At 41.6% G+C, this 288,358-nt stretch overlaps 2 protein-coding genes, 1 long non-coding RNA gene and 1 pseudogene across 6 annotated transcripts; all 4 read left to right on the forward strand.

Annotated features, from left to right (window-relative positions):
* The first annotated feature begins 36,187 nt into the window (after positions 1 to 36,187).
* Positions 36,188 to 37,618, forward strand: LOC138811030 (heterogeneous nuclear ribonucleoprotein A3-like; annotated as a pseudogene).
* A 17,402-nt stretch (positions 37,619 to 55,020) lies between these two features.
* Positions 55,021 to 200,780, forward strand: Amph (amphiphysin). 2 transcript variants are annotated; one of them, XM_069998537.1, is made up of 22 exons: positions 55,021 to 55,139; positions 106,341 to 106,421; positions 124,732 to 124,786; positions 128,986 to 129,080; positions 132,994 to 133,089; positions 138,458 to 138,565; positions 140,695 to 140,780; positions 146,887 to 146,962; positions 147,843 to 147,925; positions 150,790 to 150,928; positions 152,310 to 152,438; positions 158,420 to 158,536; positions 163,132 to 163,155; positions 165,154 to 165,177; positions 165,423 to 165,908; positions 168,004 to 168,036; positions 169,846 to 169,887; positions 176,590 to 176,715; positions 187,996 to 188,202; positions 189,704 to 189,952; positions 192,930 to 193,031; positions 199,431 to 200,780. In XM_069998537.1, the coding sequence occupies exons 1-22, from the start codon at positions 55,071 to 55,073 to the stop codon at positions 199,536 to 199,538; spliced, it is 2,535 nt and encodes an 844-aa protein (XP_069854638.1). In that variant the 5' UTR covers positions 55,021 to 55,070; the 3' UTR covers positions 199,539 to 200,780. The 2 variants fall into 2 exon arrangements, with proteins under 2 accessions (XP_069854638.1, XP_069854629.1); XM_069998528.1 differs by lacking the exons at positions 165,423 to 165,908; positions 169,846 to 169,887 and having other exon boundaries at positions 55,024 to 55,139.
* Positions 200,781 to 208,612: 7,832 nt separating this feature from the next.
* LOC138811044 (uncharacterized) lies at positions 208,613 to 216,539 on the forward strand. 3 transcript variants are annotated; one of them, XR_011367318.1, is made up of 3 exons: positions 208,613 to 208,833; positions 208,959 to 211,670; positions 213,577 to 216,539. It is a non-coding gene; the product is annotated as an uncharacterized lncRNA (long non-coding RNA). The 3 variants fall into 3 exon arrangements; XR_011367317.1 differs by having other exon boundaries at positions 208,959 to 210,795; positions 211,538 to 216,539; XR_011367316.1 differs by having other exon boundaries at positions 208,959 to 210,072; positions 210,153 to 216,539.
* A 33,386-nt stretch (positions 216,540 to 249,925) lies between these two features.
* On the forward strand, positions 249,926 to 253,601 carry Tarp (TCR gamma alternate reading frame protein). The gene is made up of 3 exons (XM_069998566.1): positions 249,926 to 250,168; positions 251,067 to 251,111; positions 253,087 to 253,601. The coding sequence occupies exons 1-3, from the start codon at positions 250,024 to 250,026 to the stop codon at positions 253,227 to 253,229; spliced, it is 333 nt and encodes a 110-aa protein (XP_069854667.1). The 5' UTR covers positions 249,926 to 250,023; the 3' UTR covers positions 253,230 to 253,601.
* Positions 253,602 to 288,358: the final 34,757 nt, after the last annotated feature.

The following is a 288,358-nucleotide window of genomic DNA, read 5'->3' on the forward strand; positions in this document are numbered from 1 at the left end:
TTTTTCTTAATTTTTTTATTGGAAAGATACTTTACAGAGGGGTTACAGTTACATGAGTAAGGTAATGAGTACATTTCCTATCAAGCATTGTTACCTCCTCCTCTGTTTTTTCCCTGCTATCCCTTCCTTCCCCACCTCCTCCCTCCCCACCTACCCCCAAGTGAGAATTCTTGTAGTCAAAAAATAAAAGCAAATATCAGACTAAACTGGCCAGGCACCGATCTCACACCTGTAATCCTAGCTACTCAGGAAGCTGAGATTGAGGCTGGAAGCCAGCCAGGCAGAAAAGTCCATAAGACTCTTAACTCTGATTAGTCACCAAAAAAGTTGGAAGTAGTTCTATGACTCAGGTGGTAGAGTGCTAGCCTTGAGCACAAAAGCTCAGGAACCATGTCTAGGCCCTGAGTTTAAGATCCAAAACCAACACATGTGTGCTCTCTCTCTCTCGCTCTCTCTCTCGCTCTCTCGCTCTCTCGCTCTCTCTCTCTCTCTCTCTCTCTCTCTCTCTCTCTCTCTCTCTCTCTCTCTCTCTCTCTCTCTCTCTCTCTCTCTCTCTCACACACACACACACACACACACACACACTCCTCAGCTGGGCACCATGGCTCACAGCTTTAATCCTAGCTCCTCAGAAGGCTGAGATGGGTTAGCCATCCAATGAAGAGAGATCTTACATTAGAAAGCAGGAACACTTGCACTAGGCTCTGACATTACACCTGCACTGTGTATCTGCTCTGTCCTTTAACTGAGCAACAATTCTGGCAAATTACTTAGCTTTCCTGAAGACTTTGCCCTATGTATAAAACAAGCAAATGGTTGTAGCACCTCTTTGGGAAGATGCTGATGTCACTCAGTGTGGTGGTGCCTGGAAAACCCTTAGCTAGTACTAATAAAGGAAGAGTAGCATGGCGCAAGTACTTGTTTGATCTGTGTCTGAGAGCATTTGAATGGTGATTCCCCCACCTATACCAATGTCCACTGGTGAACAACAGGATCGACAGCACCATTAGTACTACATTATTCCCCAGATTAGGTAATAAAGAAGGAAAGGGAAGCCAAATGGTAGATGGACAGTGCCCTTAGTGAGGAGCTAAGCCCCCACAGACAGCCATCTCACAGAGTCTGGGAGCAGTCCTTCCAGGCCCACAGTGGAAGCCAACAAGTTCACTGCAACTTCATGAGAGTCTAAGGTGGAACCACCAAGTTGCACCTGGAGTCCTGGTCCTTGGGAACCATCTGAGGTAAAAGTGTCATGTGTTAAGTTGCTAACCTTGGGGGTAATTTGTTATATACTTAAAATTCATACAAGTACTTAGTAATAGCAACTATCTTGATTGCCATTACTCGGCAAAAATAGGGAGGGACCATCAGTTAAACATCTAGAAACATCTACTGATTGATAGTAAGGGGTCATTTTTCCTGTGTATCCCAAGTTGCATTCTGCATATGAGAGTGGTTTCCTTAGTGCATTTTCTAAACTTATTTTGACCAAATTAGGATAGTCAGATGAAGGATAGACTTTGAAATCCTATCATTAGGGAGCAAGTGAAGAATCGGGTAGTGCAGAATTTCAAAGTTTCAGAAACAGGAGCATGCCGAGTCCTCCACCTTGAGCAGTAGGTGGTGTGAAGGGGAAAGGGCAGCTCTCGTATCATTCCAGAAGTCCAGCTGCTAAGGTTCACTAGTGCAAGCTATTATAGGAGAATTACAGCCCTGACATGAAGGGACTGACTTGGATGTGTCCCTCTAGGCATGAGTAAGTCCTCTTGGTTTGGGGCCCCAGGAAGAGAGGTAGCTTGAGCTAGGTTTTGGGGGACCATCTCTCCAGCTACTGACCTCTTAGCAGCCCAAGAAAGTCCATCTGGCTCTGTTCCACTCCAGTTATGCCTCAGTCCCTTCATCAGCCCTGGCCAAATTAATCAGATATTCTGTACTCTGTTATCTTTGTACTTGGATCCTGTGCCCATCTGTCATGTGTCTGAATAGGGCCAGCTCATTAATTCACTGTCACTATGTGGGCTTTTTCTCCCACCCCCCACCCTTAGACAAGATCCACTGTAAAGCTTTCTTTCCTTTCTGCTTAGATTTTCCCACTCATCATAATGCTGGATAGTTGTTACAGAGAAACCAATAACTCCTAATATCTTTTCTAGATGTGTTATCTTGCAAATTTAATTGTTTTCTAAAAGGAAAATGAGTATGTTTCTACATATGTTATTAGTGGAATTGTGGCTTCTAAAAGCTCCCATGTTGAAGTCCTAACTCTCCTACCTTAGAATGGGACTATATTTAAAAATCAGACCTTCAAATAAGGTAGTGATGGTAAACTGAGGTATTACAAATGGGCCCCAATCCAGCAGAACTGGTACCCTTCCAGGAAGGAGAAGTTTGGCTAACTGGCATGCATACACATGGAGGGAGGACTTTATCAGGATACCCGAAGACAGTCATCTGCAAACTAGGACAAAGATCTCAGAAGCAAACCTATGAAAACCTTGATTCTGAACTGCTAGTCTCTAGCATGTTGAGAATGCACATTTTATCATTAAAGCCATCCAGTATGGGTATGCTGCCCTAGAAAATAGGACAATGTAGTCACTCCTTTTTCTGCCAATGGAGTGCTGCTCTCTGCTGCAAGGATCAGTGCTTGAAATTCTTGCACACTGAGAATTGTTGAGCCCACTGTGGAGTGAGGTACCACAGGAAGCCAGCTATATGCTGTCTGCAAACCCACATTCCCCATGCAGTTAGAATATAGAACTCCTTCCTAGACACCTCTACCTTCCACGTACACAGATAGTCTCATGTAGTTGTTACAACAATAATTATCTTGTGTCATTTAGGGAGTGTGTGTGTGTGTGTGTGTGTGTGTGTGTGTGTGTGTGTGTGTGTGTGTGTGTTTGTGTCTCGGTCAATAATTATCTTGTGTCATTTAGGGAGTGTGTGTGTGTGTGTGTGTGTGTGTGTGTGTGTGTGTGTGTGTGTGTGTGTGTCTCGGTCATGGTGCCTGAACTCTGGGCCTGGGCACTGTCCCTCAGCTTTTCAGCTAAAAGGCTAGCACTCAACCACTTGAGCCATAGTACCCCTTCTGGCTTTTTCTGCTTATGTGATGCTGAGGAATCAAACCCAGGGCTTCATGCATGCAAGGCAAGCACTCTACCACTGAGCCACCTTCCCAGCCCATCATGTGTCATTTTTACAATAATAATCCTATGAGGTTCTCATTTGTCAAAGACATGAAATAATGGGATTTAGAGTTAGGAGTCATAAGTATAAATTGATACAGGATTCTAAATACTCACCCACATACTCTTTTGAGACTTAAAAGGATACTCTTAGGAGAGAAACAAAAAGATGCCAATGCCTATGTGCCTCTTCACATTTATATAATATGTATATATCAAAAAGAACTCCAAGATATGGAAGTAAGACCGTTCCTTTCTAAAATTTTTTTATATTTTTGTACGTTTGTTTGTCAGTTGTGGGGACTGAGCACTGTCCCTCAGCTCTTCAGCTCAAGGCTAGTGCCCTTGAGCCACAGCGCCATTTCCAACTTTTTTCTGCTTATGTGGTGCTGAGGAATTGAACCCAGGGCCTCATGCATGCAACGCAAGCACTCTACCACTGAGCCCACCTTCCCAGCCCTAAAATTTTTTATACTTTGATGCTTCTATCTTCTTAATGTATGGTGTATTCACGTTTACATCTTCAAGAGGATGGGGAGAAGGGTACAGAACTCGAGGAAAAACAGGTGGAAGCCGGGCGCTGGTGGCTCAGGCCTGTAATCCTAGCTACTCAGGAGGCTGAGATCTGAGGATCGCGGTTCAAAGCCAGCCTGGGCAGGAGAGACTGTGAGACTCCTATCTCCAATAAACCACCAGAAAACCGGAAGTGGCGCTGTAGCTCAAGTGGTAGAGCGCTCGCCTTGAGCTGAAGAGCTGAGGGACAGTGCCCAGGCCCAGAGTTCAAGCACCACGACCGACCAAAAAAAAAAAAAACAGGTGGAAAAGTGCAGCAGTGGGGCTTAATGGACACAGATGGAAGTGAACTATACAACTTGGGGACGCAGATGGGAGGGAGGGACTGGGAGAGACTGAAGAAACAGACGACATTGTACAAAAGGAAATATACTCATTACCTGACTCAATTGTAATCCTGTGTGCTTCACCTTTATAATAACAATAAAGTAAATGAATTATAAAAAGAAGTCATAAGCAGATATGTATGGCTCTTATTGCTTTTCTTAATCATTTCAGTCCCTACATTTTCTTTTTCATTTTCTTTTTTTTTCTTTTCTATTTTTGTTGGTGGTGGTGGTGGTGGGGCTTGAACTCTGGCCTGGGCACTTTCCCTCAGCTCTTGAGCTCAAGACTAGCGATCTACCATGTAAGCCACAGCACCACTTCCAGCTTTTTCTGCTTATGTGATGCTGAGGAATCGAACCCAGGGCCTCATGCATGCAAGACAAACACTCTACCACTGAGCCACCTTCCCAGCCCTTTTCCCTACATTTTCATACAGCATTCCATCCTATCATAGGAATACAGTGGAGAATAAAAGCTAAAAAGTGAGCCAGGTGCTGGCAGTTTGTGCCTGTAATCCTAGCTACTCAGGAGGCTGAGATCTGAGGATCACAGTTCAAAGCCAGCCAGAGCAGGAAATTCTGTGAGACTCTTATCCAATTAGCTGCCAAAAAGGTGGGAGGGGGAAAAGTGGAGCTGTAGCTTAAGTGGTAGAGTGCTAGCCTTGGAAATAAAAGCTCAGAGACAGCGCCTGGGCCCTAAAATAAAGTCCCAGGACTGTGTGTGTGTGTGTGTGTGTGTGTGTGTGTGTGTGTGTGTGTGTGTGTGTGTGTGTGTGTGTGTGTGTGTGTGTGTGTGTGTGTGTGTGTGTGCGTGCGCACACACATGCATGCACACACACACACAAAGTTTAAAGGTGCTTTGTTCTTTAGCTCCTAACAAAGTCAGTAGGCTCTTAATGTATATTGTTCATTTAATGTTCTCAAAAAGACATGATACAACTTAGCTAAACACTGACCATTCCTAGTCCTTTCATTTTCTAACCAGGTTCAAGAGTGGAGCCATACAGTGAAAGATTCAGCCTCATGATCTTCCAAAAACCTCCCAAGATACTGTCCATTTCCCAAGGGATGCCATTTTGTTTGGTGTACAGTATAACGGATCCACAAAGGAAAGGAATTATTGCTTGACTTTTCACCCTACTTCTTCCACTCCCAATAACCCACCTGAGTCCTGTATGCAGTATCTCTGGTTCTCTGTTACATAACCTTTAGATGACCCGAGATTCAAGGTTGTACCCATAATACATATTTAAACCACTCCTTCCTGATGACTGGGAACATATTAGATTGTAGTTTCCTTCCCAAGTGCCTACCATTTTTTATATTCAGTTAATATAGAAAAATGACTTCAATAACCTCAGCAGGCTGCTCACTGGCCGGATCCACAAGTAGGATTTTATGAATATAATTTTTTGTGTCCACAAAAATAATGGAAACATTTTCTTTTTTTCTTCGGTAACAAGTAGTGGTGTTCTTGAATGGAAAAGACATATTAGCCTCAAGGCTTTTCCTAGAAATGCATTTACAGCTTATTCAAAGCAGAGCTCAGGGACAGGAAGCCAATTGCTCAGTTTCAGAAAATTCTTTACATTTACTGTGAATGGCCCAACTTGCCAACTTAGTTCACATGCACACACCTGGAGACATTCACTCCCACCCCAGCCCACAGCCTGAGTAAAAAGGCTGAAATTCAAGAGCAAAGTAAGGTAAACATAGACCTAGACCATTATGTCCCGTGCGGTATTGTCCTGAGCAGTTAGGTTAAAAGAAGTACGCAGATGAAGACATTTTGTTACAGGAATGGAAACTGGACTGATAGAGAAGCTAGAGATATCAGAGAGGAAGGAAGGAGGGAGGGAGACAAGGAAAGGAAGGGAGGGAGGGAGGGAGGGAAGAGAACATTAGGAGAGTGGGAGATGTGCCTTGTGATCAGGAAGGAGAATTGGAGGGGTTCTGTGGACTTTGTAAGCTTGGATTCTTTTTTTTTTTAGTTTTGTAGAAAATGGTTTATCAATTCCATTTTGGTATAAAACACATGGAAGAAAGCTGGCCAATCTACACAACTATCACGATGTGAAAGGTTCTTTTATCAAACTCTGAGTCTAAAAATGTACAAATTTTCTTTCTATCGTGCCTTCAGTAATTTTCTATGCTTTTCTGTTTGAACAGGGAGACAGTAAAAGTCCAACAGAGACCTTTGTAAGGCGTGGGAGGGCACAAAGTGTTAAAGACTTCTGCTGACTCCTTCTGTGGGAACACTGTTGGCTTGACTGCCATGAATGAGAGTCCTCCCAGTGTGCTCAAGTTTGCTCAGCCTTCTGGGTGGCACAAATCAATCTGTCAGTCTGTATTTGAACACGAGTATCTTTCAGGGTTTTCTCCTTGCCCCTGCAAGAATGTCTTAATGTTTTAAAGATGTGCCAGTATCTTCAGAAAGGAATCTGTAAGTCTTTTTCATTACTAGTCAAAAATGAAAATGACTTACAGGTTCCTATAACATTGCTAGTTCTTGCCAGGATGGGTGTCAGAATTTCACCTATTTATTGTATCTATTTTGTGTATGTGTCACAAGTAGGTGAAGCTTGACCACATGTGTCTTTAATTTTTAACACAATATAAATATTTTTAACACAATATAAAATCTGAAGATGAAATACAAAAAGGAAAGGGGGAAAAGAAGGAAAAAGGTAAGGTTAAAAGTGACACCTACCTTCTAGAAGTTTAAAAGCTTCTCCAACACAAGCAAATATGATCAACTTTAGAAAGAAAAGAAAGTGAGCTAGGAGCAGCAAAGGAATTAAATAATCCACGGAATAGGTGGAAAAAAAATTCACTGAAAAGCAAAAGCAAATGGCCAACTAACAAAAAGTTCAACCTAACACAGGAAATACGACTAAATGTGATTCAGCAATGGGCAGGAGGACAGAGCTCAGATACATTTCTATGATGTAAGTTGCAAGTGTAAATTGGTCACAGCTTTTGCAAAGTACTTGGCAATTTTAATTAAAATTTAAAAATATACATAGCCTTACCTCTGGAATTTTACTTGTGGAAATCTACCCTAGAAAAGGTTTCACACGTGTGTAGAGAAGCCTGGCCAGCAATGAGCATTGTGAAAGCAAAGGAGTAAAAGCCTTCAGAGCCAGGATTCTGCTAGGAAATTCTAAAGTACTAAAATGGATCAAGGCACGGTAAAGTGTGAATCAGCAAGTTACATAATAGTATATTGAAATGGCTCATATCATACCATAACATACCAAATTGAACTGATGTGTAAGTTACCAAAACCATCATGTTTGGTTGTGGATATAAGCTCGTTGATGCATTAGGTGGGGATATAATGATTAAAAGTAACAGGAGTAAGTTTCCTGTGAATTGAGAAGCAAAGGGAAAAGATGGGAAAAAGAGGAATGGGTTTTGTTCACTTCTGCTTATATTTTCTTAATGAAACTTCTACTGACACTGTCTGTTGGAACACTGTTGTCTTGAACAAGAGTCCTCCCAGTGGGCTCAGGTACCAGTGACCCGTGCCTATAATTTTAGCTACTCAGGAGTCTGAGTTATGAAGATCACAGTTTGAAGCAAACCAGGAAGACAAATCCTTGATACTTTTCTTCACTTAACCAGCAAAAAGCCAGAAGTGAAAATATGTCTGAAGTGGTAGATTATCAGCCACAGTGAAAAAGCTGAGAAAAGAAAGAAAATATTTCTGTATTACTTGGAAGCTTACAAATAAGATAAATCTATTAAAAGGAACATTCACAGAAGGACTGAGTTATCAAGGTCCTCTCAGTAAGGAGGTTCTGTCTAGACAAGTTCTTTCCTTCTTGTCAGTAATAGTTCCTACGGTTTCCAAGCTTCAAATTGATCGTTGTTCCCTAGTATTTTGCTTAATGAAAAGAATGAAATGGTCTTGCACCATTTGTCTAACAGTAACTTCCCAAGTTAATCTTGCTTTGGAGATATGCTGACTGGGTCACTTGTTGGGGCATTTCTTAATGACACCAAAGGCAAGCATTCAGATCAAAAACTGTGTTTATGTCTTAGGTACCATGATGACTAGGTGCTCCTGCACAAGAAGATCATGGTGTTTCCTCCCTCCCTCCCTCCCTCCCTCCCTCCCTCCCTCCCTCCCTTCCTTCTTTCCTTCTTTCCTTCCTTCCTTTTATTTGCTGGACCTCAGGCTTCAACTCAGACACTGGGCTCTGTCCCTGAGCTTTTTTGGTCAAGGCTCCCAGTCTGCCCCTTGGGCCACACCTCCACTTCCAGCTTTTTGGTAATGAATTGGAGATAAGAGTCTCACAGACTTTACTGCCTCAGGTGGCTTCGAATTGCAATCCTCAGATCTCAGTCTCTTGACTAGCTAGGATTAGAGCCATAAACCACCGGTGCCCAGCTTATAATACAAATTTAGACTGACTCTTCTAATGTATTTTTTCAGAGCCAACCCTAAACTGCATGTTATCCATTATCAAGCTGTGGGTGATGTACTTTTTTCTGAGAAAACAGCAAAATTTGGCTTGCTTTCTTTGGAGAGGCGTGATTTTTTTTTTCTTTCAATCTGTGCATCTTGTGACCAGTGTGGGGATGTTGGGAAAGTAGGTAACATCAAATGATTTATTTTAAACACCTATTTTCATTTAATGCTTAATGAAGACAGAAGGAATAAAGCATGTTTCAATTAAAAAGATAATTCAGAAAATTTCATAATCAGCCAGGATCTGATATTTTCTTTTCTTTTTTTTGGGGGGGGGGGCAGGGAGGACGTTAATGGGGCTTGCACTCAGCACATGGGTGCTGTCCCTGAGCTCTTTTGCTCAAGGTTAGTGTTCTATCACGTTGAGCCACAGTGCCACTTCCAGTTTTCTGGTCGTTAATTGGCAATAAGAGTCTCACATACTTTTCCTGCCTGGGCTGGCTTTGAATTGCAAGCCTCAGATCTCAGCCACCTGAGTAGCTAAGATTACAGGCATGAGCCACCAGCGCCTGACTGATCTTATTTTCTTAAAAGAACTCTTCTAAGGATCTGATCAGTCTGATAGAAATAGGAGCTGGGTGCCAGAGGCCCAAGCCTATCTAGCTGTTCAGGAGGCTGAGATCTGAGGATTGCAATTCAAAGCCAATTCAGGCAGAAAAGTCAGTGAGACTCAGGTAGCTTCAATAAACTAGGGAGACCCTAAAACTGCATGGGAGCAGTATGAGTGGATAGCATGTATGGAGAAAGCCTGATATTAACAGGAAACTACTGGTTTGTGTGTTTGCCTTATCTTATGTTTGAGCAAGCACACAAGATTCTGAGTGTTGACATTCCACAGTTATTCTCCAAAGATGGGGAAAGTGCCTGCCTGTGTGTACTTATCTTACTGCCTCCTGATGCCCTTGTTATCCACACTTGGATTGTGCTCCCAAACTGAAACCACCTCAAGCTAACATTAGTCTCTGATCTATAGTTTAATGAAGGAGGAGGAGGATTCTATATTTTAATGAAATTTTTCAAACTCTTCCTTGCTCTCTTGGAAGGATGAATATATGTAAATATATGAATATTGCTGCATGCCATCACAATAGCCACTGGACAGAATTGGCATTAATCAGCAAAAAGCTGAAAAAGAAGATGTGGCTCAAGTAGTAGAATGTTAGCCTTGAGCAGAAAGGTTAAGCAAGAGCAAGAGGCCCGCGTTCAAGTCTTGGCAACAACAGGAAGGGAAGGGGAGAGGAGGGGAGGGGAGGGCAAAAGAAAGAAAAGGAAAAAAGAAAAGAAGTGTTAGAAGGGGAAGTTGTCTGTTTCAGATCAGTAGAGAACATTCTGGATGGGGGACATTTTGCAGTGTTTGTAGGGAATAAAACTCCATAACAAGCACTGGCCTAATAAGATGACCATTGACTTAAAACTATAAATGATTTGTTCTTATGGTCATAAGTTAAAGCACACAGCTAGACTATGTTGGGAGAAAAATAAAGAATAGCTTGTGAAGAATTTATGAAAAGCCCAGAAAATTCTGCTTTCTTGTTTTAAAATCTCGTTTATTGAGAATTTGGAAAAGTTATTCTACTGGCAGGGCTTGCCTTTGTTTTTGCCATGTTCCAGTTTTTGTTCTGCCCAACTCTGAGAGAGATCCACCAGCTACCCTAAACTATGCAGATTAATTTCTTACTTAGAACTCCTCAGTGGCTTGGTACAACATAGTTACCACACTCTGTCTACGTAAAAGGTTTTAGATCTACCCTCGTATATGTACATTGACTTATAATGTACACATATAATGTACTTATAAATGTACTACTATGCAAATTGCCAGTTCTGTGCCAGGTGGTGCCCTGAGAGTCTGTGTGTGCCATGCTGCCTTGTCTCCATAGCAACCCACCTGGATTATTCATAGTCTCTGATCATTTGGGACCAAGCACTAAGGATCAGTCTGCCCGGCTTTGGCACTCAAGAGCGAAGCCTAGTGTCTTCTAGTGACTTTTTCATAGACCTTTCCCCAGTGTAAGAAGCATTTATTTTCACGTTTGTATCTCATATGAGGCCATGGGGTAGAAATCTGGAGCTCTTGAAGTCACATTTGCATTCGTGATGCCCAGCATTGCTCTCCTGTGAGTCAGTGTCCTCCCAGCTCCCAGGTGGGAAAGGCTCTGCCCTTGTCTGATGGTGTTTTGGCTCTGAGTTTATTCTGATATCAATTCTGTCCATAGGTATACAAAATTTATTCTAGACTTCAAAGCTCTTCTGAGCCTGAACATCCTCTCTCTGCTCTCTGTGGAGCTATGATAGTGTGGGATATGGTTAAACAAGGAGAGTCACAGCTATGCCAAAGTGATACAACCTCAGTGAGTCCCAGCGTCCTCCCTCCCCCTAACCCTGGAAATGGGATCATTGAAAATAACTGCACAGTAAGGGTGACCATGAGTATCTGGAAGCATTTAGAGTAAGCTGGCCCATGTTATTGCTCATTTGTTAATTGTTTGGGGCTTTAGATATTTAGAAGTTGGGGCACCTCACTTTCCTGTCCCTGTCTATACCTCCATTCCTGCAACACTGATGGTCCAAATTTTCTTGGCCAGTTAATCTGCATTTCATGCCTAATTCTACACCTTTAGGTGAAATAGTTCTTTAGACCTTCCCATGTGTAGCCAAAACAACCATGAGCCATATTCACTTTAAACTCACAATACTGAAGACATAAAGAGCACGGACAGAAAGACATGTCCAAGAGAGGTCAGGAAAGAATCTGTCTCAGCTGGAAGAGGCTAAAGTATCTTCAAGACTTGCTGAAAAGAATTAGGCTGAGGGGAGTGCCTGGAGACCCAAAGCAAGACAAAAGGGACACTGAGGAACTGAAGAGACAGGAATGAAGGCGGCCTAGACAGTACACTGAGGAGAGGGCTACAAGATGGTTAGAGGAAGAAGAACAAAGGTACACAAGTTCTGCCCAGTAACTGCTCATTTCTCTGAGAAATGAAGATTGATTGGGTTTGCTGAAAAAGGAGGAGGGACTTTCACCCTGGACTGAAAGATGAGTGGCCATGAAAGGCTGTGTGAAGTGCTAGTGAGATCAGGAAAGAGACTGTGAGGCAGACTCTGTAGTGCACATTGACCTAGAGAGAGTGAAAGAGAAATGGGCTATGGGTTGTTGGACTCTGACTTAGGGAGTCAATGGTTTTGACTAAGATGCAGCTGGCTGGTGAGAAGGCTGCATATATGGAAGCTGTTATGGAGGCAAAGATGAAGGACAAAGAGAAGAAAGAAAGTGCAGTGCTGGGCAGGGGGGGTAGGAAGGTGTGGTCAGGGAATGGTATGATGAGCAAGTCCACAGGTGTTCACTGTCACCATGGATAGCTGGAGGGGGGCGTGGTCACTCCAGTAGGGCATGTGAAGAGCTGAGGCAAAGGTATCATTTCACCTATTTGCCTGATGACTACTGGAGGATGAGGGAGAAGCCTGGGGTAGGGCTAAAGCCTCACCTTGAAGTAAGGAGGTCAGGTCTGGCCAGTGCCATATTGGCTACACGGTGGATGGTAAGGTCTGGCATCTTGTCTTCAGGCTGGAGAAAGGAAACACCCCCACCCATCACCTTCCTCCTAGGTGATGGGCATGCCCAGACCCCTGGAGACAGGGGTGGACACTTGGCTGATAGGTTACTGAATCTGTCAGTCCAGAGCCTGGGACTGGGAATTTCCTTTGGACCTGCCCCCTGCTCCGACCTTATTTAGGCCTGGACCAACCCAGCCACCATTATGCCATGTCATGTGCGTCTCTGTGATAGTATAGGGTCCTGTGTCCTGTCTTCTAGCTCCTCCAGTCATCATGGTGTCCCAATTTAGCTCTCCATTGGAACTGAATTAGTTTTGTTGTGTAATAAATCATCCCAGAAGCCACCTTTTATAATACAGAATATTGGAGTCTTTATTATACTGTTAACAGGCTGCAGGCTGCCAGTTGTTACAAAGGCCTGCAGCATGCAAATACACATAACACAGCAAGAAACATGAAGACAAGACACCAGAACCTACCATCCACCATGTGGCCAATATGGTGCCAGACAGACCTGGCCTCCTTACTTCATTCTCCTTTTTTTTTTTTTATGTACATGAAATTAAATCCTTGATTTCTCAGTAAAAGGACCAAATTTTTTGCCTAAGCCATTTACTCCTGTAATTTATGGAGTCTCTGGCAGTTAAAAGTTGGCTCCATATGGTTGGTAGCCATACAGTCAGGGGACTTTGCCCTGCTTTCCCATGTCAGACAGGTTATGATTTACAAATCCATGTCTCTCAAAAGAATGTCCTGCAACCAAAGTCTTAGGTTAAGCAGATCCAAAGCAGTCATTCACCAGGTATCAGCTGCAGGTAATGGAGTCAGGCAAGACGTCCAGTCCAAGTGACCACGGTGGAGGTGGTCAGGATGATGATGTAGTCTCCTCCGGATGAGCCAGGCCATTTTTGAACTTTATTCAAACAGGAATCTCCAGATTAGAAGAGATGGGCTGGACAGCGGCAGCAATGTCTCCCAGAAGCTCAGATAGATTGTCACACCTCCTGCTGAGTTACCTGCCATTTCTGCACAAACTGGTTTAAGAAGCTTAGCCTAAGGTCTGACTTTAGTGAAATTTCCCACTACCTTCCTGGTTGTACCCTGGCACTGGAGCCAGGCTGGAGCCCCATTGGTTTTTAAGGCAGTTTAGGCAATAGCTCCTCCTGGATAATTTACAAGCTGACAACTTTTTAATAACCAGAGATTTTATTTAATAAGGCTAGGTTTTTCTAGGCAGACACAGAGGGCTTGGGCTTGTAACCATTTTTAAGTGCAGTCTCTACTCTCGTCCAGCTGTTACCACTATTTTCTATGCCTCCTTTTAATTTATCCTGCCTCATTTTAAAAATGAGCCTGGTCCCTTGATCTTAAGGGGTTTGATGGGCGAAGATGCATCTTCTGTAACTTCTTCAAGCTGACTTCAGACTACCTAGTCAGGAACCTATAGCCTTAGCCTGTTTTACCAATGGGTTGCCAGGATGAGATATTATTAGGAGCACTATTTTACTCCAAACTGGAAATTATATACATTTAATTTCTGACAAATGCACAGACCTTTTCTCTGGCTATAGCAGTGTAGCTTGTTTAGCACACTAGTTTACAAAAGCATCATTCTGGCTGGCCTAGGAACATGATTTTAGTGACCCTAACATTGCCTAAGTGTACGCCTTTAGACAGATCTCAGGTCCCAAACTTTCTTTCCTGAATAGATGAATTTAGGTGGCTGCTGCCAGCTCAAAAGTTACTGCCAGTTAGAGCTTTGAGCAAATACAGGGGACTTGGGATTTTAAACTATCCCCTACATTTTACAACCTTAGCTTTTTACTACTATCACAGATGACTAGCAAGTTCCTGTCCCTTTACAAGGACATTAGGCATACTTACAAACTATCTTCCCATGACCTCCTGGCTCTGACCAATTTTGGAAGGGCCACGTACAAATGACTCCAGGATCTGACACCACCTCTGCCATCCAAGCAGTGGCTTACTGTCTCGGGATGCTCCATCATTGCCAGGGTCCCAGGAGTGCCTTTCTCCGTGCTGGGATAAATGCACCCTTGGCATTTTCCTTGGTCGGTTGCTAGACTTGAACTCAGGGTTTGAGCGCTGTCCCTCAGCTCTTCAGCTCAAGGCCAACACTCTGCCACTTTGAGCTCCAAAGCAACTCTGCTTTTCCAGCACTTTGCTGGTGGATTAGCAATGACAATCTCTCAGGGATCTTTATCTGCCTGGGCTGGCTTCAAACCAGTTTTCAGATCAATGAGTCTTGTACATACAGCCACTTTACTCCAATTAAAAGCAACAAAGATGGCCATTGAAAGTAGTTCTATAAGCATGGTCTAACCTGGAACCTTTTTGTTGGTCATGAGGCTTGAACTCTGGGCCTAAATGCCGTCCCTCAGCTCTTCAGCTCAAAGCTAGTGCTCTACCAGTTGAGCCACAGTGCCACTTCCGGCCTTTTCTGTTTATGTGGTGCTGAGGTATGGAACCTAAGGGTTCATGCATGCGAGGCAAGCACTCTACCACTGAGCCACCTTCCCAGCCCCTTACCTGGAACCAACTTCTGACAAACTTACGGGCCTGCTGGAAACACTTACAAAAAAACCTGTAAGGGAAAACTGGAATAGCAATTAAACAATCATTTTGGTAATCCTAATTTACCTTTTTGGCTTTTAAAAGAAACTTGTAGGACAATTTTAACTTTAAACTTTGTCAGGGAGGCCAGCCACTCCCTTACCACTTCCCAAACTTTTACAAGGGGGACACCATTTTTAATCCCTTTTCCTAAAGTAATGTTAATTTGCATTTAAATGTCCCGTTGGAACACTGAGCACACTCATTACCTCTCAGCCAAAGGTTTTGTTTTTGTTTTTGTTTTTGTTTTGGGGGAGGGGTCCGGTAGTGGGGCCTGAACTCTGGGCCTGGGCGCTGTCCCTCAGCTCTTCAGCTCAAGGCTAGCGCTCTACCGCTTGAGCCACAATGCCACTTGCGGCTTTTTTTTCCTGCTTATGTGGTGCTGAGGAATCAAACCCAGGGCCTCATACAAGGCAAGCACTCTACCACTGAGCCACCTTCCCAGCCCTCAGCCAAAGGTTTTTAAACTGGCCACCTTTTTCTTTCTTTCAGTCAGAGTTACCTTTAGAAATTAGCAGTTTTTCTTTTTTTTTTTTTTTAATATTATTTTATTTTATTTGAGAACATACTGTACAGAGGGGCTACAATTACATGGGCAGGATAATGCATACATTTCTTACCAAGCATTGCAGCCTCCTCCTGTTTACCCTTCACCTCCCATCCCAGCCTCCCCCCTCCCCCCACCCAATTGAAATTAGCAGTTTTTCTTAATGCAAGAATTAAGCACTAACACTGTACCAAGAATCTAGACATAGCATCTTTTTGTCTTTTTAAAAACACATCCAATTACAAAAAGAGCATAGAAATCAAATTACATCACATAAATAAACTCTTCTTTAAAACTTTTTCAATTTAAATACATCCTAGAGGGCAGTTTTTAAAATGTCTATTACAACATGAATTTACCATCAGGTTTCTAGTGTCCATCTGCATGGAAAAAAGACAGGAAAGATGGGCTAGTTGGCCAGTCCTACAAAATGGGCATACACCCAATCTGACTCTTTAGTGTTAGATAACTGCCTTTTTGTCAGCTTGCCCTCTACCACCATGCATGAATTCCCCCAGGGCCTGTCCCACCATGCATAGCGGGTGAGCTGCACCTTGCCAGAGTACCCCTCAGCACACAGGCTTATCCTAAATTTTTCCTGTACTTTTAAATCTCTGACTGAGAAACCAAGCAGTTTAGACACACAAAAGAAGCAAAGTCTTTAGCAATGGTAAGCAAAACTTTACATCCAAATTTCTAACACTTACTCCCAAAGTTTTAGCAGTGGTGGGAAATAAATCTCAAATTTCCAATGCATTTTGCTAAGCCAGAAAACCTGATTACAATGAAAACAGCCTTATGCATCAAAACATCAGATTTTTGGTTTCCAAATTAAAGAATCCTTACAAAATCTTTTAACTAAAGTTCTTTAAAACAAATGCAATAATCCTTTTACACTTTTGCTAATGTCCAAACCTGATGACCTTTCTTGCAGTTTAAACGAAACATACTGAAAGACCCCCGACTTCGGGTGTCCCCCAAATCAGGACCTCCCTGCCCCAAGCACCAGTCAGACGACACCAGATGCAAAAGCAAGAGGGTTTTATTTGGGCATGCCCAGGTTCCCAGGTGCACGTGACCTCGAGATCCGCAAGGTTCGGGTCAGTGGCTGGGAGCCCCGATCAGTCCCAGGGATGGTCCTTTTATGGGACCCCTCTGTCCGTTACAGGAGTGCCCGCGCTTTTTCAGCCAGTAAATTTAAAGTGTTACAACCTGGTCTGCACGCAGGCAGCCAATCCTTTTAAAACAAATCATATGTTTTGGCCAATCACTGTTCGAGGGGGTCCCTCGGTGTACGCGCCGAGTTGTGTCTCTGGCCCTTGGTATGAGGAAGTGACCTTTGTCTGAGTCAGCACCTGTCGTTCGCTCACACCAGGGGGCTGACTGCGGGGTGGGATTAGTTAGTAGGGTGTGGGCTTGTTGATTAACTGGTGAGGTTAGTTATCAAAGGGGGAATGTGGGGTAATATAATTTTCTTAGCAAAGCATGTTACAGAAGCCAGAAATAGCTTGGTTAGATACAAAACTCTGTTCCCCTACAAAGAGGCTCAGGGCCTGGTTGGTTGGGGAGGGGGTCTTTCATTCCCCTATTTCTTTTGTTAGTGCCTCTAACCTTAGAGGCCGGTGTTGTCCTTTTTCATATTAACTACCAGTTTCCTGTTGCCTGAGGGCTTGTATTGTTGGGTCAAAACTAGGGTCTGTACTACCGATAGGCGGTCTTTTACAAATTGTATCAAGCGGTTCACAATGCAAGGGCCTAAGGTAAGGATTAGCATTAGTAGTATAAGTGGTCCCATCAAGGAGGATAATAGGGTAGTGAACCACGGAGACTTGTTCCATAATCCTTCATACCAGCTCTGTTGGGACTCAAATTCCCGCTTTCTTTTATCTAGCCTCTCTTTGAGTTTGTCTAGGGTCTCGATTATTACTCCTGTTTTGTTAGCGTAAAAACAACACTCTTCTTTTAAGGCTGCACATAGGCCCCCTTCCTTTAGAAAAAGCAAATCTAACCCCCTTCGATTTTGGAGGACTACCTCAGCTAAGAAGCTTACGGAGTCTGTCAACGCCCGGACAGACTTTTCTAGGGTCTTTAAGTCTTTATTTACAGCCTGATGTAGGAGCATGTATTGATCTGCCTTCATCAGGGCTGTGGTTCCTGTGGTGATTCTGGCCGTTATTCCTCCAAGGCCCAAAAGAACAGTTAGGGAGAGAGTTACAGGTTCTCTTTTGTCCCTGTATACAGGGTTCTCGAAATACTGGAGGACAAATTCATCGGGATGGTAGGTGATGCGGGGCCAAATTTGCACTAGTACACAATAATACCTAGTTGGGTTAAAAACGGCTGCTGACACACACGGGGTAATTCCAGTGTAACAAGCCCAATTTTCCTTTGGCTTGCAGAACCTTTATCTTAGAACAGCCTTAAGGCACCACTGTGATGCAGAAGCTTGCTAGATTTTAAGGCTAAGAGTATTACCTCCATTGATAACACACTCAGGTTATTACCATGCCAGAGTCAAACTAGGCTGTGACCATAGAGTGGATTTCCAGTCACTATGCACTGAAGTGCCTAAGACAAGCAAGCCAGTGATATCCTTGTCCCCAATATCCACTGTGAGAAGAGAGGGTTTCTGGATATCACCCAAAAGAATGTCCCACAAGATCTTAGATTTAGCAGCAGTCAACCAGGAAGCAGACTCAGGTGATGGAATCAGGCAGGAGTTTTTCCAGGTGGCTGTCAAGGCCGTCTTTGAACTTTACCCATTAGGGTATGCAGCAGCAGCAGCAGCAGCAGCAGCAGCAGCAGCAGCAGCAGCAGCAGCAGGGTCTCTCAGTGGCTCCAAGGGACTGTCACACCTCATGCTGGGCTGTAAATTCCTAACCATCTCTGACAAAAGCAGTCTCCACACCTTGCGCACCGACAACTGTTAACACTATTTTTTATGCCTTTTTTAAAAAAAAATTATTTTATCTATTTTGCCTCATTTTTCCAAAACTGACTCTGGACCCTTGATCTTAAAATGGGGGTAGAAGGGCGAAGGTCCATCTTCTGTAACTTCTTCAAGCTGACTTTAGGGGCGTTGATCTTACCTAGCCAGGAGCCTATAACCTTAGCCTATTTTACAAAGAGGCCATCAGGGTTAGATGTCATTAAGAACAATATTTAACTTTTGACAACTGCACAGACCTTTTCTCCAGCTATAGCAGTGTAGCTTGTTTAGCACTCTGGTTTGTAAAAGCATCTTTCTGGATGACTTAGGAATGTGATCTCTAGTGACCCTAACACAATGCCTAAGTTACCTTTGCAGGCCTTTAGACAGATATCAATAGAAACACACTCTCAGGTTTACAAACTTTTTCCTGAGAAGATGAATTTCATGTAACTGGTGTCAGCTCAATATGACTGCCAATTAGAGCTTTTGGTACATAAAGGGGTTGAGATTTAAACTACCCCTCACATTTTATAACATTAGCTTTTTACTATCACAGAGGACTGGCAAGTTCTTGTCCCTTACAAGGTAGTCATGAACATTAGGCATGCTTCCAAACTATCTTCCTATGACCTCCTGGCTCTGACCTGTTTTGAAGGACCACTCACAAATGACTCTAGGATCTGACATTTCTGCCATCCAAGCAGTGGCTTACTACCTCTGGATGCTCCTCCAATGCTTTTGTCCCAGGAGTGTCTTCTTTACATTGGGATAAATGCTTCATTGGCATTTCCCTTGAAATCTTGAGGCCAAGTGTCACTCATTGCCTCTTGGCTGCTTGTTTTAAAACAGACATTCATTAAGATTTTTAAACTCAGATGACAATTTTTCCTTAATGAGAAAATAACAATCATCTAACTGAACCAAAAAGCTAGACTTAGCATCTTTATGACTTTTAAAAACATCCTAATTGTAAACATTAAAAGCAAGTCACATTATACAAATAACTTTTTAACCCTCTTTTTAAGGCCTTCCTAATTTTAATGTTAACACATCCAAGGGGAAGTTTTAGCAATAATAATCAGATCATCACATCACTCATTTTAACCATCATGTTTTCAGTGGCTACCCGCAGGGAAAAGAGACAGAACAACGATGGGCCACTTGGCCCCTCCTATGGAATAGGCAGGCACATACCCAATCCGACTCTTTAGGGTTAGATGAACTGCATTTGTGCCAGCTTGCCTCACCATGGGTGGACTCCTCCCAGGGCCTGTCCCACCATGCATGACCAGCTGAACTGCACTTCTGCTTGTTCACCAGGTCTTCTGTTGGCTTCTAAGTTTTTCCCCCTGTCTCTTCTCTCGGTTCTCGAATGAAATACACAGTTTTAGACAGACAGAACAGGTAACATCTTTGACAGTGTTAAACTAACCTTTACATTTAAATTTCTAATATTTATCCCCAAATTTTAGCCAAGGGAATTAAATCCCAAACTGCCAATGCATTTTTGTTAAGCCAGATAACTTGATTACAGTATAAACAGTCTTATGCATTTTAAAATATTAGTTTTTAAAATACCAGATTTTCTAATTTGCAAGTTAAAGAATCTTTAAAAAGCCATTTAAAACAATGTGAAGATTCTTTAAAATTTTTGGTAATGACCAAACCTCATAATCTTTTGAATTTTAAATTTAAACTCACCCAATTGTTACAGCATGCTGACAATTCTCATCTTTGAACATGTTCACAAACACACACAAAACACACAGCATGCAAAAATCAAAATCAGTTGTATGTACACTTTCTAAAGGTTTTAAACAAAAATTTAAGACAGTATTTCTTTTAGAACTAGGTACCTTTGTTGGGCTTCATTTTCACAGAGCTTGCTTGTTAGCAAGGCTTTTGAATCTCTTCTGAGTTGGAGGAGGGCTGGGGGAGGGAGTCACCTAAAACTAAACTGGCCTGATTTATTTTTTTTTTTTTAGACAAGAGCACTTTACAAATGGTTACATTGTCAGAACTAGCTGAAAAGTCCAAACCAGACACACAGTCTTCTACACCCTCACCTCTCCTCCAGCAGCCTCCACTGGGAGAAGGTGCAGCCTGAGGCTTGTCCATGCCCTGCCTCTTGGCTGCTGTAACACAAGGGGGGGCACTTAGCAGGTCTGTGACCAAGCCCAGTGGGAGGCTGGAACTTTTATTCCCCCAGAGATGTTTAAATAAATAAATAACAAAAAAACACAGATAAACACAAAAACCAAGGATCCACATTTAAAACTGGTACCAATTTTAAAACAGAACTAGACAAGAACCAAAGGCTGAGTTGGGGACTAATGGGCCCCAGTTAATCCCTACCGGAACTCTGTGCTGCTCCCACTCAGCAAGCTGAATCCAGAGTCTGCTGGGTGAGCCTGCCACACTCACCCAGAACTTTCCTACCCCAGAAAACATAAAACAAACACACTAAAGTTAACAAGACAAACATGTGGCCACAAAGACAAAATCAAGTCTCAGTGAATGTGGCGACATCTCACCACCATTCACTTACCAGGGGACTCAACCCCCCTACTCACCTCCGGAGGATTTTTCTCTTAGATTCCTGCAGACGTTGACCCAGGGGCCTTCCAAGGCAGAGGAGAATTCCCAGTCATCTTGGGGCAAGGGAAAGAAGTCCCTAGCGGCTGTCCCCTCAGACTGACAGGTTCTCCCCCACGCTCAGACCCCCTAAGCCAAGGCCTGAGGCTGAGATCTAACTGGGGCCACTCGCAGGTGGTCAGTGGCAATTTCATAATTGACAAACAAGCAAGTTCCCAAAACCTGACAATCTGGGCTCGGGCTGTAACTTCCAGTGATCTAGTCAGACTTAAGGGGGTTGTTAGTTGCTGCCCCATCCCTTTAAGGACAACAAAACAGACAACAGAGACAACACTAAACAGAAACAGACAAAAACAGACAGGCGCCAAACAGAAAAAGCAACTTCAGATGGGAGTGGCCGACCACGGCTAAACTCCCCGGGAAGGAGAGAGATTCCACGTTCCCTCCTTTCCCTGAGAAGGAGAGAGATTCCACGTTCCCTCCTTTCCCTGAGAAGGAGAGAGATTCCACGTTCCCTCCTTCCTCCAGGTCACCCTGGAGTAGGACTCCAGGGCGGGGCCAGGAAGAGAGAGATTACTTCTCTAGTGGTCTAGGGTTAAAGACAGAGGAGTAACAACAGCCTGACCCATGTTAAAAAGAATAAGAGTTAGACCAACCCTGAACACAAAAAGAACCAAAAACGGACGGGTTAAGACAAACACTGCACGGCTCCGGTCACAAACCGAAAGCAGATTTTCAGACGGGGAAGCAAAATCCCCGGGAAGGAGAGAGATTCCACATTCCCTCCTTTCCCCGGGAAGGAGAGAGATTCCACGTTCCCTCCTGCCTCCAGACATGAGCTCCGAAAAATCGAGCCCCTCTAATCCCTGAGGTGTCCACCAGGGTGGCGGGGGAGAAGTCCGAGCTCGTCAGCTCCTTCTCAAGCCGCCCAGATACAGAGCTATTACGCGTAATAGTACAGACGCTGCGCGGAGACAAACACCAGACAGACAGAGACAAAGACAAAGGCTGGCCAGCTTACCTCCTGGTGGGTCCGAGCTGGAGTGGGTCAGGGGGTGATCCCAGACGAGCCCCCAAGATGAAAGACCCCCGACTTCGGGTGTCCCCCAAATCAGGACCTCCCTGCCCCAAGCACCAGTCAGACGACACCAGATGCAAAAGCAAGAGGGTTTTATTTGGGCATGCCCAGGTTCCCAGGTGCACGTGACCTCGAGATCCGCAAGGTTCGGGTCAGTGGCTGGGAGCCCCGATCAGTCCCAGGGATGGTCCTTTTATGGGACCCCTCTGTCCGTTACAGGAGTGCCCGTGCTTTTTCAGCCAGTAAATTTAAAGTGTTACAACCTGGTCTGCACGCAGGCAGCCAATCCTTTTAAAACAAATCATATGTTTTGGCCAATCACTGTTCGAGGGGGTCCCTCGGTGTACGTGCCGAGTTGTGTCTCCAGCCCTTGGTATGAGGAAGTGACCTTTGTCTGAGTCGCTCACACCAGGGGGCTGACTGCGGGGTGGGATTAGTTAGTAGGGTGTGGGCTTGTTGATTAACTGGTGAGGTTAGTTATCAAAGGGGGAGTGTGGGGTAATATAATTTTCTTAGCAAAGCATGTTACAGAAGCCAGAAATAGCTTGGTTAGATACAAAACTCTGTTCCCCTACAAAGAGGCTCAGGGCCTGGTTGGTTGGGGAGGGAGTCTTTCAATACCTTTTTAACATCATGTTGATAATTTTTATAATCTTAACAAGTTCAAACATACATTTTTGTGCACAAACATCTTTAAGTGTGAAGAATGAATATCAGCCATACATTTCCCTGAATTTTTAGTGGCAAGAGATCTTTTTGCCAATCTTACTCTGGATGATCAAGATTTAAGACAAAATTTTTAACAAATTACTTTGCTAGTCTACTTTTTCCAGGGCTAGCTTGTTCCACCAAGGCATTTTAGCATATCAAATATTTCTGTTGAAGAATGCTGAGTGGGGGTTCCCTGGTGCCCAAATTTGACCCACCCAGTACTTGACCCTAGTTTTAACCCAATTGTCTTAGAAGATTTTACACATCAGTTGACCATCAATTGGAAGAATACCATCAATTAGACGAAGGGAAAGGTTACAGGAAGCTAATCTCTCAGCCCACCAGGCTGCCAATTTTAGCCAACAGCACTTAATTTTTAAACTGCTAAGATTAGCTACTTGTTTGAGCCAGGCCCTCAGCTGCCTGCACACTCCCTACTGCCTCCTTGCAGAAGGCGGGTACAGCACATAGCAGGCTTTGCTTTCTCCCCCACAGAGACACAAGACCAAACACAAGAAGACACACAAGACCAAGACAAACACAGAAAAAGCCAGCTGGGGGGGCCTCTCCCACCATGAGTGGACCCCCCAACACAACCGTATCCAGGACTCCCTACTGTGTGAGAATCACAGAAGCTGCAAAACTCTCCACAGTACCAGAATCTGCCGAGTGGGCCTCTTCCACTCAGCGCCACCAGAACCTCTCAGATCCGTTGATCGAGAGGAAGAAGGGCGGGGTACTGAACACATCTGCTCCCCTATACTCTTCAGTTTCCAGATGGTCCAGCCCCCAGGTTTCAGAAAGACACATAAACACAGTATAGGACGGAGTACAGGTCAGAGAAACAGACTTACTTCCAGAAGATTTCTAACTGACTCCAAAAAAGATGTTTGGATGGCAAGTTTGGTGTCAACAAGCTGGCTGTCAGAGTGAGGGAAAGACCACAGGGCCCTGGAACTTCCCAGGGAGCACGCCTCCTCTGTAGTGGTTTCCATCCCGTGGCAGCCAGTCCACCGAGACCATCCGCCAGTGGCTTCAAGGAACCCCAGATGGCCTACTTGACACTGGGGCCCCATGTTGGGTGCCATATGTTGTAAGGTAAATCATCCCAGAAGCCACATTTTAAAATATAGAATATTGGAGTCTTTATTATACAGTTAACAGGCTGCAGGCTGCCAGTTCTTTCTTTTCTCTCTGGCCTGTTTCCTAACCATGTTATGTGTATTTGGGGGCTGCAGCCTTTGTACCAACGGGCGGCCTGCAGACTACCAGTGTTGTAACAAAGACTCCAATATCCCATCTTCCAAAATGTGGCTTCTGGGATAATTTCACCTTACAACAACCTCTGTGCCACAAGAAGTATCCAAGAAAAGCAGCGCAAGGACTAGAGAACCCTGGCAGTGTACTCCAGAGAGCTAGGACCTGAGCATGCAGCAGAGAGAGTGGTCTCAAGCACATGAAATGATCCTGGCATGGCAGGCTGACTGAACCCAGCCACTTCCATGTCAGTGAGAATGCTGGGAGAGGGGGCCATGCTAGGGACAGAGCAGGCTCAGTACAAAATGCAAAGGACTCCCCGCTCCCTGTGGATGATCCCTTGCTAATGTTGAAGTCCTTCAGCGTCTTGTTATCTTAGCTCTTTTATCTCCTTTGAAATGGAACGCCTTCATTCAATTCCCCATCTTTCAAGCACTAATAAGGAATGTATTTCCTGAGTTTATACAGATAAAAGATGGTTTTTACATACAAATGGCTACTTAAGCAGGCTGGAGAATTCATGTGTTTATTTCATGAGATTGTGACAATGCTTCTCAGACTCCATCCTGCATCAAAAGCAAATGGAGGGGCTGGGAATGTGGCTTAGGGGCGGAGTGCTTGCCTAACATGCGTGAGGCCCTGGGTTCAATTCCTCTGTACTACATTTTTTTTTTAAAGCAAATGAAGCACTGCTTTCTGGGTCCCACCTCTACTGAACTGAGATGTCTGGAGAAGGGCTCTGGGAGTTGGTGTTCTAACACGATTTCAGGCAATGAAGAACAAACCAGTCTATGGTATACATACACTTGAGGAGCACTTCTCTGACAGTTCTCCCCTTATCTGCTGACACTTACTGCTGCACTCTTAACTTCTCTGTTTGGGTTGGGTTTGTGGGGGGGGGGAAGGCCTGTTGTTTGATTATTTGTATGGTTTTATTTGGGGACTGGGATTGAATCCAAGGATGTCCTGCATGCTAGGCAAGTTCTCTACTACCAAGTCACACTCCACCACAACCCTCAGATTTGAAGTTTAGTGTCATAAATATTTATAAAACTATATAGTTAACCTTGTAGCTTAGTATTATTTACACAGAATACTATTGCACATGTATGGATCATTGCTGATGAGTTTTAAGACACCTCAAGAATAACGAAGTCTATAGATGCCCAGTCTTCCATGTGTAGGGAAGGCAGGTTGCACATTGTGGCATTAGTATCTGTAAAGTTCCCCCCACCCCCAACCAAGGCCCTGGACAGACTCCTCCCTCCACTTGGTTAAGTCTCAGCCTAGTACCTGCATTACCTAGGTGACTGGCATACCTGGAGGCTTCTCTGAGGTCACATCTGCATCCAGAGTGGCCACACCTTCCTCCCACCTGGACACACTTTTTCCCACTTGGCCACACCTTCTCTCCACTCCTGCCCTAGATAAATCCTGACCCTACAGGGGTCCACCTCTTTGGCCATGCATCTCCACCATGCACAGTGGGGTAACAGTTTGGAAATAAACTTTTCTCTCCTGCATGGTGTTTTCTTCATCAGCTACCTACTTCAACCTAACAGTACCCATTGCCAGTTTTCTTCTTGATCTGACAATAACTTACTTCCTTTGTTGTAGAGGAAATCTTGGGTGTCTCTTCTTCTGAAAATATGCTTATATATATTTATTTGTATTTCATTTGTTCTGTTGAGGGCAAGAGGTCTCCATATGCTGGTCTTCATTGTGAGTCCATCATACGTAGCAGTTCTGCTAACTTTTATGCACTAGGGAAGACACCTTCCTAGGCGCCACTTTTTGAGTGGTAGATTGGGAATGAAATCAGGTAACTTTAACAAGTTTTTCTTAGTCACTCAGTGAAAGCCACTTAGCCTGTCATGGGTCAGGCCATTCACGGACTCTGGGTTCATCCAATGAGGTAATAAGGGACCAGCAGTGTCATCCTGTGGTGAGGACTATTCAAGGAACCCAAATTAAAGTTGTTTGAACAAATGTTTAGTGTTTGAAGACATCAAAAAGTAAATTAAACATAGTGTAATATGGAATTTGGAGAGGAACAGAGAGATGAGGAGAAATGTCAAGTGAGTTTAATCCCAGCCATCCAGGAATCATGGGGCAGGATGCCTGGCTCCTGTACAGAATAGTTGCCATGGAAACCCCTCTGTCATCTCACTCTACCACTTGGCAGTTCTGATGCTGAGAACCACAGTCTTATCTACACTCGGACCACAGAACCTTTATCCCAGCTCCTGCAAAGTAACAGAGAGTGCTACTTGAAGAGTTCCCAGAGTACAACACCCTAAATTGGTGGTTTCTTTCATCATCTAAGTTTTATCCAGGTAATATGACTGCCTGGTGACAACTAGGTCATGTGTGGGCTCCCAGATGCAAGAGAGTCTGAGAAGCACAGATTTTCCCCCCAAAGCTTTCTCTCTTCTATAGTACCAAAAAAAAAAAAGTTGTTGAAATTTGCATCAAGTGAGAAATTTGCAGTATTTGCTATAATCTACCAACCTAAATAACATGCATGGACAGTATTTTAAAGAGTAACTTTAATACATATAGATTTAAAAATTCATATGGTATGGGGGTATGAAAGATGAAATCTGCTTTGGATAACCCTTCTGCATCCTTTCTTCTCATATTACGTACTGATTCTTAGGGAACAAATACCACCCCCAAAACTGACCAAGCCAAACAATTAGTGTGTCACCATTTCTGTAGGCCCAAAGGCAAGGCAATGCTTAGCTAACTGTCTCCCACTCGGTGTCCATCATGAACTTACAGCCAAGCTTCTGCCTGCAACGAAGTCTCACCTAAACACTGTGGGGTGAAGCAATGTCTCTTAAGTTTGCTCAGCTGTAGGTGGGATTTGGTCCCCACAGGATGTTGCCAGCAGATGTTCCTCATGTCCTGGCCACATGGGCCTGGGAAAAGGGCAGCTCACAAATGGCCCCTCGCTTCTCTTGAAGTAGGCAGATGAGAGACGCAACAAGGAACACCTTGCATAATGTTAGAAGTGGTATCTAGCAGCCTTTCTGAGCTCTGTTCTTTAAAGGCAAGGCAGTAAGTTTGGCCTATACTTGGAACAAAGGGGTTATATAGTTATGTGAAAATCAGGATGTCTAGGCCTGGGACCATGGGAGAGGCTCCCTGCCTCATCTCCTCTCTATCCCTATCTCTCTTTCCCAAAGTTACTACTGCTCATTTGTTGCCTGTGATTCCTTTCAGGAGGTTCCAAAATTTGGATTTCAATCAAATTTCTAAGCTTATCCTGGATGTATTCCATCAGTTGCTGCTAGGATTTGAATGTCACTTCTCCTGGGTGGTATAAGTGTCATCCTTGTCTTCAAGTGGACCAGATGAGCCTGGAAACTCACAGCTGGTATTCTGGGGAAAAAGGTAAACAGAACAGCAATGGTGGCATGGAGACAGGGCCCGAATGTGTGTTTACACTTTCACAAATGGAAAAAGAAAAGTCAACTATGGCACATATGGTCAATGCCTTAGAAGGAGTTTCTGAAAAAATGAAATTCTTGAGAAAACACCTCCTTCCTGTCTCCCCAGGAGCTGATAGAGGAGCAGAGTTGCCTCCATCACACTAGTGTAGTGTTAGCCTGATGGACAAACAACAATGCCTATTGAACCAAGCTGGCCTCAGCCAGTACAGCTCAACATGACGAAGGCAGTAGTATTAAGATGGCACCTGTGGCTCATTCCTCTCATCCTAGCTACTCCGGAGTCTGAGATCTATGGATTATAGTTGAAAGCCAGCCTGGGCAAACAAATCCAAGAGACTCTTATCCCCAATTAACCAGTAGTGAGCTAGAAGAAGAGCCGTGATGCAAGTGGTAAAGTGCCAGCTTTGAGTAAAGCCAGGCAAGAGGGCAAGGTCCTGAGTTAAAGCAGTGACTTATCTACATTTCAAGTTAAGGGTCTCTGTTTTCAGAGACCAGAGTGCTAACCATTACATAATGGAACCTGATAGGGTCTCTGTTTTCAAGGTCTTTGTTCTTTTCATTTTATACTCCAAAGTCTGCTGTCTGTTTCAACCCCTCCCCACCATTACCAATTTCCAAGGTTTTCCTTGGAACAGGAAAAAGTTAAGCCTGGGACTTTGTAGTTTCTCTCTGGTTCAAGAAGGGAGCTTTCAGTCCTCACCTGCTAGCCCTATTCTAGGAAGATTCTGGACATAAGGATTCTCTGCTTCCGGTCAACCTGGACATGTGATGCTTTACAAGGTAATCATCTTACGGAAGCCAGCAAATATTTAGAAATAATCCCTGAGCTGTATGCCCAGCAGCAGGATCCAGCATGCTTAGCATTTTTCCTGCGTGCATGTGAATTAAGAAAACAGCTCAGCCGGGCGCTGGTGGCTCACGCCTGTAATCCTAGCTACTCAGGAGGCTGAGATCTGAGGATCGCGGTTCAAAGCCAGCCCGGGCAGGAGAGACCGTGAGACTCCTATCTCCAATAAACCACCAGAAAACCGGAAGTGGCGCTGTAGCTCAAGTGGTAGAGCGCTCGCCTTGAGCTGAAGAGCTGAGGGACAGCGCCCAGGCCCAGAGTTCAAGCCCCACGACCGACAAAAAAAAAAAAAAAAAAAAAAAAAAAAAAAAAAAAAGAAAACAGCTCAGTTGGGCACCGGTGGCTTATGTCTGTAATTGTAGCTACTCAGGAGGCTGAGATCTAAATCAAAGAGGTGCCAGTAGGATTGTGGTTCAAAGCCAACCCAGGCAAGGAGACTCTTATCTCCAGTTAACCACTAGAAAACCGAGAGTGACGCTGTGGCTCAAGTGGTAGAGCACTCGTCTTGAACTGAAGAGCTCAGGGACAGCAACCAGGCCCAGAGTTCAAGCCCATGACTACCACCACCACCACCAACAACAACAAAAAATCCCCAAAATAGATAGAAATCTCAGTTATTTGAGGGGAGGAAAACATATAACAAATAGCACTTATAGATAGTGTCCACACATAACCAATAACCATTTAATTGTGTTGGAGACTGCTAGAAATTAGAAGCTACTGGCACCTCTTTGATTTAGAAATTGGAGTCATTGCTATCTATGTTTAAAGTGTTAAAAATAACACTTCAGGATTAAGCATTCACATAACAATGTTTATTGAACTTCATAGGAGGGAGAGGAAATGCAGAAGAAGTTGTGTGGGGATTCTAACTGCCCAGGGAACAGAATGAGAGATGCTCAGATACAAATGATGACAGTGTGGGGATACAGCCAGAGGCTATTTATTCCAAAACTTTCATGTCCATTAGGACCTTCATTGAATTAAAGAAGTCCTTTCTTCATCCTTCTCTCTTCTGCCCTTCTCTGGCCACCAGTCTGAGTAGATTGTCTGATGGAGAATTTAGACGAGGAAACTCTCCCTCTCCTTCCTCTCTTTTTCTCTCTCTTCTCCATCTCCCTGCCCTACCTCTCTCTCTTTCTTCTCTCACCTTATGTCCTTCTTACTATTACACTCTCAACCACTCTTCCAGGAAACATGGATCTTGAATGTCTCCAAGAGCCCATGTGTTGGAGGCTGGGTTCCTAGTCTGATGTGTCAATAGGAAGTGATGGAGCTTTTAGAGAGTGCCTAGTGGAAGGAAATTAGAAGACAGATAATGGAAGAGGGCGTGATGACTCTGGCCCTTCCTCTTCTTCTCTCTTTGCTTCCTGGCTGCCAGAAGGAAAAAGCTCCTCTGTCAGGTGCTGCTACCACAGTGTTCTGTGCCACCACAGGTCCAAAACATCTATCAGTGTGGGAGCTGATGTTTTGGTTTCCTACTGGGATCATTCACATGCTTCTCTTAGAACTAAACAAAGAGAAGTTACTCAATGTGATCCCTAAAGTTGCAAGGAAAATGGGACCAGCATTAAGTAGAACACCTGTAAGATATTGGGGAGCACTATTCCTCTAAAATGTATGTGTAAGAAGTTCCTAGAACAGATGCTTTGGGAGCCAGAGGTTGATGCATCTGGAAACATGAAGGCAAGGAGGACAGGAAATAATATTCTAGAAAAGATCATATGAAAAGCAAAATGGAAACTAGTCTGCATGGCGGCAGGGAGAGACCCAGTGGTACCGTGGCCACACCAGGGCATCAGTCTACATAGTCATGTGTCCCATCCCAGGGACTCAGTGCTGCTGAGCCCTCTGCTGTTTTTAAACATTGTTCCGGATAATCTGATGTGGAATAACCTTCACTGTCTGGTAGAGCAAGAAGTCTGAATGTCATCCTGTGAGTTGTAGAAAGCCACTGGAGGAAGCAGGCTTCGTCTGTCTGTAGAAGGCCAATGCTGATGGTCATGGAGAGGCAAAAATACTAGTGAGCAGTCTGTAGCAGGAATCAGGTGTGAGGAGATGAAGCCACAAGCAACCACAGTGGCTGTGGAGGAATGGGGAGAATGGAGTTGCATCTAGATATGTTTGGGAAGGAGAAGAGGCCAGGGGCTACAGCAGATGAGGAGGGAGATGATGAAGATTCTGAAGGAGGAAACAAGAACATCTGACTTGGCTGAGTGGAGATGGGGTGGCCCTCAGTGGGGAGAATTTGTTTGGTAATTCTCTTTTGTCCATAATTCTCTTTATATCCTCCCATTTGTCCAGCCCTGTGGAAGGAAGATGGGCTTCTTATGGGACTGGCCCCAGTGACATTCCTTAGACCACTACTTTTTCTATAGATTTAGAATCTACATGCAGGATTGATAAGATTCTCTTTTGTTTTCCTTTGTAGGAAGCATTGGGGGCTAGACAGGTGGCTCTACTGCTTGAGCCCTTTTTGCTGTGGTTATTTTTAAGATACAGCCTCACTTCTTGCCCAGGCTGGCCTGAACCACTATCTCCTATATATGTTTCCCACCACAGTTGGGATGACAGACATGTGCCAACATGCTCAGCTTTTTCTGTTCAAATGAGTTCTTGTGAACTGTTTTCTCCAGCCTGGCCTGGAGACCATGATTCTCCCAATCTCAGCCTCAGATATGACAGACAATAGCCAAAGAAATACAAGTTTCCTGGTTTCCCTCATTTGTAATAACTAGAATATGTCTATGATAGTCTTAGCAGGGGATCACAATAGCCCACTGGCTAAGTGCATAGGACCATATATAATGAAGCATATCAAAATGAACTCCAAGAATTGGAAACAAGAGGTTCTTATTATTTCCCCTATGCAGTTATTTCTATTTTTTTCTGTTTTACTTTTCTGTACCGTCTTGTATGTAAGTTTATCTGATCAGTGGAAGGGAAAGGGAATCACAGAAACAGCAGGACAAAGGATGAACTCATGCAACAATGATACTCACTAGCCACTGTGTTGGAAATGAACTTTACAAATTGTGGGGAAAAGGGAATGGGGAAAGGTAAGCAGGAGAAAATAAGGGAGAGGGTAATAGTGTTGAAAAAGAAATGTACTCATTACCTTATTATTTATTATATACTGTAACCCCCTGTTCATCACCTTTACAATTAAACAAAGAGGGAGAACACAAAAAAAAACCAAATGTGCATTTTAAAGTTAATAAACTAGAAATTCTTCATACTTTGAAGAGACTCCTCTGTACTGTAGTATATATCTGACTTGAGACAACATTTTCCATATAGGTACTGAAGTGTCAGTCAAGTTCAGAATGAATTCTGCTAGAAGGACATATTCAATTCTGATTATTTTTTGTATATTTTACAAAATATGTAAATACTTTAACCTAAATGTTCTCACAGGTCTTATCTTTTGCTTCCATTCAATATTCTTTTTTCCATAATATTTATTTTGCATTTTTAATTAGGGTAAAATATCATAATATAAAATGTATCATTCTAACCACTTATTAAGGGTAGAGCTCTGTGACACTATGTGCATTTACCTTGTGCAATCAACCAAGTATGTGCAGACCTCATTTCATCTCATAAAGCTAAAACTCTATGTTATTCAAACAATAACTTCCCATTCTGATCTTCTCTACCCTCACCTTTCTATCTCTACGAATTTGATTCTCTTTGCTTCTTACAAGTGAGATGCTACAGCATGTGTCCTTTAGTTATTGGCTCACCCTCTAACATAATGCCCTCCTGTCTGTTTAAGTGGTAGCATGTACCAGATTTCCTTCCTTTCACCACTAAATAACATGTAATTATGTGCTCACACCACATTGTGTTTGCCCATTCATCCATCAGTGGACACCTGTCTGTTCTGAATAATGGTACACTGAATGTGAGTGTATAAGTATTGTCTTGAATTTCTAATTTGAGGTCTTATGGTTATATAGTAGAATTACTGAAACACCATAATTCTATTGTGAGCTCTTTGAGGAACTGTCTTTCTGTTTTTAAATTGAATTTTTGTTGACATTTGAATGATAAGCATTCTTTGTTGTATTCTGGATATCAACCCTAATCAGATATGATGGAATTTTTTTTGCCATTCTGTAGGTCACCTTTACACTCTGTAGTTTGTGTCCCTTGATGCATAGTTTTTAAAAATTTGATATATTTCAGTTTACCTAATTTTCCTTTTATTACCTTTTATTATAAAAATCATTTATTAGTTTTTTTGTCAGTACTGAGACCTTGTATTATCACTTGGCTTCTTCACTCAAATCTGGTGCTCTACCACTCAAGCCACACCTCCACTTCCAGCTCTTTGCTGGTTAACTGGAGATAAGCATCTCATAGACTTTTCTGCCAGGGCTGGCTTCAAACTGAGATCCTGAGATCTCAGCCTCATGAGAGACTGAGTATAGGCATGAGCCACTGGTACTAGCTCAATATAGATTTTTATTACATAAACTCAGTACCGATGGTGTCTCACTTTCTCATGGTTTGACTTATGATTTGAGACTTTCTGATGATGTGAAATCGGCACATATTATATAGGAAGTATAGTTTGGAATTGAGGCAGAGACAGTGAGCTACAGCTCCAAGTCAGCCAAGAGATCCTGACAGAAGGCAGTCAACAGCATGAATGCATGCTTGACTTGTATTTCAACTTGCACTGGGTTATGGAGACCTAACTGCACTGAAAATCAAGGCGTATCTGTAATGTGTACCTGTACTTCTTTTAAATGATAGCCGGAGTTTGATACTATAACATTGATGTCTTTTTTTCTGCAAATCAAAATATTCCAGAGTGTAACCATAGATCTTCCAAATTAATATATTTCCCTCTTGGAGCCCTTGGGGTTTAATTGCTCATTTTCTCTCTTGCTTTAGTAGAAATGACTGTCAGCATCTTCTGTCTACAAGTCATGTTTTCCAACTGCAGTTTAAAAAAATTAAAATATTGAGATTTTTGAGAAGAAACATTTGTTGAATGTTTAGAATAAAATGCAAATAAAACTTTAGATTACTCACACAAAAGTCCCATTTGCATGCCCTTAATTTGATGTACCAAGTAATTTTATAACGGCTCAAATGTTTCTAAACTGCAGATGATGACAAACAGCAAAGAGAAAAAAAACTCTTCCTTGGTCAATGCTTTTAATTTTCACTCTCAGCTCTCTCTCTCTCTCTCACACACACACACAACAACAACAACAACAACAACAACATACATACTACATTCACATAGCAGGTCAAATTGTACTCGTTTATTTAAAGAGTTGAAAAACATAAACAAGTCTAGCTGCTAATTTGATTGTAAGATGTTTTAATGCAATTGTGAATTGCATACTCCATAGGTTTCCTAATTTTGCAAGGATATTTGTTTTTGCTGCATCACAATGTGTATTTGTATTAGCCCCCCCAAAATACTATAGTTATTTCTCAGTTTAATTTCCCCCCAAAACAGACGCTAAGACTATCAATGCAGCAGGCTTCTCTGGAGTTTCAGGAACTTTTCAAGAGATAGGAAAAGTGACATGGAAAAGGGAAAACAGCCAGTAATAGGTTGTTCCTAAGCTAACCAATATGGTATATTTGGCTTGGCAGGAAGCTGTGTGTGTCCTTGTAAAACACATGCCCAGAATTATCCCAGACAAAGGGCCAGGAAGCTTGGGTATTTACATTGGCTCCTTTTCAATTTTTGACTAAGGGGTTCCCATGTGAGTAGTGACCCCAAGCCCTTCTGGCATTTAATGAGTGGCCAAGTGAATTACAGCTGCTCAAAGTAGCAGTTTTCTGATAACTATCCATGCCCTAATGAGCTGAAAAGCAGAGTGTTGCTGGCTATTCTTTCTATTTTTGATGTTGCATTTGCCTCAGTCTAGGCCAATCAGGAGACAGAACCTACACAGTTATTTAAATAAAAGACATTTGTCACATGCATCAGAAAATTAGACCATGGGCCAAATTCCAGCTTGCTGTTATAAATAAAGCTTGCAACACAGTTATAACCACTCTTTGGCCAATTCTCTGTTTTATTATTATTATTATTATTACAATGGCAGATATGAGTAGCTGTGACAGAGATGTAATGCCCTAGAGACTCTAAAATATTTATAGTTTTTCCACTTAGAGAAAAATGCTTCCTTCCCCATGATTTAACATAAAGAATTATTAATCCCAGAGAGCAGAGTAACCATGGAAACAAAAACAGCTGAGGGATAGTATATGTATATATGTATATATATGAATGGCAGACCCTTCAACGTTGGGCTCAGAATTCATTGATGGAGGGAGGCCTTGTGAAATTGTTGGGTTTTCTAAATAGATCTGACCTGCTTTTCTGGGAAAAGAATGACCCCAATTGTGGGCATCACAATAGGAACAACAGAATCAACCCTACAAGCCAAGGATGAACTAGGACTGGTGTGTAGGCTCAGCAAGCATCAGGTACCAGGAGACAATGCACAGCCACAGCTGCTACTGGATTTAGAACAGAAATGGCTTCCATCTGCAGAAATGCATGACTCCAAAGTACGTGGTTTGGGATGGAGCTCATAGCTGACTGGATGCGATCAAGGTCAGGTGGCCAGTTCACTAGATGACCATCCTGTGAGAGTATACTTGTGCCTAGAGATGGAAAGGGGAAAGGGTTCCGAGTGCACTGAGCTCAACTGATCACAACCCTGGAACTGTTGCTACTACCTGCGTTGAAGGCTGCAGAAGGCACAAAGCCAATGGTAGAGAAATCTACAGAACCTAGAATTGAAGAAACTGAGATGACAAAGGGTACCTTCCATGAGTGAGTGAGCCACAGTGGCATCAGGATGAAGAACACTCCTGTGCGAGGCCTTTCCAGAAGTCTTTATTCAGAAAGCTTAACATCAAGCCAGCTGACCAAGGGAAATTCTAGAGCAGGCCCAGATCCATCATCACACAGTGGCCACCCAGGGTGAATCTAGAGCTGAAAGGAAATAAACTTACAAGGAGCCACAGGCTTCACCCAGAGTGGTCCCCTCCTCCGCTTCATGCATCCTGTACCCAAACACATGGGCCATGAGGAACCACCGTGGATGGTAGAGTTAAGGAAGCTGTCAACTAGCTTGATAAGTGATGCTTGATAGGAAGTGGTACTTAGCGTCCTTACAATGATGGAATGCTGCTGTGTTTTTGTTCATTTGTCGAAAGAGGGACACGATTATATTCACTCGCGAATGTGAAAACTCTGCTCACTGGACAGGCAAGTCATCATACCTGGCACATTTCTGGCTGCCAGGAGGACTCTTCCTTCTGTTTCTTTCTTTTTTTTTTCTTTTTTTTTTGGGAGGGGGTCTGGTCATGGGGCCTGAACTCTGGGCCTGGGCGCTGTCCCTCAGCTCTTCAGCTCAAGGCTAGCGCTCTACCACTTGAGCCACAGCGCCACTTCTGACTTTTTTCTTTTTTGCTTATGTGGTGCTGAGGAATCGAACCCAGGGCCTCATGCATGCAAGGCAAGCACTCTACCACTGATCCACCTTCCCAGCCCCTCTTCCTTCTGTTTCTTTAGGAAATGGCAGGCATTCTCTAAACATCAAGCATTACTTCCTCGGATTAATCTCCCACATCCTTCAAGGCTACATCAGCTTTCTCTACTGTATTCCTTTACCCTGAGGGTCAAGTATTTCTTAGTCAGTATGATTATTCATTAAATTTCCGGGGCTCCTTCTCTCTCCAGCCTGTCTTAGCTGCCTCGCCACAGACCCAGCTCCATTTTTACTCTAGAACGTGACTGATGCAATGTCTGGCCATCACACAGAGTCATAAAATAAACAGGAATGCACAGGAAGATGGACAACTTTCTCGACAGAAATTTTAATGCAATGACAAGATGAGTTTTTCCAATTTATCCAGAAATTAAAAGCAATCCCCAAAGCAGCCCAGGACACATGCTTAAATCCTATTGAATGAGCTGATGTATACGTGGAAGATAAATGCTCAAGAATGGTGAAGAGATTGAACTCGAGTTGGAAGAGGCGAGTCCGGTCTCAAAATGGAGGTAAAACCGCCGCCGGGTCGCCCCCAGCCTGACTCCAGCCGTTGGAAGGAGGGCCATCATCCAAAGGAACCAGAGCAGCTGCGGAAGCTGTTTATTGGTGGTCTGAGCTTTGAAACTACATATGATAGTTTAAGAGAACATTTTGAGAAATGGGGCACACTCACAGATTGTGTGGTAATGAGAGATCCTCAGACAAAACGTTCCAGGGGCTTCAGTTTTGTGACTTATTCTTGTGTTGAAGAGGTGGATGCAGCCATGCATGCTAGACCCACAAGGTTGATGGGCGTGTTGTGGAACCAAAGAGAGCAGTTTCTAGAGAGGATTCTGTGAAGCCAGGAGCCCATCTAACAGTGAAGAAAAGTTTTGTTGGTGGTATTAAAGAAGATACAGAAGAATACAATTTGAGAGACTACTTTGAAAAATATGGCAAGATTGAAACCATAGAAGTTATGAAAGACCGGCAGACTGGAAAAAAGAGAGGATTTGCTTTTGTGACTTTTGATGATCATGATACAGTTGATAAAATTGTTGTTCAGAAATACCACACTATTAACGGGCATAATTGTGAAGTGAAAAAGGCCCTTTCTAAACAAGAGATGCAGTCTGCTGGATCGCAAAGAGGTCGTGGAGGTGGATCTGGCAACTTTATGGGTCGTGGAGGAAACTTTGGAGGTGGTGGAGGTAATTTTGGACGTGGTGGAAACTTTGGTGGAAGAGGAGGCTATGGTGGTGGAGGTGGTGGCAGCAGAAGTAGCTATGGAGGAGGTGATGGTGGATACAATGGATTTGGAGGTGATGGTGGCAACTATGGCGGCAGTCCTGGTTATAGTAGTAGAGGAGGCTACGGTAGTGGTGGGCCAGGTTATGGAAACCAAGGTGGAGGATATGGGAGTGGTGGAGGAGGATATGATGGTTACAATGAAGGAGGAAATTTTGGTGCTGGTAACTACGGTGGTGGTGGCAACTATAATGATTTTGGAAATTACAGTGGACAACAGCAATCAAATTATGGACCCATGAAGGGGGGCAGTTTTGGTGGAAGAAGCTCTGGCAGTCCATATGGTAGTGGTTATGGATCTAGTGGTGAAAGTGGTGGATATGGTAGCAGAAGGTTTTAAAAACAACAGAAAAAGGGCTACAGTTCTTAGCAGGAGAGAGAGCGAGGAGTTGTCAGGAAAGCTGCAGGTTACTTTGAGACAGTCGTCCCAAATGCATTAGAGGAACTGTAAAAATCTGCCACAGAAGGAACAGTGATCCATAGTCAGAAAAGTTACTGCAGCTTAAACAGGAAACCCTTCTTGTTCAGGACTGTCATAGCCACAGTTTGCAAAAAGTGCAGCTATTGATTAATGCAATGTAGTGTCAATTAGATGTACATTCCTGAGGTCTTTTATTTGTTGTAGCTTTTTCTTTTTCTTTTTCTTTTTCTTTTCATTATGTCAGGTATATTGCCCTGTAAATTGTGGTAGTGGTACCAGGAATAAACAATTAAAGAATTTTTAACTTTTCAATATTTGTGTAGTTCAGTTTTTCTACATTTTAGTATAGAAACTTTAACAAAATGAAGTTTTGAAGGTGTTTCCTTGTGAGTTAACAAGTAAAGATCATTGTTAATTACTATTTTGTATGAATTTTGCTAAAGTTAACTGTAAAGAAACACCTACTGACTTGCAGTTTAAGGGGAATCTATCCTCCTCATTTCCAAACCATGATACGAATGGGCGCTGACATGTGGAGAGAATAGATGCTTGGATGTATGCATTGTGTGTTTTAGATACATAGGATTGGGTATTTAAATTAGCATATTTGTGAATTTAATAGCCATTAAGATTACCTTCAAATGAAAAAAAGCCCTCAAAATCCCTATTTGTGCATTTTCCTTCAATGTAATCATGGTTTTAGTGTGTTTTAAGATTTGCTGAATCGTAGCTGTGTTTAGAACATCTCCATTCTACATTTACCTTGCTCACATTGAGAATGACAGCTACCATAGTTTTGGAGTGTAAAGCATGTCTGCTGCCCTCTATTTAAATTTGTAAAGGGTAGTGGATGTTTTCCCCATCCCTTTAGAAACCATTCTTAAGTTTTGATTCAGGACCACTAAGTGTACAATGTCTGAGCATATTAGTGGATACCTGATTTTATTCTGATTTTCCTTTGAGACCCCTGAGGCTTATAAGTTTTATTACTTTCCTTGGTTTAATTTCTCTATGCAAGTTTTCAGAGCAAGAGAATAAAAAGACACTTCATTGTCAAATCCTTAACTGGCTGGCATGCTTTCCTGTTTGTACCCTACACATTTTTCTGAGTGAATCCAAGGATAAGATATAATTGTCCAAAATAACAAATGCAGCAGATATGTAGCACAGTTGCTTAGTACAAGCTTCTCACTTCCCAAAGACCTGGATTGAAATTTGGGTAGTTTTTGAGTTCTTAGTTAAATTCCTACAGAACACACTGTTACTCCTGTGTATATTTCAATCTAAATCATGTTGGTATGAGTTAGTGATCTTGTTTGGAAGACTCTGGTTGAGAAGAGATTTCAATAATAAGGTCATACATTATATAAACCAATGTCTACTGTTTGTGCCAGCTAGTGATTTCAATTTCACTCAAACCCTTAGTATGTGCCCTGCTATTACTCTTTATTTGACAGTGAACGTTGAATTCAAGATTTTTTACGTGGTTTTTAAAGTACTAAACAAAGCAAGCAATAAAAAGGGGAATGGGGCGTGCCAGTGTTTGAATATGCTCTCTTGTTGCTCTAATTCTGTGCATTATTAATATTTGGATGCATGCAATGCCATCATGGAAATCGGTCTTCACAGATACTGAAGTTTTCCAGAAAACACTCAAACCAATAAATGTATCAAGACAACATTCCATTGTTAATGGGCATATGTGAATAAGCAGTGTAGAAAATAGGCTTATATTAGAAAAAGGTTAAGTCTTATTAACATCAAGTGTGGTTATATAAATGGACACTGTCAATGTTCATAACTTGGGTACTTGGTCAAAATAATGCTTGGGAAACATTAAAATTGAGCTAAATTGTCTCTTTTTTTATTCGTTATAATAAAGGTCGAAGGAATGTGGAAGATTTAAAAAAAAGAATGGTGAAGAATATTATGAGAAAGAGGTCCTCAGGAGATAAGAGGCAATGTCTCTGTAACAAAAGCAGCATAATGTTATCACAGGACTGGGCAAAAAGATAAATGGAATCTTATAGAATACAATATCCCAAAATAGATTTTGCTGCCTATGGGAATTTAAGATGTAGAAAAATATATTTCAGCTCAGCAGGGAATAGTAAGCTCATTTAATAAAAAATACTGGTGAAATTGGCTACACATTGGGAAAGAATGAGTTTGATTTCTGCTTCTGTACTCAAATACACTCCAGATGGAATAAAAACTTAGATCATGAAAAAGAGTAAATCTTAAAATGAGAGAGCCTATGTGTGCATATCGGTGAATGGCAAGGCAGAAACCTTATAAACTACTATGGATTTTAGCCATTTTTTATTTCATAAACATTGAAACTTTAAAAGGTAAAACTCTAACATATACAAATAATGGCTGGGGTGGGGGGGAGGTTGAGTTATAAAACTAGTGCCTAAAAGCTGCTTGTGCTGAGAAGCACTGATTCCTTACTTGGAGCCAGGAATGAACAGAGCAGGGGAAAAGCTTAGCGTTTCTGTCCTTACTTTGGAGTCATTTGTGTCATTTACTCTGAGTTCTTCTTCCCTTTGCAGCCATCCTCGAATCCAGGAAAACAGCACAGGAAACAGACCACCTGCCAGGGGCAATACATTTATTGTAACAGTCCACCTGATCAGTCCTAAAGCAATACCGCCATCTTTGACTAGGAACACGGCTGTAACAGAGATTATTTAATACCTATGCACACCTCTTCTCTGTGCTTAATTCTTCCTCCTATTTAAATGGAAATGAGTGCCTGTTCAGGGAAAATGTGTTGAAATGCATTTCTTGCCTCTTTCTGCAGTGCCCATGACTCTTCTTTGTTCTTCCCTCACTATGACTTATCTCTTTATTTGGCAGGGGAAGCATATAACTGTACCTGACATGAGAAATTCAGGAGTTTGTGCCTGGAGCCTAACATTGTAACAAATGTCACTAACACTGTGTATTAGATACAAAGAATGATAATAAATTATAACCCATAAGGGAAGACTAGAAAAAATGGGCCAAATTTTAAATAGGCAAGGTGCAGGAGACCAAATCCAAATGAACTGTAAGGGTAACAACAGATCATGAAGCTTCTTGGTAGTCAGGGAAAACAGATTAATGAAACAACCAATGAGTTATTAGTGTATGACTCTTTATTTGGGCTCATGAATTATCTGGGAACCATACAGGATCAAGGCATCCTGCATTTGTCCATTTGTACCTTTTCCTTTGCCCTAAGCCATTCTCTCCTGCAGTCATGTTGTAGCCATCTTGGAAGCCCATAAGGGCAGACCACTTTCTAGAAATCAAAAACTTATAACAAGGCCCCATCTAACAATGCATTGTCAGCCTGCCTTAGCCCACCTCTGACCACACTGTGATGGGATTATTTTACCCAGGTACCCTTCTCATCCTCACCCCTACCTGTTATCTAGTCCTCCTCTATAATCTAAGGCAAATGCTGTATTCTGGAGGATAGTGGAAAATGTACTGAAGTGCTGTCTTCCTGTGGCAGCCATATAAATCTCCTTTCTCTTCCCTGCATCACATCTCTTTATTTAGCATGTAAGGGTTTGGACCTGATATAAAACTTGAGTTTCAAGATTATCAAGAAAAGGTGATGCTTATTTGCCAGTGATTAACGTGAAATATTTAGCTTTGGTGGAACAAACTATGGCAAAATACATTTATTAAAAAAAGAAAAAAGAGCTACCTAACTCCTGGAAATACCCAAGTACAAAAGAACCAATGGGAAAAGAAATGTGCAATCAGATGTTTATTTTAATATAATTGTAATGAAAACTCTTGAAACAAAGTGACTATAGAACAGAAGAATGGTTAAATAAATGGAATTCTTCTGGCGTATCACAGTTATGAAAGAATCACATGAAATGATTGGAATTTTGTGAGGTTGTTAACCTAGAAATACAAGATGAAGAAGAGTGTACATATCTCGTTTTTGTGACAGTGTGATACACACATACATTTCCCATTTTTAGTCATATGCTTATGCATGATGTATAATATATCATAGAAAAATGGTCATTAAGGCCAATAGACACATGAAGAAATGCTCAACTTCTCTAGCCATAAAAGAAATGCAAATCAAACTAACATTGAGATTCCACCTCACCCCAGTTACAATGGCTATAATCAAGAAATCTAATAACAGATGCTGGAGGGGACTGCATTGTTGGTAGGAGTGTAAACTTGTTCAACCACTTTGGGAAGCAGTATGGAAGTTCCTCAAAAGACTGCACATAGAGCTCCCCTACGACCCAGCAATACCACTTCTGGGCATTTACCCAAATGATCACAAACGCCCATACTAAAGCTACCAACACAATTATGTTTATCGCAGCATTATTCACCATAGCTAAGATATAGAACCAACCCAGATGCCCCTCAGTGGATGAATGGATCAAGAAAATGTGATATCTATCTGTCTGTCTATCTATCTATCTATCTATCTATCTATCTATCTATCTATCTATCTATCTATCTATCTATGAATTCTATGCCTCCATCAGAATGATACTGCCCCATTTGTTAGGAAATGGAAAGATCTTATTTGCAATAATTAATAGATGTCTAGGACAAGCAGAAAAGGTCAAAAGCTATGTACATATTACCATATAAGATGATGCTAAGCAAAATGAACCCCAAGATAGGAACATAAGTGCCACGCCGACCCCAGTAGAGTCTGCTTAGCATGGGAAACCATCTATCAGACCATGATAGGGGCTTCAGAGACCTATCTCTGAGTTTTGGGACTTCACCAAAGTCTACCTCAGAGAATGGGGCTTTACAGAAACCTATCTCCAAGTTTTGGGACTTCACCGAAGTCTACCTCGGAGAATAGGGCTTCTAAGAGGCCTACTCCTGGAAAAAGGCTGGCAAACCCCTGGGAAAAGATGTGTTTCTGTCTTTCTTCCCTCATAAGAGTGCCTGTTAATCTTTTACTGCTTCTACTGCTTTTTGTACTTGCTCATTGTCAACGTTCCCTTATTCAAAGCTCTCTCTTAAGAGTGTTGACGACTCCAATATCTGATGAGTGTCTTAAAAATATGACTAACTCACCAGAGTTAAGTGCTAACCTGAAACCCCTCTTATGGAGGCTAGGAGACAAGTTATAAGTAAATATAAAAGTATTGGGGGTTTCACAAAGTCACTTCAGCAGAAGGAATTATTTGTAAGGGATTTACAAGAAGCTATAGGCTCAGCTAAAACAGAAAGAATGTATGGCAATTGCTGAGATAATTATTTAGGAGAGAGAATTTCCTGCTATTTACTAAGAGAATTGCTAGGTCTCCTTAAAGTTTACTATTAAAGAAGAGACAGGAAAGATCTTATGGGAAAGTTAAGGCCTCTATAAAAATAGGTAATGGTTAATTGGTGACAAACATCGAAACCCAAACCCATTGTATTCCTTAGAGATAAGCCGAAGACAAATGCCTATCAGGTGCCCAGCTGGTGACCACCCAAGAAAGAAGCCATGCAGCAAGATTGTGTAACCTTTTGCCCTTTCTCATGAGACTTCTGTTATAAAAGTTTGCTATCCTCTGCATTAAATCGCACTCAGCACTCAGCATCCACTCCTCTTGTGTGTGAGTTGTCTGTTTGCCATCTCCCCACCTATTCCAGGTTCCTCCCTTAGGTGTCCTCCGTCGCCCCGACAGAACCCGGTCCGCGGCAGGTGGCGCCCAACGTGGGGCTCAGAGCGGGGCACGAAGCAGTTTCTTCAGTCAAGGAACCTTGGGAGGTAAGCATCTCTCTCTCTCTCTTTCTTTTCTTTTCACCTGGAATAGTAGTCAGAAGCTCGTTGGGGTGCTGCAGGCCCCTCAGTTGTGACTGAGAAAGATAACGAGTAAATCATGGGGAGTTCATCTTCTAAAAATAAGGATAGTTTGTCTCTATTTTAAAACATATGCTAAAAGCACGAGGCACTAAAGCCTCCACAGCAGGAGTGGGAGAACAAACTAATCCTTGGTTCCCACAGGAAAAAGGGAACCATTGAAAAAGTGAATGTAAATCTAAGTTCCATAAAGAGGGAACTCCTCCTTCCAGAGGAAACAAAAAACGGGCAGAGGGGCAACCAGCCCCTCCCCAAGAGAATAAGAAACAATTAGATCATTTGATACAACTTTCATATTTCAGGAATGGTGAAAGCCTGCAGGTGTGGTCTTGGGGCTGGCGGAGAGTCTTGGCGGACGCGCTATAAGACTGCCAGCAGGGCCAGTGGGAGACGTCCCCTGGACCCCTGGGTGGGGCTGTCCTCGAGATCGGGTAGAGGGGGTTCTAGTCCCCTGGTAAGTGGTGAGATGTCATCCCATTCACTGAGACCTGATTTTGTCTTTGTGGCCACTTGTTTGTCTTGTTTAGTGTGTGTGTTCGTTTTATGTCTTCTGAGGTAGGGAAGATTTGGGTGAGTGTGACAGGCTCACTCAGCAGACTCTGGATTCAGCTTGCTGAATGAGAACAGCACAGAGATCCAAAAGACTAATTAGTGAATTGCCTTGCTAACAAGCAAGCTCTGGGAAAATGAAGCCCAACAAAGGTACCTAGTTTAAAAGGAATACTGTCTTAAATTTTTGTTTAAAAACTTTAAAAGGTGTATGTACAACTGATTTTGATTTTTGCACGCTTTAAGATCTGTGTAAGTGTTTTGTGTGTGTCTGTGAACGTGTTCAAAGATAAGAATTGTCAGCATGCTGTAACAATTGGGTGAGTTTAAATTTAAAATTCAAAAGGTTATGAGGTTTGATGGGGCTGGGAAGGTGGCTCAGTGGTAGAGCACTTGCCTTGCATTCATGAGGCTCTGGGTTCGATTCCTCAGCACCACATAAGCAAAAGAAAAAAAAAAAAGCCGGAAGTGGTGCTGTGGTGCTGTGGCCCCACGACCGGACCCCCCCCCCCCAAAAAAAAAAAAAAAAAAAAAAAAAAAAAAGAAAAAGAAAAAAAAAAGAAAACAAAAGGTTATGAGGTTTGGACATTACCAAAATTTAAAAAAAAAAAAAAAACTTCACATTGTTTTAAATGGCTTTTTAAAGATTCTTTAACTTGTAAATTAGAAAATCTGGTATTTTAAAGACTAATGTTTTAAAATGCATAAGACTGTTTATACTGTAATCAAGTTATCTGGCTTAACAAAAATGCATTGGCTGTTTACGATCTAATTCCCTTGGCTAAAATTTGGGATAAATATTAAAATTTTAAATGTAAAGGTTAGTTTAACACTGTCAAAGATGTTACCTGTTCTGTCTATCTAAAACTGTATTTCATTTGAGAACCAAGAGAAGAGACGGGGAAAAACTTAGAAACCAACAGAAGACCTATCTTTAGGGGTAAGGGGTGAACAAGCAGAAGTGCAGTTCAGCTGGTCATGCAGTGGGACAGGCCCTGGGAGGAGTCCACGCATGGTGAGGCAAACTGGCACAAACGCAGTTCATCTAACCCTAAAGAGTCAGATTGAGTGTGTGGCCATTCCATAGGAGGGGCCAAGTGGCCCATCATTGTTCTGTCTCTTTTCCCTGCAGATAGACACTGAAAACATGATGGTTAAAATGAGTGATGTGATGATCTGATTAGTATTGCTAAAACCTCCCCTTGGATGTGTTAACATTAAAATTAGGAAGGCCTTAAAAGAGGGCTAAAAAGTTATTTATATAATGTGGCTTACTTTCAATTATGTTCCACAATTAGGATGCTTTTAAAAGTTATAAAGGTGTTAAGTCTAGCTTCGTGATATAGTAAAGGTGACTGTAATTCTTGTATTAAGGAAAAATTGTCATTTGAGTTTAAAAATCTTAATGTGTGTCTGTTTTAAAACAAGCAACCAAGAGGCAATGAGTGACACTTGGCCTCAAGATTTCAAGGGATCTTTTCAAAATGCAAATAAAAACTAAAGTATAAAATATTAAAGGTGATTAATAAGAGGTTTAAAAAAATTAGGAATGGATTTTTGGATATAAAGTTTAAATGTAAAATTGTTCTTAACATTGGCCTCAATGTGCACAAAGAAAAAAATTAGGATTACCAAAATAATTGCTATTCTAGTTTGCTCTTATAGGTTGTTTTTTAAGTTTCCAGCAAAGACCAGAGCAAAGCACAGAGGATTCTTACAAGTTGTCAGATGTAACTTTGACTCTTAATAAGTTTCAGGTAAGAGCATGCTTAAAAGCTACTTCTATGTTGACCACCTTGTTGCTTTTAATTGGAGTAAAATGGCCTTCTGTAAGACTCATTGATCTGCAATCTGGTTCAAAGCCAGCCCGGGCACAAAAAGGTTCCTGTGAGACTGTCACCTCTATTCAGCCAGCAGAGTACTAGCCCTGGACTAAAGAGTCAGGGGACAGTACTCAAGCCCCAAGCTCGAGACTCACAGTGGCAGAGTACTAGCCCTGGACTGAAGAGTTAGGGGACAGCATTCAAGCCCCGAGTCTGGGACTCAAAATGGCAGCGTGCTAGCCTTAAGCTGTAGAGCTGAGGGACAGTGCTCAGGCCCCGAGTTCAAGTCCAACAACCAGCTAAGGAAAATGCCAATGAGGCATTTATCCAAGTGGAAAAGACACTCCTGGGACGAAAGCAATGGAGGAGCATCCAGAGGCAGTAAGCCACTGCTTGGATGGCAGAAATATCAGATCCTAGAGTCATTTGTGCGTGGCCCTTCAAAACAGGTCAGAGCCGGGAGGTCATAGGAAGATAGTTTGAAAGCATGCCTAATGTTCATGACTACCTTGTAAGGGACAGGAACTTGCCAGACCTCTGTGATAGTAAAAAGCTAATGTTATAACCCCTTTATGTGCCAAAAGCTCTAATTGGCAGTAACTATTGAGCTGACACTAGTTACATGAAATTCATCTGCCCAGGAAAAAGTTTGTAAACCTGAGAGAGTGTTTCTATTGATATCTGTCTAAAGGCCTGCAAAGGTAACTTAGGCATTATTTGGGATCATTAGAGATCACATTCCTAAGCCATCTAGAAAGATGCTTTTACAAACCAGAGTACTAAACAAGCTACACTGCTGTAGCCGGAGAAAAGGTCTGTGCAGTTGTCAAAAGTTAAATATTGTTCTTAATGACATCTAACCCTGATAGCCTCTTTGTAAAATAGGCTAAGGTTATAGGTTCCTGGCTAGGTAAGATCAACGCCCCTGAAGTCAGCTTGAAGAAGTTACAGAAGATTGACCTTCGCCCTTCTACCCCCATTTTAAGATCAAGGGTCCAGAGTCAGAAATTTTGGAGAAATGAGGCAAAATAGATAAAATAAAAAAAAAAAAAAAAAGAAGAAGGCATAAAAAATAGTGTTAACTGTTGTAGGTGTTCAAGGTGTGGAAACTGCATCTGTCAGAGATGATTACAAGACTAAGATTTACAAAAATATCTGGTTAGTAAAAAAGGTTGTGGTTTTAGTAAATTGTCCTGAGCTATTGTTTAAAGATCTTAAAAACCAGCAGGATCAAAGCCTGCCAAGCCTATGCAATGTATCCTTAACCAGTCTGTATAGGAATTTACAGCCCAGCATGAGGTGTGACAGTCCCTTGGAGCCACTGAGAGACCTGGCTGTTGCGGTTGCTGCTGCTGCTGCTGTTGCTGCATACCCTAATGGGTAAAGTTCAACGACGGCCTGACAGCCACCTGGAAAAACTCCTGCCTGATTCCATCACCTGAGTCTGCTTCCTGGTTGACTGCTGCTAAATCTAAAATCTTGTGGGACATTCTTTTGGAAGATATCCAGAAATCCTCTCTCTTCCCACAGTGGATATTGGGGACATGGATATCACTGGCTTGCTTGTCTTAGGCACTTCAGTGCATAGTGACTGAAAATCCACTCTAGGGTCACAGCCTAGTTTGACTCTGATATGGTAATAACCTGAGTGTGTTATCAATGGAGGTAATACTCTTAGCCTTAAAATCTAGCAAGCTTCTGCATCACAGTGGTGCCTTAAGGCTGTTCTAAGATAAAGGTTCCGCAGCTAAAGGAAAATTGGGCAGTTTTAAACTCCAGCCACAAAGATGCTCAAGGGATTGTAAAGAAAGAGGGTGGTAAAGAAAGCCTTGGAAAGAGAATTGGGGAAATTTGAAAAGTAAGGATTGTCTTTAAGACAAACCTCAGAAAGTTTAAGTATGTCGCAAATGGTATGAGTATGTCTTAAAATTGGAGCTTACAAGTACAGCTGGCATAAAATTGAGTTAACTGATACACGGAGTCAGGACTGGTGAAAAAAAAAAAAAAAAAAAAAGGGGCAAATGCCACGCCGACCCCAGTAGAGTCTGCTTAGCATGGGAAACCATCTATCAGACCATGATAGGGGCTTCAGAGACCTATCTCTGAGTTTTGGGACTTCACCAAAGTCTACCTCAGAGAATGGGGCTTTACAGAAACCTATCTCCAAGTTTTGGGACTTCACCGAAGTCTACCTCGGAGAATAGGGCTTCTAAGAGGCCTACTCCTGGAAAAAGGCTGGCAAACCCCTGGGAAAAGATGTGTTTCTGTCTTTCTTCCCTCATAAGAGTGCCTGTTAATCTTTTACTGCTTCTACTGCTTTTTGTACTTGCTCATTGTCAACGTTCCCTTATTCAAAGCTCTCTCTTAAGAGTGTTGACGACTCCAATATCTGATGAGTGTCTTAAAAATATGACTAACTCACCAGAGTTAAGTGCTAACCTGAAACCCCTCTTATGGAGGCTAGGAGACAAGTTATAAGTAAATATAAAAGTATTGGGGGTTTCACAAAGTCACTTCAGCAGAAGGAATTATTTGTAAGGGATTTACAAGAAGCTATAGGCTCAGCTAAAACAGAAAGAATGTATGGCAATTGCTGAGATAATTATTTAGGAGAGAGAATTTCCTGCTATTTACTAAGAGAATTGCTAGGTCTCCTTAAAGTTTACTATTAAAGAAGAGACAGGAAAGATCTTATGGGAAAGTTAAGGCCTCTATAAAAATAGGTAATGGTTAATTGGTGACAAACATCGAAACCCAAACCCATTGTATTCCTTAGAGATAAGCCGAAGACAAATGCCTATCAGGTGCCCAGCTGGTGACCACCCAAGAAAGAAGCCATGCAGCAAGATTGTGTAACCTTTTGCCCTTTCTCATGAGACTTCTGTTATAAAAGTTTGCTATCCTCTGCATTAAATCGCACTCAGCACTCAGCATCCACTCCTCTTGTGTGTGAGTTGTCTGTTTGCCATCTCCCCACCTATTCCAGGTTCCTCCCTTAGGTGTCCTCCGTCGCCCCGACAGAACCCGGTCCGCGGCACATAAGAGGTTTTATCTTTATTGCTGTTGTTTTTAATGTGCTTATAATGTACTGTGTGATTTTTTCTTTCTTTTGTATGTTCTCCCCCCATGGTATAACCCCTATTTTCACTGTATTTGATTTTGGTGCACTGCATCTTGTATATACATTTTTCTAATTTGGGGAGGAGAAGGCAAATAACAAAATGCTGAAATAAAGATACAGGTTGACCCATTGCAATAATGAGATGTACACGACACTATGTTGAAATGAACTTTACAGCTTCATGGGCAGGGGAGAAGTTGGGGAGGTGGGGAGGGAAGGGATGGTAGGGGAAAAACAACAGAGGGGGTAATAATGCTCGATAGGAAGTGTACCCATTACCTTACTCATGTAACTGGAACCCATGGTCATTGAAACATCATTGGTACTTATAGTAGGGCCTGAGATTTCTTGGTGACTCTGGGCCATGTTGAAGAGCAAGCATAATAAGCTCTTCCAGGTAGGCTAGATTTGGTGTCTAGCTGGGCTATCTTTTCATGGTAAAATTGCCTCAATTTCCTTACGTGACAAGTTCTGCTTTGGCAAAATGAATGGAGAGATTTGCAGTGTTCTGAGAGGCTTGTTCTGAAAACTTCATTCCACATGGCAGTGTTTCAGGTGTCTAGAACAAGGCCTGGCATGCAGTAAGCACTGTATGTGTTCACAACTAAATGCTTATACACTGCATTATTTTGTTTCAACCAGAAGGTGTTGTTTATATAATCAGAAAAATCCAAAGGAACAGCCCCAGGCATTTTTATGATAGAATTCTCTGATATAAGCAACTACAACAACAAGTTGAAACAAAAAAAATGTACTGTTTTTACATGGTCTCTTTGAGTTTTGTAATGTCTGAGTAAAAAAGAAACAACTTTGGAGGGAAGTAAGAAAGTTTAGGTGGGAATAAAGAAGGAAGAAAAAGAGAAAGATGCATGGATGGTCCCTGGTTTAACTTTTTGTGGGGACAGAATGGAATTTGTACTAAAGAGCTTGAGCTTTTTTTTTGGGTCCGGTAGTGGGCCTGAACTCTGGGCCTGGGTGCTGTCCCTCAGCTCTTCAGCTCAAGGCTAGCGCTCTACCACCTGAGCCACAGCGCCACTCCCGGCTTTTTTCTTTTTGCTTATGTGGTACTGGGGAATCGAACCCAGGGCCTCAAGCATGCAAGGCAAGTGCTCTACCACTGAGTCACCTTCCCAGCCCCAAGAGCTTGAGCTTTTGAGGCAGGCGCTCTACTATTTGATTCATGACCCCAGCCTCTTGGCTTTACTTTCCAGATAGGGTCTTGTATTTGTGGACCATGATCCTACTGTTTGCACTTTCTAAGTATTGAGAGTGACAAATTTGTTCCACAATATTCAGATGTTTTTGTTAGTTAAGATGGGTTCTTGAGATCATTTTTGAATGACTTGGCTTCAAGATGCTAGCTCTACCTCCCCTGGCTGGCTAGAATTATAGGCATGAGCCACTACACTCAACTTCATTTGTGACAGTTATCAGAATCAAAGCAGAATTATTTGGGTCAAACCCTAACAAAGATACAACAGCCTATGGCAGCCTTAACCTACCACTGCCCTCAGGACAGGCTCCAACAGCAGGCAATGCCTGAGCCACGTTCTTAACATTCCTTGGGCCACCTGCTTCTGGCGACCAGTGAGCAAGGATATCAAGGTTATGGGCTGCGCTCAGAACAGAGCCTGACAAGGTGTGTCAAGTCTGTGTAAGGACTGTCTGAAGCCACACCATCTTTCACCCTGATTCCCCATCAACTTGTCTCCCACTCTGTTCTAGCCTCTGCATCCAGACAACTGGACTTGAAAAGCTGCTGGGTGTTCAGCTCAATTAAGATGGAAAATAAGGACAAATGGTTTACTTACAAAAATAGGTTGTTTTGAAAGAAAGCAACAGATGAACACAGGCTGTTCCAGCTAATGAAGATCTGGTTGGAGAAATCTGATTGGCAGTTCTTTGGATTGGGGGTGAATTTTCTGAGATGCAGTGTTTTGAAAGAAGCAGGTGGGATGCTGTGTTAAGTTGTGAAAGCAGCCACATCAAAGGAGTACCAACCAGGGCTACAAAGAACAGACATCAATTCTGTTCTCTTGGCTTGATGTGTAAGTTCAAAATGGCAGCAGGGCCACCCCTAGCTTCTGTGGTTGCTGATAGTCCTTAGCAAGCAGATTTGTAAGTTCAATCTCTGCCTCTGCCATACCTGTATCCCCACTCATCTGTTTCTGCATCTTCTCCTCTTATTAGCACATCCATCCTATTGGATGAAGGACTCCCAGTACTCCAGTGTGACCCTACCTTCACTTATCCTTTTATGTTATTGTAGTGATTCTATTTCTATTTCCATGTTCCCAACTACCAAGGGGGTCAGACATAGTGGTGGTGCACTCCTCTAATCTCAGCTACCCCAGAGCCAGAGGTAGGAGGATGATGAGTTGGAGGCTAGTGTGGGCAGCCAGAGGCCCAATCTTAGAAACAAAGTAAGCTGGGTGCTGGTGGCTCATACCTATAATCCTCAGGCTGAGATCTGAGGATCACGCTTTGAAGCCATGTCAGACAGAAAAGTCCCCCTGAGAGTCTTATCTCTAATTAACCACCAGAAAACCAGAGGTGGCTCTGTGGTTCAATGGTAGAGCACTAGCCTTGCCCAAAAGAGTTCAGGGACAGAACTGAAGCTCTGAGTTCAAACCCTATGCCCCCCCCCGAAACTGAAGTAAAGGCCTGGTGGAATGTGTAAGTCTTAGGAGATAGAGAGAGAAGAGAGATAAAGTAGGGAGGGGGAGAGGAAAAAGAAGAGAAGGAAAAGAGATTGATTTCAACATACCTTTTTTTCCTATTTGCTTGTTTGTTTGTTTATTTGGTGCCAGTCCTGAGGCTTGAACTCAGTGTCTAGGCACTATCCCTAAGCTCTTGTGCTGAAGGCTAACACTCTGCCACTTTGAGCCACAGCTCCACTTCTGGTTTTCTGGTGGTTAATTGGAGATAAGAGTCCCATGGACTTTCCTGCCTGGGCTGGCTTTCAACCATGATCTTCAGATTTCAGCCTCCTGAGTAGCTAGGATTACAGGCGTAAGCTATAAAAATTCCATGTGCAATGTGAGAATCAGGACATTTGTGCTTTGGGGAGCACCTTCTTAATTACTTTTATAATAGTTTTCCAAATGTAAAAATATATGTGTATATGTATGTATGTATATATATGTACATATATACATATATATACATACATATATATACACATATATACAGTTTTTCCAGCTTGGAAAAATATTTACAGGAACTTCTCTCTTCTTCCAAAGTTGTGGCTAATTAAAATTTCTTTTGTTTTGCTCTCTGACCTCTCAGTTGGAGTATAAACTATTCAGTGATATTCAAGTAATTTTTTTGGTGTAGAAAAGTTGTTTTGCCTCCACTTCATAGAAAATCATCAGACATAGTTCTTGTTCTTAGACATAGTTGTGTTCTTAGACAATTTAATATATTGTCATTCATTTATTGTGACCCATGATTCTGTAGAAAACAAAGATTCTGACCCCTCTTAGCATTTATGAATACATTAGTGCTGCACTAATATAGACAACAAGTTATTATTTTTAGACTTGGGTAAATTAGGAAAACAAAAAGGTAGCCATGTAAGGAAAATTTAGTACAAATGTATTCAGAACTAAATTGTAGGTAGTTGGCCTAATTTGATGAGTTGACTGTATGCCAGTGTTTGGTTGTTTCCACTTGAAATGCACAAGATACTCAGCCAAAATATATTTTTTAACAGAGTATCTTGATTCTACAATTGTTTTCATTCATTTAACACTTATGGAAGAAAATAAAAATGTCATTTGACTCTTCTAACAAAGAGGTAAGTATAAGAAAGAGGCGATCATAATTTGTTAGAAACCAAAATTTAAGTTAAACTCAAAGTTTAAAATGAAATATCTCCTTGATCATCTATAAAATTGCTTAAAGGACTTGATAATTAGAAGAAGTAACAATTTACATATACTTTAGTATATAAAAACAGTGTACATGTATGGTATATACACTGTAATTATTTGCACATATTATATCTGGTATGAGTATTAGCATCAAACTAAGGGTGTTCAAATATATGCAGCCATTTTCCCAGAAATTAAGCTGGAGAGACATAGATGGTAGAAGGTAAAATTCTGTGCTGTGAAAAACATGTGGGAAATAAGGTTCGTGATCAAATGGGTGTAATTCTGGGCTTAGTTGAGTCATTATCAAAACCTATCGTAATCCACATTTTGACTCATTAACCAATTTGAAGTGCACTTTGGAAGACAGAAAGATGAATGAGAAGTAAAAGCCGATTCAGGAATTTTGCCTTGCATGGATGAAGAAAGAGTTATGATGATTTTGCAAGCCCTACTAAGTAAATAACAAAAATAAGTTGAGACCAGTACAATGGCTCAGCCGCTATATTCCAGTTATTGGGGAAGTGGAGATTGGGGGAATCCTGACTTGAGACTAACCTGAGCAGAAAGCTAAAGAGACCCTCATCCCATATCAAATAATAAGGCTGGTTGTGGTAGTATATGTTAATAATCACATATGCACAGGAGGCTTAAATGGGAGGATCACGGTCTGCCAGATTTAGGGGAAAATGTAGACCCTTATTTAAAAAGTAAGTAACACTAAAATGGCTGGGGATGTGGCTCAAGTGGTGTGAGAAATGGCTCCGGATGCTGGGGTGTCAGGTAGGAATAATGACACGGATTGGAAAGGAACTAGGCAAAGGCAAAGTTTACTTTTTGCCAAAAGGTGACCCATTGGCCAACAATCTGGGAAGCAAGCCCATACAGCAGGCTGGCTGTTCCCTTTTTTATCCCCAACCCAGCAGGCCCTGCCCCTCTGCTCATATTGGCTGAGCTCAGGTTCACAATCTGCATAAGACTATGCCTTAATTAACAGGATGTAATTAAAAACTCAAGGAGCTTCTAAAGCGATGTCTTAATTTAAGCAAAGGATGTAACTAAAATGTCATTAACAAGGACTAAGCCACCCGGCCAGAGCAGGAACTCAAGTGATTTAGGACAGCTACTGCTGCGTTGGCTTGCCAGTGTGTAAGCCTGGACGACTCCAACCCTCTGCCTGACTTACTAAAGGATCTTAGTGAGGCTGCATTCAACCAGAGACTTGGGTGGAGTCTTGGTATTCCTGGGCTTCTTTCTTCCCTAAGGAACCTCAGTGCCATGACTTCTTCATGGCTTTTTAATAATTTTAGTTCCAAGATCCAGGAATCCTTACAACACAAAACCTGCCTGATTGCTCAAGAATGTGGTCTGCAACTGGCACTCATCCCTTGTGCACCATCGCGCGGCCTAAAGCTGCCCGCAGCACCCTTGTGAAATCCAGGTGAGGGGATTTCAGACTATAGAGGGAGCCACGGGCTGTGAGCCGGCAAAGTAACTGTCATCCCGCCTATCTGCTGGTGTCACTTGCCTTCCTGTAAACTCTGCAGGCAGAGAAGAATATAGACACTTAGCTTTCAGGTGTTCTGCGGGGTGAATTGTAGGGCAAGTCCTCCAAGGGTCTGCTTAGGCTGCCCAGCCGAGTAGGAGACCTTGGTTGGCCCCCGGGGCTGCACGCATCACCTCTTGATGACAAGGAGTAGACGCTTCCCAGCAGGGGACTCCCTGGGTGCCACAAACCTTGTCTTGTAGTCTGTGGTCTCCCCGCTCCTCCCGCCCCATTGAGCTGGCTGCAAGCTTCCTGAGCGCAGCAAGCTCTGGCCAGGCCAGGTGATCACTCCACCTGAACAGCTGCAGATGCTGGGGGGACCCCCCAACCCCTGGGTACCCCTTCCCTCTTCTCTCCTCATTTTCTTCTGGGGGAGGGCAAGGTTTTCTGACTCAGCCTCCAACCCAGAACTGCTGTGCAAGAACCCCTGAACACTCCCAAGCCCTGGGCTGCGTGGCCTGCTTGGCTGCGGCCTCCTGGTCCATCTTCATGCACATCTGGCGCCTACCTTCTCTTGTTCCTACACGCACCCCGTGTCACCGCCAGTCCCCGCGTGTCCCTGTCCCCCGAGACTCCATCCCTTCAAGCTGGGCCAGCTGGGGACGGGGGTGGGGGGGGCGGAGGCCTTCCTCCCCCCCACTTTCCTCTGCACCTCAACTCTGCTCCAGCGCTGGGTCTTCCTCCCCCTCCCCCTCTTCCCTACGCCCCTCTTCCCTACGCCCCTCCTCCCTACGCCCCTCCTCCCTACGCCCCTCCTCCCGCCCCTCCTCCCGCCCCTCCTCCGCCTCCCTGCCCTCCTCCCGCGGCCCCTCCTCCTCGGCCCCCTCCGCGCTCGGCGCCGCCGCCGGCCCGCTGCGCGCTGTGCTTGGCTCCGCAGCCCCGCAGCCATGGCGGACATCAAGACGGGCATCTTCGCCAAGAACGTGCAGAAGCGGCTCAACCGCGCCCAGGAGAAGGTCAGCCGAGGGCCAGGGGGCCGGGGCGGAGGGCGCGGGGCGCCGGCGGCCGGACTACGGGGGCGGCGGCCGCGGTGCGGGGCCGCCTGGGGATCGGGGCGCGGGGTCCGCCGCCCCCGGCGCGGCCGCTGCAGCGGAGAGCCGGGGCCCACGGGTCGTGGCCCCGAGCCCGCGCAGGCCTGACCCCGGGCCCGCCCGGCGTGGCGGCTGTGCTGGGCGCGCGCCCGGGACCGGCGGCCGCGGCTTGCAGGTGCCGCGGCTCCGTCGCTGCGCCGGCGAAGGACCAGTGCCCGCAGCCCGCAGCCCGCAGCCGGCAGCGCGCAGCGACGTGGGCCGCAGACCCGGGTGGAGATGGCCGCAGCCCTCCTTTCCGGGGTGACTTCGTGGTTTTCCGTGGGGCGATTTGAATGCGGTAGAGCCGACTCCCCTCCTCCCCGCGTCCTCTCGGACCCGCAGAACCCAGCAGGTCGGGATGGCAAGCCTCCGATCAGGGCTCTAGGTGTGACCCCTGAACTTCCAGACGGTGTACCCCATTTTCTCTGTCCCCTCTGACGCCGTCCTTCTGCAGAAGGTCAAGAACCAGTGACCCGAACCTAACACACTTCCCTGCACATTTCTGTACCAAAAAGAGATCTTCATTTGCAACACACATAGGCATAGACGGATTTGCACGCGCACATCGACACATGCGTGCACACGTGTGCGCGTGTCATCGCCCCGAGGCTGGGGCCCGCACCCGCCAGCCCGAGTACAGCCGTCATAGTAATGTGCGCTCCCACCCGTGTGCGCCTCCGTGCGGGGATGGGGGGGGGCCTGGGGCGGCCGCACACTCCCGGGCTTCATTTGTGTCCTGAGCACGGTACTTGAACACGAATCCGGGATTGGTGTCAGCTGGATCGTGTTCTCGCTCACGTGGCGTTTCGTTTCCACCTTGGGATACTGACAGTTGGATGTTTTCGTGGTTTGCTGCCAGTCCGCTGGGTGGTATGGCTCACGATGGCAGGAAATCTCTCTCTTCAGATCCACCTGCCGTCTGCCACCCGACCCCCTCCACTTCTCCAGAGGCTGAGCAGAAGAAATTGCCTCTCCCTCGCCAGTCCCCAAGCCCCGGGGCTCTAGTGGCTGGGGTTTGTCCCTCCCTCGCTCCCTGCACACATGCACACTCTGAGTGCAGTAAGAGGATTGTATTTCTTTTAATATCCACCCAAGCTCCTCCTGAAGTCAGGAATCCGCCTCCTGCGGTTACCTGAGCAGCTGAGCTAGCAGCGCTTCCTGTTCTCCTGTCCCTGCCTGTGTGTCCAGAAAACAGCCAAGGATCCATTTGCTGGCCTTGAGATTTGCATCAGACTTGGTATCGTTGCTCCATTCTTCATTTCACTGGGGTGGTTATTCCACCCCCACCCCCGTTGTGGGGGGAAAAGTAATTACTTGAATCTTCTGTCTGAAGCTTTTTACGGATTCTGTTCCCATCTGTGAAGGAATTTAGTGATAGGGTCTGCCTTTTTTTTTCCCCCACATATTAAATTATTTCCTAATCTAGGTCACCAGCTGTTAATATGCCCAAAATAAATGAAAAGTAAATGTAATCTCTCTGACAGAGCATTCAAGCATGGAGGAACTGTGGAAAACCCAGTTTTCCCACGATGAAGGGTCAAGGGTGTGTTGGGAGACTGTAGTTGAGGATGCACTTCATTGGGTGATGGGAATGAGGGTCCCAGATGACCTCTGATGGGGTGCCAGAGGTCCCCTTTCCTTCCCTGGGGTTAGGAAAATGTGTCTATTATACCTGGAAGGGGGTAAGACACACACAAAGGCTGAAAATAGAAGTTCTGCCACTAGTAAGTTCAGCCCCCTTTCTGAACCTGTGTGGCACTGAGATATGGCTGGCACAAAGGGACAACTGCAGGCCAGCCAGGCTGGAAGGTGTGGAGAATGGAAGCCACCACATGATAAGGCTTGAATGTCATTAGACATCTCCATTCTCCCTCTTCTGCTGCTTCAGCCTCTTCCTCTTCACCAGTGCAGACTCTCTGCTTCAGTAAGTGCATGCACAAGGGCTTTAGCCATCCCTGGCTCTGAGGTTGTATAAACACATTTTTGGGGTGGGGCTCAGGTCCACCTTCTGGACTTTCCTATCATTTCTGCTGTACCTAACAGCTTCTGTACATTTTGGTTCCAAATACATGACCATTAACTTGAGAGGCGACTTAAAACCTCTCCTCTCCTCTCCTGTTTTCCCCTTCCCTCCCCTCCATCTCCCTTCTTTCCCCTGTCCTCTCCCCTCCCCTCCTCTCCTTCTTTCCTTCTCCCCTGTCTTAATCAATCACTCCCGCGCCTCTCTTTCTCTCTTTTTCTTCTAGTACCTCTCTGGGGCCTCATGCTCACCGGGTTTGCTTTACTCAGCTTGCACTCTTTCATTTCAGTAATGCCTCCAGCCTGACTTTCTGCTGGTCAATTTGGAGACCAGAGTCTCATGGACTTTGCTGCTAAGCCTGGCTTCAAACCTTGATCCTCCAGGTGTCTGCCTCCTAAGCAGCTAGGCTTCCAGTGAACTACTAGCGCCCATCCAGTGAGAGTTTTTAATCTTTCTTCTTGAAACTCAGTCAAGGTTCATTGGAGAAAAAAAGAAATATACAGATAAAAGCAGGAACACAATCCAAAAGCAGAACAAAACAAAAAGCCCCCAAAACTAGGAATGCCATAATTCACTGTTGTGTGATGTGCACCTTAGCAAATCTTTCATGGATGTATATAAATATTTTTATCACTAAAACAGTTGATATGTGATTGAATGCTCTGTCAGAGAGATTGTACTTATTTTTCACTTATTTGTGGATGCATTAACAGTTATTTATATAACTAAACTAATTTTGAACAGCCTCATATATATTTTAAATCAATATTTTAAATGAGTGAATAGTATTGGAATGCATAGATTTTATTGAACTATTTTTGGGGGGTGTATTCATTTCTCAGTGTTTCTGTGTGTAAATACAAATCAACAAAGTCATAGGAAGGCTTTTGTACACGGCCTTACTTTTCTTCTCAGGTGAATTCTAAGAAAGGAAACCATTTTGTTAAAAGTATCTGTGTTTTTATTATAGCCAGCATTGCATGAAATCCTTGCCAATGCTAAATAATAAAATGTAAAATAATGGTTACCTCTACCATTGGAAGAAAGTGAGATCTTGGGTCATTTATTTGAGTTTTAAAAGCCAAACTTCTTTTACATTTCTGTTTCTTCATTAATGAAGTGTGTGTTTATATTTTTACTCCTCTCCAGTCACATGTCTGTTTTCTTACCTGAAAGAGAAAAACTTTATCAACTTAATTCTAAGGGTGACAAATACTTTTTTTCCTTTTCTAATTACTTTTTCAAAAGATTTTTTCTTTTGCAGTATTGGGATTTGAAGTCATGGGTTTAAGCTTGCTAGACAGGTGCTCTACCACGTAAGCCACATCTCTAGCTCAACCGTTTGATGAAGATAAGTAGACTGTTGTGTTGAATGAATATATTTATTTCTCCTTACAATATTGATTACTGAAGATTACATTTTAAAAGTTTTCTACAATTGTACACCAGTACAGTTTTGAATACAGTGCAGATTAAAGAGTTGAGTTGATAAATGTCTGTGTATATGGCTATCTGCTTGGGTGTCATATTTCTATGAGAACATTTCTCTCATTCCAGGTATACATCTTCTTGCCTCTTAGTTCTTACCTTTTTATGTTCAAACCTTAAAAACCTTGGCTGTTGTTTCCCTGATGGCTGCCTTTTCTTGTACTTATTGGTACTTCTGATACTCTTTTTTTTTTTTTTTTTTGATAGTGAGTGTCTCTTAAAGTCTTTTGCCTATGGTACTCATTTGGTTCACTCGTGTTTTTCTGGCTATTTTTTTTAAGCACTTTTTTATTTATTTTTGGTTTTTGGTCGGTCGTGGGGCTTGAACTCTGGGCCTGGGCACTGTCCCTCAGCTCTTCAGCTCAAGGCGAGCTCTCTACCACTTGAGCTACAGCGCCACTTCCAGTTTTCTGGTGGTTTATTGGAGATAGGAGTCTCACGGTCTCTCCTGCCCGGGCTGGCTTTGAACTGCGATCCTCAGATCTCAGCCTCCTGAGTAGCTAGGATTACAGGCGTGAGCCACCAGCGCCCGTCTTAGCACTTTTTTATCTGGTCAAGTTATGAGTCTTTTCTCAGACATCTTGTGAGTATTTTCTCATAGTCATTGTTTTGTTTTATTCTTTGTTAATGGTGCCTTGGAGTGGCAATTTTAACTTTATGAAATCCTTTGTGAAGATTAAGTTCATGATTCCTTCCCCCCCTCCCTCCCTCCCTCCCTCCCCCTCCCTCTCTCCTTCCTTCCTTCCTTCCTTCCCTCCCTCCCTCCCTCACTCCCTCCCTCCCTCCCTCCCACCCTCCTTCTTTTTCAAAACTTTTGAGATGGGGGATCTTGCTCTGTTGCCTATAGTGGTCTCTATTTCATGTCTGAAGTGACTTCCTGCCTCAGCTTTCCAAGTAGCTAGGACTACAGAAGTGAACTACCATTCCCTATTGAGCTTTTGTTTCCCCTGTGGTTAAAATTGCCTTATTTTTCTGTGAATTTTTAGAATTGCTTCTTCTTGCTTCATGATACCTGTTGAATGCCTATCAGTATTATTGTCTGAGTTTCAATGTGTCAGATGATGTAATTATTCTGAGTTCTCTCCTTGGAGCCTCTATACATTTGCTGTATTCTGTAATGATATTTTTTTTCCAGGGATGACCTGGATTTTTCTCTCCATGACTGAGGAAGGAACCTAGAATGCCATCTTTCCTGTAGGCTCTACCTTTGAAACAGTCATTTGTTGTTAGTGCTATATTTTGTCCTCACCTATAGTAATTGATGGCAGGAGGTCCTAAGCCTTTGTGTGTGTGTGTGTGTGTGTGTGTGTGTTAGCATGTGCATGTGTGTGAGAGAAAAACAGATTGTACATTGATAATTGGCTGCTTTTTCATTGGTTCCACCTATATAGGTCCTTGTTCTTTTTTGTGTGATAGTTTCCTTTCTACATTTATTTATTTATTTATTTATTTATTTATTTATTTATTTATTTATTTATTTATTTATTTATTTTTGGGTCCACTCATGGGGCCTGAACTCTGGGCCTGGGCGCTGTCCCTCAGCTCTTCAGCTCAAGGCTAGCGCTCTACCACTTGAGCCACAGCACCACTTCCGGCTTTTTTCTTTTTGTTTATGTGGTGCTGAGGAATCGAACCCAGGGCCTCAGGAATGCAAGGCAAGCGCTCTACCACTGAGCCACCTTCCCAGCTTCTTTCTACTTTTATTTTACAAAGCTAAGACCTTATTTTGAGTTCTGAATGTGCCACCCTGTCCCCAGAGCATGTGTTGGAAGCTTGATTCCTCGGTGTTGGGAGATGTGTAGTTCATTGGGCCCCACCCTCGTACATGGGTCAGTGCTGATTTAAAGGGCTCCAGGTAGCCAGTCTGCTCTCTTGCTCTCTTTTTTCCTATCCATCTCTTGCCATGAGCCTAAGGGCTCTGGTCATGTTATCCTATCTCCATCTTTGACTTCCTAGAACTGTAAGAAAGAGATCTTTAGGCTTATAAATCATCCACTTGGAGATATGCTAGTACAGCAGGACCAATCGGTATAGGATTACTTCTTTTTGAGCAAGATAATTTTCTCTAGTTTTATTAGAAATTGCCAAAATTAAAAATGATAGTTATGAAGGCATTCAGAGTAAAGTTTCCTTCCTCCATTTTCTCCCACACAGATACACATACACCAGACATCCTTCTTTCTCCAGAGTTAGTACACTACAGAATTAGAACTATAAGAATTCAGGTTTTCATATTGTGAAAGTTACCTTCTGGTAACTTTACAATATATAACATTATATGTACAGACATACATGTGTACATATATGCATATGTACATGTATATGCTGATATATGTGAACACATTTCAAATACAAGGAGACTGTGGAGTACTCTTGGAGGAATTGAGTGGAGGAATGCAGTAGTATTTTTAAAAATTATGTATCATTCTCAGTTTTCTTTTTTGACAGTACTGGGGTTTGAACTTGGCATCACACTAAGCAGGGTCTCAACCACTGAGCCATGCCTCCTGTCCATTCCTTCATTGGTTAGTTTGAGATGGACTGTCACTTTTTGCCTGGGTGCATTCTAGGATAGTGATCCTCCTATTTTAAGCTTCCTGCTGCAGCTAAGATGACAGATATTCACCTCCATGCCTAGCTTCTTTCCAGTGTGATGGAGTCTTACCAACATTTTTTCCCAAGCTGGCCTGGAATAATAATGCCCCCATCTCAGCCTCTTGAGTAGCCGGGATAACAGGTGTGAGCCACTGCTCCTAGCTCATTCTCACTTTTAAAGTCTGGAAATTTTTATTTTGCTGTTCAAACACAGCTTAAAAATTATCTAGACAGAACTCCTGATAAAATAAGTGAGCTGGAAGATTCTTATGAAGAAAATGGCAGAATGGGGCTGGGAAGGTGGCTCAGTGGTAGAGCTCTTGCCTTGCATGCATGAGGCCCTGGGTTTGAATCCTCAGCACCACATAAGCAAAAAGAAAAAAGCCAGAAATGGTGCTGTGGCTCAAGTGGTAGAGCACTAGCCTTGAGCTGAAGAGCTGAGGGACAGCGCCTAGGCCCAGAGTTTAGGCCCCACGACCGGAACCCCCCCACCCCCCCAAAAAAAGAAAATGGTGGAATCCTCAGGTTGTAGCAGTTATTTTCTGACCTTCATAATGGTGAACATTTACAGAATGAAAATGCTGTCATCTCTTGTGCAGGGATTTACCCAGGTGAGGCTATGTAGACGCATCATACAGAATGCAAGGCACAGCATTTGCGGCTGCCTGAGAACATGTTTCCTCACAGAAGTGCTGAGACACCATTCTGATTGATCCCAGGGCTGTTTGACTATGGTTGTGCTTGCTGAGCACATACCAGGCAAATCCCTTAGTTAGAATGAGGTTTGAAGCCTGGAGAAATGCTCGGTTGGAAATATTTGTCATATCATCGTTATATATTATTCTTGATTATTCAGAAGCTACTCAGAGCAGATGTACAAAAATCTCCACCATTTTGGTGATTGAGTTGAAAGCTCAGTTGGAACGTATAGTAACTGTACATAGTAATATGCACATACATGTGGCCTTTCTACTATCTTGTATGCCTATAATGATTTAATAAAATATTCATGGACCCACAAGTAAATATGCACCTAATGCCAAGTAAAAGATTTTACATACTCAAATTCGGTGTTGGGCTAATGTCAAGACAACCTAGTAGAATTAATTCATTCAACAGGTCACATACATTGACATTAAGTGATATTCATTAACACTTGTTAGACACAGACAGTTTGTGTGTTACTTCACAGACACTGTCTTTTCTACAAATTGAAGATTCATGATAACCTTGCAGTAAGCAAATCTGTCAGTGCCTTTGTTCAACAGCTCAGATGACTGTTTAGCCCTAAAGTATTTTTTTTTTGCTAGTACTGGGGCTGGAACTAATGGCCTCACACTCTTCCATAGTTTTTTTTTCCCAGTCAGGGCTGGTGTATGCACAGTGTCATGGAGAGAAGGATAAAAAGTGGTACCCTAGAGGATGCTTAAAAGAACACTTTCACGTTGCCAGGCACCAGTGGCTTATGCCTGTAATCCTTGCTACTCAGGAGGTTCATATCTTAGGATCATAGTTCAAAGCCAGCCTGGTCAGGAAAGTCCATCAGATTTTATCTCAAATTAACTACCTACCCTCCATCCCCACAACCAAAAAAACTGGAAGTAAAGCTGGGGCTCAAGTGGGAAAGCACTAGCTTTGAGCAAAAAAAATAAAAAGCTTAGGGACATCACCCAGGCCCTGAGTTCAAGCCCCAGAACCAACATACAACAAAAAATACTTTTATGCTTAAGAAAGCCTACTGAAACTTCACAGAAACTGGTGTTTTGGAAGCCAAACCATTTCTTGTCTTAATGGCATATAGTACTAGTAGTACACATTCTGTATAATCTGATTCTGTAAAAAGCATTGTATGTCTTTTTCATGAGAGACTATTACTTGGATTTGAACTCAAGGCATCACCCTTGTTTGGGTTTCTTGCTCATGGATAGTATTTTTTTCATTTGAGCTGTGCCTCCAGCCTAGCATTTAGCTGGTTAATTGAAGATGGAGTCTCACACTTAACCTCACTTGTGTTGGAGTTGAACTGTGAGTTTTACAAATTTCAGTCTCCTGTATAGCAAGATGGATTGCCCTGGGATTATAATTGACATTTTCTGATTCAGGTTCATGCTAATAATGTAAATTCTTTAGTCTTATGTAGCTCTGTTTGCTTTTCTTCTTTTGTGCTGCTTGTCAATCAGTTTATATCTTTTTTTTTTTTGTCGGTCTTGGGGCTTGAACTCTGGGCTTGGGTGCTGTCCCTCTGCTCTTCAGCTCAAGGCAAGTGCTCTACCGCTTGAGCCACAGTGCCACTTCCGGCTTTCAAGTGGTTTATTGGAGATAAGAGTCTCACAGACTTTCCTGCCTGGGCTGGCTCTGAACCATGATCCTCAGATCTCAACATCCTGAGTAGCTAGGATTACAGGCATGAGCCACCGGCGCCTGGCTCAGTTTATATCTTTCTGTGTTGTGTTTCTATCAGCACAATCTATAACACTTTATGCAGCGGGATAAAAGTGAGTTAAAAGGTACATGACTATTGCTTTTACATTAACCTTTGTATAATCTTATGAAATTAGGTCTCCTAGGTAGTATTTAGCTCATTTTCCCATTAAAATAGTGAAGCAAGATCATAATAGGGGATATATAGTGTTATTAGTAGGATAATTATATCTATAACTCCAGCTAAAATCAAAATACAAGGATTTAGTTCAAATGTACAGTTATAGTACATTACATAACTTATATTATTGAGATTGGTTTTTGTTTTTTTTTTTTTTTGGGTCCGGTCGTGGGGCCTGAACTCTGGGCCTGGGTGCTATCCCTCAGCTCTTCAGCTCAAGGCTAGCGCTCTACCACTTGAGCCACAGCGCCACTTCTGGCTTTTTTCTTTTTGCTTATGTGGTGCTAAGGAATCGAACTCAGGGCCTCAGGCATGCAAGGCAAGCGCTCTACCACTGAGCTACCTTCCCAGCCCCTTGAGATTGTTTTATACTCAATAGTTTTATAGTTCTCTAGTAAGGAGCTATTAAGCATTACCTATGACATCTCAACCTAAAAGGGATGTTTTGTGTATTTTCTGCATCTCAATAGCTGGTATTCAGACTCTCAAAAAAGATCAGTGACTTTCAGCAAATGTGAGGCACCTATGGGACTCTTGACTTAAACATTTCCACAAAGCACCTTGACGAGCATGTAGAAGAGCAGTAAAGTTCTTGATAGGTGGTAGATGTGCCTATAGTCTCACACACACACACATACATACCATATATCACACTACACATACCACATACAACACACACAATTCACATACATACAACACACACATATACACAGCACACACACACCATAACCCCCCCCCCCCCACCAGGTATGGCTTGCTCGATCGTGGTTTGGTCACATGTTGTGGTATTCATTGAGGACTCAGGTATCTGGGCTCCTTGGGGTTTCTCTGAGTGTTGTGATTGTGTTCAGCATGGATGTATGTATCTACTACAGCACTAGGGTTTTAAACCATATACCTTTAGAATAATTACATTGATCTGTTATGTAAAGAAGAAAGATCTTTAAAGGAGAGGTATCCCAGGTAAATGAGGAGGAAAGTTTTATCAGAGTTGACCAGAGAGAAGTCCCATTCATCTCCAGAGTGCATTAGATGAGATCCTATGCAGTGTTGGTGTATAGCAGTCTCTTTGCGGGTAATATAGTAAGGTTTTAGAATAAGATATGACAGTGTGTGTGTGTGTGTGTGTGTGTGTGTGTGTGTGTGTGTGTGTGTGTGTGAGTGTGTGTGAGTGTGTGTGTGTGTGTGTGTGTGTGTACAGCATCTAGTCTTACTGTCTTGATATTTATTATCCCACTGCCTTTCGCACGAGGTCATAAAACATTGCCAGAGCGGAGTTAGTCTCTTTCACGCCTCACGCCTTGCCCCGCTCCCTTTCCTTTGCTGACGTTTCATGAGCAGCAGTTGCTGTCTACATTCTCACCCCATTGCTTGCTTCACTTGGGCTTGAACTCTGTAGAAATGGAACTCGACATTGATAGGCTTTTGAGCCTTGTTTAGCTGATGCTGAGATTGGTTTCGCATTGCTGTTACTAGGAGCAGCTCATTCTTTTCTTCTACCTAAAAAACACATACACTATAGAATACTGTAAAACATTCCACCATTTATTGATCAGTTCTGAATATTTTGTACATGTAATGGGCTTAATTATGGTATTTCACACAAGTATTCAATGAACTTTAATTATATCCACTCCCTGTTACCGTCTCTTTCTCTCTTCTTCTCTCCCACTGGTGTCCTTCCTCTTCCCAAAAAATATTCTTTCCACTGTTATATTGCATAGTCTTGTTCTTCGATGGCCTGTATCTGCTCTTAGCAACAGATATATGTTAGGATTTCTGATTTGCACTGAACTTAAAGCTCACTTCAATAACTCTTGTTTATCCTTCTAGATGTTTTCCCAGATCTCTTCCATTTAGTCAATTTTACATTATATATCATAGAAACTGTAGCATTGTGTGGCAGTTGCAATCATTTTCCTTGAGATGAGGCAGAGATTGCAGGTTACGTAGTAGCAATCCCTCCCTTTAGGAACCTAGTGTTGAGTTTTGCTTGGATTTGGCTGACTCATGTCAGATAGGTGTTAAGTTTGGCAGGAAATTGGGATTGGAGGAGACTGGTTCAACACTGTTCAATCACCAGGATGACCTGGGTTATTCAACAAGGGGAAGTGGGTTTGTTTGGTGTGTGTGTGTGTGTGTGTGTGTGTGTGTGTGTGTGTGTGTGTGTGTGTGTGTGTGTGTGCGCGCGCGCGCGTGCGTGCGTGCGTGCGTGCGTGTGTGCGTGTGTGCATGCCTGCTGGTCCTTGGGCTTGAACTCAGGACCAGGGACCTATTCCTTAGCTTTTTTGCTCAACGCTATCACTCTACCACTTGAGCCACAGCTCCATTTCTGGCTTCTTGGTGTTTATTTGGTGATGAGTCTCTTGCTGACTTAGAACCTTGATCCTCAGATCCCAGCTTCCTGAGTAGGTAGGATTGCTGGCATGAGCCACTGGCTCCCAACTTACATTCAGTAGTTATATGAGAGAGCAAGAGACTTCTGTCTCTGCAGAAGCTATGCTAGATATTTGGCCTGTATTCCTGATGCTAAACCTCTGTCCTAACATTTCCTTCAATCCATTTGAAATCTCTGCTCCCCCTTTTGTTGTTAATCACAAATTCTGAGTTGAAACCCTTTTATATACAGTTACTAAAGGGTGATTAAAAACTAAAATAAAAAAACTAAAAATCAAGACAGTAAAGATAAAAATTAAATGTTTAATATTCAATATCAACTATTTCAAAGAATTCATTTTAAAATTAACACATTTTAAAAAGTTTTTCTTTGTATGTTGCTCCTGTTTTCTGGGTTTACAAAGTGTGGAATTGGAGAGACTTTGATGAACTGTGTAGAGATGACCCAGGCACAATGGAGAGCCATTCTCAGCTAAGCACAGGAGCTAATGAGAGATGTTGGATTCCTTAGATGATATCCAGATGATCTCTTGCAAGGATTGATCTCTTTAGCTATGTCCTCTCGTAGCATTGGGAGGTATTTTTATTTGAATTAGCTGGAAAACAGACTGCTTATTAGTGGTTGGCTTTGGGGTTGACCCCTGGGGAGTGTTGAACTTGAACTGTATACTCCTGGGGAGTGTTGAACTTGAATTGGAGCTTGAACTGTGTGAGGATGGCCTACCTGTGTTGAGTCATTTGTCAATAGTAGGCTCAGATAGTCCCTGTTGGGGATCTATTTGGAGTTAAGGGTCTTTAGTGAAAAGTAAGCTGTAACCTGTGATGCTAGACTGACTGAGGGGAAGATATTGCTACCACTTAGAGGCAGCTCAGGATGTTAGGAAGAATGCCTAGATTTGAATCGTGACTTTCTCCGCTTTCCAGCTGGGGGCAGGAGAGACTGAGCAAGGCTTTCTTAATGTGCAACCACCCATACCATGAAGAACAGAAGGGTAATTTTTTTTCATCCTACAGCTAGACTCACAGCTAAATACTTTAACTCTTGTTATAATGTAGTATTTCCACAGATGCTACATGGCGGGTATTTTTATTTTCTGTAGTTTTCAGTGTCTTTCTCAAGGTGGCAGATTCATGCTATATTTATATCTTAAACACCTTCCTTTAGACTAAATGGGGGGGAAACAAGAGGTTGTAAGTAAGTACCCCACGCAGGTATCTGGGCCACATAGGGAAGCTCCTTGTCTAAGCTGAGAAAGCCTGGTTCATGACACATCTTTCTTCTGACCACACTCAGTGTACTCAGGAGGTGCCCTAGACTGCAGGTGAGTACCGACCATGGGTTGTTTCCTGCTATCCTCAGGGATCTTGCAGGCAGGTGTGTGACTCATTCTCTGCCCCAGGGATGAGAGTCACTGGTTCTTCTAACAATCCTGGATTCTCCTTCACATGGAGGGCCAACTTAAATAAGACCAAGGCAGAAGGACACTGTCCTCTATCTCTTTTCTCTCTAAGCTCTGTACATATCAATACTTCTAAGGCCCTCGGAGACCACTGTTCGAATGGCAGGAAACAGCACAGTTCTGTGGGTAGGATTTAAAGGACATCAGATGCTCCATCCTCTGTTCGAGCTCCAACGTTCCTTTTGAAGCCCTAGAGGTCTTCCCGCAATGTTAGTATTTAAAACAAATCAATCAGATTAGAGGGCTTATTGAACTGTGGTTCAGAATTTTAGAGCTGGAATGGAAGCAGTAAATCAGAAACCTGTGCTTAGGCCTGGGACATTTTCTCAGCCTGCTTTATTACATATTCCTACCAGAGTATATTTTATTCTCAGGACCAGGGTTTACTTCTTTCCCTGTAATCCATCTATCTCATCAAAAAAAATTGCTTTTCTGTAAGTCACTGGGTTTCGTGTGTGTGTGTGTGTGTGTGTGTGTGTGTGTGTGTGTGTGTGTGTGTGTGTGTGTGTGTGTGTGTGTGTGTGTGTGTGTGTATGCCAGTGTGGGGGTTTGAACTCATGGCCTTGCTCGTTTTTTTTCTCCTTACAGTTGGCACTCTACCACTCGAGCTACACCTCTACTTCCAGCTTTTTGCTAATTGAAGATAAGTATCTTGAGGATTTCTCTGCGGAGCTGTCTTTAAACCATGGTCCTTAGATCTCAGCTTCTTGAGTAGCTGAGATGACAGGTGTGAGCCTCTGGTGCCTTGACGTGGGTTTTCTTTACATTATTTTCCATAGAAAGCATAGGGTAAGCTTTTAAAAAATAGTTATCGAATGGATAAATCAATGATGGTTTGAGTTGTTTTCAAGGTGATCGGAAACTAAAGTCTGGATTTTAGATTTTTTAAGATTAAGGCTGCCTTAGTATTATGAAGGTAATGCATACTCATTGAAGAAACATCTGTCATGTGCAGTAATCAGTGTTTGCATTGTCTGCTTTATACCATGTGCTCTCTATCAAGATAAAAAAGGAGTGTCAGGAGGTGAGATGGTATAGACAGACCATAATGTCAGAGCCATGTCTTTTTGCTTAGTACTATGTTCTTGGTTCAGTACACATGGAGGGTTTCTTGTCTGTAGCAAGAATGGACCACAGAATTGTTTCCCATTATCCCTAGCGAGTTCTAGGCCCAGTCCCAGGCCCTCTGCAGTGGCAGGCTGTACTGACAAGTTTGGAAGCTTTCTGAGCCAGCACACCCACAGCTGAGCTGGAGTAGTAGGATTTGTAGGTTTAACAAAATATCATAGGAGCCTGAGCAGATGTGTGTGAAGTTGGCTTAGAGGGGTTTTATGGGCATCCACATCAAGAATAAAGCCCTCCATCCTTTTTTCATTCATAACCAGCTGTACCAGTGCCCTTATATATGCTGTGTACTCATTCGCTCTTTTGTTACTATCCAGTGGCACTGGAGAGGTGATGTCAGCAGAGAAATAAGGGCAGCAAAGTGACATCAGCAGAGAAGTGACATCAGCAGAGAGTTGACATCAGCTCCCTGCTCTTGTCCTCAGCCCTGTAATTGAATGACCTAACACATGAGTTGGGTGCATGCCCACCTAGACTTTGATTTGGCTTAAAATAATGCTGTTCTGGGTTACTTTATCATGGCCCCTATGAAAGCACATGAAATATGGTCATGAAAAGACAGCCCCTCCAAATTGCTGGTTTGTTGCTCAGAAAGTGCATGTAAGTTTTTGCCACCGTGTCTTCTGTAGGACTGTTCCAAGTATACTCTTGCCAAAGAGAACTGGACAAATGGAAAGAAAATGATTTCTGCATGAATTGGATGGCTGACTCGGATTGGTGTGGGTTAAAATGGTGAGCTGCTGATTTATTTTGTATCGTGTCTCTAGGTGAGAGGTGAGCAGAATACTGTTTCCAAATGCTTCCATCACAAATGACCCACGCAGTGACTTGCCCTTCCCCTCAGAATGCTAGGCCCCAGGTCTGTTGTTGGATATCAGAGTTGAGCATTGATGTCCGCAGCCATAATTAGTAGCATCAATACGTTAAGGGAAGGGAGGTGTACATAACAGGCAAAATGATCACCTCTCACTCCTTCAATCTGGGAGGTCAGGAGGGGGGTTGATCAGGCATTCTGTATAGAACTCAAAGTGACAAAAGGAAAGCAGAGAGCCAGCCAGTAAGGGAAGGTGAGAAAGGGCCATGAGAGGAAAGGCCAGTTGGTTATTTGTCTAAGAGAGTTTGGTCCTGTTTTTAACATAAGAAGACATGCAGGTGTGGGGGATAAAGGGAAGGGTGGTCACAGCAGCTGGTGGAGATGAAGAGCTCAGCTGTCCAGGGGACCATGCTTGGGCATCTTGGTTGTCTCCACCGCATAGGCTCATGCCATAATGACCACCACTGCCCCTGCAGCTTCACAGGATGTTCATTCTTCTTTAAATTTAATTTTATTGTCAAGGTGATGTACAGAAGGGTTACAGTTACATGCATAAGGCAGTGAGCACATTTCTTGTTGAACATTGTTACCCCCTCCCTCGTTTTTCTCCCACTTTTCCTCTCCCCTCATCTCCCCCTCCCAAAGCTGTACAGTTCCTTTCCAACATATTGTCTTGTGAGTATCGCTGTTGGATTGGTTTGCTCTTTGTTCTTTGTCTCACCATTTTGTTGTTCCCCTTCCCTTCCCTAATTCAGATAGATGTATTACAATACACAGGGTACCAGAATCAAATGCAGTGACAATGAGAGATAAACTATAGGGGAAAAAAAGAAAAACAAAACAAAAGAAAAAAGAAGTAACTTCACAAAGCACATTAAAAACAACACCACCAACAGAAAACCTATTTCCATGTCTTGGAGTTCATTTCGCTTAGCAGCATCTTATAGGGTCATATGTACATAGCTATTGAGTGGTTGTGATCTAGAACTATCCTAGGCATGCATTAATTATTACAAATGAGGGCAACCATGGAGTCTGTTTCTTTGGATCTGGCTTACTTCACTTAATATGATTTTTTCCAAGGATTGTCTGATGAGCCATCCCAAGCCACTGACTTATATCCACCTTTATACTAAAGGAGGAAGTAAAGATAACTGTAAATGAGTCTAACATTTACTGAGTTGCTGCTTTTCACTTTACGAACACTTAGTAAGGAAAATGGAGTCTTTAATAGATTGATTTTTTTTTAAATTTTGGTTGTGGGGCTTAAACTCAGGGCCTGGCATTGTCCCTGATCTCTTTTGCTTGAGGCTAGTACCACCGTGAGCCACAGTGCCACTTCAGGTTTTGTAGTGGTTAATTGGAGATAAGAGTCTGTCCAGGCTGCCTTTGAACCATGATCCTCAGATATCAGTCTCCTGAGTAGCTAGGATTACAGGCATGAGCCACTGGTTAGATTGAATATTAAACACCATTAAATGCAATATCAGCCTTTATTCCACAATGTGGAATGGAGTGGATGCAGTAGTACTGGAAATCTTAGCTGCTATTTTTAGTGCTCATTCAAAGAAAATCCATTGCCAGGAGTGGTATGCTATATTTCCAGTGTTCATCATCGGTGTCAACACCAACATTTTGTCTTGTGGTCTCAGAAAGCAGCGACTCAGTAAACATTAGACTTATCTACAGTTACAGAAACTAGCTCCCCTGGGTTCTTTTCCACCCCTCCCTTTCTCTACTTCTCTGACTCCTTCTCACACCCCTCTGTGACCAGCATACGAAGCCTCTTTGCTGGCAGTGGCACGTACCACTTTGTGTCCAAAAATTGGAACGCTCTCTTGTCCCATAACCCAATATATACTTGACTATGGTCTAGTGTTTTACATTTTCAGCTTTGCAAGTTTAAAGGCTTAGTTTGTAATAAGAAAATGAATGAGGTGACTCTAAGTGCTAATTGGTTACTTTGGTAATGAGTTCAGTGTCACTTTGGGTGTCTTTCAGAAATTGGTCATGACATGGAGAAAGCTTCAGTAGGTGTAATTTGGTCATTTCCCAGTCACAGTCCTCATGAACAAACACCAGCCGACCCTCTGGGGACCTCAGGGCTTCCTGGCTGTCATGGGAATTATTGGTCTCATTTACAAGAGCCTGACATGGGACTGTCCCAGAGGAATTGAAAAATAGATGTTTAAATAAACAAAAACCTGCCCACTCTGCTCCAGGTATCTGCAGGTTCCATATATGCAGACACAACCAACTGTAGATTACAACTGAACCAAACACACAGACTTTTTTTTCTTGTCACAGTTCCCTAAACAATGAGTAGAACAGTTTCTTGCATAGCATTATATTTTGTTAGAAATTATAACAAATCTAAATAGGAGCTAATGCATACGGGGGAGTGTGTCTAGATAATAAGCGTGTATATAAGGGACATGAGTATCTACAGGTTTTGGGGGGTCCTTATATCCAATCTTCCACCTCTACCAAATGGCAACTGTACTTGAATATTTATAACAGCATTCTTCATAGTTATGGCAGAAGCAGCCTGAATAGCTAGACACTGAAGAATGGATAGCAAATGTGGTTACCATGCAATGGATTATTATTTGGCCTTTATTTTTCTTAAGTTTTATGATTATTTTTTATTGGATCTTTAGAAGAAATTATAATTAGATTCATATTATGCCGTGGATAAACTTGGGAGAAATAGCTAAGGGAGAAGAGCCAGGCACAAAAGGCCATATCCTGTATGATTGCATTGTTATGAAATGTCTGGTGTAGGCACAGCCCTAGACATAGAAAGTAGGTTACTTTGCTAGGTATTGAAGGAGGGGAGGGATGGGAGCTTGCTGCACAATGGATAGAATGTTCTGGACCTAGGCAGTGGTTGATGGTTACACAACAATGTGAACACATTCATTCCACAGAACTGCACATTTTTAAATGATTAAAAAGGAAAATTTGGTGTTGAATTCCATCACAAGTTGAGAGAAAAAAAGAACAAAAAGAAAAGAAACGAAAAAAGAAAGAAAAAAAAAGTAAGCCTCCCAAATCCCCAAATATAGGGGTTACAGTAGACTGATCTTCTCCTCTTACTCTTTCTTCCCTTCCTTCTCTTCTTCCTCTTCTTTTCCTTTTCTTTTTTTTATGACTCTTTCTTTTTTTTTTTTGGGTCTGGTCATGGGGCCTGAACTCTGGGCCTGGGCGCTGTCCCTCAGCTCTTCAGCTCAAGGCTAGCACTCTACCACTTGAGCCACAGCACCACTTCCGGCTTTTTCCTTTTTGCTTATGTGGTGCTGAGGAATCAAACCCAGGGCCTCAGGCATGCAAGGCAAGCGCTCTACCACTGAGCCACCTTCCCAGCCCCCTTTTCTTTTTCTTTATTTCCTTTTTTGATTTTTAAGCAGTACTGAGGTTTGAATTCAGGGCTTCAAGATTGCTAGGAAGGTGCTAGCACACATTTGAGCCGTGTCCCATCCCTTTTTGCTTAGTTGTGTAGGGTGGCATATTTTTGCCCAGGCCTACTTGGACTGAGATCCTCCTATTTATGCCTCTCAAGTGGTGCATGCCACCACACATAGCTGTTGGTTGGGATGGAGTCTTCCTAACTTTCTGCTTGGGCTAGTCTTGGACTGTAATCTTCTTGATCTCTGCTTTCCAAGTAGCTGGGATTTAATAGGCATGAGCCACCAAAGCTAAGATGACACAGGCTTTTGTTATAAGGTCAAGTTCATGACCTCCTGAGTTTAGTGCTTCATTTACAACCCTTTTCCTATTTCTCTTCAGGAAGAAACACTTAATAGATGTCACATATTTAGCATTATAGAATAAACTTCTGGGGGCTGGGAAGGTGGCTCAGTGGTAGAGTGCTTGCTTCCCATACATGAGGCCCTGAGTTCAATTCCTCAGCACCACGTAAACAGAAAAGGCCGGAAATGGCACTGTGGCCCAACTAATAGAGGGCTAGCCTTGAGCTAAAGAGCTAAGGGGCAGCAGCGCCCAGGCCCAGAGTTCAAGCTCCACAACCAACAGAACGAAAAAAGAAAAAAAAATAAACTTCTGCTATGTTGAACTATTAAATGAAAACACAATAGACTATAAGTCTGCATTTATTCTGGATTTTTTTTTTTTTTGGTTCGGTCGTGGGGCCTGAACTCTGGGTCTGGGCGCTGTCCCTCAGCTCTTCAGCTCAAGGCTAGCGCTCTACCACTTGAGCCACAGCGCCACTTCCAGCTTTTTTCTTATGTGGTGCTGAGGAATTAAACCCAGGGCCTCAGGCATGCAAGGCAAGCACTCTACCACTGAGCTACCTTCCCAGCCCCTGCATTTATTCTGTTATTTTTTTTTCCTTCCCTCTCAGTTAACTTTGGTTGACAAGTACTGGGCCTTTTAATATCCAGCTCATCTATTTATCATAGGACTAAAAATCAAGTTGCTCCCATAGAAATGATCTAAAATGGCTAAAATAGATGTGTGTGTATGTGTGTGTGTGTGTGTGTGCACATGTGCTTGTGTGCATGAGTGGGCCAGTTTTTGTTTTTTTTTTTGGTCGGTCGTGGGCCTGAACTCTGGGCCTAGGCGCTGTCCCTCAGCTCTTTAGGTCAAGTCTGGTGCTCTGCCACTTGAGCCACAGTGCCACTTCTGGCTTTTTCTGCTTATGTGGTGCTGAGGAATCGAACCTAGGGCCTCATGCACGCATGGGCCAGTTTTAAGGCTTGAAATCGTGTTTTCACTCAAGGTTCGTGCTCCAACTTTTGGTAGTTAATTAGAGAAAAGAGTCTCATGAACATATCTGACCAGGGTAGCTTCAAACGAGGATCCTCAGATCTCTTACCCTTCTTAGTAGCTAGGGTGTGAGCCCCTGGCATCTGGCTGTGTATTCTTTTCTTTTCTTTTTCCAGTTCTGCAGCTTTAACTCAGGGCCTGGGCACTATCCCTGAGCTTTTTTTGCTCAAGGCTAGCACTCTACCAATTGAGCTACAGTACCACTTTTGGCTTTTTCTGTTTATGTTGTACTGAGGAATTGAACCCAGGGCTTCATGCATGCTAGGCAAACACTCCACCATTAAGCCACATTCCCAGCCCATGTGTATTCTTTTAAGAAATCCAAAAAGTTGTAAAGTTGGTGAGGAACCCCATAGTCTTGGAGATAACACACATAAGGTACTGATCATTCTGTTATTACCATATAAGACATTCAGCGAAAGCATAGGTTTTGGTGTGTGTGTGTGTATGTGCGTGTGCGTGTGCGCGTGTGTGTTGGCTTTTGTATTTGTATTACTTAGCATCATGGGGAAAAGAAAGCCAGCTTTGAAGACAGGAGGACCTGGGTTTTGGTCTAGATTCTGCTGAAGTGGTCAAAAGGCATACTGTCTTTCATTTCTTTGATGGCAAACTGAGGCTAAAGAGCCCTGTGGTTAGAGATTAAGAGAACAAATGTGAAATGGTTATTGTGTGTATAGGAGAACAGAGGTCCTCTGTCCTCTGAAAATAGTGAAGACAAGGATGGTGGTGAGACAAAACTTGGGGAGATCTCAAGTCCATGGCGGGGCAGAATATGGGCTGTGTGTACTCCTTTCTGTCTCTGGCTGGAGCCATTGGATTTTATCTTTACACTGCATGTTCTCCAGACATCTAGGATTTTCACATGAATGTTGTATGTATAAGATAAAAGATTTGGGTTGTTTACAGAGGACTGACTCACTACCAATTAGTATTTCAGATCCTGGTGTGTTGCAAGTATGAGTCACTATCTAGAGCAGTTTGGAAATGGAGCAGATGCTTTGGATTGGAGATGCAAGAATGATTGATTATTGCCACTTCATGTCCTGCAGTTGCAAAGCACAAAATTCCAGATACTTTCTATGATTCTAGTGTACATGCTTTCCATCCAGCAAATACTCTTTTCAGCAATTCTGATGTGACTGGCTTGTAATCCAGCATTCAGGAAGCTAAGTGAAGAGAATGATGAGCCCAAGGTCAGCCTGAGATACATGTAACACGGTGGGTCAAAGAAGAAAACGAGCCGGTACCCAGTAGCTCATACCTATAATCATAGCTACTCAGGAGGCTGAGATCTGAGGATTATGGCTCAAAGCCAGCATGGGCAGGAAAGTCTGTGAGACTTTTATTTTTGATTAACCACAAAAAAAGGCTGGAAGTGGAACTGTGGTTCCAGCCTTGAGTGGAAAAACCAAGAGACAGTGCCAAGGCCCTAAGTTCAAGCACCAATACCAGCTCACAAAGAAAGAATAAATAATTTAAGAAGGAAAGGAATGGATGAATGAATGAATGAGAATTCTGGTGAGATTGGGATGAACATATGATACCAGAATGGTAGAATATTGAATATGATTCAAGAAGCAAGTGATAGGTCTACAGGTGTTCTTGATACTCATGTGGTAAACGCTACAATATACAAACAATCCATATTTGAACACAGTTAAGGATATTGCTTTCCTGTTGACATCTTGGGAAATGAGATGTATGTTTTAGTTTTTGGTCTTGAATTCATGCAACAACTTTAAGTGTTGGTTAGTGTATTGCATCATTATGCATAGGATAATAATATTTAAAAGGGTGAAAGAGTTGAAAGTTATACTGCAAAGAAACATGAGAAAATGATCTCAGTGTGAGCTTAGGGAACAAATCTCTCAGTATAGCTGAAACATACCCCACTGGGCATGTTTCTGGTTTAAGTATTAGGCTAGTAAAATCCTCTGCATATTCACATTCTGCATACATTTATATTTAATGTGGCCATCAAAAGTAATCAGTACAGAAGCATTCTTGAGACCATATACCACACTTAAATGATGAAAGATGTCTCAAAAATAGCTTTTGCTGCATTTAACTAGTCTATTAGGGTTGACAGGAAAATTCCACTGGTACAAGAGGCCATGAGACTATTTAGCAGGCCTGTGCATTAAATGCATGGGATAAAGGCTGGGTCTTTGTGCAGGGTAAAACAATGCAGCACCTAGCATAAAGCATTTTGCTGCATTGCTTCCTCCAAAGTCTGTGAGTGTCAAAGAGATCCTGTTCTCCTAAACCAGGAGCTGCCCTCAGAATCCACCACCATGATGGCCCCAGAGCCTGTCCAGTTGCAGCTCATGATTTATGAGAGACCCTTCTTGCAATAGAGTTTATTTGCCTCATCTTCTCCATTTAGAACTAGTGGCAACATCATATCCACCCTCGGTCCTGCTAGCTGAGCAAATGATCCTTGTTCTGTTCTTCCCTGAAAAATAGGGTTAATGATCCCTGCAGTTAGGCAGACCTTGGGCTGATATGATCTCTCCATAGCTATTGATATACAGCCTCCCCAGTTCTCACAACCATCATCATATAATGGGAGTAACAGTGGTATTTACCCACAGAGTTGCTCTGTGGGGAGCCAAAGCTGTGTTCTTCACTTAACTGGCACCCACACAATAAGAATTTGAGTGAATTTTTGTTGTTAGGATTCAGAATCATTGACCTAAAATTCTATGTATTTGAGCATGTAGCTTTACTGCTTCGCTGAGTGGGAAACTGCCATCTTTCTTGGTTGTCATGGAGAATTCAGAGATGAATACTCTGGAATCCCTCCTTGGAATGGACCAAGAAATTAAGCTTAAAATCTGATCGAAGTATGCATGCCCTTGCAGACTGGAGTCAAGTCCAGCACTTTTTGCCATGGTTGTTTGATTCTGGGAGAAGTCATGAAGATGCATTTCCCTCAGCTCACATCTCTGCTGCAGTGGTAAAGGACGCAGGACATTCTCTCCAAAAGAGGGCTCAGAACACTTTTCCAGGCGGCCTGGAGTTGAGTGAGAGCTGATTTCCCAGTTGTCTCTTCAGGAAGCAGCCTTCCACATCTCTAGGAAGGCCCAGACTTGAGATTTAAAAAAAAACAATTTAGCCAGAGAAAGAGCAACACGTTCCTGTGGGAAACATTTGCTTGTGATGGGAAGGAAGGTGCCAGATCAAAGTACATGATTGAGCCATGTGCCAGTGTTTGCTGCACATGACCACATGAGCCCTGTGTTGGAGAGGCTCAGAAGTAATGATAACAGTGGAACAGTGCTCATTTTCTATTAAAAGGAGCCATGTTCCTGCAAAAACATGTCCTACTGGAGAAAGAGGAGCTTGGAATATCTCACCATCTTCTAATGCAAGAAGCTATTAAAGACGACCTGAGGTCATCTCAAAATGACACAGAGGTCACCCTGAAGGGGCCTCTACTTGCCTGGGGTGTCATAAAAGCATTAAGAAGACAATGGCTAAAGTGGATTAAAATAAATCAGATATATAAAAACGAATGAGTTCTTAATGACCCTAAATTTCTAAAAAAAGAAATGCTCATGGAAATATAAACTGCTTGTGGTCTGAGTGTGATGACTCATGCTTGTAATCTCAGCTTCTTAGGAGGCAAAGATCGGAGGACTGCAGCTGAAGGGCAGTCTGGGACAAAAAGAACAAGTTGATGATGATTATTCAACCCCATGCCCTGCAGGCAGGAGGCACAAGTAGGAGGATTATTGAGGTTAGCCTAGGTCAAAAGTGAGAGACCCTGTCTGAAACATAACTAAAGCACAAAGGGCTGGTAGTGTGGCTTACGTGGTAGATCACCTACCTAGCAAGTGCAAGACCCTGAATCTAAACATCAGCATCACCAACCAACAAAGAAATAAACTGGTTGTAACCAAGGCTTCTTGACAGATTTAGGCAGAGGGGATGGAATCCCAAACTCCGAAACACTATGGCAGTTGCATGTCTCTCCAACTCTTCTCATGACAGAGCAGAACCCAGTGATCGTGGTAATTGGTGGGGGGCATTTTATGTGTGTGGGTGAGGGGGTCAGGTGGAAAGGGACAGCAGGACTGAATGGGCAGTGAGCTCTACTGTAGCTCTTTCCTCCTCACCCAGAAGGTGGTCCTCAAAGCTTCTTCCATGCACTGTGGTTTTGCTCAGGGTTGATTCTCACAGCCACTGTGAGCTTATTCTTTTCAGCATTCCTCTTTCTGGCATGCTGCATACTGGGTAAAGATCTCATAAAGTGGGCCTGATCTCCTGGGAAGATTACTCTTGAATGGATGCAAGGGCATGATGGTGAATGCCATTTGATCCATATTGTCCCCAGAAATCTATAGTATGTGTCTCTTGCTCATTACTAGAGCTTTAATACTATCGATTTGACTGGATCTATTAAAAGGTATATAGCTTATGTTCTGCTACTGAAATACTAAAATAAAAAGAATATGAATCTACCAGCTATTTGGTAGCTACTGTTTGGCAGGTTATATATTTGATTCTTTGTGTGGCTTGTTTTCTGTGATCCACACAAACATATAAAATCCCTGTCTTACATGGAGATTTTAAGAAGCTTGTCAGAATTATTCAGCTAGGAAATGGTAAGTTCCATTCTTTTTACTACTGGGATACAGAAATGCAATCTTTGTCACATCAGAGATTTTGACTGAAAAGGAAATTTGATGACTGCCATCCTTGAGCATGAATAAACAGGGTGGTGGCAATTCTTTTAACTCTGACATTTTTTATAAAGGTAATTCCCTATTCCCGTCAGCAACAAACCATGCGGTTGTCTGTGTACTATTATGTATGGCAGACTGCCTTAAGCTAAATTTCCCCTTAGATAAAAATCCAATGAAGATAAAGAGAATTTGAACCTGTGGACCAAATTGTGCCAGTGTATTGGATAGTCATATGCATTTTAAAATCCAGCCGTGAATAAGAGTGTTTCACATAGACTTTGTGACTCATGGATTGCACTAAATGGGTTCTGCTCTTGACTAGGGCATTGGGTGTCCTTGCCACATTTTTGGGAGCTGAAGTCTGTCCATATTGCCAACTCCTGTGTCGTGTTGGGCTCATGGTTGAGTAGTAGTTTAGGAAGTGCACAGGAGTGACTGTGAACCTACAGCAGTGGAGCTGGGAGAAGATTTAGCATGGAAAACCACACATGACATTCCTTCCCATTTTCAGTGTTCAGCAATTTGCTATCTATCTATCTATCTATCTATCTATCTATCTATCTATCTATCTATCTATCTATCTATCTATCTATCTATCTATCTATCTATCTCTGTTATCTATATCTGTCATCTATTATCTATATCTAGTATTTATCTTCTACCATTTTCTATCATCTATATCTATTATCTATCTTTAATCTATATCTATTATCTTACATTTATCTATATCTGTTATCTACATCTATATTTATGATTTATCTTCTCTCATTTATCTTTATCTAACTTCTGTCATTAGTCTGTCCTATTGTCTATCTGTCATCCATCTACCTCTCTATTATCTAGCTACTGCCATTCAGCTATATCATCTTATGAATACCACTACTACCACCATCAGCTTCATTTCCACTACCATCATCACCTTCATCATATCATCACCACTGCCATCATCATCACCAACATCACTATCATCACTAGCACCAGCACCATCATTAACACCACCTTTATCACCATCACCATTGCCATCCCTCTGTCTATCTCATTGCAGGTAGTAACATTGACTGATAGGGAGGGAATGGCCCAGGTTCTTTCAGTTCTTAGATGAGGGACAATAACTGCATAGAGCCCTGGCTCATCCCCTAGAGCATCATGTCTAATGCCGGGAGGGTTTGCTGACCTCAGATTTGCTATGGAGGCTGTATAGTCCAGAGTATGAGCGAAGGGACTTGGTGGTATTGGTAGGTGTTGTGAATAAAGGGATTGTGGTTTAGGAGAAAATCATTTAAAATGTTTAGGGCCATTATCTTGCTGTTGGACATTGTAGATATGAAATATGAGGGTTCACACAGCTATGGAAATACAAAGTCTTTCATTGTTGTAGATCTCATTGTGAGAATCCAGGATTAGAGAAATAAGGCTCTGCTATTCATCTATGCTAAATTTTTAAAAATAGTTTTTTCTGGCCTTTGATACTGGGAAGAAAAAGAAAGGCATAAACAATTAACTATAAAGGTCTCGTTATTAAGCATTGTTTTTTTAGACTGAGAAGCAAGTCTAGAGGGTATTTTAGAATCAGAGCAGTGCTCTGATGAAAATGTGTAAATGTGTTTGAACATAAAAGTCAACTAGTTCACACCAATAATCCTAGCTACCCAGGAGGCAGACAACTGAAGATTTCCTTTTGAAGCCGGGTAGGGCAGCAAAGTCAGCAAGACTCTATCTCCAGTGAATGAGCAAGACACTTGGCTAGCGGTATGGTTCAAATGGTAGAATTGCCGATGTGAGGAAGAAAACTGAGGGAGAGCACTAGGCCCTGAGTTTTCAAGCCCTAGTATCAGTACACATGCCCAAAAAGTCAGCTGGACATGGTGAGAGTCACAAGCAGTGAATTTTTATGTACATTAGTTTCTTTGTACATGAGGTGCTAATCTTACATGCCATACATCTTCTTGCTTTTGCTTTTTTTTTTTCTCTAAGTGTCATTCACAAAAAGATTTGGTTCAAGAATAGCTCCATATTAAATTTAGGTGGAAGGCTCAACATCATGATTTCGCATTTAGCTGTAGATGTCTTCCCAGTATCAATTTCAATGATTCCTTTCTCCCTTAAGGAATTATTCTGGGAGCACAGCCATTGACCTGAATAGCATTGCACTAAGGACACAATTATTGCTCCTTTGGAGGAAGGCCTCTGGACCAGGCATTTCTTAAATTGTAGCATCTCTGAATATCAGCCAAGACAATATACCCCAACAGTGGTAACCACCACATAGTAGAATTCAGCCTGTGCTTGTGTGCATTGAATTATCAATCAACCTAGGACTCATAAAGCCACGTGCAATCAAGGTGGTTGGTTTGTCATCTGTACTTACTTGGAAGCATAAGAGCACCATTCTTAAGAGTGGTGCTGGAAAGGAAATTGCAGCAAGGAGTAAATAGTGAGGGGAATCTAGGTGTTTCTATTGGACCAGGGGTCCAGAGGAGTGATCCTGGAGAAAGCCCTATTCTGGGGCCAAGAGTGGCTGTTCCTGTTTGGGGGACCCCTGTGGCTGCTCCTGGAGCTCTTCTACTGGTGGCCATTGCACCTTCTAGAACACTTAGACCCAGCAGAGGAAAGCAGCACAGTGGAGTTGAGTCAGTAATCAGAGTTGCTAGTGAGAAGTTATGTTTTACAGCTGTTTCCCACCCCCACCCCCCACTTAGTTTTTGCATTTTTTTCCTTGTTGGTTTAGCGTTATCATTCTCAAAATACAATCTCTTACACAGATGCCATTTATGTCTCCAGAGGCTACATAATGTGATGTCGCGACAGATTGACTGCAGAAGGTGACCTAAGAGTCCATTTGCCTTCTATTAAACTAGGCAGGAAGGAGATTTTAAAGTGTAAAAAAAATAGAAGGCCATTAAAAATCATAGTGTTATTTATATCGACATAAAATAGGTTTATTATTTTGAATGGCTTAATAAGTATTTTGAAGACTTTTCCACTTAGACTGTAACACCATATATTACTTATATAAAACTAAAACTCTTGGGGAATTTATTTCAGTATGAAAATGTCCCCCTTATCACATGCATTTTTATTACATCTAGCAGCCCCACCTGCTCATCTCTTTTGAATCTGCAGAGAGCTTGTTTTAGTTCCTACCTTTTGGAAAGAAGATAACAACCCCCCTTCCCTAGCCCCCCAATCCTGAAGCTCTTTCTTCTTGTTTCATGTCTGGATGGCTAGTAGGCTTTAATGACTCAGGGCACAGTGGGTCATTTCTGGTCTTTCTGTCTCTGCACAGTTGGATGTGATGTCCTCCTGGGAGAAGGTGAGCTGGCTTGGAGGAAGGACATCAGCAGGGAAGGTAAAGGATGCCCTTGGTTATAGGCAGCAGTGTCAGCAACTGATCTGAGCTCAATCTCTGTCATTAGCTACCAGCCACAGCATGCTTATACCTGTGGTCCACTCACAGTGGGGCCTGCAGTGGAGGCAACATTGTGTTTGTTTCAAACATTGAATGTTTGTTATGCCAAGAGAAGGCAATTTGGCTCGCTCACAAGAGGCTTCACTGATACTCTCATTCATTACTTCATGTCTTCACGCCCCTTCTCCTGTATTTCTTTCATTCTCACTTTTACTCTTGCTTTCCTCTTCCTTTTCATTTCCTTTTTTATTTTGCTGTCTTCCTTCCTCCCTCTCTTCTTGCCTTCCTCTTCTCTCTCAGTCCCTTTGTTTCCTCATTTGTCCCACAGTGTTGGCTGTATTCTGCAGTAGGTGAGCAAAGTGCTGTGTTATGAGTACTGGTATGCAGGAGAAAAATTAAGTACCTTCAGGAAGCTTGTTGATGTCCCAGAATTCTTTGCAGATGTCTCCTGCTAATAGAGCTTGTGAGAGAATAAATCATGGAACCAGAATGTAAATGCATTATTTGTAGCGAGGGGATGGTACTTTTTTCTAGTAGATTCTATTTCTAAGCATTGCCTATGGAGAAGAGAAGACTAGAACTGGAGAAGAGAAGACTGGGCCAGGCTAGGGGAAGATGGCAGCTCCAGGAGCCAGTGAATTCCTTCCCTGCAGGCAGGTGAAAACTTGTATGCCAAGCCACAAAGTCTGTGCTCATCTACATAGGCCGAGTTCTTGTTCCTTGAATTTTTTTTAAAAATTAGTTTGGGGATATGATTTGCTTAGTAGCATTTAAAACTACTGTAAAGTCTTGTAATTTAAAATGTTTTATTAGAATAAATGAATTGCCCAGAGGTTTCACTGTGATATTTACACACTTGCATAGTGCTCAAATTCATATCAGTTATGTATCTTTTTTGTGGTGCCAGTCCTGGGGCTTGAACTGAGCTTCCTTTGCTCAAGACTAGCGTTCTACCACTTGAACCCCAGCTCCACTTCCAGCTTTTCTGGTGATTAATTGGAGATAAGAGTCTCACGGACGTTCTTGCCTGGGCTGGCTTTGAACCTTGGTCCTCAGATCTCAGCCTCCTGAGTAACTAGGATTACAGGTGTGAGCTACTAGCACCCCAGCCCCTCCTTTTGTTTTTCTTTTCTTCAGTGGTTTCCATTATGTTATTTTTATTCATGTATATTCATATATTCACCCACTTATATGTTCATTCATACATATCATATAATGATATATTCATTCATATACATATACATATAATGTATTTCTTTCTTTTTTTTTTTTTTTTTTGTCGGTCGTGGGGCTTGAACTCTGGGCCTGGGCACTGTCCCTCAGCTCTTCAGCTCAAGGCGAGCGCTCTACCACTTGAGCTACAGCGCCACTTCCGGTTTTCTGGTGGTTTATTGGAGATAGGAGTCTCACGGTCTCTCCTGTCTGGGCTGGCTTTGAACCGTGATCCTCAGATCTCAGCCTCCTGAGTAGCTAGGATTACAGGCGTGAGCCACCAGCGCCCGGCCATATAATGTATTTCTACTGTATTCATTGTACTAACCTGACCTTTTCCCTTTCAAGTTTTATATTGAAAGTAGTAATCATCTGCCTATTTCAGCTACATAAAAATCTTATTTTCATATTTCTTCCTTTATATGTAAATAGACCATAGGAAAGGAGGTAGCTAGCCAGAATTCCAAATGGTTCATCTTTAGGGCACAGTACTAGATCACAGTACTACTAATTGGGAACACATCATGGGCCTTGGAGGGCCTATGTCATCAGACATTATTTCTGTTTTATGCATGAGGAAACTAATTCCACAAAGGCCGAGAGGGATTATTGACTAGATCTGTAATTGTCTGCCCAATATTTTCCTTGCATTAGACACAGTAAAGCATTAAGTGGGCATTTCTGAGTGTTATGTCCTATTTCTTCAGCTTTCTCTTTCGAAATACAAGTGGAAAAGAACAAACCACCCCACACTCCCTCCTTTTGTCATATGTACCCCCAGCTGGTAAATAAGACAGAACTCATGATTATCTGGGCATGTAATTTATGATTTCCTGGAAGGCCTCAGATGGTTCATTCCAGGGATGCCCAGGTGGATAAATATGAAAACAAGAAAAAGTAATGAATAAAGAACAGCAACATATTATAGAAAAGAGTGCCATAATTTAATATCTGAAGCTATTAAATCAGGCATTTGAAAGGACTGCTGTGTGGAGAATGGATTAGCTGTGCTCTGGGGAGATGGATGAGACAAACTAATAAAGAGAAATTACGGGCATGGTTCTCAGAGCTCAAGAGGAGGAACTTCCTTCATTCTGTCTTTTGTTTTCTTTTTCTTTTTGTAAATTAGACTTTTCCAAAGTGTGGTATGTGTTCTTTTGGAGGGATTTGAGTTCTGCAGTGTTGGATGGCCACTTCAAGGGTAGGGATTATGACTTCTGTCACCACAGGTGCTCAGCAACTCTAGTGGCAGTATAGCTCAGAGGCTTACAATGTCCTAGTCAATCTGGAGGGAAGGAGAGGGAAAGTGACAGTAGTGCTGGTGAGTATGCAGAAAGAGTATGCATTGCTTCCAGGTTAGGGAGGAGAAGCCAGGTGGCCACTTCCTGTTTGCCTTTGACCCCAGATGAATGTCCTCTATGATTGATGAGGGAGGGCAGAAGGTGGCTGGAGGGTCAGCAGGGGACAGGTGTTGACTGGCTTTTGAAGACTTCTCTTTGAACCCTAGCATTGGCACATATTTTATGGGATCATCATAATTTTCAAAGTTAGCATTTAGAGACATGAATGATAGAGCCCAAAACTACAGAGAAGACTAAATAGCTTTTGGTTCTGTATCTTCAGTGCTCATGAACGGTCTAGACAGTGAACTGAAGGCTCATTTGGTCACAGATGAAGGGCACAACAGAAACCTGGAAATTAAGATAATTTATTCTCTATAATTACTATGAATTGCCTATCTGTGTATCTATCTGTCTGTCAATGTGTGTATGTATGCATCTATGTATGTATGTATCTATCTGTGTATTTATCTATCTATGTATCTATCTATCTATTCATCCATTGTCTATCCATCTATCTACCCACCCATTCATCCTCTTACTTTCTTTTTATCTCCCTCTATCCATTGTCTACCTATCATCTGTCTATCCATCTATCCACCCTCTATTATCTATCTATCTATCTATCTATCTATCTATCTATCTATCTATCTATCTATCTATCTATCTATCTATCTATAATCTGTCTGTCTCTCTGTCTGGCTGTCTGTCTATCTCTACCAGTATAGAAATTTGAACTCAGGGCCTCCAAGTTGCTCAGCTAATGCTCTACTACTAAAGCCATACCTTCTGCCCATTTAGATTTTTGTGGGTTACTTTGGAGATGGAGTATTGTGGACTTTTCTCCTTTTGAACAGTGATCCTTTGGATCTCAACCTCCTGAGTAACTAGAATTACAAGTGTGAGCCACAATGCCTGGTTATGAAATGTATCTTTGTGAAATAATTTTGCTCAGGTAATAACAGTGAGTGAAAAATGTGGAGACATTAGAAAAAAGAATTAAAAATTATCCATTCTGGATGCCAGTATTGGTTCACACCTATAATCCTAACTACTTAGGAGACGTAGATCTGAGGATTATGGTTCAACCAGCTAGGACAAGAAAGTCTGTGATATTCATATCCCGACTAAACACCAAAAACCTAGAAGGGGAGCTGTGGCTCAAATGGTAGAGCCCTAGCTTTGTGCAAAAAAGGCTCAAGACTATCCTAGGCATATACTAATGATTACAAATGAGGAAACCATAGAGCTTATGTTTCTTTGGGTCTGGATTACTTCACTTAATATGATTTTTTCCAAGTCTTTCATTTCCTTACAAAAGGGACAATGGCATTCTTTCTAACAGAAGCATAAAATTCCATAGTGTCTATGTACCACATTTTCTTGATCCATTCATCTATTGAGGGGCATCTAGATTGGTTCAATAGCTCAATAGCTATGTACATATGACCATACAAAATGATGCTAATTGAAATGAACTCCAAGACATGAAAACAACAGGTCTTCTTTTTGGTCGTTGACCTTGTTGTCGTCAATGTATTGTATCAAGTTCTTCTTATTTTATTTCATTTTTCTTTTTCCACTGGTTTATCCCTGGCAATCACTATATTTGATTCTGGAACTCTGAATCTTGCATACACTATCTGATTTGGGAAAGTAAAGGGGAATAACAAAATGCTGAAACAAGGACACAGGATGACCCATTGCAACAACGATACTCACAAGACACTATGTTGGAAATGAACTTTACAACTTTGGGTGGTGGCGGGGGAGGAGGACTGAGAGAGAGAAGGGATAGTGGGAGAAAAGGGATCGTGGGGTAACAATGTTTGACAAGAAATGTACTCATTACCTTACTGTAACCCCTCTGTACAGCATCTTTACAATAAAAATAATTTTTTAAAAAAAGGCTCAAGGACAGCACTCAAGCCCTGAGTTCAAGTCTCAGGTTACACACACACACACACACACACACACACACACACACACACACACACACACACACACACACACACACACACACACACACACACACACACACACACAATATTCCTATGAAGATGGGCAGCCATTTCTTTTCATTCTTTCACTTATCCCATAAATACTGATTAGTGGGGTTTTGGTTGTTTTTTTTAAAATCATATTGGTGAGAGTAGACATTTGTTTTCTGCATAGCAAAGGCTGTACAAATATCAACTGTAGCTGTGACTCTCTTTTTCTCTCTCTAGAGAGTTTAGCTGAAATTCTAGTTTTCAATGTTGTTATAAATGTGGGTTTGATCCTGTTGTTTGAGTGGGGCCACAGAGAGGCTGTCTGATGGGATGCTGGCCAGATGGCATGGACCAGAACCTCTGGGGCACGGGATTTTGATAAACCACCTTCTCAGTTATCTTACTTGCTGAGGCTTTATGTGTACAATGGGAACCACTAAGCCTTGAGATGCCAAGCGAAATAGGGAGATAGGAAATGAAGGACACATGGCTAATCGTGGGAGGTGAGATGAGTCTATAATCTTCCTGTTGCTTGGTTATCCTGTTACTTGATTATCTGTCAACTACCAAAGCAAAGATGCTATAACTCTTGGACTCAAATTGACCATCAAATTCAACCCAGGTGGATTGGAGACATGATTCAAGTACTAGAGGGCTTGCTTAGCAAGCACAGGGCCCTGAGTTCAGACCCCAGTAATGTGAACAAGATGCATAATCAAATCCAAAGGCAGCAGTTCTTGAAGCTGAGAAGCTAGGACCTGGATTTATAGTCTGGCTCTGCCACCTCACTGGCTATGTGACTGTGGTGGTTATTTTGCCTCTAACCATTCCTATTTTCTCTTCCATGCTAACATGTAGGGCTTTTCCAAGCCTGATTAGTGGAAACACTTGAATTAGTTTTTACTCAGTATGATAAAAAAAAAAAACTGTATCACTTTACTAATGAACAGAGTGAAGCACATGTGTTGATTAGCCTGCCAATCAAGTCTATTGTACTGTGACATCCATCACTTTAAAATTGCCCTCCGAGTGCCTGTAATCCTAACTACTCAGGAGGCTGAGATCCTAAGATGGTGGTTCAAAGCCAGCCTAGACAGGCAAGTCTATGAGACTCTTAACTCCAATAAACCAGAAAAAAGAAAAAAAAAGCCAGGATTATAACTGTGGCCCAATGATAGAGTGCTATCCTTGAGCAGAAAAGCTCAGGGATAGGGCTCAGGCCCTGAGTTCAAGTCCCAGGATTGACACAAAGAATACAATGTAAAATGAAATGGCCTTTTTGTTACTTTTCTGAGCATCCTTCCTTCACCAAGGGGCTTTTTGGGGGTTGAGAATGAGCCTCGCTATTTCCAGGCAAGCCACTAGAAGAGCGCTGTTATGTAAAATTTGTGCTGTCATGGAGAATTACCATTTATATTGAAGAAATGTAATTCATTTGTTTCAGTAATTTATTTCCAAGAAACTCATGGCTTGACAAATGTAACATAATTGGAACATTTTGGTTTTCTGTTTCATGAAAATTGCTTCTCCCTCTGTATTAATAAAAGAAAAACATATGAATAATATCACAAAGGGCAGAAATGCTGCTTTTCTGTCACCTTTAGTTCTGTGGCCGGAAGCAACCTCTCTGTGATTACTCTGGTGATGGCTCCTCATCTGTCACAGCCCTGAGCTGAGTTGCCTTTTAGCTCAAGACTTTCTGAATTTTAACCTCCTTATAGTTCTAACTAGCCACCGTCCTCCTTCCCTCCCTACCTCCCTCCCTTTCTCCCTTTCTCCCTCCCTCCCTTCCTCTCTTTCTCTCTTTCTTTCTTTCTTTCTTTCTTTCTTTCTTTCTTTCTTTCTTTCTTTCTTTCTTTCTTTCTTTCTTTCTTTCTTTCTTTCCTCCCTCTGTCCCTCCCTTCCCTTCCTTCTTTCCTTCCTTCCTCTTTCTTCCTCCTGCCCTCCTTCACTCTCTCCATTTTTTTTTCTATTTTGGTGGGTTTAGGGTTTGAACTCAGGGTCTTGTGCTTGCTAGGCAGACATTCTATTACTTGAGATTATGATCCTATCTCTGCCTACCAAATAGTTGGGATTACAGACTTGTGTCACTATGCCCAGTTTTTCTCAGGATTTCTTGATTTGTGTTTGTTCTCCCCTGGGCTATATACATTATAAGAGGGGAAGACAGAGTTTGCTATGAGAGGAACGAGGTGATGATCATTTAGCTGGGATGATTGCAAACCAGCCCACAATCCTGTTCAGAGCTGGCAGGGGATTTCATGGTTCACTGTTCAATACCAGCATTGTTCCAGATGTTCCAGCATGTTCCAGACAAATGCAGGGAGGTGAAATGACTCACCTGAGGTCTCACAGCACTAGCCACACAGCTGCCCCGTGGGCCTAGCAACGTGCCTGCGGATGGACTTGGCTCCCGAGCATCCTCCATTCTGCAGAACAGGCCAAAAGTTTGACACTTCATCAGAGATAACTTTTCCTAGTGAGGGGGTTTACTTTCTTTAATGAATGTGAGGATTTCTAGAGACAACAATGGAGAAATGGGGTGTAACCAGCTGCAGAGCCGGACTTCAAGCCATCTCAGCTCACTTCTAGAGAACAAAATAGTCATGTTATGGCTTCACACCACACGAATGGCATTGAACCTTTGAGGGCTGGTCTCAGGTGGTAATACTTTCTATGTTTTCTAAATTAGAACCCAGCCATGTGGGAGCCACCTGTGGAAGAGCACTAATGCCAAAGCTTTGTGTGTGTGTATGGGAGTAAACCAAAGCAGGCTGCACACAGCACAAAATGAAATCATGCAAGCATGTATTTACTGTCTTAGATTAAGAACAGGTTCTCTTGAAGAGGAGGACCTAGTGAGAGGAGCATCCTGGCTGAAGGGAACATGGCTATAATCACCTTATGTGGCTAAAAGCCCTCGAAGAGTCCAGAATGATCCTTTCACACTGCAACAGCTAGCTAGTGGCTGTGTAACAAGCCAGTCCAAACTGTAATACTTTTGCTCTGATTTAGAACTATGAATGTCTGTTGTTGAAATCAGCTTACAATTTGAGTCGCTTGAAACATTGGTTCTGAATCCCCAAACCACAGGCATCTCATCTGGCTTTAGTAGTTACTTCCACATAAAAGGGCAGATTCAGCTATCAGGGGACTCAAGGGAACAAGTGTTTATCATTTTGGGTCATGGCCAGGAAAAGCTTCTTGGACATGACAGTTTCATTTATATGAAATTGCTGAATGTCACTGAGCCAGAAAGTTGAGATTAATTCACATATTTGGAGCGAAAAATATGACAAATCAGATTGATTTCCCTCCTGTGGAGCGGTTTGTGGTAGCATAAATTTTTCTTTAAAAAAAAATCTAATTGTGATGGCTTCATTAAAATGCAAATGAAACAAACAGTCACCAGAACCCAGTCAAAAATCCATAGCACTTAAGTGTTTGGGAAATTGATAGCCCTCTGCTCTAAGAGAATGGGGGAACACTAAAAGACATCACAGATTTCTTTTAAAAACCAGTACTCAGGGCTTTTCTGCATCTACCTCTAAGGAACAGATTAATGACTAGTTCCCCTTTCACTTACCTGGGGTGGGATATGGAGGTGTAGAGTTGCCTTCCCAAACTTCAGTGCACAGAGGAGCTGTAGATCCCGCTCTGGGATAGGGCCTGAGATTCTGCATTTGTAGCCAGCTGTTGCTGGGGTGGTGACTCATATTGTAGCACATAGGTTGAGAAGAGCAAAGGAGAGTGCAGTTTGCAGAGAAGTTTTGTCCTAAAACATGACCAGGTCCAGGATCTTCTACATTGCTTTCTATGTTCTGTCTTTTTGATTTCTCTGTGGATACAAGAAGTTGGTTGTTTTGCTGATTTGAGCTATGCTGAGGTTTTACTAAGTAAACTGTTTTTACCATTTCCATATAAATTTTAGAGTGTGTCAATTTCTTTTAAAGATCCTGCTGGGTTTTTGGTGTGTAGTTTGTTTGGCTACGCATGTGCGTGGCGGTACTAGGGCTTGAACTCAGGGCTTGGCAGCTGTTTCTTACCTTTGGTTTGCTTAGACTGCTGTTCAACCACTTGAGCCACACCTCCACTTCTAGATTTTTGGTGGTTAACTGGAGAGATAAGAGTCTGACAGCCTTTCCAGCCTGTGCTGGCTTCAAACTGAGATCCTGAGATCTCAGCCTCCTGGTGTGAGAGTCTTGGGTTTTAAGTGCCTTGAATTTTCAAAGAAGGGATCTTCAACATTTCAGTCATATTGATGAGGGATTGTTATGTGAATTCCATGGGCAATCAGCTTCCCCGATTTTAAATGCCTTCAATCAAAGACCACAACATCCTACTAAACATTTTTCAACAGATAATAATCCTATTATTTACCAACTTACAGGGCTTATGTTTCTGAAAAGTGTTGTCCTTGGCAAAATCTCCTCACTGTGGAATTACTACATTCAGATTGTTTATTTACTCATCCATTAGAAAGAATGATAAGACTTGGAAAAAATCATGTTAAATGAAGTAAGTCAGGCCCAGAGAGAAGGAGGAGCCATGTTTTCCCTTTTGGAAGCTAGATGTAGCTTACAAACTCATAAGCAAATATGATGGGTGGACTGCAAGTATTATAAATGTACTAGCTAAAACATGGTAGATTTAAAGGAGATCTCAAATAGTGTAATTCCTCAAAAAAGCAAAAATCAAAGTTCAGCAAAATAAAAGACCAGGAAGTGGGTACATGACAGGAGTGGGTGGAGTCAAGGGACAAAGTGTAGGTGAATGAAGAAGAGAAGAGAGGGAGAATGCAGTGAAGAATCCAATCTACGGGGCTGGGAAGGTGGCTCAGTGGTAGAGCGCTTGCCTTGCATGCATGGGGCCCTGGGTTCGATTCTTTAGCACCACATAAGCAAAAAGAAAAAAGCCGGAAGTGGCGCTGTGGCTCAAGTAGTACAGTGCTAGCCTTGAGCTGAAGAGCTGAGGGACAGCGCCCAGGCTCAGAGTTCAGGCCCCACGACCAGACCCTTCCCCCCCAAAAAAGAATCCAATGTACACCCCACAAAATTACGAACGAGTGAAGGGGGGGTAAGGGAGGGCTGAGGAAGAGAGTTGAAAAGAGAGTTGAGAGTTGATCGAGTATATTTTATTCATAAATTGCTTTGTTAAACAGTAACTCCTTTGTACATCTACCTAAAGATAATGATGAAAAATGTGTTCAATAGTTTTTCCTCTTTAGTAATTCACTTCATGCTGATCTGAATGAAAAAATGCCCACAGCACTGAAGTCACCCCAAATACTTTGAGAAAAGTGAGCCAGACGCCAATAAAGATGACCACTAGGAACCTGGACATGCCCTCATGGTCCCGTTGCTTGGACTGGCCATGTTGCTGCCTACATGTGTTATTCTGGGGGTTAACAAACGACTCAGGTGATATTTGTGGAGCTACAAAGAAAGAATTGCTTGTAAATCATGTTCTTAGCCAAGATTGTTTCCAGGTTTTTTTTTATTTTTTATTTGTTGTTGTTCCTGTACCAGGGCTTGAACTCAAAGCCTTATGCTCTTGCTTGGCTTTTTTTGCTCAGGACTGACATTCTATCACTTCCAGATTTTCTCTGATTAATTGGAGATGAGTGTATCATAAACTTTTCTGCCCAGGCTAGCTACAAATTTCTATCCTTAGATCTTAGCCTCCCAAGTAGCTAAGATTACAGGAGTGAACCTCAGGAGGGCCAGGCCAAGCAGCTTAAAAAAGATATATATTAGCATTCTTGATCATGTGATACAATCAGTTGATGGGGGCAGGAAAAAACAGGACAGTCAGGGGAAGAATGTGGCCATCAAACTGTTTTTTTCTCTGTTGCTTGTACTGGGCAGTATAGCCTTTGGCTTAGGAGCCAGCTCTGACATCAGCCTGTCTGTTTTGCATCCAGGCTGGGTTATATACAGTAGCTCCTCAACGCTACCCAATGACTTCATCTCTGATGTTTGCATAGCTAGTTCCACTGTGCTGAGCTACATGGTCTCCTAAATAAAAAAGAGGCTCATCACTGTAACCAAACTCACAACAGTACTGAGGGGATTCAGTACATTGATCACTGTGTCCACTATATTTTCCAAGTTTCCATAGGTGATAGTTCCTAAATGAATGATTACTGGAGTTGTCATTTTCTACAGGATGAGGAAAGACAAAAAAACACCTCTTCTCTTCTAGAAGATTCCCTCAACTGATGACTCATGGAGGTATCTAATACTTGAGGCCACCTGCATCTCCCATCTAACATCTTCCACACATATTTATGGACTTTCTTTTTTCTTTCTTTTTGTGACCCTGGGCACTATCCCTGAACTTCTGTGCTCAAGGCTAGCACTCTACTGCTTGAGTTACAGCTCCACTTCCAGCTCTTTTGTAGTTTAGTGGAGCCAGGCTGGCTTCAAGTCATGATCCTCAGATCTCAGCCTCCTGAGTAGCTAGGATTACAGGTGTGAGCCACTGGTGGCTTGGCTCAGACTTTCATCCTACCTGAATCAACATCTTCCCTAATATTGTGCTGCATGTCTACTTTTTCCAGTTGCTGATCCACCTTCTCTCGGTTTGGTGGGTAACTGACACCCTAAAGTCAGCCTGAAGATCTGCATGAGGCAGTGAAGAACACGCCTGCTCTCTGGTGAATTGCTAGGTGGGAAACCTCCCTGGCATCTGTGGCTATATATATGTTCGCAGAATCATCTTTACAGGACAGACCTGAGTTTTCTCCTATAACATCTGGCCAGTGGTAGATGGCGGAATTGCTTGCTCTCACTGAGGGGCTGGGGGTTAATTGAAATAAACCAGTGAAGTTGGGGAACCATTGTATCATCTTGTGCAATCTTGCTACAAGGTAAGTTTCCTTGAAGGAGCGATGAGAGAAGGAAGTCCTGGTCCATCGCTGAGCCTTGGGGGAATGGGAGGAAGACCAGCAAGCTTCCTCTGAACCTGGGTAGACAACTTGAACTCTGGCCTAGATTTCCAAGGAATCAGGTTCCATGGCAAAGGAGTTCTGAGAAAAGGTGATGCAACCCAGAGAGAGGAGGGCCTAGATGCCACATCCACTTCTGTCTATGAGATCGATGTCCACTCATTTTTCCCCACTGCGATTTCTTCTTTTAAGTTGGAGGACTAGAAGTCCTCAGCTTTAATGAATTCAGAAGGAGAGAAGAGAATTATGCAACATGATATCTTCTGAGGGAGACGTGAGATTGGAAAGCAGAACTGGCTGGTACTTCCTGTCACTGCATCTGAGAGGCCTTCCCCAAGCCTCTGTTTCCTTTCCTGGCCTCTGAATGATCCATCTCTCCTCTATAGCTCTTTTATTTCCTGCTTCCTTTGCTCTGCTTAGAAACTCGGATGTTGAAGATACTCAAATTCTCCGTGTATATGTTAGTCTCAGAATTTTAATGTCTGAAGGCTCTGAAGTGAGACAGAGGCTGTGAGCCTAACCTCTTGTCTGTTTTGCTAATTCTTTCCCAGAATTAGCAGCGAGGCTCATGTCAGCCTGAGAGGCTTTTGAGGACATGATGGTGATTGTACTGTTGAAAATCTGCCAAGGCAAAGGCTGGCTGTTATAATTCTATAGAAATAAATCTCCCAGAAAACAATGTGTGGACTCAAGAACCACACTAAAAAAATCCAGGTTTGGTGATTTTTCTCATTCCTTCCTGGTAAAGAAGCATGTGGATTAACTTGAATAATCTGACAAGACTGGAGGTTCATGGCACCCAAGCCACGTGTCTTAAGTCCTGAAACACACCCAGAAAGTAGCTAGAGCATCATTATACTGAGACAAGGGCACAACACAGCACATGCAAAATAGAATGCAGTTGGAAATTGCTAGGATGTACTGACTTTCCCTTCCCCCATGGCCTCTTCACTCCCAGGTTATAGAATGTTGGAGTGTCAGAATGGGCAATGGATTGATGCTGCCTGGTGAGCACATGGCTGTGAACATATGGAGAAAGAAAGGAATGAATCATCTGATTGCAGATCACCCCTCCCTGTCCTGTCTAAAAGAGCCCCTGCCATTCCATGCCCACTGGATTCAGTGCACATGTATACATAACTGTATGTGTTCTTCTCTTGTTCTTGGCAAGACAAAAAGTAACAAGAAGGGAATCACTCAGAGCTGGAAGCTGGTCCAATCTGAACCCTCATCTTCTGCATGACTCTCCCTAAGACAACCCAGGAGGCAAGCCTTCAAAGTCCTTGTAATTATTCCTGTTGTCACAGTGTTGGGTCATGCATGGAAATGTGCCTCTGCCCTCCCTCAGCCTTCATCTTGAACTTCTTCCTTGTCTTCATCTTTGCCTTTATCAACGTCCCCACTGTTTGATTCACAGGACTGGCATTTGTAGATGGGGTCACACTTCACCATAGCTTGACCTATTTCAATTTTTTTCCATTAATTAACAGGAGTTACTTTCCTGAGAAATGGAAGATAGTGAATTTTCCCTTTGACTTCTAATACTAACCACCATTTTGAAAGCTGGCAACCTAGTATTCCACTCCTCAGTATTTTTTTTAATTTAATTTAATTTTATTTGTGAACATACTGTACAGAGGAGTTACAATTACATGGGCAGGATAATGCGTACATTTCTTACCAAGCATTGCAGCCTCCTCCTTTGTTTACACTTCACATCCCTTCCCAGCCTCCCCCCTCCCCCCCATCCCAATCCTCCCCCACTCCCCCCCCCGCCCCCACACCAACGTTGTAAAGCTCATTTTCGACATGACAACTTGTACTTCTCATTGTTGCAACAGGTCCACCTGTATCCTTAAACCACTTGTTTTTCCCCATCTCCTCCACAAGTTATACTGACATCAAATATAGTGAAAGCAGGGGTTATACTGTGGGGGAGGGACATACAAAGCAACAAAGAGATAATCTTATAAATGCATTAGAAACACATGCATGAAAGAAAAAAACATTAAAATACACATCTAAGGGTTCATTTTCCTGACATCACATTATCTGACCTTTTCCGCTTGACTCATACATATACTAGATATTACAAATAAGGGAAACCATGGGACCTATGTTTCTTTGGGCCTGGCTTACTTCACTTAATATAATTTTTTCCAAGTTTTTCCATTTCCTAACAAATGGGGCAATGTCATTCTTTCTGATGGAGGCATAGAATTCCATCATGTATATATACCACATTTTCTTGATCCATTCATCTACTGAGGGGCATCTGGGTTGGTTCCATATCTTAGCTATGGTAAATAATGCTGCAATAAACATAGTTGTGCTGGTAGCTTTAGTGTGGTCTTGTTTGTAAACATTTGGGTAAATGCCCAAAAGTGGGATTGCTGGGTCATAGGGGAGTTCTATGTGAAGTCTTTTGAGGAACCTCCATACTACTTTCCAAAGTGGTTGAACAAGTTTACATTCCCACCAACAATGAAGTAAAGTTCCTTTCTGTCCACATCCCCTCCAGCATCTGTTGTTGTTAGAGTTCTTGATTTTTGCCGTTCTAACTGGAGTGAGGTGATATCTCAATGTTGTTTTGATTTGCATTTCTTTTATGGCTAGGGATGTTGAACATTTCTTCATGTGTCTATTGGCCATCCTTCTTTCTTCTTCAGAGAAGTTTCTCTTTAAGTCTTTCGCCCACTTATTTATTGGGCAGTTGTTTCTTTGAGGATTGGTTGTTGGGGTGTTTAATTTTTTGAGTTCCAAGTATATTTTAGATATGAGACCCTTGTCCGTTGTATGGCTAGTAAAGATCTTCTCCCAATCCGTGGGCTTTCTATTGATCTTGCTAGCTATGTCATTTGCCCTGCAGAAGCTCTGCAACTTTATGCAATCCCATTTGTCCAACCTTTCTTTGATTTGTTGTGTTTCTGGGTCTCTATTCAGAAAATTTCGGCCTGAGCCAAGGAGACCTAGGGTTTCTCCTATTCCATCCTGTAATGTTTTCAGAGTGTCTGCTTTGAGTTCCAGGTCTTTGATCCATTTGGAGTTGATTCTGGTGCAGGGTGATATATAAGGATCTAGCTTAAGTTTTCTACATGTAGTTAACCAATTTTGCCAGCACCATTTACTGAAGAGGTTGTCTTTCTTCCATTCTATTGTTTTAGCTCCCTTATCGAAGATTAGATGGCTATAGGTCTGTGGGTTCATTTCTGGGTTTTCAATTCTATTCCATTGGTCCTGAGGTCTGTTCTTATGCCAAGCTGTTTTTATTACTATGGCTTTATAGTAGAGTTTGAAGTTTGGTATTGATATTCCTCCAGCAGTGTTCTTTCCATTGAGGAGCGTTTTTTGCTATTCGGGGTCTTTTATTGTTCCATATGAATTTTTGGATTGCCTCTTCTATTTCCTTGAAGAATGAGGTTGGAATTTTGATAGGTATTGCGTTGAATTTGTAGATAGCCTTGGGAAGAATTGCCATTTTCACAATGTTAATCTTTCCAATCCAGGAGCATGGGAGGTTTTGCCATTTTTTAAGTTCTGTGGTGATTTCCTTTTTTAAGATTTTAAAGTTTTCATCATAGAGGTCCTTCACTTCTTTAGTTAATTCCTAGGTATTTTATTTTTTGTGGGGCTATTAAAAATGGAGTTGCTTTCCTAATTTCAGCCACACTTTTCTCATTGTTGGCATACAGAAAAGCCATTGATTTTGGGGGGTTAATTTTATACCCTGCTACTTTGCCAAAGTTTTGAATCAGCTTGAGTAATTTGGGAGTGGAGTCTATGGGATTCTTTAAATACAAGATCATGTCATCTGCAAAGAGGGAGAGTTTTATTTCTTCTTTCCTTATTTGGATCCCCTTTATGTCTGCATCTTGTCTTATTGCTGTAGCTAGGCATTCTAATACTAGATTGAAGAGAAGTGGAGAGAGTGGGCATCCTTGTCTTGTTCCTGAGTGAAGAGGAAATGGCTTTAGTTTTTCACCATTGAGTATAATGCTGGCTGTAGGTTTGTCATATACAGCCTTTATTGTATTGAGGAATGTTCCATGGATTCCTAATTTTTCCAAAACCTTCATCATAAAGGGGTATTGGATCTTGTCGAATGCTTTTTCTGCATCTATTGAAATAACCATGTGGTTCTTATTCTTGCTCCTGTTGATGTGATGAATAATATTACTTGATTTGCGTATATTGAACCAGCTTTGCATCCCTGAAATGAATCCTGTTTGATCATGGTGTATGATTTTTTGGATGAATTGTTGAAGTCGACTGGCCAAAATTTTGTTGAGAAGTTTTGCATCAATGTTCATCAAAGAAATGGGTCTATAGTTCTCTTTCTTTGATGAGTCCCTGCCTGGTTTTCGGATGAGGGTTATGATGGCTTCATAGAATGTGTTCGGTAGTGAGCTTTCTCTTTCAATTTCATTGAAGAGTTGGAGGAGTATTGGTGTGAGCTCTGCTTTGAAGGCCTTGTAAAATTCTGCTGTAAAACCATCTGCTCCTGGACTTTTCTTAGCTGGGAGGTCTCTTATTGCTGTTTCTATTTCAATGCTTGATATGGGCCTGTTGAGCTGGTTTAACTCATCTTGGTTTAGTTTTGGCATGTCAATATTTGCTAGGAAAAGGTCCATTTCTGTCAAGTTCTCAAACTTATTAGCATAAAGTTTTGAGAAGTATTCCCTTATAATGTTCTGAATCTTGGTTGTTTCCGTGGTGATGTTTCCATTCTCATCTCTGAGTTTATTAATTTGGGTGTGTTCTCTCCTTTTTCTGATAAGATTTGCTAAGGGTCTGTCAATTTTGTTAAGTTTTTCGAAGAGCCAACTCTTTGTTTTGTTGATTCTTTCTATAGTTTTTTTGGATTCTAATTCATTTAATTCTGATTTAATTTTGATTATTTCTTTCCGTCTAGTGGATTGGGGTTTATCTTGCTGCTCTTTTTCAAGGAGGTTTAGATGTGTCATTAAATTGCTAGTTTCAGATCTCTCCAATTTGTTGATGTAGGAGCTCAGAGCTATAAACTTGCCTCTGAGTACTGCCTTTGCTGTGTCCCAGAGGAGCTGGTAATTTGTGTGTTCATTTTTGTTGAAAAGCATGAACATTTGAATTTCCTTTCTAATCTCTTCCATGACCCACTCTTGATTCAGCAGTGTGTTGTTCAGCCTCCATGTGATACTGGACTTTCTTTGGTGGCTTTTCGTGTTGAGTTCTAATTTTATTCCCTTGTGGTCAGAGAGAATGCAAGGTATAACTTCAATGTTTCTGAATTTGGACAAGTTTGCTTTGTGGTCTAAAATGTGGTCTATTTTAGAAAACGTTCCATGTGCTGCTGAGAAAAACGTGTATTCTGATGCTGCTGGGTGAAATGTTCGGTAGATGTCTGTTAAGTCTAGTTGATCTATGCAGCTGTTTAGATCTGTGGTTTCTCTGTTGAGTTTTTGCCGAGATGATCTATCTAGTAGGGAGAGTGGTGTGTTAAAATCCCCAACAATTAATGTCTTTGGATCTATATGGGATTTGAGGGAAAGTAGTGTTTCTTTGATAAATTTGGGTGCTCCATTGTTTGGCGAATAGATATTTAGAATTGTAATATCCTCCTGAAGGAGCGATCCTTTAATTAGTATGTAGTGACCTTCTTTATCTCTTCTCACGAATTTTAATTTGAAGTCTATTTTATCTGATATTAGGGTTGCAACTCCCGCCTGTTTATGGGGGCTGTTTGCTTGGTAGATTTTGTTCCAGCCTTTAACATTGAAAATGTGTTTGTTTTTACGGGCAAGATGTGACTCCTGCAGGCAGCAGATAGAAGGGTCTTCTTTTTTAATCCAACTAGACAGTCTATGTCGCTTAATTGGAGAGTTCAGTCCGTTAATGTTAAGAGATAGGACTGAGAGGTATTTGGGAGTTCCTGCCATGTTATCCACCTTCTTGGGGGCTGCGAAAACTGGGTTCTTCCTATGGTTCTTGGATTCTTAGTTTGGGTGAAGTTTCTTGGCCTTTGTTGCGGTCTTGTTGGTTTTCTATGTGTAGGACATCTTTAAGAATCTTTTGTAGGGCTGGTTTGGTGGAGATATATTGTTTCAATTTTTCTTTGCTATGGAAGGTTTTTATTTGGCCTTCAGTTATGAAGGAGAGTTTAGCTGGGTACAGTATTCTTGGTTGATAGTTGTTTGTTTTTAGGGCATCGCATACGTCATTCCAAGCTCTTCTTGCTTTGATTGTCTCTGCTGAGAAATCTGAGGTGATTCTAATTGGTTTCCCTTTATAGGTGATTACCCTTTTCTCCTTGACAGCTTTAAGGATCTTTTCCTTGGTCTGAGTTGATTCTGTGTGGATTATAATGTGACTGTGGGATGTCCTATTCTGGTCTGGTGTATTTGGGGTTCTAAAAGCTTCTTGTATCTGAATAGACCTATCTTTTTGTATGTTTGGGAAGTTATCTGCTAGGATCCTGTTAAACAAATTTCCTAGACCATTAACTTCTGTTTCTAGGTGCTCCTCTACACCCATTATCCTTAGATTAGGCCTTCTGATGGTGTCTTCCAGGTGTTGGATAGATCTATCATATTTCTTGGTCTTGTCTTGGATGGTTGTATGTTCTTTCTCTATAATATCTAGGCTGTCTTCAATCCCTGAGATTCGATCTTCTGCATGGTCTAACCTGCTGTCAAGACTCTCTACTTTGTTTTTTATCTCTTTTCCTTCTAATTGGTCAGCTTTGATGGCTTCAAGTTCTTTGTTGAAGCTCTGTTTTAGGTCTTGTATGAATTTCTTTACTTCCTTAATTTGGTGTTCAGTGTTTGTTCTCAAATCACTTAGTTGATTGGTTATGGTTTCTTTGGACTCCCATTCCTTCTGTTGGGTTCCATTCAGCATTCCCTTTGTGGTCTCCCTGACTTCCTTCAGTTCTTTGTTAATGGATTCCATGAATGCCTTTAGTGATCTTTGTGTATTCTCTACCTGGTCTCTCAATTCCTGAATTACTCTTTGATTAGCTTCCTCCCGTCTGTGGGATTCCTGCAGTTCTCTTTCTTCCCGTTCGTGGGATTCCTGCAGTTCTCTTTGAGTGTTCTCAGCCTGCTCACGCCATTCCTCCCTTTCTCTTTGAGTATTCTCAAGTTGTTTACGCAAATCCTGTATCAGTTTTTGAGTAGCTTCCTCACGCTTATGATATTCCTGTATAAACTTTTGGGATGCCTCCTCTCTCTCCCTATCACGCTCATACAGAGTCCTTTGTAAGTTGTCAAACTTCTCATTTATCATGTTTGCCACCAGTGTTTATAGGGCTATTTGGGAACTCTCCTCTGGGTTGTTCATTATCTGATCTGACCCCTGATTATCAAGATTGGGAATTGAGATACCGGATTTGCCATTTTTCTTGTGTTTTTCCGGCTTACTCTGCCCATTTGAGATGAAAATAGCACCAGTTTTGTGCTAGAACACTATCTTAAGGCAACCATCAACCAACGTTTGCATTTATACAGTCAATAGTCTACAGATACAATCTAGTTCAACAGATACATCTATTCAACATCAAACAACTATATGTTAATGGGTTTCAAACCGCAGAGAAGAATTTGGAAAACCAGAAATTTTTAGAGTTAGGGAGAGATGTGGGTAAAAAATAGGAATAGATTGGTGTGGGGAGGCACAGGGAGAGTTAACTATGTCCTAATCTCAATACAGGAAATAGGTTGGGTAGGATGCAAGTAGAGAGAGAGAGAAAAGGAAGAAAGGGAAAGGGAAATGAAAAGAGACCAGAAAAAAATAGAAACGTAAAAATTAATATTATTATGGAGATTAAAAGACCATCTATTTAGAGAGGAATGTGAGTATATTAATAGAAGGGTAGGGACATAGAGGAGAAGTGAAAAACTTAAGAAAATGCTTAAAACATTTTATAGGTATAAAGAGGTAGTAGGTAGTACTGCTATTAAGGAATTTAAGTCTCAGAGGTTTTGAATTGAGTAATAAATTTGTGGATTAAGTGTGTACATAATGGGGGATAGGGTCTACTAGTTAACTACGGGTTTATCTGAGGATGTGCAGGACAAGAGTTAAGTCACATACAGAAGATCAAAAGAGAGGAAAAGGTGAAAAGGATTAGAAAGGGAGAGAAAAAGATCAGAAGTTCAGTAGAGCTAGACAAAAAAACAAAAATATAGTTAAGAAAGAAAGAAAAAGAGAAAGAAGACAAGAAAAGAAAGGAAAACGCACATTCATGTATTCCTAAAATAAAAATTATAAGAGGAAAAAAAAGTTACTGGAAAACAATTATTTTTTCAAAAAAGGCAAAAATTAAAGATTAATAAAATTTTTAGAAAAGGAAAAAAAATTATATATATATAAGGTACCAAAAAAAAGAGAAAAAAAAAGAAAAGAAGAGGAAGAGAAGAAAAAAAAAGTTCTTTGATTTTTTTTTTTTTTGATTTTTTGGGAGGGGTGGGAAGAATCCTGTATCTCCCTTTTGTCTGTAAACAGCCTCTTGTTGGAGTCTCTGGTCAGCTTGAGGTCTTGTGGCTTGATTGGTTTCTTAAGTCAGTTTGTTCGAACAGGCAGAAAAATGCTTTGCTTTACCCAAGATTTTGAGATCCCCCTCTCAGTTTACTGGGAGGGTGATCTGCTTTGAGAATCACAAAAGAGGGGGATGCAGTGGTAAGGCTAGGTTCTGGGTAGAGTTGAAGCCTCTCAACAATTAGTAGCTTTTTCCTGGGGCTAGTTTGTGAAAACAAAAACAAAAACAAAAACAAAAACTCACAGAGCCCAGCCTGGAGCCATTCTCAGGGTTTCTGTTTTTCAATTGATTGTTGAGGCTGCTAGAGGGAGGGGCAGCCTCTGGCTCTGGTTACCCAGTGAGGAAAGCCACTCCAATGGCTGGTGCCTGAGCTGGGTGACTTTTCCCTGGATGGAGCCGAGCCTAGTAGGTTACTTCGCCGTCAAGTTCTTGTGACCTGCTAAATGACTCGTTTTATTCCAAGGCCTGGGTTGGAGCTGGCAGCTCCTCAGAGCTTTGTCGGTATCCAAGATGGAGATCACCGGTGCTGGGGGGGGAGGGGTGGCCTTCCCTCCTCTGCTCCCTGAGAAGGAGTGAGGACGTTGGGTTTCTACTCACATTGAGTCTTGGATCCTGGGTCGTCTCTAGTCTGCGAACTGCAGGATGAAGATGTCTGCTCCTTGTCGGTTCTTGCTGGTGTTGAGTAGAATCCTCTCGCCCGCTGTGTCTGGCTCCTTTGTCCTGGACTCAGTTATGGCGCTCAGTTATGGCCCCGGCTGGGCTGCTTTCTCCAGCATGACCCTGCTGCCGCCGCTGCCGCCGCCGCCGCCGCCACCGCCGCCGCGGCTGCTGTCAGGCACTCAGATGTGTCTTTTTGCCTTGGCTTCCCCTCTCTTGTTTAACTCTCTGTCCTGTGATGGCACACTTGGTGTGATTCTCTGGCTTAGGACTGTTCACTGGAACTCTAAAACTGCTTTCTATGCGAGAGCTTGTTCAGATTCCAGCTTCTCCTCTGCCATCTTCCCCAAGAACCCCCTCCTCAGTATTTTTAATTGCTCCCATGTCATTTTTTTTTTTTGTATGCCAATACTTAGGCTTGCACTCAAAGCCTGGGTTTTGGACTGAAGTTCCTGAGTTTTTTGTTTTGTTTTGTTCAAGGATGGCACTCTATCACTTGAGCCACAGTTCCACTTCTGGCTTTTTTTGGTACTTGGGCTGGCTCTAAACTACAACCCTCAAATCACAGCCTTCTGAGTAGCTAGGATTATAGGTGTGAGCACTGGCACCCAGCATTGTGGTGATTTTTGACTCTTGTCTATCCTTCCTATTTTTCATCACATAAGCTGTTAAGCACTGCAGATTATATTTCTTAAAGATTTGTCGTATCTGTTCTCTAGTAGGTTCAGTCGATTATTGCCTGGCCTTTAAAAATATCCCCTTAGCTGGGCACCAGTGGCTCACACCTGTAATCCTAGCTACTCAGGAGGATCACGGTTCAAAGCCAGCCCGGGAAGAAAAGTCCTTGACATTCTTATCTCCAATAAACCACCAGAAAACCGGAAGTGGCGCTTTGGCTCAAGTGGTAGAGCGCTCGCCTTGAGCTGAAGAGCGCAGGGACAGCGCCCAGGCCCAGAGTTCAAGCCCCACGACTGACCAAAACATAATATATATCCCCTTAGCTGGGCCTCAGTATGCTGGTCTGCATCTCATCTAATCTATCTTTAACACTGTCATCAATGAATGAAGACTTGTCATATGACTCCCTCAGGGGGATCAATTCCTGGGCTCTCCCTGATCTATACAAGGAAATTAATGTCCTTTTTCTCCTTCCTTCCTTCCTTCCTTCCTTCCTTCCTTCCTTCCTTCCTCTCTTTCTCTCTTTCTCTCTTTCTCTCTTTCTTTCTTTCTGTCATAATCCATCTTCTGCCTGTCACACCAGCCTTGTGTTCCTCAGTTCCAGATCAGGTCACAGACTAATTCCATCATCCCTCACAGTCCCTAACGCAGCTGGGTTTCCTGAGCTCCTTACATGTGCAAGTCTTCTGCAAGTCTGATAAAACTCTCTTTGTCTCCTTTCTCTGGAACTTGCATCTATCTTAAAGGAAGAGACCTACTATGAGAAATAATGCCCCAGAGCTAGAAAGTATTTGAAGTCTGACTATTCCATTTGCCTGTTTGATGGTCAGGTCTCTTGTTTAGCCCCTAACTACTGGTTAAGCACCTTCTAGAAGGTGTGTCCCTTACCTTTGCCAAGCAATGAGCTTTTTATAGCTATCAATAAACTATTTAATTTCCGAAAATCCATGATGGCAATATTTAGGGAGAACATGTTTCTTGGCAGTACTGAAGTCTGAACTCAGGACCTCAAGCCCACTTGGCAGGTGCTCCACCACTTGAGCCATATCTCCATCCCTATTTACTTATTTTTCAGGTAAGGTCTTGTATTTTTGCCTCAGGCTGGCCTTGGACTTCTGCCTTCAGAATAGCTTGCATTGCAGGTGTGCACCAGTACAGCTGGCCCTGCATAGTGATAAGTTTTAATGCTCACATATTTATTTTCCTTTTTGTGGCTGGTTGTGGGGCTTGAACTCTGGCCCTGGGCACTGTCCCTCAGCTCTTCAGCTCAAGGCTAGTGCTCTACTACTTGAGCCACAGCACCACTTCTGGTTTTTCTGGTGGTTAATTAGAGATCAGAATCTCAAGACTTTCCTTCCCGGCTCACTTTGAACTGTGATCTTCGGATCTCAGCCTCCTTAGTAGTTAGAATTTACAGGTGTGAGCCACCGGCGCCCAGCTACATATTTCTTTTTTGACACAAAGATGTTTGGATAATGTTATAGAGGACTGTGCATTTCTAGGTGGCAGTGTTTTCAAAATTTCCATTTTATTGAATGAGTTGGTGTTTTAAGTACCAGATATGAAAATAGAAAATCCAATCATGGCCCTCAGCATACTTTTCCATCCCCAGTTGACTTTCTAGGTTGTTTTAAGAACTGTTCATTTTAGTACTGCCCCTGATATCCTAAGCAAACTGAACTATTCATACCCCATTCTGCAATACATAATGATTTTTTCTTGTGATCTTTGTGTAAACTACCCCCTAGGAAGGAATGAACTGTGATACAATCCTGTTGATTGGAATATGTAAATATAATATGTAAATAACTACCACAAAGAACTCTGGAAAGACTTTACTTCTAAGGAGTATGGCTAAGAGCACACAGTCTTGAATTTGTTTTATGAACCTGTTTTGCCTATTCTACTAGGTGTATATTTCTTAGGATCAATGCCCGGGCTGTATTTGGTTCTTTTTCTTTGTGTTTCAGGAGGAGAAGCCCTATGTATCCCATAGTTTCTATGAGGGTTTATTGAAGAGAAGGGTTTACTGGAAGGGGAGAATAATACTATCCTGGGGAATATCTGAATCAGATAGCTTTGATTTACTGTTTAATGCACAGCAGAGTACCTGTGGTGCATCAAGCATTGTAGCCCCTGCTTCGGACTAAAAAGACAAGTATGGCTCAGTCTGTCTACTCTGCCTCCTGGAGGAAGCTGGTATAAGAATAAACAAATGCACCATAGTGCAGCCCTAACCCAGAATCACACAGCCTGTGGGTGGTGAGTCTCTGATGAAAATCCAAGTCTACACAGTTTCAAAGCCATGAAAACAGGACACTTCCACTCAAATGGGTTTGTTTTATTCACAAACTAGGTCCTCCAGAAGCTGGGAAAGGCTGATGAGACAAAAGACGAACAGTTTGAAGAATATGTCCAGAACTTCAAGAGGCAGGAGGTGAGTCCATTTGAGCTAGTTTTGAGAGAGGGAAGCGGTTTAACTGAATGTGTGTTTTTAGGCTAGGGTATGGTCTGTGAAAGTTCAATCCTTTTGTGGAGAACAGTGGGAAGGGAAAAACTTTAACTAACTTTGATGGGGCCTTTTGGAAAGCTCTGTGTGTGTGTGTGTGTGTGTGTGTGTGTGTGTGTGTGTGTGTGTGTGTGTGTGTGTGTGTGTGTGTGTGTGTGTGTGTGTGTGTGTGTGTGTGTGTTGAACTCAGGGTCTCGTGCTTTCATTCTCCCACTTAGAACCACACCTCCACTTCTAGGTTAATTGGAGATAAGAATCTCTCAGATTTGTCTGCCCATGCCACTCAGCCTCCTGCAGAACTAGCATTACAGGCATGAGTAACCAACACCTGGCAAGCAACTGGTTTTTATAAAGATATCGGGGTACAGTCTCACAATCGACTACTAGTGCTTTTATAAGAAGAGAGACAGTGACAAGGGACACATATGCTCCCTATTTCTTGTCATTTGATGCCCTGATCCGCCTCAGGAAGAAGACCATCGTGAGATGCAGCTCCCAGCCTTTCACTCCCTAAACCATGAGCCAGAGCAAACTTTTTTTTGATCGTTCTTGGGGCTTGAACTCTGGGCCTGGGTGCTGTCCCTACGCTCTTCAGCTCAAGGAGAGTGCTCAACCACTTGAGCCACAGCGCCCCTTCTGGTTTTCTGGTGGTTAATTGGAGATAAGAGTGTCAAGGACTTTTCTGCCCGGGCTGGCTTTGAACCGTGATCCTCAGATCTCAGCCTCCTGAGTAGCTAGGATTACAGGTGTGAGCCACCGGCACCTGGCTCAGAGCAAACTTTTTTTAAAATTAATTGCTTCATTTGTGGTTTTGTACTACTAGCAACAGACAATGAAGCAGCACACATTATAACCAGAAACCATTAAAACTGAAGAAAGAACAGATGCGGTTGGATTAACTTGAGGGGAACAATTGCTAATTCTGGAGATGCTTTTGTAGAAGACAAAGCAGGAAGTGGGACTTCAGGAAGTGAGTGGGACTTCAGGAAGTGAGTGGGACTTCAGGAAGTGAGTGGGATTTCAGGAAATGAATGAGGACTTCTGGGAAGGGAGTGAGACTTTAGGAAGGGAGTGGGGAGCATAAAGTTTTGCTTTGATGTTCAGGACCTTTTCAATTTAAAGGAAAGATGGTTTTTAAGCATTGGTATCTCACTAAACATTAGAGAGGAAGTAAGCACTTTGGGCAAAATGATTTCAGTTATTGTATGCTTCAAGTTCATGAATTTAAAAATATATTTAAGTAGTTGTACAAAGGAACTGCCATTTAACAAAGGAGTTTATGAATACAATTCATCTTGATCAGTGTCACCCCTTTTTTCATTAAGTTTATAGGTTTAACAGAGTTTATATCTTCTTCAGGGAGTGAGATTTGTTTATTTGGTTGGTTGTTTGCTTTGCTGATACTGGGGCTTGAACTCAGGGCCTGGGTGTTTTGTCCCTTAGCTTTTTAAATTCACAGCTGACAATCTACTCTTTGAGCCAAGCTCCCCTTCTAGCTTTTGGGTGATTAATTGCAGATAACAGTATCATGGACTTTCTTGCCCAGAATGTCTTTGAACTGCAGTCCTCAGATCTCAGTCTCTTGAGTAGCTAGGATTATAGGCATGAACCTATGGCATCCAACTAAAACCTAACCCTCGGAAGATGAAAAATAGTTGACTCTTTTAATGTATTAACGCATACATAAACATGAATCAGTTACATAGTTGGGAAGCATATCTTAATATTACATTCTTTGAATAGTTTTAGTATTAAATTTTCATGGGAAAATATGGATATAATTTGATAGTCATGCTCTGCATTGTCTACAATCTTTGTAGACAAATCAACAAGTGGATCTGTTCTTACCAGTCACGATTTGGGGTGCAGTAGTGGCATTTCCTTTCACCTAAGACTGTCAAGCTGGAAACTGGATGTCCTGTTAAAATGAGAGTGCTGCTGATTGATTATACCTTCAGGAGGAGGAATTTACTGAAGCTCTTCCTAGATCATGGCTTAAGAGGGGAAAGGGCAGAGAGAGTAGAACTGTAGAGTTAGGGGCCTGGAATAAAATGGAAGAAGATTTTATCTGTGAAGTCAGGTTTGTAGAGCAAAGTCAAGGTTTTGAAAATGAATGCATCGTATCTTGAGGCAAATTGGGCCTCATTCCCGGGGAAAATTAGAGCATCAAAAGCTTCAAGTCAATAATCTAGTTCTTAAGAAACTAGAAAAAAGAAATGCAAAAACCAATTAGAAGCAAGCAAAACGGATGAAAGAAAAATAGACAGGGGCAGAAAAATCAATGAACGTGAAAATAGAAAAACAGTAGTGAAGAGAAAAGAAACAAAAAGCTGATTCTTTGAACAAAATCAATAAAATTGGTTCACCTCTAGGCAAGATGACAAAAGGATAGAGATCTCCAGTCGCAGAAAGGAAATAAAGGATATCACTTTGGACCTTCTGGCCATTTAGAGGATAATAGGAATATTACCATCAACTCTGCACTAAAACATTTGACATCCACAATGAAGTGAGTCCTCTACAACCACAAACTCACCAAGGTGAAACAGGCTGTGACCATTAGAGACAGAGAGTTTTCCATTTAAAGCCTCAGAAAAAGAATCTTAGAAGCCAGATGGTTTCCCTGGAGAATCATGACATTTGCAGAATCATTCCCAATTTTCCACATTCTTTTCTAGAAAAAATAGGAGGCGGTAATTCTTATTTCCTAATTCTAACTGAACCTATGACTAGCCAGAAGCTGCATATTGGTGTTTACTGCTGTAGTGGGGTCTTTTAATCAGTGTAATTCTGTCTTCTTCCTTGAGCATGAAAACCTTGCCTGCCACTGTCCTCCCCATGTCCCCTTATATAACCAGTCCCGATGTGTGAGTCACCTTATCTCCAGTGAGGCATGTGGCCAATGAGTCTCCTGCTTTCTAGCTGTGGGCTGGCTGGTACCCATGGCTCCTTCCTTTTCTTCTCCACTCAGGACTTCTGTCCAATGACTCTCACCCACTCACCCACCAACAGACAATTTCCTAGTACTCTGCCAGCTGGGTTCCCTCTCCATCCACATCTGGTTCTGTGCCTCCATAGACTCCCCTACCCTACTGCCACTAACTCTGTGCACCAGTGGAAATGTGCTGTTATCACCTAATTGTGTTGTCACCTAACTTGTTTATGTGTGTGTGTTGTTTAAAGTGACTTCTATTCCTTTGTACAATCATATTTGCAGCTAGACTCCACATGCTCAAAGATCTATTCTTTCACTGGATCCAATTTTAGTTTTATTTATAACCTTGGATTTACATGAGCTGTATACTTCTGCTGATGGAATAAAGTATTTAATAATGGTCTGGTTCTCTACTAAATGGAACAGGTTTTGTTTTCTTTCTTCCATTTAGTGCCATAGATGAATTAGGCTGAGGAAAGAGGACAGGTGTAATGTTGGTGTTAGAAATGAAATAAATATTAAGAGTACAGAGAAATGCAGAAAAGATCTAGAGCCAGGGCTTTTCTATTGTGCCCAGCTGTGTCTGCTGCCAGGCCCTCCCACAGAAGTCTGCTGTATTGACAATCATGGTGGGTTAGACTTGCTTTGTCTTAAGGATATTAAATCAATTTTATACGTACAAAGCACATCTTTCCATAAAAACACAATTACAAACTATGTGCCAGGGGCTTGTACCTGTAATCCTAGCTACTTAGGAGGCTGAATGCCAGAGGTACATAATTTGGGTCTAGCCTTGGTAGAAAAGTCTACTAGATTTATCTTCATAATAACCAACAAAAAGTTAGGCTGAAGGCATGGCTCGAGTGGTTGAGCACCAGCCCATCAAAGAAGCTAAATCAATGCTGAGTTCAAACCCAAGCTCCATAAATAAAAAAGAAGGAAGGAAGGGAGACAGAGAGACAGAGAAGAAAGAAGAGAAAGAATAAAAGGAGAGGGAAAGAAGGAAAGAAGGAAGGAATGGGTGGTGAGGGAGGGAGAGAGCAAAGGAGAAAGGAAGGAAACACTATTACAAAGAAATGATAATCTTTTCTAAAAGCATACTGGCCAAAATGCCTTTGCTATGTTTTGCTAAAATAGTGGATGTGACTTCTTATAAATCAGTTAAATTAAGGTCCTTATAGCCACTTATGCAATATTTCATTACTACTTACTATACAATGCAAGAAGCTTTATGTTTCTTAAGCATAATTGTAATAGATACCTAGTAAGCCTGGCAAGTCCAGCCTCCATTTCCAGACTAATTGCACACACCTTCTCTTCCTCGTGAGGGAAGCTCATTGTTTAATTTGTAGGATCTTCTTCAAATGAGCCCCAGTACTGGGATGCAGAGAATTTGGCACATCTCCCCTCCATGCTGAGGAAGAGGATCTGAAAAGGTTGTGAGTATTTGCATAAGTGGGCTGCAGCTGGATTGTAGATGTGCATCCATTTTACTGGTTTCCACTGCAATTCTCTCTCCTAAGTCACCTTGTGAGCTTGTGTTGACATTACTATTGGAGCAGCAAACCAAATGGAAGAGATGCATTAGTAGGTGGCCAACTGAGACCAGGAGCTGTAAGGAGATTTTCACTAGAGCTGTGTGCTAGAATATATACCAGTGCATTATGTCTTCATAATTGACAGACACAGTGAAATTTATAGTAGTGGTTCCTGGGTTGTACTCTAGACTTCTGAGTCTGGTCATATAATTTGCTCTGTCCCTTGAGAGTCATCTTGGGATGTTAACAACTTGCATATAAGCCTGAGATTGCACAGAGATGGTAAAGAGAATCATGTTCTTAATTACATGTCGGTTTGGATATACCCCTAAACCTGATTTTAATAAATAAGAATCATCCCAGGAGCTTAAAAATTCTTCTAACTCCCAAGCCCCACCAAACCACCCTTAGGGAAAAAAAATCATGGAAAAAGTATTTGTATTCTTAAGACTCCTGTATAGGGATTTGGTGTACTGTCTACCTAATTCTATAGTGAAGCATAATTATATATTTATACTTTTTACATAGAGGAAAATTGAATATATGTCAGAAAAATTTCATTTGGGGAATGAATTTGATTATTTTCATGACTGCTGGTACTCATGTTTTATAATTTCTTCAGACATAAATTTACTACATTGCTTTGATTTTTCTTATATTCATTGTTAAATAGTTCTTGTAAATTTGCATACATGATTCCTCTGTACTCTGGGATCCTTTCTTTACTGTGATATTTATTTATTTATTTATTTATTTATTTTTGGGTCCAGTCGTGGGGCCTGAACTCTGGGCCTGGGCATTGTCCCTCAGCATTTCAGCTCAAGGCTAGCGCTCTACCACTTGAGCCACAACGCCACTTCTGGCTTTTTTCTTTTTGCTTATGTGGTGCTAAGGAATCGAACCCAGGACCTCATGCATGCAAGGCAAGTGCTCTACCACTAAGCCACCTTCCCAGCCTCTTTACCGTGATATTTAAAGTCATTAAAGCATTACATTCTGCTGGGCACCAGTGGCTCACACATGTAATTCTAGCTACTTAGGAGGCTGAGATCTGAGGATTGCAGTTCAAAGCCAGCCCAGGCAGCCAAGTCTGAGACTGTTACCTCTAACTTACCAGCAAAAAACCAGAAGTTGAGCTGTAGCTCAAGTGGTAGAGTGCTAGCCTTAAGCCCCAAAGCTCAGGGACATCATCCAGGCTTTGAGTTCAAGACTCAGGACCAGCACGCCCCATCTCCCTGCCCCCTCCCCAATAAAACTTTCTGAAAACCGTCTCTGTTTGATTCTTAGAAGTACAGATAAAAAAACAACAACAAGATAGCAGCCGGGCGTAATCCTAGCTACTCAGGAGGCTGAGATCTGAGCATCACGGTCCAAAGCCAGCCCAGGCAGAAAAGTCCGTGAGACTCTTATCTCCAATTAATCACTAGAAAACTGGAAGTGGTGCTGTGGCTCAAGCAGTAGAGCACTCACTTTGAGCTGAAAAGCGCAGGGATAGCTCCCAAGCCCAGAATTCAAGCCCCACAACCAAAAAACAAGATAATACTGTATGTTTCTAAAGTGCTTGTGCAGGTTGGGTTATATTCCTCATGAAGATTCTTTTATGCTATATGACATGCAGCTGAACTTAATTCAGCCAAGAACTTCTGCCAAGAGAAGGTGTTTATCATTTAAGAAGTTATTGAGTTGAATAATACTAGTGACATCCAGTGTGTACTGAGGGCATACTTTGCACTGGGTACATTCTGCTGAGATTTTGTGGGGATTTTCTGCCTTCACCTTTATGACTGTTCAATGAGATAAGTTGGGTGATCATCTTCACTTTTCAGATGAGAACTAGAGAGACGCTAAGTGATTTTGTCAAGGCTGCACAGTTAGAAGTAGGAGAGCTCATATTTTAACGCCAGGCAGTGAGATCCCAGCACCCACAGCCTCCTCCACTGTGTGATAAGAATCACATTGAATCAATCTGTAGAATCGTGCACTGTGGAGAAAAACAAGTGAACAAATTTGACATCGTTATTTATAGGCAAGGCTTATATCGTGAGAACACAGAGGTGGCATCCTTAGTGAATTTGTCCCCTTTGATCAGCAGTTGACTTTTCCTGGCACCCTCCCCTCTCATCACTGGCATTGAGTCTCCACGCCTTGGGGCATCGAAGTGGCAGGAGGAGGACCAAGCACAAAGGCCTGCCAGGATTGGAACCCTGAGCAACATTTTAGCCTCTGTGCTCCAGTTTCTCACTTTGAAAAGGTGCCATCCTCGTGGTACCATGGTGACACAGCACAGCTGTGACACCTGAGGCAGACTCCAGGGACATAGCCACTGGGCAGTGTTAGATGCTACAATTGACTGGCTGTGTTGACAGCTTCTGTGGTGGGCATTGCTCAGTTACGGAGGAACCGTGGTTCCCCAAACTCTTATATCGAGGGGCAATCTCAAGTACCTATGAATGTGACTGTATTTACAGATCAGTTCAAGTAATTAAGTTTAAGTAAAGCCATACAGGTGAGCTTTAACCCAATGTGACTGGTGTTCTTAGAAGAGTCAGAGGCATCAGAGACACACACACACACACACACACACGAGAGAGAGACAGAGACAGAGACAGAGACAGAGAGAGACAGAGAGATAGAGAGGGGGAGGGGAGAAAAGAGAAGAGAGGATAAAGAGAAAGAGGAAAAGCAGAATGGTTTTCCAAGTCAGAGAGTGCAGCATATCTTTGAACTCCATGCAGCCTGCGGCTGGAATGAATGTAATAGCTCTAGAATTATGCAGTTTTCTCCTGTTGCACACACAGTGACTTACCTTTTCCAAAAGATCTGAACAGGACAGTATAAACTGAAGGTAGTGTGGCCTATGGGAAATGAAGGGAGAAGTTGTAAAATTATTAGCTAAGTGCTCTGATTTTGTTTAGTTAAAAGGTAGAAAGTATGCTACATTTTTTTGTTTTATGATTACAGCTATTCCTTGAGAGTTGATGATATAAAATTGAGCCACAGATCTAAAATAAAATAGTGGTAAGTGAAAAGTGCTCTTCGTTGGCCCTTCCCTTCCACCCTCCCATAAGCCCATGACTGTGATTTCCAACATTTACTACTATATCTTCTCTTTCTTATTTGCATGCATTGATATTTACCAAAATAGCATTCAGAAAACTACTGAAATTGTTTCATGAAGCCATTCTTAATGATTGCTTCTTCTACTACAAAGAGTGCCAAGCAAGAAGACAGAAATGTTGATTTCAAATATATTACACTTTTACCTTTGCAACACCAGTTTAACAGCATCTGAAGCTGTTCTAGGGAGAACTCTGGGCATCAACAGGGCTCAGAAGCATCACCCTCGGTCATAAGTGGATTCAGATATTATGCTTCATTAGTCACCTGTTAGCTGGGGTGCTGATTATGGCTTCATTAAGTCTCAACACTTTGATCATCTCATTTCCTTCTAAGCTTCAAAAATGATCTGCACATTTATTCACACTGCTCTCATGATTGAGTGTTCCTGTCTGAACTCTGGAAAAAAGATCATAGCCAGTTTTAATTTTGATGTCTCATGTTATTCATTTTCAAGAGAAAGATGTCAGCAGAGGCCAAACATAATCATATAATAGGGGAAGGGTCATACATTTCCAGCCGTGGATTAGATGAGAGGAATCATATTGGGAAATCACAACATGTTCAGCCTTCTCAGATCCTGGCTTCATGCCTCTGGTGCTGCTGCATTCTACCTGAGCCCTTTTCTAAATGCCTGCTCTCAGTGACTGAATGAGAGAGGCATCTTAATGAAGAATGTATTTTCTACATGTGGGATTTTTTTCTTACTGTCTTTGTTTCCCTTTTCATAACTAAAGTTACTTATAGTGATGAGTTATTATACTCACCATATTTTGGTAAGACGATTCAATAAGCTATTGCTTGTTTAACACATGTTAAACATCTATTGCCTTAGGTATTAGCCAAATCTGAATTACCTGACTAATGATATCTTCTGGATTTGGTTTTGCAGATATAGTCAGGGCCAGAGCAACAGCTGACTTGCCCAGGGGTGCTATACATATGCTGCTGTGTGGAAACCTACTCTTGATTGTTCTCTCTCTGTAGCTCATTTGAAATCATTCATTCTTTCTATATGATTTGTTCACAATCCTATCAAACTCATACCTCCACTATGGCTTCTTTCTTCTGAGAAGTAGTTACTGAGATTCAAGTAAGATATCAAAAGTTTGCTTCTTTCTTGGCTTTTGAGGCATTAGGCAGATGTATTTTCTAATAATGCATTTTAATGCATCAGAATTTTATCTGTACTAACTTGTTAATTTTCAAATATCATTTGGCATACCTTAATGCAGTACTGGTTTTAAAATAAGTTCATCACCTGGAGACTTCGAGGCCTGTATTAGATCCTCCCACCAGCAACTTGGCGCAATTTGGAGAAAACCTTCCTTACCCTTTCCTCTGCGCTTACCAGACTGTCATAGGAGAGTTGGATGAAGTAGCATTTATAGCTGTTAGTTTGAGTAAATCAATGTATAAGAACTCAGTAGGTAAAAAATAGTATTAAGTGAAGTAAGCCAGGCCCAAGGAAACATAGGTCCCATGGTTTCCCTTATTTGCAATAACTACTATATGTCTGGGACAAGCAGAAAAGGTTAGACAAGATGATATTAAGCAAAATGAACCCCAAGATAGGGACACAAGTAGTTTTTTCTTTCTTGCTATTGTTTCTAATGTATTTATAAGGTACCATGTGATTTTTTTTTTGTTGCTTTGTACGTCCCTCCCCCACGATATAACCCCTGTTTTCACTGTATTTGCTGTTGGTATAACTTGGGGAGGGGAAGGGAAAAAACAAAATGTTTAAATAGGGATACAGGTTGACCCATTGCAACAATGAGATGCAGAAGACACTGTTGAAAAATGAACTTTACAATTTAGTGGGGGGGGGGGCGGGGGGGGAGTGGTAGTTGAGGAGGTGGGAGGGAAGGGATGATAGGGAAAAAAACAAAGGAGGAGGCAACAGTGCTTGATAAGAAATGTACTCATTACCTTGCTCATGTAACTGTAACCCCTCTGTATAGTATTTTCACAATAAAAAACTTATTAAAAAAAAAACTCAGGCTCAGTGGTAGAGCGCTTGCCTTGCATGCCTGAGGCCTTGGGTTCGATTCCTCAGCACCACATAAGCAAAAAGAAAAAAAGCCAGAAGTGGTACTGTGGCTCAAGTGGTAGAGCGCTAGCCTTGAGCTGAAGAGCTGAGGGACAGCGCCCAGGCCCAGAGTTCAGGCCCCACGACTGCCAAAAAACAAAAACAAAAACAAAAAAACAAAAAAACTCAATAGGTGATTGAGGGCTGTCCGAGGTGCTGAAAAAGTCTTACAAAACCAGAGCTGCCTGGGAGCCCAGGTGGTGTGGTAGTATTTTTTCTTCCTCCCATGCTTCGCCCCCCTACATGTGTGCAGATAGCCAAGGAGCCCTTGTTACTGAAGATCTGCCCGGTGTTCTACCACATGGAAACACACTGAATTGGGCAAAGATCCCTGACATACTCCTTTGTGGATGTGCCTGCTGCATCGTTTCTCTTGTTAATTTGATTTTTAACTTCAGTCAAATCCTTAGGGGGCAAGACCATGAGAAGGCATAGAGGAATAAGGGAATAAAGCAACAGCTTCGAAGTCCCACTCAGCAAGGACATAAAAGTATTTTCTTCTGATTAGATGCCATGATTCTCAGATATTTATAGAGTTTTTCTTTTTTTTTTTTTTTAAAGTACTTTATATGTGTGTTTAGTTAATTTTTGATAGCTCCATGATGCATTCTAAAAAGAACTTGAGTTGTTTTCCAGGCAGGTTGGGCAGTAGGTAACCGGAGAGCTTGCATGCTGCTTTCCAGCCCTTAGAGAGTGTGAGGGCCCCTGGGAGGGAGTGGGCAAGAGGAACTTTAATGAGTAAGGAAAAGCACTCCAAGTCCCTCAGGCTGCGTGGGAGGAAAGTGTGGCCCAGGAGACTGGCTGGGCTTGAGAAAGCTGCTGCTTCTGACACATAGATAAATGATTCAACTGAAACAATAAAAGACCTTTCGCCCAATGCAGCAGTGGTATTATTCCACTACACCAGATACATAAGCAAAGAATTTTGTAGGTGGAAGATCCTTGGATCTTATCCAAAGAGGAGTATTGCTAGGCAATTCAGACAACTTAATTATAATAGATCTCTCGCTCCCCTGTTTTCCATGAACTCCAGGGAGAATGTGTGATCAGGAGGTAGAATAATAATTTTAATTTTACCTTGTAGAGAATGACATGAAGAAACAAGGAAAAATACAGGCATATATCCTTTGGGTATAGAACCTTGAGTGTTTTCTACACACACACACACACACACACACACACACACACACACACTCACACACACACACACACACACACACACACACACACACAGAGCCACAAAATACTTAAAGCATACTAGTATCCCTGAAATGGTAATTTTCAGAGGAATTTGGATGAACCGCAGATTCAGTGACATTTGAGCAGTGTGCTAAGAACTTGTTGATTTAAATCAATGGGAGCTATTTTGGAGATCTAGGATATGGGAAGAAATGGAGAAAACAAAGCAGGAGCCATTAGAAAAAGATGTAGAAATCACCCATTAGGGTACTGGGATGTTCTGAATACAAACCAAGAAACAGCCTTTTCTAGAAACAATGCTATGTCCCTGAAATGTGGGGAAAATGGTACAAAGACAAAGGTAATGGAGGAGGGAAAAGCCACAGGAAGAATAATACAGAATAGTATAATGCTAAAGAAGACTATAATGTTGATCTTTTCAGACAAAAAAATGCTCTAAGCCTTAGTGATACTTTATGATTTTACCTAGATCCAACAGCTAAATAATGACAGAGTTCTAGACATGTTGTAGGTGAATAGCCAAGGAACATAGAGACATATGCATGATTTTTTAACTGAAAATATCTTTGGTTCACACCAAATAAAATACATTTTTCTTTTGTACTAGTACTAGGACTTGAACTCAGGGCCTCATAATTCTTGTTTAGTTTTTTTCTTTTTCTACTCCAGGCTGGAGCTCTACTACTCAGCCACAGCCCTACTTCTGGCTTTTTGGTGGTTAATTGGAGACAAGGGTCTCAGAGACTTTTCTGCCTGGGCTGGCTTCAAATCACAATCCTCACATTCAGTCCTCTGAGAGTGTTGTGCTGAAGAAACTACTTTTGCATGCTGTATGAGAAGACTGTCTATTCAGTCTTTTATCTTTCTTATTTAGAGGGAATTTCAGATGACTGTCATTGTGGTTATTAGTTAATGATTTATGATATATTAATACCTTAGGGGAACATATAGTATTTTAATAGTTGGAAAGGAAGAATGTCACTTAAGTTAGCCTCCAGTTTATCTACTCAAGTTGAATTCATCTATGGTAGCCATTACTGTATAATCTGAACTTCCTTCTACATTTACATAAATGTATTTAAAATATCTTCAGAGATGCTCATTTTATTTTTTAAAAAAAACCCTTATTCTTTCCCTTTGGTAAGATGAAGTCAGAGCATGGAGTGGAGTCTGAATTATTTCATTTTCTTTCTTGTTCTGGAAGAAAGGGCAATGCATTAATTATGGGCTTCATTTGACTTCTGTGAATGTTTGGGAGAAGAATGTCCTTCTCTGCGACTCTTCTGCTATTTCTAGACACTGAACAAGTCAGGTGACTCATGGATGTCAATGTTCGTGGCAGCCTTTGCATGTCTCTCTGGGGGCAAAATATCCTACTGGGCAAGACGGGAACATTGTCATTGGCATGGCACCTCTGTCTTTGTCATAGATGAACCCTGAATGACAGAGCAAACTTGTGAAAGCCAGAGCCATGTGTGACGTGGGGATCGTATCTCTGTTAACTGTCTCATTCTCTTTCATAATGGAGCTATTGTAAAAGATTGACTCCTCTTCCACTGGCTCGTCTCTTTCTCGCTCCAAAGCTGTATTCTAGGTTTCTTTTATGGCTGTATTTGACAAACTGTAAAGCACCCCAAGGTTCTATAATTACCTAATTTCAGAAATGTGGTGCTGGGATTGAAATCCTTTTGATTACACCTTTAGGCGTCAGATCAAGTTGGGTCTAGATCTGTCCAGGAAAAGCACATGTCTGCTTTCAACATGATTCACTAAAACTTAACTGATCCTATGGATGAGTCTGGGGCCTGGGTGTAATCTCTCAGTTTCATTCTATCTCTTCTGACCACTTGGGCATCCATTGTCTGGCCATCCAATTTGCCCTCAATCTTGCCAATTTGTTTCTTTTCTGAAATGTACCCATAACTTTAAGTGGGTTTTATTCTGCTAACCCTATTATTTTTTTGCTGTTGCTAGATTTCCATGTTCCCATTTCAGCATTTCCTAGCTTGGTAGGGACTCATGTCATCAGGCCATTTAGATTAAGTTCTGCTGAGGTTGTGCTGTCTCAGTGGCTGTCCATGCTGATGGTTAGTCACTGGCCTGAAAACAATTAGCAGCCAGTATCTAGAACATTCCAAAGCTATGGCAGAGGAAGAAGTGGCAGGACAGAGCACTAGTGGCCTATGCTTAGCTACTTAGGAAATAGAGATCCAGAGGTTAATGGTTCAAGGTCAGGCCAGGAATAAAATTCATGAGCTCACATCTCAACCAATATCTGGGTATAATGCTGTGCACCTGTCATCCTAGCTACAAATGGGATGACTTAAAATGGAAATCACAGTCCAGGGAAAAGCTCTTGCAGGCAAAAAGCAGAAATATATGTCAAGTAACAAAAGCAAAAAGGGCTGGAGGTGTGGCTCAAGCAGTAGAGTACCTGCTTGGAGTGAGGCCTTGGGTTGAAGCCCAATACACTAAAAAGAAAGGGAAAGAGGGCTTGTCAGAGCACATGTCACATCACTTCCACTCACATTTCTTGGACTGAGTGAAGCCCTTTACAACCAAGTCTGATGTTGCTGAAGCAGGAAGTAGAATTTTCTGCTCATAGCAGATCTTAGGTTGAAAATAATAAAGTATCCTTTAAATAGTTTCCTTTCCAGCCGGACGCCAGTGGCTCATGCCTGTAATCCTAGCTACTCAGGAGGCTGAGATCTGAGGATCACAGTTCAAAGCCAGCCCAGGCAGGAAAGTCCGTGAGACTCTTATCTCCAATAAACCACTAGAAAACCTAAAGTGGCGCTGTGGCTCAAGCAGTAGAGTGCTTGCCTTGAGCTGAAGAGCTGAGGGACAGCGCCCAAGCCCAGAGTTCAAGCCCCATGACTGATAGGAAAAAAAAATAGTTTTCTTTCCAGATTTTTATACATAGTATAAAAAGTATATTCTTCTTTTTCTGAAGGGGATATATTCCAGGACCCCCAGTGAATGCCGGAGGCCATGAGTAGTACCAAACCCATGCATACTATGATTTGTCTGATATACACTGACTAATGAAGAAGTTTAATTCATATGCTAGGCAAGGGATCAACAACTTAGCATAGATCTTAGCAAGCTCAGCATATAATTTTCATCCTTCCCTTATGTTGAGAACTTCACCTTTTCCCTTAAAGGAGGAAGCACTTTCTAGCCTGTCTTTGGCATATTTGAGCTGCTGGAATCACTGCTCTTGCTGAGGTTATTATTAAGGACAGTGAAGGTCATTGGATTACAGACTATGATAAAGTGACAGTTGGTTTGATAACTTAGACAAACTGCTAGTGGGTGGGAGCCTCTACTGTGTGGATTCGCTGGAATAAGTGATGGTTACATTTCTGGGAAGGGCAGAGTGGTAGAGCATAAGGTTTCATCAGACAGTACTAGGGTTTGAACTCAGGGTAGGCAGGCGCTCTTGTACTTGAGCCACACAGCTAGACCTTTTTGCATTGCCTATTTCCAACGAGTCCTCTTCCTCTTTGATTCCTGGCTGGCCGAGGCTGCTGCCATCCTACTGGTGCTTCCCGCAGGAGTTGGGTAACAGAGTCATGTGACTAGACAGACACTGGTTGAAATGGAGAGTCTCTTGAATTTTTATGCCCAGATAGGCCTTGAGCTATCATCGTTAACTCTCTGCCTTCCAAGTTTCTAGGATTACAGGCTTTTGAGCCACTATGCCTGGTATAAAACTTAGGTATTTTTCAAAGTGGTTTTTTTATTAGCATCTATTAAGTGTACAAAGGACTGTTCATTGTAGTTTTTCTATGTATGCATGCAAAGTACCCCGATCAAGCCAATGTCCTCTATCATGGTTCTTAACTTAGGAAGATTTCGACCAGTTTTTATTACTCTACTTGCATACATACAGAACATAGAAGATACATTGACTATCTCTCTTTTTGGCACCTCCCACTAGTACCCACACAAGTTTTACTTTCATGGCCTTCATTTTCCATCATTTGTTGTGTGTATTAATTGTACAAAGAGCTTTCATCTAATGAATTGAACAGGCAGTTCTCAGAAGAAAAACGCACATGGCTAATGGATATATGAAGAAATATTCAAGGGAAATGCAAATCAAAACACTGCTAAAAATCCACTCACCCCAGTCAGAAGAGCAATCATAAAGAATACAAACAGCAAGAAACTCTGGTGAGGATTCTACCCCTCATCTACCGCTGTGGGCAATGTAAACTAGAATATCATTAGGGAATTATATACAACATAAACTATACATTTCCGTATTACATTTTTTGACCACAGCTGACTTCAGGAACTGAACCTATGGAAGTGGAACGGGGTAAGGGCGTCTTGAGGACTCCAGGTGTTTCTTCTCTGGATCGTCTACACCTTCTACTTTTTTTCCCTCAAATGTTTACCATTAGCATTTTCATTTGGTTCTCATCATCTCTGTGGGAATAGGTTTATACTATAGAGTGTCAGAAACCTACCATAATTTATTTAAATTGGTCTTAGCTTGTAGCAGTGTGGGTTCACAGTAGCTTTCTAAATAGCTCAGCAAGACAAAAGAAACTAGGACTTGTCATTTTCAACCACACAGAGACATTAGAGAGGGAGTCAATGTTAGAAGTTTGAATGATTTTTGTTTTGTTTTGCTTTGTTTTGTCATGCTAAATAGAACCATTCTGGTTGAAATTCATTCAATGAATGAGCCCTAACCTTTTATCTGATAACAGCTGAGTTTACAGAGCTGGAAAAAATAGCTTTGTCTTAACTCAAATCCAGACTTTCTTACCTGAGTTTTACATAGATTTAATAGGAATAGTAACACTATATCAGTGTTTTGCAAGGGCTGTCTAGAATGCTATAAATGGCTCGGGATGTTGGGGTGTCAAGTAGGAATAAAGACACCAACATGAAAGGAACTCAGCAAGGCAAGGTTTACTTCTGCAGAAGGATGCGCCATCAGCCAAAACTGGGGCAAGCAGTCCCACAGAGCAGGCTGGCAGCACAAATCTCTAACCTTACAGGCCCCGCCCCTCTGCTCCGATTGGCTGATCTTAGGTCACCATCTGTAGAATGATGTGGCTTAATTAAAAGTATGTAACTAAAATTTAAGGAGCTTCTAACATGATAATGTTGATTAATGTGGAACAGGAAAACAAAGTAATTAAAATGTAATTAACAAGAGCCAAACCACCTGGCCAAAGCAGGAACTTTTCAGAAAAAAAACTACCACAAGATTAACAGAAAGGAACCAAACTACTCTGATAGAAAAGATACTTTTCTCACAAATCAGCTGGGGGCCAAGTGTAGTTGTACAGTGAATACTAATTTTCAGAGTTTCCTACTATAAGTCACCATGCCTTTAAAGATGATGGATATTTTATGATTGCTCTGCATCTCCAAAACACTTTGAGTAACTGGCCCAGAACTCAATGCTATCTATTTTGCAATGCAACATTTCTGCTTAGATATTTTGATTCTTCTTCTAGATTGTGACTTATTAAAGAAGGAGGTTCCCCTACCCTCCCACTCACCTTCGGGAGGAAAGTAAATACCAACAAATATTTATTGAACTGGACATGACTATGGAGCCATTGTCTCTGCATCTATGAAATGGTTACACAGTTAAAATGCATGCATACTTTTGTTTTCAGTCACAGTGGTGCCTGGCAGTGAATCCTTAATGTCCACCCTTCCCAAGCCCACTGGGCTGACATACATCTGTCAGAACTGGCAGCTGTTTTCCTGAGGATTTGCTCTGACTACTGGGCAACTCTTCTCTGAATAGACATACAGTACTGAGGACTCACATCCTCCCCATAGTAGCTCTGGACCAACAAGTGAGAGCAGTTGATGGGTACATGCCCAGCTCCTGCAGCCCTCATTTAGACGATCCACAGGGTGTTAGATTTGCTTTATAACCCTGAGTCCCGTAGTGGGACTGAGTCCCAGCTGCGCACAGTGGCTAACTTACTGGATAATGTAGGCTGCATCTCTTTTCTTCCCAGCCTCACCCCTTGTCTCCTCACCTGACATTTCCTGATTCACTCCATATTAAACAACTTGGAGTCAAATCTTCTCTCAGAGTTTCTAAAAGGATTTAGAACTAAAACAAGCACCCATATGTCAAAATTTATGACTCAACAATTTCTCTATTCCAGTGCCATCCAACAGAAATGTAATACAAATAATATACATAATTTAAAATGCTCTAGGGGCCGTATTGAGAAGGGTGCAGAGAAACAGGCAAAAATGTTAATAATGTAATTTATTCCACCTATATATTTTTTAAAGTATCCATTTAAGTACTTGTACAAGGGAGTTGGCATTCACAACACAGTTTCGAGCACAATCTATTCTGATGGATGCCACCCCATTAATTTTTTGAATCATTTTAGCATATTTAAGTGTAAAGTTTACTGAAGTCTTTTTGAACTACTTTTCCCAAATCTCTTCTGCCAAATGCACTAATATGATAGGCACACTTACACTCTGGCCCCTTCTGGACTGGTGATTTGGTGCACCTGGAGCACATGGCTGCTGAACTGAACAGAGGCGATCAGTGTAGTGCTGGTGTTCTTTGTGTATCAAAATTACAAATGTAGCCAGGTCCAGGTGGCACATGTCTATAATCCTAGTGTTCTCAGGAGCCTGAGATGTGAAGATCACAGTTTGAAAGCAGCACAGGTAGGAAAGTCTTTTTTTGGGGGGGGTGGAGGGGAAGGTCCAGTCGTGGGGCCTGAACTCTGGGCCTGGGCGCTGTCCCTCAGCTCTTCAGCTCAAGGCTAGCGCTCTACCACTTGAGCCACAGTGTCACTTCCGGCTTTTTTCTTTTTGCTTATGTGGTGCTGAGGAATCAAACCCAGGGCCTCATTCATGCAAGGCAAGCACTCTACCACTGAGCCACCTTCCCAGCCCACAGGTAGGAAAGTCTTGAGACTCTTATCTCTAATGACCCAAAAGTCAGAAATGGAGCTGTGGCTCAGGTGGTAGAATGCTGGCAATGAGCAAAATAGCAGCTCAGGGACAGCACTCAGGCCCTGAGCTGAAGCCCTAGGACAAGCATTAAAAAAAAATCACAAACGTGGCAGCTTCTGAATAGATTGAAGGCAGTATGGTGAATCATATTTCCTACTTTAAGCAGAATCTTATCTGCTTTCTTTCCCTTTTAGTTGAATAAAAACTATAAATATCTCAACTGATGGGCATTATTGTCTTGCTGTATTCTGTGTCCATGTATTTATGTTCTTTGAAGAATGAGCTTCTGGCAGCAAGAGCATTGGGTGTTATTGCTTGTTCCTGTTTGCATGCAGCAGGATGTAGATCAGATATTTAGCATCTCTGTGCTTGTGTGTCTTTCAGGCAGAGGGCACCAGGCTCCAGCGAGAACTCAGAGGATACTTAGCAGCAATCAAAGGTAATGTGGATGAGCTGTTTACTGCGTGTTACTGAGCACAAGTTGTTCTTGGAACTTGCCAAGAGACAAGATTGAGTGCTAATTACAAAGCCATTTGGCTTCCTGGTGAGTAGGGTCCTTGAACACAGGTGTTTCATTCCACCCACTTCCAAATACCCATTGAAATGATAATCAGAATATACAAAGACAAATATATATCTGCCCTTCTGCTGGGAGCTAAGAATAAATGCCACCCACATGCCTGAGATTTCTAGGAAGACTTGCTGGATAGAGTGAGCTTGGGATTTGTTTAAGCTTGTTTGTATTCTGAGAGTGGGCTGGTCCGAAGAGGAGAACTCAAAAACTCACTTCTTAGGCCCTCTGGTTGGAAGGGGGAAGGGATAGGCACTGTACCTAGGGCCTTGGCTGGCCTCAAACTGTGATCCTCACATTCATAGCCTCCTAGGGAGTTAGGATTACAGACGTTAGTTACTGGCACTGACTACAGCTGCCATCCTCTTAAACAGCTACCTGATGCTAGATACTAGCAATAAATTCAATATCCTCTTAATGGTTTATTGCTGCTCCTGGCTACTGCTATAATATATTTAAGCTGAGGCTGTTTTGAACTAAAACATGTACTCTCAGGCTATGAAAGCAAAGATTATCTGTGTTGCCAACCTTGCCAGCCCTGCAACCCATGCTCCGGGATGGAAGGGAGCCCACAAAGTTAGCTCCAAATGGAAATAGACTCTGGGTTCTTTTAATGTGAAAAATGTTGAGCAGAGGGAAGAGGTTGCATCCAACAGAAAGACATAAATCTCCATAATGCTGGGCAGTTGCTTTGCTGCTTGTAAATTGTTAATCTTCTAAGAAAAGTGGCTCATGCCTGTAATCCTAGCTACTCAGGTGGCTGAGATCTGAGGATTGTGGTTTAAGCAAGCCAGGGCAGGAGATGGTTATCTCCAATTTACCATCAAAAAGCTAGAAGAAGAGCTGTGACCCAAGTGGTTGAGTGGCAGCCTTGAGCAAAGAAGCTCAGGGACAGTGTCCAGGCCATGAGTTGAAGTCCTAAGACCAGCACAAAAAGAGAGAGAAAAATATATGGTTTTGGATGTTATCCAATACCAGAGCTAACATTTAGCATGCCCTCTACTCTAATGTTGCCATGTTCCTTTGAAGTGGACTTAGATTTGTCCTTTAAATTTCTTTCTTTTTCTCTATTACATTTTTATCAGCATAAAGTCCTATTTTAGTCTGTTTTGTGCTGCTGGACAATGTATAAAGAAGAGAAATTTATTTGGCTCATGGTTGTAGAGGCTGAAAAGTTCCAAGATCCAGAGATCACATCAGGGTGATCTTGACATGATGGAGATTATCATGTGGGCAAGAGAGAAAGAGAGAGGACCACACTCATTGTTGCCAGGGACCTGACCTTACAATGATGAAGCCTTCCTGGGACAGTAGCATTCATTCATTCATTCATGAGGATAGAGTCCTCACAATTCATCCATGAGGGCAGTCTTCATGATTTAGTCTTCTCTGAATGGTCTCACCTCTCTACTCAGTAGCTGTGTCAGGGTTTAGGATGTGACCTTTTGGAGATATATTGAAACTATAGTAACTAAATTGTTGCCCCCTCTGTGGGTCTTTATGCCTCTTGGGAGCAATATTCACTGGCTCAATCTTTGTGGCCATCAAAGTGTTCTCTTTGGATAAATGTCGCGGAAACAATCTGTGTGTTCAAATCTTTTTGCCCATCATTCTTATCCTCACAGGGATGAGCAGCTATTTTGGGCTATTAATGCATGCATTTACCGCTGCAGCATTATTCTCTTAGCATGCAGTGAATAAAGTCTTACATAATTTTATTTTAAGATTATGTCCCGTTTTTATTTTTGTGAAAAAAGATCATTTTTCTACTTTCTCTTATAAGATAGCATGTATCATTTCATCTGACTCTGGCAAAGATTTAATGATCATCTCTCAGGGCCTTTTGACATCTGAATTATAGGAGGAAATTTAGCTTTGGCATGAATTTGAGGGGTACATTTCTTGGTCCAGAGTTGCTTGTTTCTCTCCCGATCAATGGTCACCCTGTCATGGAGACAGTCTTCATACTCACTTTGATGCTGGCTGCTGGGAGTCAGGAGCAGGGTTTTGCATCCATTTTGGCTGTCTCTATTCCTGTAGGGTTGTTTCATCAGAGTCTCCAGAGACTTGAGTCATCACTGTGTTTTCCTTCCTTGACTTTGCCTGAATAGACAAGTCTTATCAGCCATTGTCTAGAGCATACTTCTTCACAGTCATGATGTGCACTTTGTGGAGAGAAGGTTATGCACTTCCACACATCATTCAAACGTCTAGGATGCAAGGACCCAGTCTATGCATGGTTATCAGGGGCAATGAAGGGGGATTTTCTCTTTCTACAGAGTGAAACCATACAATAAAATACCAACTCATCCACTGATCTCTTTACACGCTCTAGTACTCCATTAAAAAAAAAATCATTTCAGGCATGTTTTAATGTGATCATTATGGAACCCAGAATCAATCTAGCCAGAAACTATATACTTGAGTTTCCTGTTTGGAAGTTGCTTCTGCCCTTGGTTCACTGGGGTTGTCCGTCTCTCCTCTCCCTTTGTTCAGTGTCTTTGTGTACTCCCTCCTGACAGAGGCAAAGACACCTGTTTAGCTAGGTTCTACCTTCCATGTGTAGGTGAAGAGTCTGATGCCACAGGGGGACTAATGTAGTCCCCAGCCAGTTCTCAGCCTGTCTCCATGGAAACTCACACATTCTTTTACCCCCATGGAAAAGGCTTGATGATTCTTTTCTTTTCTGAGATAATAAATGAATATTGATTTGTTGGAGAATAAGCATTTGTTGTAATTTCAAACACAAATTTAATAAATAACATTTCTGTACAATTAATGAGTATATACAACAGAAATTTTGAATAATGTTATAGTAGATGCAAGATGCAAGTCCCAACATCTGGATGAAATTATCAAAATCTGGTTGTATCTCCTTTAAATTTCTTGTAAGACAAATTAACCTACATCGATTACATGATGGTACATATTTTACTTTTTTATTATTTTTATTTATTTATTTATTTTGCTGGTCATGGGGCTTGAACTCTGGGCCTGAGTGCTGTCCTTCAGCTCTTCAGCTCAAGGCTAGCGCTCTACCACTTGAGCTACAGCACTATTTCCGGTTTTCTGGTGGTTTATTGGAGATAAGAGTTTCACAGACTTTCTTGCCCGGGCTGGCTTTGAATTTTGATCCTCAGATCTCAGCCTCCTACGTACCTAGGATTACAGGCATGAGCCACTGGCGTCTGGCTATTTTTTTATTTTTTTGGTTGGTCATGGGGCTTGAACCCTGGGCCTGGGTGCTGTCCCTCAGCTCTTCAGCTCAAGGCTAGTGCTCTACCACTTGAGCCACTGAGCTACTTCCCATGATGATAGTTTTAATTGCCACATTGCACTCAGAAACTTTATTTCTCTGCTATTATTAATAACTACATCTATATAACATATCAGGTGTATTTTTGATGAAAATGTAGACCCATAGGCTTATGAACCCTAAGCTTTCTGAAAGTTTGTATTTATAACTGTATAGATGGTTGTTACAAATGTTGGAAAAATGCAGCCTTTTTGCTTCTCTGTTCTTTCATTTTTTTAAATTTTAGACTACTTTTCAAGCATTTCTTTACTCTTTCAAACCACTTAACCATCTTTAGCTGTTATATCTTAAAATTCTATTTTGTTTTTATCTGTTTCTAAAAGTGCTTTGTTTAAAAGTAAAGCATTTGCATTAAGTTATTTCAGATTAATTCCTATTTTTAGAGCTCTGAAATTAACAGACTCTTCTTGGTGTTCTAGACATTCAAGACTTCGTGATGTTTTGTGAGTGATATAGCACAGATAACACAACTCTTTATTATTGGTGTTGTTTTCAAAATAAGAATGTGTTCATTTTTTCCCAAGACCCAGTGTGTTCTATCTTCCTGTAAAGAGTAGATGTTAAGTGTGATAGTTCTCAGGGACCCTCAAGGAAAATCATGGCTGTAGATCAAAGTGGCAGTTGTGCCTTTACAACTTTCCCCTTCAGTATCTAACAGGACCTCGAGATTTTTTTCACTCAGCAAAGCAGGGGAAGAAGAGACTCTTTGCTTATTTCTTTCCTTACAGGAGTTGTTTTTCTCCAATACCAGGCATGCAAGAGGCCTCCATGAAACTCACCGAGTCTCTGCATGAGGTGTACGAGCCTGATTGGTATGGTCGGGAAGACGTGAAGATGGTTGGAGAGGTAAGAGCTGTGTGGCTGTGCACAAGAGGCCTGGGGGTAGTTTCCAGGAGGCTCTTACCAAGCCAGGCCTGTTCAGCCTATCCCCTGTGCCTCCTCTGCACACTTCAGAGCCTTCATGGTGAGGGGCGCTCATGTACTCAGAAGATAACATGTAATTCTGGATCATTCTGAACTCATAGCAAGAGATGAAAGGGATTATAAAATCTTTAGGTAGAAGGTTGTGTACTAATGATTATTTTTCTTCAAAATAACAATAGTGTTCTTTTTCTTGCTGTATACCATTTCTAAGAGAACTAGATGATTGGGTGATTTCTTATAGTAACATCCTCGCTTTGCTCCATTTCCACTTTAACCACTTATTCCTGAATATAGGGACAGGAAGCCTGAACAACATCTATTCTACAGTGACCCTGGCCTGTTCATCACCAATCTGTAGAACTTGAGGACACATACAAAGTCAGCCTGCTCCCAGGAATTGAGCTTGAAAAGAACTTTGGCCCTAGACATATTGAACTAGTGTGGGTCCTTGTGGCATGGAGGAAGTAGACAAATGGACGAGGATTGCTGCTTCCTGGAAGCAGAGTGGATCAGGGAGGAAGTGTAGCTCTATGTAACCTTGGGTTAGTGCTTTAATTTCCTTGGGCCCTCAGTGTCCTCATATACAAAATGAGAATAATCATTGGACCTGCTAATAACACAGTTGAAGTGACTCCCATGACAGCTCTGACAAACGGATATTGGTCTTTAGAATTTCATTAGGACTGAGATAATACTTAGGGGAAGAGCTCTTGTTGGCTTTGTTATATCTTCTCCAAACTTTTAAGATGAGTAGTTCACAAAACTTTTTCACACATGATTTTCTAGTGAAATGATCACATAATTTCTTCTTCTTGTGTTTTTTTTTTCTGAATGTAAAGACACGTTTGACAATGAAGTGCTAAAAATGTCTTGTGACTAAGTTTTTGACTAATGGTGTATTACTAAACATTAATCATGAATGTAGACTTGTTAAGGGAATAGTTGAAACTTGTATGAACGCTGTTAGACACGGACTCACTGCCTTCTCAACCTGGCAAGTACTCTGACACTGTGGATTCTTCCAAGTTCATGGCTGCTTTCCCATTTTGATCCCTGTGGCTGACAAATGTTTTGATACCCTCAGTTGCAGATGCAAATATGCTGGCGAAGGGACTCCTGAGTTCCTGGTCAGAATGTCTGTTCACAGAGGACTTAAGGAAAGAAGGATTGAAGCCAGGGCCTTACACATAGTAGGCAAGCACTCTTGCCCTACAGTCATACTCCTTAAGATATTTCTCTGTATAAAACTCTTACCCTAACATTTAGTATTATTTTTGAAGTGTGAAAAGGAAAAAAAAATCCATTAAACAGGTTTTTTTTTTTTTAGAAAGAGAAAATTTGTCTCTCACATATAGTAGAATTTGGGGATCAGGTCCAGGTCTGGCATGGTAGACTCAAAAACATGTCAGTGCTCCATCTTTCCCATCTTTAGCCAGCCTCATGCAGATATATAATGGGGAACTGGCCATTAGCTCTTATGTTCATACTTCAATCAATGGGAAGAATGAAGGCTGGAAGACAAAGGCCCTCCTTCCTCTTTGAGATGTTTGCTGAAATATAGTTGCAAAGGAAGCTAGGAAATAGAAACATTATCCTGGGCAACCACAATGTTCAATTGCTAAGGGCACAAGAGGGTAGACTGGTAAGTAAGCAGCAGATTGACTCTGTGAGAAGACCCAAATACAGTTGTCATAGCAATGTGGGAGTGACATTCCTGAGGACCTACTATGTGCCTGGGATTTTTGTGAAGTGCTTTTTCCTTATTCATTTAGCTAGGGGACTTGAAATCCAGGAAGGTTCCGTGTCCAGATGTCACTCAGCTGGAATCTGAATCCTAATGTTTAGCTAAGTATAATAGACAGTATAGTATATCTGTCTAGTATAATAGACAGATGTAGGCTTGGAGTGCAAAGAGATGGACCTGGATGGAAAGCTAGGTCTCTTCTTTTTTTTTTTTAATTTAATTTAATTTTATTTGTGAACATACTGTACAGAGGGGTTACAATTACATGGGCAGGATAATGCGTACATTTCTTACCAAGCATTGCAGCCACCTCCTTTGGTTTACCCTTCACATCCCTTCCCAGCCTCCCCCCTCCCCCCCAATCCCAATCCTTCTCCTTCCCCCCCTTCCCCCTCCCCCCCCCCCCGCACCGACGTTGTAAAGCTCGTTTTGGACATGACAACTTGTACTTCTCATTGTTGCAACAGGTCCGCCTATATCCTTAAACAACTGGTTTTTCCCCATCTCCTCCACAAGTTATACTGACATCAAATATAGTGAAAGCAGGGTTATACTGTGGGGGAGGGACATACAAAGCAACAAAGAGATAATCTTATAAATGCGTTAGAAACACATGCATGAAAGAAAAAACATTAAAATACATATCTAAGGGTTCATTTTCCTGACATCACATTATCTGACCTTTTCCGCTTGACACATACATATACTAGATATTGCAAATAAGGGAAATCATGGGACCTATGTTTCTTTGGACCTGGCTTACTTCACTTAATATAATTTTTTCCAAGTTTTTCCATTTCCTAACAAATGGGGCAATGTCATTCTTTCTGATGGAGGCATAGAATTCCATTGTGTATATATGCTAGGTCTCTTCTTTATCCTACCCCATGACCTCGGCCAATATGACCTGGACCTTACGTGACATTCACAGATTTCAGTGTTCTCTTCTGTATATACTGGAAGAATTTCCTCATAAATGTTGTGAGAATTAAATGGTCCTATAGAGTGTTAAACCTAATAATTGACATAGTGATCATAAAAATAACCTAGTAACTAACACTCACTGTGGGTTTACTTCATAAATGTTAAGTCTCTTCCAACTATGAATTTCCTGTTCACTGTGTAACTGCTTCTGTTGTAGTTTTTTTGGGTTGCTTTTTGTTTTTGCCGGTCCTGGGACTTGAACTCAGGATCTGGGCACTGTCCCTGAGATTTTTTGTTGTTGTTGTTGTTGGCTCAAGGCTAGCACTCTGCAACTTCAGCCACAGCTTCATTTCTGGTCTTTTGGTGGTTAATTGGAGATGAGAGTCTCACAGACTTTCCTGCCAGGTTGGCTTCAAACCATAACCCTCAGATCTTAGCCTCCTGAATAAGTAAAATTACAGAAGTGAGCCATCAGTGGGAGGGGTGGGGGAGAGCAGTGAAAGAGATGACATTGATCAAGATGCACTGTATTCATTAACTGCTTTGTTGAATAGCAACTCCTTTGTACAACTACTTAATGATAATAAAAAAATTTAAAAGTTTCTTTTTGTGCTGTACTAGGGCTTGAACTCAGGCCTTCACATTCCCACTCAGCTTTTTTGGCTCATGGCTGATGTTCTATAACTTGAGCCAGACCTCTAGTACAGCATTTTTACTTCTTAATTGAAGATGGAGTCTCTTGGACTTTTTCCCTAGGCTAGCTTGAAATCACTATTCTCAGATTTCAGCCTCTTGAGTAGCTAATGAATTGATTTCTGATATCCAGAATTGCTCAGGTAAGCTGGCTGTGCCTGGACTTCTTCTGTGTTTTAGCTCCCAAGTCCATGTATAGGTAATTGGAGACCTTTGAAGCTTACATTGATTAACAAATTAGAGCCAGAAGTACACTTTTTATGTGAGCTGAGTTCTTTGCCTAATCAAAAAAATGTGATAAAATTGTCCTTATTTTTAAATTAAGGATACTTAAGCCATCCATATTCATTTTGGCTTCTACTATCTGGAAAATATTACTTATCTACCTTTATAATTTGAGATGGTTTAGAAGCTTAGTGAGCTGTGTCCAATTAAAATAATGTGATGCCTATTGATTTCTCTCTTTTCTTTTAGAAATGTGATGTTCTGTGGGAAGACTTCCATCAAAAGCTAGTGGATGGATCCTTGCTGACTCTGGACACCTACCTGGGCCAGTTTCCTGACATAAAGGTAATTTTATCCTGCATGCATAAAGGGAAGAATTGAATGGTCTCAGGTAGTTAAGAGAAGGGGAATTAAACATGCTCAAACAGACATCAAAGCCATGCAGTAACTTTTCCTTTATTTGAACATAGGACTTTTGTTCTATGCCTATCACTTTTGACATAAAAGCCAGTTACACATTGTCCCTTTTGGTGAACCGCTTCATCTTTCATTTCTTGCCAGAAGCCTTTTAGAAGCTTGAAATACAAAAAATCATAAATTCAGAAGCACCAACAAATTTCAGTCTTTCATATTAAATTTTTATCATAAAGCATTGGATAAGGAATTTCCATAAGAATAAATCATCATGGTAACAAGGAAGGAAGAAACTTCATTATGGAAACAATCTGACTTCCTTTCTATTTATTTTTCAATATGTGGGTGATAATAACACCTACATATTTTCCCTCTCCTTCAAAATCTCAGGTTCAGATTGGAGTATTAAGGTAAAAGCATTCCAAATGCATTTGCATCCAGACGTGGAAACACCTTTTCTAAAGATAAATGTATCTTATTTGACACTCAGATTCGCTGCCAGGGTTGATATGCCGAGACTGGACTGATTGCAGATAGGAGATTGACACTGGAGGCAAAGATGGCCTTCAAGCCATCATTTGCATTGTATTCATCAACTGGGCAGCATTACACAGCTGTCCCACTTGTTTTCCCTGCTTTAAAGTATGATTCCTGGTAAGGTAGTCACATTCAATCTCTCTGGCAGGGCAAGGAGCCCCTGACCCAACATCATTGGGTATCTGCAGTGAGCATCTCATTATGTGTCTTCTGACATGCAATCCAGCTTTTAACTGGCCTTCTGTGTCATGCTAATCAAACCCCAGGAGACTGTACCAATGCACGCTAGCTTTGGCTCTGAGACACAGGAATGTGTTTTCATTAAACAGCCCTCATCATGGTTCTAGTTTCCTTGCCCACATAAAATAGGCTTTAGTGTAGTTGGTACATGTACAGAGTGTTTGAAGGTACCAAGGGTCCTGGGCAGGACCCTTCATGGTCCAGTCTAGATGTATTATTCTTGTTGGAAAAATGCAGTAGGGAGTAGATCTGTATGTACATTCACAAAACACTCATCTTTGTCTCCACAGACTGGCTCGGTAGAGCAGCTCCTTACCTGTGAGACCAGTCAGATATTTTTGGAGACTTCTCAACTCTGTGTTAATCTAGCCAAACCTCTGTGTTTTTAGCAGTCTCCACGTAACTAGAGAATGCTGGGGCCTGCAAGAGATAAGCAAGACTTAGCTAGTGCTGCATGCCGTGCCCGCAAAAGTTGGAGCATTGCATACTTGTTCAATTTCCCCTAGGATAAGCTGAAATCTGGGCTTTGGAAACTTCGTGTGCATTGATTTTAGGAAAAGAGCTGTGGTGACTAGTTTGTGGTAAATCAAACTATCATCTTAGTCCCTATTGGCCACCGGGGTGGTTAGAGTATGCTGGTTATATTATGTAAGTGCTTAAAAGTATGTTAGTGTTTCAAGACTAACACAGAAACCTCTGGAAAAGATGTGATGCTGGACAGGTATGGTGCCTCAGGTACACTCTGGGAGTTGGGTTTGTTTTCCATTCCTGCTGGGCCGAAACAGGGGAAGGAACTGTTGCATGTGGTTGTATGATGGATGGCACCATTCCAAACACAGCTCTGCCTTGCCCTTGCCCTTGGATGCTAGTGAGTTGGTATATACCTCGAAGAAAGGGAAGCCAGGGTTTCCTGTTGCTCCACGTTCAGATATCACCTCTATTTCATGGCATTGTCATCTTTATAAAAACCAACAAAATAAATCAGAAGAGGGCAAGGAAAATGATATTTCCTGCCTAAAAATTCAAGGAAGCCTGTAATTATTTGTATGCTGTCTATCCATAATATGACTTGACTAGGCAAAGGAAGACTGATTCTCTGGAGAAATAGAAATTTGCAGGGTTGTTGAGTTGAGGAATGAAGACAAAATCATCAACAAAATGTGAGAATCTCAGCTGATCTAATACTGCCTGGCGACACTTATTGAAAAATTGAATATATTCTCCGGAGAGTAAAGGTTTTTCAGAAGACAAGCACATACAGTAACCTGTGGTGAGATACAGAGAGACTAAAGCAAAATCATGATGTATAATTATTATTATTATTATTTGCTAGATTCTGCTGTTTCAGAAAGATAGGGAATTCAACTAGCTCAACTCAACTCAGCTTTGATTTAAGAAATACTTTCCTTGGGATCCATGGTCAAGTTCACATGCAGAGACAGTGCTCCATTTACTGAACATGAAGTGATTTGGAAGTGATAGGAGCTAGGTCTTTGGCTAGGTGCTTTGAAGATAAATGCATGTCAAGGTTTTATGTGTATCTGTCTGTCTTGCTCTTTCTGAGTCTCCTTCTGTCTCTTTTTCCCAAGCCATATTCAAAAAATTGGAGAATGTACAGACTGTCAAGCAATATAGAGAATTGGGTAACCCTGGAACATGACACATATGGAGGGAAGAGCATTAATAACTTGGAAAAGAGACATTTTTATAAGTGCAGAGTGGGAAGATACCTCTATTGAATATTTTTAAAGATTTTTGTTGGGTGACAATGGGTTTAAATTATTCTCTGTGTCTTTTCTCAATGTAGGGAATTGAGAAGGAGTTCCTAAAGTGAAGGCTAAGCAATTACATAATAGGGTTATTGATAGAAAGGAAAATTATGATGAAAAATACCGAGTAGAGAATTTTGAAAGCAAGGAACAGCATTAACTTCCTTGACTCCCACTAAAACTCCACAGGCCATGTGCAGGCTCATTTCCAAATATTTACCGCAGCACACCAGTGAGAGGTAAGAAGTACCATTCACAAGGTGATGGTGTTTGGCTTTTCCTGCTGTGTTGGCAGGGCATCCTGTGTTATGGTTTCCATTCTTCAGCGTTCACATGTGAATTCAATGCCATAAAAAGAGCCTGCTTGTCACTGACTCCAGCAGACTCACGGCTGTGAGCAGTTATGGAAGGGTGCAGTTTAGATTCTAACTCGGCAGGCATGTAGTGGCCACGGTGTGCCAACGGGATTATTATTTTCTTTTTAAAAGGGTAAAAACAGCTTCTGATCTGCAGAAATTCAGTGCACAGTGGAAGGTTTTAATTAAACCCATTATTTAATGGAAATATATTGTTAGTTAAATTGACCTATTTATTATTACATTAAGTTTATTATTGTTGTACTGGATAAGAATTGTATCCTATTTTGTAAAAAACAAAAATCTCAACAGTATTAACTCTCCTTCTGAGATTGTTTTCCACCAAATTTCCCAAATGTCATAGAGGAAAAGAAATAAGACTGACTTATTTTTCCAACACAAAAATGTAATTTATCAAAAGAGGGGTGGCCTTGAAATTAGTGCCTTCCATGTTGGACTCCAGTGGCTTGTGCCTATAATCCTAGCTACTCTAGAGGCCGAGATATAGAGGATCAAGTTTCAAGGAAAGCCCTGGAGATACCCATCTCCAGAATAATCAACAAAAAACTGGCATGGAAGCATGGCTGAAGTGGTAGAGCACTAGCTAAGCAAGCAACTCAAGTGAGGTATGGGGCCCTGAGTTTCAAACCCTAGCACTGTTAATAATAATAATAATAATAATAATAATAATAATAATGAGGGGGAAGAGGGAAGGAAGAAGAGGAAGAAGAAGAGGAGGAGGAGGAAGAAGGAAGAGAAGGAGGAGGAAAAGGAGAAGGAAGAAGGAGAAAAACAGGAAGAAGAACAGGAGGAGGAGGACTAAGAAGAGGAAGGAGAGGAGGAAAGTAAGAGCATCTGTCCACAGCCACCTGGCATGGATCCTGATGGGGCTGTGGAGGGAGGACCAGGTAACAGGTAGTCCCTTGCCCGCAGCCTTGACGCACACGGTAGTAGCTATTGGAAATGACTCAAGCCCAGGGCGAGGCAGGCCGAGGCAGCCAGGCCTCCCGAGATGCTCACCATGTGCCTAAGACAACCTTGAGTGGAAGAGGCTCTCACATCTTGTATCCCAGCCGTCTCACTCGCCTCACATCCTGGTGCTGAGCCAGGGGGAGGGATGACTTCGGATTCCAGTCTTGTGTTTTCATGGACTTGCCAGGCAATTTGGGGCAAGTTTCAGGCTATTCTCCTGCAACTCCAATGCCTCTGAACAAAGATAATTGACCCTTTCAACACCTCGGATTCTCTGAACCTCTGTGATATGAGTGTGTGCCCATATTTTGAAAAGCATAAACATACACATGATTGCCATCTTTCTCTCTTTTTTTCTTAAAACTGCATCTGAATCGTTTTCAAAGCATTTTCTCCTGAGGTAGTTCTCATTATTAGGCTAATTGCTTGGAATTGAACTCAGGAAATCCCTTCTGTGTCTGAGGAGGAGGAGTCAGCCTTTGGCTCCTCCCCACAAGGTTCACAGTTTTTTTTTTACCCTTCTGTCTTGCAGTACAGAGCAATTATGTTGGCCTACAGCCTTAGTGTTTTCTGTCCTTCTATATCTTTCTCGTCAGTAGTTCTAGTTAGTGGTTTGTTAGTAGTTCTCTGTTCAATCAAACCTTTAGCACGGCCTGACCCAGCTTGGCTTTTCTCTACCGTGGGAAAAAGAGTTTGGTGCCTTTTTCTTAAGTGTCTTACAGATTTTGCTTAGTAGGAGAAAATGGACCCTGTAGGTAAGCAGGGCGTTTGGTCCATTGATTATAGCCAAAGCTCTCCTCATTCTACCTGCTCACACTGCAAGACAAGTAAGTGTCTTGTTCCAGACTTTCTCACAGTGATTGACGGAAGCTGGTGGTAAATAGCTTGCCTGTTAGTCTGCCTGTGCGTCAGACACCAGCAAAGTGATAAAGTGATGGATGAGCTCAGGTGACTGTACTGAACAGAGGATGGAGATCATCTGTATGAGAAAGAATATCTTAGGAAGTGAATTTGTTTGATTGCATTGTTGCTAGGTGTGTTATTAAAAACCACAGACATTTTCTAAAAACCACAGTAGTTTTCTACTGAAGTAGAATATTTTAAGATCTAGAGTACAGGTTTGACTTCTCCCTCAGACCAGAAATTCTAGAATTTTCCCCATCTGTGAATACAACCTGGAGCTTTCAGCTCCTCTGGTTGGGCTGATTATTTAGATTAGAGAAATCTTTTTCCTAATCATTTCCACATAATGAAGGAAAAGCTGTATTCTGATTTCCAGGGGTCTTTTGGTAGTGAAATCCTTGCACACCTCCACCTTCTGTCAAAATCCTCGGCTTCTTCAGATGAAGAAAGCATTTGTGACATTGGTTAGACAGCCTCTATGATGATATCTTTTTCTTAGTGCCTCTGTTTCCCCATTGTCAGAATCGCATCGCCAAGCGCAGCCGGAAGCTGGTGGACTACGACAGTGCCCGCCACCACCTGGAGGCCCTGCAGAGCTCCAAGAGGAAGGATGAGAGCCGGATCTCTAAGGTAGGGGCTGATCCTGCAGTGCATCCCACCGTTGACCCCCCACAGTGGCTCTCACAATGGGTCACATAGCAGATCCCGCTGTCGATCCCACAGTGAATCCCATAGTTGACCCTGCAGTGGATCCCACGGTTATTACTAGTTTTTCATGTCACTTGCTCTGTTGCATCTTTAATTTTCACTATTCAAGACAGATTGAAACTGAATGTTCTGGGCTCCCTTCCTTTTTTTTCTTTTGGCCAGTCCTGGGGCCTGAACTCAGAGCTGGGCACTGTCCCTGAACTGTTTTTGCTCAAGGCTAGCACTTTACCACTTGAGCTACAGCACCACTTCCGGCTTCATGCATTCTAGGTAAGCACTCTACTAATAAGCCACATTTCCAGCCCCTTTCCATTGTTTTTAATCAAAAAAAGGACTTTTGTGTAATTACAGAGTGTACATGAGTGAGATTGACTCACACATTTTAATTTTTAAATATTCTTTTTTTTAATTAATTAATTAATTTTATTTTATTTGTGAACAACTGTACAGAGGGGTTACAATTACATGGGCAGGATTATGCGTACATTTCTTACCAAGCATTGCAGCCTCCTCCTTTGTTCACACATTTTGATCAGTATAAATTTGGCTCCACTGCTCTGTGATAGGACTACAAGTCTTGCTTGTGTCAGAACTTCCCTGTGTGCTATGCTCTGTGGTCCCTGCTTTAATGTAGATTATGTGGGGAATCAAGCTAGAAATTCTCAGACAACTCATGATCATGTAAGAATACAGGCATTCATATCATTAATTTTCTTTTAGAAAGCCCATTTCAGTCGTTTTTGTTTTGTATGCAAGTTGTTTACAAATACCAACTAACTGATAATCACCTCCCCACTGCTCCCTGTGGGCTCAGTATTGCTTCTCTGCCTGAGCACAGCTGCCTGAGTAGTGGTCTTTCTACATCTCATGTTTAGCTGTGTTTCTCTACTGCTAAACTCTTGTTATGGCTCTGATTGCCTGTAGAAAGGATAAAAAGATTAAAATTCCATTCCAGTATTCAAGTACTTCTGTGCTCCTCACTCCCCCCCCCATGTACATATACACACACACATGCTAAGCAGACCCTATGTGACCTGCTCGACATCCTGAGCAGCCACAGTAATCAATCCATTCAAGGGCGGTGTCCCAGATGCCAGGAACTCTGTTTAACCCTTCATCTGCATTGCCTTTCCTTCATATTCATCTTAGCCACTGAGGTACAGATACGAAGAGCAAACCTTGGGATAGAGTTCTATCCCAAGGACCACCACCACCTCTTTTATGTATTGTGATGCTTTCAGGTCTCTTTCTTTACCAAGTGGTTGCTGGTTCTTCAAGGTTCAGTTAAGATGTGACCTCTCTGTGGAACCTTCTCTCTTCTCTGTACCCCTTCCCCTATAAGATGGTTGCAGAATGGATTACCAGTCCTTTCTCAAGATGCATCAGGCAATTATTTAGTCACCCAAGAAGATTGAGACTTTCGGGGGCGGGGGGCAATTCATCTCCAGTAGCCAGAGTAAAATTTTCCAGATGACAGGCAGCAATCACTTTTTTGGGGGGGGGTCCGGTCATGGGGCCTGAACTCTGGGCCTGAGCGCTGTCCCTAAGCTCTTCAGCTCAAGGCTAGGGCTCTACCACTTGAGCTACAGTGCCACTTCCGGATTTTTTTCTTTTTGCTTATGGAGTGCTGAGGAATCGAACCCAGGGCCTCATGCATGCAAGGCAAGCACTCTGCCACTGAGTCACCTTCCCAGCCCCAACAATCACATTTTTAATTAACTATTTTTTTATTATTTTTATAAAGGTGATGTACAGAGGGGTTACCATTTCATAAGTTAGGTAAGCAAGCACATTTTTGTAGGATAAATGAATCGGCCACCAGTGACCAGCACAGGGTAAAGCACTATACTCAATCTAGTTCCCTGTTAAAAAAAACTCCTCCTATTTCATATTTAATTGAAAAAAATTGGTGTGCATTTTAACAAATGTTCCTTCCTTTCCCTGATCTTTCCAGGATACGTAAAGCAATTTCTGTTTTAAATCAGATGGTGTTCTTTGTAGAAATGGCTGTGTGTCTGTGTGTGCAAACGTGTATTGTGCACCATTTCTAGGCAGAAGAGGAATTTCAGAAAGCGCAGAAAGTGTTTGAAGAGTTTAATGTTGACTTACAAGAAGAGTTGCCATCACTGTGGTCAAGGTAAATATGTTTCTGCGTGTCTTCCCGTGATATCCAGGAGATGTGCTCTGGGTCTGCACTTTCCAGCATAGCACTGAATCTCCACACAAGGATATATTGGGTGCTTGACATATGGCTAGTGACACCAAGGTGCTGAATTTTAAATTTGTTTAGTTCTAACTCAATTTGAATAGCCACATACAGTTAGCAGCTACCTGTTTTGGATACTACAGTCATGTCTCAGTCCTGCTTGTAGTTTGTTTTTCAGATAGGGTTTCAAGGTATCTTTGTCCTGACTGGCCTCAGACAGAAATCCTCCACCTGTGCCTCCTAAGTAGCTGGGATTCTAGGCATATGCCACTATGCACATCCCCATTGCTTTTTAAGCTGATGTTTTGAAATGCTTGACTACCTTCGTATTCAAAATCTTCAGTGGTGAAGTTAATATTCTGGGAGATTGTCAGTAGATAATTATGAAATAATACCCTTGGAAATAATTGCCCACAGACAAATATATACCATTTGAATTAGTATGATTTGGATATGTAACTGAACTTTTTTGTACTTATTTGTAAAAGCACCCTAAATTAGCATTAACTGACAACTGTGTGGGCTTATGTGTTCTTTGCTTAAAGGTATTCAATTACTAAGAAATGAAGTACTTGTCAGAATGTCTCACTGTATGAAAGACTTTGTAGAGATTTAAAAACAAATGGAATGTCTGAGAGAAAGCATTGGAAAGGATCCTTTTCCTCTTCTTAGTTCATGTACGAAATACTTTCCAATACTTTTAAAAATTAGATATTGTTTTCTTTTTTGTTGTCAAAGTGATATACAGAGGGGTTACAGTTACATAAGTAAGGTATATCAATACTTTTTTTTTTTTGGTCGGTTGTGGGGCTTGGGCACTGTCCCTATGCTCTTCAGCTCAAGGTGAGCGCTCTACCGCTCGAGCCACAGTGCCACTTCCGGTTTTCTAGTAGTTTATTGGAGATAAGAGTTTCATGGACTTTCCTGGCTGGGCTGGCTTTGAACCTTGAGCCTCAGCTCTCAGCCTCCTGAGTAGCTAGGATTACAGGCTTGAGCCACGGGCACCTGGCTATCAATACTTTTTAATTGAGTCAGATTTATCACTCTGAAACTAATTGTTCAGGATAGTCAAGCCAAAACCTGCCCTTTGGTCAAAATTTGACGTAGTTTTTTTTAACTTAAATCCAGATCTACAATATTAGGGTGTGTGTGTGTGTGTGTGTGTGTGTGTGTGTGTGTGTGTGTGTGTGTGTGTGTGTGTGTGTGTGTGTGTGTGTGTGTGTGTGTGTGTGTGTGTGTGTGTGTGTGTGTGTGTGTGTGTGTGCACGTGCGTGTGTGTGTGTGCACGTGCGTGTGTGTGTCTGTGTCTGTGTGTCTGTGTCTGTTTGTTAGAAGAAAAAGGTTATTTTAGAATACCTTCTTTTGCTGATTATTATTTTATGTGCCTGATGTACATTGTCTCTAATTTTAATCTTTTTTCTATTTTTTTCTTTTTTTTCTAATTTTAATATTAATCATGGTGTTTCCATCTTACAGATGAGGCATCTAAGGGTCATATTAATTAAACATCTTGACTAAGTTTATGAAGCTTATATAACCTACAGCTAATATGTAAAATATTGTGTTTTTCCCCCATGAACCCTGCAGCCTTTATCTAGGATCTGTTTTTAGCTATAAGGAGATTGCATTCAGTCTTAATTGTCCAAGTTATTTTCCAAGTACAATTCCTTTCCTAGTTTTATTGCTCAAACTTGAAATTGAGGTTAGTGTTTTGAGTTTCCTGCCTTCTATGGGGGAAAAGTAAAACAATGAACATACCATAATGGATGTGTGTTAAGTGACTTGTGTGAAATCCTGTACCAACCTGTTCATATCCATTCAGAATGTGAGCGGAATGCTCTCCATCTGTTAAGTCCTTTTGGACTATAGTGTTTTCAACTCCTTTTATTTCCTTACTAATCTTGCATCTACTTTTTCTGATCATGATGGAAAATGAGATATTGCCAGCTCCAACTGAGTTTAGGTATATTTCTGACATCTTTTCTGTCAGCTTTTGCTTTCTATATATTTGAGCTCCATTGTTAAGTGTGTATGTGTTTTTTAATTGATGTGCTTCTTAGTAGTTGAGCAGTTCATTTTAATAAATAAAATATCTGCTTTTGTTCCTACCAATAAATTTTGCCTATTTTATCTGATACACCCCCCCTCTTTTCCCTCACTGTGTGTTACATCTTTTTGCTTTCAATCTATTTGGTTTGAATGTACAGTATTCCAATTTTGCTCAATATTAAGATAGATCATTTATGTGTGTATATGTGTGTGTGTGTTTATCTGTTCTACCAACTTCTTCCTTTTGGTATGTTTGCTGAGTCCATTTATCTTTAATTTAGTTTTTAATAATGTAACACTTCTAGAATTTAATACAGATGTAATATAGTCTGATAATACAAGATTTACATCTACTTGCTTTCTATATGCTTTTTTGTCTCTCTACTCCCCCATTGCTTCTATAATATTAAATTGTTTCAGAAGTATTTGTATAAATGAAAAATAACGAATTACTACTTAGTGGGGGTACAGGTTTAATTTCAGCAAAGGATATTGGTTATGTTTGGCTGTTTTATTTATTTCTTTATTTTACTGTCTTGCTCAGTATTGAGCCCACACATTAAACAAGCATTGTATCACTGAGTCACACTTCCATCTCTTTCTAAATGTTATAAAGGAACTTGTAATTTATCAGAGATAATGATGATATATTCTTGTCAAGAAGGAAGTACCCCAGAGGGAATGCTTGAGCTAAATGATTTCAAATCAGTGAAGTCAGCCTTTGGTAAAGGAATATTGTATGTAATGGGGATTGGGGTTTGTGGAACTTTAATTAATTGAATGCATCATGAAGTTGGAGCAAGAGTGCCCAGGAGGGTTGTGGTGAGAACTTAGGAGAGAGGTAGGGGTCGGAGTTATTTCTTTCTATCATTAAATATTTATTGACTGCCCACCCAATGTGAGTCAGGCCCTCTCTGAGATGCTCAAGGTCAGGTCCTACATTTGTTTGTTTTCTTGGAGCCTACATGGGAAAATAGTGAACAGCAATTACAGGAAAAGAAATAACAAATAAAATCTGAGGCAGTAAGTTTGAATTGTAATGCGATAGTGAATAGCACAAGATGGGTGACCAGAGTAGTGTGAGTGGTTAAAGAAGGCTTCTTTCAAGGACTTAGGGAATATATAAAGAAAAGGGCATTTTTAGTAAAACACTGAGTTCTGTTTTATATAAGCTGAGTTTGAAGATTGTTGAAATGTCCAAAGTCTGTTGCAACAGCTAGGCCTAGAGCTTACCAAGGAGACTGGAAACATTAGTGTGTGGGTGACTTAGATGGCAAGATTAGGGCCAGAGGGGCCTGTGGTCCTCCAATCTACTCCTCTCATGCAGTACAGATCACAGAACAACCACATGGGACCTGTTCTTCTGGGCTGGTGTTGAACTGGGATCATCATATCTCTGCCTCCCATGTAGCTGGTAAAGGCTCAAATGGCCACGCCCAGTGTTTTCCTAGTATTTGTGATAAGCATTTGAATCTGAAGATACAGCAACTATATACATGGAGAGCTGTGTAGGCCCACATGTGTGAATAAGTACATGATTTAATGTCAATTAAAATTCAAGTATATGAAAGGGCTAGATATGATGGCACACTCTTGTGATCCCAGTCACTTGGGAGGGAGAGGTGGATAGGATTGAGGTTTGAAGTCAGCTGACCTCAGCTCAACCAATAAAGTGAGCGTGGAGATTCATACCTGTGCTCTCAGCCATGTGGTAGGAAGATAGTGGTCTAAAGGTAGCCCTTGACAAGAACAGAAGAATATATTGTAAAACTAACTAAAGTGGGCTGGGAATGTGGGTTAGTGCTAGAGCGCTTGCCTAGTATGCATGAAGCCCAGGTACAGTTCCTCAGTGCCACATAAACAGAAAAAGCCAGAAGTGGTGCTGTGGCTCAAGTGGTAGAGTGCTAGCCTTGAGCAAAAGAAGCTCAGGAACAGTGCCCATTGTGCAGCACCTGCTTAGCAAGCACAAGGCCCTGAGTCAAACCCCAGTACACCAAAATAAAATAAAAATAAAAAATATATAATGAGGGTCACATGGTCACTGTGGGGATACAAAACATAGGATTAAGTAAAAATATCAGGTACAGGATTGCCCACAACAGAAGCCAGGCTTATTAGAAAAATGGATTTACTGTTTCTCTAAACTAAACTTTCAAGCTTCGATTTCACTTACAAATTCTAAACCTCCTTAGCTCGTGCAGCAAAATAACAAAATTCAGGCTTCTACAATAGTTCTTTTTAAGTATTTCATGATTTTCTTTTTCTTTTTGGGAGAGATGTTGGTTCTTGACATGTTAACTGCATGGTTTGAGCAGCCTGTGTCTCAGCTTGCCAGGTAAAATGGGGCAATGGCCTCCAGAGCAGTTCCGAGAATGCAGGGATGAAGTACTGGACGCCCATTGGTCTTGTCAGCTTTGGATGGAATATGTCTCTCTCTGTCTCTGTCTCTGTCTCTGTCTCTCTGTCTCTGTCTCTCTGTCTCTCTGTCTCTCTGTCTCTGTCTCTCTCTTTGTCTCTGTCTCTGTCTCTGTCTCTCTCTCTCTCTCTCCATTAGAATTCTGTGTACTGCAAGGTACAACTCAAACACTGGTAGTTCTTTCTCCTTTCCTTAAACCTTCTCCTTCTTACTCTCCAAGTGTGTTGTAAACTCTCTCAATATGTGCTGTCACCTGTATCAGATCCACATATTTCTGACATATCAGTCCCTATTTAATCCTTAATTGAGATTTAAAAATCTAATAAAGCCATTGGGGTTCTATAGTTCTTTTTGAGATTTGCCATCAGAACAATTCCATGAATTTAATTAAGATAGTAATTTTCTCAGCTGCATTAAGAAGGATTAAGTTAATATAAAGTCCCAAGATTCCTCATTTAGAAATGAGGGAACTTATCCTGAGGGGGTACTAGACAGAGTCTACCTCTGGCTTAATATTCGAGATCAAAGAATGACGGCAGGAAGACTTTCGGTTTTGTACCAGAATACCCTTCAAACATGTTTGAGCAGGCAGCCTGCCCAATGACAGCATGCTCTTCATGTTGCTCAATCACTGGAGTTATCTTTGGGGTTTTGTATTTACCTCCATCACATGCATTGGGGAATCCAAATATTTAATACTGAAGCTAGACCCTTTATGTGGAGTGAACATGAAAAGTAATCTTGTTGACCTTCAAACTTGTTGAAATCCATACCTAAAACAGAAGCAGCTTCTCAGGGCAGTGGTTACCACAGTGTAGTTTCTAGAAACTCATGGTAGATGGACCTTCTTGGTCAGCATTCTGGGATCTGAGTGAAAGTAAATACCCTAGGCACTCTGGTGCATATGAATAATGAGAATCACTGTCTGACAGAGGGGCCTGAATTTCAAGGAGAGACATATACTCTATTCTAAAATATGAATTTGTGTTTATTAGCTGGTGAGGGAAAGTCATGCATACTCTGGTTTAACTATTCCATTCAATCCAACATTATTCAAAATTGTGTAGAGAAAACCTAATTTTGCTAGGCACCGAGGCACTGTACACCAGCTACTTAGGAGGCTAAGATCTGAGAGGCACAGTTCAAAGCCAGCCCAGACAGGGAAGCTCATGAGACTCTTACCTCCAATTAAGCATAAAAATGCTGGAATTAGAGCTATGGCTCAAGTGGTAGAGCATTAGCCTTGTGTAAAAATTGCTCAGGGACAGTATCCAGGACCAGAGTTCAAAGGAAGAAAGTAACCCTAATTTTAAAATAGTATTTTTAGTCTGGCACTGGAAGGTTATGCATGTAATCCTAACTATTCAGGGGGTTGAGATCCAAGGATTGTGATCCAAAGCCAGTCAGGGCAGGGAAAGTTGAAGATTCTTACCTCCTGTGGCTCAAGTGTCAAGAGTGCCAGCCTTGAGTGAAAGCATGCGGACATGAGTTCAAGCTCTGGTACCAGCACACACTAAAGTCCATTTTTGTTAACTATCTCTCTCTATCCTCTGTTTTCTTTCCACATGGCAGACGAGTTGGATTTTATGTCAATACTTTCAAAAATGTATCTAGCCTGGAAGCCAAATTCCATAAGGAAATTGCCGTGGTGAGTAATGGAGTAAATATAAAAGAATGTTCCTTTGGAAGAAAATGAAGTAGTAGCTTAGCATTTTTCAAACTATTCTCCTGGCTTCCGATGCCTCCTATATTTATTTTCTGTCATTTTTGCACAGTTGTCTTTAAAATGGTTTTCTTTTTCTTTTTTTGTAGTGTGGCCACATAGTTCTCTGCATTGTCATTGTTGTTTGTGGTCCTGGGGCTTGAACACAGGCCCTGGGTGCTCTCCCTCAGCTTCTTTTGCTCAAGGCGAGCGCTCTACCACTTGAGTCTAGTTCTGCTTCTGGATTTTTTGGTGGTTAATTGGAGATCAGAGTCTCACAGACCTTATTGCCTCAGCTGGCTTTGAACCGTGATCCTTAGATCTCAGCCTCCTGAGTAGCTGGGCATAAAGGTGTAAGCCACTGCGCCTGGCTAGTTTTCTAAATCTTTTAAAAGGCTGAGTGTAGCTTCACAGTTGCAACTTCCATTCAGTGTGTAAAGTCAGAATTTCAAGTTGTGCATGAATCTGATGGGAAAAAAAATGGCCCCAAATAGTCAGATATCAGCAGCACTGTTACTGATGGATATTTTCCCGGTTCCAGAAAGTAGTAATTTGACAAGTTCTAGCAGAGACAAAGTCACTAATAAACTTGAGTTGTGCTCTCTTCTCTGTGAATGAATATGTCTGTCTTCAAATGATATCTTCTAGTTCCTTTTTAACTTACTGCAGTTTTGTTGTGGATCGTACATTGAGATCATATACAGAATTCCAAGGATTGAGGCCGCCCTGCCTCTCAAGGCATCGTTAGCTTCCTTTGGGGAGTGTGCAGGGTTGGGCACTGTGGTGATAACTTTGGATAACAGACCAGTGGCTTCTGTCCCCTCAGCTTTGCCACAAACTGTTTGAAGTGATGACGAAACTGGGTGACCAACACGCAGACAAGGCCTTCACCATTCAAGGAGCTCCCAGGTAGGCCCCACACCTGTTCACTCCCAGAGGCCAGTTCACTCCCACATGCCTGTATGTGATACGCCCCCTGCTGAGCTTGCTGGGGTCTGTGCAGTGGCCTGGGCCACTTTATTCATCCTTTAATCATCCCAGTAGAGCTAGACTCCATCCACAGGCTGACAGCAACCTTAGTTTAGGCCTTTCACATTGCATTCAGTCTTTGACCCTTGTTATTGCAGCTTAATTGGCTCACTGCCTCTCTCTGAGTTACGTGGGACCTGTATCATGATAGATGGTTTCGACTTGCTACTTCAGTAGAAAAGACAGAAGTAGGAGAGACACCTAACCTCCCTCTTCCCTCTTCTTGGGTACTGATCTGCAAGCATAGCTTTGTTCTTGCCTCATTGCTTTCCCATTTAGCAGCAGGCCAATCAAATAATAGCCAGGGCCCAAGGACTACAGTGGACGGTGTGCAGGTAGATGGTTCACCTTGCCAGGAGTCTGGCTTCATACCCACTTTCTCTTATGATTCTGGAATCCATTTCATGCCGTATCTTTCAGGCATGTGTGCTTAGATCATGTAGTCAGAAACCTCGTTTCCAGTTGTATGCCTCCGAGACTAACTTGTTTTGCTTTCTTTCACTTAGTCTAATAACCTCTCTGGTTAATGAGCTCAGTTTTGAAATCTATTATAAACAACTACTTGACTGCATGGCTTCTAGAGTAATGTGTAGCCATGATAGTCTGTACATGTGATAACATCAAACAGTGCAAACACTCAGATGACTGCATTCATAGAAACATCTATAGGCATAGCACGTGCCATGCCATCTTAGCATCTATTTAATGTGATCTGTTACTTACCGATATCAGTGTCTGGACTTGTTTCAGGAGTTCTGGTCCCCCTGCTCTTTGGTTTGGCTGAGCCTGTTACAGTTGCTCTTCTAAGTGGGCAGTAAACACATCCTCTCTCTGAGGGCATGAATGTGGCTTAAAAGAACAATGAAGTCTAGGCATGGTGGTTCACCTCTGTCACTCTGTCACAGATTGGGAGGATCATAGTTTGAGGCCAGCCTCGGCAAAAGTTAGTGAGACCCCATCCCAGCCAATAAGCTGGGGTGAGGTGCACACCTGTTATTCCGGTTACAGAGGAGGATGCTAGGCAAGGCTAGCCATGTGCAAAAGACGGTGAGACCCTGTTCAAAGCAAACAAAAAAACCAACGTCCTTTTGCTTTGGGATCTGGCCTCATGTTTTAGCCTAGGTTAGTCCAGAGTGGGATCCTCCTACTGATAGCTAAAATACCAGCTGCCCCATAATCACACAGAGAGGCATGCCCCAGAGATACAAGCTAGCTGACAATAGAGGACTACATTTCCATAGAGTATACTTTCAAACAACTCATAGTTTCCTGCAAAGGATATTGGAAGCTGAAATGAAAATGGAAGGGTGTCTAGTGGGAGGAACAGAGGACAAATAGCAGAATACCCAATGGACATATGTGACAAAATAGGAAACTTAAAATGAGTGTGGAGGGGGAGGATGATGGGATGGGGAAGTACTGAACATTTACATGGACACATTAAATTTTACCCCATTCTTTTGAAATTCAGAAAACAAAGAATTTTTCCAAGGAGCTGGGGATGTGGCTCAAGTGGTAGAGCGACCTACCTGGCAAATGCAGGGCCTGAAGTTCAAGCCCCAGTCCCACTAAAACGAACAAATGAATGTACAAACAGTAACACATCCAAAGGGGTGGAGTTTGTTTCAAAATGGTGATTTCAATAGTAAGCTGGGAACAAATGAAAAAAGAATAGGAATCTCAGAATGTCACACTAAACCCCTTAAACTGTGAAGAGTCACTCCTTTACTTGGAAAAGGAAGGGGCATATGCCTCTAGAAATGTCAGAGTTGCCCAGTCTTGACTAGAGTGAGGAGAAGGCAGGGTGGCTGCCATTTAACAAATATTCCTTTCATTTTTTCCCCCTCCATTCCTCTGCAGAGCAAGGTGGTGAGTGAGTTATGTGAAGTCCCTTGGACTGTAGACCAGGGCTGTGTTTCCCATCAAAGCCATGGTTACCAATGAGGGGACCAATCATGTGGGCATCTGTTCTCTGGAGGACATAGCTCCCTTGCCCTTGACTGTGTAGACCATGCTGCTGTTTATGTTCTCTTCATTGACAGTACAGACTCACTTCCTTCTGGCTGTAGTCTTTAGAAATTCTTAGAGAGTAGCATGTGTCCCTAGTACCATATTAGTCTCCTTGTTTAGCTGTCCCCACTTGTCTGGTTTGGTGCGGGGACTGTGTGTGGCTCTCAGGAACGTTTTGTTAGTGACCTCATCTGTCACAAGGTTGATTTACATGCTGCAAGGTGTCTGGCTTGAGTCATTGTTTCAAAAGGTGGAGAAAGAAAGAAATAGGGAATTTATTTCAAGATGTTATAAAATCTACAAGAGATGTATTCACCCTTTCCTGAAGGGCCTTTGAATACAAGATTCACAGTTTTCTCAGTAGGATTTTCTATAGATTTTCTGTAAGATTCTCTTGGAGAACAAAACTGACACTGGTTCACTGAGTCTAGCTTCATGTCGGGGAGTCTTTCTTTTAAAGTGGAAAGACTAAGAGCTGAATTCAGATCCACCTTAAGGTTTTGCCTTAACCTCTCCGTGCTCCTGTTTTCAAACCTGTCTAGTGGAGACAGTAGTGCCTTGCTTAGGTGAGGAGAACAGATGATCTATGCATGAGATCTGGCTCTCAGGAAGAATAACAGAAGGACTAGGCCTCACTGTCACTGATTCTGATAACCAGAGTTAACCTGCAGAGGGGTGCAGGTTGGAGACCCCCTGATTGAGTGAGGCCTTTTTAATCCCCTGTGTCTACCCAGTGACTCGGGCCCTCTCCGTATCGCAAAGACGCCAACACCACCAGAAGAGCCTTCACCCCCGCCGAGCCCCACCGCTGGCCCCAATCACACTCTCGCGCCTGCATCCCCTGTGCCTGTGCGGCCAAGGTCACCTTCACAGGTGGGAAGAGAGCACACCTGCGGGGTAGTGGGACAGCTGGCCGGGGAGGTGACCCCTGGGGGACATTCTGTGGTCCAGGGCTTAGGTTGGCCTTTCCATTGGGGTAGGTTACCACAGAGGAATCCTTCTATTGGTCTTGGTTTTTACTTAACACCTGTGGTTGAATCTCTGGGACTTCTGGCATCCTTAGCTTCCTCAGGCTAATTTGCGTCCTGACTCAACCTGTCTGGCTCTCAAAGTTCTCTCTTAATAGATGGGAGTCCAGCACAGTGCTAGAGCACTTGCTTTGTATACAACAGGTTCTGAGATCTACCCCCAGAAGCTCTAAAACACACAAAAAAACAAAAACAGCCAAGCAGTGGTGGCTCATGCCTATAATCCTAGCTACTGAGGAGGCTGAGACCTGAGGATCATAGTACAAAGCCAGTCTGGGCAGGAAAGACCATGATATTCTTAACTCCAATTAAATACCCCAAAGCCAAAAGCGTAGCTATGGTTCAAGAAGTAGAGCACTAGCCTTGAGCCAAAAACCTCAGGGACAACCCCCAGGCCCTGAGTTCAAGTCCCAGGACTGACACAAAAAACACAAAAAGAAATTGTGTCTGCTCTTCCAAAGTGCCTTTTTATCCTACCTTCTCATCTAAATGGCTTTTCTAGTGCTTTTGTTTGTACTTGGGGTGAGAAGAGTGGTTTTATTTATGTGTTATTTTGTACATTTTTCCCTATTCACCACAGTGCATTGCACTTAAATAAACACTCAAGAAAACTGCATAGATCACTTGGCTGAACAGAATCAGTGAGAGTCGGGCAAAGGTAACTATGGAGAAAAATTACCACTCTTACTCTCCCAAGATTTCTTGTTGGAAAACTAGAAGTTCACAGTCTAGTTCAAATTTTCATGAATATAGTTAAAATTAAGGAAAATTGTAAGAATACATACTTAATAGATTTACCTCAAACTCTTAGAATAGCAAGTAAAATGGAAGTTGCCTATGGTCAAACTTATTCCAAGGATTTAGTTTTGAAATTCTAATTTTTTCTTTTTGTCCGAGTGATAAAATCATTTTCACAGAACACATTGCCTTTCTTGGGCACCAGTTTGGCCTCTCTCAGAGGCCCCAAAGGCCTTTGCGTGGGCTTGAGCTCAGATGAACACACTTATCTTGTGAGTTGAGTATGTCCCATCAGATCATTGCCTATTGGTTGGTGCTCATGGAACTTCCAGGTAGACAGTATGCTTGACCTGAATCAAGTATAAATGTCTACCTAGGTCTATGTTTAGATTAGAGATCAGTTTGTCAGTAGCTCTGTTCCTGTGACGTTTCTTTTCCTCTCAACTACATCTTTGACTGCTTTACTGTTTGTGTTTGATGGTCCCTAGACAAGGAAAGGGCCTCCAGTTCCACCTCTGCCTAAGGTCACCCCAACCAAGGAACTGCAACAGGAGAACATCATCAATTTCTTTGAAGACAACTTCGTTCCAGAGATCAATGTGACAACACCTTCCCAGGTGAGTGCCTGCTCTTGACCTGGGATCTTCCCAGGTGACGGCTTGCTGTTGATCTGGATGCCAGTGAACTCTATGTATCTTGGTAGAGTAATTCTCAGGGGTCACCCTTAGAGAAAGTGGCAACATGATAATTCTGAGAGGATTATTTTATTTTATTTATTTTTTTGGGGGGGGGTTCAGTTGTGGGGCCTGAACTCTGGGCCTGGGCGCTGTCCCTCAGCTCTTCAGCTCAAGGCTAGCGCTCTACCACTTGAGCCACAGCACCACTTCCGGCTTTTTTCTTTTTACTTATGTGGTGCTGAGGAATTGAACCCAGGGCCTCATGCATGCAAGGCAAGCGCTCTACCACTGAGCCACCTTCCCAACCCCGAGAGAGAGGATTATTTTAATTACTTTGCACGTTGAAAACATTCTAAAATGGAGGATGTATTTACATACTCTTATTTTTCATCCACAGTAGTATAATTATTGCAGAAAACTAGAAAAATACTGAAAAACATAAACTGAAGAATTTTTAAGAATCTCTTAAATCATCCCTCTGTGATGTAACTGTTAATACATGTGGGTCTATTTTCTTTTGTTCTTTTGTTTTTCCCTCAGTTTAGATCAATTTGGTTTCTTAAAATCAGATGGTATTTTGATGTAGTTTTGACTTTTACTCCTTTACTTTATTGGGCATCTTTTCATGTCACTCTATTGTCCTTTCAAAAAAATATATTTAGCATTAGTATTTTATTGTTTTGATGCCAAAGAAATAATAGAAGGTGTGCACATGTTCAAGATACTCATTGATGTGTTGGTGAAGTGATAGTGTAATTACAGCCAGTCCTGGTTCTGGGCCACCAAAATGCTCTCCTTAAGAGTGAAAGTCCCCAGAGATGCCCATGGCGTCTCTTCTTAGACTCAGAAACAATATTCACACTGCATAAGAAGTGGTATGCCACAATTGTGGTGGAATATAATTGTTGAACATTGTCACTAAGAATATTGTGATTAATTAATATTGTGTTTAATGTGACTAGTTACGGTCACGTATCATTAAGAATGGCAGAGGCAGCGAATTGATAACAAGAAACTCAGAAAGCCAAAATTTGGGAGCGATGAGGTAGTGAATCCTGATTTGTGTCCCCTGTGAGGACATTTATTGAAAGGTACTGTGCTTTGAGCTATGATCTTCTTCCTTCTGTAATTTGTATAGGGAATTGTGTTTGATACGCTCCAAGTTCGCAGTGTGATTTAGCAGCTTCTTTGAGATGGAAGAAATGTGTGTTTCTTAGCGTGTAGGCAGAGTGTGTGTTGGTGTATTAGTGGAGATGGCTGTCTTAGAGTTATATAACCATACCTAGCCCCTGCTGATAACCCTGATATCAATTGTTGGCAGTTAAAAAAATTTTTTATTGTCAAAATGATGTACACAGGGGTTACAGTTACATAAGTAAGATAATAAGTAAATTTCTTGTTGAAGTTGTTACCCCTCCCTCATTTTTCTCCTACTTTCCTTCCCCCAATCTGCCCCCCCTCCCCCCGCCAGTTGTACAGATCATTTCCAACATACTGCCTCGTGAGTATCGCTGCTGCATTGGTTCCCCCTTGTCCTTTGTCTCACCATTCTGTTGTTCCCCTTCCCTATCCTAATTCAGACAAACATATAAACAATACCCAGGGTACCAACATCAAGTTAAGTGACAATAGGGGATAAACCATAATAGGAGCGAAAATACAAAAGAAACAAGAAATCACATAGTACATTAACAACAACAACAACTAAAAACCTCTTGTGTCTATGTCTTGGAATTCATTTCACTTAGCACCATCTTATATAGTTGTATGTACATAGATGTTGAGCTATTTTGTTCATCTGCTAGAATCAGCTTTTTTCTTTTTTTCTTTTTCTTTTTCTTTTCTTTCTTTCTTTCTTTCTTTTTTTTTTTTTTTTTTTTTTGGTTGGTTGTGGGGCTTGAACGCTGGGCCTGGGCACTGTCCCTCAGCTCTTCAGCTCAAAGCTAGTGCTCTATCACTTGAGCCACAGCACCACTTCCAGTTTTCTGGTGGTTTATTGGAGATAAGAGTCTCACGGACTTTCCTGCCAGGGATGACTTTGAAACATGATCCTCATATCTCAGCCTCCTGAGTAGCTAGGATTATAGGCATGAGCCACCTTCACCCAGTTTTAGGATCAGTTTTAATTTCCAAGTTTTGCTTTCCATTGTCTTTGCCACTGCCTACCCTCATATTCTTTTATGCTATATGAATTTCCACAGTGAGAGTGTTTTAAGTTAAGAAAGCCCTCACTCAGTTGATTTTGCTAGGGCATCCTCTCAGCTCCATCAAAGGCAAGGACTTGTGTACTTGGCTAAGGACAGTCAAGTGGCAAGAACATGACACTTAGAAGTTCTGAAGAAGAGGTTCTGAGTGTTCTTTCTTTTGATATGAAGTTTGTTGGCTCCTAGGTAAGGACCCTTCGAGGGGGGTATATACAGAGGATCAAATGTTAGGAGAGGCTCCTGTGTACTGGGAGCATTCACTTTTGCTGGTACTGTGGAGCCAGAGTAATGGAATTACTGAAGAGCAGGGGGAAGGGAGAAGAATCCTTTCAAAACAGAAGCCCCTATTCTCCAGCTCTGGCTGTGGTCACATTTGAGTTGTGGAGCCCCTCATCCAGGCTCTACTACAGCTTTGTGTTGCTCTTCAGGCTTCCTCCATGCCAATGCCTTTTATCACCTGCTTGTCTGTGTGTCATGTCCATTATTCTGCCAGCTGAATTCAAAACAGCTACCCTCCAGAGACTATTAGGAAGATATGCTTTGGGAGTTGTGATTTATTTGTATTGTTTTCTTTTAATGTGGGGTGGCAGGGAGAGGAGGGAGCAGAAGAGAGAAGTTATTCTGTTATTCTTCTGAATCTGAGAAGCAACCTGGTCCCAGCTGATGTGGTTGGAATCGAGTTCATCACTAATGTCCACTTGTCTTTTGTCATGATATGAAAGAGGGCAGTAAGACAGATTTATGTTCCCATCTGCTGTTGAGGTTCCTGAGTGAGACTGTCTAGGTTTACTTAAAAATAGACCAATGCCACCTCTTCCTGAAGGGTGCTGGTTGTTTCTCCAGTTGTTGGTTCCTCTGTGGATATAAGTAGACCTTATGTGGTATTTCAGCCTGGGTGGCAGAGTTCCTGATCCAGCATATATAGGGTCAGTTAATTTCCATGTCTAAGGAGACCCCATTGCCCATCTGAAGCTGGTCCTGGGATCCCCCCGCCCTATGGTGCAAACATTTTTGTAATCCATGTGATACAAACCTATGAGCATTGAACAAGTTCCTCCATGAACAAGCAGATTTCTTCCATGGAAATGTGTGTTCTGACCCTTTATCACTGCCTCATTGACAATTGTGTGGCTTAATATGTCCCATATTTGGGACTACTGGACCCAGACACATTTTATGTATGTGCTTTCAATATAGTGATTGGCCTGTACGTCAAAATGTGTCATAATAATGTGTCTTACAGGGCACAGATGGATGATAAAAGAAATAAAATAGCATCCCTTGGAGAAAATGAGATGTTAACTACAAAGAAACATTGAAAACTAGAGAGTTTAGGGGTATATAAGTAGGTTTTTCTCCAGGTACATTAATATCTAATGATCCATCAAAATATTGTTTTAATTTTTTTCCTGAATAACGCATCTTATATTAATAAGATCAGTTTATGTTTCCAGTTTGCTATTTTTAATATGTGTTTCATGAGGAAGAAAAGCAATTGTGCTAACCCTGCCCAGACGACCAAATGTAATGAGTAACACATCTCCAGTCTAACTTGGCTTTGTGCCCCTTGACCTGTGACCCCTGTCATCACAGCAGGGATCCTGTCCACGTGGACAGAATCTATCTAGACTGAAACCGAAATCTGTCAGTCCCACAGAGCCCTCTAATGGCTCAAACCTTAACAAGAGCACAGAATTTTCTTTGGGAAATGTCTTTGCCTTCTCATAGGAAGATGGTTTGGCTGGACCGCAGCAGGCTTATCTTGCTTACCTGTTTCATTTTTGTTGTTGTTGTTTGGACTTTGTTTTGCTTCATAAAAAATCCCAATTTTATTATCTTTAAGTAGTTGTACAGTGGAGTTACCATTCAACAAATCAGTCTATAAGTACAGTGCATCTTGATTGATGTCACCCCTTCATGATTCTCCTCCACTCTCTGAACCCCATCACCTCTCCTCAGTGTTCTTAGTTTCATAGGATACAGATCAATATTATGACGGAATTCCCCCTTCTTATTCCTCTACCCCATGCCCTTGCCCCTTCCCCTGCCACCTTTCATGTGCCAATTTCTGGTAATCATTTTGTTGGACTGTGAGTTTGTTTTTCTAAGGAATTCTCTCCTGCAAATACCATACTTCAGTAAATACATTTGGGTATACTTGTATATGACCTCATATGTATCTACTTGTACATTTACCTTAATTCTAGTGTCCACATATGAGCAAAAGCATTAATTATTTGTCTCCCTGGGCCTGATTTCATCTAACATAATTTTTTCCAGGCCCATCCATTTGTTTGCAAATGATATAATATCATTCTTAATGGATGAATAAAATTCCAATGTGTATATATACACCACATTTTCTTGCCCATTGAGGGGCACTTGGGCTAATTCTGTACCTTGGCTATAGTGAATAGCTCAACAATAAGCATTGTACAAGGACTTTACTGTATCTTAATTTGTAATTTTTTTTTTACTAAATGTCCAAGACTGGTATTGCTGGATCATAGGGTAGTTCTATGTTTAGTTTTTTTGAGGAATCTCCCAGCTGCTTTTTAGAGTGGTTGAACACGTTTACATACTCTCTAGCAGTATATTAGGGTTCCTTTTCCCTCACATTTGCACCAGCATCTGTTGTTTGTATTCTTGATGATGACCATTCTAACTGGGGAGAGATAGAATATCATTGCTGTTTTAATTTACATTGCCTTTATGGTCAGGGATGTTGAGCATTTCTTCATAGGTTGATTGGCCATTTTTACTTCTGCTGAGAGGAGTCTATTTAGCTCATTTGTCCATTTGTTAATTGGATTATTGGTTTGAGGGTTTAGTTTGCTGAGTTCTGTGTACATTGTCAGTGTTCAGCCACTATCTGATATATAGCTGGTCAAGTTCTTCCATTCTGTAGGCTGTCTCTTTAGTTTGTTATATATGATCTTTTCCATGTAGAATCTTTTTTGGATATAATCCCATTTCTTTCTTTTGTTTGCTGGGCCCCTGGAACTTCATTCAGAAAATTCCTGTTTTTGCCAAGAAGTTCTAATGTTTCTCTTCATTCCTGTAGCAGTTTCATGGTTTCAGGTCTTACATTGAGGTCTTTGAACCATTTTGAGTTGACTTTAGTGCAGAGTGACAGATAGGGATCCAGTTTCAGCTTTCTGCATGTGGATATCCAGGTTTTCCTGCAGCATTTATTGAAGAGGCTCTTTTTTCTGGCCTATGTTTTTGGCTTCCTGATCAGATATTAGATAGCTGTAGGTAGGTTATGTGGGTTTATTTCTGAGTCATCTATTTTGTTCCATTGGTTCTTGGGCCTGTTTTTGTGCCCCCCTCCTTTTTTTTGCCCAGGTTTGCTTTTGAGATTGGGGGCCTTTTGGGTGAAATTAAGGTTTCTCTTTGAAGTGTGCCTTGTTAGATGGAATTAGAACAGAACAAAGATAGAAAAAATGTCCTGGACATGTTCCAGGGGGGTTAGACTATATTTTATCAGTTAGTCATCTCACTCATCACTTTTATCTAAGTGACTTTGTGAGTAAGTGTGTAAACCATCAGAAGGTAAACTCACCCTAATTCAATTCTTTTCACTGTGCTGTAGTATTTGGAGAGCATGTTTGAGGATATCAAACAGTGATATTAGAGAAATTCCACATGGGTGATCTCATGAATTCTCATATCATGGCCTACTTAATGCATGGTTTGTTTATCTGTGTTTAACAGAATGAAGTCACAGAGGTAAAGAAGGAGGAGACTCTGCTGGATCTAGACTTTGATCCCTTCAAGCCTGAGGTGACACCCACTGGTTCTGCTGGAGTGACCCACTCACCCATGTCTCAGGTATCATGTTGATTTTTGCATAATTTGGGAAGACATTTTATACACCATTAAGTTCAAGAAGGTGAACAATGATCCTTAATCCCTTTCAAATAACACTCACCTGCTTTTCTTTTTGGTTAAGAAATACTTCCTCATAGGAAGGAGGAGCAGGAAGAATATTAATCAATAGTAATGATTCTGATGCCATTAGCTGTCTGTTCCCACAGAAGTGCTACACCTTGCATTCCTGTTTGCCCTGGAATCACCATTTGCAGGTGGATTAACAAGGCTCCTGTTTACTCGCAAAGATATCCACGGTTGAATAGTTGATCTTATGGCTTCCTAAAATAAAGTTTCTTCTTTTGTCTTTAGGTTTATTCTTCTTCCTGTTTCCCCCCCTCATTTTCTCCTTTATACTTTACAATTTAAGACATGCTTGAATTAACCATGAGATTGTACCCCAACAGAAATCTTTTTCTGAACTTGAGGTTATTCTGCTTGTCCTACACCTTGCAGAACAGCCTCTCCTGTGATATTTACTTAGATGTGGAGCTGCCCCTGCTTACCAAGCTTTCCCTGGCTCAGTGTGTCTCTACCCTCATCTCTTCTCCTCTTCTATTAATTATTGAAATAAGATCTTGTGTCACAGGCATAGTGGTGGTAGTGGCTCTACTGATTCTCCTGGAAAAACCTTTTACAGTTATCTGCAATAATGGGAAGATGTTGATATAAAATTTAGGCTGGTAATTTTGGTGTTTTTAGGGAACATACATTTGACTCAAGGGGAAAAAATCTAAATATGCCAGAATTTGCTACAGGTTAAATGAATGAAAGCGTAGTGTAAAACTCCACTTAGAAATTGAGGCCTATCCTCCATCAGAAAGAATGACATTGCCCCATTTGTTAGGAAATGGAAAGACTTGGAAAAAATTATATTAAGTGAAGAAAGCCAGGCCCAAAGAAACATAGGTCCCATGGTTTCCCTTATTTGCAATAACTAGTCTGAGTCAAGCAGAAAAGTCAATTAATTTGATGTTAGGGAAATGAACCCTAAGATATGTATTCAAATGTTTTTTTCTTTCATGTGATTGTTTCTAACACATTTATAAGACTATTTCTTTGTTGCTTTGTATGTCCCTACCCCACGGTATAACCCCTGCTTTCACTGTATTTGATGTTGTTATAATTTGTGGAGGGGAAGGGAAAAAACAAATCATTTAAATAGGGATACAGGTGTACCCATTGCAACAATGAGACATACAAGTTGTTATGTCAAAAACAAACTTTACAACTTTGGTGGGGTGGGGGGAGGGTTGGGTGGGAAGGTGGGGGGTGGATGGGAAGGGAAGGAGAAACAAAGGAGGAGGCTACAATGCTTGATAAGAAATGTACTCATTATCTTGCCCATGTAATTGTAACCCCTCTGTACAGTATTTTCACAGTAAACCCCCCCCAAAAAAAGAAATTGAGGCCTATCTCAATTTCCTGAACTTGAAGTCTTTTTTGTACTTCAGAGTAAACCCTTGTGTGATGACTAAATCTGATCAAATAGAACCTAAGTATCTCCAGAACATGATGCTGAGTATAACCCATGCTTTGTTCTAGAAGGTGATTGGGTTTCTAAAAGCCTCTCTGTTGTAAATACGAACAAGGCTAATATATCAGCAGTCACAGGAATTCAGGAAGTCTGTCTCTAGTACTAAAGCTTTATAAAAGTAATTGATCTCTCAGATGAATGCCTCAGGAAATTATCTTTCTATTCTCTTAGAAGATGCCTATGTATATAAGACTAGTAGAGAGAGGCCCTGTAAATTCATACAATTATTTTTTTAAAAAAATAACTGTTTAAATTGTTTAATTCAGGTTCCCAAATATATCTGGTTGAAGAAATCTGTTTTAAGGAAGCTTTTCTTACAAGTCATTGAATTATTCTCTAAATCATATTTTGGAAGGCTGAAAAGTGGTCTTTGTCAGCAAGTATGAGATGTCCCTTGGTGGTAATGAAATGTGGGCAGTGAGTGACTGAGTAGCGTGAGTCCTTCCCAGAGCTGTGTCACTGCAGAAGCAGACAGACAAAAGAATCCATCTGCTTACCCTTCATAGTTCATTACTCTCATGGGAGAAGAAAAATTCCTGTGGTGGATTCTGAAAAGAGTGACTAAAAGTCCACCACATTTTTCTGTGTGGAAATTTGAACCAAGAGAGAAATGACTTTTATATCAACTCATGATTAAATCAATCCACAAATGGTGGGACTTTGTGTGGACTTAAAATTAAATGATTCATCTTTTTTTTTTTCAACATGGACCCCCCCCTCCCCCACTTCAACCTCTTAGTGGCTGAGACTATAGGTATGCACCACTGCACTTGGCTTAAAGATTCTTGCAGAATTAAAAAATAATTTTTATTAATGTCTTCAACAGTTTTTGTACTACTATAGGGAGTACATTGCTGCCATCAGGGCAAGCTCTTTGGACTGTGTAGGTTTTCTTTGGAGCCATCTAGTAAATTCCTTTGGCCTCCAGTGGGTGTAAGGGAGTCACCCAAGGCTGATATCCACTCCCCTCTCTCCTTCTTCATTGAGGATAAAGTCTGAGCTGAGGGACCAATAGCACAGTGCTGTTATAGTCTGTGGTTCTTTTCTTCACTCACAATGATCTTTACCCATTGCTTACCTCTTGTTGCCCTTGATCTCTTCTTGCTGCCAGTAGAATATCTGATCTTGTGATGTTCACAGTGTTCATATGAGCTCTCAACTCCTTTCACCATCGGGAAGAGTGATCAGCCCGAAATTCCACATTGCTGCCTTCCCTTGGAGAAACTGCTGTGTTGTCTGCATCCTGCAGAGACCTACACTCATGTGTACTCTAAGCTTCTATTTTGTTAAATCTCTAAGTAGTTGCACAAAGGCAGTTTCAACCAATATGTCAGTGTATGAGTACAATGTATCTTGATCAATGTCACCCCTTCCATCCTTCTCCCTCACCTCTCCCAACCCCACCCACCTCCTCAAGTTACTTGACTCCATTTTCACTTTTGTACATTGACAATAATGACTGAATTCACCAGATACAAGTTATGGAAACAGCCCAGATGCCCTGTAAGCAATAAGAGAATCAAGAAACTGTGGTATATCTATACATGGAATGTTACTCAGTCGTCAGAATAATACTATGTCATTTGCAGGGAAATGGATAGTTGTGGAAAAAATTAGGTTAGGTGAAAGAAGTCAGACTCTAGCTCACGTGTTTTTTATGTGGAAGTTAGATGTAAATTATAAACATATATGAAAACATATGCGAGGACATATATATGTACAAAACCAATTGTCCGAAGTATTATCTGTATTTCTTAAGGTTCTGTGGATCAAGAGAATAGAAACTCTGTGGATAATGAGAAAATGCATGTTAGATGCAGAAGTAGTTTATGTGCACAGAAGTGCGTGCCTCTCCATCTTTGATATTCTCTGAGAGTTTACTAAGCATGAGACAAACCAATCTGCACAGAGATGTAGAGTGAACAGCTGAGTAAATTTAGAACAGGCTCAGATCAAGAGGTAAGGGTGGGGGGAGCACCCATGATAACCAGGGGTCCCACTTTCTGTGATACAGAGTCTCAACAAGACATCTGTCCTCGCCACTGGAAGAGTCGGCATTTACAATGGCAGTGCTGGGCTCCAGTGATGCAAAACAAGTTAGAAAATGGGGGTCTGTCACAAAACAAGCACATTAAAGAGATATGAACTTAATTCTCAGTCTCAGAAGAAAGAAGAAAGGGAGATGTATCCCACTGTCCCCACTCACAGTGGAGGTTGTTTGCACCATTTGGGTTCCTTCCTGTGAACCAATAAGCTTGATAATGAAAATCCTTGTAGCAAGTGTAATTTGTTCATATGTCTTAATGGGCACCCTGCTAATGGGTGTGATTACCAATTAATTGAACTGCATGCTTTGTAACTCAACACTCAGACGAACCACTTTTGGGGATTCATTTACCATCAAACTGGTCCTCTCAAATGTGATGGGGGGGGCAGGGATAGTCACATGATTAAAATACGCTCTCCTCCATGGGGTGATACACTCTAAGATCTGGTTATCTTCCTGTTTTAATGATGTATTCAAATTAACCCCTTTTTAGATGTGGGATGTATTTCAGATGTAAGGTTGTCTCCTGTTTATGGAACACAAGGCAGATGGGTGACACCTGTGCTTTCCAGTGTGGTATGCGCTAGCTTTGTGCACCAATTTAAGCACTGTACTCACAATCTGAAGTGCTGAACTGTACTTTACATGAAGCTGTTCAAATGTCTTTGACTCTCCAGAGTTATAAAGAGTACAACTACTTATTATAAGATTATAAAAATTGCATATATATAATAAACTTAAACTTTTGGAAGTGCCCAGTAGCCACATGTGACAAGTATCTATCAGATTAGATAACACATAAATTTCCATCAGTGGTGCAGGTTCTATAGAATGGTGCTGTATTGAATGCTTAAAAATACTTTTGCTATCAAGCCATTTCTCACCTCCTTATATTTATCACCACCTATGTATTTTTCTCCCACATTTGGGATATTTATATAATAATAATATTTTTGTTCCTTTTCTTTTCAGACATTGCCCTGGGACTTATGGACGGTAAGAGCTCTAATCACATGTATCTTGAGCTGGAAAAATGTGGAGGCCTCATTATATTTTATTTCCCTTATGAGGGAAAGAAGATAATTGAATGCTAATGATAATCGAATCCTCTCATTTCCACAACCTCAAGATCTTGGTAGGAAAAAGTGTACTAGGGGTCATGACTGTGGCATTGTGACCTTTGCTTCTACCTGTGAGATGGTAGTGACTGTAGGGATGGGCAGGTACCTGTGTGGTTGCTTTTCAATAGAATGAAACAAGTGTGGATGAGAACAATGGCAAATGATTTAAACTACTATTTCATTATTACATGCAGTGAAGCTTGTATAATAACCAGCTGGATTTAAGTCCAGACTTGAATAGTATTAATGTTGGGACTTGGAACAATTTCTAAAATTCTCTAAGCCTCAGTTTTTCTTATCTATAGAATAAAGGTGATGGCAGTGGATTGTGTAGAGATTAAATGAGATATTTGTAGCCCAATATGTAGCACATAGCAATAAAAGATATTATTACCCATGTTATTCATTCTGTTAAGCTGACAAGTATTTCTAGAATGTAGAGTTGAGTAGAAGATGTGAATAAAGATGTGTGGTACTACATAATCATGGAGAAATTGGGAAGACTGTTGCTATTTCTTAGAGATAGGGCTTTTGTCTTAGAACGAAGTTATGGGCATGTGGTCTTAAGAACCTTACTTGAATTTATGCATTTTCCTTTTTTACTGTGTCTCCCCTCCCTTTGGTACTGGTTCTGGGGCTTGAACTCAGGGCCTGCGCACTGCCCCTGAGCTTCCTGCCCAAGGCTAGCACTCTAACACTTAAGCTACAGCTCTACTTTTCAGCTTTTTTGGTAGTTAATTGGGCTTTCCTGCCCAGACTTGTTCTGAATCTCCATCTTCAGATCTCAGCCTCTTGAGTAGCTAGGATTAATAGGTATGAGTCACCAGTACCCAGTGTGGCTGTGTCTTTTGAGGTGATAATATTACTTTCTCGCCTTAAAGACAAAAGGGTTACCCTTTTCTCTTCTGCAGAATCATGGTCAAACTCCATTTTTTTGAGAACCTTGAAATATCAAGACAGTTTTCAAGGGAAGAGCTAATAGTGTTCTTTAAAACCACCTATGACTAAGTTCTTTTACAGTGAACTGAATTGGCATTCAGGGCATTTGAATTCTAGCCTCAACTCTAGCTTTTTTCTTAATATCTAAAGAGTAATGCTATTTATTTTTAATTTTTGGATTTCCTATCTTTAGTTGGAGCTGTAATTTATTTATCTTTCCTCGCTGGAGAAGGTGTGATGTGGGTAAAGGAATTATCTAGAAGGAGTTTCTGGCTGCTTTAGAAGGCAAGCCTACTAGGAATATCAAGAATAATTAATAATTAAATGATGACGTTCTAGACGTAATTATTCATTGTTTTTACTCTTCCCAACCAACCAAAGGATTTTGCTTGCATGTAGAAAATGGCTCCTAGGTTGAGGAAAGATAATTCTCAAGACAGAGTGGTTAATATCAGATGTTTCCTTCATTGATGTCCCTACCTCAGATTCAGAATCCAAGTGAAGGATGAGTTGGGGGAGATTTTTCTTTGTAGTTTGTCTTTCTGAGGCTGTGTCAGGTTAAAGCATATGATATTGGGTAATTGCTGTACCTGTAGAGGTTTGATGTCATTTTAGTATTTACTCTCAGATTTATTTGACTAAATAAGCATTTCATACTCTGCTAGAGCAGAATATGTATAGTAGCCATAAAACATCCTTTCTGATGCTAGAAAATGGCGGAGGTTTTCTTTTGTGTTTCAATTATGATTTCTCCATAGTAGTCTTAAGTAATAAAAGAATTCCCATCACAAATACATTGCAACATATAATCTCAATCAAGTAAAAAGCCCTGGATTTTAGTGGAATGTTTTCTCTGGATAATATGAGATTTTAATCTGCCAGTGAATTTTCCTTCCTTGCCTTATAATTATTCTTCTTTTTAAAACCCATACAGACAAGCACTGATTTGGCACAACCGGTAGGTAAATACCCAGAAAACTCTGGATTTTTTAAATATTTAATATGCATTACATACATGTTTATTCTAGATTGAACTTTTCCCCTACTATGTTGCTAGTCATAGATTTAGCCAATTAATTTAAAAGCTTTCTAACATTGTTTAACTGGTGTTATCCTACTAAAGAGCTTTGTGTTTTCTCATCAGAACTTGCCATGGTCTATTCATCTTATTTTTTTTCCTTTGCTTTTCTGCATATTTTAAAGACTGACTCTTCAAAAAGTCTTTCTCTGTGTAACCTGATCATGGAGGAAACTCCAGAGAGTGGGTTGGCCGAAGAAATTCAAAGATCTCAAATTGATATAGGTGCATTTACTTGGGGCCCTGATGATAGTACAGAAAGTGTCAGCCAGGAAATGACCCTGAGTGAGTCTCAAGAAGACTTTGCATGTGTGTCTGAAGCTCAGCAAGACAGATTTTCCACCAGAATGTTTTCTTCCACTGATGGGTCCACTGTAGCCGAACAGAGCGAGTGTGTTCTAGAGCCAGGCCTTACAGGTGGAAATGAACAGCAGTCCCCAAAGCCCATGCCTGAGCCTGGAGTTGCCATTACTACTTGTCTGGAGATAAACCAACCATGTGACTCAGAGGTTCCAGCTGTGAACACTGCTGGGCTGCCTAAAGAAGGCCATGAAGATACTGAAAGGTCAGACAAAGAAGGAGAGAAGCAGAAGATGGAAGATTCTGTGTGGGCATATATGGAGACGGGTCAAAAGGTAGATGCTAGAGAAATTGATGTCCAGGCACTAGAGGGAACTAAGGAATTTGCAGAGGAAATGTATGGACATATAGAGAACAGGACACTGATTTGTCTTAAAGCAGTCACAAAGCAACACCAGGATGCTAATGAAATTAATAATCTAAGAGTAGGATGTAAGCAAAATATGGAAACCCATGAAAATTACTTGGAGGAAGCTGATCTATTAGAAAAAGACAATATAGAAAGTGTAGCTGTGGTAGGTAAGCGTAGTGATGGAGTCCAAGGGTTACATGATGGAGTTCAAGTAATTAATGGTTGTAAAAATATGGAAGGCTCTGGAGCTCAACCTGACAATTACGTAGATGTGTTGAATCCTTCTCTCCAGGCTGACTCTGTATCTAATATGGAAGATGCCAGTCCTGGCGGATGGGATTTACCTAGAAAAGACATAAAGAAAAATGTAATTGACCCTGCCAACCATGCTTTAGAATGTCAGTCAGCACAGGGCAGTGCTGAAGCTGAAGAAATTCAGTGTGACATTGTGTTAAGTGCCTGTGAAGGTGCCCAAGATGAAAATCAGGCCATCTTTGCATCAATGAAATATGCAGAGGCAGTCGAGTCTAAGACAGACTTTAATTGTTCTCTGGAAACTAATGGCAGCAGAGGACATCAGTGCTCACATGAGGGAGGAAACTCCTTCAAAGAGTGGTTGGAAAGTACAGTTACTGATAATGGTAGTCAGACTGTTAACATGCCAGAAATCGCAAAGACACAGGGAGTAATTGCAGATCAAATCAGCCAGCCAAACCTGAATTTAGTCATGGGTAATATGGGCACATCAGGATACTCTGGTATTCCAGATGGTCAAGCCAGTGGATTTGCCAGTTGTCTAGATTCTAATCACTGCTGGCCTCTCAGAGATGGGGAAGGCTTTGATCATTCCTGTGCACATTTAGATATTGGAAGTCAGAAAGGACTGGAGGTGGACTTACTAACAGGTATCCAGGAAGAGCAAGCCATTACTAACTGCTCAGAGCAAAGCCTAGAGATAGGTAGACCATTGGCTCTGGGAACCTTCTGGAACACTAGCACTGAGAGTTCTGATAGCTCTCGAGACAGTGACACCAACAACTCAGAGTTATCTGAAGATGAAATTGCTAACCAGAGATATGGATTGTTGTATCAAGAAATAGAAGCTGATAAAGACGAGGTACCTACCCCAATATGTAGCCTATACTGGCCAGAGACTTCTGTAGGTTCCGTTTTTCCTAGTGTCTCTCACCTCCTTCATCATCCATTCTGTTGATCTCCTTGGCAGATTATCATACCTCTCGAAATCTGTGCAACCCAAATGCAAATAGGTTGACAAAAAGAATCCCACCAAAGCCCCCAAATGGTTAGGAAACCTGGTGCTGACTGCTCATGCCTGTAATCTTAGCTACTTGGGAGGCTGTACACGGTAGGCTCATGGTTTGAAGAAAGACCAGGCAAAAAAATCTCATGAAGTGTTATTCTGAAAAGAACTTTAACAAAATTTTTTTTTTTACAAAAAACCTCAGGGTTGGAGGTATGGCTGTGTGGTAGAGCACCAGCGTAGCAAACTGGAGGTCTTGAGTTCAAGCTAAAAATGTGCTAAACTACAAACAATACAGACCTATGTAGTGGTCCTAAAGTTTGTCACTTCATTAAGAACATATGAAATGTTCTCATCAGCCATCTGAAACTGCTATGATTCACCAAGATGACAGATTATAGAAACGTTGGGAAAGCTTTTTCTAACATTTACCAAGAGCCTGAATAGAGAGCTGTTAGCTTCTCATGGCTTTTCTCTGGAACCGTCCTTCTCATTAATGAGAAAATCAATTGGATTAGCAATAATTATAAAATTGACATTTCTTTTTTTTGTCAGCCTATTTAAAATAATACAGCATGGCCTTTTGCATTTCCTAGTTGCATTCATGCACAACAACCTTTTGTATTATTTTGAAGTCTGGTAGTCAGTACTCTCCAAATTGTCTAATGGATATTCACATAATCCTATAGAAGTGATGGTAAAGTAATACACTTCATTTTCCATTTCTGTTCAGGCTCCTGGTGGTTCATTTAATGGATTCACCCAGGTAAGATATTAAGTTTCCAGCAAGATTCTCTCCTAGGAATACTGATTTTTTCATTGTGAGTTTTATGCCACTGTAATAATGAACAGTATGTGTACAAAATTTAACCCTATACTCAGAGAAATGGAAACAGACAATAATTCTGCTGTCCACTAGTTTCTCTACTGGTAAGTAGAGTTCTGCTAATCTGATTCTCTAAATTCATCTGTCCCAAAAAGGTGAGAGGATTGACTGGAAGTAGAGATGGAGCTAAAGAAAATATGGTTATCTGGATTCAATTCTGACAGTCCCTTCACAGAGACCTCAACCTGAAGCTTGTCTCTGATATAATGCTTTCTATCTGAATGCTAGACAAGTAGAGCTTTCAACAATGTTCACATTAGGAATTCGCTAATAGGTATTCACAATATATTCAGAATTGGAATTTATGGATTATTATTATTATTCCACATGTGATTACTCTATTTTTCTTGTTCTGCTGTTTTCTAATGCTTCTTTTTTCAGATGTTGGCTTTGCTTTGCTGTTCCTTTTTCCAGCCATTTCTCTCTACCTTCTCTGCATTCCATCTCTTCTAACAGGTCTTTCACTCCTAGAATACTTTGAGTTTCCAGGAGTTCATTGTACTTGTGGCTGTGTTTTCCAATACAATCTTTTTCCTGTCATTATTATTTTTTTCTTCCACTTGCAGTACTTAACTATTCAGTTTCTCCATTTTTGTATCTGAGACTTTTCTCAATGCCTGGTGATCTTGATGGAAGATTAAAAATAATATGTTAAAAGATCTGAATGGACAAAGAGGAGGCAACAATGCTTGATAAGAAATGTACTTGTTATCTTGCCCATGTAATTGTAACTCCTCTGTACGGTATTCTCAGAATACAAAAAAAAAAAAAAAAAGATCTGAATAGAAACTTGTAGAAAGGTCTCACTGGCTATACATGTCGTTGTAGGATTTCCAGATCATCTTTTCTGTCCAGGAACCTCTGCTGTGAGAGTCTTCCTTCCTCCCTTCTTTTCTTCCTTCCTTCTTTCCAGCCTTCCTTCCTTCCTTTTTGCATTTTACTTGAGCTGGCCCAAGTTCTTAGACAAGATTCTCGTGGTTCCAGTGTGAGGGGTCAAATCTTATCTGTACTGTGAAGGAAGTGAACAGAATGCTGTGGAGAGCACATGGAGAGAGAGGCATACATTTTTGTTGTTGTTCTTGGTCATGGGGCTTGCACTCTGGGCTTGGGCACTATCCCTCAGCAGTTCAGCTCAAGGCTAACACTCTACCACTTGAGCCACAACACCACTTCTGGTTTTCTGGTGGTTTATTGGCGATTAAGAGTTTCATGGACTTTCCTTCCCACTGCCTTTGAACTGCGATCCTCAGATCTCAGCCTTCTGAATATTTAGGATTACAGGTGTGAGCCAGCAGCGCCCTGCACCATACATTCTTACACTTAACATGTAAATGCTTATCGATCCTTCTACTTTCCTAATGTGCCTGTGTGTCCCAGCCCAAAGCCCAACTTCTCCAACCTCAGTAGAATTAATTTCATGTTTCATGCTGGGAAGGAAAGGACACAGCTTGGTTTTTAGAGTAGACATTATGTTGAGATCTAATCACGTTACTTGGCTTTGTGGCTTTTCTCCTGTCTTTCTCACACCTAACTTGTTTCTCATGGTTATTCATGCTTCTCATTGTGGGCCCACTGGACTACCCAATCAGTGACTTGGATTGATTCTTGGTATCACTGGTCTCATCACCTTCAGATACAGAGGGTTTGGATCTCCCAAATCTTTCATGGCTTGTTTTTGCCCATATTCAGCCCCAGGACACTTCACTGTTTACAGTTCAGGCAGACCAAAGCGTGTAGCTTGCTTAAGTTGTGGCTGCTATATCTTTGGGAATTTCTTAAGTTACTACCGAGTATTGGAACGTAAGTTGGTTCCTCTGGTCTACAGTTTGAATATGTGGAATGTGATTTCTGAAAGCCCCTCTTTTCTGGGAAACAGGAGGGGAAAACTCTGTAAAATCTCAGTGTGACTTTGAATTTGGCTACTTCCGTTTGGAAAAGCACAGGGACACCAGGGAGCACCCACTCTTTTTGCTTGTGGCTGTCAGATTTTTCCTGTGTAACTATTACAAGCAACATGATTGAAAATGAAATGACCTTGACAGGCGTGGCAAAATGATTTCAACTCAACCGGTCAGATGATGAGTGCAAGGCATCGTGATCTATGTCACCCCTTCCAGCATGCTCCCCTGTCTCTCCACATCCCATACTCTCAAACTACGCACTTCCATTTTCACATATGCACATTGAAGTCATCTGCTCCTACTCTCCATTTTTCTGTCCTCACTCCTCCTTCTGCCCTCTCCCTCAACAAAGCTTCTTGCTATTCATTTGATTGAACTATTCATTAGTGGTTTAGATAAGTTAGGCCATTGCAATCTTCCCTGGAGTGTCTAATACCTAAATAGATTGTTCTGTGGGCTTTGATTTTTATTTATTTTGCATAGCCAAGCAAAAAAAGGGAATCTCTGGGGCCTACAAATACATGTTTAAGTGCTTCGAGTACATATTATTTGTATCAACAATGAAGCCTGAAAGATGTATTTTTTATTTTAATTTTATTGTCAAGGTAATGTACAGAGGGATTACAGTTACATAACTAACTTGTTACCACCTCCCTCATTTTTCTCTCTCTTTCCCTCCACCATCCCCTCCCCCAACTTGTACAGATCATTTCCAACATATTGTCTTGTGAGTATTGCTTTTTCATTGGTTCCCCTTTGTCTCACCATTTTGTTGTTCCCCTTCCCTTCTCTTCCCTAGTTCAGATAAACGTATATACAATACCCAGGGTACCAACATCAAATACCATGACAACAGAAATAAACCATAGGGGAAAAAAAACAAAGAAAATAGAAGTCACATAGTACATTAAAAACAGCAACAACAACAAAAACCTCTTGTGTCCATGTCTTGGAGTTCATCTCACTTAACATCATCTTATATGGTTATGTGTACATAGCTATTGAGCTATTCTGCTCATCTGATAAGATTATCCTAGAAGTATACTAATTATTACAAATAAGGGAAACCATGGGACCTGTGTTTCTTTGAGTCTGGCTATTTCACTTAATATGATTCTTTCCAAGTCCTTCCATTTCCTTACAAATGGGGTGGGTGTTATTCTTTCTGATGGAAACATAGAATATCATTGTATGTATGTATATATATATATGTATATATAGAAAATGTATATGTATATACTGCATTTTCTTGACCTATTCATCTACTGAGGGGTATTTGGGTTGGTTCCATATCTTAGCTATGGCAAATAACGCTGTGATAAACATAGTTGTGCTGGTAGCTTTAGTGTTGCCTTGTTTCTGGTCATTTGAGTAAATGCCCAGAAGTAGGATTGCTGGGTTGTAGGGGAGCTCTATGTTTAGTCTTTTGAGCAACCTTCATACTGCTTTCCAGAGTGGTCAAACAAGCTTACACTCACACCAACAGTGTAGAAGTGTTCTCTTTTGGCCACATCCCCTCCAGCATCTGTTGTTATTAGATTTCTTGATTATAGCCATTCTAACTGGGATGAGGTGGAATCTCAGTGTTGTTTTGATTTGCATTTCTTCTGTGGCTAGAGAAGTTGAGCATTTCTTCTTGTGTCTATTGGCCATTCTTATTTCTTCTTAAAAGAAGTCATTCTTTAAGTCTTTAGCCCACTTATTTATTGGGCAGTTGTTTCTTTGAGGATTTGTTGTTGGGGGATTTAATTTTTTGAGTTCTAAGTATATTTTAGACATGAGGCCCTTTTCTGTTGTATGGCTGTTGAAGATCTTCTAATCTGTGGGCTTTCTATTGATCTTGGTAGCTATGTCCTTTGCCATGCAGAAGCTCTGCAGTTTCATGCAATCCCATTTGTCCAACCTTTCTTTGGTTTGTTGTGTTTCTGGGTCTTTATTAAGAAACTTTCAGCCTGTGCCAAGGAGACCTAGAGTTTCTCCTATTTCTCCCTGTAATGTTTAAAGGGTGTCTGCTTTTACCTCAAAGTCTTCGATCCATTTGGAGTTGATTCTGGTGCAGGTGATATATAAGGATCTAACCTTAATTTTCTACAGGTGTTTAACCAATTTTGCCAGCACCATTTACTGAAGAGGTGTCTTTCTTCCATTCTATTTTTTTTAGCTTCCTTATTGAAGATTATGTGGCCATAAGTCTGCAGGTTCATTTCTGGGTCTTCAATTCTATTCCATTGGTCCTTAGGTCTGTTCTTGTGCCAATACCAAGCTGTTTTGATTTCTGTAGCTTTGTAGTAGAGTTTGAAGTCTGGTATTGATGTTCTTCCGGCACTATTCTTTCTGTTAAGGATTGCTTTTGCTATTTGGGGTTTTTTATTGTTCCATATGACTTTTTGGATTGCTTCCTCTATTTCATTAAACAATAAAACTGGGATATTGATGTATGTTGCCATGAATTTGTAGATAGCCTTTGTCAGTATTGCCATTTTCATTTATTTATTTATTTTTAATTGTGAAAATACTGTACAGAGGGGTTACAATTACATGGGCAAGATAATGAGTACATTTCTTATCAAGCATTGTAGCCTCCTCCTTTGTTTCCCCTTCCCATCCCTTCTCATCCTCCCCCCACCCCCACCCAATTCTCCTCCCCCCCCACCAAAGTTGTAAAGTTTGCTTTTCCACTTAACGACTTGTACATCTCATTGTTGCAATGGATCCACCTGTATCCCTATAGTATTGCCATTTTCATGATGTTAATCCTTCCAATCCAGGAGCATGGGAGGTTTTTTCACTTCCTTAGTTCTGCTTTATGTTCATAGTTGAGTCTCAGCGTGGGTGACAGAATTATTTTATAATTGTCAATTGTAACTGGGTTTAGAAAATGAAGAAATACTGGTACAAAAGAAAAGGCAATGATTATAATTAAATTCATACCTACTACTTTGATGTAAAACATCTAAGCTCAGAATTATATGTTTATTTTAACTTATTTTTTATGTATTTTTAATTTTAAGTTATCTTTATGTAGCTGTACCAGGGGATGGTACCATGTAACAAAGCAGTTTATGAATATTCTGCATCATGATCAGCATCACCACTTCAACATTGACTTAGACTCATCTTTGACTCACCCCTTCCCTTACTTTTCTTAATTTTGTGGTATATGCAGTGAGTTCTTGACTGCATTCTCTCCCCTTCTCCACCTTCATTCATCTTCCCATCTCCCCTTTCCTCCACATTGGATGTACCCAATTTGTGGCATTGATTTTGTTGGGCTTTGACCTAGTCTTTCTGAAAGATTATACTACTTGAGCTCTGCATAGAATCTATTTTACTTCAGCTAAGTCATTTGTAACCACTTGCATACCACCCATTGTGTTTACGAATAGATTTATAGGCACATTCTATCTACCATAAATGAGGGACACCATGCAACCTTTGTTTCTTGGGTCTGGCTTACTTCACTGAATATAATTTTTTCCACGTCTTCCCATTTCCTTACAAATGGTACAATATCATTCTTTCTAATAGATGAGTAAAATTCTATTGTGTGTATATACCACATTTTCTTGATCCATTTGTCCATCAAGGAACATCTGCGCTGATTCCACAGCTATGGTGACTAGTCCTCCAGTTAACATGGTTGTGCTCATGGCTTTACTTGTTTGTGTTCTATTGGATAACTGGCTAGAAGTATAATTGCTGGGCCATATGGTAGTTCTGTGTTTGGTGTTTCTAAACATCTCCCTGTGCTCCAGAGCTACTTGTAGCAATGTGTATGCCAGCCCTTTCCTTCTCTCAATAAGCAGAGTTAGAATCAGATATCTCTTTTCTCTGCTGGGGAAGTTGGTTGGTGTACCCTTTGTTGCAAATATTGCTGCATGCCTTGTGTGAGGGACCAGGAAATTACACTGAGTGTATGTCTATGAGTAAGTCATCATTATAGTGTCTCTTTCCAGGAATATGGAACAGCCCAGCAATTAGTTAATTGACTGCACTGAACAAAACAGGTAATCACCTGGAACTCTCCCTGATGGCTTTGTTTGGCTTCAAAGAGCATCTAGTGTATAATCTGCAGATCTTACCTAGGGTTCTGAGTTGTCTCCAAGGTCTCTTGTAGTTTTCAGGGTTGGGGAAGCAGAACTAGAAGGCAGGTACCATATTAGATTGTGAATAGACCCCTTCAGTCTCCCAGCCCATCTCCCCTGGCTCCCCGTTGATTTACTATGTCTTACCATAGAAGATTTCAGAATATGTATTTCAAGACTACACTATTCCTTTTATCATAAAGGAAAAGTCTCTTTCTGATTCGTAGAGGTAAAGCATTGTACTATCCTGCTGCCCCCTTGGAGGTGAAGGTTACCCCCTTTGTTCTTGAATGTATAGTGATTTTTTTGCCACTATAGCAAACAAATAATAGGAAATGATTTCCAGCATTCCCAAACAGATATCACTCGATATCAGCAGTTGGAGAAGAACACAATTCCTGTAGAACTCTTTTAGATGATTTTTTCATAGCATGATACACAATAGGAGAATTTGTCTATCATTTTCTATCTTCTCACAAAATATTTATGATTTTTACACTACCTCAGAAGGAATGAAAGAGTAAGTGACTTCCATATGTTACCTTGAGAAGCAGGATTGGGAGGCAATATAGGGGTTTGAATGTTGGGCCCTGAACTGAATATGCAGGTCCCCAGGGACTTCAGCCAACAGCTCCTAGGAGAGAAGCACAATATAAAATGGTGCTTCATCCTTACTTTCCATTCCTTGAGTTATCTTTATTGCCCTCGAATGTAAGTTGTAATTCCATGCCAGAACATTTGGTATTTTCCTGTGGGACACTCTAATATATGAGACAGGTTGTGCTTAAAAGGAGAAGCAAGAGCTATATCCTCTTTGTTACTAATTCCAACAACAAATACTATTAAACTCATGTAGAAAGTCTCCCTAGTTTTTTCTTGCCTTACTGGAACTTCAAATTTCATTGGACTTCAAAGGAACCCAGAACCTGGTTTGCATCATAAGTGGTCTTTGCATTTAAAACATCTACAAAGAGGGGTTGGAGGTGTGGCTCTGTGGAGTGCTAGCCAGTGAGTGAAAGTGCAGGTAGCCAGTTCAAGTCCCCATCTCAGAACTTTAGAAAAAAGAAAAATGTACAAGGATATGTGCTTTGTGTTCGGATACTTCTCTTGGTTCCTTGTGTGGCTTTAGATTGTAGCATACTTCATCCTGCCAGGGAGAGCTCACAGGTTGCTTCCTCCTTGGCCAACACTTGGCCTTTGTGTACTCTGTCGATTGTGTGGGCCATTTGATAACTTTTTCTTCTAACAAATCACCTTGACATCCCAAATGGAGAGATCTTACAGTATTGGAGTACTTACAGTATTGGCTGTTATGAAATCTTGTTCCATTATATCAATCCTTCTTTTTGAATTAGAAAGCAGTATCTTTTTCTCATTCCTTCTTTTTTTTTTTTGTCTTTTCTTTTTTGGTACTGGGGATCGAACCCAGGACGTTGCACTTGCTAGGCAAGTGCTTTGCCACTGAGCTACATCCCAGCCCTTTTTCTCATTCCTTCTAACAGATGTAAATCCCCTCTTTCCCTCCTTGTTGATTTGTTTCTCCTTCTCTCTTTGTGCTTTTTTTCTCCTTTTCTGTCTCTCCTTTCTGATTCTGCTCTCTCTTTTTTGTTTTTTGTTTTTTGTTTTTGGTCTGGTTGTTGGGCCTGAACTCTGGGCCTGGGTGCTGTCCCTCAGCTCTTCAGCTCAAGGCTAGCACTCTACCACTTAAGCCACAGTGCCATTTCCAGCTTTTTTTTTTCTACTTATGTGGTGCTGAGGAATCGAACCCAGGGCCTCATGCATGCAAGGCAAGCACTCTACCACTGAGCCAACTTCGCAGCCCAGGAGGATTTTGGTTTGGTTTTTATTTTGGGTCCGGTCGTGGGCCTGAACTCTGAGTCTGGGCACTGCCCCTCAGCTCCTCAGCTCAAGGCTAGTGCTCCACCACTTGAGCCACAGCACCACTTCCGGCTTGTTTTTTTGCTTATGGGTGCTGAGGAATTGAACCCAGGGCCTCAAGCATGCAAGGCAAGTGCTTTACCACTGAGCCACCTTCCCAGCCCAGCATTTTGCTCTCTCTTATCTACTTCTTTCTCTTCTGTCACACTCCCTCCATCGCTCTGCAAAATAGAAGGAAGTACCATTTTTCACATCTCTTATGGACAGTGAAGCAAGTAGTAAAATGTTGCAGGTAGGTAAAATGAGTTGGCTGACTTCACGGGAAACATGTTCTTGGTAATGGGAAACAAGAAGCATAACAAGATTTTGTTCCTGGACTTTGAAGTTCTGAAAAGGCTAATGATGCCAAGGGTGGAATTCGTCTTACACTACAGATCTAATGAAGCTACTTGCCTCTCAGATGACAAAGACGATTGGCAAAATCTTAATTGTCGTGTATTCTACAGTATTACCTGTTCACTTGTTGATGTGTTTCCTCTAAACCCCCATCAACCAACAACCAACCCAAGGCTGAAACTGAACAGGCTGCACCCACCGAGCTGAAAGCCGAGGAGCCTCCCGTCACCGTGGCACCTGCTGTCGGGCTGGACCTTGGACTGGAAACTGAGGAGCCACCATCAGTGGAGGAGTCAGTGGTGAGTACCACCCGCACCCACCCACCTATGGCTGCCATCTTGCTCATCTCCTGACCAAGGGAACTGCTGCTCACACACAGCATAGTGCCATATTTGTGCCGTCTCCCCTGGTTCTAATAGCACTCACAGTAAAACTCCATTCCTGCTCATGTCTTCAAAAGAGATATCCAGAGCAGTGATCATACCATCTAGAGAGCACTCATATAACCATAGCTAAAGGGTGCCGGATTCTCTCCCTTTCTTGGTAGGTTGTAGAATGTGTAGAGTCGAATGTTTATTTTATTTTATTTTTTTTTCAGTCATGGGGCTTGAACTCTGGGCTTGGGCGCTTTCCCTGCACTCTTGAGCTCAAGGCAAGCACTCTTCCACTTGAGCCACAGCACTACTTCCAGTTTTCTAGTGGTTTATTGGAGATAAGAGTATCAGGGACTTTTCTGCCTGGCTGGCTTTGAACCATGATCCTCAGTTCTCAGCCTCCTGAGCAGCTAGGATTACAGGCATGAGCCACCAGTGCCCAGCTTGGATGTTTATTCTTTATTTTAGATTTTATTTTATAAAATGTTTGTATATAAATACAATAAGTTTAAATACATTTACATTTATTTAAATATATTTATTAAATATTATTTATTTAATAAACATAAATGTGTTTAAATATGTTTATCATATTTGTATGTACTTATATTTATATGTAAACATAATACATATAAATATATACTATATACTATAGTTATATGTATGTATTTTAAGTATAAACATATAAATATATATTTATGTCTTTATACATTTAAAATATATTTATATATTTACCATATATTTTATATTTTTATATGTATAATTTATATTTTATAGAAATTTATATTTTATTCTTTATATTTTATTTTTTATTCTTTTATATCCTCTTTTTGATATATTTAAATAGTTGTTCAAAGGAGTTTCTATTAAACATGCCAATTTATGAGTACAGTGCATCTTGATCAGAATTACCCTTTCCTTTAATTCTGTTTTACTCATGTGGGATAGAGATTTGTCTTTACTGAAGAACCAACTTGTATGTGATAAACATAAGAATAACACCCTTGTTGCATATTGATTGCTGTTAAAATATTCATTTTTGAAGTTTGTGGGGACTCAACACAGGACTGAAATCTGTATTACAAATCTATGAATCTGTAAAATTTCTATATTTAAAAAATTTGTTCATAAAACAAGTTTGTACAGGCTCCCAGGGGCTGTCAGGGTTTGTTTAGTGTTAGAATAGAGATCCATCTGTCTTCTTGGACCCTGATCCATGCAGGAAAAAGAAGAAGAAAAAAAAATCCACCACATTTGCCAATTGGGATTGAGCTTAAAAATGCACTGTCAGCTAGATAATTTGACTTCTATGAAGAGGCAGAATTAAAAATACTGTGCTGAGTGAAAATGGGTTGTGACATGCAATGAAATGTCTCACAAGAATTTAGATTGTGATACTAGTTACTACAAGCTTCCTACCATGTATATGAATAGGAAAACCCATTTTTTTTTTTGGTCGGTCATGGGGCTTGAACTCTGGGCCTGAGCTCTGTCCCTCAGCTCTTCAGCTCAAGGCAAGCGCTCAACCCCTTGAGCTACAGCGCCACTTCCGGAAAACCCATTTTTTCAGTTACCAAAATTGTCAGTGCCTCAATTAAAATGAAAGGTATGGTCAGTGCCACTGGGACCTAAGGTTATTTTACTGGGAAAAGAAGTCACCTGCTAAATCATCAGTCCTCTGTGTGTTTGTGTCTGTCTGTCTGTCTTTCTGTCTGTGTCTGTCTGTGCACATGCATGCCAGTTCTGGAGCTTGAGCTTAGGGCCTAGGCACATGTCCCTGAGCTTTTTCACTGAAGGCTAGTGCTCTACCATTTGAGTCACAGCTCCACTTCCGTGGGGTTTTTTTGGTGATTACTTGAAGATAAGAATATCATGGACTTTCCTGTCCAGGCTGGCTTCCAACCTTGACCCTTAGATCTCAGCCACTTGAGTAGCATGGATTACAGGTGTGAGCCACACACTCCTGGCTTCATTCGTTTGTTTTTTTTTTTTAATGGAGTAGGAAAGTAAACTCTAGGGCAAGATAGTGATGGAAAATATGAAATAAAAATAACTTAAGAAAATGCCATCATTTTTCACTTAATGATAACTGAGTCAAACCGTGGCCTAAGGGGAAACTGAAAGCATGTTCAGCTGGTCTGTCTCTCCTGGAAGAGCTCTTGCTTTCCTGGGCTTCCCGTGAGAAGGACAGTGGCCAGAGCACATCTCTCTGCCTGCTATACCCCACTACACTGAGCCTAAGAACTCAGGCATCCCTTTCATGCATCCAACTGCGGCCTGTTCAACCTCCACCTTAGTTTTATAATTACTTAGGAAATAAGGGAAACTTCAGTTGAGTTTTTTGACTGCTACTATAATAAAGGAGATTATTGACTTTAAAATGATTATTGAGTTTAAAATAAATACAGTAGAGTCCATGGACTTGGGTTTATGGTTTTTGTTTTTGTCAGTTGTGGGGCTTGAACTCTGGCCCTGGGCACTGTCCCTGCACTCTTCAGCTCAAAGAGAGTGCTCTACCTCGTGAGCCACAGCGAGCGCCACTTCCCGTTTACTAGAGGTTTACTGGAGATAAGAGTCTCATGGACTTTCCTGCTCGGGCTGGCTTTGAAGCAGGATCCTCAGATCTCAGCCTCCTGAGTAGCTAGGATTACAGGCGCGAGCCACTGGTGCCTAGCTTGGACTTGGATTCTTATTTGAGGGATATTTTTGTGTGTGTTGGTCCTGAGGCTTGAGCTAGGGACCTTGGTGCCATCCCTGAACTTTTAGCTTGCGTCTAGCCACAACACCATTTTCAACTTTTTTCCTGGCTAATTGGAGATGAAAGTCTCATAGACTTTTCTTTCTGGGTTGGCATGGAAACATGATCCTCAGATCTCAGCTTCCTGAGTAGCTAGGATTACAGGCATGAGCCACTGGCCTGGCTTTAAAGGAATTGTTTTTGAGTCTCAAACATCATCCAATGTACACTGATGCTAACAGTCCAGACTTCAGACTTCATGCTCACTGATGCTTTTAGGCTGTGCAGAGAAGGCTTCTGCTGCCATGGCCATGGTTTTGAGTGGGAGATGCATTTGGTCTTGTCCACTAGATGGGAAGTGTCAGAAAATCCGATGTGCTGAATGCAAGTACAAATATCAATGCTAACAAAAGTAGCTACCAGTTACAAAGTACTTACAACATAATACCTTATCGATAGAGGTGTAGTGGCTCGGTTATTAAATGCTTGAGACTAGAGGTATGTTGGATTTCAGATATTTTTGAACTTTGGAATATTCCCATATACATAATGAGATATTTTGGAGATGAGACCCAAGCTCACACCTGAAGTTGGCTTGTGATTCATGTATACTTTCTTCATATAATAACCTGAATGTAGTTGGATACGGTACTTTCAGTGAGTATTAGACAATGCTCAGAATACTGTCTAAATACTTTTCTTTCCTGAATTTTGGAGCATTTTAGATTCTAAAGTTTCAAACTGGGGATTCTTAACCTGTATATGATTCACAATCTTTTAGCAGTAGTGAGGTATGAACTGAGGGCTTTGGGTTTGCTAGGTGCGTATTCTGCTGCTTGGGCGATACCCCTAGCCCCTTTTGTTCTAATTATTTTTGAGATGGGACCTTGCTTTTTTTCCCGTTGATCCTTTCTATAATGCAACTAATAGTATCACAGACAGGCCTCATTGGGCCCAGCTTTTTCTGTTGAAATGAGTCTAACAAAATTTTGCCAAAGGTAGACTGGGAAGTGTGATCCTGCAGATCTCCAGCTCTTGAATAGCTAGGATTACAGGCATAAGCCACCGATGTCCAACTGATTTACAATGCTCTTAACTAAAGGTAGTCATAATGATATTTAGCCAACAATGGCACAAACATTGACCATTACTAAGCCCAAATCCCTGAATGTTGGTTAAGGAGGCATTTGGAATAATTCTCTGTTCTATGAACATTTTTATACACAAAGCTTATAGATGAATGTTAGAGAAACAAATTGAAATTTTTTGGAGGGAGGAGATAGAAGGCAATGAAAGAGAGTGAAGCTTTCAGACATCTCCTGAGATGTAAGAACAATAGGTGTAGAGCTCACAGTGTGTTCCACCTTGCCAGAGAGAAATAATGGATCAAGTTCATTTCCTCATAGGCACTGAGTCTGTTTGTAGTAGTGTTAACCAAGTTGCCAGCTCATAGTAATTTGGGTGGTATACTGTACATCCAGATTGCCTATTTTCCATGTTTACAAAGTGGTTCTACTTGGGTACCATTGATTCCTTCCCTTTTACTGTTATCTCTGCAACTTATAGAGTAGAACCACATAGCAGCCATTTTTGGCTGGAGGGCAGTGGCTCATGCCTATAATCCTAGCCAGATCTCAAGAGGATGAGATCTGAGGATCCAGAATTGAAGCCAGCCTGGGCAGAAAAGTCTGTGAGATTCTTATGTCCAATTTAGTAGCAAACACCTGGAAGTGGAATTATGATTCAAGTAGTAGAATTCCAGTCTTAACAAAAGGCTAAGTCAGAGTCCAAACCCCTGAATTTAAGCACACACACACACACACACACACACACACACACACACACACACACACACACACACACACACACACACACACACACACACACACACACACACACACACACACACACACACACACACACACACACACACACATAACATACACATTTTTATTTCCTGAAGTGGAGGCATATCTTTGTTTTTATAATAACATAAAATATTGGGCTTATTCTCTTTCCTGAAGAAAAACCTCCCTGTTTCAAGATGTATGGCATTTAGTTGTAAAAGCATAAAACCCCACCTTATATCCCTGGAGTTAATGACTAGGTTGCTGTGCTGTGCGTCACCTTTACAGAGTACTTTTTTTTCCTGCCAAAATGTCACTGCACCATTATGAGTTCACATTTTGACAGGATGGATTTCAGCCTGTTGTGGTTTGGTTAAAAAAAAAAACACTCAAGTGCAATATCAAAAACAGGAAATGTTAGATGTGTTTTCCAAAGAAACATGAAGCTTAATGGTCATATTTCTGATTACTGTTTGATTCCCACATATTCTGTCTTTGAAATTGCTTTTCCCTACAACGTCTAATTTTTTGCCAACATGTCTGTAGGATGCATTTTTGTAAACAAAAACTCCATCTCTCTTTCTCTTGATGCTTCTACATTGTATAAATAAATAATGATTTAGAAACAGGTAATTTCAGTGTTGCTTTTAAGTATATAAGTCTGAGACTTAGTTGCACAACAGATAAAGATGAGTATAGAATCAGTACATCATGTATTCTTTGATTATAGTTAGTCATTTATTATGCATGTCATTTTTTTGTAGAAAATAAAGTCTTATATTGATTTCATTTTCTTACAGACAAGACCTGGCCATTTTTTTTCTAAATACCTATCAGCGTCTATACTTTGTTTAATTGATGTGAAGTAGATGAACATTTTTTGCCCTATTATTTCAAAAGAAATCTGCTGTAGTTAAATTTAAGGTTAGCACAAGACATTTGAAAAAGGGCAAATAGTCATGTATCATTGTGTTTTATCTAACAGGTGTAACATAATTGTAGCAAGCAAAGCACAGAAAATATTTTCCTTTTGTAGACCTAAAAATAGCCAGCAAATTGGAATGCATAATAGTAATAAAGGAGAGATATATCAGGACTGAAAAACTTTCCACTGTATGTATGTATATGTATATATATATATGTATATATACATATATATGTATATGTGTATATATATGGTATATATGTGTGTGGGTATGTATATGTATATGTGTGTATATATATAGTACTATGGACTGATAAATATACATGCACACTAATATATGTATGTATATAAATTTGATTATTCTGGGTATTTTTCTGAAAGAAAATGTCCTTCCCTTAACCCATCCTTACTTTGTAACCTTGGCTTATACCAGGCCATCCTTTTTTGTTGTTGTTGTTGGTCGTGAGGCCTGAACTCGGGGCCTGGGCGCTGTCCCTCAGCTCTTCAGCTCAAGGCTAGTGCTCTACTACTTGAGCCACAGTACCACTTCCGGCTTTTTCTGCTTATGTGGTGCTGAGGAATTGAACCCAGGGCCTCATGCATGCAAGGAAAGCACTTTACCACTGAGCCACCCTCCCAGCAGGCCATCCATTTTTGTAGCACACTTTTCAAAACAATTCTAACTGGTCCTACCTTTCTAGGGCCTAGAGCCGCTTACACAGGAAGAATGAAGTCACCAACTTTTACGTAGCCAGCCTAATCATAAGAATGTGTCCAGGCTTCAGATAATTTGAGTCTTAGTTTTGTTTTGTTTTTCTTGCCAAAGTAATATAAACTTAAACTGAGGAGAGATATTTAATATTTAATACTAAGCTTTAATAGGAACCTGCTATCATTGCTATGTATCTTGATGCAAAGACTATGGTGATAATAAAAGAAAGTACAGGGACACTTGCAGAAAACAATAAAATAAATGTATGATTATGTATCCACATATATGGTCCTGGTGGTATGTACACATATGTGTACGTGCATATGTGTTTGCGTGTGTTTGTGTGTGTGTGCGCATAGAGTGGTAAGGATTGAACTCAGGACTTTATACTTGCACAGTAAATGCTCTAACATTTGAGCCACCCCTAAATCCTTGCTTTCAGTTTATTTTCAGACAAGGTCTTGTGCTATTCCCTAGTATGGCCTTGTACCCTACTCCTCACCTTTCTGCCTCCCAAGTAGCTGAAATTTGAGAAACTGGTTTCCAGTTTTCCATGGATGTTTTCTGTGGTTCTGTGGCAATTAGTGACCTTTAGTGCATTGGAAAACTTTTGGTAAAAGCAAAAATCATAAAAGAGATTGTGGATAGAAAAGAAGGACAAAAGCATTCCTTAAAATCAGGCCAGTGTTAGAGCCAGATGCTTGGAGGAAATGCAGCCTGGGCTCATCCTTCTGTTATGTACTGTTTCTAAGCTGTAAAATCAGAACGTTAATTAAACATCAGCTAGAGAAACAGAATTCATTAGCAGTAGACCCAGAAAAGAATAGAGGAGTGTGCCATTTCCCTTCACTTTTCTAAGTAGGTCGCAAGTTGTTTGTATTTGTGTTTGTGTTTTCTTCTATAAATCCAAATGCCAGTTCCATGCCTCTTGTCTTTGCAAGAATTGTTGATGTCAGTATTCTAGTGACTTCTATTTGCACATTCTTATCAACACTTCTAGAGGCGCTCCTTCAGGTGAATTTCTGTGATGCTGGGACTGAGCATTGGTGTCACTCAGGTCTGGCATCTTCAGATCAGTCAGAGAGAGAGAGCACCCTGGTCTGTCTCCCACTGGTCTCTGTTCTCACATCTGCTTTGCTGTCAGCAGACAACAAGGCCTCCTTAATTATTTAGCATAAGGCAATAACATGTTCAGCCCTTGGGAGGAAACTCCAACACAACCTGATTGGCAGACTTGCACGCTGAGGCCAGTGATTAACACTCTCTGTGGAACATATTTTTAAAATCATGCTTTACAACAACTCACACCTGTAATCCTAGCTATCAGGAAGTTGAGATCTGAGGATCACAAGTTTGAAACCTGTCCAGGCAAGAAAGTCCATTGAGACCCTTATCTACAATTAATCACCAAAAAGCCAGAAGTAGAACTGTGGCTCAAATGGTGTAGTGCTAATCTTGAGCCATAAACCTCAGGGAGAGTGCCCAGGCCCTGAGTTCAAGCCCCGGGACTGACACAAAAAATACACAAAAAAATTACCCTTTACAACACCATTAATCCACCACAGAAGAAGGCACTGTTCCTAAGATTGGTATTGGTTCTGTTAAGAGGAAAATCCATGGGAAGGTGGCTTAGTGGTAGAGTGCTTGCCTTGCATGCATGAGGCCCTGGGTTCGATTCCTCAGCACCACATAAGCAGAAAAAGCCGGAAGTGGGGCTGACCCTCAAGTGGTAGAGTGCTAGCCTTCAGCTGAAGAGCTGAGGGACAGCACCCAGGCCCAGGGTTCAGACCCCATGACCAACCAAAAAAAAAAAAAAAAAAAGAGGAAAATCCAGCTACTAATCATGTGTGGTACTTGGAAAATGTAGCTATAGATTGGTCATTGTATACACAGGAGTGACATAGCTGCATTTGCTTCGTGCTCTGCAGCAGTATATGTGTAAATGCATGTGTGCATGTCTGTGCACTTGCATACCTGTGTGCATACCTATGTGTGTGGTGTGTGTGTGCATGCATGTTGTGTGGAGTGGCATATTTGCTGTGGTTACACATACTGTTTGATCCTAAGCTGTTGAAGCCAGTGGATATTCATAGATGTGATTTTCGAGGCAGATGGAATCCCAAAGTAACTCAGAATTATGACCACTGACTTGCCTTCTGCATTTGAGCCTGTACCAATCCATTGCACGCACACTGTTCTCTCTCTCTCTCTCTCTCTCTCTCGCTCTCTCTCTCTCTATACACACACACACACACACACACACACACACACACACACACACACACACACACACACACACACACACATATATACACACTGCTATGAGTATGTATTGAACATTTTAACATATATGTTTTTTTAAATTGTAATTATAAAGGCAATATACACAGGGTTATAGTTACATAAGTCAGGTAAAGCGTATATTTATTTTTGGACAGCGTCACCCCTTTTATATGGAAGAAACATTGCAAATGTCTTCAGTGCCTGGTGTAAGCCTGAGATTTCTCCAGTAAATATAGGAGCAGCTGGTCATTCTTTTTCTTGGAATTAAGATGCCTTCTTCATTTATGTTCTCATCATTCCTCTCCTAACAACAGGGACAATAACATCCATCCAAGATCTGTATTTATTTTTTAAAATCTTTATTCATTTATCTTTTGTAGTTACAAAGTGATTTCAATTCCAGACCTCTGGCTATGAGCACAATGTGTCTTGGTCAGTCTTTCATTGTTCTCCTCTATTCTCCCCCTCCTATCTCTACGTTCAAGTTAAACAGTTCAACTTTTATACAAAGTACATTTGATATAATATTGTATTTGCCTGCCCTTCCTCCTTCATTTTTGTAACACTTCCTAATACTAATTTATTTTAAAAGGAATGCAATTTTCTTAAGTATTTTTGCCAGTACTACATTTGAACTCAGAACCTCACACTTTCTAGCTTGGTGTTCTAGCACTTAGTCCCACTCCTCCAGTCTAGTTTAGGATAGGGTCTCCTTCCCAACTAGATTCATGCTTGAGCCATGATCAACCAATCTAGGCTACCTGTAGTTGCTGAGATTACAGGCACAATCCACTGAGTTTCAAGGATGTTGAAGGCTGGGCTGTCTTGGAACTGTTACCCTCTCAATCTGAACCTCCATATAGTTTAAGATGACAGGCACTAGCTACTGCACCCAGCTATGTGTTAACAAGAAGATCTCACAAACACTTCTATCTAGGCTGGCCTTGAACCACAATCCTCCTAATTTCAGTCTCCCAGGTAGTGAGGATTGCTGACAACTTTTCATTGTGAGAATTTTCAGTCATTCACCAAGATAAAAATCCCCACATAGTTGTTACCCTGCTATAATTATGAATGTTTATCAACAAGTACCTGTTACAAAGCATCAATTCATATACCTTAATTACTAAGTAGACAAAGATAAACAAGGACTTTATTGTAGTGGTTATATTTTGGATCATTGCATATGTTCTGTGAAGAACCAGGATGGCTATGTGTTTGCTAGGTAAGTGCCTGACCTCTGAGCCACACCTCAGCCTGTTTTTGCTCTGGTCATTTTCAAGCTAGTATCTCACTTTTTGCCCCAGACATCTGGAACTGCAATCCCCTATTTATGCTTCACACATAGCTGAGATGGCTGATCCTTGCTGTCATGTTCAGCTACTGATTGAGATGGGGACCTAATGAACTTTTTGCCAATGCTGGCCTCAAATCTCAATCCTCCTGATCTCTGTCTCCCAAGTAGCTGAGATTATGCCACATCTCCCATTTCTGATGCCCATGTGCCATGTGTTCATGTCAGTATTCAGTTGGAGAATTAGTATTTTCAAGATTAGGACTTGGCAAACACTCAATACATGTTCTACAAAATTAAGAGGAGTAAGGGAAGGGAGAGGTAGGGGAGGGGTGAGTGAGAATATTGAAAAGGGCGACATTGATCAACCTGCATTGTGTTCATAAACTGCTTTGTTAAGTGCCAAATCCTTCTTACAACGACTTAAAAATGATATAAAAATTTTAAAAAGACTGAAAAGAAAAGATTAGGATGTGGCTAACCTAATAGAACGACTGGCTAGAAGTTGTTCAGTAAAGAAAAAGAATAGCTACTGCTAAGCACGTCAGAGAACAAGGTCAGCTTTTGGAATCCATAAATCAAATATTCTTTGTATCCTGTCTTTCTAGTTTGAATCGCTCATGTCAGGCCTGCCAAGCCAGTGTTTTTAGAATGCTATTATAAGGAGTTGGATTCCAATCGATTAGCCAAAACTTACATTTTTCATTGAGTTCATTTTATTTTATTATAGCAAGTTCTGAATACTGCTCAAACTCCCCTTTTTCTATCATGCTTCTCTCAGTAACTATGTGAAATCTGGTTGGCATTTCCTAGGCTGCCTTTGCCTACAGATATTTAAATTTTTATAGTATGTGTTTGATTTTTGTATTCCCTTTCCTTCATTTGGAAGAGTTCTCATTCAGAAAACTATCCCCTTTTTTCTTTCCTGAAAGCGATTAAGCTTCTGGGAACTTCCTCACAAAGATGAGGAAATAGTTGCTTAGTGGTGTTGCATAGTGAGGATATCCTACTGGTGGGGCTTCCTCCAGACCCCCATGCGCTAAGCCCCAGGCTCAGGCCCCTTCCAACTTGGCAGTGTCCTGAGGCTGCATTCATTGTCATCTGACTTCACCCAACAAGAATGGCCATTCCTTGTGGAGGGAAACCAGGCATGTCTTAACAGTAGCAGCTCAGGAACAGAATCTGTCATTTCTGTTCACATTCGTTTGCTACCCCTGCCTGCTGCGAAAGCTGAGCAATAAAAAGAATTGCTGGGAGCTCAGGGTGAAGAGTTCCGATGTCGGCTGCCCCTGACCTGAGGCCTGGGGTTAAGCCCATGACGAGCCAGCCAGTTGTGATCTGATGAGGTTGGTGGGAGACTTGGGGCCTAGAGTCACAGACTTGGCTTGTTTGGTATCTTCCCTACAGATCCAGCCTGGAGCGGATGCTGCAGAGACTGTGGGACCCACAGTGCCCACCGAGGGGGCTCTGGTGGAGGACACAGAGGCAGAGAGGGCAGCCCTTCCCACCGGGGAAGGGGGAAGTTTAGAGGAAACTAAAACCGAGGCAGAAACCACCGAGGTTTTAGACAGTGATCGACCTCCATCTGCAGAGACGGAAGCAGCAGACACTCAGGTGAGTGTCCCCTTGCAGAAATCCTGGGGAGGGGCTGGGAAGTTGGCTCAGTGGTAGAGCGCTTGCCTTGCATGCCTGAGGCCCTGGGTTCGATTCCTCAGCACCATATAAGCAAAAAGAAAAAAAAAAGCCGGAAGTGGCGCTGTGGCTCAAATGGTAGAGTGCTAGCCTTGAGCTGAAGAGCTGAGGGACAACACTCAGGCCCAGAGTTCAGGCCCCACAACTGGACCAAAAAAAAAAAAAAAAAAAAAAAAAAAGAAATCCTGGGGAGATGGAGGGCTGGAATAAGCTGTCTGCAGGTTGAGAGTGGTAGCTTGCAAGTTTATAGCCATTTTGTGTCTCCCTATCATATGTGTGTGTGGTTAGATTATAATCTAGGCTTTACATAATCAGTATATATATCATGAGGTTATATATAATCTATAATACAATGTAATTATATATTATATAGTACATTGTATATATGTACATGTATATATACATATATATAATACATTATATATAACAATTATATGAGGTAATTATATATTATATAGTATGTATGTATTGTGTATTATGTGATTATATAATATCTACATTAAACATATATCATCTAAATATATATTATATGCATATAATTATAAGTATATGATATATGTCATATGTAATATATATATATATATATATATATATATATAAATTCATTGCTCCATTCAGAGTGGTCCTAGCACTCATTTCATATCAACACCATGTTGTTCCACATGATTCCTAGTTCCCATGGTTGATGCAGTTGAAGTACAGAAAGTGGAAGAGGAAGCCAGGGAATAAGCAGAATTGAAAGAGATGAAAATGGAGGGAGGAGAAAACAATACCATGACAGGGTTGAGGGAGAAAATACCCATAAACCTTAGAAGGCCAGGCACGTGATGAGAAATCAGCATTACTAATGACCTCCTAATACTGTCCTCATTGTTTTGTGACCTCCGCCACCAGGCTTCCTCCAGCAAGGCCCAGTGCCCAGGGTTCCACTCTGGGCAGGGAAGGCGTGCAATGAGGTCATGCATGGAGCTGGAGCAAAATGCCCCCTGCTGCCACTGCCTCCATCCAGCACTCCAAAGCCATAAATCACACATTCCATGACTGGGGGACAGGACTGGAAGGCTGCAAAGATCATAGGGGCCAATGTGGAGCCCTCCCTTGGATTTCCATTTCGGCATGGCCTCTCTGACTCCGGGTGATCCCTTTGTATCCCCTTCAGCCTCCACGCCTCTCCCCACTGACCTCAGAAATCAGAGTGACTGCCAAAGGCCCCCAACATGAATCCCACGAAGGGTTTGGTACTTGGAGACAGGAAGAATGTAGAGACAGAGAGTTGGTGAGCCATCCACTACATGGTGCCAACCCAGCATCTGAGAAGCTGTATGTAGGATTTGGGGAACAATGATTGGGGTAGAGGGGGGTGTAGAGGCAAGTTCTGGAAGAGGCACCCCTGCTGGACATCACTGCCTTCTTCTTTCTCTAGGAGAAAGTCATTCCTTCAGTAGTCATTGAGCCCGCCTCCAACCATGAAGGGGAAGGAGAGCACGAAGCAGCCATGGGTACAGAACCCAAGGAGGCCACGGCAGAGGTGGCTCCCAAGCCTCCCACAGGGGAATCTCCAGAGCTGGCCAGGGAGCAGGAGCCCCCAGAGGACACCCAGGCTGCCCCTCCTGATCAGCTCCCCTCCGGCGGAGAGGCCTCCCTGGATCGGCCACCCGGCTTTCTCTACAAGGTCTCTGTACTGTGACATCCTGATCATTTGTCTTTTCTTACTTTGAGTCTGATTTTCTTCAAGAAAGTGTGTGTGTGTGTGTGTGTGTGTGTGTGTGTGTGTGTGTGTGTGTGTGTGTGTGTGTGTGTGTGTGTGTGTGTGTGTGTGTGTGTGTGTGTGTGTGTGTGTGTGTGTGTGTGTTGTGGAGCTTGAACTTGGCCTGAGCTCTGTCTCTGAGCTCTTTTTGCTCAAGGAGGCTAGTGCTCTACCACTTGGAGCTACAGCTCCACATTTGGTTTTCTGGTGGTTTTTTGGAGGTAAGAATATCATGGACTTTTCCTGCCCGGTCTGGCTTTGAACCACGATCCTCAGATCTCAGCCTCCTGAGTAGCTAGGATTATAGGTGTGAGCCACCAGCATCCAGCTTGCTGCAACCTTTGATTTGCTAGTATTTTACTTTTCCTCTTTGTACCATATATTTCTCTTCCTACTACTTCCCTGTCATCCCTAATTCAATTTGGAAAACAGAAGGATTTCCTTGCTGTGAGCCAGCAAGCAATACAAAAGTACCTTCCTTATTTTAATAAAGAACTAAAGGGGGGCACCAGGTAAGAAGTGGGTTAACTCCCTCCAACCACCCTGTGAATTCTCCAAAGACCCCTAAGCCTGGCTCAGACCCCCATGCAATGTCAGAGGGGAAGCAGGAATCACCAGTCCTAGGAATATTCCAAAAACAAGCGGAGCAAGAGTCATACATTGACTAAGTTAATTAATCAAGACAGATTTTAGGCTTCTATGAAAAGGAAGACACAAACAAGCCTGCAGTCACCGAAGAAGAATATTATTCCCAGAAGGGATACTTAGAACCTTTATAAACCGGTGTCCTTACCAAAATAACAACTAACAACCAGAACACTGGCATTAGCTAAGATTGAAGGCAGGTAATGTTCCCCTATGGGTTCTAGTTAGGGACGTTCAATTCTGTAATTTGATTTATATTTAAAACCTCATCTGCCTCACACTTGGCAACATCTTTAAAAAATCTGAGCGCGTTCATGGGGCTGGGATTGAACAGTGACAATCTTATTGTCCTCTCCCCTCTCTTTCTCTTCCCTTTTGCCTCTTCCCTCCTGGCTTCCCCCCTCCAATTTGCTCCTCCTCTTCCCTTCTCTATCTTATACAAAGTAACAGCTACCTTGATACTTCAAACCAAGGGTGAGCATGTGGTCCAGTTGTAAATGAATTGAATTGGAGAAAAGTTGAACATATTAGGAGGCTGTGTGTGGCTGTTTTCCTTTCATTGGTTGTGCTTTGGGAGGCCTGGACTTGAGGTCTTCCTCACTGCTTCAATGTGACTCAGTCCTATAGCTTAACCCATGTCTCTGGGCATCAGTCTTCTCATTAGAGAAGACAATTGGGGGATGGAAGTCCTCTCCAGCTCTGACACTTTGTGATTCTGTATGCAACAGACCACCTTTTAAAAGCGTTGCTTAATCTCTGAGGGACTGAAACCAACAATCGGAGAGGCAAAACTGGCCAGGACTATATATTCAAGTTGGGAGATAGGTTTGTGGCTGGCCATTGTGTTATTCTTTCTGCTTTTATTTATAATAAAATTTTAGAGATTTTTTTGGGGGATGGTAATTAGGGATTTTGAACTCAAGGCTTCATGCTTGCTAGACTGGCACTCTAACCACTGGAGCCACGCCTGTAGCCTGTTTTAAACTTAATAATTTTGGGCTAGGACCTCCTTTCCAATGCAGGCATGTGCCTGAGCCATGGAGCACCCACTTTAAGTTTCCTGTCATTGATGAAATCACAAGTATGTGCCCCTCCACCCAGCTTCTCTGTGTGAAGATGGAGTCACATGGATTTTTCTGCCTGGACAGGCCTACCACTATAATCCTTCCCATCTCAGCCTTCCACATGACTTGGGATGACAGGCATATACCACTGTGCTCAGCTATGGCTTGAGAAGGAGTCTCTTGAACATTTCACCCTGAGCTGGCCTTGAACCACAATCTCATCCTCCCAAGAAGTGAAGATTACACTGTTATGCAGCTTAAAGAATTTTTTTTTAAGAAGGAAATAAAAGGTTGCCACAGAGGTAGGATAGGGACAAGAGAAAGTGTATATACACAGAAAGTGATCCCAAAGTTTGGTACCAATTCTCATGTAAGTTGAAAGTGATAGATTTCCTGATATTTGGTTATTTGGACAAAGCTGGGGTTAAAAGAACTTCCAGCTAGGCATTTTTTCAGTTCAAGTTTCAGTGATAAATAGTAATGAAGTGTCAATATCTCTAAGTGCAAATGATGAATTAGAATTTAATAAATTAGAACTTAAATCTACATTGAATACATTGCACTAATAAATATTTATTCAAATAGCCTTATAAGAGTTAGTAAGAATCAAGGTTTTGAAATAAACAGAGAATAGTACTCTATTTGTCTCTAGAAGCCCTCTTTGTCCTTGGAGCATGTACAAGTCTGTTTCCTGTTATTATAATGAATACCTAATGTGGGATACATTATCAAGTAAAAAGGTTTATGTAGCTCACAGGTCCAGATGCTCAGAGCTCAGTGCAGGCACTGGCTAAGCTCAGGAAAGGGCCCTTCCTGTATCACATGACACAAGGTATCATGCAACAAGAACCCATCACATTCTAAACAAGAAACCAGAGTGTAGGGCAGGGCTCAGCAGAGTCTAACCAAGGTCTTCTCGGGACTGCATTAATCCCTTCTGAAGGCAGCACCCCTAAGCCCTCCTGGTAGAATCCACCTCTCACATCACCACAATGGGGACCAAGTCATCAACATTTGAGCCTTTGAGGGACAATCTACAGACAAAACCTCCCAGAGCAGGGTGCAATGTAGATATTCATCTTTCTATGCCCCTTGGAAAATTCTTCTAAGAATGTCTTTTTTGACAAGGCAACTATGATTTCTTTTAACATCTTTTCTTTCCAAAGTTAACCTGTTCCTTTAAAATCTTGCAGGTGGAAACCCTGCATGATTTCGAGGCAGCAAACTCGGATGAGCTTAACCTGCAAAGGGGTGACGTGGTGCTGGTGGTCCCCTCAGACTCAGAAGCTGACCAGGTAAAAGACAAGATATGGAACATGCTTCTGGTCATGTTGATTTTTCCCCTGAGGGCAAGTTGCATACAGGAAGCTCTTGAAAGTCAACTCTGAGAGGGGTTGAAGTGGTTGTGACTAGTCTATCCCTTACTGGATTTTCAAGGCCCTTGGGGATGCTGTGCTATCACTCCCTTTATAAGATGACCTTTTCTCATCATATAACATCACTTCCTAAGGATGTTTATGTGTTGTGCCATCTCCAGGAGATGCCAATACTAGTCATAAGAACTCAAAATCCCCTTCAGAGGCTTGCCCTCAAGGATGGGGAGGTTGACTGGGAAAGAACATGGGAGAATTTTCTGGAGAGATGGAAATGGCCATCCGTCTTGGTAGGAGTGTGTTTGTGTGTATGTGTGTGTGTGTTTGTGCATTTTTCCAAACTCACTGAACTGTACTCCTAACAATACAACATTATAAAATTTAAAAGAGACTCCTATAAACATGCCTTCCAGCAAAGAGGTTTGTCCCATGGTAAGGTGCTGTGATCTCCCAATTTGTTCCTGCCTCGATTTGTGAACTTTTTTGTTTTTGGTGCCAGTCCTCCTGGACCTTGAACTCCGGACCTAGGCTCTGTCCTTGAGGGTTTTTGCTCATGACTTGTGCTTCTGACTTGTGCCATAGTTCCACTTCTGGCTTTTTTGGTAGCTAAATGGAGATAAGAGTCTCATAGACTTTGCTGCCCAGTCCTCAGGCCTTAGCCTGCTGAGTAGCTAGGATTGTAGGCATAAGCCTTCGGCCCCTGCTTTTGATTTGTAAACTTTTAAAATGATATAAAACATGTGAATAAATGAGTCTATGAGCATTTTTTTTCTGGAAAGAAGAGCTGTAATTTCCATATTATTTTAAAAGAGATTTATGATTTAAGCATCACAACTTTCAACTTCCATACCCAACATTTTGTTCTTTCTTTTAAAAATAACAAGTATGAACATACTGCAAGTGCAGCTTAAACAACCAAATAGTCATTATCACTATAAAATCTGATTAGAAATCAACAAAAATATCTTTACAAGCACTAAATACTTAATACACTTAGAAAGCAATCCATTTGTGAAAAGTTTCATAATGATCATTAACTTAAATAAGAATATAAAAAATTAATTAAAATTAATTAAATAGAAAGTGCCTAGAAAGGAGGAAATAATAAAAAATAATTTCACATTCTGTGCTGTATCATGAGTTGAATAATGAATGCTACCAGATAAAATGAAGCCTATGTGTGATCAATAAATGATTAAATTCTCCTGGATGAAAATTAATACAGTCATAAACACACAATTTAGAAAGTCAATATAGCCAAAAACTTGGTTCCTTGTAAGGTTTAATAAAATTATTATCATTAAAATCTTAGATTTTTTTTTTGTCGTTCATGGGACATGGGCACTGTCCCTCAGCTCTTTAGCTCAAGGCTAGCGCTCTATCACTTGAGCCACACCGCCATTTCCAGCCTTTTCTGCTTATGTGGTGCTGAGGAATCAAACCCAGGGCCTCATGCATGCAAGGCAAGCACTCTACCACTAAGCCACCTTCCCAGCCCCTAGAATTTTTTTTTAAGAAAAGAGTAATAAGGCATAAATTACTAAAATAGGCAAAAAACATTGCTATCTCTACATATCTCAAAAAACATTAAAAATCCATTATATGTTTCTATAGTTGTATGAATCAAAAATTACCTTTAGGAAGAAAAGAAAAAAAGTACCCTTTTATATTTACTATTTCCAGTGTCATTGCTTTCTACAAATATATGAGTCTGTGCTTAAAATTTCTGTTCAATTTTTTTTTAGCACTTACTATAATACAGAACAGTTGGCAACAGATCCCCTCCGTTTCAGTCTGTGTGAAAATCTCTTCATTTACATACATTTTTTAAAGTTTTTTTTTTAATGTAAAGAATTCTAGGTTGCCTTTATTTCTGTCATCTCGTCAAGAGGTTTTTCCATTGTTTTCTGGTCTTTTCTGTTTATAATTGGAAGTCAGCTGTCATTTGTTTAATAATATTTCTCCCTATACCATGTTAACTTTTTAATACAGAGAATACTTCTGTATTTATGGTTGTAAATTAATTAATTTGAGTAAGATGTGTTTGGCTTTTAAAAATTATTTTGTGTGATTTCATATGCAATGTTCACTGTCCTTTTCACATGCAGTTTTCACTTTATTCCATTTGGAAATCTTTTAGCTCCTACTCCATTCTTTTCCACATTATGTTCTACCTTTTCGCTTTGTGGATTTTCCAGTATATTACATAGATCTCTTAATGCCTACGATTCTGTCCATTATCAATCAACATTAATGTTAATATTGAAGTCAGCCTGGAAAATTTCTGTTGATCTGTCTTCATAAACCATGACTCTCTTATCTGCTACTTCTAGTTTGTTGTAATTCTCGATACTTGGGAGCCTGAGGACAGGAAGATTGTTTGTGGAAGCCATCCCAGGCCACTCATATAATACTTAAACAGTACTATAATTTCCTTCTTGTTATTTTATATAGTTTCTTTTTCTTTGCTGACATTTCTCATCTATTTTCTCAGTATTACTGTCTCCCAGTGTATGTTCTTGAACATATTTATCTCAGCTTCTGTACATTTCTTACTGCTACTTCTAAAAGGTGGAACAGTATAGGGCATAGTTCTATTTGTTGCCTTTTATCTCTGGAATTGTATTTTCCTGTTTTTCACCCATGGCTAAGTAGTATTTCTATTGATGCTGGACATAGCTGGTAGACAATACACTATAGAGTCCGGGCTCTCTTTTCTTTTCTTTTTTCTTTTTGTTGGTCATGGGGCCTGAACTCTGGGCCTAGGCGCTGTCCCTCAACTCTTCAGCTCAAGGTTAGCACTCTACCACTTGAGCCACAGCTCCACTTCCAACTTTTTTCTGCTTATGTAGTGCTGAGGAATTGAACCCAGGGCCTCATGCATGCAAGGCAATCACTTTACCACTGAGCCACCTTCCCAGGCCTGGCTCTCTTTCCTACATATGAAGATTGTTTACTTTTTTTTTTTTTTTTTAATCAGTCGTGGGGCTTGAACTCTGGGCTTGGGCACTGTCCCTCAGCTCTTCAGCTCAAGTCAAGTGCTCTACCATTTGAGCCACAGCATCACTTCCGGTTTTCTAGTGGTTTATTGGAGATAAGAATCTCACTGACTTTCCTGCCTGGGCTGGCTTTGAACCAAGATCCTCAGATCTCAACCTCTTGAGTAGCTAGGATTACAGGCATGTACCACAGGCACCTGGCTTAAAGATTGTTTACTTTTTATACTAACAGACATTCACATTACAGGATAGTTACTTTAACTTTGTAGATGTTTGTTTTATATTTTGCTCCCGCTGGTGCCTTTGATCTTTGCATAAATTTTTATTTCTGGGCCATTGTCTTCACCTCTAAAGCAGGAAGGAATTGCGGTAGAAAGCACCTGTAGTACTTAGTCAGATTCAAACTCTAAAACTGACCCAACTCCACTGGCAGTGCTTATATCTTTATTAAGCTTTGTAAGGGATCCTACTATTGATGTTCCACTAGGATCTAGGTGCAAAGTCAGAGTTCAGAACAGATACCCAGGGAAGTTTTTCTGCATAGTTGGGGCTGCCCCTGGAAGTTCCTTCTTTTTGAGATATCCTGCCATCAGTGCAGAGCTGCTCGACTCCCCTAGGCTCTGTCCGTGGAATGCCCTCTATCACATGGACTGAGAACATGATTGAGGAAAAACACGTTAGCGTTCCCTACATTCAAGCGTCAAATAATCCCCAGTCTCAGCCTGCTTGTAATCCTTCTTGGTGCCTTCAAATAGTTGTGACTCTGGTTTGTCCCTACCTCATACATAAGCTTGCATCTTATATTGCAGATTTTATAACAAATAGTTGGCTATATATAGATTCATATATGCAAATCTATGTATGTGGACATATATAGTTATTTTAGTATTTCTAATTATTCTGCATAGACACATTTGTCTGATACAAGCTAAACTGGACATCTTGGTCTGTTATGCATTTTAAGCTGTTAAAATTTAATTCTACTCAGCTCAATGTTTATACTGGCTAACATTTTCTGCTATATGACTTATGTGATATTTCAGGGTACACATGTTGGAGTAGATCTTGATTATGGGTTTGTGCAAGCCCTTGTTTGTCTATATTGAAACAATTTTAAAATGTTTGACTCTCCTTAGACTCACTACATTTTTTTTAACTCCCTGTAAATGAAATCAAATATAGACACTTATTAGGGGAAGAAATGACTTCTTATATACATACCACAGGTTCACAAAGCATTTAGTGATCATCTTTTATTGTAAGTATAAATTTATCCTTTATGCATGTGACCTTGCAGTTGTACAGGTTGTTTTTTTTTCCTTATCTAAGAAGATACCATCAGTCATCTTATTGGGTCATTTTCTCTCATTGCTTTTTTCTCCTCTTTAAAAAATTGATCTATCTACCTCTTATATTTCTTTTTTATGTGGCAAAGGCAATTTATGGTTTCGGATTCTATCAAAGGGGACTATACAGCTCTTTATTTAATTTTTGAGACCCCATTTATCTGATGTAATTGAACTGTATTGAACATTGGTTCAGATGAAATATGACCATCCTTCATTCAAAGTGGGGTCTTTCTCCTGTACTGGGTATTATAAAAAGTCAGTCATTTCCCACAGGTTTGACTTTGTTCATTCCCCATAAATCCAAATATATCTTCCAACTCAGCCATTTCCAGCTTGATGCTGATTTTCTTCCGCAGAATAAGAACAGACAGAAGTCTCTGCTTCTCAGTTTTTTTTTGTTTGGGTTTTTTAACTATTTATTTTGTCTTTTCTTTTTTGGTACTGGGGATCAAATCCAGGACGTTGCACTTGCTAGGCAAGTGCTTTGCCACTGAGCTACATCCCAGCCCTCTGCTTCTCAGTTTTATGTATGATCTGTTCTGTTCAGCCATCCATGAATGTGTTCTTCAACCTTTCTGTGGCTTATGTCACGTTTTGTGTGTGTGATGGCACTCCTGTATGACACAAATGCTAATTTATAAAGAACATACAAATGTCTCTAACAAAAATGCCACATCTTTAAACTACTTGATAGTTTACTTGAAAAATCAGGAGCCAGGTGCTGGTAGCTCATGCCATTTGGGAGTCTAAGAACAGGAGGATCACAGTTTGAAACCAAGCTGGGAAGAAAAGTTTGCAAGACCCCTTCTTACCCCCATAGCTAGGAAGAATGGTACTTGATTGTCATTCAGAGCTACGTGGGAGGCTGAGATTGGGAAGATCAAGGATCCAGACCATCCTGGGCATAAAAGTGAGTGAGACTTGGTCTCCACAGAAAGAAGCTCACACAGTCATTGCACGTACCTGTAATCCCAGCAACAAAGGGAAATCTAAAGTAGGTCGATAAAGGCTCAACCTTGTGCCTGAGTGGGAAATGAGATCCTATCTCAAAATGGGTAAAAACCAAGGCCAAAAGCATGGTTAAAGTGGTAGAGTGTCTACTTAAGTGAATGTGAGTCTCTGAGTTGAGACCCTTATTGTTGCTAAAAAGAAAACAAAATGGAAGAATCAGTTATTAATAAGAGAAATCACAGCAATTCCATCAAGCACAAAGATAGTTCTTAATACTTGATAAGAGCAGGAAGGTTGTTTCCTGAGCTTAAATGTGACCCATGAAGCCATAAGCAAGACTTTCCGGAGCTGCCTCAGCACTGTATTCTAACCTTAGAACCCTGAACCTTATTTTGCTGTGACCCACAAGATGACAGGCTATGTTTTGCTTGCCATGGTTTCACCTAGAATCCCTTTTATTTAAGAACTAGTATTACATAATTAACATAGATGAAATGGAGCTAGGAAACTTGAGGAAGTGGGTGAGGTCGGAGAGATGAGGTAAGAAGGATGGAAGGGCTGACACTGATCAAGAGGCCTTGTACTCATAACTGACATGTTCAACTGACACTCTTTTGTATATACTACTTAAAGATTTTTAATAATTAAAAACAAGAAAAAACATTGTATGCATAAACTGATAAGTTGAATCTCCCTTGAACAACTATTTAAGTAAATATTTAATTAACATACTTAAATAAAACATTTAATACACAACTATTTAAATGTTTAATAAGAACTAAATTTACAACTAAATAAAAAAGAACTTGTAATCCCATTAATCATCCATTATGCTTTCCACAATAGAAGGATAATCTTCAAGGAGCTATACTTCATAGAGTAAATGAATTGTTGCAAATGGCTATAGTTTAATTTTTTTTGACTAAATTAGTTGGGACAGGCCTTCCTGCCCAATTATACTTTGGCAATGTGGGTGCGTTCAATCCTTTCTTGTGCTGTGTACATGTGTTGCTGTCTTGCAGGATGCAGGCTGGCTCGTGGGGGTGAAGGAGTCGGATTGGCTTCAGTACAGAGACCTGGCCACTTACAAAGGTCTCTTTCCCGAAAACTTCACCCGGCGCCTGGAGTAGGGCTGCAGGTACTATAGAAGGAGCTTCGTGACTGGGTTTGGAAACCTTCCATAAAATCCTGATGAGTTCACTTTTGCTATCACATGCGGAATAACTTCCACAGTGATGCCAGACAAAGCTTGAGAAGACCTATCCTCAGAGCATGTGTGGGAAAAAAAAATATATATATATATAAGAGGGGAGGAAACAAAAAAGCAAATGAAGGCAAAAGTCTTCACTTTGTTCCCATGTGGTCAATAGCAAGTCTGTGATTGTCTGAGCTGTGGGTACTTGTACTTGATCCCCTTTCCAGTCAGGTCTCCAGTAGTTTTCTGCAGCCCAACCCTTCATTCCTCTGCACCGACAGTGTGGTACACAGTGGCCACCCCAGAAGATGTGTTGAAGTGTTCTGTAGTACAAGGTTATCTTACCCCTGCCCAGGCGTGAGCACGTGTGCTCTTGCTCTTGCTCTTGCGCACTCTCTCTCTCCCTTCTTCCCTCCCTCCCCCTCCCTCTCCTCTCTATCTCTCCTCTCTCTGTCTTTCCCTATCCCCCCCACTCTCCTTTCAGGTTTACTGCGTCTCAGATTATACTGCTGAAAACGTTTTCAATGGTCTTTTCCAAACTTGCTTCTCTATACATAGATATGGACACACAATCACACAAGCTAATCCCTGTGACATTACACCTATGTGTATGCACAAGACAAATATACATAGGTGCTTCCTTCCTTCCTTCCCCTTCCATTGTAGCTTTCTGCCTCTCAAGTGTCATTGAGACTTGCGTTGCTCTTACTCTGTCTGGCATTACAGTTGCGGTTTTGCCTGAGGGCAAAACCAGCCATCTCATTGCCAAAACAGTCGACAGTATCTGTGTTTGTTGTGTGCAGTTTCCAAGATGATGGTAGCTTCAAGCTGCTGCCCCTTTGGACAGAGCAAAGCCTGGTTAGGCAGCTTGTCCATCTGCTGGGGTGGAAGGAAGTTTAGCCTTGAACCAGCAGCTATGTGGTCTTCGCTTCTGCCTTTATGAGATGGGCTAGAAGATGGGGCATATGAATCTACCCCTCCCCCTACAAAAAAAGAACTTATTTAAAAAGAAAAGCTCCTATATTATTTCCACCTCTTTCTATTTATGCAAACTCACCTCCATAGAACATCCTAAAAGAAAATAAGTGATGTACACTGTATTCATGAATCATCTGTAAAGATTACGTTTCAGTGCTGTGTCATTCCAAATAAACATTTGGTCAATGTCCAACAATTACCCTCATTCCTCTCGATGAGTCTTTTGTGATTATTTTTTTCAAGTGGTTTATAACGGAGTTGTTATTTGTGCAGAACTTCACTTCTTTCACTGGGTTGTGCTCCATAGCTGTGCCTTGCTCCTTCCCACCTCCATTCCAGTCATTGCTGGTCGCTTGGTGTCCCCTGATCACCAGAAATGACTAGAGCACAAATAACAGCTGTGGAGGGAAACCCCCTCCAAGTGCTGGCTGTGTGGGTCCCGATCTGTGGCTCACACTGAAAGTCTTACAACAGCCTTCATCATCAGCAATTTCCTCCCATGCCAGCCTCATTGATTTTTAGTCACTTTTCTTTCTTGCATGTTGTGTTCATAGGTACATGAAAAAAATTAGATCATATGGCATAGCAGGGTCAGTTCATTGGAACACTGTTGCTAAAAGGGAATTGGAACAAAAATGTCTCATGTTGGTTTAGATCTTTTTCTGCTGATAGAATTCTATAAACACTGTGGGCTGGTCAAGAATGTGCATTGGGCAGGCTGTTGGCAGTGCTGTTGTCTTCTGGTTCATGGTTCAGACTCTCTTGGTGGATTACTGAGTTTGATGTTTTAAGTGTTCAAAAGGAAATCTATATAATTGACCCATAGTTTTACCAAGGACCAATTGTCAAGGGGCAGCCCAACTCAACCCAACCCAACTCAAAACAAGCAATATGAGATTTATACTAGAAAGCCTCTTGCAACACTGAAGCTACACACAGAATACCCAAAGCCAGAACTGAAAAATTAGTACTACTAATAAAACCCACCAAAGGTTCTAAAAATCTTTTTTTCCATTTAAATTATTGCATCCTAATTACTGGCAATGCCCATGAATTTTTAAGATAATATATAATCGTTTTCTTTGTTTCAGGAGTTACCACAATCTAAGAGTTCTCAATGTATTGGAAAACTGAATGGGTTAGTGATGAGGCTGTGTTGATATGGAGTGAGAGTTCTTTTCCATTCCATTGGTTTTTCCAGTGGATGTGTGGATAATTCCAGGGAAATGTAGAAGTTCCTTCCACTTCCCCTCCTCAGTATAGTTCAAGTTCCCCCCAGCCCATCCAAGGCACACTATTCTATTATGTATTGGGAAAAGTGGACCTATGTTTCATTGCAAATGATCTAGACCAAGGAAGCCTTCTCTGGAACCTCCACTCTAGATTTGAAGCTGCTTCTCACAAAGCCAAACTTGCAAACAGCGCTGAGTCAAAGAAAGCTGGCAGTTTTTATGAAGCACTCACCTACCTAGCTTTCTTCCCAATGTCAGTTGCAATCCCTCCACACCTGTGTCCTGTGGCCACTTCTGATCATTTGAATTTATAGGGATGTCTCAGGCTAGCCAAGCCTCGGTGAACTGAAGAAGCTCCATGTAGCATTCTGCTGTGGCATTTCTGTCAAGGCTCTTGCTCCTACAATTAGAATGGTTCCCAGTCACTCAACAAACCACATCCATCACATTTTGGGCTTCCCAGGTAGGGTATGCAGGCTCTTAGAACTCTTGTGCCATTGAAGGAGCCTCGGATCAAACCAGGAGGACAATATCATCATTGTTCTGTGGAAACACCTCTGAGAACTACAAGAATCATGGGAAAATGATTAATTTAGACACAACGGAGGCTCGGTGCCTTATTCTTCATAGATTGCATGGAGGAGCATCTTGAAACTTTCTTCAGACTACTAGTCTTTTCTTGGAACAGAATGAGAATTTGTATCCACACTGTGCCCCAGACTTTGGCAATGAGTGAGTCACATCATTCCCCCATGGGAGGGAAAAGCTACTGTCCTCCCCAGCAGGGCACTGCTGCTAAGGAATTGAGTGGATGGAATCACACCATGAGCAGGACTCTTGTAGAACAAGAGCTCAGTGCTTCTGTTCATCCTGCAGATGGCTCTTTGGTCCATCTCAGACCCCACTGAAAAGGACTGGGTCCTGTAGCTTCAAGCCAAGACTCATCTTATTCTTCTAAGACAGCATTCCTCAACCTACACAGGAAGGGTTTCATGAGTTAACCATAGGGTCATGTGAACTGTGCTTGAATAAGCTGAGTGCCCCGCTTAAATGTTTGGTGGCTCATTGGTGACAACTTTGTGAGTGTGTGCTGGTACTGGAGCTTGAACTTGGGACCTCGCACTCTTGCTTGGTTTTGTTTTTGCCCAAGGCTGGTACTCTACCACTTGAACCACAGCTCTACTTTTGCCTTGGAGATAAATGTGTCATGGATTTGTCTGCTCAGGCTGGCTTCGAACCTCAGATCTCAGCCTCCTGAGTAGCTAGGATTATAGGCATAAATCCCCAGCGTTTGGTCTACTTACACTTTTCAAAGATGGCTTAATGGTAGTCTACATTCACTTTTTCAGCTTAAATGAAAGTCAGTTGTGAAATAACTCTTAAATCTATGTAAGGTAAAACAAAGATTGTAAGAACCTTGAAGGGTTTTTTTTTTTGTTGTGGTGGTGGTTTTTGTTTTTGCTTTTTTTTTTTTCAGGAAATCAACCTTTTCTTGGTTTCCTGAATTCTAGTTAATTTCCAGCTCCTGCACATCTCAGGTCAAATCCTCAGGTAGTCTGGTTCCTGAAGGTCATGCTGGGGCTCGATGCTTGCCTTTCCTCTCATCAGTCTCCAGTGATGCCCAGTTAGTTCACGTCCTACCGAGTTCTAAAGCTGTGTAAATCCAGTCTGGTGGAAAAGCACTTTGTCCATCAGCACTTTGCCACTCGGATGCTACCCTTATGCCTTCTCTCTATCAATAAATATTATGAAACTCTGTCTGTTTTTTTTTAATCTGCTTTCCACAGATCTACACATGACTATCAAGTGAGTTGTGGCATTGGGTGCTGCCACTGCTGTGTCCAAACTCTCCCTAAGATTCCAAAATATGAAATTCTTGTTTTCCAACCTCTCTGCTCACCTTCTCTCACCTTTCCCAGTGTTGTTTTCTTCTTCCTGTAGGTGTTGGGTTGGAGGGTAGGAGTGGGGGTTATTGTTTTCTATACTACAGTTTGAATCCCAGCTGTCCAAGGAATGTTCCCTTTGGAGAGGCCAGACATTGCTCCTAAGTTCATATTTAATGATTCTTCACTCATTAAAGGGTTGCCAGGCTCTGGCTAAGGGTGAGTTCCTATACCAAGGTGAAAATTAGGTAAGAATTAGACCCTGTGCACAGTGCTTCACGGAGTGCTTCTTGTCCTTCAGACTCCTAGGCTCAAAGACTTGGGAGCATAGGTTTATGTGACATCTTCCACATGAGCAACACTTGCTATTCTGCTACAACACCTGCATCAGGCTCCTTTAATTTCGGTTCACTGATGCAGTGGGAATCTTTCCCATTGTGAATCAAAATGATGAGGGTACTTGTTTACTTTGTTCCTCCATACAGTGTGTGTGTGTGTGTGTGTGTGTGTGTGTGTGTGTGTGTGTGTGTGTGTGTGTGTGTGTGTGTGTGTGTGTGTGTGTGTGTGTGTGTGTGTGTGTGTATTCCCTCTGACCAACAAGCCTTAATTTCGGTTCACTGATGCAGTGGGAATCTTTCCCATTGTGAATCAAAATGATGAGGGTACTTGTTTACTTTGTTCCTCCATACAGTGTGTGTGTGTGTGTGTGTGTGTGTGTGTGTGTGTGTGTGTGTGTGTGTGTGTGTGTGTGTGTGTATTCCCTCTGACCAACAAGCCTGCATTCTCTTGAGGGCAGGGCTGGGCTGGGCTGGGGCTGGAGGTTCTGTAAGGGCTACATGGCTGTATACTTGGTGATAGATAATTCTCCTGCTATCAGAGGGAGGGATGGGATGTGGTGGCTGTGCATGGTAGAGCATGGACAGCAGAGAAAGCCGTGATCATGGATTACAGACAGGCACTTGGTGGCTAGATAGCTTGATATTCTTTTTATAGGAAGTAAAACGATGCTATTCACAAACACCTCTACCACTTTCACAGACCCCAAGGCCCTGAGGCCAAGCATCAGATACATTAAGTTGGGCACCCATGAACAAAAGGGAATGAAGTAAAAGAAACAGGAAATATGGAAAGCTACTAAATAATACATATAATTGGCATATATTAGTGATGAATCTGTACCAGGCGGTTAGAAATACAACAGAAAAATATGAACATGAAGGTTACAACAATGGCAAGCAAAAACAAAAGAAGAATGCAGGCTCTCGTGTCTGGACAACCTTTCAAAACCTTGAGTTTAAGCTCTGAGATTTAATTTTAGACAACCCATAACTGATGGGTTATCACAGACAGTGGTTTCAAGTAGTACATGGAGATCAGGGTAATCCTGAGGGAATCTGATAGGTGGTCTGTGGATAATGAGCCAGGGTCCTTTTCCAGGGGAAAAGCTATGTCCATTGGCTGCCCACTGGATTACCTGGCCCAGGCTGCCAAGCACTGACTGAGGGCTTGTCTCACTCCTTGGCAGTTCCTTCCCTCCAAGATGATAAAAGCAACCCAGAGTGAACATGCCTATCAGTCCAGCCAAGAGTGTAGCTCATGTTTCCAGTCCTAGCTACTTGGGAGGTAGAAATCTGGAGAGTCACAGTTCTATGGGAGCCTGTCCAAAAGTGTCATAAGACCAATAGCAAGCTGGGCATGGTAACTTGAATCTATTGTTCCACCTGTATGGGAAGCATTAACTAGGAGGGCTGCTGTCTATGGTGGTACAGGCATAGATTGTATTTGAAAATAAGCCAGAAAAGAGTGGGCGTGTGGCTCATGTCATAGAATGCATGCCTAGCAAGACCATGGCCCTGAGTTCAAATCTGCTTACTACCAAAACAACAGCAAAAGAACTGTGGGTTAAGAGATTGATCCAAGTCTTAGGAGAGCACAGTCATATGAAATGAAAACAAAAAAACAGAATTTAACCAGGGATTTTTCAAGCTATAGTTAACCACCATGTCGTTCAATGCCAGGGCATATTCAGTTCTTTTTTGTTGAAAGTCTTTGCGATTTTTCCATCTGGTTTTTATTTTCATGGTACTGGGGTTTGAACTCTGATACACACTAGGCTTCATCTCCATCAGGCTTACCCTGATCCCTCGTTACTGCAATGCTGTTACTTCTTGGACTAACAGACATAAATCAGAACTCTTAAGTGCTGGATTCAGAACTAGGAGCTTAACCAGGACTTAAACCCATAGAAATACAGACCTGTGTACCAAGGAGGGACAGAGAGCATGGGCCTCTCTGGGGTCACATTCTCTCCCAGTCCTGGCTCATCCCCATAGGTGGTGACCAGGAGATGGCTGGCCAAGTGACTGAACTGTGAATGAAGGGGACCTTCTTTCTCATTGGAAACCTGTGATCCCTGAGGGAATGCTGATGGCTTCTGCTCTCTGTCCTTTCACTGGCTGGTACTGGAGGCAGACACAGGTGACAAGCACAAAATAGCAATCTATAAAGCCGACCTATTTGCTCCAAGACCTGAAAGGGGAACCTCTGCGATCATAGTGGAAGGATAACAAGAAATCCCATTCCATGGTGTTTGGGCTGAGTTCATGCCTGAGGATGACTCAAAACATGAATCGAAGTCTAAATACTAGTTACTTCCCAGGACACTCCTGAGAGTGTCCACTGGATGGCACCCACAGAACACAGATGCAAAGAGCTCAGCAAAGCCTAGAAGGCGAGGCAGGTAAGAATTTGCAACACCCATGCTGGGTGAGGTGACTGTGAAAATGTCAACATTCCGCACAGCATTCAAACAATGCCTTGTGCCTCTAACATGCCATTCTTAGATGCAGGATACAAACCAAAAATTCCTCAGCACAGTCAGAAAGAACCAGAAACATTTACATCTCATCACTCAAATACCACTTTACCAATCCTAATTCTGAGAGGATGGCAGTACAGGTGCCAAAGTAATAAATATACTAAAGCAGCCACCATAGCCAAGGAACATGGGAAATAATGAGAAGAGAGGAAGGGAAATAGGTAAAAGCAATGCAGGGGGAAAGGACAGAATAGAGACAAGTAGGGATACACTGAATTATGGTAGCATGGGGGCAGCAATCTGGAGACTCTGTGTGTGTGTGTGTGTGTGTGTGTGTGTGTGTGTGTGTGTGTGTGTGTGTGTGTGTGTGTGTGTGAAAGAGAGAGAGAGGGAGAGAGATGCAAGATAGTAGAGAAGGAGAACTGGAAAAGAGATACAGAGAGAGAAATAAAAGGCATGAGCTACCAGCATCCAGCCAATAATCATCTTTTTTTTTTTTTTTTAAAGAAATTGGTTTGTAGCTGGGCACCAGTGGCTCACGCCTGTCATCCTAGCTACTCAGAGGCTGAGATCTGAGGGTCGTTGTTCAAAGCTAGCCCAGGCAGAAAAGTCCATGAAACTCTTATCTCCAATAAACCACTAGAAAACCAGAAGTGGCACTGTGGCTCACATGGTAGAGTGCTAGCCTTGAGCTGAAGAGCTCAGAGACAGAGCCCAGGCCCAGAGTTCAAGCCCCACAACCAACCAAAAATAAAAGAAAAGAAAAAGAAATTGGTTTGTGAAGTCATTATATTCAATGTAGATTATTTAAAAAATGAACTCTGAAAGCTGGGAAGGTGGCTCAGTAGTAGAGCACTTGCCTTGCATGCTCGAGGCCCTGGGTTCAATTCCTCAGCACCACATAAGCAAAAAGAAAAAAGCTGGAAGTGGCGCTGTCGCTCAAGTGGTAGAGCACTAGCCTTGAGCTGAAGAGCTGAGGGACAGCGCCCAGGCCCAGAGTTCAGGACCCATGACTGGACCCCCCGCCTCCCCCCCAAAAAAAGAACTCTGAGCCAGGTGCCAGTGGTTCATACCTGTCAGCTATTTAGGAGGCTTTGATCTGAGGATTGTGGTTCAAATCCAGCCATAACAAGAAAGATGGTGAGGAGGGGGGAGAGGATGGGAAGGGATAGGAAGGGGAAACAAAGGAGGAGGCTACAATGCTTGATGTACTCATTATCTTGCCCATGTAATTGTAACCCCTCTGTACAATATTTTCACAATAAAAATAAATAAATAAGAAAGATGGTGAGACTCTCCAATTAACTACTGAAAATCCAGAAGTGGAGCTGAGGTTCAAGTGGTAGAGCACTAGCCTTGAAAATAAAAGCCTAAGGATGGCACCCAGCCCCTGAATTCAAGATCCAGGAAAGGCACAAAATAAATAAATAAACTGTAAATTGACAGCAGGAACAGGAGGAGGGGAAATGAGGGAGAACAAAGGAAGCGGTGATATTGCCCAAGAAGCATTGTATTCATAACCTGACTTACGGAATTGTGACCTTTTATACAACTACTTTATAATAATAACAGTAAAAATAGATGTAAAACTTGATTTGTGGGAGAAAGAAAAAGAGAGGAAAGGAGAGGGGAGGGGAGGAGAAGAGAAGGGAAGGAAAGAGAGGAAAGAGGAGATGAGGGAAGAGGAGAGGAGAAGGAGAAGGAGAGATAGAAGGAAGGAAGGAAATCCTTTGAGGAATATGTAGCCAACATACGAATCCTACCATCATTTAATAAGGTGGATTCAAACCTAACCAGGTTTTTTGCTGGTGGCTTACTTAATGTCTATTTACAGAGGTAAGTGAAGGTGGTTCAGGCCAGTAATAAAGGTTTCATCTCAGAATAAGACTATGGCTATGGGCAGTTTTTAACATATGAAAACTGAATTGCAAAGATGCATCCTGTTTCCAGCTTTCATGCGGGTAGCTGCATTGCACAGTCTTTACTCAGCCTGCTCCAGTTCTGAGGCCTGAGTGCTCCTCCCCTTCCCCTGCCCAGGACCTGCCCTCAGCTGCCACAGGCAGCTCCACACCAGGCACAGAGCAAGCAGAGAGGCTCAGCCTTGCATACCTTTGAAGGTACAGCACCAGTTACTGGCCTCAGCTGTAAGTCACTCGGGATGACCAGCTCTGACAGATTGTTGTAAGGAACATTTACTTTTGGTCAGAATTTTGAGGGGGTTTTCTGCTCCACTTAACCATCTGGGCCTTTCTTTTGAAGACCCAAAAGAAGGTGGCATGATGTGGGCTGTAGCATTACTTCTAGCTTTTCTGCTCCCTGGTAAGTACATGACATAAATAAATGTTCGTGGAATTTTCTTTTCATTTCTATGGGGGAGGAAGGACTGAAGAATTCCTGTGCCTGCTTTCTCATTATTATTTTGTGGATGTTTGATACTACTGCAGGCAGTCAAATGTCTTCCACCTGGACAGGGAGAATGCGGTCAGTCACCAAGACATTAAAGTCGTCTGTGGCAATCAGTTGTGATATTCACCTGGACACGGCCTATGTCCACTGGTATCAGGCCGTGGAGGGGAAAGCCCCACGACACCTCCTCTTCTATAACTTTGGTTCAAACACTGTCATAGTGGACTCTGAACTCAGTCCAGGAAAATACCATGCTTATGAAGGGGCAGAAAGGAACTGTAACTTGGTGGTACGAAATCTGGACAGAAGCGATTCTGGCATGTATTACTGCGCTGCCTGGACCAACACAGTGATGCAGTCCTGCCACCATCTATGCTGAAAAGATTTTTGGCAGCTGCTCGGGGTGAAGAAAGTCAGCCAGCTCACTTCCTGCCCTTGATCTCCCTGGATTAGGAACAAAAGGAAACTCCAAGACCCACATAACCTCACATCCCACTCCCTACCACAGCCTTACTGCCACTAAATACACCCCAGGATGTTCCTAGAGACAAAACTGCCACCTCCTGGCCTCACACACACAGTATGGCTTGGAGTATCTTCCTTACAGGCACTGGGGAAAGCCCATTCACTCTGAGACCCAGGACATACAAAGTCACTCAGAGTGGATCTATTGCAGGAGAAGACAAGGAGAGCATTATATTGGAGAAAGGCACTGAGAGATAAGAAATCTGAACGACAGAGCATTTTGAGGCAAAGGTGCAGTATTGACCTTGAGAAGCTTTTCCATGCTTTCATTAATTGAAGAAACTCCACTTGGCAAACTTTAGAGTCTCTTTTTAAAATTCATATTACTCAGAAGATGTGCTTAAGGAAAGCAAACAGGCAACTTCCTCCCAAAATGTATGTTCTTGCACAGTTGAACATAATGCATATGTATGTGTATTGGGTTAAGAAAGTATCTTACCTTGAATTTGTTTTGCAAAATAAGTCTGATGGTTAAATTTAATTCCTTCTCACCACACATCAAGAGGATTCTATTTTTGTGTGTTAGGTAATCATGTGTGGAGTCATACAGTAGATTTCTGAGCTATTGAATATTTCTACACAGCATCCTGACGGATCATTCTGTCTGTGCTCCTGGATAGTAACCAGGTAAGGAGGATCTGGGGCCTGGCCTGGGGAAAAAAAGCCTTGTTGATGGATAAAGCAATTCTTCCCTTCTGGAATTTCAGGGTGTAGTTAATGTGTCCTGGAAGACAGACATGCACAGAAAGAATTTCACAGATGCCTGACAGGCAGTGTCATGGAATGCCTTCACTGAGGAAGCAGAGTTCATGATAACAAGTCCTTTCAGGATTCAGTGTTCTAGCAAGTTTTCCTGGTCCTGGTGCTGACGGACCCTGGGGATGGCTCTTTGGAAACATGGAGAGAAAGAACACTGGCCTGTGTTTCTTGACATGGCTATGTCACAGCTGCCCTGGAAGTTAGAAGAAATAGGAAGTGTGAAAGGAAGGTTTTCTGGAGTGAACTGTCTAAGGCCATGAGGGCTAATGGATGACTGTCTTTCCTGAGAATGCCCACAGAACTATCTTAAGACAATCAGCTATGTTCTCAATGAGACCCTAGAATCCTGGAGCACCTTAGTGGAAGCTGTTTTAAAGGATATGCTGCCGCAGAATTCATCCCTAGTGTCACAGGAGATGATGTGATTCCTCACAGGATCCTTGTAGACACACATTGTTCGAAATGGATCCAGACCAGAAAGTCAATCAGTGATCTTTGATGTGCAGAAATCTGTAGCAATGGCAGATATATCATGTTCCTGGATATCAGGTCTGAGGGCCAAGTTGCCGTTTCCTTCTGACAGTGGCAGAAGTGAGTAGAATGGATTTGCTGCTCCCTTACCAACTTTTATTTCTTCGTTCTTTCTTTCTGGGTACTTCAAGGGTGTTGATCTGAATTTCCTTAGCCTCTCTTACCCCTGAGGCTGAGAGGACATACCCTGGCTCTTTCTCCACTCTGTCCTGCCCTATAGATGTCCCCTAACATGTGCATTTCATGGAGACCACTATGACCACAGAGCTGTATGGGGAAGATGTCAAATGCCTTCACGAAGGCTGTGGCTGCAGGTCTGAGGCCACCTTTATTGCCAAGGGACATCAATTGAATAAAAATGTCATACTAATAATTGAGAAGAGAATATTACGATGCTGATAGGGAAAATGGAAACATACTCATGACACATTACACAGCTATGGATTTGTATCCTCCCAAAGTAATATTTTCTTGTGGATCAAAATCTGATAGTAGGCCAGGTACTGGTGGCTGATGCCTGAAATCCTAGCATCTGAGGGTCATGGTTTGGGGTCTAGCAAGGCAGGAATGTCCATGAGACTCTTACCTCAAATTATCCAACAAAAACCCAGAAGTGGTGCTGCAAGGTGGCAGAGCTCTATCCTCGAGCAAAAATGCTCAGGGACAGCAGACAGGGCCCGAGTTCAAGCCCTACGACTGACAAAATAATTTGATGATAGGATAATACAAACCCACAATATAACAAAAAAAAACACAATGGAATACCCATCCCACTCCCCAATGCTCCCCATTTATATTGCAGGTCTTTCCATCCATGGTCTCCCTTTGAAGATGATGCTGTAGCTGTCATTTTCTAATGCTGATCAGGCTCAGCATTCTAGAGGATGTGACAGACAGTTCTGGAAGAGCCCAGGCCACCAGCACAGCCAGTGAAGGTGTGTATCTAGATACAGGAAACATGGATTTAGGTTTCAGAGAAGCCTGACAGGTGCTCAGGTTTGCCATAGAAAAGCAGCTCAGGGTCTAGGTTTGGTCCTGGGACCCTAGAACTCCAGCACCCCAGCTGCTCTCCCTGAGCCCCTTTTCCTGCTGTACTTATCACCCTCCCCTCCCTTCCTCCTGAAGACTTAGAAAGTCCTAGATGGCATTAGAGTAAATGAACAGTATAGTCAAAGCCGTGTCTGTTTCTCCAGGTTTCATTGCAGGAGTGGTCTTCAACTAGGCCTTTCACGGACCTGCTTTCTCCTTTCCGAATTCCTAATGAGGTCCCAATGCTGGCTCTGAGTGACCTGGTTCTGTCTACAGGTTGTCTCTGTGCCCTAGATTCACTCAGGTTTCTTCCTTACACACACACACACACACACACACACACACACATACACACATACACACACCATCCTTTACAACTGTATCATCTCTAATTTCTTCTTCTTGGAGTCCTCAGTCCACCAGTCCTGGTGGAGGTGGAGCAGGAGTACTCCTCATGTATTGAAATTAATTTCCATAACTACGAGAGTTTAGTTTGGACTCCATGCCTGCATGTTAGCTGAATGATTTGCTCATTAAGTCACTCTTTAACCCAGAACTATGCAGTAAGATCTACCCATTGCAGCACACAGAAAGTCTCCGCCAGGACCTGTGTGTGACAGGCTCTGGGCTCTGGGGATAGCTTTGATGGGGAACATGCATTTGTGTAGAAATTGCTTTCCTGATTGTCCCTTCCCTCAGAGCAACAATGTAAACACCTGCATGGCTATGAAGTGTCTTATATTATGTATTCATATATATTTTCTAAGTGAAGCAGAAGGTAGGATGCCAGCCAGAACTGACCTTTGACAAGTTCCTAAGAACAGTCATACTGTGCACTATACTAAGGTACTAGTATGTGTCACACATGTTAGTTCTGAATAAGAAAGTTTTTGGTGGGGAGAAGGGGTTTGCCGGTCCTGGGGCTTGAACTTGAGGCTTAGGTGCTGTCCCTGAGCATCTTTGCTCAAAGCTAGTGCTCTCACTGGAGCCAGAGCTCCACTTCTGGGTCTGTTGGGTAGTTAATTGGAGATAAGAATCTCATGGATTTGCCTATCCAGGCTGGCTTTGAACCTTGATTATTAATCTCAGTCTCCTGATTAGCTAGGATTACCAGTGTGAGACCCCAGTACCAGGCTAGTATACATTTTCTAAATGAAGCAGAAGATAGGATGCTAGCCAGATCTGACCTTTGACAAGTTCCTAAGAAGAACAGTCATGCTGTGTACATTTCTCAACCAATATTATATGGCACACATATTAGTTTTTAATAAGCCAGTATTTGGGGGGTGTTTGCCAGTCCTGGGGCTTGAACTCAAGCTTTATTGTTCAGCTAGTGCTCTTTCATTCCAGCCATAGCTCTACTTCTGTCTCTTTTGGGTAGTTAATTGGAGATAAGCATCTCACAGATTTTCCTGTGTAAGCTGGCTTTGAACTGATCATTAGATCTCAACCTCCTGAGTAGCTACAATTATAGGTGTGAGCCACTGGCACTTAGCAATACACAAGGAGTATAATGGTAAAATTCAGGGCTGTCCAACCAGCCATTTCTACATTTCTTGTTTCTATTTTGGTCACAATGTTTTAAAAGTCTTTCTCAGAATGCTCACCATGCCTCCTTCAGCTTGTGTCAGATTTCTGTCTCTCTTCTCTCTTGCTTATTATTCTTTCTCCTTCTTCCATACTTCACTGTAGTCAGTCACTTCCTGGTATCAGGAAATCAGCCCTTCAAGCCCTAACCTCACCTGTTCTCCCACGAAGTTGTGGCTCTGGCCAGCAGTTTGAGATAGTAAAGTTTGCTCTCTTCCTGGACAGCCATGCAGCCATGTTGGGTGGCTCTACCCTCCTTTGGGCCCTCCTGTTTCCAGGTAAGTCTCTGGTTTCCCTGCACGATATAAATCTATAGAGAAACCCACAGCAGCTCTGCTTCACTGCTTTCTCCCTTCCAGTTGTCCAGTCTCGCATCACTAGCCTGGAACAGCCAGAGTCCTGGGGCACAAGGGTGGCTTAGCCATCCTGCAGTGTTGGCTCTCCTCCGGGATCAGGTACATCTACTGGTACCGGCAGCAGGAGCACCAGGCCCCCCAGAGGACCCTCGGGATGGACATATTCCATAGGGTTGTGCATTGGGATTCAGTCCTGACAAGGGATAAAATCACAGTCACAACCACCGAGGATCAGAGCATGTGTATCCTGCAAGTGCAGGAGCTGGAGGAGGAGGAGGAGGAGGGTGTACACTACTGCACAATCTGGACCCCACACAGCCTTGCACACAGCCCAGCCCTGCACCAGAAACTCTCTTTCTCCCTGATGCAAGCAGGCTCTGTACATTTTCACTACCTCGGGGGCCCTTGGGTTTCCCTGTGGCATGAAAGCAAAGGTGTGTCCTTGTCCTCTCCTTCCGTGTCCTGGGCTCTCCTGCTCCCAGTGCTGACACATGAAAGGTAAAGAGAGCTGAGAGAGAGCTCTGCCTGCTGCAGCTTCAGTGAGAAATCCAGTCAGCACAGGCTTTTTTTGGCTTTAAAAGAGGTTCAACCTAACATGTCCATGAGATGTGCAATGCACCTTGATCAGTCACATCTTGTTTCCACGCTTATTCAATATAGTTCTGGAGTTCCTAGCCAAAGCAAGGAGTCCAGGGAAAGAAGGAAGAGGGAGAATAATGGAGAATCTTCTTAAAGGCCCTCAGGGATTCTGCAGCTTGGAGAGGATAAGACAATTGCTAGAATTACATGCCAGACTCACCTTGGGTGTGTGGCTCACCTTGTGTGTGTGGCTTTTTCAATGCTTTTGCAATGAAAGCCTCAATGTTTTATGAATGACTTCACCATCACAGAATCAATATAACCAAAGTGTGATGAGTGAAAAAAAAAACTCTGATTGCTTAGCTTATGGTCCCTCTCAACTTACATTTTCATGGCTAAAGATTATTCATGGGACTCACTAGTTTCCCAAAAGCGTCCTATGTCCCCTCCTGCTACTGAAGCCAGTGCTAAGACTCTCCCAGGATGCATGGTGGGGGCAGAGGGGATGAAACTCACTTCATGCTGTTCTTCCTTTGCTCCCTCTTATGGGTTGATGGAACCTGATAGGCACAGACAGGGGTTTGGTGCTCTTCCAGCCCCTCTCCCAGAATCTGGCTGCATACAGGAGTGAGTTCTGTGAGCCAGTGGGGACAATGTGTAGCCACCAAGAGGTCCAAGCTCCTCACAGGGCAGAGATCCTTCAGTTTCCTCAGGGGAGGTTGCCAGAGACATGGTACTTCCTCCTTGCATAAAACGGCTTCTGCATTCATGAAAATGTAGATCCCCTTCCCCCTCTCTCCCTCCTCTCCCCCCTCCTCCCTTCCTCCTCTCTCCAGGTGAGAAGCCCTTGCCCCAAACCACTCTTGCCTCTGAGCGTCTTCCACATGTACTGAACCCCATTGGCTGCAGCAGCTGTGCTCTTGGCCAAAGGGGAGCTGACCCGCAGCAACACCCACAGACCCCAGAGCATGGCCACAGTGAAAGCCTGCACCAACTCAACTGGGTGCTCTGCTCAGATTGGTACTTTAAAAAAGTTTAAAAGATTCCAGAACTGGAGGAAGATGGCAGAGATAGAGGTTCCCTTATGACCCAGCAATCCCACTTGCGGGTATTTACCCAAATGATCACAAACAAGACCACACTAAAGCTACCAGCACAACTATATTTATTACATCATTATTTACCATAGTTAAGATATGGAACCAACCCAGATGCCCCTCAGTGGATTAATGGGTCAAGAAAATGTGATATATATACACAATGGAAATCTATGCCTCCATCAAAAAGAATGGCATTGCCCCATTTGTTAGGAAATGGAAAGGCTTGGAAAAAATAATATTAAGTGAAGTAAGCCAGGTCCAAAGAAACATAGGTCCCATGGTTTCCCTTATTTGCAATTACTAGTATATGTCTGAGACAAGCAGAAACGGTCAGATAAGTTGATGTTAGGCGAAATGAACCCAAAGATAAGGATTCAAATGATTTTTCTTGCTTGCTATTGTTTCTAACATATTTATAAGGTACCACATGATTTTTTTTGTTGCTTTGTATGTCCCTCCCCCACAGGATAACCCCTGTTTTCACTGTATTTGATGTCGGTATAATTTGTTGAGGGGAAGGGAAAGAACAAATTGTTTAATAGGGATACAAGTTGACCCATTGCAACAATGAGATGTACAAGACGCTATGTTGAAGGTGGGGGAGAGTAGTTGTGGAGATGGGTGGGAAGAGAGGGTAGGGGAAAAAAAGGAGGAGGCAACAATACTTGATAAGAAATGTACTCATTACCTCACTCATGTAATTGTAGCCCCTCTGTACAGCTTTTTCACAATTAAAAATTAAAAAAAAGAATTTCCACACCCAGATGGGTTGGGGATGGAATAAGATTCTTCAGAGAGCAGTCTGACAAGTGACCAGAAATTAATAGGTTAGTGGTTTTTCTTCAATGCAAGAACTAAGCTCTGTTCTCCACTTTGCTATATTCTCTTTATACCAAGACCTAAACAAGAAAAAAGCTCTTTTCAGCCTTCTCTCTGAGGAATTGGGGTGAAGCCACCCCCAGTAAAAAGCATGTTCTTCTAGCACCACTGATGGCACTTGTTCCTGATAGGCACCATGGGACACCAAATGTGAAGTGAGCTTTTGATCTTGTAACGCTCACCAGGTGGTGCTGGTTTTAGGTTATTTTTCTGCCGAAAAATGGAAACCATTTTTGTTGCTATTGTTTTTAATAAAAGTTGTTTATTTTCTGGTTTTTAAAAAAGAAAAAGTATCTTCCTTTGAACTTGATTCCTGTTTCAAACTGGGAAAATGTCTCAGCTAACTAGAGAAAAGATTTTCTCTTTCCTCAGTCATTTGGCCTTTAGGATAACCATGACAACTCTACACTTTTTATTTTTAAGACATGGAGAGAAGAATTTGTGTGTGTGTGTGTGTGTGTGTGTGTGTGTGTGTGTGTGTGTGTGTGTGTGTGTGTGTGTGTGTGTGTGTGTGCTGGTCCTAGGGCTTGAACTCAGGGTCTGGGCACTGTCCCTGAGCTTCTTTTGCTCAAGGCTAGTGCTCTACCATTTTGAGTCACAGAACCACTTCTGATTTTCTGGTGGTTCATTGGAGTTAATGAGAGTCTTATGGTCTTTCCTGCCAAGGGAAGCTTTGAACTGTGAACCTCAGATCTCAGCCTCCAGAGTAGCTAGAATTACAGGAGTGAGCCACCGGACCTGGGCCAGCCTATTTGAGTAAACAGTAGTAGGAATACCACTCTGTAGTTCACCTACACCTCCAAAGAGATACAACAGGCTAGAAATTAATTGATTTCACAATGTATCTAAGTGCCCTGAGAAGAATGAAATACATGATTATTGGCTAGGTGCTGTCCCAGAAGATTTGTATAAAAGGATTACCAAATAAGAAAGGGAGCAAAGCCATGTTCATTGCACAAATGGGTGGGAACAACAAGGAAGATTGATTAAGAAGCTTTTGCTATCAAATTCTCAAATACCAAAAACACATAACTTGGGAAACCAACATCCCAATTTTTTCAAATATGCAGTTAGTTATAGAGCAAACCCTTGTGTGAATTAATTTTGACCACCTACTAACATACAGGAAAAGTAGTTCATGGTGACTAACCCTTTCTGTGCCCATGGTTGCTGTGAGCTGGTGTCTAGGGGAGGAGGGAGATCTTGCCTTCCTCGGGATCTTGAATTTGAGGTTCTACCACACAGTGTCAAGAAGAAGGAGGGCAAGACTATGGATCTTCTTCTGGAGATGCTACTGATGTCCATCAAGTGAAGGAAATACATTGGACCACTACAACTCTACATTAGGCCTTGCAACAGTAGCTCTGTGTGCTTCAACAAGGAGCAGGGGTGGGGGGGGTGGGGAGGGTGGAGAGGGTTGCGTTAGTGCCAGAGGCCCCTCTGCCACCCTTTCTTAAACTAAGACTGGGAGGTCAGAGTTTCCATTTCATTTTCACAGTTAAGAGCATTATATGCCACAGTCCCCACACCGATGACAGGCAGAACGGGAATGAAAAGCAGGGCAGAGTAACTTCATGCTCTTCTCTGCATAACACTGTACTGTGAGGACCTGGGTGTTAAAAGAAACAGGACTGAGTTCAAGCTCTCCTCTTCCCTAGCTCATTCCAGGCTCAGAATATGACTGATCACACAGAATGAACTAGTGCACGTCAAACTGTTTGGGAACATTTAAAATGTCCTATGGATAAAGCAATTATGGTTTTTATTTTTATATCATTCATTCCAAAATGATCTCTAATGAGAATTATCTCCTAAAGGGAGTCAGCACTTACTTATGAAGCTCTTAGCACAGGAAAACCATACTACTTGATTCAGTAGAAGTATACTTCACCAAAACATATGGTCTCCTGTAGCAGAAAGGGATTTAGTAGGGAATAACTGACCAATCAGTCAGCAGTGCCATATGCTTGGCTGGGGCTGGGGTTATTGTTATGTGCATTCCCACCCATGCCTCAAGTACAGAAAAGGTGGCCAGGTTAAGTGGTATTGATTGTGAATGGCTAGGAGTCTTACATACTGGATGTTTAGTGAGAGTTTCATTTTTATCTCCTTCTTGGCTAATTCAGGCCAATAGCAGTAAGTCTGACCTGATTCCTAAAAAGGAAGCTAAACCAGTGGTTCTTAACTTGGGCCCTTTTCACCTTCAGGGGACACTGCCAATTGGAGAAGACCTTTTGGTTGTCACAACAGGATGGGAACACAACTGCCATCTAGCCAGGAGAGGCTGCTATTGACGGCTTAGCCTCCTTCATGACCATGACCATGTATGCCAAAATTTCATAGTCCAGGAATCCTGGACAAGACATAAATCCCTCAGACATGAACAAAACAGTTAATTCTACCTACTGATTCAGTAGTTATATTCAAACTAGAGAGTCCCTGAAGATACAATTCTACAGCCTGTCTGTTAATAGAGAGCTATGGAAATGTCCTGGCCCAGGGAGAAGAGCTTTCCTGATCTCATCAGAAGAGAACTCACACCAGGCACTGGTGGCTCAAGCCAGTAATCCTAGCTACTCAAGGTACATAGGAGGCTGAGATCTGAGGATTGTGGTTCAAATCCAGCACAGGCTGGAAAGTCCACAAGACTCTTTCTCCCATTAACCACCATTAAATTGGAAGTGGAGCTGTTGCTCAGAGAGGTAGAGCACTAGTCTTGAGCAGAAAAGCTTAGGGATAGTACCTAAGCCTTGAGTTCAAGCCCTCCAACTGCCCCCACCCAACTCTACCAAAGAAAGAAAAAAGAGATCCCCTAGGTCCTAGGTCCTCCACAGAGCCAGGGAGGGACATAGAAACTTTGGCCTGCATCATGACAGTTAGGTAGGCCCAGACACTGGGGACCATTCTCACCTACAGGTGGCTTTAGATGAAAGCAGACTTGGTAACTTAGGCCAATTCTCCCTTGAAATCAATGAAAACAATGTGGATAAAGCAACAAATGATAAGGAAGAATTACCTTGAAACATTCTAAATATGAACAGTACTAACAAGTTGCATCATATCTACCTTGATAAATGGAAAAATTATTTTGGTGTCAAAATAATAGATAGCTGGGGGCAGGTGGCTCACACCTGTAATCCTAGCTACTCAGGAGGCGGAGATCTGAGGATCACAGTTCAAAGCCAACCTAGGAAGGAAAGTCCATGAGACTCTTATCTCCAATTAACCACCAGAAAGCTGGAAGTGGCCCTGTGGCTCAAGTGGTAGAGAACTAGCCTTGAGTTGAAGAGCTGAAGGACAGTGCCCAAGCCCAGTGTTCAAGCCCCATAACAAATAACAACAACAACAACAAAAGAATAGATAAAGCTCCCACAGGGTACAACCAATGAACAGCCTCAGAAAACAAGGACAGTGATATACCTGTTTTCTTGGCCAGCACTAGAGAAGCCTCCCAATCCCTACTGGCATGGCAGCCCCTCTGTTCTGGTTTTATCTCCTCAGCCTGAACATACCCAGAAACTGGGCAGATGAAATGTTCTTCACTTGAGGCGTGCAATCTGTTGACTTCTTTCTTGAATTGTTTGATGTATGCTTTAAAAATTATGTATTTGCTGGGCACCAGTGGCTCATGCCTATAATCCTAGCTACTAGGGAGGCTGTAATCTGAGGACATGGTTCAGAGCTAGCCTAGGCAGGAGCCCATGAAACTCTTATTTCCAATTAACCAGCAAAAAGAAGTAGGGTTGTGGCTCAAGGCAAAAAAGCTGGAGGACAGTGCCTACACTCTGAGTTCAAGCACAGGACTAACACACACACACACACACACACACACACACACACACACACACAAGCTATCTTCTCTCTTAGTAATTTGATTTTCTTAGTAATGCTACTTATTTAATTTCTTATAGGAATGGAATAGTTATAATTGGAGTAGGTAAAACATTTAGCATACTTGTAGGAAAGAAACAGACTTTGATTTAGAATATCTAATCAGGCACTGACAAGCTTCAAATTGGGCTTCTGAAAATCTAATTTCAAGAGAAAAAAAAGGAAAAGCATACCTTTTTCAGAGCCATTTATGGAGAAACAACTACAACTCTAATGAGGTCTATGTAATTCTGACTCTTCTCCTTTGGTCTTTAATGTAAAACTTATACAAAATGGAGACACAATAATACGTTTACCCCCTGGAATTCTGCCATGTCTTTTGGGCCCAGAAATGAACACAAGCATCTCTGAACGTAACCATGACCACTACTTCAACCGAGCAATCCAGTTCTGCTCTGCTACTTCTGAACCCCAGGGTTCAGCACTTCCTGTGTTTTCAGAGTTATATCTCTGTATAACAGGAAACCAGAACGGGAATCTGATGGCTATCAACAGCGTCACAGATGCCAGTACTGGTGCCCCAAATATTTAGTTGGTATCATTTCCTGTTGACTTGGGTCTGCACATAGACACTATGTTGAAACTGCATATCTCAGCAAGAAGGAAGGTCTATTATTTTCTTTCCCAGAGACATCCAGCAATGGTGAGCTTCTCAGGGTAGAGGTGCTGAGAGAGTACAAGGTGACATCCCTCTGCTCAGCTTCCCTTGGCTGCCATATAATTGGTCATAAAAATTCTGCACACAAGCATTATTTACCATAGCTAAGATATGAAACCAACCCAGATGCCCCTCAGTAGATGAATGGATCAAGAAAATGTGGTATATATACATGATGGAATTCTATGCCTCCATCAGAAAGAATGACATTGCCCCATTTGTTAGGAAATGGAAAAACTTGGAAAAAAATTATATTAAGTGAAGTAAGCCAGGCCCAAAGAAACATAGGTCCCATGGTTTCCCTTATTTGTAATATCTAGTATATGTATGAGTCAAGCGGAAAAGGTCAGATAATGTGATGTCAGGAAAATGAACCCTTAGATATGTATTTTAATGTTTTTTCTTTCATGCATGTGTTTCTAACGCATTTATAAGATTATCTCTTTGTTGCTTTGTATGTCCCTCCCCCACACTATATTTGATGTCAGTATAACTTGTGGAGGAGAAGGGGAAAAACCAGTTGTTTAAGAATACAGGTGGACCTGTTGCAACAATGAGAAGTACAAGTTGTCATGTCCAAAACGAGCTTTACAATGTCCGTGCGGGGGGTGGGGGGGAAGGGGAAGGAAGGAGAAGGATTGGGATTGGGGGAGAGGGGGAAGGCTGGGAAGGGATGTGAAGGGTAAACAAAGGAGGAGGCTGCAATGCTTGGTAAGAAATGTACGCATTATCCTGCCCATGTAATTGTAACTCTTCTGTACAGTATGTTCACAAATAAAATAAAATTAAATTAAAAAAAATTCTGCACACAAACTTGTTCATAGAAGAAAGAATTTATATCTAGAGACAATCAGTGTTCTGTTGAAACAAATAGTTCAGGATACTTCAGTAATATTGTGTGTGTGTGTGTGTGTGTGTGTGCGTGTGTGTGTTCCTGGGGCTTGAACTCAGAGCCTGGGCACTGTCCCTGAGTTTTTTGCTTGAAGTTAGTGCTCTGTCACTTAAGTCACAGCTTCACTTCTGGGTTTTGTTGGTAGTTAATTGGGGATAAGAGTTTTGTGGACTTTCATGCCTGGGTGGCTTTGAACCATGTCTGTGGTGGATCCTTGATAAACATTTCCTGCAAGCAATGAGGTTTTGGAAGCATCATTGAGAAGGTTCTGAGCATTTCCTATAATGAATACCAGAACTTGTCATTTAGATCCTTGAAAAGACACCAGTGGCCTAGCTAAATAACCAGGAGAAGTAAAAATTCTTTTAAGATCATGGGTTCTCAGTGGCACATGACAGTAATCTCAGCCACTGAGTAGTAGAGATAGGAGGATCACAGTCAAGGTTGGCCTCGGGCAAAAAAGCAACATCATATTTTGGAAACAACAACAAAATGAAAGCAAAATTGACTTAGGGCTTGGCTTCAATGTGGCAGGGTACCTTCCTAGGAAGCATGAAGCCCTGAGTTCAAACCCCAGTCCTGCCAAAAAGTATACAAATTCCAGAATCAGTCTCCAAGATCCAAATTACTCTTCTGCCACTTACTCTTAGCAGATCTTGCACAAAATGCCTGCTCTGTCAAAGGCTCTGTATTCACATCTAAAATATGGGAACAATAAAGAACTTACCCTCAATAGACAATAGGCAAAAGGTTGAAGCAAATGCCTGTCACAATGTTCACAAGAAATAAAAAAAAACTATAAAACTAAAATCTTGTTGTCAGTGTTTACAGTCGTGGCATCTTTATTAGTGTCTTCATATGAATCAATTCATAAAGAACAAAATTATGAGCTGGGTGCCAGAGGTTCAAACCTGTAATCCTAGCTACTCAATAGGCTGAGATCTGAAGATTGTGGTTAAACCCAGCCTGGCAGGAAAGTCTGTAAGACTCTTATCTCCAATTAATTACCAAAAAAAAGTGACAAGTGGAGCTGTGGCTCAAGTAGTAGAGCATTTGCCTTGAGCAAAAGTTCTTAGGGAAAGCATCCAGACCCTAAGTTCAAGCCTCAGTACCAGCACAAGAAATAATAATAAAAAGACACAACATTATGTGTCCAAAATGATCTAATGATCATTTTTTGTTTTTGTTTTTGTTTTGCCTCTCAGCAACCATGTCTTGAGTTTATAACAATCCTCACCTTAGGATTCTTGGTGCAAAAAAAGGATTTATATTCTATAACAGGAAAGAAAAATGTAAGATACATTTTCTCTAGCTTTATTTTGTATAGTCTGGTAGATAGTTGGGCTCTACCAGTTAGACATACTTCCTATAAATAGCCACCCACTGTAGCTGGTATGCACACGGCACAGACAAAGCTGCCCAGGTGTAGGATGGAAGAGGAGCTATCTGTCAGCCAGGATGGTACAGAGAACCTAGTGGGTTCCAGGAGGGCCAAGGCTATCCTACATTAACACCCACAGATTGACTGGCAGCGGCACCCACACGTGTCTCTTTTCTTTCCTTCTCTCTGTGTGAGGGCAGAGGAAGTCTGTTCAGCAGCAGACCTGAGCCTTCCTACCTACCACCATCAACTTGCTCAATATTCATTTCACTATTGTTGGGCTTTTAGAAACGACATGTATAGCAAAAAAGAGAAATCAGGGAAAGTAATGACCATGGATGGAAAATAGAGCCATTGGAGCCAGCTACTTTCTCATCATCGTCTCAGGAAGATGCAAACCACTCTGAGTTCACATCAGTCCTACATGGGTGGGACAGAGCTAGACATCACCTCCGGGATGACTAGAGTCAAAGAAGAAACCCCTGTGGAAATCACAGTCTGGAGTATAAAAGCTTAGCTTAAGAAAGAGCAGAGAGTGCCGATGGCTCATGCCTACAATCCTAGCTACTCAGAAAGCTGAGATCTGAGGATCACAGTTTAAAGCCAGCTCCAGCAGGAAAGTTTGTGAGAATCTTATCTCCAATTAAGCACCAGAAAACTGGAAGTAGTGCTGTGGCTCAAAGTGGTAGAGCTCTAGCCTTGAGCAAAAGAGCTCAGGGAGAGTGCCCCATGGCTGACCAAAAAAAAAAAAAAAAAGAGCAGAGGGGAAGGGCACTTTTCTCAAGTGGGAAAATTAAACACTAACAACACGACTAATTTTATTCAATGTACTCAGGTCACTACTTCAAAATAGTTGCCGAAGTAGTGGGGTGATTGGAATATTTCGTAATTGTTACAAATTTACAATGTCTTATTTAACCTACACAACATTTTCATTAGGAACAAAAATTGTATCCACTTTCAGGTGAGTGAGTTGAGGCAGAAAAAAGATGAACAAATTTCCCCCCCCCAGTCAGGAAGCTCAGATTTCTACAATGCACTTTGGGTCAACCACAGCCCTATCTTGAGAGCCACAGAGCAAGCATGAGGCACACAAGGCTAACTCTGCAGCCAGATCTCAAGAGGCCCAAGAATCATCCAGCCACCACTTCCTTCCCCTTGCCCACTTGGGGCATACCTGCCTGCCTCTCCCCTGAGGCTAGCAACCAGCAACCTTCCTGCCTTCCCCCTTGAAGACACTGCCTAGCTTTCAGCATATCACTGCCTCAAGCAGTTATCATCTTTTCCTAGGTTTGAGTCACCTCTCCATCTGCTTCAGTCTGAAGGAGTGACCAAGTCATTTTATCATGTTTCCCTTTGCTGTTCTCAAAAATTTATTAGCAACTCTCCTTTTCTTACAGTTAGACTTGGATTGTCACAAGTAGAGAAGTTGCAGGTATCTGTGTCTTCTGTGACAATAAAGTGTTGACATATAATTCACGACACTGAGCAACGGTGTTGAAAATGATGTCATTCATTGGTACTGTCAGAAACCAAATCAGTCTTTAGAATTTCTGGCCCAAATTACCTCAACGGACTCCCCAGCCAAGTCTGCAATTGCAAGTTCTTTGTTTGGGGAGAATAAGAAAGTTGAAGCAAGACAGAATTCTCAAACTTTCTCTTCAATCCTTACCATAAATTGCACAGAAAAAGAAGACATGCTACAGTATTCGAACTGTTGAGAAAACTCATACAAGATCCTCTCCTTGGAGGTGGCCGGCCACATCCTTCCCCAAAAGAGATGCCCATTAAGCAGCTCTCTTGGGCTTTGAAAGAGAGGGGACTTCATGAGCTGAGCTTACAAAAGATTTTCCAATAACCTTAGGTATGGTGCTTTCAAATCTGTGCTTGACCTTTGTTCCCAGTGAGTTCAGACCTCTCTGTGAGCTGAGGACACAGGCTATGCTTCATCACATCAGCATCCAAAGACTTTCTATGGCTGGTTAGATGTGGGCTGAGAATGGGAATGACCACTTGCCATTGCTATCAACAATCCATCTGCAGTGTCACCATCTTTGGTCTATTGTATAACTGAAAAAAACCCCAAAAGTTTAGAGGACTGAAGTCTATGAACAACCAAAAAACAAGAAGCCTTGTGTTTTGAACTAGATTGAAAAATATAAGGATTCTTTAAGTGAATGTTATAAGTCAGACAGACTCCCTTCTCTAGAAGAGGTGTGGAAAGGTTTTGTTTTTCCTGGAAGATGTCAACAATCAGAAAAAATCTGGAGCCAGAAAGGCCATAACATGAGCCCAGGATATTGAGATAACCCTGGTGTTGTGTGTGTGTGTGTGTGTGTGTGAGAGAGAGAGAGAGAGAGAGAGAGACAGAGACAGAGACAGAGACAGAGACAGAGATACAGACACAGACACAGACACAAACAGAGAGAGAGAGAGAGAGAGAGAGAGAGAGAGAGAGAGAGAGAGAGAGAGAGTTCTCCTTTCTTCTCATATCTATGATCTTTAGCACACACCAGTCTGTTTTTCTAGTTGCCACATCTGAGTCAAGAAAAAGAGGAAGAAGGAAGACTTCCAGATGCTGTCCATGTCACAAAGCAGTCAAAGGGTGGAAAGTTCAGGGGAGACCAAAGTGGTCTCTTGTCTAGTATCTCCAAATGCTTCTCTGTCTCAGGGAATCAAAGAATCAGTACACCATTTCCATTCCATGGCAAAGAGGCCGGACTATCCCATGATGCTAGTTGACACCAATTCATACAGTGGGCTGAAACCCCTGCTCAAGATTTGAGAAATTGTGTCTTTGACCAAAGATGCAAAATACCAATGCATTCCTATTTGATTTCTCTAAATGAAACTATCTTATTTTTAACAATAATATTTAAGCAAACTTCTGAACAGCATTCAGATTCCTTTGCATGTCTCCTGTGCATATTGTTCAAACATTCTGAAATCAGAATCCACATGTTCAGCTATTTGGTTTCCTGTGTCAAGGATCCATGGTTTATTCTGTAATTTTGAGATAAATGAAAAAGATGTGTTTTTTTTTGTTTTGCAAGCAAAGCAAACCCAGGAAATGGAGTTAGATACATAATCCATTGGTCCTTTTCCTATGTTTTGTGAGAGTCTGAATATCATCCTCATCTATATTAGTTCTGATAATTGTGTGTGTGTGTGTGTGTGTGTGTGTGTGTGTGTGTGTGTGTGTGTGTGTGTGTATTACTGCAGATTGAACTTAGGACCTTAATTTAGGATCTTATACAACTTGACTAATAACCCTGTTCCTTGTTGTACCGGTTATTTTTGAGGTAGGGTCTTGCTTTATGCCCAGGAAGCCTGGGCTTCATTCCTCCTACTTGTACTTCTCAGTGTAGCTGGAGATGGCATACACATGCCACCATGTCCAACTCTTGTGTTTCTCCTATAGCTAGGACTACAAGCATGTACACTGTGCCCACCCACTGGTTCAGATGGAGAACTTCAGACCAGAATGTCTCCCTTACTTACTCTCTCTACCCAGCTCTTGTGGGGCAGGAAACCACAGAGTAGATCATGAAGAAACCCAGGAAATCTCCTGACCCCCTCATGTCTGAGACACCAGGACATCTCTGCCCCTCCTGTCAAGGGGCCCAGGGCCTCCACCCCAAGTTGCCACCTTCTCTGTCAGCTCAGCCTGGCAGACATGGTACTACTTCTGAAAGCAGCCATCTTCTCCTCCCTCTGGGCTTGTGAGTTTCCCCATCACTTCCAGCTAAGAAAGGGATGAGGAGAGAAGGGATTGACGTCATTTCATAGTGTTGCTTCTTCAGGTGTCATTTGTTGATGGCAATCTCTCTCTTCTTTGCTTGCAGTTGGACTCGGGCACTTGGAGCAACCTGAAGTCATAGTTTCCAGAGCCACAGATGGCAGTGCCCAGGTGCCTTGTAAGGCATCCATCAGTAGCTTCCGCAGTGTGGCCATTCACTGGTACCGACCAAAACCCGGCCAAAGCTTAGAGTATCTATTGTATGTCATTTACACTTCCAGTCAGCGATCTTTAGATGGGAAGAACAAGAAATTTGAGGCAAGTAAGAACTTTAGCACTTCCACAGCAACTTTGACGATCAATTTCTTAAAGACAGAAGATGAAGCTATATACTACTGTTCCCATGGCTACCACACAGTGTGAGAGTCCCCAGAGTAACTCACACTAGAACTACCCCCAGGTCTGTTTACCCAACATGCAGAACCACAGAGGCTGCCAGCTGGGCTCCCAGCCTGAGCCCTCAGGCCCCAGCATTCCTGGGGCTTCCCAGGGAGCTTCTCAGCTCTGCTTGTCCAGTGAGTTCCACCAGGGGCAGCAATTAAGGTACAATGGAAGGATGCATGGCCACTATTTGTCTTGATCCCCACAAATCATAGTATTATCTAGGTATTTATTACTTGACTGCACAGAGATTTGCAGTACCTGAATGGCTTCCAAAGCAGGCAAGAAAGGGTCATATTCCACATGCACATGTGGCTGACATATTGATTCTTTACTGTTATTTTCCCATTCTTGTGTGTGTGTGTGTGTGTGTGTGTGTGTGTGTGTGTGTGTGTGTGTGTGAGCCCATGTTAGTACTTGAACTCAGGGCTGGGCAATGCCACTGAGATTAATTTCTCAGTACTAGTATTCTGCCATATAAGCCCAACTTCCAGCATTTTACTGGTTAATTGGAGACCAGTGTTTTATAGACCTTTCTGCTTGGGCTGGCTTTGATCCCTGATCCTCATATCTCACTTCCTGAGTAACTAGGATTCCAGGTGTGAGCTACTGCCACCTGGCCACGTTTTCCCATTCTTTATATAAGTAGCAGTTAGTTGGACAAAGGACTTGAATTTTTACATGTCCCTGGAGGCATAAAATTTACCACGATCAGTTTTACCACCTTAATCTCTCTCCTCATTCCTCTTCCCCTGTCTCAGGCTTCACTGTTCCATTTTCACATGTGGACATAAAGCATTTTGATCGCCTTCACCTTCTTTCTCTCTTTCCATGAGACTCTTATCTCCCATTACCATCAGAAAACTAGAAGTAGTGTCATTGCTCAGAGAGGTAGAGCACAACTCGAGCAGAAAAGCTTTGGGACTGTACCCAGGCCTTGAGTTCAACTCCCAACTGCCCCCCCCCCCAAAGAAAGAAAAAGGAGATCTCATAGATCCTGGGTCCTCCACAGAGCCAGGGAGGGACATAGAAACTTTGGCCTGCATCATGACAGTTTGGTAGGCCCAGACACTGGGGACCATTCTCAGCTACAGGTGGCTTTAGGTGAAAGCAGACTTGATATCTTAGGCCAATTCTCCCTTGAAATCAATGAAAACAACGTGGATAAAGCACCAAATGATAAGGAAGAATTACCTCGAACAGTACTAACAAGTTGCATCATATCTTCCTTGGTAAATGGAAGGATTATTTGGTGCCATAAAAAAATAGATAAAGTTCCCAAAGGGTACAGACAAAGAGCAGCCTCAGAAAACAAGGACAGTAATACATCTGTCTTCTTGGCCGCCACCAAAGAAGCTTCTCCACCCCTACTGGCATGGCAGCCTCTGCTCTGGTTTTATCTCCTCAAATTTCTTCCTACACAGACACAGAGCCTGGGCAGATGGAATGTTCTTCACTTGAGGCATGAAATCTTTTGACTTCTTTCTTGAATTATTTGAAGTGTGCTGTAAAAGTTATAGCTTTGCTGACTACCAATGGCTCATGCCTATAATCCTAGCTACTAGGGAGGCTGTAATCTGAGGACATGGTTCAAAGTCAGCCTAGGCAGGAGCCCATGAAACTCTTATTTCCAATTAACCAGCAAAAAAATAGAAGTAGGGCGGTGGCTCAAGGCAAAAAAGCTGAAGGACAGTGCCTACACTCTGAGTTCAAGCACAGGACCAACACACACACACACACACACACACACACACACACACACACACACACACACACAATATCTTCTCTCTTAGTAATGCTACTTATTCCTTGGTTTCTTATAGGAATGGAATACGTACTGTTGGAGTGGGCAAAACATTTGGCATACTTGCAGGAAAGAAACAGACTTTGATTTAGAATATCTAGTCAGGCACTGACAAGCTTCAAATTGGGCTTCTGAAAATTTGATTTCAAGAGAAAAAGGGAAAAAACACACCTTTTTCAAGGCCATTTATAGAGAAACAGCTATAACTCTAATGAGTCTATAAAATTCTGACTCTTCTCCTTTGGTCTTTAATGTAAAACTTATACAAAATTGAGATACAATAATAGGTTTCCCCTGGAGTTCTACCATGTCTTTTGGGCCAAGGACCTGAACACAGGCATCTCCTAACATAGCTATGACCACTGGCTCCTCAACTGGAACAATCCAGTCTCACTCTGAGGTCTGCTAGCTCTCAGCCCCAGGATGCACACTTACTATGTTTTTAGAGTTACATCTCTGTATCACAGGAAACCAGAAAGAGAATCTAATGGCCATCAACAGCACCCCACAGTTGCCAGTACCAGTGCCCCCAAATATTTAGTTGGTATCATTTCCTGTTGACTTGGGTCTGCACATGGACACTGTGTTGAAACTGCCTATCTCAGCAAGAAGGAAGGTCTATTATTTTCTTTCCCAGAGACATCCAGCTATGGTGAGCTTCTCAGGGTAGAGGTGCTGAGAGAGTACAAGGTGACATCCCTCTGCTCAGCTTCCCTTGGCTGCCATATAATTGGTCATAAAAATTCTCCTGAACTTGTTCAGAGACAAAATAACTTGCACTTAGAGACAACCAAAGTTCTGCTCAAAGAAATAGTTCATGATATTTCAGTTGTATTCTCTGTGTGTTTGTGAAAGAGAGAGAGAAAGAGAGTTCTCCATTAGAGATCTCTGTTCTTTATGTATGTATGCTCTTTAGCCCACAGCACTCTGTTATTCTGGTTAGTCACATCTGAGTTAGGAGATAGAGGAAGAAGGAAGAGCTGAAGATACTGATCAACATCACACAGCAGTTACAGGGCAGACAGCACAGGGGAGACCCAGGTGGTCTTCCACTTTTATCAAATATCTCCAACTGCTTCTTTGTCTCAGGGGGATCAAAGAACCAGTACACCATTTCCGTTCCAAGGCAAAGAGGCCAGATTATCCCACGATGCTAGTTGACACCAATTACCATATTGGCTAAAGCCCCTGCTCAGGATTTGAGAAATTGTGTCTTTGACCAAAGAAGCAAAATGCCAATGCATTCCTATTTGATTTCTCTAAATGAAACTATCCAATCTGTTCGTCGCCTATTTTTTTTATTTTTTATTGTGAAAATACCTTACAGAGAGGTTACTTACATGGGCAAGATAACAAGTACATTTCTTATCAAGCATTGTTGCCTCTTCTTTTGTTTTCCCTTCCTACCCCTTCCCATTACCTCCCTCACTTCTCACCTCATCCCCCCCTACAAAGTTGTAAAGTTCGTTTTTTGACGTAGAGACTTGTACATATCATTCGTTGCCTATTTTTTTGGGGGGGGGGTGTTCGGTCGTGGGGCCTGAACTCTGGGCCTGGGCGTTGTCCCTCAGCTCTCCAGCTCAAGGCTAGATCTCTATCACTTGAGCCACAGCGCCACTTCCGGCTTTTTTCTTTTTGCTTATGTGGTGCTGAGGGAATCAAACCCTGGGCCTCGAGCATGCAAGGCAAGTGCTCTACCACTGAGCCACCTTCCTAACCGTCGTTGCCTATTTTTAATAGTAATATTTAAGCAAACTTCTGAACAGCATCCATATTCCTTTGCATGTCTCCTGTGCATATTGTTCAAACATTCTGAAATCAGAATCCACATGTTCAGCTATTTGGTTTCCAGTGTCAAGGATCCATGGTTTATTCTGTAATTTTGAGATAAATAAAAAAGATGTTTTGTTTGTTTTGCAAGCAAAGCAAACCCAGGAAATGGAGTTAGATACATAATCCATTGGTCCTATCCCTATGTTTTGTGAGAGTCTGAATATCATCCTCATCTATATTAGTTCTGATAATTGTGTGTGTGTGTGTGTGTGTGTGTGTGTGTGTGTGTGTGTGTGTGTGTGCGTGTGTGTATTACTGCAGATTGAACTTAGGACCTTAACTTAGGACCTTATACCACTTGACTAATAACCCTGTCCCTTGTTGTACAGGTTATTTTTTTTTATTGTGAACATACTGTACAGAGGGGTTACAATTACATGGGCAAGATAATGAGTACATTTTTTATCAAGCCTTGCAGCCTCCTCCTTTGTTTACCCTTCACATCCCTTCCCAGCCTCCCCCTGCCCTGTACAGGTTATTTTTGAGGTAGGGTCTTGCTTTATGCCCAGAAAGCCTGGGCTTCATTCCTCCTACTTGTACTTCTCAGTGTAGCTGGAGATGGCATACACATGCCACCATGTCCAACTCTTGTGTTTCTCCTATAGCTAGGACTACAAGCATGTACACTGTGCCCACCCACTGGTTCAGATGGAGAACTTCAGACCAGAATGTCTCCCTTACTTATTCCCTCTACTCAGCTCTTGTGGGGCAGGAAACCACAGAGCAGATCATAAAGAAACCCAGGAAATCTCCTGACCCCCTCATGTCTGAGACACCAGGACATCTCTGCCCTCCTGTCAAGGAGCCCAGGGCCTCCACCCCACCCCAGATCATAAGTTGCCACCTTCTCTGTCTGCTCAGCCTGGCAGACATGGTACCACTTCTGAAAGCAGCCATCTTCTCCTCCCTCTGGGCTTGTGAGTTTCCCCATCACTTCCAGCTAAGAAAGGGATGAGGAGAGAAGGGATTGACGTCATTTCATAGTGTTGCTTCTTCAGGTGTCATTTGTTGATGGCAATCTCTCTTCTTTGCTTGCAGTTGGACTCGGATACTTGGAGCAACCTGAAATCTCAGTTTCCAGAGCCACAGATGGCAGTGCCCAGGTGCCTTGTAAGGCATCCATCAGTAGCTTCCGCAGTGCATTCATACATTGGTACCGACAGAAACCCGGCCAAAGCTTAGAGTATCTAATGTATGTCATTTACACTTCCAGTCAGCAATCTTTAAATGGGAAGGACAGGAAGTTTGAGGCAAGTAAGAACTTTAGCACTTCCACAGCAACTTTGACGATCAATTTCTTAAAGACAGAAGATGAAGCTACATACTACTGTTCCCATGGCTACCACACAGTGTGAGAGTCCCCAGGGTAACCCACATAAGAACTACCCCCCTAGTCTGTTTACCCAACATGCAGAACCACAGAGGCTGCCAGCTGGGCTCCCAGCCTGAGCCCTCAGGCCCCAGCATTCCTGGGGCTTCCCAGGGAGCTTCTCAGCTCTACTTGTCCAGTGAGTTCCACCAGGGGCAGCAATTAAGGTACAATGGAAGGATGCATGGCCACTATTTGTCTTGATCCCCACAAATCATAGTATCATCTAGGTATTTATTACTTGACTGCACAGAGATTTGCAGTACCTGAATGGCTTCCAAAGCAGGCAAGAAAGGGTCATATTCCACATGCACATGTGGCTGATATATTGATTCTTTACTGTTATTTTTCTATTCTTTTTTTTTGGTGTGCCCATCTTAGGGCTTGAACTCAGGGCTGGGCAATATCTCTGAGATTTTTTTTTAAATCAGTACTAGTGCTCTGCTACTGAAGCTATAGACCTATTTCCAGCTTTTTATTGGTTAATTGGGGACCAGAGTTTCACAGACTTTCCTACTTGGGCTGGCTTTGAGCCATGACGCTCCTTGTATCTCAGCTTCCTGTGATTCCAGGTATGAGCCACTGGCACCTCTCTATATTTTCCCATTTGTCATACAATGATCAATTAATTGTACAAGAGACTTGAATTTTTACATGTCCCTGGAGGCATAAAATTTACCACGATCAGTTTCACTTCCTTAATCTCTCTCCTCATTTCTCCTCCCCTGTCTCAGCCTTCATTGTTCCGTATTCACATGTATACTTAGAGATTTTGATCACCTTCACCTGCCTTTTCTCTTTTGAATGACCTTCTCTGCTCCCACTACTACCTACACTCTAGATATACATGGTTTCATCTTCCAGTCACTCATTTTTAAATTGCATATTAACTATTCACAGGAGCTTCATCAAGGTATGACTTGCATCCATATACAGAATTTAATTGGATTGACATCTCTTTGTCTCCCTTTCTTCAACTCTATCTCTCTCCATCATTCAACAGCTCTCATTGAGTTTGGTTTTGCCATCTTTATTTGTAGACAGAGTGTATTTTGGTACTCTTTCACCCCCTTACATTTTCTTTTCCTTTTCTACTCCTAAGCCCCTTGTATAGCCTCACAATTACAATGATGTTCTATAGCTAGTATCCTGTTTGGGTAGACATATATGTTTATCTTTGAGATCTAGCATGCATATATGAGGCCTTTTCTCACATCGAGAAAATATGTAGTAGTCACACTTATTGGTACCCTGGGGCTTTGCTGGAGAAACACAGTGACTATTGTAAGTGCACAATCAACCCTCCAGAAATCATGGGAGCCCAACATGCAAACCCTATGTCTGAAAAAAAATGGAAGAATGTCAGTCTAGACTCAGGGCTCAGAGCTGGGACAAAGCAAGCCCTGCCCCTAGTAAGTATCTAGAAGAGATCTGAAAAGGAAAAATCAAAACTCTGGCATCAGAGGATGAGATAGTTAAAAAGACAGATATTACCTGCCTCCTTCATCTATAGAGAAAACACAAGCCAGCAAAGAAAAAAATAATTATCAACTATTCTTGTTTATTTTGAGTTGGCTCGCAGATGGTTAGGTTTTCAAGGAATCATGGGGAAGAATATTAAATGTAAAACAATAACAATTTCTCTCCCAATTTCTTAAAGTATATTTTATAACTAAGTCAGAAAAATGCTTTGCAAGTGTCCTGAGCACAGGTAATTTTCAGTAGTTGAGTGGTACATTAAAGGATTATATGGAATATTGGTATCTATTAGAACATAAATTGTTTAGAATACTACTCTAAATTCTTGACACTAAAAGCTTGGTTTGTGAATTGGTAGCCCTGTTTCTCAGCTGACATGCAGGATACTTAGCTTCTGCCCAGGATTGTTGAGGTCGGATCTTATTTCACAAGATTCCCAGGTCACTCTGAGAATTAGACCAGGAGGGGCTCACGTGCCGGGCTCCCGAAATGGGCGGATGTCCAGGATGATTAGAATCACATTCTGTTTCCATGAAATAGTTTGTCAACTTTCTCTCCGATTTCTCAGTAGAAATAGTGGTTCAATATTTGGTTTGTCTAAAGTCATAATGCATAACTTCAAAGTTAATTTTACAAATGTTGGACTCCACATTCTATTCATGAGATCAATGCAAATTGTCAGCAGGCATTTTATTTCTAAAAGCCTTCTCTTATTAACTTGATTTTTGGTGACATAAGGAAGAGTAATTCTTGTATGGAATATAAAATATATGTCCAACTGGGCACAAGTGGCTCATGCCTGGAATCCTAGCTACTTACAAGGCTGAGACCTGAGAAGTGTGGTTTGAAATCAGCTGGGACAGGCAAGTCCATGAGATTTTTATCTCCAATTAACCACCCAAAAACCTCAAAAATGGGATTGTGGTTCAAGTGTAGAGCACCAACCTTGAGCACAAAAGTTCAGGAGAAGAACTCAGGCCCTGAGATCAAGCCTCAAGACCAACACACACACACACACACACACACACATACACACACACACACACACACACACACACACACACACACACACACACACACACACACACACGCCAGAAGTAGAGCTGTGATTCAAGTGGCAGAGCACCAGCCTTAAGTATAAAAGCTAGGTGAGAGCGCTCAAGCCCTAGTCCTGGCTCCAAAACCAAACAAACAAAATTCATTTCTTCTTGTAATTAGGACAATATTGCTCCTGAAAATTAAATTAGAATGGAACAGAGCTGGAGATAGGAGATGTAATTTATTGTCACTATCACACCTTCCTCAATTCCAAGCTCCATAGGAACACAGAGGGTAGGGTTGGGCAGCTGTGGCAGAGTTCCCTGGTCTGCACTTTCTAGAGGGTGGAGTGGAATCAACCTGACCTCCCTCCTCTCTCCCTGACAAGTAGGAATACTGGCCATTGCCCAGCTCAGAACTAGGCTACAGCCCTAGTAGCTTACTTTCTCCTGCATAGATCTCAGCATCTCCCGGGGCTTGTTAGAGAGAATCAAAGGATCATCCATAAAATTGGCTACTGTTCTCAGGGTCCTTTGCCCTGGGATTTTGCATATGCATCTGCTCAGAGTCACAGTGGGTATTGATCCTTGGCCATGATAATCTCTTGACATTGGTGATAGTCTGGTTAATTCTTCTTTCAGAGATGAGGAAACAGGTAGAGACATGCTTTGTAGTTGGTAGTTATGAGTTACTGATTCAGGTAGTAAAAATTTGTCATCTCGTGTATGGTTGCTACAGCTAAAAAGAAAAGTAGAATTCTTGTTTTCGTCATGGAATGAAATGACTCAATATAGAGTAGCAAGGGAAGGTAAACACTTGGGGGCCCCTTGCTTATGAGAAATTCCTGTTACAACTTAGACTTTGTGTTCTAGAACTCTGACAAATATTTTGTAAGGAGATCATGGAAAAATCCACTTAAAAAGTCTCTTGTCGTAAAAAACTGAAAATAGCACAGTATTGAGAGAAATCTATTGATGAGTTGGAAAGCCAGCTTCCATGGGGGTACTTGGAAACATGTGGTAGGCCCCTTTCCTGTCTTCAGACCTGAGATCTGTGTTCAGAATGCTGCTGCCTCTTTCTTCGTCAGACTCCAGTTTTGAATGAGCCCTGAGTTCCGCCTTCTGGCTGGGCCCCTCATGAGCACCATTTGTCAGCCTCTTCCTGGGACAATAGCTGGCAAGATGCAGCTCCTGCTAGGGGTGATCTGGGCAGCCTCCGCATGGATCTGTGAGTGCTTTCAGCCAGCTTTCTTCTCACTCATTGAAGGGTGGGGTAGAAAGCAGGGACAGTCCTCCCTGCTCCCCATGCAGATGAAGGGCTACATGTCACTCATCTATGCTGACAAACACCACCTTGACCTGGAATTCTTCAAGAAAGAAAAGGCAAACCTATGTGTAGCACAAAGAGCGAGTAAACAAGTGCCATTTTCATGAACTTCAAAATTTGACTGATCTCCAAAATTTCCCATTTCCCCGCTTTTCTCTTTTTCTGTTAGATACAAGTGGAGACCTGGTACCCCACATCACTAAGAAAGTGGGAGCTACGGCATTTCTAGAATGCCAAATGAAGGTGGCCAGGGCCAAGGAGAAAGTTTACATCCACTGGTACCAACAGAAGCCAGGGCAACCTCTAAGGAGGATCCTGTGCATTTCCTCCAATGGCAATGTGATCTATGAGGAAGGCATTAGTGAGGAAAGATACGAAGCAAAGAGATGGCTAAGCGACCTATCTTCCAGTCTCAGGATCCATCACCTGACAGAGGAGGATACAGGCATGTACTTCTGTGCGTGCTGGGATACACTCTAGCAAAACCTTGCACTGTCACTGAGCAAAAACCCTACAAGTGGGTCTCACCTGTGCAGACCATCAGCCCCTCCTGTCACCTCCTCCTGTAGGCTGGCCACTGGCCACAGAGCCCTGTTCTCCTAAACCTGTGTCCCAAGCAGGGTCTCAGTGGAAAGCCAAGGGCCCATGTGCAATTCTTCCTTCATTAGGAGCTGCATTGTTTCTCTTGTCCCTCTGCTCCTGCAGCTGCCTTTTGTGAACGATGTGGGTGGTTTCTGCTTCCCCATCCGCAGGAAGTGTCTTAGGACAGAAGCCGTCATCCAGTGTCCATGGTGCTTTGTTGACTGAATGACTGAGTGAGTGAATAAGCAATGAGAAGATAAAGCCTTTTGGATAAGACAGGGCTGGCTTTTTTCTTCCTATTGTCACACTCAGAAAGTTACTAGAATTGTCTTTCTGAATTTTTCCAGGGCACAGTGTGAGTAGACAGAGTTGCTGAGGACCTCCCTGAAGACCTATCTGAACATCCCTAGCCTTGTGTTCAAGGCATCTTCTTGTATTTTTTTGTTTTTTTTTGGTCAGTCATTGGGCTTGCACTCTGGGCCTGGGCGCTGTCCCTGCGCTCTTCAGCTCAAGGCGAGCGCTCTACTGCTTGAGTGACAGCGCCACTTCCGGTTTTCTAGTGGTTTATTAGAGATAAGAGTCTCACAGACTTTCCTGCCTGGGCTAGCTTTTTTTTTTTTTTTTTTTTTTTTATTTGTGAACATACTGTATAGAGGGGTTACAATTACATGGGCAGGATAATGCATACATTTCTTACCAAGCATTGCAGCCTCCTCCTTTGTTCACCCTTCACCTCCCTTCCCAGCCTCCCCCCTCCCTCCCACCCAATCCTTCCCCCCTCCCCCCCCACCGACATTGTAAAGCTCGTTTTTGACATGACAATTTGTACTTCTCATTGTTGCAACAGTTCCACCTGAATCCTTAAATGACTTGTTTTTCCCCATCTCCTCCACAAGTTATACTGACATCAAATATATTGAAAGCAGGGGTTATACTGTGGGGGAGGGACATACAAAGCAACAAAGAAATAATCTTATAAATGCATTAGAAACACATGCATGAAAGAAAAAAACATTAAAATACCTATCTAAGGGTTCATTTTCCTAACATCACATTATCTGACTTTTTCCGCTTGACTCATACATATACTAGATATTGCAAATAAGGGAAACCATGGGACCTGTGTTTCTTTGTGCCTGGCTTACTTCACTTAATATAATTTTTTCCAAGTTTTTCCATTTCCTAACAAATGGGGCAATGTCATTCTTTCTGATGGAGGCATAGAATTCCATTGTGTATATATACCACATTTTCTTGATCCATTCATCTACTGAAGGGCATCTGGGTTGGTTCCATATCTTAGCTATGGTAAATAATGCTGCAATAAACATAGTTGTGCTGGTAGCTTTAGTGTGGTCTTGTTGGTAAACATTTGGGTAAATGCCCAAAAGTGGGATTTCTGGGTCATAGGGGAGCTCTATGTGAAGTCTTTTGAGGAACCTCCATACTGCTTTCCAAAGTGCTTGAACAAGTTTACATTCCCACCAACAATGAAGTAAGGTTCCTTTCTGTCCACATCCCCTCCAGCATCTGTTGTTGTTAGAGTTTTTGACTTTTGCCATTCTAACTGGAGTGAGGTGGTATCTCAATGTTGCTTTGATTTGCATTTCTTTTATGGCTAGGGATGTTGAGCATTTCTTCATGTGTCTATTGGCCATCCTTCTTTCTTCTTCAGAGAAGTTTCTCTTTAAGTCTTTAGCCCACTTATTTATTGGGCAGTTGATTCTTTGAGGCTTTGTTGTTGGGGGATTTAATTTTTTGAGTTCCAAGTATATGTTAGATATGAGACCCTTGTCTGCCCAGGCTGGCTTTGAACAGCAATCCTGAGAGCTCAGCCTTCTGAGTAGCTAGGATTACAGGCGAGAACTACCCGAGCCCCACTTCTTGTCTTTTCTGTGAGGACTTAATCATATCTCTGAGCCACCTCAGCTCAAATGGGATCTTAGCAACTCCGAGAACCCCATCAACCCTGCCCTCCTCTCTCAGTCTGAAACATGAATTATGTCTGGGACAAGAGCAGAGATAATGGAAGGAAAGATATTTTTCCTCTAACACTGTTTTGCTTGTAACAGCAAATAATCTCACTGTGTCTAAAACCACACTGGTTCTTTGAAGTGCACTTAAGGCAAATTGCGGTAAAACGACTTATAAAATGCACATGCAGTGTAAAAGAATTTGGAATGACAGTTATTTATATATTTTTACTATATATAGTAATGTTGTCTTTTATTCATCTCACAATAGGTATGTCTGGTTATAGATCTCATAAAATATGAGACAAAATATAAAACTCATGGGGTGAAAAAGACATCCTAGAGTCAATGTTTGAATGACAATAGGAAGCCAATAATTCCCAAGAGGATAGTAATTCTGTGGTATTGTCATAGATTACTTTCAATGAGGTCTTCCAGCGTCTGATAGTTCCTTTATATCAGGGACATGATGGAATGACTTGATGACACATCTTTCTATTCAGGACCTTCAGGTGGCTTAGAAGCCAGCTTTCACTCCTCCTCTTTCCTCTAGAAATCTAAGGCTTCTACTGCCTCTGAGGTCCTTTTTCTAATCCTTGTAGTGACAAATCAACTAGCCACAGGCAACGCTAACCCTATGGATTTTCCTTTTGTCTTTGGTTTGGGTTGGTAGGTTGATTTTGACTTTTTCTTCCCTTTTCACAATCAGCATACTTAGCATCACTGGATTAATTTCTCAGTTTCTCTTTCTTGCTCTTCAGATGGAGACTCCAACATGAGACTATCTCAGAATCAGCTCTCTTTTACCCAAGGACCAGACAGGACAGCACACATAAGCTGCAAGCTCTCTGGGGTCCCTCTTCAGATTGTAATTGTGCACTGGTACCAATGGAAAGAAGAGGAACCCCTGAGAAGAGTCCTCTATGGCTCAAGCAAGAATTCCAAGCTAGACAAACCCAGCTCCTGCCTGGAGAGATTGGAAAGACAATGGTATCTTTCACCTGATCATTAATAAGATTGTTATGGCAGATGAAGCTGCCTATTACTGTGGGTGCTGCAGTCACAGAGTCACAAATGGCTATAAGAAAAGCTTCCTGTCACAACCTCCTATCCGTGGCCAGAGCCAAGCAACCACAGTGGATACTTCTATTCTCTCGCCCATACGTTCACGGGTGTTAGAATGAGTGTGGGCTGAGATGGGATCCTTGAGACAGGGTTAGCCCAAAGCTCCCACTTCAAAGGAGGGAAATGGGATCCAAAGTGGGCAAGTGGCACAACTTGTGACCACACAGGCCTCCATCTGGTGCCTCTTTGGGCTCCTCTAGTGGTCAGTGTTAAACTTTTTTTAAAAAAAACTACATCCTATTTTCTTAAAAAGGGAGGGATGGCAATGATGCTGTGTCTTCCCAAGTGATGCCGGGAGGACCAGTCAGGTCTGATGTGAGCTGACACATGACTACTGCTCTGTGGGGAAGTGGAAAAAGGCTGACAGCAGATGGGGTCCATGCCTCATCAGCCTTGGACCTTCCATCTCTAAGAAAGAGGGAAATCCGCCATGCTGTTCTCCCACAGTTACTTATTACCCTTCATTTGAGGAGCTTCTTCTCTTGTAAAATCTCAGTACGTAAATTTTTTTCCATGGCACATACACATGAAGAAATATAGGAGACTAGCTTCTTCATGAACACAAGTGGCTTTAAGTAAGGAATCTATCTATCTATCTATCTATCTATCTATCTATCTATCTATCTATCTATCTATCTATCTATCTAATCTATCTACCTACCTATCTGTGTGTGTGCTGTTCCTGGGGCTTGAACTTAGGGCCTGGGCGCTGTCCCTGAGCTTTTTTACTCAAGGTTAGCACTCTACCACTTGAGCCACAGTTTTATTTCTGGCTTTTTTGGTTGTTAATTGGAGATGAGTCTCAGTCTCATGGGCTTTCCTTGCCAGGCTGGCTTCAACCCACAATCCTCACATCTCAGCCTCCTGAGGAACGAGACTGACAGGTGTGAGTCACTGGTGCTCAGTAGGAATCTATATCCTTATGGGAGATAGAATTCTATAATTTTATTTTCTTATTCCAGAAAATATTTAATAATAGAGTATGCATTTCCCCATTTGATGCCACTCTGATAATGACTCATGATACGACATGATAAATTTGGCCTTACTGAAAAATGTAGACCTTGGTTGAACATTTCTTCAATGTGTTGGCATATTTGCATTTTCAGTGACTAGAGAGCTTCCCCCCTTTAATTGTGAAGAAGGATGTCTTGGTTTTTATGAGAACCAGAGGCATGTTTCTTTGATGCAATCTCTGAGTAGCTTTAAAACAATGGAACACCTGGAGATTTAAAACTAAAATTCTCAGAATACTTTTCCTGAACATACTTGACCAGTTGGCCCAGCTCTTTCCTTTCTGGATCTTAACCTTTTTTATTTTCTGTTGTTGTTTTCTAATGAAGGCTACAGACTCAAATATCTTAACTCCTATATTCAAGGACTTGCTAAGGACCACAGAAGTTCAAGTTGCCAAGATAAAATTGTTAAACTGATGATCAGATCCATGGTGAAGTTCAGGAGATGCCTGAGATTTTTGTAAGGGCTGTGAGCAGAGTGTTAGAGAAAAGGCTGGATCAAGGTATTTGGAGAAGGGACTAAACTCATAGTAACTTCTGGTAAGTAATTTTTTTTCTTCTACTTTTACACCATCAATGAAAAATGAATAGGTGCTTTTTAGGGGAAAAAACAATTACAACTAAACTTATCTAATTCTGCCATGTTCTTGACCTGAGACTACGAATAGCAATTTTGCAGGTGCTGGTTGTGCAACGGAGAACAAAAGCTACTTTCTGTATAGTTTTTCCCTCCCTCTCAGTAATCAGAGTGAGATTCTACATTTAAAATGTATATATAGAAGAGAGCCTTGGGGTAGAAATAAAAACATTATGTTGATCAGATCTCTAGATTATGAGCATAATTATTTTCAAGATACTATTGTATAGAGGGAGTTATAAATGAAAAACCTCAAAATGGAATTTTATTAATTACCTCTTCTCTGTGCCTTAAAATGTGCCATAGTGCTGCTTTATCCAATCTGAAAAAACTTTTTGATAGAGATGGGTTCACTTTCTTAATTTGGGTTTGATTGAGCCTGTCTGTGTTTTATAGGTTGTGACTACTGTGAACAGCGGGTCCTGGGTTAATGAGCTCTTTTCCTTGCTTATTTTGTGCACTAGTTACAGCTTATAAAATTCATATACAAGCTGAACATCCCTAATCCAAATCTCTGAAATTCAAAAACACCAGAGCTCTTTACTATTTCTAGGCTTAAGAATTTGGGATGAATTGGGTGTCAGTAGCTCACTCCTGTAATCTTAGCTACTCAGGAGACTGAGATCTGAGGATTGGTGTTCAAAGCTAGTCTGGGCAGTAAAATCTGGGCAGTAAAGACTCTTATCTCCAATTAACTACAAAAAAATAAGCCAGAAATGGAGCTATGGTTCAAGTGGTTGAGCCCTAGCCTTGAGCAATAAAGCTCAGGGAAAGTGCCCAGATCCTGAATGCAAGTCCTAAGACTGTCACAAAAAATAATTTGGATAAGTGATATTCAATATGCCCTGTATTTGGTAAAAGAATTTGACAAAATGGTCCAATACCATCACTGAAAAGAAAAATAATATTGACTAAGCTTTTGCAGGTTAGATATAATGCCAAATAGTTTCCAGTGCATTCTCCCATTACTCATGTCCAACATGATGGAGTGCATATTCCCTTCTCACAGATGACATACGGAAGTTCCCAGCACACCCTTTACTGTCTCATCACACACAGCCCTAGCAGTCAGGGCAGTCTGGGATCCAATGAAGACTTGTCAATTCCAAAATACCTATTGTGTGACTTATTTGGCATTACCAGAATTAAATCACATTTTCATGTTCTGAATATTTCTTCTTCTTTCTTCAATATGTACTCGTTCTCCAACTAATTAGTAGAGATTTGCAATTTATAGTCTTTTTTGTACATTTTTATTGTAAAAATGCTGTACAGAGGGGTTACAGTTACATGAGCAAGGTAATGAGTCCATTTCCTATTGAGCATTGTTGTCTCCTCAATGCTTATGCATGCAGCTGTGGTACTGAACTTACTCATCTCTCCTATTAAGAAGATCATAGATGCCAGGTTAATAACCATTTATTAACCACTCAAGATAAATCACAGAAGGTTTCTTTAATAGAACAACAAATCATTATCTTCAATTTTATTCTTATCGTATTTGTATTGTTTTTGAATTTTATTTGCATTGTATTTGACAGAAATATTGAAACTGGTAAAATGTTCTATAGCAATTAAGTAAAATCTTACATTTCTTAGCTGCATAATTCAGAACTACCTACAAAATTCACATGTAAGATAAACATCTTTAATCCCAAACTCTGAAATCCAAAAACAGCTGAGATATCTTACCTCCTCGTTGTCTTACAGACATATGCATCCACTCATTTACATAAAACTTTTCTGGCCTTAATGTGTCTGACCTGGATTCATGATGGGGCTGTTTTAGAAATGCTCACAGGTTAGGATCCTCTAACAACTTCCATGGGACCAAAAATCAATGCTTTGGTTGAATTTCCAAGTCAAAGGGACCATCTCTAAGAAACAAATAGCTTAAGTGATCATTCATAACTCACATTCAGAAACAACTCAAGTTTACATCATTAAAAATCAGAGCCTCAAAAGAAGTCTCTTTGTAATCTATCTAGATCCTGCTACAGGTACAAGTCATAAAATACCTACAATCACATTAAAATACATTTTCAAATGATAACTAACATTATTTCTGTTTAAAAATTAGAGAAATATTAATTCTAAGTTATACTCTAGGCCAAGAAGTGAAAACTGTTGGTGGCACTCAGAATCAAACCCAGTGCCTTATGGTTGCTAGTAAGTGCTCTAACATTGAGCTATATCCCTAGGTCATATAGAAACTTTTTGAGGAAAAAAGATTCAGAAGACAAAGTTAGACTTTCCAACAAATGTGATGGAAGAGAACAGGCATATCCCAAGCTGCCAGGCAGAGATGGCTCAGTTCTTCATTTCTTGGTTACATTCAAACCTAATGTAATCCCTTTGAGCTTTGTTTCAGTTTAACCTAAGTAGAGTCTGTTTTTATGTACTTGTATAGTATCAGATAGTGAGGAATGGATGGATTACATAAAGAAAGCATTTGACCCAGCACAAATCTCATTACAGATAAAATTGCTTTTAATTCTGTCAGTTAGTGGCCAGGAAAGGCATGCAACTGAACAAGTACTGGCTTATAGTTCTCCTCTGGTTTGCTCACTCCTCACAGTAGAATATCCAGAAAGACCAGGCAACGTGGTCTAGGTTTTAGGAGATACAATAATGAGTTTAGAGTGACCATAGATCCTTGGGAAATGGTGTGAAATATTATCTCTAAAGATGAAAACATGTAGTGGAATGAATGCATTTTATTAACTGATAAAAGAAGAACATCAACCTTTGAACTCTGATCATTTACCATCACAAACTAGAAAAGCACTTTAATCCACTGGTCCTTTAGCAGGATAATAAAGAGTGGTCATTGCCTATAGCATCCAGTTTTAGAAATGCACAAAGTAATTTTTCAACAAATCCATGAATATTACCACTATCTCTGCACACTGGGACTTGTAATGATCATCCACACCTGGGACCTTCAGCAGAGAGGGACAGGCAGATAACACTATGTGACCCAACCTGACTTTGAGGATGAGGTGTCCTGTCATTTCTCCAATCATCGTGCCTGTAAGGGCCAGCCACGCCAGCCACTGTGGGCTAGACTTCACACGAGCTGACTGATTATTATGAAGCTCAGCTTTCTAGTGTAGGCTGGAAATTCACACGTGCCGTGGTGCTGATGGGGAAAAGAACCAGTATTTCTGCAGCAGAAGTGAGGTATTTCCAGCCAATGATTCAGTGCTGGCTTGAGCCAGGCTGCCTTGATTGTCTTATTTTACAGATTAGGTGGATGGGAGCTTAATGAAGTTCAGCATGTGAAAGGCAGACTTCTTGCCTGGCTTAGGGAATTCCAAGCAAATTAGAGCAAAGTAGAATACACAAGGAAGACATATAGAGACTCGTCCCCTGAAATGATGTGATCTAAACACACTCTATAAATGCTAAATTTCTATGTACAAATGCAGGGTCATTGTATGAGATTGTAATGCCATGTCTCTGCACATAGCTTTCAGAAGTATATACCTCCTAATAGCAATGATGATGATAAAACAACATTCTGGGAACGTTTAGTCAAATTAGTTTTTCCCCCCAGACCTTATCCACTTTGTCTCACTTCCTTGCTTATAGTAATATTGAATTGATTTACATTACCATTGTTTTTGGATAAAAAGAACACAGAAAAAAACTTTAAAGTCATTTGATTTCATTTTGCCACCAAACTTGCTATGAGAAAAATGAGCCAAAGACCAGAACTCTGGTCTTTCAAGAATTCTAGGCCTTCCTGTTCCCAATGGAATTTGAATTCAGGATCACTGACCTAGTATGTTTTTAATATGGATCGAGTCACTGTGGTGATAGTACCAGAAAACCTTCAGTGGAGGAACAAAACTTGTGGTCACAGGTGGGTATCTGAGAAAAATTAAGTTTCTGAGATGATAGAGAGAAGGCCGCGTGGTCTAATCAATGTAGAAGCAATGTTTAGCAAAAGAGAGCATCAAGGGGGCTGGGAAGGTGACTAAATGGTAGAACGCTTGCCTTGCATACATGAGGCCCTGGGTTCGATTCCTCACCACCACATAAGCAAAAAGAAAAAAGCCAGAAGTGGTGCTGTGGCTCAAGTAGTAGAGCGCTAGCCTTGAGCTGAAGAGCTGAGGGACAGCGCCCAGGACCAGAGGTCAGGCCCCATGACTAGACCAAAAAAGAGCATGAAGTAAAAGGAATGGGATTTGATAGAAAAATGCTACAAGAGATTTGAATCCAAGTCCTTGTAACAAAGGTAGTTAAGGAGACTTTTGGGCCACTGTTGCAATAACCTTTGGGTTTGTGTGCTCATAGATCATGTATGGAATGATATCACGGAAGTGATTGACCTGGGGATAAACTTTACTATTTGATATAATCCTGTGAAACAGTCAGTAAAAGAGACACATTCCCTTTTCTCATGGTCATGTCAGGTGTACAAGAATCTGGGCTTTGCAGGTCAGGAAAGCTGGAGTTCTAGATCTTTCCCGTATTGCTTAGTGAATTTGGGAGAAAATTATTTGACCTCAGTTTTCTAAAATTGAGATAAAATTGAATAAAATAATGTGAATAATGAAAGCTCTTGGGGTCATTGTCCAAGCCTTAATAGGTATTCAACAAATAGTCTTCTAATTCAAATGTAAAAAGAATCTTCTCTACTCTGAAGAGGTATTTGTGGCCAATAACATTTCCACCAGCAATGAGCTTTCCAGAATGTACAGCTCTCCCTCTAACTGCTCAAATTTAAGGTTATCTTAATGTTAACTCACCAAAAATTCAATCTGGAACTATCTGTTTTACTTCAGAAAGACTTTCATTCATCATTTACCAAGAAAAATTATACAAAAATGTGTTTAAAAGCTTTCTTGTTGTTTTAAATGCTTTGAATTTTAATCTTTAATCTTAACAGATTAATATCAATATTTATCACCTGACAATTTATATTAGATTAGACTTTCGTCTATATTTATCAGAAAGCAACTTTAACCCCACAGGGAAAATCATCAAGAAATAAAACAAATTATAATTTGAAATATCTTAAAATTAGTTATATATTTAAATAACCCCTCTGTATAGTATTTTCACAATAAAAATAATAATTAAAAAAATAACTGTAATATTTATTTGACAAAATGAAAAATAAAAAATAGAGAACACAAATACATTCTCATGTCAATATGATATATACTTTTAATAGAAAATACATTTGCTATATGATAAATATATAGAGAATTAATTTCCTACCTCTTAAAATGCATATATCCTTGTTTAATTTATAATATATTAATTAATTCAAATGACTGTACATAAACAAATTGGACAATATACAGCAAGTTTTCAATTTGTTATTGTAATAAAGAGGATAGCTAACACTATGCTTCATGTAAAAAATTGATCATGAAAACACTTAAAAGTACATTTCAAGAAAACTTTGCATAGATTATATCTTCAAACAGATTAAATGTAGTTACCATTTAATAAAATGTGCTATTTATTATTTACATAAAATGTACTATGTACTATTAAAGTAAGAAAATAAGAAGTCCAAGATTCATTCCATCCTCAACAGCACAAAAGTTAAGGAACCTGTCTAAGGAAAGAGACAGGCAGCAATGAGCAATGTGATGCTCTAATAACATTTAGTAAGTTTATCAACTGATTTTCAGTTTCTGATTGTGATACATGAGAAGTATTCACTGTGAAAGAACACAAGCTCCTAAGATGAAAATTAGATGTATTAATATGTGGAATCAAGATGCAAATCATATGAATATAATGAAGAATTGACAATTTAATATTGCCTTTTAAAACATTCTTAAAGTACATGGTTGGAGATATTTAGATATAGATATATAATATCTTGTTTTGCTCATGAAATACAAGAATATAAAAATAAATTAGCATAAAATGATTCAATTTTATTAGTAGTATGCTCAATATATTAACATTACATGCTTGCTCTTTTTACACAAAAGTCAAGAGATTTGTTATATAGACAGAAACTAAAAACTTTATTCTTTTCTGATCAAATGAGAAACCTAATCCTTTTCTTAAGAAATTACCAGTCAAATTAGTCTAAGCACTTCAGACTAGACTCTAGAATGTTAGCAAAGTATTTGAGTTTCAGTACGAAAAGAAATTAAAAAGCACTCTTGTGCTTTTGGTCATTAAACTAAATTTTATTTATGAAAATGCATATCTGGGTATAAGTGATATGTTGATATGTGCTTTTTGTTGTTGTTGTTGTTGGTCTTGAAGCTTGAACTCCAGGCCTGGGAACTATCCCTCAGCTCTTCAGCTCAAAGGCTAGTGCTCTACCACTTGAGCCACATCTTGGTTTTCTAGTGGTTTATTGGAGATAAGAGTCTCACGGTCTTTCCTGCCTGGGCTGGCTTTGAACCACAATCTGCAGATCTCAGCCTCTGAGTAGCTAGGATTACAGGCGTGAGCCACTGACATCCACAGATGGTATGTCTTTATAGACATTTAATGCTTGCTAATATGTTTTGCTGTTATGTTTTAGAGAAACTCTGAAACCATAAATGTTATTATACAAAGTACACACAGACCTTAACTAGCAGGATAAGATAGAAGCATTAAAGAGTTCCAAGACAGTTAGGTACATATAAGTACAATTAATATAACTAATTTTGAAACAGACACAGAGAGGCAAAAGTTGATATGCAGATACATAAGAACTCCAGTTCTAAAAATTCAACTCAACTCATTAAAATACACACAACAAAATATCCAGTTGTATTCTTAGTCATCCTTGAACTTCACATGACATTCCAAAAGAAAATGGTTGATTTGGAAAACATTTTCTATATCAAAATAAACTTTTTTTTTTTTGGTCAGTCGTGGGGCCTGAACTCTGGGCCTGGGTGCTGTCCCTCAGCTCTTCAGCTCAAGTCTAGCACTCTACCACTTGAGCCACAGCGCCACTTTCATTTTTTTTCTGCTTATGTGGTACTGAGGAATCAAACCCAGGGCCTCAAGCATGCAAGGCAAGCACTCTATCACTGAGCTACCTTCTCAGCCCCCAAAGTAAACTTTTGATTAGCATAATAAATGGTTCACTTAACAACAGTACCTTTTTCAAAATAATCAGTGTGAGGTGTTTTTTGTTTTTGTTTTTTTTGTAATGTTTCACATATTTATTACTGTGCTCATTCTTAAAGTAATCAAAGAAAACTCAGTTGAAAAAATGCCCAACTGGGGGCTGGGAAGGTGACGCAGTCAATCAGTCTAGGCAGTATTGACGTTTTAGGTTGATGGGTTCATGGTAGAACATAAATATGTAGGCATCTGGTGAAATTCCTTTCAGACCCAGCCTGGTTCTCTTCTAGTGTCTTCTCTTGGAGTTGTAACTGGTTTGTAACCAGTTTTCATCTGAAACCATGGGGGAATGGGGAAATTTTGCTTTTGTTTCTTGGCCAGATGTGGTTTGATTCTGAACGTCTTTGTGAGAAGACATGGTGAGAAGCTCAGGCAGGCACAGTAACCACGATGGCGAACAAAAGCTTCAGTGCAAGTTTTAATAGAAGCTGGGGGAAAGTTGTTTTGCTTTTCAACTGAAGATACTGATAATTTGGACCTTTAGCTTTCACTATTACCCAACACTCAAACCTGGAGTCGTTCAGAAGGGAGAGTAAGGAATTGTGTAAAGACATGGAGTAACTAGGAAAACTCCAAGAACTTCCAAACTGGGCCTGGGCTTGCACATTGACAACCAAAATATCAACCTCATAGATTTCAAGTACTCATGGATATAGAGTCTTGTGAAAATGGGGACTTCATATAGTTACAAGCAAAAATGGATGCCAGTCGGCTGACATTGATTCCTACAAGGAATAAGACAAAGATGGTAAATCAGCTACATGAAGAGGCCTCATACATAATTCCAGAGCGGCAGAATGCGAGTTCCTTGGTCAGAGAACATGTAGGACTAAAGGAGGGCAGGGGAAGCAGGTTAGAAGGAACCAGAGATCCTCATCTGTAGAGAAACTTGGCTGTTCTCGTTCCCTTCTCTTGCTAGCTAACATGCTCCACTCTCAGAAAAGGGGATTTTTAAAAGATGAAAGGGTTTGTGAAGATTGGAACCATTGGTGTAAAATCAAACTCTACCTTAGTGTGGAAAGGAAAGACAAAGTCAAGTTTTGCCACTGGGCTCTGCATCTTACAAGCTGAGATGTTTGGAATTTAATTTCTTGACACTTTTGGCACATGTATAAAGTAGGGACAATAATAATCATCTTGCGACCTATCAGGGATGCCAGGCACTATTTCTAAGGCATCTTCTCTTTCTATTGGCATGTGCTAGCTTGTTCCAGAACACACACTATTTGGTTTATCTAATAATTCTACTAATTACTATCTAAGTATTCCATTTCCTCCACAGAGAAAACCCTTCAAGGAGACATTTCCCCCAAGCCAACTATTTTTCTTCCTTCGGCTGCGGAAACAAATCTCTATAAGGCTGGCACGTATCTTTGTCTTCTTGAGAAGTTTTTCCCTGATGTTATCAAGATATATTGGAAAGAAAAGGATGACAATAAAATTTTGGAATCCCAGCAAGGAAATCCAATGAAGACAGATGATACATACATGCAGTTTAGCTGGCTGACTGTGAGTGGACCGGCAATGATTAAAGAACACAGATGCATCGTCAAACATGAGAATAACTTAAGAGGGGTTGATCAAGAGATTTTGTTTCCTCCAATAAAGAAAGGTATGCTACACTAACATAATAGAACCTTCCAGAAAACATGTTTGAAAGAGACTACTCTATATTTTCTATTATGTGTTCATGAAAAAGAATACAAATCCTTTGAAAATGTCATTGCAGTGGGTGGTAGGATAAATACTGTGATATTTCCCCTGTCTATTTAAAATGTCTGAGGGTTTGGAGAAAATAAAAAGTTGTAAGATTTAAAGTTTTTATGTATATCATTCAAAATATTAAGATCATAGGATTTGTGAGACGGGGGTGGGGGGTTATTATATGGATTAAATGTAAAATCAGTCAGCAAGTCAGTTACTTTACTTTTTATTTTTTGGTAGGTTGTGAGGCTTGAACGCTGGGCCTGAGTACTGTCCCTAAGCTCTTTTTGCTCAATGCTAACACTCTACTACTTTGAGCCACATGTCCACTTCTAGTTTTCTGGTGGCTAATTGGAGATAAGAGTCCCATGGACTTTCCTGCCCGGGCTGGCTTTGAACTCTGATTCCTATATCTCAGCCTCCTGAATAGCTAGGATTACAGGTGTGAGCCACTAGTACCCGGCCATTTTACTCTATGGTGAACAATTATGAGCTTTAAACTAATTCAATGGAGACACTCCATTTATTCATATGTCTATTATTTCTACTGACTGAAGAAAGTGTGAGATCAAGCCACATTACACTACAATTGGGTCAATAAAACAAGATTAGTGTATCCTTCATGAATTTCTACCTCTCTAAGTGCAGAAATGTAATATATGAGTGGTATTTTCTGAAATCTCCTGCCTCTCTGGGGACTATGTATTTATACACACACACACACACACACACACACACACACGCACACACATGAGTCATATACTAAATATGAATAATTGACGAGTGTTTGCATTCATTTCTTCTAGCTTCCACCACTTCTAATTCTGTAGCTTGTGTGAAAGATGAAAATGGTAAGTTTTGCCGCATGTTGATCTTTGTCATACTCCAGCATATTTTCTCCTCTTGATCATCTTAACATTTGAATTTCCTTGGCTAAGTTGGAAAAATCAGCACAGCTGGATGTTACAGAACAGACTTGAGTGAATTTTTAACTGAATACATTACCATCTGGGTAAAACATTAGTTTAGGTCTGGGATGACTTTAATAAGGGTGGACAATTATGGACCTTAAACTAATTCAATGGAGACACTCCATTTATTTACATATCTATTGTTTCCACTGACTGAAGAAAGTGTGAGAGCAAGTTAATTCTTGATTTAAAAATTTACGAGAGATTCTTTTTAAGTCTTTTATCTAGTTGGTATTACCATAAAATAGCATTAAGTGAATGCTTTTAACACAGAAAGTTTGGGAGTTTGTTCTGTATGCAGTTACTTTCTAAATCCCGTTCACATGATGACCACATGGAGTCATCAATTTTCTATTTTTATTCTTTCAATTCTTACTCGATTTCTGTTCGATTCCTATTAATATTTGTTTTTACTATTTTAAGTAGTTGTACAAAGGAGTTGCCCTTCAACAAAACAGTTTATGAATACAGTGCATCTTGAGCAAAGTCACCAAACATTATGATTCTATTCTAAGACATGATCACAGAGCCAGAAATTCTCAAGCCAGGGTCCTGAGCCATGACAGATGGCTGTTTCGGGTGGGGAAGTGCATCGGCTTCAGAGAACCACACACTGGACAGGGTTCATAATGATCAGGATGTGCCCACAGGTGGCTGAATTCTGTTCTGCAGCCCTTCTTGCCATCTGCATACCCAGCACAAGGACCCCAACCTCCCAGTCATTGAAGAGGTGGGGGCACAAATGCGAAGTGTCTAGTAGGATGTCTCACTCAGCAGGCACAGTGAAAGTATGTGTCTTGAAGCATTAGCATCAAACATGCTGCTATCTAACCTGTTTCATATGTCCATGAGGCTGTGAGCTTCAGGCTCCATTTCCAGTAAAAAAAAAAAAAAAAGGAGCTTAAATCTGCTGTGACCAATGGCAGGAGTTGTGACTGCATCTCTTGAGAGAGTTTTGTACCCAATGTATCATTTTTTTTGGATGATCTTAGGGTTTAAACTCAAGGCCTGGGAGCTGTCCCTGAGCTCTTTTGGTCAAGGCTAGCTCTCTATGTCTTTGAGCAACAGCTCCACTTCTGGTTTTCTGGTGGCTTTGAACCAAGATCCTCAGATTTCAGCTTCAATGGGCTGGGTACCAGGGGCGCATGCCTATAATCCTAGATACTCAGGAGGCTCAGATCTGAGGATCATGGTTTGAAGCCAGGCCATGCAGGAAAGTCCATGAGACTCTTATCTCCAATAAAACTATTCAGAGAAAGCTGGAGTTGGTACTGTGGCTCAAGTAGTAGAGCACTAGCCTTAAAAGTAAAGAAGCTCAGGGACAGAGCCCAGGCTCTGAGTTCAAGCCCCAGGACTGGCAAAAAAAGACAGATCTCTGTAAGATGGAATTTCCACAGTAAACAAAATCAAAGCTTTACCTATGAAGATCTCAGATTTGACATTTGGTTAAGGGTTCACTACTGTTATTATTTGGAAACACATTGGGAGTGAAGGAATGCTAAAACCTAGTTCTTCCAAATGAATGTTTCCCCAAGTGGAATCGCCCATTACAAATGCAGACTCATTTTTATTGTCAGTCATGGGGCTTGAATTCAGGACCTAGATGCTGTCCCTGTACAGCTAGTGCACTACATGCTCTGCAGGGCCACTTCTTTCATTTTTTTTAAAAATTAAAGTTCTAAATTAATTGCACAGAGGTTGTTAATCATATTCACTCAGGAGCTGAGCTGTCTGACATGATGTTGACACTTCAACTGGGTGCAGATGTCTTCTAGAATATGTTCCTGGGACCTTCTTCCCAGTATTGTGTCCAGGGCTGTCAAGGCCTGTGAAAATAATTCATGGCTTTTCTTAGATGTGTTTCAGCAGCAGCTCACAAACACCTGTGCCTGCTACACCTACCTCCTCCTGCTCATCAAGAGTACCATCCACTTGGCCATTGTCGCCATCTGTCTGGTTAGAAGAACAGCTGTCTGTGATGATGGGAAGACATCATAAGGGATCAGCAGTCATGGTCCCATGGTCTGTGCTAAGAATGTAGCTGAGCTTGCTGCTTCCTAAGGTGGCATGCTCATCACTCAGTCATTATTGCATGAGTTTTCAAGTCAGTAGATAAACCAGGCAACTTCACTCTGCCACAAGGAGTAGCCCACATGGCACCTGGCTCCATAGCTACCAGCAGCCTCTCCAGTATCCCAAAACACCCCAAGTCCTCCTGGGCTCAGCTTGCTGCCCTTTGGCAAGATCACATCCTCAAGCCTCTGTATATTCTGAAATGTTTCTCTGCTAGTTGAATTCTATGCTTTGTTCTGGAAGAGACACAATAAATGTGAATATCGAAAGTCTTTTGTCCATGTGTGCTTTTCATTGGATGTAAGTGAATTGTTGAGTCTGAGAGAGAAACAGCATGTTTCAGTATGAAATGTGATGTCAGGGTTCAACACTACATTCTAATTATGTCTCTGAAATGGTGTTTACCACATTTCCTGGGGTGCTGGGTGGGAGGGGAGCCACAGGTACGGCCACACTGCCGTTCTTTCAAAGGTCACCAGATTCAAGGCAATTTTAGTTGAGACATTCTGATGACAACAGGAAATCCTCTAATGTGACTCTTAATGTGTTTGTTCCACTCTGTACTGGTGTTTCACAGCATTATGTTTCCTGATCCTCACCATGTCCCCAGAGCTTGACTAACTTCAGAGATCCAGAGTTATAGCCAGATGGAGATGCTGAGCTCCTGGATTCTGGGCCCGCAGGGCTTGGCTTTTAGTGGTTTAGTGAATTGAATTTATTCTGGAAGATGAAGTTAGAATGCCCCCTTCCCTAGGGGATAACGTTGGGTGAGGGGGTATCCCAGATGCTGACAAAGACTCCTGACTCCATGTTATTATTGGTGGACACCTTAGTCCCATAAGCATAGAAGCACCCTGATAACTGTGCCAGGTTCTTTGCAACAAGGATTTACTTAGCTCACATACCTGTGAGCTCACGGTCTCCTAAGAGCCCTTCCAAGTCGGTGCAATAATCACCCACAGTTTATAGATGGGAAAAATTAAGACACCTACTGAGACCAGTATTGTTTAGACAATGGACATAGCTTAAAGCTAGGGCCTCATCTCTACCTCCCTTGCCTCCTATTCACGCATATAAGCAAGGACGTCCATTCACCATAAAACTACACTGAACTACCTGAATGTAACTAAAATACTCAGTAAAAATAGAAAAAGTGGAGGATGTTGATACTTTTGTTTATGTCAATATGAATGTACCTGCATCAACTCTTACCCAGTCACTTTCTCTTCTTAAACAAGATAGGATGCAATTTGCACTATTCTGTTGTCATTTATAAATTGCAGAGCTAAGGTGTACAAGGGCTTTTAAACAACTAAGAGATTATGTTCCTGATGTACTGAAAATATTTTATTAATAATAAAATTTCCTCTAGTAAATCATTGGCTTATTTCTAGTTTCTGTTGTTACTATAAAGATGTTCAAAATATTAAATTATTAGACTTTTTGAGGTATACACAACTTATTTTTATATGCAATGTTAACAGGCAATGTCCTTCACAGGAGCCTGATTTTGTTCTTCTATTCTGATACAAGTAGATTTCCAGAGTGGGCTTTTTGAACATTAGGATTTTGGTAATCTTATCAGTGAAAAAGAGCATCCCATTGTAGATTTCATTTGCATTTCTCTTATGACCTCTTATGACATCATGTGTTCAAAGGATATTTACATTTCTTTCCAGTATTTGCTCGTCTCTTATGAACATTTTGATTGAATAATAATAGAAACAAGTATGGCAATTGTTTGTCTGCATTTCTGCAGATAGGCAACACACTGTTCCATGTACAATAGGAACACCAACAAAAGTGTAAAATTCATCTGGGTGCCGGTGGCTCATGCCTGTAATCCTAGCTACTAAGGAGGCTGAGATCTGAGGACCACGGTTTGAAGCCAGCCTGGTTAGCAAAGTCCCCATGACACTCTTACCTCCAATTAACCACTCAGAACCTGGAGGCAGCGCTGTGGCTAAAGTGGTAGAGCGCTAGTCTTGTGCACAAAGAGGCCCAGTGACAGTGTTCAGGCCCTGAGTTCAAGCCCCACAACCAAAAAAAAAAAGAGTGTAGAATTTTTCCACTCCACTCAGTGAATCTTGTAAAGTAAATCACTTTTATGTATGCCAATTTAAAAGTGTCGGTACAAATTGTTTAAATAGAGATACAGGTGGACCCATTGCAACAATGAGATGTACAAGTCGTTATGTCAAGAAACGAACTTTGGCCAGGGCTGGGGGGGAGGGGAGGGACAGGAAATTGGAAGGGATGGGAAGGGGAAACAAAGGAGGAGACAAATGTACTCACTACCTTGCCCATGTAATTGTAACCCCTGTGTACGGTATTTTCACAATAATAAATAAATAAGTCTTGTTTAACATTGGGAAGGTTTTTATCTGTTTCTTTACAGTTAGCTTCAGCTTCTGTGAAACGGGTTCGTTTAGAATCCCAGAAAAGATAATTTTGGGTCACCAAGAGCTTTTGTGAGGCTATCACCAACTCTAAGAAACGTCTCTTGTGGTTTCAAACTTTCTGGCACCTTCCTGCCCCCAGTCCACCTGGATTAAATTTCAGCACCATAGAGAGAGACGGAGACAGAGACAGAGACAGAGAGAGACAGAGAGACAAGAGACAGAAAGACAGAGAGAAGGAGGGAGAGAGAGACAGAGAGAGGGGGAGGGAGAGCAGAGAGACAGAGACAAGATAGAGACAAGAGACAGAGGTGGGAAGAGAGAGAGTGAAAAAACTGGTGGTGTAGGGGTGAAGGAAGGGGACAGGCCGCTGTGTTTTATCTTCTTAGTCTTCTCTTACAAATGTGTTAGTTTCCTGGAAAACGCCCACATTCAAACCAAGCCCTGCAGGTTGGGGCTGCAAAAGCACTGCTGGGGTCTGAGAAGAGAGAATGAAGGCAGTTAAACCACAGGCAGCCACAGCCAATGCTGCTCACTTTGGAAAGGCCACAGCTAATGAAAAGAAAGCTCCATCTCCATACAGTGAGGCTCCTTCCTGCTGGGGCAGCTTAGCTTCCTGCCTCTGCTGAGTTCTTGAGCTGCTGTGGAAATAGGAGTTGGCACTTAGGAAGGTGCAGATGTCACGTCTTAGCTCATCTCTGACCCAGTTCTCAAGGAAGGACTGAGAAGGCCACCAGCACAATCCTAACATTGTTCCGATGTGTCTGTGTTCCCTGGCCCTGATGTAGGGACACAGGTCCCATCAGATTGCTTTTCCCAGGGTGGACAGAGTGGCACACATCCTGGGCCCATGACCCCATTAGAGAGACACATGTAGACAGTGATGTGCTTCAGGAACAGTGCGATCTGGGGCTCTGGGGTTCCACTGAGTATTTCAGTGCTAGATACTGAATCATAACAGCAGCTCCACAGAGAGAAAATGGTCACAGTCAACTTGAGCAAGGATATTAGCATCAGGGGAACGAGTGACTGAGGTCCCTCAGAAAGAGGGCTGTTCACCAAAGTGGACATAGAGAACAAATGTCCCACTGTCTTGCTGCCCAGCATGAAGCAGAGTGGGTGCCAGAGTCGGGGCTCATCTGGCCAATCCATGGGGAAATACCGTTTCTGCTTAGACAGCTACTTTACAGTTGCATGTCTGACTTCCTGTTGCATTAAATCACTCACAGCTTTCCCTCTTGGTCTGTGCTCAGAAGTAACCCTTAAATTTTTCCTGATTCATTTTAGCTTGTCCAGAGAGATGCTCTCTCCAAGGTTAAATTAATATCCTTTACTTGTGATTTCAACTTCTGTTGTGGTCCTGGTGTGTGTAACTGTAAGAGAAAGGAGATGATCACAGAGAACACTACTGAGTTCTTCAAGTCCTACCCAAGGCCAGATGGTGGCTTCTTTACTCAGCCACCATGAGGAGTGGGCTCTAGCCTCCTGGTGAGAGCCAGGTCACAGTGCTGAGATCTGGACACTCAGAACAGCACAGGCCACAGAAAGCAGCGGCTGATGCTGCTGTACTCACAACTAAGGCCACACCAATGACGCAGTTGGCTAACAGCTGTGCCATTCTGTACCAAGCAGAATGATGGCAATCACACCGGAAGAAATTGTTCAGGACGAAATTTATTGCCCCCCCTTTTTTGCCAGTCCTGGGCTTGAACTCAGGGCCTAGGCTCTGTCCTTGAGCCTTTCTGTGCTCAAGGCTAGCACTCTACCTTGAGCCATAGCACCGCTTCTGGCTTTTTCTGTTTATGTGGTAATGAGGAATTGAACCCAGGGCTTCATGCATGCTAGGCAAGCACTCTACCATTAAGTCACATTCCCAGCCCTGTTGTTCACGTTTGTATGGAACTGTAACAATGAAATCCCCTCCTGTACAACTAATCCAAACTAATAAGAAAAAAATTTGTTTTAATTCCAGTAAGGCAAAAAAGGAGAAATGACTAATGGTTTCACAGCTTTTGTTGTTGTTTACAAATAAGATTACATTCCACATCATTTATACTACCTCAGAAAAAGATATAATATCCATATAAAAATACAGACTGCGGCTGGGAAGGTGGCTCACTGGTAGAGCACTTGCCTTGCATGCTCAAGGCCTGGGTTTGATTCCTCAGCACCACATAAGAAAAAAGCCGGAAGTGGTGCTGTGGCTCAAGTGGTAGAGCGCTAGCCTTGAGCTGAAGAGCTGAGGGACAGCACCCAGGCCCAGAGTTCAGGCCCCACGACTGGACCCCCAAAAAATAAAAATAAAAATAAAAATGAAAATACAGACTGTACAACCACATTTACATGATTCTACAATCCCTACTTGTCTGTAACTTGCTATTCCAAAACTTTAAGCCAAATAGAGAACAGAGACCAAGCCAAACAAAAGTAATCATTTTGACATGTTTATTACTTTTACTTGTACAAACAGCAGATGTGCATAAGTTAAAAAGTAAGGAAAATGAAGGGTGTTAAAAAGAAATACAAAGGAAATCTGAGACATGAAACAAAACATGAATTAAAATAAAAAGCTACTACAAATTCAATATATTGAGAAGTCCTTTGATCCAGATACAGCATGAGCCTCTGCCTTCAACTATTCACAGACAAGTCAGCCTGAGTCCCATTGAACAGAGAAAGGCCCATGAGAAGTCCTGATGGCCACAGGTGGGGACCAAATGAGTGGATGAGGGATGATATCTATGAGGTATCACCACACACACACACAATCCTTCATTATCTGTTCCAGGCCAGCCGTAGGGTCACCACATCAACCGTGCATGGGAGACTTACTCCATCGTGTGTCTTCAGATGACCTGCAGGACGGGTTCTTCACACTTAGGAAAAATGGAGACGAACACTGAGCTGTGGAGTTGAGGCCAAATGCTATATGCTCTAACACTGCCTGCCCAGGGTCTGCACTGAAGGTGAGCTGTAATGAGACTGGGAAAGGTAAGGGTGTCCCCCACTACTATGGAGGGGACTGTGGCCTGCTGGGCCTTGCTGGTGCTCCTGCGGATGCAGACACAGGGCTTGTCTGCCAGGACTCTGACGGCCCTAGGGGCCATCTCCTCCTCTGCCCTGGCTTCCCAGGGCTCAAATTCCCACAGGCCCTGCTTCCTTCTGTGGTTAGGGAATGAGGCAGCATTGCTGTGACTACGGCTCACTTGCCGTGTGTTTCCTTGCTTATGAGGGTAAAACGCTTCCGTTTTCTGACGTGAAGGGATCCTTGGACTTTGCCATGCACAGCCGCTCTCATCTCAGCCATGCTTACCCAGCGCTTCTCTGTACAGGGCCCCTGGGCCCATGCACTGGTGTTGGTGATCTCACCAACACACATCTCATCCTAGATGTGTGACCCTGGACTGGTCCCCACCCATCTCTGCCCATGGACTGTGACACTGAGGTACTAGCAGTCCCTACACCTCAGAACACTGCTTTCCCATCACCTGAGCTTCTGTTCTACAGTGCCTGACACAGACACAGTCTAGTCAAGGTCACAAACACGAATATCTCCCTCATTTTCACAAACTGGAGACCCTGGTTATTTTTCAAGCTTTACAAATTTATACCTCCACCGAAAAATTAAGAAATGTGGATGATTACAAGATGAATTTAGTCTTACATCTTCTTGACAATATGAAAATCAATTCAAAATGTACCTTAATCTTATTTGAAACACAAATCCCCTTAAGACAGTTAAAGACCTCTTAGATGTGACATCTAATATGCCATGCATAAAGGAAAAATTCAACCACAGGCATCATTGGACATGTACTTCAGAAGAATATGAGGACAATATGAGGAAGCGAAATAAACCACTATAAGCTGGTATGAAACATTTCCAAATAATACATATGTTAAGAGAATTTGTCTACAATATATAAAGAACACCTACAACTCAGTATTAAGAAAACTGAACAAGTGGATAAACTCCTGAAACATAATTCTCCAGAGAGGACTCAAGAATAACTCTTGATAAGCATGGAGAAAAGTCCTCAGTGTTATTACGGACAAAGAGATGAGCAGCTTTACCAGACAGTAAGTGCTGGGGAGAATATGGAGAATCTGGAACCTGTATATTTTGCAGGTGGCAATCCACCAGCAGGGGTAAAATCACTTCAAAAACTGCTCAGCAACTTCAAAGTCAAAGAGCAACTTTGCACAGGACACAGAAAACCTTCTTGTAGAAATGCATCCAGGAAAAATTACAATGTCCACCTATATACACTCCAAGGAAAGCTTAGCACCAGGTTAAACTGATCAACTATTCTACGTGTAAACTACAGAACAGAAGTCAGCCATAAAAAGACAGAGCAATGCACAGCTGCTCTCATTTCAGCTACATTCACCCATAGCTTCCCAGTACAGGGCCCCCTGGCCCCACACTTGTGTTGGTGGTATGTGCTATAACACATCTGGCTCCTTAAATTTTTAGATACACCAGACAAGCTGGATGCAATAAAATACATATTGTATGACACATTTTTATTAAAGCGCTAAGATATGTAAAGTTAGGTGAGTTAACTGCAAATGGGTATGGGAGAAAGTTTTTGCTATATGAAAATGTTCTAACGCTGCATTAGAAATCATTTGATTATGCATTTAGGAAAGATGCACATTTCACAGTATGAGAGTTGTCATAGATTTAGAAAAAAAAAAGAGCAAAGAGTTTTCAATGTCCTCCCAAATTTCATTTACAAGGTGGGAAAATGAGTTTTAAACTATTGGCTTTAGAAAAGGTGATCGTCTTATGTAACTGACCATCTAATCAAGAGCCTATCTAAGAGGCTCCTATCTGCAGCCTTAGCCACTCAGGAGGCAGAAATCAGGAGGAAAACAACAACTAATTTGGGCAAAAAGCTATAAAAGCCCTAGGTAGGAAGATTGTAGTCTGTAGCCAGCCCTTGGAAAAATACAAGAGCCTATCTGAAAAACAACTAAAATAGAAAAGGGCTGAGAACATGGGTCAAGTGGTAGAGCAACTTCCCAAGAACTATGAAGTCCAGGACCACTAGAGATAAAAGGGGTTCTACTGATAACCACTTGGGTACAGGGAGAAGGCCGGCCACCTCAGCTGAGCCAGAACGTCGGCCCTCTTGGTAGGCAGTAGAAGGGATTTAAAGGCCTTTCTCTAGATTTGCTTGGAGCAGCTGAGCCACACCTCCCAGTATGTAGAGTTCTCCAGAAGGTAGGTGTGACAAATCCCACCTGGCTTCTACTCATAGAAAATACAAGGCCTTCACCTAACCCTCTAATGAAGACTGGGCTTCTTGGTTCTCACCACTGAATACACAGGCATGTCAGATGTGGTTCTATCAACAGCAGACTACCTACAGCAACACATCTGACAATATATGTTGTTGTTTTTAACTGCCACAACTCTAAAGTTCAAGCTGTTCCTTTATAAGGAAAAGCATAATGTTTTATATTATGATACCTTCAATTCCTTTCTCTTCTTGTCCTTCATCCCTCTAAGAGGTATCTACTTCTTATGAGTACTTCCACCATCTTTGGTGGTTACTGTGTTGGGCTAGTTATGGGCTGTCTTTGCTTGTTATGGGCAATGCTGCTGCTATGGAGACAAAAGGTGCTGGATACTGACTTAGGTTTCAGTAAGTTAACATTTGTGCAATGTTTAACCATGCCAAAGTGACTAAAGACAAAGTTTTTAATTCTGCTAAGTAATTGCTTTACTAGAAAGAGCTAGAATGCTCCCAAGTATTTAAAGATACTTGGAGATGCTTGCCTGAAATCATTTTGATTGTGAGATTTTGTTTCCTTGGTGATTGTGGGTGTTTAACTCAGGGCCTGGGCACTGTCCCTGAGCTTGTTTTGCTCAAGGCTTAGTTCTGTACCACTCTGAGCCACATCTACTTTTCGGGTGGTGAATTGGAGAGAAGAGTCTCACAGCCTTTCCTGCCAGAGCTGGCTTCCTAAGATCCCAGCCTCCTGAGTAGCTAGAATTACAGGACTGAGCCACTGGCACCCAGTAACTGTGAGATTTTCTAATTCCAGTGTCTGTATATTAGTGGGAATGCTGGGGCCCTCAGTATTTATGTGTGTTAGAACAAGCCTGGAAAAAGCTAGTTAGTGTATGAAATTCACGGACACAGCCAACGCTACATTGGCAGTGTTGTTCCTGGGTGCCTCTTTAGTCAGCACCATCATATGATGTAGGCAAGAAAATATTTCCCATGATAGCACCTGGAACCATTAGGGTGCTATTTAACCTATTTAAACTTTTAATTGTTAATAGGTTATTTTGACTCAACCAGAAGATAAATGTATCATTTGTCAGCTAGTGTCTTAGATGGCAGGGAAGGGGAAAGCAAGCCCTTGCAGATGCTTTTATGCCTACTAGAGCAGCAGCGCTATGTCAGGCTGAGGATTTACATTTTTACTTACTGGCATAATACAGGGACAGGTTTCTTTAAAAAATTTTTTTTATTGTGAGAATACCATACAGAGGAGTTACAATTACATGGGCAAGATAATGAGTACATTTCTTATCAAGCATTGTTGCTTCCTCTTTGTTTCCCCTTCACATCCCTTTCCATACTCCTCCCTCCCTCCATCCAATCCTCCCCACCCCAACCAAAGTTGTAAAGTTTGTTTTTCGACATAACGACTTGTACATCTCATTGTTGCAATGGGTCCACCTGTATCCCTAGTTAAACGATTTGTTTTATTCCCTTCTCCACAGATTATACCAACATCAAATACAGTGAAAGCACGGGTTATACTGTGGGGGATGGACATACAAAACAACATAGAAGTCATCTTATAGAAACAATTTCATGAAAGGAAAAAAACAAAAACCATTTGAAAACTTATCTTGGGGTTCATTCCCCTAACATCAACTTATCTGACCTTTTCTGCTTGACTCAGACATATACTAGTTATTGCAAATAAGGGAAACCATGGGACCTATGTTTCTTTGGGCCTGGCTTACTTCACTTAATATAATTTTTTCCCAGTCTTTCCATTTCCTAACAAATGGGAGCAATGTCATTCTTTCTGATGGAGGCATAGAATTCCATTGTGTATATATACCACACTTTCTTGATCCATTCATCTACTGAAAGGCATCTGGGTTGGTTCCATCTCTTAGCTATGGTAAATAATGCTGCAATAAACATAGTTGTGCTGGTAGCTTTAGTATGGTCTTGTTTGTGATCATTTGGGTAAATGCCCAAAAGTGGGTTGCTGGGTCATAGGGGAGCTCTATGTGGAGTCTGTTGAGGAACCTCCATACTGCTTTCCAAAGTGGTTGAACAAGTTTACACTCCCACCAACAATGCAGTAAGGTTCCCTTCTGTCCACATCCCTTCCAGCATCTGTTGTTATTAGAGCCCTTGATTATAGCCATTCTAACTGGGGTGAGGTGATATCTCAATGTTGTTTTGATTTGCATTTCTTTTATGGCTAGAGAGGTTGAGCATTTCTTCATGTGTCTATTGGCCATCCATCTTTCCTCTTCAGAGAAGTTTCTCTTTAAGTTTTTAGCCCACTTATTTATTGGGCAGTTGTTTCTTTGAAGATTTGTTGTTGAGTGATTTAATTTTTTAAGTTCCAGGTATATTTTAGATATGAGACCCTTGTCTGTTGTATGGCTAGTGAAGATCTTCTCCCAATCCGTGGGCTTTCTATTGATCTTACTAGCTATGTCCTTTGCCATGCAGAAACTCTGCAATTTCATGCAAAGGGACAGGCTTCTTTTACTGTGAACAAAAGTTCTGTAATTTGACCCTTCAGACAATGAAAGTACAAGAGAGCAGGCAAGCTTTTTGAGTGCTTGTTCTCCATCCACTACAACAGATCTCCATTGTCTTCCACAAAGCAGCTCTCCAGAATTGTCTGTTCTTGCTCAGCCACAGAAATGGTAATGCAAGAAAAAACCACTAGGTGGTGCTAACACCACACAAACAGGCAAAGCACCCTTGTGGCAAACGTGATGGGAAAAGAGAGCTACAAGGAGAATTCATCATTAGCTTTGGCTAAGATATTTCCTGGGAATATTGTGTGTGTGTGTGTGTGTGTGTGTGTGTGTGTGTGTGTGTGTTGAGGTTATGACAAATGTAGTTGGCTTTCCTGATTTGATACTCACTACATACTATGTTGAAAATGAACTTGTGAGTGCAGAGGGGTGGAATTAAAAAACTTGGAAAAAACAAAGGAAACATTTATACTGTTCCAAAAGAAATATACTCAATACCTGACTTATGTAACTGTAACCCCTCTGTATATCACCTTTACAATAAAAATGTAAAAAAGTTTAAAACCAAAATAATTCCTCATTATCATCAGGATGCTGATCTGAGCTTTTGTACACTACTATTTGGACACTATGTCAGGATTAGTTAAAGGAATTAGATTTGTCTCAGGAAAATAGAATATAAACTTATTTTATTAAAAGAATGAGTCCTATGGCATAAAACACTTGAAAGAAATAATTCTTACAATGAGATCCTGAAGGGTTTAGTACACTGTTTCTAGTGCATTCTAATCCATATCTGTATTTCACAAGGTCACAAGCATTTGCATTTGCCACCCCTTTTAGACTTCACATGAATAGTCCACAATGTAGGTGCCCACAAGTTCCTTAGTCAGTGACGTTCACACTGCTGCACCCTTCAACTTACACATGGAACTTTTCCACAGGAATTTCTTTAGTTAGATTGCATGTCTAAAATGTTGGTAATACAACACTATCTCTAACTCAACTTGGTAGCCCTCTGGTAGAAACAGACTGGGTCATTACTGAACACAATTCAAGCAGAGTGTAATGAGCTGTGGAGGAAGTGGCAAAGACCACACAGGATGCACTGGCCAAGACTGCCTGAGCAATGGCAAGGTCAGGAAGAGCACAGGGTCTTTGGAACACGTACAGAAGAGAAATGTCAAGATGCAGAACAGACAGAGGGCTTTGGAGCTCAGCATTTTCAGACAAGCCAAGTAGAAGGCAAATAGGCAACGAATGATCACAGAGGTGCTTCTTTATGTATTTTATTTTATTTTTTATAAGTTTTTTATTGTGAAAATACTGTTCAGTGGGGTTACTTACACGAGCAAGGTTAATGAGTACATTTCTTATCAAGCATTGTTGCCTCCTCCTTTGTTTTCCCCCTACCATCCCTTCCCTCCCACCTCAACAACTACACTCCCCGTCCCCCGCCCCCCACCGCCCTGACTAAATTGCAAAGTTCATTGTTCAAAAGTGCCTTGTACATCTTATAGTTGCAATGGATCAACCTGTATCCCTATTTCAACATTTTGTTTTTTCCCTTCACCTCCCCAAATTATACCGACATCAAATACAGTAAAAACAGGGGTTATGCAGTGGGGGAGAGACATACAAAAAAAATCACATAGTACCTTATAAATACGTTAGAAACAATAGCAAGAAAAAAAACACTTGTGTCCCTGTCTTGGGGTTCATTTCGCTTAACATCATCTTATCTGGTCATATGTACATAGCTTTTGACCTTTTCTGCTTGTCCCAGACATATACTAGTTATTGCAAATAAGGGAAACCATGGGACCTATGCTTCTTTGGGCCTGGCTTACTTCACTTAATGTAATTGTTTCCAACTCTTTCCATTTCCTAACAAATGGGGCGATGTCATTCTTTCTGATGGAGGCAGAGAACTCCATTGTGTGTGTGGGGCATCTGGATTGGTTCCATTCTTAGCTATGGTAAATAATGCTGCAATAAACATAATTGTGCTGGTAGCTTTAGTGTGGTCTTGTTTGTGATCATTTGGGTAAATGCCCAAAAGTGGGATTGCTGGGTCATAGGGGAGCTCTATGTGGAATCTTTTGAGGAACCTCCGTACTGCTTTCCAGAGTGGTTGAACAAGTTTATACTCCCACCAACAATGCAGTAAGGTTCCCTTCTGTCCACATCCCCTCCAGAATCTGTTGTTATTAGAGTTCTTGATTATAGCCATTCTAACTGGGGTAAGGTGGTATCTCAATGTTGTTTTGATTTGCATTTCTTTTATGGCTAGGGAGGTTGAGCATTTCTTCATGTGTCTATTGGCCACCCTTCTTTCCTCTTCAGAGAAGTTTCTCTTTAAGTCTTTAGCCCACTTATTTATTGGGCAGTTGTTTCTTTGAGGATTTGTTGTTGGGGGATTTAATTTTTTGAGTTCCAAGTACATTTTAGATATAAGACCCTTGTCCATTGTATGGCTAATGAAGATCTTCTCCCAATCCGTGGACTTTCTATTGATCTTGCTAGCTATGTCCTTTGCCATGCAGAAGCTCTGCAGTTTCATGCAATATCATTTATCCAACCTTTCTTTGATTTGTTGTGTTTCTGGGTCTGTATTAAGAAAATTTTGGACTGTGCCAAGGAGACCTAGGGTTTCTCCTATTCCTCCCTGTAATGTTTTCAGGGTGTCTGCTTTGACTTCCAGATCTTTGATCCATTTGGAGTTGATTCTGGTGCAGGGTGATATATAAGGATCTAGCTTTAGTTTTCTACAGGTGATTAATCAATTTTGCCAGCACCATTTACTGAAGAGGCTGTCTTTCTTCCATTCTATTTTTTTTAGCTCCCTTATTGAAGATTAGGTGGCTGTAGGTCTGTGGATTCATTTCTGGGTTTTTAATTCTATTCCATTGGTTGGTCCTGAGGTCTGTTCTTGTGCCAGTACCAAGCTGTTTTGATTACTATGGCTTTGTAGTAGAGTTTGAGATTTGGTATTGATATTTCTCCAGCATTGTTCTTTCTGTTAAGGATCATTTTTGCTATTCAGGGTCTTTTATTGTTCCATATGAATTTTTGGATTGCCTCTTTTATTTCCTTGAAGAATGAGACTGGAATATTGATAGATATTGCATTGAATTTATAGATAGCCTTAGGAAGTATTGCCATTTTCATGATTTTGACCCTTCCAATCCAGGAGCATGGGAGGTTTTTCCACTTTCTAAGTTCTGCTTTGATTTCCTTTTTCAGGTTTTTAAAGTTTTCATCATAGAGGTCCTTTACTTCTTTAGTTAATTCCTAGGTATTTTATTTTATTTTTTGGAGGCTATTACAAAAGGAGTTGCTTTCCTGATTTCAGCTGCACTGTCCTTATTGTTGGCATACAGAAAAGCCACTGATTTTTGAGGGTTAATTTTATAACCTGTTACTTTGCCAAAGTTTTGAATCAGCTTGAGTAATTTGGGAGTGGAGTCTATGGGATTCTTTAAATACAAGATCATGACATCTACAAAGAGGGAGATTTTAATTCATCTTTCCCTGTTTGGATCCTCTTTATGTTTGCATCTTGTCTTATTGCTGTAGCTAGGAATTCTAATACTAAATTCAAGAGAAGTGGAGAGAGTGGACATCCTTGTCTCATTCCTGAGTTTAGAGGAAATGGCTTTAGTTTTTCACCATTAAGTATAATGCTGGCTGTAGGTTTGTCATGTTCAGCCTTTATTGTATAGTTTTTCCAGAGCCTTCACCATAAAGGGGTGTTGGATCTTGTTGAATGCTTTTTCTGCATCTATTGAGATAACCATGTGGTTCTTATCCTTGCTCCTGTTGATGTGATGAATTATATTAATTGATTTATGTATATTGAACCAGCTTTGCATCCCTGAAATGAATCCTGTTTGATCGTGGTGTATGATTTTTTGGATAAATTGTTGAAGTCGATTGGCCAAAATTTTGTTGGGAAGTTTTGCATTGATGTTCATCAAAGCAATGGGTCTATAGTTCTCTTTCTTTGATGAGTCCCTGCCTGGTTTTGGGATGAGGGTTACAATGGGTTAATAGAAAGAGTTCAGTAGTGAACTTTCCACAGAGGTCCTTTTTGCCAGACTAATGGTGTATTTTTTTAGTCCTTTATGTCTGTGAAGGCTTTGGGGTTTGGGTATGTTGTTGGCATGATCAATTCTGCATTTCCAGGCACCAGTGGGCCGTGTGCATGAATGCACTGATGAGCAGATTCACACAGGAGCCGGGGCTCTAGTCCAGCTCTGCCACTGTTGACACGTATGAAGTTGAGCAGTTACATCCACCTCTGCCTCACTCTGCCCCTGTCTACACCAGGGGCAATGTGAGGTTCACACCTCAGAGCTGAGCTGAGGAGAAAAAGAATGAACAGTAGTATAGCGTCAAGAGCAGCCCTGCCCAAGAAAGCTGGAACAACTAAGAAAGTAATTTTTGGTGTACCAATATACTATATAACAGAATGCAACATTTTAGCCATTTGTAAGTGGACCATCCAGAGCTTTAAGTCCATCCACACTGTGGAAAATGGCCAGAACCACCCGTCTCCACAGCTCCCTCTGTTCTGGGAACAAGGATTCTACATGATCCTGAGATGTGACTACTGTAGGGCCTCACCAAAGAGGAATCATGAGTTCCTGACCAAGAGCCAGTAGCTCCTACCTGTAATCCTAGTAACTCAAGAGAGTTGAGATCTGAGAAGAATGGTTCAAAGGCAGCCTGGATAGACAAAATCAACAAGACTCTTAACTCCAAATAACAATCAAAACCCAAAGTGGAGATGTGGCTCAAGTAGAAGAGTGTCAGCTCTGAGTGAAAAAGAAGAACTAGTTCAAACTCCAGTGTCAGGAAGGGAAAAGGAAGAGGGCACTGACTTATTTTATTTAGCTCCGTGTGTTCAGTGTTTAATCATGGGTCAGAATGTCATTGCTTTTTAAGGCCAAGTAATATTCTTTCTACTGGATGCATACATCTCCTTTGTTTAATTTTTCTTCATCCAGTCATAGTATTTTGGTTATTTTCTTCCCCGGCCATTGTCAGCACAAAATTCTGTAAGTTCCTGCTTCCAGTTATATGAGTTATATGGTGATTCTGGACTTCATTTCTGAAAGAAACAGTATCTGCTTTCTACAGGATGTAGCTCCGTTTACATTCTCAACTTGAAGACACCAATTTGCACACATCCTCACAACACATCTTTACTGTTTGGGAGGGTTTTTGGCTCAGTCCCCTTCCTTGGGTGAAGGTGTGTCTCACAGTGGTTCTGATCTGCATCTTCCTACTGATTAGCGACATGAAGCATTGTGTTCATGCAGCATTGAGATCTTCTTTACTCACTTTTTAGGCAGGAATTTTGCAGGCATTTTAGCAGAGTTTTCTGGTAGCTAATGAGTAGAAGACAGTACTGGAGGCCGGGAGAGAGGGGTTGTGACAGATTCTGAAGCAAGGAATGTTGACCTAGGATGTGACCTGAGTGTAAGTGGTAGGACTGGAGTGGGGGAGGCAGAACAAGGAAGGAGGATCAACACAGGTGTGTGAATGAGACGTGGGACACAATCAAGGTGCACCTGGGTATACAGAGCTGCCATTCTCATGGAAGACAATGGAGAGTATGAGGACCCGTTCCTCCTCTGCCTGTCTCCTAAAGCAGGGATCATGAATCTTAGGAGCTAGGCCTCTTCTCTACTTTCACTTTCATCCTCTCTGCCTCACACTCTTCCCACCTCTGAGCTTCACATCCTGATGGGCTTAATGTATACTCAGTGTACAAGGCAATAGCAGCAGAAGTGGTGGTGGTGGCAGTAGTGGCAGAGGTGACAATGGCTACTATTCTAGCAGCGACAGTGATAAATGGCAATAGCTGAAGACTTGCAGAGAAAGAGCAGCCAAAGCAGAAACACCAGGGAGCAAAGGAATGGAGACAGAGAGCTGTGATGAATGGAAGATGAGAAGCTGTGGGCTGTGGTCATTGGAACAGTCCCTGAGAGCTGCCAAGCCTTAGGGCCAAGATCTCAGGCACCCTAGGTCCATAACACTGGCTGCTGTCAAGGGCTGAGGTTCCTGGCATTCTTCGTGGAGGAGCTGGAACACTTAGTGTTAAAGGGCTGACTGTTCATCCCTGAGACACGTATGAGAACTGTAACAGATACCACTTCTTGCTGCTTTCTGCTGTCTTCTGTCTGCTGTCTCCTCCTACAGTTACTGGATGTCCAGAATTACAACAGCTGGCAGGTGCCAAGGCTACTTGAGGTTAAAGCCCTGAGTAATAAGCCTCTGACTCAGTGCCTAAAGCCTCAATAGGCCCCTAGCTCTCAGGGTTTGGAGCTGTAGGCCTGGAGGCCTGCCAGCCCAGACCCTAGGCCTTGGGCTGCTATGGATTCTTTATAGAAAGGACAAGTCTTATTTGAGGACATGTTGACACACTGAAAACTCTTCCCAAAGAAATGGACAAGTGAAATGGAGCTCTCAACAATGTGTAGAGCCACCAGACATGTTTCTTCTCAGAAAATAAAGAAAGGAAAAGAAAGGCCACAGTGTAGGTACACTTCTGGGTGTGGATACACTTCCACATAGACAGGGCATTTGAGTATTAGTGGTTTGCACAAAATGTAATGTCATTAGTGTAGTGAGGGAGAACATGGGTAGAAATGCACCTTTGTATTTTATCCATTATCTGGAAAGTTTGCTTACAAAAAAAAAAGGTGCAGCACCTCTTTATACTTCCATACAAGAAAAGAAAAAATATGGGGTGATCAAATCAGACATCTCTCAGAATCCGTGTGAATTTCCCTATAAGATCCTTTCTCTTGGAAAAGAATGCAGAATTCCTTCCAAATAAAGTGGAAAGAAAGCAGGATTACTTCAAACTTTGAAGATTGAAAGTAGCAACTAATCTTGAAGACATAAGGTACCTGTCCTAATGTTTATTGCTGATGAGCACTTATTTCTTCTGAAGCTACAGTACCTTTTAGCAAGGCAGCCAACACTGCAGCGAGAAGACCTATAGATCCATCACCAAAAGCCTCCCCTACAACACCAAATAAATCTTTATCACCAATGTTTCATGCCAATTGTCTCTGTTTGATCCCTCACCCCTACCAAAAATGTACTCAGCATGAAAGGAAAGGCATCGTGGCAATTCTTTCTGTTGTTCTTGTTTCTGTTGTTTTGGGTTTGATGAGACAGGGTCTCACTATACAGCCCAAGGTGGCGTGGTACTGCTAGGTAGCCCAAACTGGTCTTGAATCTGTTATTGTCTTGCCTCTGCTTCTTAAGTGCTGATATTACAGGCATGTACCATGATGCTAGGGCTGGCAAATATTTTCAGTATTTAGCTGACAAAAAATCTGACCAGAAGCTTGTATTACCAGACATCTGAGTAGAAATAGAATTACACGATGAAGCACTTTAATGATCTCTGCAAGACTTGCATCTTCTATGACAAGAAGAGCTTCTGGACAATACTAAATAGAGCTAATTATTTAGTTTTCTGTATAATGTATATTTGCCTCTGCCTCTTCCTTTACACGTGGAATTAAGAGAATTAGAGTGAAGTTTTTAGATGAAATTTATGTTGAATTTGTTTTTTTTTGTTACTTTTTGTGGATCTCCACTTATATAGGAGAAACTAGATAAAAGAAAACACACATTATCTATAAAATAACTACTACCCAATTTTGCACAAGAAAATTACTTTGTATTTTGAAAATCACATGTGTAGATATGAAATACAAGCATGTGATCATATTCTAAGGGCTGTTTAAACACATGTAGTCTAGAAAAGGATAAAATAAACGATCATTTTGGACATTTGACACAAAAGCTAATGCTTGCTAAATTCATAAACAAGTATGAGCTTTTGCTGAAAATGAGACAATTGCCAGAATTCTGCACACTAACATAAATGTAACCATACCTGACACATGGTAAGGATCCTCTCAGATTGTGTTTGAAAAGCTAGTTGTCAGTCAGTGATCCTGGTAGGGGTGAGGAGTATCTAGTGCTCAGGCCTGCAAAATAATGTGGTACATGATAGGACAGACATGTGTTTTTTTTTAATGCTTCCCACTGGTTGCCCTGTCTGTCTGTATTGGTCATCTTGTGTGGACCTCAAATGATGTTCTAAGCCAGGCACTGGTGGCTCTCACCTGCATTCCAGTTACTCAGGATGCTAAGATTTGATGATCCAGATTCAAAGCCAGCCTGGACAGGAAAGTCCATGAGCCTTATCTCCAATTAACTACCAAACAACCAGAAGTGGTGCTGTGGCTCAACGTGCTAGAGATCAGGGGCAGCGTGTAGGTCCTGAGTTCAAGCCTCACAAATAATTTTTTTAAGGTACAAAGATAAATCAAGAAAAAAGGTTTGCCGCCTCTATAAAACATTAAATCATGATTTAGAGATACCAAGATATTCCTTTGGTAAGAATAAAGAAAAAAAACACATACTGGCTAAACATCACAAAAACATGCAGAGGTTGTTAAAATGTAAAGCAGTAAGTTGTTGGATATGTGTGTATGTGTAACCCTGTGCTTCTTTGTGACCTTGAAGGGGATTTAGGGGAGGGGAGGGGGAAGAAGGGAGGGAGGGCAAGGAAGAAAAGGTGAGTGAAGAGAGGGGAAGGAAAGGAGAGAAGCCGGAGTGGAGCAGAAGTGGAGGGTGGGAGGAGACCCACCTTTTCCTCCAGAGAGGGAGAAGCCAGAATGCCAAGGCACAGCCGACCACACGCTGGGTCCTAAGCCAAGGGACTCTGATCGCCTGGATGCAGGGGCGCTCTAGCCCGCGGGGGACCCACCCGGGAAGTCTGGCCTGCTCCTCCTGGGATCATCCTGCCTCTTCCACTGACATTCGGGAAGGATGCCTCACACTCTCCTCTCCGCGGCCCTCAGGGGCTGACAGGGTTGATCCCTTCTGCCCTGGAGTCCCCGTCTGTCCCTCTAGAACCATTCACGCTGCTCCTTCCCTGCTCTCCTAAAGGCTGCCTTTGGGGGTAGTTCCGTGGTGCCCTTCCCATGAGATCTGAAGGAGCCTGGTTTTGCTGCGTCTCCTGGCATTCATGAATGGCAGATGGAGTGAATGGGGGCTGGAACTGTAATATCTGAGTTGTTATTCACAGGCAGAAAGTTCCTCCTATTGTCTGGCCTCAATCTCTCTTATTGTTGGAAATTTACTCTCTCCCCTTATCCCCCTTTCCCTTGGAAAAGAAGGATACTCATGAGAAGAAAAATGAAGGGCAAAACATCTTGGTTAAAGAAAATCCTCAAGCAAAGGCTGACTACTGGTCAGCCTGAGCCTCTTTTCCATCCTTGCTAAACAGCAAAAGAACATCCCTCCCTCACTCAGGTTTACCAATCTGGGGGCTTTGCAGAAGGCTACTGACAACCTTGAGGCTCATCACCAGCTGCACTGAGTTGCTGTGTTAGTCAGAAGCTTATAACAAAAATCATTTCTGTAGTAGTGTCAATAGCATTGATAGTACTGGTCCTGCTGACCAAGATTATGTTTGCTTATGCTTCTGTGACTCAAGGCTATGTGTTTGCCATGTTTTGCTGCTGTAACCTTGCTTGCTTTTCTCAGTGGCAAGGCCTTAAGCCCACAGGTGACATCACTACTATCCTCCAATTGAAGACCACCACCAAGTGTTCCCACTATGGGAGGCCTATTGCAAATTATTACATATGATATTTATCATAAAGAGCAATGAATTTATAGGTCATATAACCATAACCAATGAAAATGTGCCAAACCTGCCTTGCATAGCTCGTCTATGCCACTGTACCCCTATAAAAACCCATCCTACCCTAAGCTCAGGGACATTCTCCTTCTTTCCTGGTAGTAAGAAACAGACCTCACACAGCTGTAATAAAGTTCAAAGCTCCTTTCAAAGGATGTCTTGGAGTCTCGTCTGGATCCGGGATATAATAGAACTGCTGTTGCTGTCCAGGTTCTAGCACTGAAGGCGCCCTGCCAGGAGAGTGAAGGAAAGAGTTTTCTGGCTCAGGGGTCTTAATATCCTTCACCCATCCCATTTGAGCAGTGGGCCCTCCCACAGCAGGTGACTGCAGAGGGCTTCTTAGAGTAAAGGTGGTGGTGTATGTATGCAAATATCACCCATGTCATATTAATGCAATACCTATATGGTATCTATCTATCTATATATATCACATGTACGTGACACATATGTGCCACCAACCACCTTCTGCTCTGAGTTTTAATATATCTAGAGAGGTAGAAGATGAGGCTGTAATGAAAACAGGACACTATATGAAATACTAGGCAGGAAAAAAAGGAGTTTAAAATATGATAGTAGACATGAAAATCTTAGGATGGGTGCCAAGATAATATTTAGGAAATGGGAAAGTAGAACACAAAGGAATTAGAAAGGTAGCTACTCAGGAAGTTAAATTTGGAGCACTTGGGGCCAAAGCCAGCGAGGACAGAAATGAAATGTCCTCAAGACTCCATGTCCAATTGACTAGCAAAAAAAAAATATGGTCAGGAGGCATTATTTTTTTTTTGTCGGTCGTGGGGCTAGAACTCAGGGCTTGGGTGCTATCCCTGAGCTCTTCAGCTCAAGGCTAGCACTCTACCACTTGAGCCACAGAGTTACTTTCAGTTTGTGGTGGTTAACTGGAGATAAGAGTCTCATGGACTTTTCTTCCTGGGCTGGCTTTGAACCACAATCCTCAGATCTCAGCCTTGTAAGTAGCTAGGATTACAAGCATGAGCCACCAGTGCCTGGCTAGGCATGACTCTTAACAGTAGAGTGCCAGGTATGAACAAGCTGAGTGAGATCTAGAAACCCTTCCCCATGAGGAGAGGTGAGAGAAAAATAAAGGAAAAGAGAGATAACTTCCACCTGCCTATGCCTGAGGCTCAGTGTCCAAGGCAATTGAGTTCCAGATAGAGAAAAGAGCACTAGTGAAAGAAGATACACATAATTCAAGAAAATGACTCATTATTCAAAGTTGGAGTTTGCAAACTGAAGGTGTTCACTAAGTGCTAGTAAGTATGCCCATATTCAGCTACTTCGTTAGAAACTTTCAGGACAAAGAGGAGCATAGTTTTTCAGGAAAAAACAAGTAGGTCCCATTTGGAGGATTAGGAATCAGCTTTGGATTTCTCTGTAGCAAACTGCAAGAGAGCAAATACCTTCAAAATTCCTATGGAAAACATGCTTTAGAGTTAAGGTATGTAGCCAAATGAAGGCCAGTTAGGATAAAGATATTTTCAGACATGCAAGTCAGCTAAATATGCTCCCCTGGTGCCTTTATTAAAAACTAAAAGGCATCTAATGTTGGTGGCTTATGCCTATAATCATAGCTACTCTGGAAGTAGAGGTGTGGAAGATTGAAATTTGGAGGCAGCCCAGTTAGAAAAATCCATGAGACTCCATCTTCAAAATAAGCAGCAGAAAGCCAACTGAAGGCATGGATCAAACGGTATAGCAAGACCCTCTAAGAAGAAACCTAACTGAGCACCAGAGCCTGAGTTCAAGCCCTGGAAAAAGAAAAAAAAAACTAAATAAAAGCTAAAGGGCAACTCACAAGAGAAAAGGCACTGGAGAAAAGGCAGCCTCTTCAACAAATGGTGCTGAGTAAATTGACTAACACAAGAAACTGAAACTAGAGTCTTATTTCTCACCATGTACAAAAAACAACTCCAAAAAGATCAAAGAACTAAATATAACACTGACACTCTAAAACCACTACAGAAAAATATGGAAGAGACTCTGGAAGATAATAGCATATGTAATTATTTTTTGAATAGGCAGTCCTATTCAGAAAATAATTGCAAGAATGGATTCATGGGACTGCATCCAATTCAAGTTTTCTAAACAGCAAACAAAACAATGACTAGTACCAAGAGACAATCCACAGAATGGGAGAAAAAGTCTTTGCCAGTGATTCCTATAGATTACGGATTAATATCCAGAATATACAAAGAGCTCAAAAAAATAAACAGCAAGAAAACAACTAATAAATGGGGGAGTGAATTGGACAGTTCTCAGAAGAACAAATACAAGTGGCTAGTAGATAGGTGAAGAAATAATAAATAGCCTTCACCATAAAGGAAGTGCAAATCAAAACTACAGCAAGATTCCATCATGCTGGTCACAGGTAGTTCATGCCTATAATCCTAGCTACTCAGAAGGTTGAGGATTGAGTTTTGAAGCTAGCACAGTTAGTAGAAACTGTGAGACTCTCTCTCCAAATAATCACCAAAAAGCTGAAAGTGGAGCTGTGGTTTAAGTGGCAGAGCACCAGCCTTGAGAAACAAAGTTACATCTCACCTCAGCCAAAATAACAGTCATAAGAATCAACAATAAATACTGATGAAGATGGGTGAGGAAGGAGCACTCATATATTGCTGGTGGGACTATCAACTAGCGCAACCACTGTGGATTCAGTATGAAGAGTCCTCAAAAAACTAAAATAATATGCACCCATAATCCTGCCATATCTCTCTTGGACATATATCACAAAGAATGTAAGTATACAAGAAAGACATCTGCATGCAAGTTTATTGTAGTACTACTGTTCACAGTGCCCAAATGGTCAGATCAGCTGCAGTGTCAGACAACTGATGAATGGATAAATATAATACATATATGCCAGGGAATATCAGGAATACGTTACATATATACCATGGAATGTTATCTACATGATAATATAAACTATAGGATATTAGCCATAAAAAAGTGATATGTCATTTACAGCAAAGTAGATGCAGCTAAAGATCAACATGTGGAGATAAGCTAAAACTCAAAAGGGCCAAATACCATAATTTCACTTGTTTGTAGAATCTAGACTTAATGACATGTGTGTGTTTGTGTGTATATACACACAGAGAGAACTTGATTGTAACTGGGATTGTCAATGGAGATGTTGAAGATGAGGGAGAGGGAAAGAGGATGATTGATATCTCCTGGACGACATGGATTACAAGTTTGAATCATCACATCTGGCTTGTTTGTTGAGATAGGAGTCTCACCATCTCCCAGTGGCTATGATTACAAGTATGTACCATGATCTTTAAATGTGGTACTTTAAAATCTTATTGAGCTCGTTAAAGATTCGTGGGGAAAGTGCTAGCGAGCAGGCACAGAAAAATTGGCTTTGTCCTTGAAAGTTCACATGTTCCAACTATTTGCAGCTATTTGCAATTCACAAATAACACCATTTAAAAACTTTGACAAATGCAATGAAATACTTGGGACTCATTTATTTTTTTCTCTTAAAATGTTTTCTAACTTCCATTCTAGAAAAGCATCCATTCTAAAAAAGGCTTAGTTGTAATAGTTGAAACCATTATTGTTTGGAAAACACTTTTCTATTGTTTCAAACTTTTTTTAAAACAGGAGATTTGAGAATTTATAAACATTACATTCACTGTTAAGAGGGATACAATGTTTTCCCAGCTGCAGATGAATAATACTTTGAAATTGATATTTTCTAGCTAGCTGTTGAGTAGGTACAAGAACTTTTTATGACAATCATCTAATAATGAATAAACTCATTGACTCTCATGGTTTTGAGTAATTCCTTAATTGTGTCATATTTCTTATTGTGATGATATGGGGCTTGAACTCAGGGCCAGGGTGCTGTCCCATAGCTTTGGTACTCTACCACTTGAACCACAACATCTTTGCTGGGTAATTGGAGATAAAAGTTTCATGGATTTTGTTGCCCAGGCTGGCATTGAACCATGATCCCCAGATTTCAGACTCATGAGTAGCCATGATTACAGCCATGAGCTACTGACACCTGGTGTCTCTTCTTAGTTAATCTTCTATCAACTAGTATGAGCCCTTAAAATGTTTTTTAGCCCGGTGCCAGTGGCTTATGCCTGCAACTAGCTACTTAGGAGGCTGAGATCTGAGGATCATGGTTCAAAGCCAGCCGGAGCAGGAAAAGTTCTTGAGACTCTTTTCTCCAACTAACCACCAGAAAACTGGAAATGGTGCTGTGACTCAGGTGGTAGAGCGCTTGCCTTGAACTGAAGAGTGCAGGGACAGCACCCAGGCCCAGAGTTCAAACCCCACGACCAACCAAAAACAACAACAACAAGTTTCTTCTTTTAATATATTTCTGCAAACCAGTTATTCCAAAGAGAATTAAAAAGCAATTGAAAGCATATGTATTTTGTCTTGGTCTATCCCCCTTTCTTTACAAGAGGTAAAGTTTCTCTTCATTCTATCCAGTGAATTTGGAGTGTTCCTTTAGATACTTTTCATTAATTCCTGAACACCAAGGAAAATGTAGAGCCAGAAGCTTGAAGCAGAATTTAAATAGACTCAGAACATAAACCTCAAAGGAAGATTGCTCTGCAAACCTCGTAAGCTTTGGAATCAAGATACCTGATCATCTGTGGGACTTTCCCCCCTAAAGTATAAGAGGCAACTTTCTTTTAGTCAAGTTCATTGTGTAAATTGCTTTCATACTTTATTATTTAAAAATACTCTTGTTAGTCATGCGCTGGTAATTCATGCCTAGCTATTCAGGAGGCTAGATCTGAAATTGTGGTTTGAAGCCAGCCTGGGTAAGAAAGTCTGTGACTCTTCTCTCCAATTAACTGGCAAAAATGTTGGAAGTGGAGCAGCTAGCTTTGAGCAAAAGAAGATAAGGGTAGTGACCAAGCCCTGAGTTCAAGCCCCAGGACCTTCAAAAAATGTTTAAAAAATCATTTATTTCCTGGTACCTAGCTACTAAGGAGGCTGAGATCCAAGGATCATGGTTCAAAGCCAGGCTAGGCTTTTCACAGACTAGAAAGTCTGTGAGACTCTTATCTGCAAAAAAAAAGTGATAGCATAGAGCTGTTGCTCAAGTGGTTGAGCTCCAGCTCTGAGAAAATGAAAAACCTTCAGGAGCAGCACCCAGACTCTCAGTCCAAGCCTCAGCAAAGGCGCACACAACAACCTTCTATTATAGGGAAATAATTTTGTATTTTGGAAAACATTGTTTCCTTTGATGACTTGAATTCAAGCCCCATTACTGCCAAACAAGAAAAGCAAAAAAAAAAAAAAAAAAAAAAGCACAAAGAATCCTTGCTGTGAGTACACATAAAAGTTGTGGTTTTGTTTGTGGTTTTATCTTGTAGGGGTGAAAGCACATAAGATAGACAGGATTTATCAGGGTAGACTCAGAGTTCCTGTGGAGAGGATCACATTGTCATTTCTGAGTTCTGGGACCACTTTAGCACTTTCAATAGCCAAGAAACACACAGTTGGCCACAGAGAAGATATTTGCTCTAGGTACAAAGCCCAATTTCCTAATTCAGAGTATTTGTGAATTCTAGACTATGGGCTGCTCCACTTTGTTGTTTAAATGGAACTCAGGTCAGTATAGACGTTGAGTATTTACAGTATAATTTTAGGCCTTTTCTCCCCATCTGTATATGATGAAGAATCTGTCAGATTCTTCCAGTAATGTTACCAAAATGAGATTTAATGTGAGTTTACAGAATTTCCCCGTGACACAAATCAAAGGCTTCTTTTATCTTCTGTTCTTCTCTATTGTATTATGTTCTTTTGTCATTGAAAAATTCATACTTATAATTGAAGGACAGAGGATAACACACTCAACAAATGTTAAAGTGTTCCTCTGAGACAGGAATGAAGCTCATGCCTAATTTTAGCTACTTGGGAGATGGAAAAGGGAGGATTGTGGTTCCTAGACAGCATGAACAAAATGTTTTGGAGATCCCATCTCAACCAGGACAAAGAGCTCGGTGTGGTGGGAAATGTCTGTCATTACTGCTATATAGGAAGTATAAATGGTAAGATTGGGGTCTTGGACAACCTGAGCAAAAGTGAGACCCTCTTAGAATAATAGCAAAAACAAAAAGGGCGGGAGGCACAGCTCAAGTGGAAGAGCACCTGGGTTCAAACCCAGGGCCACACACAAAAAAGTTAATTGTCACTGTTGTAGGATTACCATTTCTGACTCAAGGTTTTATATTACTTATTTTCTCCAGTTTAAAAGGCAAGCTTACCACTAGATGGTGCTAAGTATTTAGGGTTTCATTTTAATCAAGCCCCCCCCAAATTTTAGCCAATCCCAGATTTGCTGGCACAGCATCAATATCTCTGGACTTCATGTCTTAACTTTTTTTAAGTAGGGTTATTAAAGACATATAAGGTAAGTCTTTGCTTGTCCATAAGGAGTTTACAAAGATACTCATAAATATACTCATATACTTAATTTAGAAATACTAGATGACAAGTCAAAAGGACAGTGAATTAGCCCAACTCCCGGGAGCCGGTGGGACTGGACCCATGATGGGTGAAGGAGTCCCAGCACCCAGTCAATCTGGCTGGAAGCTTTTATGAGCCACGTGGCATCTGTCTCCAGCTTGCAGAGCTTCAGAGAACAGCCCCTTTTGCTTTTCATGGGAGATTTTTATAGGAAGGGGTTTCATGTTGGTGTTTACCAAAACAAGCCAGCAAGGTTACAGAAGCAAATCATAGCCTTGAGTCACAAAAGCATAGGCAAAATAGAATCTTGACTTGCTCGGTGTGACCAATTCAATACTATCAATGCTACTGACACTATTGATACTTGATTACAAAAAGTCAAACCATATTCTTGGATTACAGATGTCAAAATACAACCTTGGGTGGGGGCAAGCTTCTGACTGACACAGTAGTTTAGTTTAACCCATGACAACTCTCAAGGCTGTCTGTGGGTTAGCAAAGTTCATAATAAACAGCAAAGTTGTCAGCCCGGGAAGCCTGAGAGAAGAAGAGATATTCTTTGGTTTTTTAGCCAGGACATAAAGGGGCTAAAGCTGACTGCTGGCCAGCCTTAGACTGGAGTTTTTCTTTACCATGAAGTTTGGCCCTTTATCGATAATTTTGTTCTGTTTTCCAACTTCACCTTTTTGTCCTCATGGATATCCTTTTTTTTTTTTTTTTTTGGTCAGTCGTGGGCCTGAACTCTGGGCCTGGGCGCTGTCCCTCAACTCTTCAGCTCAAGGTTAGCACTCTACCGCTTGAGCCACAGAGCTACTTCCATGGATATCCCTCTTTTCCAAAGGAAAGGGCTCAGGGGAGAGAGTAAATTTCCAACAGCAGGAGGTACTGAGGCCAGACAATAGAAGGAAATTTCTGCCAGTGAATAGTAACTCAGATACCTTGAATTATCACAGGCAGATTATCACAGGGGATTATCACAGGCAGACCGAAAAAATGTCCCTAATATAGTTCCACATCCTCATTTCCATATTTGAAAAGTACAATTGGCTAATTGTGCTTCCAGAATTCCTACCATCAGCCTAATTTTTCTTTCAGCCTATTTCTCGAATACCTCTGACAATGACTTCTAAGATGCTGCAATGCAGTGTGCATTATGCTAATTAGGTGTTAGGATGTTAACAAGCATTTTGAGACTTATGTATAGAGAATGTTGAGTTCAAATATTCTGCAGCAAAATTTGTTTAATGTTGGCTTTGTGGGGGGCTGTTCAGCAGTGGATCTGTCTACAGTAGCGGGTCAGGGTGGAAATATAATGATCTTTTGAAACGACTCTGTATTAGAAGCAAATATAAAACACACCCATGGTAAATACCACTTGCAGAAAAATGTCTCCCTTTTAAAAAATCAATGTTTTTCCTACAAGTTTCATGGTTCACCAGAAACAGACACAATTCTGTCATTAATAAAGTAAACAAGAACTTTTAATTAAATCATAATAACTGCCTTGATTACAGCCAGTAAAATGCATGGGTTTCTCATCTGACAGAAATATGAACTACACATTCCTCTTGGTTGTCTTGTTTGTAAAATTCCCCAAGTGAGGAATGTGACCTTTTCTGTATTTGATCGTAGTGTGTTTGAGTGATACTTTTTTTTTTAATGAATAGCCCAGTAATTTGATGAAGGCAGTCAAGATAAAATTGTAGCTTTCCTAACCCACTCTGTCCAGTTTTCCCAAGCTCTAGATGTTACTTTAGTGCTAAAACTCTAGACAATTTGAAATTGACTGGGCTGATGATTTCAAAATGTTTATGATCATTGAAAGGTAGGAGTGTTGAGGGCTGGGAGGGTGGCTCAGTGGTAGAGTGCTTGCCTTGCATGCATGAGGCCCTTGGTTCGATTCCTCGGCACCCCATAAGCAGAAAAAGCTGGCAGTAGTGCTGTGGCTCAAGTGGTAGGGCGCTAACCTTGAGCTGAAGAGCTGAGGAACAGCGCCCAGGCCCAGAGATCAAGCTCCACAACTGACAAAAAGAAAAAAAGGTAGGAGTGTTGAGAGCTAAAATTATTACTGTCAAATGTATAGACCTTTCAGAGTGCACACAGCAACCCTTATGCAGATGGATCCTTTGTATGGCAGACAGGTGTGTTCTTGGTGTATCCTCCAAGTATTATCCACTTGTGGCAATTAGTTATTTAATTTGAAACAACTGGCAATGGCCCTTTAAAGCGGGTGCTAGTGTGCTTTAGTATTTAGCATTTAGCATTTAGTCTTTGCACTGTGAGTTATCACAAGAAAGCCACCGCATTCATTGGAGCTGGTCATTTATACATGAACTGCTTAGTACCTCTGCATCTGTGAATTATTATGTATCAGTTTTCATGTTTCAGATTTTTTTTGGGGGCGGGGGAGTCCGGTCATGGGGCCTGAACTCTGGGCCTGGGCGCTGTACCTCATCTCTTCAGCTCAAGGCTAGTGTTCTACCACATGAGCTACAGCACCACTTCTGGCTGGAGCTACAGCACCACTTCTGGCTTTTTTCTTTTTGCTTATGTGGTGCTGAGGAATTGAACCCAGGGCCTCAGGCACGCAAGGCAAGCGCTCTACCACTGAGCCACCTTCCCAGCCCCATGTTTCAGATTTTTTAAACAGGATCTTGGCCTGTAAAAATCTAATTGTTGTATTGTGATCGCTGAAATGAATCTAAACTTGATTTCTCCCCTGGCTGACCATTTGTTCTTCATATTGTGTATGATTCCACAACTTTTGCCTTGACTTTGCTATCGGTTTTCCTGTACATTACACTTTAACATGATTCTTGATTTTTGTTCTGTATTCAGCTAATTTGTAAATGATTTTGAGAATTTCCTATTGATTTTAACTTAGACTCGCCCTTTTTGGACTTGATACAAAAAGAACACAAGATACCTTTCCTATCTGTGAATTAGAATTTCAAGTTTCTGAATGGAAGAGCAGCTGTCCACCTTTATAGTAATCACTATACCAACTGGTTATGAAGAAGCTCAGTTGAGTCCTGCTACCTATGGCTGTGCTTGCTTTGAGTTGCATTTCAATTTCTCAGCCCTTGCCTAGGACAGTGCATTCATGTGGTAATGTTCACAGACCATGACTATTTAAAAAGAAATGTTCTCCTTGAAGGTCTTTTATAGGAAAAGGCTGAGATAGAATAGTTGTGTGGGCCCCCAACCCTCTTCTTGTAGAATTCCCGAATGTTTGGAAAAGCATTTTCTCCATTCACTGCAGTGAGAAGAAGCTGAGCACTGGTAGTGGATGCCTGCATTCATAGTCCAGTACCAGGTAAAACAGGAAGATGGTGAGTTCAGGGCCAGCCAGGACTACATATCAAGATCCCATCTTTAAAAAAAAAGCCAAGCAGGCGCTGGGAAGGTGCCTCAGTGGTAGAGTGTTTGCCTTGCATGCATGAGGCCCTGGCTGGGTTCGATTCCTCAGCACCACATAAGCAGAAAAAGCCGGAAGTGAGGTTGAGGCTCAAGTGGTAGAGTGTTGGTCTACAGCTGAAGAGCTGGGGGAAAGCGCCCAGGTCCGGAATTCAGGCCCCACAACCGACAAAAAAAAAAAAAAAGCCAAGCAAAACCTCCCAATCAATGATAAACATGGAATCTCTTGTAGAAAACTACAGCTAGATTCTTATATATCACCCTGCACCAGAATCAACTCCAAATATATCAAAGACCTCAGAGTCAAAGCAAACACTCTGAAAACATTACAGGATGGAATAGGAGAAACCCTAGGTCTCCTTGGCACAGGCCGAAATTTTCTTAATAGAGACCCAGAAACACATAAGAAACACAACAAATCAAAGAAAGTTTGGACAAATGGGATTACATGAAATTTCAGAGCTTCTGTCTGGCAAAGGACATAGCTAGCAAGATCAATAGAAAGCCCACAGATTGGGAGAAGATCTTCACTAGCCATACAATGGACAAGGGTCTCATATCTAAAATATACCTGAAACTCAAAAAATTAAATCCCCCAACAACAAATTCTCAAAGAAACAACTGCCCAATAAATAAGTGGGCTAAAGACTTAAAGAGAAACTTCTCTGAAGAGGAAAGAAGGATGGCCATAGACACATGAAGAAATGCTCAACCTCTCTAGCCATAAAAGAAATGCAAATCAAAACAACATTGAGATTCCACCTCACCCCAGTTAGAATGGCTATAATCAAGAGCTCTAACAACAACAGATGCTGGAGGGGATGTGGACAGAAGGGAACCTTACTGCATTGTTGGTGGTAGTGTAAACTTGTTCAACCACTTTGGAAAGCTGTATGGAGGTTCCTCAAAAGACTCCATATAGATTTCCCTTATGACCCAGCAACCCACTTCTGGGCATTTACCCAAATGATCACAAACAAGGCCATACTAAAGTTACCAGCACAACCATGTTTATTGCAGCATTATTTACCAGAGCTAAGATATGGAACCAACCCAGATGCCCTTCAGTAGATGAATGGATCAAGAAAATGTGGTATATATACACAATGGAATTCTATGCCTCCATCAGAAAGAATGACATTGCCCCATTTGTTAGGAAGTGGAAAGACTTGGAAAAAATTATATTAAGTGAAGTAAGCCAGACCCAAAGAAACATAGGTCCCATGGTTTCCCTTATTTGTAATGTCTAGTATATGTCTGAGACAAGCAGAAATGGTCAGATAAGTTGATGTTAGGTGAAATAAATCCCAAGATAAGAATTCAAATGTTTTTTCTTTCTTGCTATTGTTTCTAACATATCTATAAGATGATTTCTTTGTTGTTTTGTATGTCCCTCTCCCACAGTATAACCCCTGTTTTCACTGTATTTGATGATATAATTTGTGGAGGCGGAAGGAAAAAAAAACAATTGTTTAAATAAGGATACAGGTGGACCCATTGCAACAATGAGATGTACAAGATGTTATGTCGAAAAATGAACTTTACAACTTTGGCAGGAGGGGGAGGGGGTTGGGTAGTTGGAAGGGATGGGAAGGGGAAACAAAGGAGGAGGCAACAATATTTGATAGGAAAGTACTCATTACCTTGCCCATGTATGGTATTTTCACAATAATAATAATAAAAAGATATTGAGGCCTTTTAAAAATAGAATCCATGAACTTTTGAGAAATTTTTGTTATGACATTAACTTGCAGTTAGCATCCGAATTGGCACATTTAAAGCTAGGGCATTTTGGGGACTTAGGATGGAGCCAATTTGTGGCCTAGTGAAAGTCCATGAGACTCATCTCCAATTAAATCACCTAAAGACCAAAAGTGGAGCTGTGGTTCAAAGTGGTAGAGTGCTAGCCTTAAGGAGAAAACAAAACAAAACAAAACTCAGGGATCGTGCCCAAGCCCTTAGTTCAAGCCTCACAACCAAAAGAATAATCAAGGAAAGTGGATTTAAAAGTGTTCTGTAGATAAGAATTTTATTGCTTGTGAAGAATAAATAAAATCTCTCAAAAGATGAAAAATACAGAAAAGTGGAGTTCCGGGAAGATGGCGGAGAAGAAGCTGGAATCTGAACAAGCTCTCGCATAGAAAGCAGTTTTAGAGTTCCAGTGAACAGTCCTAAGCCAGAGAATCACACCAAGTGTGCCATCACAGGACAGAGAGTTAAACAAGAGAGGGGAAGCCAAGACAAGGAGACACATCTGAGCGCTTGCCAGCAGCCGCCGCGGCGGTGGCAGGGTCGCAGCGGCAACCACAGCCGCAGCCATACCTGAGCACTCACACAGAGAGTCCGGGACGAAGGAGCCAGACGCAGCAGGCGAGAGGATTCTACTCAACACCAGCAAGAACCGACAAGGAGCGGACATCTTCATCCTGCAGTTTGCAGACCAGAGACGACCCAGGATCCAAGACTCGGCGTGAGTACAAGCCCGACGTCCTCACTCCTTCTCAGGGAGCAGAGGAGGGAAGGCCACCCCTCCCCCCCCAGCACCGGTGATCTCCATCTTGGATACCGACAAAGCTCGGAGGAGCTGCCAGCCCCAACTCAGGCCTTGGAATAAAACGAGTCATTTTGCAGGTCACAAGAACTTAACAGCTAAGTGACCTGCCAGACTCAGCTCCATCCAGGGAAAAGTCACCCAGCTCAGGCGCCAGCCATTGGAGTGGCTTTCCTCACTGGGTAACCAGAGCCAGAGGCTGCCCCTCCCTCTAGCAGCCTCCACAATCAATTGAAAAACAGAAACCCTGAGAATGGCTCCAGGCTGGGCTCTGTGAGTTTTTCACAAAATAGCCCCAGGGAAAAGCTACTGTTTGTTGAAAGGCCTCAACTCTACCAGAACCTAGCCTCATCACTGCATCCCCTCTTTTGTGATTCTCAAAGCAGATCACCCTCCCATTAAACTAACCTGGGAGGGGGATCTTAAAATCTTGGGTAAAGCAGAGCATTTTTCTGCCTGTTCGAACAAACTGACTTAAGAAACCAATCAAGCCACAGGACCTCAAGCTGACCAGAGACTCCAACAAGAGGCTGGTTACAGACAAAAGGGAGATACAGAATTCTTCCCACCCCTCCCAAAAAAAAAAAAAATCAAAGAACTTTTTTTTTTCTTCTTCTTTTCTTTTTTCTTTCTTTTTTTTTTTTTTGGTACCTTATATATATAAAAATTTTTTTCCTTTTCTAAAACTTTTATTAATCTTTAATTTTTGCCTTTTTTGAAAATATAATTGTTTTCCAGTAACTTTTTTTTCCCTCTTATAATTTTTATTTTAGGAATACGTGAATGTGCGTTTTCCTTTCTTTTCTTGTCTTCTTTCTCTTTTTCTTTCTTTCTTAATTATCTTTTTGTTTTTTGTCTAGCTCTACTGAACTTCTGATCTTTTTTTTCTCCCTTTCTTATCCTTTTCACCTTTTCCTCTCTTTTGTTTTTCTGTATGTGACTTAACTCTTGTCCTGCACATCCTCAGATAAACCCATAGTTAACTAGTAGACCCTATCCCCCATTGTGTACACACTTAATCCACAAATTTATTACTCAATCCAAAACCTCTGAGACTTAAATTCCTTAATAGCAGTACTACCTCTTTATACCTATATAATATTTTAAGCATTTTTTTAAGTTTTTCACATCTCCTCTATCTTCCTCCTGTTTTCTCAATATATTCACATTCCTCTCTAAATAGATGGTCTTTCAATATCTATAACTATATTAATTTTTACGTTTCTATTTTTTTCTGGTCTCTTTTAATTTCCCTTTCCCTTTCTTCTTTTTCTCTCTCTCTCTACTTGCATCCTACCCAACCTATTTCCTGCATTGAGATTAGGACATAGTTAACTCTCCCTGTGCCTCCCCACACCAATCTATTCCTATTTTTTACCCACATCTCTCCCTAACCCTAAAAATTTCTGGTTTTCCAAATTCTCCTCTGTGGTTCGAAGCCCATTAACATATAGTTGTTTGATGTTGAATAGATGTATCTGTTGAACTAGATTGTATCTGTAGACTATTGACTGTATAAATGCAAACGTTGGTTGATGGTTGCCTTAAGATAGTGTTCTAGCACAAAACTGGTGCTATTTTCATCTCAAGTGGGCAGAGTAAGCCGGAAAAACACAAGAAAAATGGCAAATACGGGTATCTCAATTCCCGATCTTGATAATCAGGGGTCAGAACAGATAATGAACAATCCAGAGGAGAGTTCCCAAATAGCTCTACAAACACTGGTGGCAAACATGATAAATGAGAAGTTTGACAACTTACAAAGGACTCTGTATGAGCGTGATAGGGAGAGAGAGGAGGCATCCCAAAAGTTTATACAGGAATATCATAAGCGTGAGGAAGCTACTCAAAAACTGATACAGGATTTGAGTGAACAACTTGAGAATACTCAAAGAGAAATGGAGGAATGGCGTGAGCAGGCTGAGAACACTCAAAGAGAACTGCAGGAATCCCACGAACGGGAGGAAAGAGAACTGCAGGAATCCCACGAATGGGAGGAAGCTAATCAAAGAGTAATACAGGAATTGAGAGACCAGGTAGAGAATACACAAAGATCACTAAAGGCATTCATGGAATCCATTAACAAAGAGCTGAAGGAAGTCAGGGAGACCATAAAGGGAATGCTGAATGGAACCCAACAGAAGGAATGGGAGTCCAAAGAAACAATAACCAATCAACTAAGTGATTTGAGAACAAACACTGAACACCAAATTAAGGAAGTAAAGAAATTCATACAAGACCTAAAACAGAGCTTCAACAAAGAACTTGAAGCCATCAAAGCTGACCAATTAGAAGGAAAAGAGATAAAAAAACAAAGTAGAGAGTCTTGACAGCAGGTTAGACCATGCAGAAGATCGAATCTCAGGGATTGAAGACAGCCTAGATATTATAGAGAAAGAACATACAACCATCCAAGACAAGTCCAAGAAATATGATAGATCTATCCAACACCTGGAAGACACCATCAGAAGGCCTAATCTAAGGATAATGGGTGTAGAGGAGCACCTAGAAACAGAAGTTAATGGTCTAGGAAATTTGTTTAACAGGATCCTAGCAGAGAACTTCCCAAACATACAAAAAGATAGGCCTATTCAGATACAAGAAGCTTTTAGAACCCCAAATAGACCAGACCAGAATAGGACATCCCACCGTCACATTATAATCCACACAGGATCAACTCAGACCAAGGAAAAGATCCTTAAAGCTGTCAAGGAGAAAAGG

This window comes from Dipodomys merriami, unplaced genomic scaffold, assembly GCF_024711535.1.
Source record: "Dipodomys merriami isolate MVZ:Mamm:240054 unplaced genomic scaffold, mDipMer1.0.p SCAF_104, whole genome shotgun sequence".
In the NCBI taxonomy this organism is placed as follows: domain Eukaryota; kingdom Metazoa; phylum Chordata; class Mammalia; order Rodentia; family Heteromyidae; genus Dipodomys; species Dipodomys merriami.

Excerpts from the sequence above, each read along its gene's own strand:
- Tarp (XM_069998566.1), top strand. The coding sequence starts at position 250,024 with ATGAAGACAGATGATACATACATGCAGTTTAGCTGGCTGACTGTGAGT. Across the intron at positions 250,169-251,066 it reads GTTTCCTCCAATAAAGAAAG|CTTCCACCACTTCTAATTCT; the intron begins GTATGCTACACT and ends CATTTCTTCTAG. Across the intron at positions 251,112-253,086 it reads TTGTGTGAAAGATGAAAATG|ATGTGTTTCAGCAGCAGCTC; the intron begins GTAAGTTTTGCC and ends GGCTTTTCTTAG.
- Amph (XM_069998537.1), top strand. The coding sequence starts at position 55,071 with ATGGCGGACATCAAGACGGGCATCTTCGCCAAGAACGTGCAGAAGCGG. Across the intron at positions 146,963-147,842 it reads TCCATAAGGAAATTGCCGTG|CTTTGCCACAAACTGTTTGA; the intron begins GTGAGTAATGGA and ends CTGTCCCCTCAG. Across the intron at positions 165,178-165,422 it reads GCACTGATTTGGCACAACCG|ACTGACTCTTCAAAAAGTCT; the intron begins GTAGGTAAATAC and ends CATATTTTAAAG.